Source organism: Bombina bombina, chromosome 5 (assembly GCF_027579735.1).
Source record: "Bombina bombina isolate aBomBom1 chromosome 5, aBomBom1.pri, whole genome shotgun sequence".
Classification (NCBI taxonomy): Eukaryota; Metazoa; Chordata; class Amphibia; order Anura; family Bombinatoridae; genus Bombina; species Bombina bombina.
Window position 1 is genome coordinate 752,027,627 of NC_069503.1, and position 268,569 is coordinate 752,296,195.

The window sequence follows — 268,569 nt, forward strand, 5'->3', positions numbered from 1 at the left end:
AAACTAAAATCAAAAGGCACTAGAAACAATCTAAAATAAGTGCCTGAAGAACTGTTTTAACCAAGGCTGCTTCCAACAAAATGGTAAAATTAAAAAAAAATATGCAAAGAAAAACCAAGTTACTGCTTTGCAAATGTAATCAACTGAAGCTTCTTTCTTGACAACCCAAGAAGAGGCAACTGATCTAGTAAAATGAGCTGTAATTCTCTGAGGCGGAGACTGCTCCGCATTCAAAAAGGCTTTGTGAAACAAAAGTTTCAATCAAAATAACATAGAAAAAACAGAGGCCTTCTGACCTTCCTGGAGTCAGAAGAAATAACAAATAGACTAGAAGTATTTCTGAAATCCTAAGTAGCCTCAAAATAATATTTCAAAGCTCTTACCACATCCAAAAAATGAGAAAACCTTACAAGTGTATTCTTAGAGTTAGGACACAAAGAAGGAACAACAAATTCCCTATTGAATTTGTTAGAATTCACAACTTTAGGCAAAAAATGTAAATGAATTCCGCAAAATAGCTTAATTTTGAAGAAAAATCAGATAAAGAAACTCACAAAAGAGAGCAAATAATTCAGAAACTCTTCTAGCAGAAGAGATAGCCAAAAGAAATAACACTTTCCAAGAAAGTAATAAATAATCAGAGAATGCAAAGGCTCAAAAGTAGAAGCCTGAAAAAAACTTCATAACTAAGTTGAATCTCCAAGGAGAAGAAATAGATTTAAAACAGGTTTGATACAAATCAAAGCCTGAACAAAACAGTGAATAACAGGAAATTTAGCAATCTTCCTATGAAAGAAGACAGAGAAAGCAGAAATTTACCCATCAAAGAATTTGCAGATAAACCCTTCTCCAAAACATCCGGAAGAAACTAAAAACCTAGGAATTCTGAAAGAATGCAAAAAATAATTATGAGTGGAACACAATGAAATATAGGTTTTCCAAACCTGATAAAAAAATTCTCCTAGAAACAGACTTACGAGCCTGTACCATAGTGCTAATTACTGATTCAGAGAAACCTCTATGACTAAGTACTAAGCATTCAATTTCCATGCCTTCAAATATAAAGATTTGAGATCTTGATGGAAAAACAGCCCTAGAGACAGAAGGTCTAGCCTTAAAGGAAGTGGCCAAGGCTGGCAACTGGACATCCGGACAAAATCCGCATATGAAAACCTATGAGACCATGCTGGTGCTATCAGAAACACATGAGATTGAACCATTATGATCTTGTAGATTACCCTTGAAAGAAGAACCAGAGGTGAAAAAAATATAAGCAGGTTGGTAAAAACCAAGGAACTGCTAAGGTATCCACCATCTCTGCCTAAGGATCCATGGACCTGGAAAGGTATCTGGAAAGCTTCTTATTTAGATGAAAGGCCATCAGATCTATTTATAGAAGACCCCACATCTGTACAAGATGAAAAAAACACATCTGGATGGAGACACCACTCCCCCGGATATAAGTCTGACAGCTGAAATAATCCACTTACCAATTGTCTACACCTGGGATATGAATCGCAAAAAATAGACAAGAGTTGGATTCCACCCAAGAAAGTATCTGAAATACTTCCTTCATAATTGAAAGACTGCGAGTCCCTCCCTTGATGATTGACATATGTCACTATTGTGATATTGTCTGTCTGAAAACAGCCTGAAGAGCCCTGAAAATAGCATAGAGTTCTAAAATATTGATTAGTAACCTCACCCCCTGAGGTTTCCAAACCCCTTGTGCTGTCAGAGACTCTCAGACAGCTCCCCAACTTGAAAACTTGCATCTGTTAAGAATACAGTCCAGGTAGGATGAACAAATGAGGCCCCCTGAACAATAACGTGATAGTCCAACCACCAAATCAGAGTGAATAGAATGTTGGGATTTAAGTATATCAATTGTGATATCTGAAAATAATCCCTTCACCATTGGTGCAACATGCAAAGCTATAGAAGCTTCATTCGAAAGCAAGCAAAGGGAATCGTACCCGATGCTGCAGTCATAAGACCAAAAACTTCCATGCACGTAGCCACTGAAGGGAATAATAGAGACCGAAGGTCTAGACAAAAAAATAACTTCATTCATTTCTTGTCTGTCAGAGAAAAAAAATCATCAACACTGAATCCTATCTGGAAACCTAAAAAGGTGACCCTTGTCTAAGGAAACAAAAAAACTCTTTTGTAAATTGATCCTCCAATCATGTCTTTAAAGAAACCATACTAATTGTTTTGAGTGAGATTCTACTAAATGAAAAGATTTGAGCTAATAACAAGATATCGTCCAAATAAGGAACAACCACAATACCCTGCTCTCTGATTACAGATAGAAGCGCACAGAGAACCTTTGACAAGAATCTCTGAGCTGGACCTTTATAGAGCGTGGGGATGCTGGCAACTACTTACCAACTGCATAATTGTTCCTAGAAACTGTGTCTTATTGTATCGCAATTATATTTCAATAAAATTGTAAAAAACAAACAAAAACAAAAAACAAAAACTGAAGAATCTCTGAGCTGTCACGGAAGAGCGAGAAATTAGTAATGCTTATCTAGAAAAGAGAATCTCTGAAAATAATAGTGGTCTGAATGATTTGGAATGCGAAGATAAGCGTCCTGTTATTATTATTATTATTATTATCAGGTATTTGTAGAGTGCCAACAGATTCCGCAGCGCTGTAAACATAGTCGGTGTACAGGATAGCTCTTGTAGGGGTCAAGTGGGTAGAGGGCCCTGCCGAGAGTTTCACTGTTGTAGTCGGCTCTTATGAAGCGGTCTGTAAACAGCTGGGCCCATAGGCTTACAATCTAAGGGGTTCAAGGGGAAAGCAATGGCGTTAGGAAAGGTTAGTGTTGGTTGTGTGCATTCCTGAATAGTAGAGTTTTTAGGGAGTGCTTGAAGCTGTTAAAACTAGGGGAGAGTCATGAACATAAAGTGACCTTGCTAAACAAAAGGCAGAATAGTCCTTATAGTCACCATCTTGAAAGTAGGGACTCTTACAAAACGATTAAAAGATTTCAGTAAAAAACAGATCCAGAATTGGTCTGAACTAATCTTTTTACTTTGGTACAATGAATAGATTTGAATAAAAAACCAAACTCCATTCCTGCAGAAGAACTGAAAAAGTCACCTCTAGATTTGAAAAACATTTCTGAAAAAACCTAAACATTTACAGGGTTTGTTGTAACATGGGAGAGAAAGAATCTTCCCATGGGAGTTCTTTATTCTGAAACCTATTCGATACCCTTGAGAAAACAACATTCTGAATCCACTGATTTTGAACAGAAACCTGTCCAAATGTGTTGAAATAAATTTAATCTGCCCACCACCAGTTGAACCGGCTTAAGGGCTGCACCTTCGTGCAGTTTTAGGGACTGAATTTTGAATTTTGGTTTTATTTATAAAGCTTGGATTTATTCAAATTCTGAGTAAATCTCTAATTAGAGCCAGAGGCCCGAAGGGGAAGGAAAAAATAATTGGAAGCTTAAAATTTACCCTTAGATATCTTATTTTGGGGCAGAAAAAACTCCCTTTCCCACGGTAATAATGTAGATAATAAAATCCAATAGAAAACCAAAAAAATTACTATTCTAAAAAGATAAGACAGTAATCTAAATGTAGACACTATATCAGAGATTTAAGCCATAAAACTCTTCCAATAAGAATGGCTAAAAAGAAAGGATTTAATACCATTTAAAAATGACCTAAAATATAGCATCACAAATGAAAAGATTAGCATGTTGAAGTAACACAACAATGCTTAGACAATTCAAGATGTGATAACTAAACTGTCCAACCAAAAAGTTGAAACAGCAGCAACATCAGCCATAGAAAATGGCAGGTAAAGGATATAGCTTTTAAAACCTAGCAAGGTAAAAAGAAGCACTAGCAGAGCAGAGGGGGCGTGTTGGGGAGTATTTGCAGACAAGGGCAGAGATATAGGAGGGTGTAGTTTTGGTGAGGGCTTTGTATGTTAGGGTGAAAATTTTGGGGGTGGAGCCAGCACCTGATGCGGCAGCAAGCAACTTAGTGAAGCTCCTGAATTCATTTTAGAAATTTTAGTCTAAGTTTGAGGATAGTAACCATAACGTAACATATATCTGTAAGCAGTTCTTCACACAGTATTGGCAAAATACAGGAGCTAAAGATTGGATTGCATCCTTTGCCTAAGTTCATCAGGGAAGCCACATGGCAGACTACCACACAGATTTGTTACTACAAGGAAGAGAGAATAGCGGCACTACCCAGAGTAGTCCCCTATTTTAAATGATCATAGAGTGTATTTGTGGATACTCTAGAGAATGAAGTATTGTTAAGGGGGAGAGGTGCTGTACACAGTCAATATTGAACAAGGAATTAGTAATGTCAAGATAACATTACACAAAGCGTGTACATAATAGCTAGGGTTGCCAGGCGTCCAGTATTTGACCGGACAGTCCGGTATTTTAAGTTACTGCCCGGTATTTTGTGTTAAAAAAACGGACATAGGCTGCTTTTAAGATGATTAAAAGTGTTTACATTTTTTTATGTGATCCGGTCCGGACCCCTGGCCGCATCCACCAGCTAATAGCTATACCTAACCCAACCTTCCAAGCCCGTGTTTTTACTTCCACCCTCCTCAACCAGCACTGCAGCACCCCTTCTAGCATGGTATTTAGCTTGCGCGAACTCCGGACTACAAGCAGGAAGGAAGTGGGCATGACTTTCTTCCTGATTTGTGCCTGTGCGTGCTGTGAGCGTCGGATGTCACGTGATCACGCCCGTGATGTCACATCAGTGAGAAGACCCGCGCTGACACATGCAGACTGCAGCAGCAATTTTAAACTTGTAAGTTCACAAGTTTGTATTATGTTAGGCTCACCTGGCAGAAAAAGAGGCTTCTCTGATGCGCCTTTTTAGCAAGAGGGATGTTGCTTACACAGTTACATGCATCTGGCTTTCATAGTTATCAGTGTTTCTAATTCCTACATAGCGTTTTGAATTTCAATGCAATTATTTAAGCAATTCCAATACTTTTTTAAGTCACCTTATAGGCTCTATATGCTCTACAATTGTTTGAAAACTGTTTTTTTAGTTGCTTATCAGATGATATTGTACAGTGAAAGTTGATTTCTGGAGGATCTATAGATAAGAATTGGATTTGATAGGTAAAACTAAGCAGTATTTCTGCACCAAGAAGTATCTTTAAGTTTAGAGGCTTTGTGGTGTTATAAAGCATATGTGTATACAGAATTTGTGACTACTGATATTAGTGCTTGCTACTCTGACTAGAATACAAAGTCAAGTCATATATATGATACACTCTGTAACAAATAAATTATTTAAAGAAAAGGCCATTTATTTAATGTCCCTCTAACCAACAAGAGATGGATTGCTTTTGAGTATAAGGTGTATAATGGCATCTGCCTTCTTTGTATAATAACCAATCTGTGCCAATATTAGTCAAGGGCACTGTATATATCTGTGTGTGTGTGTATATATATATATATATATATATATATATATATATATATATATATATATATATACAGGCAGTCCTCGGGTTACAGACATCCGACTTAAGTACAACTCGTACTTACATACAGAGAAAATAGAGCTTTATCGTCAATCCTTCTTTCCAGGATAATCCAAAATACTGAAAATCCAATTGTCACAAGGACAGAAAGTGATGTGAAATTTTCTGAACAGGGGCACAGATAGCAAAACAAACTTTATCCTATGCTATCCAAAACAAAAAAAAAAATGTTTGGCTAGAGTTTCACCTAAAAAAAGTGCCTGTTCCAACTTACATACAAATTCAATTTAAGAACAAACCTAAAGTCCCTATCTTGTACGTAACCCGGGGACTGCCTGTATATATATATATATATATATATATATATATATATATATATATATATATATATATATATATATGTGTGTGTGTGTGTGTGTATGTTCTTTTTACTAAATTCCAGCCCCCCCCCCCCCCCGGTGTCCGGTATTTTTGTGGAGGAGACCTGGCAACCCTAATAATAGCACTTGGGCACTCGTAGTCATCAAAATTAAACAGAAATTACTAGTGTTACAACTTAACTGGTCTAATCCTACCAACCTCCAATGCATGGGGGTAGAGAAAATTAGCCTAGGTATCAGAGGTGGCAACTTAGAAAAAGTATTACTTCAAGCAAAATGTAAGTGGATTTATCTACTTAACTCTGTATATCCTAGAGGAATGAACGAACAAAACAATTATTTTTGTTTCTTATAATCAACACATCAGATCTGGGCATATTCGCCTATAAAATGGGGAGCACTACCCGTAATAAGAAAAAATTAAGCAAATCAGATTTACATCACACATGAAATTAATTTTTCCATCATTATCATAAGGGTATTAATACCTACTTATGTTAGTTTTTCTTTTTCACATCAGTTTTGTCAATTTTCTCACTCAGTGACTCACATAGGCAGTTTTTATTAAAGGGACAGCCTACACCAGAATTTTTATTGTTTAAAAAAATAGATAATCCCTTTATTACCCATTCCCCAACACAGTTATATTAATATACTTTTTACCTCTGTGATTACCTTATATCTAAGCCTCTGCAGACTGCCCCCTTATCTTGGTGCTTTTGACAGACATGCAGTTTAGCCAATCAGTGCAGACTCCTAAATAACTCCACGGGAGTGAGCACAATGTTATCTTCATGACACACATGAACTAACACTATCTGAATCCTAAAAGTTAAATTTTTGACTAGACTGTCCCTTCAAGTGTACTCTGTTATGTATATCACAAACACGTATTCACATTTTTCTTTAGTTCTTAGATATATAGTAAACACTATTTTATTATTTTATCGTAATTCACTTCATTAGTACATTATTTATAGTACATTAGGGTATATCATATTGCCCATCCTAGGATTGCAAAAACTTGTCAGAATAGCTGTACCGCACACTTTTTTAACCGTCACGCAAAGTCAGTACCGCACTTTTCAAAAAGTCCTTTTTCAATGGGACTTCTATAGGGCCGGTATTACAAGTTTTGAGGGGAGGCCAAAAAGTGAGCGGTACAGCTTAAAACGACAAGATCCGTGCCGCCATCTAAAGTCAGGAAACTGGGTTAGTGAGTACAGTGATGCTCTTTAATCTTTTTGACCAGTATACTCTCAAATATGGGGACTGTCACTTACTTACTGGATAAGATTAGCTCCCTGCTATATGAGCACCCATTGGCCTTCATGGACATCGAGGTCAGCTTTTGGCCTCTCCTATGACGAAATTTCTATTGAACCCTTATCAATTTGGAACTTTTGAATTGCGGAGCAGGGGGTGGGGAGGCTCAGGGGCCCAAGCTATTGGCACCTGTCGCACTCCCAGCTACAAATGCAACAAAGGAAGGCAATGAGACCTCATGGGAGCTCAAGCAGTATATAAAGTGAGACAGAAGAAGGCGCCAACATAGTGCACAAATCAGTAGGATCAGACACGCTAAAGTCACAAGTCGAAATATACTCACAAGATATCAGACACTTGAAAAGTGTTACAATAGCCTCCTGGACCCTCAGAGTCGTCCAGCTAACTCCCACTCCAATGTGGTAAGATGGTTAGTCAAATCCGTCCTCTTGCTTCAGGCAGACTGTGTCGGCTTAGATGGTTCTCCGTATTCCAAACTGCTGACAGGACTGCAATAAGCTCCGGATACAACTGTGGGATATAAGCTCACAAGATAGAGCCACTGCCAGGATATATGTTTGCCGGGCAATTGTACCAAGGGGTAAAGATCAATAGATAGATAATTATAAATACCATAAGGTAAAGAGCAATAACTGCATAAATATCAAAAGAAGTTTGTGGCAAAAAGTCTCTAGTTGTATTAAAAAAAGACTTTATTAGGCACAACGTTTCTCGGTCTGTACGTGACCATTTCCTCAGGTGCAAAAAGTGTATAATAAAACCACAGTAACCACGAACTTATAAATCCCTAAACCGGCGTCTTCAAAATCATATTGTTATGATTTTTTTAAAAGGTCAGATTTATAACACAATATAATAACAATCATATTAAGATTAAAAAAAATTTAGGCAAATATTGGCACATTCTGTCAGCGTACCCTCTTTTGAGGAATAGTATAGGGAGCTCGCCAGTATGTACTTTTAGAAGGGCCCCAACATTGAAAAATCTATTGGCTCCCAGTAAAATTGTAATGAAAAAGAGTCATCCGACTAGTAAAAAAATTACTAAAATAGGTAATGGATTTTTAGGTAAACCTGGTTTTTTTAAATGTAATAGGGCCAATTGTGGTCTCTGTGAACACACTAACAGCAAGATAATTGAATTTGTATCACATGTTACAAAGGAAAAATTTCATATTAAAACACACTTTACGTGTGATTCAGCGTTTATAGTCTATCTGTTAGAGTGTAGCTGTGGGGTTCAGTATGTGGGGAGAACCTCGAGACCCCTCAAAAAAAGATGGGGGGAACACATGAGAAATATCAGTAAAAATATTGCAAACCACAGTGTACCTAGACATGCCAATCATTGCCATATAGGTGCACCAAATTCGTTTTGCATTTTTCCATTAGAACAGGTTATCCCCAAATGGGGCAGGAATAGATATTTGCATTTAAGGCAAAGGGAGACATACTGGATATGGAAACTTCGTACCTTGTCTCCTGGCGGCTTGAATGCAAATATTGATATGGCTGCTTTTAACTGAAGTGTTTTGGGTCCACAAATATAGAATATATATCTATAATATCATCATGTTATGTTATAGGCACCCTATATAAGGTTGCACAACATGGTCTTATTATTAATCCTCATTTTTTATCAATACAATTTTTATTTTTTATTTTTTATGGATGATTTTTTTATTAAGCATATATATCCTGTTTTGATTGAACACTATTGAGCAGTCATTTACATGGATACATTTTATATACATTTTTATATATTTTTTCCCCTACTTTTTATAATACTATAGGAACCCCGGGGTGGTTAGAGATGGATTTGTCCATCTGTGCCCACTTAGAGTTACAATTAACGAATATTTCACCACCATCACTGGTATGGTGGATGCTTTGGTTTTTTTAAACATTGTACATATGATTATATATTTTTTTAAACTATACACATAAAAAGATTTTTTCAAAAAAATATATTATATGTTTTTTTGTACATATGACCTGATAGACCATCTTTTAATAGTAACGAATAGGCACAAGACTAGTTACACCCTTGTGGAATCATAATAGAATTGCACCTAATGTGACAAGAATTTGGTCACATCCATACACAGATTCTAGTCTTGAGATAATTATTCAGGTTTTTCAGTGGGGATATTTGAGATCCTTTTTTTGGGTCTGACATTTACATGCATTAGAAACAATGTACACACAGTATAGGTTTATATAGTTGTAGTTAGTGGAGGAAATCATCCTACCAATCTAACCTTATAATAGGACTATATGTATGTGCATATATATATATATATTTTTCCTTAATATATTTTTTCCTAATGTTAGTATTATTTACATTTTATTACATTTTTGTATTTTAAATATGAAGTAACATGTTATTACATGGGTGTGTATATATATTTACATATTTTATATGAATGTTGATTATACATGATGGTATTGTGTTAATATGTGTTTTTTTTAGATTGGTAAGCATACTAGTATCCTCTTAGAGGGACAATGTACAACATATGATCTCTTGTAAGTAGCTGTCATTACGCTACGAATAGTAGGTTGTCCGATATGGCAGTTTATATTTTGCAACAACACTTTTTTCTAATAAGTTTATAATATGTAACAACACTTATTTCCAACAGTTGTAATTATGTATGGATATTTAGTTTTGTATATGTAGTTTTATAAATAACAATAATACTACGGCAGATAAAGTTAGAGGGGTGTGTTTAGCACTCAACACCTAATTGGTGTTTTAGACACCTATTGAACTTCCAGATTACGGACACACCTACACGCAATCGCGGTGTGATTTTGAAGACGCCGGTTTAGGGATTTATAAGTTTGTGGTTACTGTGGTTTTATTATACACTTTTTGCACCTGAGGAAACGGTCACGTACAGACCGAGAAATGTTGTGCCTAATAAAGTCTTTTTTTAATACAACTAGAGACTTTTTGCCACAAACTTCTTTTGATATTTATGCAGTTATTGCTCTTTACCTTATGGTATTTATAATTATCTATCTATTGATCTTTACCACTTGGTACAATTGCCCGGCAAACATATATCCTGGCAGTGGCTCTAGCTTGTGAGCTTATATCCCACAGTTGTATCCGGAGCTTATTGCAGTCCTGTCAGCAGTTTGGAATACGGAGAACCATCTAAGCCGACACAGTCTGCCTGAAGCAAGAGGACGGATTTGACTAGCCATCTTACCACATTGGAGTGGGAGTTAGCTGGACGACTCTGAGGGTCCAGGAGGCTATTATGACACTTCTCAAGTGTCTGATATCTTGTGAGTATATTTCGACTTGTGACTTTAGCGTGTCTGATCCTACTGATTTGTGCACTATGTTGGCGCCTTCTTCTGTCTCACTTTATATATAGATTTCTTTCATGTAATTAGCAAGAGTCCATGAGCTAGTGACGTATGGGATATACATTCCTACCAGGAGGGGCAAAGTTTCCCAAACCTCAAAATGCCTATAAATACACCCCTCACCACACCCACAAATCAGTTTTACAAACTTTGCCTCCCATGGAGGTGGTGAAGTAAGTTTGTGCTAGATTCTACGTTGATATGCGCTTCACAGCAGGCTGGAGCCCGGTTTTCCTCTCAGTGTGCAGTGAATGTCAGAGGGATGTGAAGAGAGTATTGCCTATTTGAATTCAATGATCTCCTTCTACGGGGTCTATTTCATAGGTTCTCTGTTATCGGTCGTAGAGATTCATCTCTTACCTCCCTTTTCAGATCGACGATATACTCTTATATATACCATTACCTCTACTGATTCTCGTTTCAGTACTGGTTTGGCTTTCTACTACATGTAGATGAGTGTCCTGGGGTAAGTAAGTCTTATTTTCTGTGACACTCTAAGCTATGGTTGGGCACTTTTATATAAAGTTCTAAATATATGCGTTTAAACATTTATTTGCCTTGATTCAGGATGTTCAATGTTCCTTATTTCAGACAGTCAGTTTCATATTTGGGATAATGCATATGAATTAATCAATTTTTTCTTACCTTAAAATTTGACTTTTTTCCTGTGGGCTGTTAGGCTCGCGGGGGCTGAAAATGCTTCATTTTATTGCGTCATTCTTGGCGCGGACTTTCTTGGCGCAAAAATTTTCTTGTCATTTCCGGCGTCATACGTTTCGCCGGAAGTTGCATCATTTTTTTGACGTTTTTGCGCCAAAAAATGTCGGCGTTACCGGATGTGGCGCCATTTCGAGCGTCATTGCTGTCTCCACAATATTTAAGTCTCATTATTTATTGCTTCTGGTTGCTAGAAGCTTGTTCATTGGCATTTTTTCCCATTCCTGAAACTGTCATTTAAGGAATTTCATCAATTTTGCTTTATATGTTGTTTTTTCTATTACATATTGCAAGATGTCTCAGATTGACCCTGAATCAGAAGCCACTTCTGGAAAAACGCTTAACTGAGTTTCAGTTCTACCAAAGCTAAGTTCATTTATTTTAAATGTTATAAATGTTTATATTTAGCTATGGTTTGTAATAAGTTATTATGATATACTTTTACATGCAGAATCCATTAGTATTTATGCTTTATATATTTCCATTCTTACATCTTATGTACAAGAAATATTTAGAAGATTTATAAGAAAAAAATTTCTGATTCTATTTTAAAGGCTTTGTCTGACTTCGTGCCTTCTAATAAATTTTTTTAGGTCTTTATCACTTCTTTTTTAATTATTGAAGTTTCAAATGACCAACAACATACTGATTTATCCTTCTCTGATGATGTTTTTTCTCTTTCAGAAATGTTCTTCATCAGATATTGACACTAACAAATCTACTTTTTTTTATTATTTTTCTATTATTAAAGTACATTTGTTCTTTGTTGAAAAGGTGTTGATTATTTTGGATATTAAGGTAACTAGTTCTTTAAGACTAGCTGACACTATTTCTGCCTATTTATTCTTCTGTGTTTTCAGAGGTTTTCTTTCCAAATCCCCATACTAGGGAATGGAATAGGCTGAGAATTTTCTTTTATTCCTTCTTCAAAGGTTTTAAACTATATTCTTTGCCAGCAGTTAAATTCAATTTAGAGGGTTCTCCAATTTATTGGGGCTATCTCTACTTCTACTAATTATGCTATTGTTTCTATAGCAAAATAGTGTTTATTTTCCTTTAGATAGTTGTATCTTATTTATGGAAAATTATTTAGTTTCAGGTACTTTTCTTGGTCCTGTGATTTATTTGGCTATTGCAATTGCTTCAAGTATCAAATTATGATTTATTTTAGCATTGTTAAAGGGACAACATTTACTAGATTAGGTGCTGTTGCATTTGTCTTGTTGTTTTGTATTTATTGATTATGCAAGTCCACTGTATTGACTGGTCCTTTTAGCTGGATTATCATGCTAATAATTTCATTTGTGTCTTCATTTTTTTTGAATATTTTCACAAATGAGGGTTAATCTATGTCTTTAGCTATTTTAGCTAGAAGAATTTTGTGATTTAAAAAAATAAATAAAAAAAAATCCATATTTCTTTTGTTCTAAGATAATCAATTATTTGTTTTATAATTGGATTCAATTCTTAACTGTTACTCTGGGCTTCAAGATTGAGTTCTAAGACTAAAACTTTGTGGTTGTTCTTATTAAGGAACAAATTCCTGAGTTCTTTCCCAAGTAACATGTTTATCATTGGAGTTCGAAATCAGCTCCCTAATATTGCGATGTACGTGCCGTATTCCAGCTTGGCTGGTAAGAGGCAGGTTGACTTCTTTGAAATTTATTTTGTCCAAATTTCTTTGATTTTATTCCAGTAAGGCTAACACTTTCTTTAAGTGTGTTTCTGTCCTATATATTTTGGGTACTGTTGAAGCATGGCTGGGCACCCATGGGGTTCAAGCGCTGCTCAGACCTGGAATCTTCTGGGGTATTTCTTCCAGTTCCTTTTTTAGGAACCGGGTTTTGGAGTTTTATTCAAACTATTTTGCCTTTTTATGGTCATTGATAGCATTATTTGTTTTCATTAGATACAATAAATGCATATTTCCATTTTTCTGTTTTCATTCAGATTATTTTCTGAGGATGCGGAATCTCATATGATTCACTTGCTCTTCAGGACATAGTTAGAGGATCTTTTTTTCAAAAGCTCTTGATTCCTCACACAACGGTCACCTTTTTTTAGGTTTGCAGATAGTTTGTGTCACTGTCTTTGTCTCTATCAGACAAGGGATAATTTAATTAGGTTCCGTCTGTCGGTACCTTTAGTCTCCTTCAGTTGCTATATATGCATAGAAGTTTTAGGTCTTATGGCCACAGCATTGGATTCAATTCCCTTTGCTCATTTTCAATAGAAAGAACCTTTCCAGTCTTTTATGAGTGTTGTTTCTTCAAGAACATGGTTGGAGGATCAATTTACTAAAAAGTTTGTTGATTCCTCAGACAAGGGTAAACTTTTTAGGTTTCCAGATAGATTCAGTGTCCATGACTCTGTCTCTGACGGACAAGAGACGTCTGAAATTGGTTTCAGCTTGTCGAAACTTTCAGTCTCAATCTTTCCCTTCGGTAGCCTTATGCATGGAAATTCTAGGTCTTATGACTGCTGCATTGGACGCGATCCCCTTTGCTCGTTTTCACATGCGACCTCTTCAGCTCTGTATGCTGAACCAGTGGTGCAGGGATTATACAAAGATATCTCAATTAATATCTTTAAAACCGATTGTTCGACACTCTCTGACGTGGTGGACAGACCACCATCGTTTAGTTCAGGGGGCTTCTTTTGTTCTTCCAACCTAGACTGTGATCTCATCAGATGCAAGTCTGACAGGTTGGGTTGCTGTATGGGGGTTTCTGACAGCACAAGGGGTTTGGGAATCTCAGGAGGCGAGATTACCAATCAACATTTTGGAACTCCGTACAATTTTCAGAGTTCTTCAGTCGTGGCCTCTTCTAAAGAGAGAGTCGTTCATTTGTTTCCAGACGGACAATGTCACAACCGTGGCATATGTCAATCATCAAGGAGGGACTCACAGTCCCCTGGCTATGAAAGAAGTCTCTCGAATACTTGTATGGGCGGAATCCAGCTCCTGTCTAATTTCTGCGGTTAATATCCCAGGTATAGACAATTGGGAAGCGGATTATCTCAGTCGCCAAACACTACATCCGGGCGAATGGTCTCTTCACCCAGAGGTATTTCTTCAGATTGTTCAAATATGGGGACTTCCAGAAATAGATCTCATGGCTTCTCATCTAAACAAGAAGCTTTCTGGGTATCTGTCCAGATCCAGGGATCCTCAGGCGGAAGCAGTGGATGCATTGTCACTTCCTTGGAAGTATCATCCTGCTTATATCTTTTCGCCTCTAGTTCTTCTTCCAAGAGTGATTTCCAAGATTCTAAAGGAGCGTTCGTTTATTCTGCTGGTGGCTCCAGCATGGCCTCACAGGTTTTGGTATGTGGATCTTGTCCGGATGGCTACTTGCCAACCGTGGACTCTTCCGTTAAGACCAGACCTTCTATCGTAAGGTCCTTTTTTCCATCAGGATCTCAAATCCTTAAATTTGAAGGTATGGAGATTGAACACTTGATTCTCAGTCATAGAGGTTTCTCTGACTCAGTAATTAATACTATGTCACAGGCTCGTAAATCTGTATCTAGGATGATATATTATCGAGTCTGGAAGACTTCCATTTCCAGGTGTTTTTCTCATCTTTTTTCTTGGCATTCTTTTAGAATTCCTAGAATTTTACAGTTTCTTCAGGATGGTTTGGATAAAGGTTTGTCTGCAAGTTCCTTGAAAGGACAAATCTCTGCTCTTTCTGTTCTTTTTCACAGAAAGATTGCTAGTCTTCCTGATATTTATTGTTTTGTACAAGCTTTGGTTCGTATAAAACCTGTTATTAAGTCAATTTCTCCTCCTTGGAGTTTGAATTTGGTTCTAGGGGCTCTTCAAGCTCCTCCGTTTGAACCTATGCATTCGCTGGATATTAAATTACTTTCTTGGAAAGTTTTGTTTCTTTTTGCCATCTCTTCTGCTAGAAGAGTTTCTGAATTATCTGCTCTTTCTTGTGAGTCTCCTTTTCTGATTTTTCATCAGGATAAGGCGGTTTTGCGAACTTCATTTATATTTTTACCTAAGGTTGTGAATTCTAACAACATTAGTAGAGGAATTGTAGTTCCTTCATTGTGTCCTAATCCTAAGATCTCTAAGGAAAGATCGTTGCATTCTTTGGATGTAGTTAGAGCTTTGAAATATTATGTTGAAGCTACTAAGATTTCCGGAAGACTTCTAGTCTATTTGTTATCTTTTCTGGTTCAAGAAAAGGTCAGAAGGCTTCTGCCATTTCTTTGGCATTGTGGTTAAAGTCTTTGATTCATCATGTTTATGTTGAGTCAGGTAGAACTCCGCCTCAAAGGATTTCAGCTCATTCAACTAGGTCAGTCTCTACTTCCTGGGCATTTAGGAATGAAGCTTCGGTTGATCAGATTTGCAAAGCAGCAACTTGGTCTTCTTTGCATACTTTTACTAAATTCTACCATTTTGATGTGTTTTCTTCCTCAGAAGCAGTCTTTGGTAGAAAAGTTCTTCAGGCAGCTGTTTCAGTTTGATTCTTCTGCTTATATTTTCAGTTTTTTTCATTATAAGATTTAAACTTTGTTTTGGGTGTGGATTATTTTTCAGCGGAATTGGCTGTCTTTATTTTATCCCTCCCTCTCTAGTGACTCTTGCGTGGGTATTCATTATCCCATACGTCACTAGGTCATGGACTCTTGCTAATTACATGAAAGAAAACATAATTTATGTAAGAACTTACCTGATAAATTCATTTCTTTCATATTAGCAAGAGTCTATGAGGCCCACCCTTTTTTGTGGTGGTTATGATTTTTTGTATAAAGCACAATTATTCCAATTCCTTATTTTTTATGCTTTCGCACTTTTTTCTTATCACCCCACTTCTTGGCTATTCGTTAAACTGATTTGTGGGTGTGGTGAGGGGTGTATTTGTAGGCATTTTGAGGTTTGGGAAACTTTGCCCCTCCTGGTAGGAATGTATATCCCATATGTCACTAGCTCATGGACTCTTGCTAATATGAAAGAATTGAATTTATCAGATAAGTTCTTACATAAATTATGTTTTTCTGCTAAATGTGTAACCTAAGTCAGTATAAATGTTATAATTAAACATTTGCAGCTGGTTTTGTTTTCCATTTCAGATATTAACTTTAGTTACGTAGATCTTTTGACCTTAAAATGACACATGTAAGCAATGATAATATGCTGTAATATCCTAGATCAGGGGTAATCAATTGTGGACCTACAGAGGTTTTGGAAATACATTTCTCATGATGCTCAACCAGCATTTCAGCTGGCTGAGCATCATGGGAAATGTAGTTCCAAAACCTCTGATGACCCATGTCCTAGATTATTTTATTGTTAAATTATTGTTTAAACATAAGTATTTGGTTATCCCCCAAAAGTGACTTGGCTATTCGTTAAACTGATTTGTGGGTGTGGTGAGGGGTGTATTTGTAGGCATTCTGAGGTTTGGGAAACTTTGCCCCTCCTGGTAGGAATGTATATCCCATACGTCAATAGCTCATGGACTCTTGCTAATATGAAAGAAATGAATTTATCAGGTAAGTTCTTACATAAATTATGTTTTTCGTCTTGGGTCACCAACAGGATTCGGTTGAAGAAGTATCTTGCCTTCTGCCAGCTGGATACATACAGCAAAGAATTGAACTTTTAATGGACATTTCTGTTACTAAGTATCTTTACTTTTGTATTTTCTATATGCATATTGCTAGCATTCTGTCTACAGTTCATTCTGGGATGAGTGTTTAACCCCACCATTACCGGATTAACTCCACCATTACCGTTCTGATCCAATGTAGGACTGCAGTTTACAAAGCTTACCATTTTAAGTTTATACACAATCTTATGTGATCACTAATATTTTATATCACGTTTTGCACACTATGGCCTAGATTTGGAGTTTGGCGGTAGCCGTGAAAACCAGTGTTATAGGCTCCTAACGCTGGTTTTAGGCTAACTCCGGTATTTGGAGTCACTCAAAAAAGGGTCTAACGCTCACTTTTCAGCCGCGACTTTTCAATACCGCAGATCCCCTTACGTAAATTGCGTATCCTATCTTTTCAATGGGATTTTTCTAACTCCGGTATTTAGAGTCGTGGCTGAAGTGAGCATTAGAAATCTAACGACAAAACTCCAGCCGCAGGAAAAAAGTCAGTAGTTAAGAGCTTTCTGGGCTAACGCCGGTTCATAAAGCTCTTAACTACTGTACTCTAAAGTACACTAACACCCATAAACTACCTATGTAACCCTAAACCGAGGTCCCCCCAAATCGCCGCCACTCGATTAAATTTTTTTAACCCCTAATCTGCCGACCGCCACCTACGTTATACTTATGTACCCCTAATCTGCTGCCCCTAACACCGCCGACCCCTGTATTTATTAATCCCTAATCTGCCCCCCACAACGTCGCCGCCAGCTACCTACAATAATTAACCCCTAATCTGCCGACCGCAAAGCGCCGCCACCTACATTATAGCTATGTACCCCTAATCTGCTGCCCCTAACACCGCCGACCCCTATATTATATTTATTAACCCCTAATCTGCCCCCCTCAACGTCGCCTCCACCTGCCTACACTTATTAACCCCTAATCTGCCGAGCGGACCGCACCACTACTATAATAAAGTTATTAACCCCTAATCCGCCTCACTAACCCTATAATAAATCGTATTAACCCCTAATATGCCCTCCCTAACATCGCCGACACCTAACTTCAATTATTAACCCCTAATCTGCCGACTGGAGCTCACCGCTATTCTAATAAATGTATTAACCCCTAAAGCTAAGTCTAACCCTAACACTAACACCCCCTAAGTTAAATATAATTTTAATCTAACGAAATTAATTAACTCTTATTAAATAAATTATTCCTATTTAAAGCTAAATACTTACCTGTAAAATAAATCCTAATATAGCTACAATATAAATCATAATTACATTGTAGCTATTTTAGGATTAATATTTATTTTACAGGCAACTTTGTAATTATTTTAACCATGTACAATAGCTATTAAATAGTTAAGAACTATTTAATAGCTACCTAGTTAAAATAATTACAAAATTACCTGTAAAATAAATCCTAACCTAAGTTACAATTAAACTTAACACTATACTATCATTAAATTAATTAAATAAAATACCTATAATTACCTACAATTAAACCTAACACTACACTATCAATACATTAATTAAATACAATATCTACAAATAACTACAATGAAATAAACTAACTAAAGTACAAAAAATAAAAAAGAACTAAGTTTCAAAAAATAAAAAAATATCTACAAACATAAAAATATTACAAAAATTTTAAACTAATTACACCTACTCTAAGCCCCCTAATAAAATAACAAAGACCCCCAAAATAAAAAATGCCCTACCCTATTCTAAATTAATAAAGTTCAAAGCTCTTTTACCTTACCAGCCCTGAACAGGGCCCTTTGCGGGGCATGCCCCAAGAAGTTCAGCTCTTTTGCCTGTAAAAAAAAACATACAATACCCCCCCCAACATTACAACCCACTACCCACATACCCCTAATCTAACCCAAACCCCCCTTAAATAAACCTAACACTAAGCCCCTGAAGATCATCCTACCTTGTCTTCACCTCACCAGGTATCACCGATCCGTCCTGGCTCCAAAATCTTCATCCAACCCAAGCGGGGGCTGGCGATCCATCATCCGGTGGCTGAAGAGATCCAGAAGAGGCTCCAAAGTCTTCATCCTATCCGGGAAGAAGAGGCGATCCGGACCGGCAACCATCTTGATCCAAGCGGCATCTTCTATCATCATCCGATGAGGACCGGCTCCATCCTGAAGACCTCCACCGCGGACCCATCTTCATCCGGCGACGTCCAACTGAAGAATGACGGTTCCTTTAAGGGACGCAATCCAAGATGGCGTCCCTCGAATTCCGATTGGCTGATAGGATTCTATCAGCCAATCGGAATTAAGGTAGGAATATTCTGATTGGCTGATGGAATCAGCCAATCAGAATCAAGTTCAATCCGATTGGCTGATCCAATCAGCCAATCAGATTGAGCTCGCATTCTATTGGCTGTTCCGATCAGCCAATAGAATGCAAGCTCAATCTGATTGGCTGATTGGATCAGCCAATCGGATTGAACTTGATTCTGATTGGCTGATTCCATCAGCCAATCAGAATATTCCTACCTTAATTCCGATTGGCTGATAGAATCCAATCAGCCATCGGAATTCGAGGGACGCCATCTTGGATGACGTCCCTTAAAGGAACCGTCATTCTTCAGTTGGACGTCGCCGGAAGAAGATGGGTCCGCGGTGGAGGTCTTCAGGATGGAGCCGGTCGTCATCGGATGAAGATAGAAAATGCCGCTTGGATCAAGATGGTTGCCGGTCCGGATCGCCTCTTCTTCCCGGATAGGATGAAGACTTTGGAGCCTCTTCTGGACCTCTTCAGCCACCGGATGATGGATCGCCAGCCCCCGCTTGGGTTGGATGAAGACTTTGGAGCCAGGACGGATCAGTGATACCTGGTGAGGTGAAGACAAGGTAGGATGATCTTCAGGGGCTTAGTGTTAGGTTTATTTAAGGGGGTTTGGGTTAGATTAGGGGTATGTGGGTGGTGGGTTGTAATGTTGGGGGGGGTATTGTATGTTTTTTTTTTTACAGGCAAAAGAGCTGAACTTCTTGGGGCATGCCCCGCAAAGGGCCCTGTTCAGGGCTGGTAAGGTAAAAGAGCTTTGAACTTTAGTAATTTAGAATAGGGTAGGGCATTTTTTATTTTGGGGGTCTTTGTTATTTTATTAGGGGGCTTAGAGTAGGTGTAATTAGTTTAAAATTGTTGTAAGATTTTTCTTATGTTTGTAGATATTTTTTTATTTTTTGTAACTTAGTTCTTTTTTATTTTTTGTACTTTAGTTAGTTTATTTCATTGTAGTTATTTGTAGATATTGTATTTAATTAATTTATTGATAGTGTAGTGTTAGGTTTAATTGTAGGTAATTGTAGGTATTTTATTTAATTAATTTAATGATAGTATAGTGTTAGGTTTAATTGTAACTTAGGTTAGGATTTATTTTACAGGTAATGTTGTAATTATTTTAACTAGGTAACTATTAAATAGTTCTTAGCTATTTAATAGCTATTGTACCTGGTTAAAATAAATACAAAGTTACCTGTAAAATAAATATTAATCCTAAAATAGCTACAATGTAATTATAATTTATTTTGTAGCTATATTAGGATTTATTTTACAAGTAAGTATTTAGCTTTAAATAGGAATAATTTATTTAATAAGAGTTAATTAATTTCGTTAGATTAAAATTATATTTAACTTAGGGGGGTGTTAGTGTTAGGGTTAGACTTAGCTTTAGGGGTTAATACATTTATTAGAATAGCGGTGAGCTCCGGTCGGCAGATTAGGGGTTAATAAGTGTAGGCAGGTGGAGGCGACGTTGTGGGGAGCAGATTAGGGGTTAATAAATATAATATAGGGGTCGGCGGTGTTAGGGGCAGCAGATTAGGGGTACATAGGGATAATGTAAGTAGCGGCGGTTTACGGAGCGGCAGATTAGGGGTTAAAAAAAATATGCAGGGGTCAGCGATAGCGGGGGCAGCAGAATAGGGGTTAATAAGTGTAAGGTTAGGGGTGTTTAGACTCGGGGTACATGTTAGAGTGTTAGGTGCAGACGTAGGAAGTGTTTACGCATAGCAAACAATGGGGCTGCGTTAGGAGCTGAACACGGCTTTTTTGCAGGTGTTAGGTTTTTTTTCAGCTCAAACAGCCCCATTGTTTCCTATGGGGGAATCGTGCACAAGCACGTTTTTGAGGCTGGCCGCGTCCGTAAGCAACTCTGGTATCGAGAGTTGAAGTTGCGTTAAAAATGCTCTACGCTCCTTTTTTGGAGCCTAACGCAGCCTTTATGTGGACTCTCAATACCAGAGTTATTTTTATGGTGCGGCCAGAAAAAAGCCAGCGTTAGCTACGCGGGTCCTTACCAACAAAACTCCAAATCTAGGCCTAAATTAATAGGACCATTGGTGCACTGATTTATATTTTAATATTTTTTGAGCTCAAGCAGGCCATCAGTTTAACTTTCTAAAAGAGGTCAATTATTGTTGAGACAGAGTATTGGTCTACCAAGGATAGTGCTGGAGATCATGCCGAGCTACTCATTGCCTCAAGCGATACCAATTGTACAATAGCCATAGAGCCTATTGTGTTAGATACTTGCGGCATCAAGTTAAAAGTGTCCCTGGAAGAGATGCTTAACGGAGGGTAGAGAAGGGCACAGCTGGTCCTACTGGATTTCAGAGTTACAGTGCACACTGCATGCTAGAAAGGGAAGCTTTGTTCTTCATAACAATTACTCTGAAGCTCTGTTTTATTACTCCCAGACAAAGCCCAAAAAGTGGAGTTGGCTGAGTCTGTTAAGGGACATTGCTCTCTATATGATCATATATACTGTATCTATTGACCCTTGTATAGTCTATGACTACTTTTCAAGTAATGGAAACCAAAATATGATAACTTAGGGTTTGAAATGTCTTATATTTGGCTACCATTATGAATATTGCATTACTAACTATTGATCCCTAAGCAGTGAATGGGTAAAATGTGTAATGTTTGTACTGTCTGCTTATACATACCTGTGACCTTGAATATGTTGAGACATATTTTGGCTAGATTTATGGTAACTCTTTGATTGGAATAGAGGTGAAAAAGTGCCAGATTTACATTTTCTAATTGTAGCATTTTTTTCAATTTTTTACTTTTTATTAAATATTATGGCCTAGATTTAGAGTTTGGCGGTAGCCGTCAAAACCAGCGTTAGAGGCTCCTAACGCTGGTTTTTACCGCCCGCTGGTATTTGGAGTCAGTCAGGAAAGGGTCTAACACTCACTTTGCAGCCGCGACTTTTCCATACCGCAGATCCCCCTACGCGATTTGCGTATCCTATCTTTTCAATGGGATCTTTCTAACGCCGGTATTTAGAGTCTTGGCTGAAGTGAGCGTTAGAAATCTAACAACAAAACTCCAGCCGCAGATAAAAGTCAGTAGTTAAGAGCTTTATAAACCGGCGTTAGCCCAGAAGGCTCTTAACTACTGTGCTCTAAAGTACACTAACACCCATAAACTACCTATGTACCCCTAAACCGAGGCCCCCCCACATCGTCGCCACTCTATTAAAAAATTTTAACCCCTAATCTGCCGCTCCGTACACCGCCGCCACCTACGTTATCCCTATGTACCCCTAATTTGCTGCCCCTAACACCGCCGACCACTATGTTATATTTATTAACCCCTAATCTGCCGCCCCCGCTATCGCTGACCCCTGCATATTATTATTAACCCCTAATCTGCCGCTCCGTACACCGCCGCAACCTACGTTATCCCTATGTACCCCTAATCTGCTGCCCCTAATACCGCCGACACCTACATAATATTTATTAACCCCTAATCTGCCGCCCCCAACGTCGCCGCCACCTACCTACACTTATTAACCCCTAATCTGCCAACCGGACTGCACCGCTACTATAATAAATGTATTAACCCCTAATCCGCCTCACTCCCGCCTCAATACCCCTATAATAAATAGTATTAACCCCTAATCTGCCCTCCCTAACATCGCCGACACCTAACTTCAAACATTAACCCCTAATCTGCCGACCGGAGCTCACCGCTACTCTAATAAATTTTTTAACCCCTAAAGCTAATTCTAACCCTAACCCTAACACGCCCCTAAGTTAAATATAATTTTTATCTAACGAAATAAATTAACTCTTATTAAATAAATTATTCCTATTTAAAGCTAAATACCTACCTGTAAAATAAACCCTAATATAGCTACAATATAAATAATAATTATATTGTAGCTATTTTAGGATTAATATTTATTTTACAGGCAACTTTGTATTTATTTTAACCAGGTACAATAGCTATTAAAGAGTTAATAACTATTTAATAGCTACCTAGTTAAAATAATTACAATATTACCTGTAAAATAAATCCTAACCTAAGTTACAATTAAACCTAACACTACACTATCAATAAATAAATTAAATAAACTACCTACAATTATCTACAATTAAACCTAACACTACACTATCAATAAATTAATTAAATACAATACCTACAAATAAATACAATGAAATAAACTAACTAAAGTACAAAAAATAAAAAAGAACTAAGTTACAAAAAATAAAAAAATATTTACAAACATTAGAAAAATATTACAACAATGTTAAACTAATTATACCTACTCTAAGCCCCCTAATAAAATAAGAAAGACCCCCAAAATAAAAAAATGCCCTACCCTATTCTAAAATTAAAATAGAAAAGCTCTTTTACCTTACCAGCCCTGAAAAGGGCCCTTTGCGGGGCATGCCCCAAAGAATTCAGCTCTTTTGCCTGTAGAAAAAACCATACAATACCCCCCCCAACATTACAACCCACCACCCACATACCCCTAATCTAACCCAAACCCCTCTTAAATAAACCTAACACTAAGCCCCTGAAGATCTTACTACGTTATCTTCACCACGCCGGGTTCACCGATCGATCCAGAAGAGCCTCCGATGTCTTGATCGAAGCCCAAGCGGGGGCTGAAGATGTCCATGATCCGGCTGAAGTCTTCATCCAAGCGGGAGCTGAAGAGGTCCATGATCCGGCTGAAGTCTTCTATCAAGCGGCATCTTCAATCTTCTTTCTTCCGGATCCATGTTCATCCTGCCGACGCGGAACATCCATCTTCACCGACGACTTCCCGACGAATGACGGTTCCTTTAAGGGACGTCATCCAAGATGGCGTCCCTCGAATTCCGATTGGCTGATAGGATTGTTATATTTTAGCAGTTTTTTCCCCTCAAAACTTAAGTTGAATGACAAACAACAAAGCTGCAGCCAAATGCCAATAGAAGCTTGCAAAGTGTGTGTTCTCTGAGACAACACACACTTTGCAAGCTTCTATTGGCATATTTGGCTGTCCGTAAAGCAAACCCCTCAGCATCAAAGTTAATGTGATCGCAAATCACAAACCACGACCCACACAGACACATTACCGCAGCTCTCACTCTCACAGTGTTGACCTCAGTCCGACTCTCCGCAGTATATCAGATGCATGTGTGAGACGGAGTTACAGAATTGTGAGCACTTTTACATGCTCCAATGCACACTCTCCTACAGTCCCACTCTTAGGCAAACAAACACACACCCTATGTAGCTGCTGGGCAAGTCAGAGTGTGACAGCCTGCTGTGAGATAGGACACAGAGTAGGACACAGACCCCTAGAAATGGTCTTACTGCACCATGGCTGCTGGCACATGTAATCTATCTATCCCTGCCAACGAACCCCATAGTCGGCTGCAGTCTGCAGAGCAGCAGAGCCGGAGTAAAACTGGGCCAGTGACAGTGTAGCGTACTAGAAACAAAAAGGCCCTCTCTGCTCACCTGGCCGCCCGGCTCCCACTGTCCATCACCTCCTGCTAAATCCTGATGGCTGCTGCTGGGCCCGACCGGCATCATCTCCCATCTGTCTGACTCGTCATCTCCCGCCAAGTACTCTCCCGATGATGACAGGTCTGAGTCTGACACACACAGCCACTGTGAGTTTCACATGGACACGGCGCGCGCGGCATCAATGTAGTGCAGCCGCATGCCGGATGTTGTCACTCAGTGGTGCCAGGGTGCGGATCTCTGAGATATCATTCATCTCTGACTTGAGACTGAGAGTGTGTGCGGCCGTGAGGAATAGGGAATGGGCTGGCTAAGGCAGCGGTGCCAGCTTGCTTTTGAAAATCCAGTGTGTGTCACTGTTACAAAAATAAATAAATTTTTAATACATAATAAAAAATAAAAAAAATTCTCAAAAAAAATATATTGTATAATGCGGTAATGGGCGCGGCCCAAATACCGCGCGGCCCACCGGGCAAATGCCCGGCATGCCAGATGCTCAGTCCGGGCCTGGTCGGCGGGATGAACATGGATCCGGAAGAAAGAAGATTGAAGATGCCGCTTGATAGAAGACTTCAGCCCGATCATGGACCTCTTCAGCTCCCGCTTGGATGAAGACTTCAGCCCGATCATGGACCTCTTCAGCTCCCGCTTGGATGAAGACTTCAGTCGGATCATGGACATCTTTAACCCCCCGCTTGGGCTTGGATCAAGACATTGGAGGAGCTCTTCTGGATCGATCGGTGAACCCGGCGTGGTGAAGAAGGGAGATCTTCAGGGGTTTAGTGTTTATTTAAGGGGGGTTTGGGTTAGATTAGGGGTATGTGGGTGGTGGGTTGTAATGTTGGGAGGGGGTATTGTATGTTTTTTTTTTACAGGCAAAAGAGCTGAATTCTTTGGGGCATGCCCCGCAAAGGGCCCTTTTCAGGGCTGGTAAGGTAAAAGAGCTTTTCTATTTTAATTTTAGAATAGGGTAGGGCATTTTTTTATTTTGGGGGTCTTTGTTATTTTATTAGGGGGCTTAGAGTAGGTGTAATTAGTTTAAAATTGTTGTAATATTTTTCTAATGTTTGTAAATATTTTTTTATTTTTTGTAACTTAGTTCTTTTTTATTTTTGTACTTTAGTTAGTTTATTTAATTGTATTTATTTGTAGGTATTGTATTTAATTAATTTATTGATAGTGTAGTGTTAGGTTTAATTGTAGATAATTGTAGGTATTTTATTTAATTAATTTATTGATAGTGTAGTGTTAGGTTTAATTGTAACTTAGGTTAGGATTTATTTTACAGGTAATTTTGTAATTATTTTAACTAGGTAGCTATTAAATAGTTATTAACTATTTAATAGCTATTGTACCTGGTTAAAATAAATACAAAGTTGCCTGTAAAATAAATATTAATCCTAAAAACATAATTTATGTAAGAACTTACCTGATAAATTCATTTCTTTCATATTAGCAAGAGTCCATGAGCTAGTGACGTATGGGATATACATTCCTACCAGGAGGGGCAAAGTTTCCCAAACCTTAAAATGCCTATAAATACACCCCTCACCACACCCACAATTCAGTTTAACGAATAGCCAAGAAGTGGGGTGATAAGAAAAAAGTGCGAAAGCATATAAAATAAGGAATTGGAATAATTGTGCTTTATACAAAAAAATCATAACCACCACAAAAAAAGGGCGGGCCTCATGGACTCTTGCTAATATGAAAGAAATGAATTTATCAGGTAAGTTCTTACATAAATTATGTTTTCTTTCATGTAATTAGCAAGAGTCCATGAGCTAGTGACGTATGGGATAATGACTACCCAAGATGTGGATCTTTCCACACAAGAGTCACTAGAGAGGGAGGGATAAAATAAAGACAGCCAATTCCTGCTGAAAATAATCCACACCCAGAATAAAATTTTAATGAAAAAACATAAGCAGAAGATTCAAACTGAAACCACTGCCTGAAGTACGTTTCTACCAAAAACTGCTTCAGAAGAAGAAAACACATCAAAATGGTAGAATTTAGTAAAAGTATGCAAAGAGGACCAAGTTGCTGTTTTGCAAATCTGATCAACCGAAGCTTCATTCTTAAACGCCCAGGAAGTAGAAACTGACCTAGTAGAATGAGCTGTAATCCTTTGAGGCGGAGTGTTACCCGACTCAACATAGGCATGATGAAATAAAGATTTCAACCAAGATGCCAAAGAAATGGCAGAAGCTTTCTGGTCTTTTCTAGAACCGGAAAAGATGACAAATAGACTAGAAGTCTTTCGGAAAGACTTAGTAGCTTCAACATAATAATACAAAGCTCTAACAGCATCTAAAAAAATGCAATGATTTCTCCTTAGAATTCATAGGATTAGGACATAATGAAGGAACCACAATTTCTCTACTAATGTTGTTAGAATTCACAACCTTAGGTAAAAAATTCAAAAGAAGTTCGCAGCACCGCCTTATCCTGATGCAAAATCAGAAAAGGAGACTCACAAAAAAGAGTAGATAATTCAGAGATTCTTCTGGCAGAAGAGATGGCCAAAAGAAACAAAACTTTCCAAGAAAGTAATATAACGACCAAAGGATGCATGGGTTCAAAAGGAGAAGCTTGAAGAGCCCCCAGAACCAAATTCAAACTCCAAAGAGGAGAAATTGACTTAATGTAAGGTTTTATACAAACCAAAGCTTGTACAAAACAATGAATATCAGGAAGATTAGCAATCCTTCTATGAAAAAGAACAGAAAGAGCAGAGATTTGTCTTTCAAGAAACTTGCGGACAAACCTTTATCTAAACCATCCTGAAGAAATATAAGTCTTCCAGACTCTATAATATATCTCTCTAGATACAGATTTACGAGCCTGTCACATAGTATCAATCACAGAGTCAGAGAAACCTCTTTGACCAAGAATCAAGCGTTCAAACTCCACACCTTAAAATTAAGGTTTTGAGATCCTGATGGAAAAAAGAACCTTGAGACAGAAAGACTGATCTTAACGGAAGAGTCCACAGCTGGCAAGAGGCCATCCGGACAAGATCCGCATACCAAAACCTGTGAGGCCATGCTGGAGCTACCAGCAGGACAAACGAGCATTCCTTTAGAATATTAAGAATACCCTTGGAAGAAGAACTAGAGGCGGAAAGATATAGGCAGGATGACACTTGTAAGGAAGAGATAATGCATCCACTGCCTCCACCCGAGGATCCCTGGATCCGGACAGATACCAGGGAAGTTTCTTGTTTAGATGAGAAACCATCAGATCTATTTCTGAGAGTTCCCACATTTGAACAATCTGAGGAAATACCTCTGGGTGAAGACCATTCGCCCAGGTGCAACGTTTGGCGACTGAGATAATCCGCTTTCCAATTGTCCATACCTGGGATATGAACCGCAGAGATTAGACAGGAGCTGGATTCCGCCCAAACCAAAATTCGAGATACTTCTTTCATAGCCAGAGGACTGTGAGTCCCTCCTTGATGATTGATGTATGCCACAGTTGTGACATTGTCTATCTGAAAACAAATGAACAACTCTCTCTTCAGAAGAGGCCAAGACTGAAGAGCTCTGAAATTGCACGGAGTTCCAAATATTGATCGGAAATCTCACCTCCTGAGATTCCCAAACCCCTTGTGCCGTCAGATACCCCCACACAGCTCCCCAACCTGTAAGACTTGCATCTGTTGAGATTATAGTCCAGGTCGGAAGAACAAAGAAGCCCCCTGAACTAAACGATGGTGATCTGCCCACCATGTCAGAGAGTGTCGTATAATCGGTTTAAAGATATTAATTGAGATATCTTTGAGTAATCCCTGCACCATTGGTTCAGCATACAGAGCTGAAGAGGTCGCATGTGAAAACGAGCAAAGGAGATCGCATTTGATGCGGCAGTCCTAAGACCTAAAATTTCCATGCATAAGGCTACCAAAGGGAATGATTGTGACTGAAGGTTTTGACAAGCTGATATCAATGTTAAACTTCTCTTGTCTGACAAGGACAGAGTCATAGACACTGAATCTATTCTAGAAACCTAAAAAGGTTACACTTGTCTGAGGAATCAATGAACTGATTGGTAAATTGATCCTCCAACCATGAACTTGAAGAAACAACACAAGTCGATTCGTATGAGATTCTTCGAAAATGAGAAGACTGAGCAAGTACCCAGATATTGTCCAATAAGGAAATACCAAAAAACCCTGTTCTCTGATTACAGAAAGAAGGGCACCGAGAACCTTTGAAAAAAATTCTTGGAACTGAGGCTAGGCCAAACGGTAGAGCCACAAAACTGGTAATGCTTGTCTAAAAAGAGAATCTCAGACACAAAAAGTGATCTGGATGAATCGGAATATGTAGATACACATCCTGTAAATCTATTGTAGACATATAATGCCCTTGCTAAACAAAAGGCAGGACAGTCCTACAGTAACCATCTTGAATGTTGGTATCCTTACATAACGATTCAATATTGATAGATCCGAAACTGGTCTGAAGGAATTGACCTTCTTTAGTACAATGAAGAGATAAAATAAAACCCCAGCCCCTGTTCCAGAACTGGAACTGGCATAATTACTCCAGCCAACTCTAAATCTGAAACATATTTCAGAAATGCTGAGCCTTTGCTGTGTTAACTGGGACACGGGAAAGAAAAAAATCTCTTAGCAGGAGGCCTTAACTGAAGCCAATTCTGTACCTTTCTGAAACAATGTTCTGAAACCAGAAATTGAGAACGGAATTGATCAAAATTTCTTTGAAGAAAACGTAATCTGCCTCATACCAGCTGAGCTGGAATAAGGTCCGCACCTTCATGGGTACTTAGGAGCTGGCTATAGGTTTTCTAAAAGGCTTGGATATATTCCAAACTGGAAATAGTTTCCAAACTGATACCGCTCCTGAGAATGAAGGATCAGGCTTTTGTTCCTTATTGTGAGGAAAGGAACGAAATGATCATTAGACCTAAATTTACCTTAGATTTTTTATCCTTTGGTAAAAAAGTTCCCTTCCTTCCAGAAACAGTTGAAATAATAATTTATTATCCTGGAAAGAAAGGGAAAGCAAAGTTGACTTAGAAGACATATCAGTATTCCAAGTTTAATCCATAAAGCTGTTCTAGCTAAAATAGCTAGAGACATATACCTGACATCAACTCTAATGATATCAAAAGATGGTATCACCAATAAAATTATTAGCATGTTATAGAATAATAATAATGCTATAAAATTATGATCTGTTACTTGTTGCGCTAAAGCTTCTAACCAAAAAGTTGAAGCTGCAGCAACATCCGCTAAAAATATAGCAAGTCTAAGAAGATTACCTGAACATAAGTAAGCTTTTCTTAGAAAGGATTCAATTTTTCCTATCTAAAGGATCCTTAAATGAATTACTATCTGCCGTAGGAATAGTAGCACATTTAGCAGGAGTAGAGACAGCCCCATAACCTTAGGGATTTTGTCCCAAAAAAACTCTAATCTGTCAGATGGCACAGGATATAATTGCTTAAACGTTTAGAAGGAGTAAAAGAATTACCCAAATTATTCCATTCCCTGGAAATTACTTCAGAAATAGCATCAGGGAGATTAAACACTTCTGGAATAACTACAGGAGATTTAAAAACCTTATTTAAACGTTTAGATTTAGAATCAAGAGGACCATAATCCTCTATTTCTAATGCAATTAATAATTCTTTAAATAAAGAACGAATAAATTCCATCTTGAACAAATACAAAGATTTATCAGCATCAACCTCTGAGACAGAAACCTCTGAACCAGAAGAACCATTATCAGTATCAGAATGATGATGTTCATTTTAAAAATTCATCTGAAAAAAGAGAAGTTTTAAAAGACTTTTATGTAAACTAGAAGGAGAAATAACAGACATAGCCTTCTTAATGGATTTAAAAAATAAAATCTCTTATGTTTATCAGGAACACTCTGAAAATTAGATGTTGACGGAACAGCAACAGGTAATGTAACAGTACTAAAGGAAATTTTATCTGCATTAATAAGTTTGTCATGACATGCAATACAAACAACAGCTGGAGAAACAGATACCAAAAATTATAGCAGATACACTTAGCTTGGTAGCTCCAGCAGTAGACAGCGATTTTCCTGTAGTATCTTCTGACTCAGATGCAACGTGAGACATCTTGCAATATGTAAGAGAAAAAACAACATATAAAGCAAAATTTGATCAAATTCCTTAAATGACAGTTTCAGGAATGGGAGAAAATGCCAAAGAACAAGCTTCTAGCAACCAGAAGCACTGAAAAAATAAGACTTAAATAATGTGGAGACAAAAGCGACGCCCTTATTTTTTAGCGCCAAATAAGACGCCCACATTATTTGGCGCCTAAATGCTTTTGGCGCCAAAAATGACGCCACATCCGGAACGCCGACATTTTTGGCGCAAAATAACGTCAAAAAATGACGCAACTTCCGGCGACACGTATGACGCTGGAAACGGAAAAGAATTTTTGCGCCAAAAAAGTCCGCGCCAAGAATGACGCAATAAAATGAAGCATTTTCAGCCCCCGCGAGCCTAACAGCCCACAGGAAAAACAGAGTCAAATTTTTGAAGGTAAGAAAAAAATGATTAATTCAAATGCATTATCCCAAATATGAAACTGACTGTCTGAAAATAAGGAAAGTTGAACATTCTGAGTCAAGGCAAATAAATGTTTGAATACATATATTTAGAACTTTATAAACAAAGTGCCCAACCATAGCTTAGAGTGTCACAGAAAATAAGATTTACTTACCCCAGGACACTCATCTACATGTTTGTAGAAAGCCAAACCAGTACTGAAACGAGAATCAGCAGAGGTAATGGTATATATAAGAGTATATCGTCGATCTGAAAAGGGAGGTAAGAGATGAATCTCTACGACCGATAACAGAGAACCTATGAAATAGACCCCGTAGAAGGAGATCACTGCATTCAAATAGGCAATACTCTCCTCACATCCCTCTGACATTCACTGCACGCTGAGAGGAAAACCGGGCTCCAACTTGCTGCGGAGCGCATATCAATGTAGAATCTAGCACAAACTTACTTCACCACCTCCATCGGAGGCAAAGTTTGTAAAACTGAATTGTGGGTGTGGTGAGGGGTGTATTTATAGGCATTTTAAGGTTTGGGAAACTTTGCCCCTCCTGGTAGGAATGTATATCCCATACGTCACTAGCTCATGGACTCTTGCTAATTACATGAAAGAAATAGCTACAATATAATTATTATTTATATTGTAGCTATATTAGGGTTTATTTTACAGGTAGGTATTTAGCTTTAAATAGGAATAATTTATTTAATAAGAGTTAATTTATTTCGTTTAGGGTTAGGGTTAGAATTAGCTTTAGGGGTTAAAAAATTTATTAGAGTAGCGGTGAGCTCCGGTCAGCAGATTAGGGGTTAATGCTTGAAGTTAGGTGTCGGCGATGTTAGGGAGGGCAGATTAGGGGTTAATACTATTTATTATAGGGTTATTGAGGCGGGAGTGAGGCGGATTAGGGGTTAATACATTTATTATAGTAGCGGTGCAGTCCGGTCGGCAGATTAGGGGTTAATAAGTGTAGGTAGGTGGCGGCGACGTTGGGGGCGGCAGATTAGGGGTTAATAAATATTATGTAGGTGTCGGCGGTATTAGGGGCAGCAGATTAGGGGTACATAGGGATAACGTAGGTTGCGGCGGTGTACGGAGCGGCAGATTAGGGGTTAATAATAATATGCAGGGGTCAGCGATAGCGGGGGCGGCAGATTAGGGGTTAATAAATATAACATAGGGGTCGGCGGTGTTAGGGGCAGCAGATTAGGGGTACATAGGGATAACGTAGGTTGCGGCGGTGTACGGAGCAGCAGATTAGGGGTTAATAATAATATGCAGGGGTCAGCGATAGCAGGGGCGGCAGATTAGGGGTTAATAAACTTAAGGTTAGGGGTGTTTAGACTCGGGGTACATGTTAGGGTGTTAGGTGCAGACTTAGGAAGTGTTTCCTCATAGGAAACAATGGGGCTGCGTTAGGAGCTGAACGCTGCTTTTTTGCAGGTGTTAGGTTTTTTTCAGCTCAAACTGCCCCATTGTTTTCTATGGGGGAATCGTGCACGAGCACGTTTTTGAAGCTGGCCGCGTCCGTAAGCAACGCTGGTATTTAGAGTTGCAGTGGTGGTAAATATGCTATACACTCCCTTTTTTGGAGCCTAACGCAGCCATTCTGTGAACTCTAAATACCAGCGGTATTTAAAAGGTGCGGGGGAAAAAAAGCACGCGTAGCTAACGCACCCCTTTGGCCGCAGAACTCTAAATCTAGCCGTATATGAATTAGATAATATCTTCTAGTTTTAACTATAGCTTTTTTTTTTTAAAGTGCACTTCTAACCACCAATCATCATCTAGCTCCCAATATTGCTTATTGCTGACCCTAAATAGGTATGGTTTTTGACAGAGGATAACAAAATAGATTGAAGTAAATTTACAAATTTACACACGCCTAGATTATGAGTTTTGCGCTAAACAGTGTGCGAAAATAACGCCTAAAAAATGCATTATTTTACTCTCTATAGTGCTTTTGTTATGAGTTACTGAAAAGCCTCCTTGTGCTGTGCGTTATGGTGCGTTAAGCTCCATACCGCACAAAAGCCAAGGGCTGATTTTACATGCTCGTGCACGCTTTTCCCCATAGACATCAATGGGGAGAGAGTGTTAGAAAAAAAACTAACACCTGAAGTGCGGAATGGAGATCGCCGTAACACAACCCCATTAATGTCTATGGGGAAAAGAAAGTTACATTTAAACCTAACACCCTAACATAAGCCCCTAGTCCGCCGCCCACCGGCATCGCCAACACTAATAAAAGTCATTAACCCCTATTCCGCCGCCACTAATAAAAGCTATTAACCCGTAATCCTCCACTCCCTGACATTGCCGCCACTAAATAAAGTTATCAACCCCTAATCCGCCACTCCCCGACATCGCCAACACTAAAATAAACCTATTAACCCCTAAACCGCCGGCCCCCCACATCACAAAACACTAAATTAAACTATTAACCCCTAAACTTAACACCCCCTTAAATTAAAATGACAATATAACTATCTTAAAATAAATAAAAACGTACCTGTGAACTAAAAAAAAAACTAAGTTTAAACTATAAATTAACTTAACATTACTATTCTAATAAAATTAAAAAAAAACTACCAATTAATAAATTTAGATTACAAATGTAAAAAAACCTAACACTACGAAAAAATTAAAAAAATCTAAAATTACAAAAAATAATAAATACTAAATTATGAAAAATACAAAACACTAAGATTATAAAAAAATAAACAAAATTATCAAAAATAAAAAGAATTACACCTACACCCTGTTCCAAATTATTATGCCAATGATATCTTTCTCATTTACCTAAATAATTGATGTAAACAACAGTCAGCATAATTCTCATGTTATCAACTATTAAGAGTACAATTCAAATTTTATTGAACAAACCTCCTAATGATAACAGTATTTTTTTCAAAATAAAAAACTTACAATGCACTGTTCCAAATTATTACGCACAGTAAGTTTCAAAACACTTTATTGGTTGTAAAGAACGGAAAATTGTCATTTGTTGTGTTTGCAACATATTTACTGAAATCAAAAGCTATTTCAATCAAACTTTTTAAACATTTTAACTTTTTAAACATTTTAACAGGTCACGTTACATTTTAACATAGGACTCCTTATTTGATAGCAGCTTCACAAGTCTTGCATCCATTGAACTTGTGAGTTTTTGGACAGTTTCTGCTTGAATTTGTTTGCAAGATGTCAGAATAGCCTCCCAAAGCTGTTTGGATGTAAACTGCCTCCCACCCTCATAGATCTTTTGCTTGAGGATGTTCCAAAGGTTCTCAATAGGATTGAGGTAAGGGGAGGATACACCATGACTTTCTCTCCTTTTATCCCCATAGCAGCCATTGATGTAGAGGTATTCTTTGCAGCATGAGATGGTGCATTGGCATGCATGAAGATGATTTTATTACGGAAAGCATAGTTCTTCCTTCTGTACCAGGGAAGGAAGTGGTCAGTCAGGAACTCCACATACTTTGCAGAGGTCATCTTTACACCTTCGGGGACCCTAAAGGGGCCGACCAGCTCTCTTCCCATGATTCCGGCCCAAAACATGACTCCACCACCGCTTTGCTGACGTTGCAGCCTTGTTGGAACAGGGTGGCCGTCCACCAACCATCCACTACTCCATCCATCTGGACCATCCAGGGTTGCACGGCACTCATCAGTGAACAGGACTGTTTGAAAATTAGTCTTCATGTATTTTTCTGCCCAATGCAGCCGTTTCTGTTTGTGAGCATTGGTTAGTGGTGGCCGAATGGAAGGTTTATGCACAGTTGCAAGACTCTGGAGGACGCTACACCTTGATGTCCGTGGGACTCCAGAGGCACCAGCAGCTTCAAATATCTGTTTGCTGCTATGTAATGGAATTTTAGCAGCTGCTCTCTTGATCCGATGTATGGATCTGGCAGAAATCTTCCTCAATGTGCCTTTATCTGCACAAACCCGTCTGTGCTCTGAATCAGCCACAAATCTTTTAATAGTGCGATGATCACGCTTAAGTTTTCGTGAAATATCTAATATTTTCATAGCTCATCCAAGGCATTGAACTACTTCACTCTATTCGGCAGCAGAGAGATCCTTTTTCTTCCGCCTATTGCTTGAAAATGGTGCTCTGCTTAATAATGTGGAACACCCTCCTTTAGTAGTTTTTCCTTTAATTGGGCTCACCTGGCAATCTAATTATCACAGGTGTCCGAGATTGTTTTCAGTGATCAAAAGAGCCCTGAGACACAATGCCATCCATGAGTTAAACTGAAAAAAAAAATGTAATCTTTGTGACACTGAAATAGAATTTGCATAATAATTTGGAACAGGGTGTAATCTAATAGCCCTATAAAAATAAAAAACCCCCTCAAAATAAAACCCACCTAACCTACAATAAACTACCAAAGTCTCTCCAACAATAAAAAACCTAACTCTAAAAAAAAAAAAACTAAGCTACCCATTGCCCCTAAAGGGGCATTTGTATGGGCATTGCCCTTAAAAGGGCATCCAGCTCTTACAATTTGCCCAAAGCCCTAATCTAAAAAAACACCCCAAAAAATATCGGATATATAGTGCGGATATCTATCTCCATCCAGGCGGCGAGAAGTCTTCATCCAGGCGGCGACACCTTCATCCATCGCGGGGGCATTTTCTATCTTCATCCCGGTGGCATAGAGCTATCCTGGACGATGATGACATCCTGTGCGAAGCATCCTCTTCATACGGTCAACGCTGTACACTTTAGTTGAATGCAAGGTAACCGTTTCAAAATGGCGTACCTTGCATTCCTATTGGCTGATTTGATTTTTCAAATTCAAATCAGCAATAGGATGAGAGCTACTGAAATCCTATTGGCTGTTCAAATCAGCCAATAGGATTTCAGTAGCTCTTATCCTATTGGCTGTTTTGAATTTCAAAAATCAACTCAGCCAATAGGAATGCAAGGTACACAATTTTGAAACGGTTACCTTGCATTCAACTTCAGTGTACGGCGATGACCGTATGAAGAGGATGCTCCGTGCAGGATGTCATCATCGTCCAGGATAGCTCTGCTCCACGCCGGGATGAAGAAAGAAGACACCCCCGCAATGGATGAAGGTGTCTCCACCTGGGTGAAGACTTCTCGCGACCTGGATGGAGATGGATGTCTAGACTTCAGGAACCGTGAGTAGATATTCTGGGGTTAGTTTTTTTTTTTTTAGAGGGGGGTTTCTTTTAAGATTAAGGCTTTGAGCAAATTGTAATAGAACTGAATGCCTTTTTAAGGGCAATGCCCATACAAATGCCCCTTTAGGAACAATGGGTAGCTTAGGTTTTTTATTTTTGGGGGTTGGTTTGGTGGTGGGTTTTACTGTTGGGGGACTTTGTATTTTTTTTTTACAGGTAAAAGCTGTTTAATTTAGGGCAATGCCCTACAAAAGGCCATTTTAAGGGCTATTGGTAGTTTATTGTAGGCTAAGAGGTGTTTTTATTTTGGGGGGATTTTTTATTTTTATAGGGCTATTAGATTGTGTAATTGTTTTTATTTTTGATAATTTCGTTTATTATTTTTTGTCATCTTATTGTTTTTTATTTTTCATAATTTTAGTGTTTATTTTTTTGTAATGTTAGATTTTTTATTTTTTTTCGTAGGAATAGTTTTTTTTAAATTTGTAATTTAGGATTTTTAATTGTTAGTTTATTTTATTAGTAATGTTAGGTTAATTTATAGTTGAATGTTAGCTTTATTTTTATTTCACAGGTAAGTTTTTATTTATTTAAATATAGTTATATTGTAATTTTTAGGGGTTAATATATTTAAATAGTGTTGGCGATGTGGGTGGCAGATTAGGGGTTAACAGATTTATTTAATAGTCGAGATGTGGGTGGGCAGCAGATTAGGGGTTAATAAGTTTTAAATAGTGTTTGCGATGCGGGAGTGTGGCGATTTAGTGGTTAATAGGTAGTTTATGGGTGTTAGTGTACTTTGTAACATTTTAGTTATGAGCTTTGTGAAACATTTTTGTTACACAAAATCCATAACTACTGGTCTCAGATGGCGGAATGGCTTGTGTCGGTATAGGCTATAACGCAAGTTTTTAGAACGAACGCACAACCTGTTATACCAGCGCTATGAAAATCCAACACTCAAATGTCATTGTTTTGAGTGTGGGATGGACGTTGTGTTACAGGCTAAAATGCTTGCGGTGACTCGTAGTATGCGTTCCTGGCCATTCCAGCGTAATGGCCATTTTTTTCAGCGTTAAAAGCTGTACCGCTAAACTCGTAATCTAGCCGACAGTCTACTGGTTTAAGAAGTTTGCTTCTGAATTCTGAGGACCTGGAAGTATCTAGTCCATCAACGTAATTATTGCTGCAAGTACCTGTCTGACAGTTTATGAACATTACAGCCATCATCTTTTTCTGGCTGGACCATGACAGTTAAGTAAAAAAAAAACATAAGTCCATGAGCTAGTGATGTATGGGATATACAATCCTACCTGGAGGGGCAAAGTTTCAAAAAACCTCAAAATGCCTATAAATACACCCCTCACCACACCCACAATTCAGTTTAACGAATAGCCAAGAAGTGGGGTGATAAAGAAAGGAGTAAAATGCATCAACAAAGGAATTTGGAAATAATTGTGCTTTATACAAAAAATCATAACCACCACAAAAAGGGTGGGCCTCATGGACTCTTGCCAATATGAAAGAAATTAATTTAACAGGTAAGTTCTTACATAAATTATGTTTTCTTTCATGTAATTGGCAAGAGTCCATGAGCTAGTGACGTATGGGATAGAAATACCCAAGATGTGGAACTCAACACAAGAGTAACTAGAGAGCGAGGGATAAAAATAAAAACAGCCATTTTTCGCTGAAAAAAAGAATCCACAACCCAAAATATAAGTTAATTCTCATGAAATGAAAAGAAAAAACTTAAAATATGAGCAGAAGAATCAAACTGAAACAGCTGCCTGAAAAACTTTTCTACCAAAAACTGCTTCCGAAAAAGCGAATACATCAAAACGGTAGAATTTAGTAAATGTATGCAAAGAAGACCAAGTTGCTGCTTTGCAAATCTGATCAACTGAAGCGTCATTCTTAAAAGCCCACAAAGTGGAGACTGATCACGTAGAATGAGCTGTAATTCTCTGAAGCGGGGCTTGACCCGACTCCAAATCAGCTGAATGAATCAAAAGCTTTAACCACAAAGCCAAGGAAATGGCAGAAGCCTTCTGACCTTTCCTAGAACCAGAAAAGATAACAAATAGACTAGAAGTCTTCCTGAAATCTTTAGTAGCTTCAACATAATATTTCAAAGCTCTTACCACATCGAAAGAATGTAAGGATTTCTCAAAAGAATTCTTAGGATTAGGACAAAAGTAATGGGCAACAATTTCTCTATTAATGTTGTTAGAATTCACAACCTTAGGTAGGAATTTAAATGAAGCCCGCAAAACCGCCTTATCCTGATGAAAAATCAGAAAAGGGGATTCACAAGAAAGAGCAGATAATTCAGAAACTCTTCTAGCAGAAGAGATGGCCAAAAGGAACAACATTTTCCAAGAAAGTAGTTTAATGTCCAAAGAATGCATAGGCTCAAATAGAGGAGCCTGTAAAGCCTTCAAAACCAAATTAAGACTCCAAGGAGGAGAGATTGATTTAATGACAGACTTGAAACGAACCAACGCCTGTACAAAACAGTGAATATCAGGAAGCTTAGCAATCTTTCTGTGAAATAAGTCAGAAAGAGTAGAGATTTGTCCATTCAAGGAACTTGCAGACAAACCCTTATCCAAACCATCCTGAAGAAACTGTAAAATTCTAGGAATTCTGAAAGAATGCCATGCGAATTTTCGAGAAGAACACAATGAAATATAAGTCTTCCAAACTCGATAAGAAATCTTTCTAGAAACAGATTTACGAGCCTGTAACATAGTATTAATCAGAGTCAGAGAAACCTCTATGACTAAGCACTAGGCGTTCAATTTCCATACCTTCAAATTTAATGATTTGAGATCCTGATGGAAAAACGGACCTTGAGACACAAGGTCCAGCCTTAATGGAAGAGGCCAAAGTTGGCAAATGGACATCCGAACAAGATCCGCATACCAAAACCTGTGAGGCCATGCTGGAGCTACCAGCAATACAAATGACTGTTCCATGATGATTTTGGAGATCACTCTTGGAAGAAGAACTAGAGGTGGGAAAATATAAGCAGTTTGGTAGCACCAAGGAAGTGTCAATGCATCCACTGCTTCCGCCTGAAGATCCCTGGACCTGGACAGGTACCTGGGAAGTTTCTTGTTTAGATGAGAAGCCATTGGATCTATTTCTGGAAGACCCCACATCTGAACAATTTGAGAAAACACATCTGGATGGGACCACTCCCCCGGATGTAAAGTCTGATGGCTGAGATAATCCGCATCCCAATTGTCTATACCTGAGATATGTACCGCAGAAATTAGACAAGAGCTGGATACCGCCCAAGAAAGTATTCAAGATACTTCTTTCATAGCTAGGGGACTGTGAGTCCCACCCTGATGATTGACATATGCCACAGCTGTGATATTGTCTGTCTGAAAGCAAATTAACAGTTCTCAAATATTGATTGGTAATCTCGCCTCTTGAGATTTCCAAACCCCTTGTGCTGTCGGAGATCCCCAAACAGCTCACCAACCTGAAAGACTTGCATCTGTTGTGATCACAGTCCAGGTTGGATGAACCAAAGAGGCCCCTAGAACTATACAATGGTGATCTAACCACCAAGTCAGAGATAGTCGAACATTGGGATTTAAGGATATTAATTGCTGCAGTCATGAGACCTAAAACTTCCATGCACATAGCTACTGAAGGGAATAATTGAGACTGAAAGTTCCGACAAGCTGAAACCAATTTTAATTGTCTCTTGTCTGTTAGAGACAGAGTCATGGACACTGAATCTATCTGGAAACCTAAAAAGGTGACCCTTGTCTGAGGAATCAAGGAACTTTTTGGTAAATTGATCCTCCAACCATGTCTTTGAAGAAACAACACTAGTTGATTTGTGTGAGATTCTGCAGAATGTAAAGACTGAGCTAGTACCAAGATATCGTCCAAATAAGGAAACACTGCAATACTCCGTTCTCTGATTACAGAGAGTAGGGCACTGAGAACCTTGGAAAAGATTTTTGGAGCTGTCGCTAGGCCAAAAGGAAGAGCGACAAATTGGTAATGCTTGTCTAGAAAAGATCAGGTGTGCTAGCTGGAGGCGCTGGTTCAGCTTGTATCAGTTGTTGGTATCTTCCTTTCCTTTCCTTCCTCAGTTGTATAAGTCTAGGTGCAAAATAGTGGTGCTGAAATATCAGACAATACACCATACAAAGGTGAATATCTACTCACAGTGTATATTGCAGGTTACCGGCTCCTTCCCAATATGAAAAGACAATATCACAGATTCAGTAAAAAAGTTTGTCTTTATTTGGCTCAACGCAAAAGCGTTTCAACGGTCCCAGCCGTCTTTCTCAAGAGCAATAAAAGTGCTTTACAAACCAAAGCATTGGTTTGTAAAGCACTTTTATTGCTCTTGAGAAAGACGGCTGGGACCATTGAAACGCTTTTGCGTTGAGCCAAATAAAGACAAACTTTTTTACTGAATCTGTGATATTGTCTTTTCATATTGGGAAGGAGCCGGTAACCTGCAATATACACTGTGAGTAGATATTCACCTTTGTATGGTGTATTGTCTGACATTTCAGCACCACTATTTTGCACCTAGACTTATACAACTGAGGAAGGAAAGGAAAGGAAGATACCAACGACTGATACAAGCTGAACCAGCGCCTCCAGCTAGCACACCTGATATATTCACACAGACCTTGGGAGAGACTGTGGGACGGCTGCGGTTCACCAGAAGGGGAAAGTATTAATACATATTATACACCTGTTTGCATGTATATCTGTTTTTTGTCTAGAAAAGAGAATCTCAGAAACTGATAATGATCTGGATGAATCGGAATATGAAGATATGCATCCTGTAAGTCTATTGTGGACATATAATGCCCTTTCTGAACAAAAGGCAGAATAGTCCTTATAGTCACCATTTTAAAAGTTGGTACTCTTACATAACAATTCAAAATTTTCAGATCCAGAACTGGTCTGAATGAATTTTCTTTCTTTGGGACAATGAATAGATTTGAATAAAACCCCAGACCCTGTTCCTGAAATGGAACTGGCATGATTACCCCTGATAACTCCAGGTCTGAAACACACTTCTGGAAAGCCTGAGCCTTTACTGGGTTTGCTGGAATTCGTGAGAGAAAAAATCTTCACAGGCGGTCTTACTCTGAATCCTATTCTGTACCCCTGAGAGACAATACTTTGAATCCATTGATTTTGAACCGAATTGGTCCAAACATCTTTGAAAAATCTTAATCTGCCCCCTACCAGCTGAGCTGGAATGAGGGCCACACCTTCATGTGGACTTGGGGGCTGGTTTTGATCTCTTAAATGGCTTGGATTTATTCCAATTTGAGGAAGGCTTCCAATTGGAAACAGATTCCTTGGGGGAAGGATTAGGTTTCTGTTCCTTATTTTGTCGAAAGGAACGAAAACGGTTAGAAGCTTTAGATTTACCTTTAGGTCTTTTATCCTGAGGCAAAAAAACGCCCTTCCCCCTAGTGACAGTTGAAATTATTGAATCCAACTGAGAACCAAATAACTTATTACCTTGGAAAGAAAGAGATAGTAATCTGGACTTAGAAGTCATGTCAGCATTCCAAGATTTAAGCCACAAAGCTCTTCTAGCTAAAATAGCTAAAGACATAGACTTAAACATCAATTTCGATGATATCAATAATGGCATCACAAATAAAATTATTAGCATGTTGAATCAAGTTAACAATGCTAGACAATTCAGCATCCAATACTTGTTGCGCTAAAGTATCCAACCAAAAAGTTGAAGCAGCTGCAACATCAGCCAAAGAAATTCAGAAGATGACCTGAATATAAATAGGCTTTCCTTAGATAAGATTCAAGTTTCCTATCTAAAGGATCTTTAAAAGAAGTACTATCTTCCGTAGGAATAGTAGTACGTTTAGCAAGAGTAGAGATAGCCCCATCAACTTTGGGGATCTTTTCCCAAAATTCTAAAGTAACTGTTGGCAAAGGATACAATTTTTTAAACCTTGAAGAAGGAATAAAAGAAGTAGCAGGCCTATTCCATTCCTTAGAAATCATATTAGAAATCTTAGCACAAACTTACTTCACCACCTCCATAGGAGGGAAAGTTTGTAAAACTGAATTGTGGGTGTGGTGAGGGGTGTATTTATAGGCATTTTGAGGTTTGGGAAACTTTGCCCCTCCTGGTAGGATTGTATATCCCATACATTTTTTATTTATTTAAAAAATTATAAAGAAGACCCATGTGAAACTTATTATTCCACTGTATTTTGTGTTGGTTTTTCCTTTTCCAGTGCTATACTAAGAATTAGTATGCACCTACCTGGCACCAGCACATAAGTATTATTCAGTTTTAAATGTGCCCTGTCATGAAAACGTCATGATTTTATGATGTCAGGGGTTGTTTTTTCTTTCTTTTTTTGTCCTGTATTTCTGTGTCGGCTATTTACAACTTCTTTTCAGAAACATCTAAAAAAGGCAAGTTTTTGGGAAGAATGTGTTATATTGCAAACATCTGAAGAACAAGATATAAAGGTGCAATCTGCTCTTCTCAATAGTGATTTTTATGGGCCAAAATGTCAACACAGAGTGACAGAAGGCAGTGTCCTATATCAAGACACATACCTTAGGTCAGTTAGAGGTGACACTCTAGGATATCTTAAATGAATAGTCAAGTCAAAAATAAACTTTCAGGATTCAGATAGGGCATGTAATTTTAACCCTTTGAGTGCTAATGACAGCTCTGAGCTGTCACAGAGTTTCCCACTCTGGTGCTGACAGCTCAGAGCCGTCACTAGCACTCTCCCAACTTGAGGGAGATCTGGGGGCTCCCATCCGCTCCTACCCCAGCGATCGTGCCTGTAGAGTGATGCCAGGGCTTCCAGTTTTGCATGGTGACGTCACGCACAATAACGTGATGACGTCACCGTGCAACTTTATTTATACTTAACAATGTTAAGTATAGGAGCAGGGGGCATGCTGCTTAGAAGCCTGTATCTCAGGCATCTAAGCAGCTACAGACCCCCAAGACCCACCATTGGAAACAGTGTAAGTCTTGGGGGTCTGGAAAAAATTAAAAAAAGTTATAAAACCAATTGTTCAAAAAAATTAAAAAAAACATTAAAAAATCTTAGCACCCAGGTGGGAAAGTGCTTAGCACTCAAAGGGTTAAACAACTTTCCAATTTACTTTTATCACCAAATGTGCTTTGTTCACTTGGTATTCTTTTTGAAAACTATACCTAGTTTTTCACAACTAGACAGCACTATTTCATGTGAGCCATATAGATAACATTGTGCTCACTCTAGTGGAGTTATTTATGAGTCAGCACTGATTGGCTTAAATTCAAGTCTGCAGGGGCTTAACTACAAGGTAATCCCTGAAGTAAAAAGTGTATTAATATAACAGTGTTTTTAATGCTAAATAAAGGAATTATCTATCTTTTTAAAAACAATAAAAATTTACAAGTAGACTGTCCCTTTAAGACATGTTTTAATCACTTTTATGTTACAGGGTGACCAAATGTCAGGGCATTTCTTTAAGTGTATGTTTTACTGTATATTCCTAAAAAATCATAATTTTTGCTTACCTGATAAATTAATTTCTTTCATGGTGATGAGAGTCCACGATCCATTACTCATGGGAATTACGGTTCTCTACCACAAGGGATGTGCTAAAAAAAAATCTAATCCCAAAAAAACATACAAACTATTACTCATGGGAACTAATACCCAAGCTTTGGAATCCACAAGTAATAACAAAGATTTTTCTTATTTTTTTTTTATAATCCACTTTAAAACAGGCATAACCATCAAACTGAGACAACTGCCTGAAGAAAATTTCTAAAAAGGGCTGCTTCAGAGGAAGTGAAAACATCAAAATGGTAAAATTTAGTAAAAGTATGTGAAGACCAAGTAGCTGCCTTGCAAATTTAATCAACTGAAGCCTCATTCTTTGTATTAATTTGAAGCGAAGCGCTGAGCTTTAACCTAAAATGCCTCTCTCTTAACGCTACCCCCTTCCTGGATAGCTATATTAAACTAGACAAATAAAAAAACTTGATGGGAGGGCGCTATAAGCTTTTGACAAAGCCCTTAAATTGGGTGAAACGCATAGAACTGTGGAATTAAAGGATACAAAGATAGTAACAGATATTTGGAGAGTTTCCATGACCCAGAAAATCCAAACTAAATCCAAGAGGATAAAGAGGAGAGGCATAATCTCTGCGTACATAGTACTAAAGTGCAGAGTAAGACCGAAACCTGATCCTAGGAGCAGAACGAAGGCTGGGAACCGGAGTATGTGAGAAATACTTGCACAAGTATACTACAGGTGTCGGCAGTAACGTCATAACGACCGATAGCAGCTTGGGACATTTGGTAGCCAACCGCTGGGTGAAAGAAACGGAGCTGGGCTACCGCTTTCACGAGAAGACCAACTGATATTCCAGGTGAAGCCAAAATCCTTTGTCATTAAGAGAAAGAGGTAAGAAAGCCTCCTAGTGAAACAACATTGAGGAACCGGGGACTAAAAGGGAGAAACATTAACCGTGTCAATACTAGCCAAAAGGGTTTTTTTGCATTAAGCACCAGGATACCTTTACTACGTTTTTTTGACAATAATCTTTTTTTTTTTCAAACGGACTTAAAGTTTGATTTATAGGTTTTTGTATTTTTGAGTAATTTTCCCAATTTTTAACCAATTTTATGATTTATATGTTCTAGCCTTAAAGTTTTTAATACAGTCCTTTGTTGAAAGATTTGCAAATTTTATTGATATTTTGTCGATGTAATTACAATGAAATATTATTAATGAATTCAAGGAGTGATTTGTTTATGTATTTAAAGTTTTTTTATTAAAGATTTATGCATTTTAGATTCAAGTATATATTCTTTTAAGTCCTTAAACATAAAATTAATTTATAATCCGTTCTTGCAGTAGACCTGAAACACAGATATAAGAACTTTGGTTAGAGGTACCTATTTAACAGTGTATAGTATCATTGAATACAATTATTCCTAAATAGCTTATAGCGCCCTCTCATCGAGTTTTTTGTGAAGCCTCTGTCATGAATTGGATCTGCTCATTGCCGTGTCGCCGCGGCTCACAGATCCCCTCTCTATCACGTCACGTTGCCTAGCAACGTGACGCGGTATCTGGCTCTCCTCCTGACGTCAGAGTCTCCCTGCCTTCAAATCTCGGCGGGAGATCTGAATTGGCGCCCGTTTGTTTTCTCTTTTCTATCTCCCGGACCGGACCTGTAAGTGAGTAATTCTTTTGTCTCCTTGCCTGAATCCTTGCCTGAATCCTTGCCTGAATATTCTCTGCCAGTTTGCCTAAACCTGCTAATAAGGATTTTATGTTTGTTTACTACCTGCATACAAGGACATTTGCTTTATCTAAACCTGCTAAAGGGAATATCTGTTTGTTTGATAATCATCATAAAGGGACATTTGCTTTATTCAAATCTAATAAGAGGAAGATATTACTGTTTGTTCATTAACCTGCTTAAAGGAACATTTGCTTTATTCAAACCTGATAAAAGGAATCTCTGTTTGTTTGCTAACCTGCTTAAAGGGACATTTACTTTATCCAAACCTGCAAAAAGGAACCTCAGTTTGTTTACTAAACCTGCTTAAAGGGACATTTGCTTTATCCAAACCTGCTAAAAGGAATCTTTGTTTATTTACTAACCTGCTTAAAGGGACATTTGCTTTATCCAAACCTGCTAAAAGGAATCTTTGTTTATTTACTAACCTGCTTAAAGGGACATTTACTTTATCCAAACCTGCCAAAAGGAATCTCAGTTTGTTTACTAAACCTGCTTAAAGGGACACTTGCTTATCCAAACCTGCTAAAAGGAATCCTTGTTTATTTATTAACCTGCTTAAAGGGATATTTGCTTTATTACTTGCTTAAGGAATTTCTCTTAGTTTATTTATCTTCTTAAAAGGACATTTGCTTTCTTCAATCCTGAGTGGGTCACGTCCAGGATATTTCTCAGTGTGCTAGTGTGTGTTTTTTACTTTTCACGCTAGCAGTTGGGTTGAATCCTGAGCTGGTCCTTTACGGCTGACATTACAAACGGGCCATAAAAATGGACCCCACTGAATTATCCATGGCCGTGACCCACCAGGGACAGTTATTGGGATCTCATGCTACCCACTTACAATCCTTGGACGCAAAGTTGGATCAGATAACTATTTTACTTCAGAATATGGCTGCTCCTATACCTCCTAATCCTATTCCTTTGGATCCCTCTCCCCCTACGAATCCTACCAATCAGACACAAGCTCAGCTCAGTCCCAGGATACCTCTTCCGGACAAATATGATGGGAATCCTGAGGATTGTAGGGGTTTTTTGAATCAGTGTCGCCTTCATTTTCGGAATAGTCCAGTTCTCTTTGCAACTCCCTCCTCTAGAATCACTTTCCTTATATCCTTAATGAAAGGTAGAGCCTTAGCCTGGGTATCACCTTTGCTTGAAAAGAATGATCCAATACTCCAGGATGTGGATACATTTCTCTCTGTCTTTTCAAATGTCTTCGATAAGCCAGGGAGGTCTGCCGCTGCTGAAGCTTCTCTTCTAGACTTACGACAAGGTGGTCAACCTGTATCTCAATATGCTATTGAATTTCGCACTCTAGCTTCTGAGACTACCTGGAATCAGGGAGCTCTTAGAGCAGCTTTTCGCAAAGGACTCTCTGAACGTCTCAAAGATGAGTTGGTCTATCGTGAAATCCCAGAATCTCTAGAGGCTCTGATAAATCTTTGTATTTGTCTCGATTCCAGATACCGCGAACGCCAACAAGAAAGAGAGAGAAATCAGAAAGCTTCTAATCGTCCTTTTCGTCTGGTACCTCGTATCTCTAACCCTTTAACTCCCGCTTCTCCACCTTCCGATCAGACTGAACCAATGGAAATTGGCACCATTAGATTAACTGAAACTGAACGTCTGAGGAGACGATCTCTTGGACTGTGTTTATACTGTGGCCTTAAAGGACATTTATTAAAAGATTGTCCTACCAGACCGGTAAAAGCCAGGGCTTAACTTCTGTCCAGGGAACTAAGTTAAGCCAAATAGGATCTCATTCCCTCAATAATAAACTTTTTGTCCCGGTTACTCTTCAAATTGGAGGAGACAGGATTCATACTCAAGCTCTTATTGACTCTGGTGCTGGAGGAGTCTTCATCGATTCCACATTTGTAACTACTCACTCTATTCCATTAAGCAAAAAGGAATATTCTATTCCAGTCTCCACTGTTAGTGGAGATCCTTTGGGTCCCGGACTTATCCAGTTTGCTACTAGACCCATTCTCTTTTCTGTTGGAATTCTTCATTCAGAGACAATATGTTTTGATGTAATCTCGACTCCTCAATTTCCCATAATATTGGGTCTTCCCTGGCTCCAGTTACATAATCCTGTATTCTCCTGGACTCAAGGCGAACTCATTTCCTGGGGATATACTTGTCAAAATAGGTGTCTTCAGATTCCCACGAAAGTGCCTCTCACCATTGCTCTCACTATTGACACCTCTGGGTCGTTACCCACACCTTATCAAGATTACGTTGATGTTTTTTCCAAGAAAGAAGCAGAACGTCTTCCCCCACATCGTACTTTTGATTGCCCCATTGATCTACTTCCTGGGGCAACCTACCCTCGTGGCAAGACGTATCCGCTCTCAAGGCCAGAGAATGTTGCCTTAGAGGAATATATCCAAGATAGTTTGGCTAGAGGTTTTATTCGACCTTCCTCTTCTCCTCTTGGGGCTGGTTTCTTTTTTGTGGGAAAGAAGGATGGAGGACTGCGACCTTGTATTGATTATCGGGGTTTGAATCAAATCACAGTCAAGAATAGTTACCCTCTGCCTCTTATTCCTGAACTGTTCACTTATCTTCAAGGAGCTACAATATTTACCAAACTGGACCTTCGTGGTGCTTATAACCTTATTCGCATGCGCAAAGGAGACGAATGGAAGACAGCCTTTAACACTCGATTTGGGCATTATGAATATCTGGTTATGCCTTTTGGGCTGTGTAATGCCCCTGCTGTTTTTCAACACTTCGTCAATGAGATCTTTCGGGATTTTTTGAACTCCTTCGTCATTATCTACCTTGACGATATTTTAATTTTTTCTCACAATTATCAAGATCATGTACACCATGTCAGGAAGGTTTTGCAACGGTTACGAGACAATCATCTGTTCGCCAAATTGGAGAAATGTTCATTTCATCAAAAATCCATACCCTTCTTGGGTTATGTAATATCTGAATCTGGATTTGAAATGGATCCGAATAAACTTTCTTCCATTTTGGATTGGCCTAGACCTGATTCTCTTAAGGCTCTACAACGGTTTCTTGGCTTCGCCAATTATTACAGGAAATTTATCAAAGGATTTGCTACTATTACTTCTCCTCTCACGTCACTCACTAGAAAGGGGCAAGATTGTAAAAAGTGGTCCCCAGAGGCTATTAAGGCCTTTGAGTCTCTCAAAAAGGCCTTTTCTTCTGCACCCATACTCCGTCACCCAAATCCGGATTTTCAATTTATCCTAGAAGTGGATGCTTCTTCTGTTGCTGCTGGGGCTGTTCTTTCCCAACGAATACCTGACACGGGTAAGATTCATCCTGTAGGTTTCTTTTCCAAGAAATTTACTTCTTCTGAATTAAATTATGACGTTGGCAATAAGGAATTATTAGCCATCAAGATGGCTCTGGACGAATGGAGGCATTGGTTGGAGGGTACTACCTTTCCATTTTCCATACTCACGGATCATAAAAATCTTCTTTATCTCCAAACTGCCAAACGATTGAATTCCAGACAAGCTCGTTGGTCTTTATTCTTTTCACGTTTTAATTACAATCTTTCCTATATACCTGGTTCTAAGAATATAAAAGCGGATGCCTTATCCAGGCAGTTTCAATCTACCTCTACTCCAGAATCTGGTACCATACTTCATCCACAAGAAGTCATAGCTCAATTATCAACCTCTTGTTTACAGGAGTTACAGTCTGCTCAAAAGGATCTTCCTTCTTCCTTTAAATCTCCTGACGGTTTATTATTTGTTCCTGAACATCTCCGTCCAAAGATTCTCCATTGGGCTCATGATAGTCCTCTCTCTGGACATCCTGGCGTCAGTAACACGACTCGGAATCTTAAACAGTATGTCTGGTGGCCTACTCTCTCTCAAGATGTTAAAGATTACGTCTCAGTTTGCACTCAATGTGCTACAAATAAAGCTCCTCGTCAACTCCCTTCTGGTTTACTTCAACCTTTACCCATTCCTCACCAGCCTTGGACCCATCTATCTATGGATTTTATTACAGACCTTCCTCTTTCTGCCGGAAACAACACTATTTTAGTGGTGGTTGACAGGTTTACGAAGTCTGCCCATTTCATTCCTTTGCCTGGTCTTCCATCTGCCAAGGGACTTTCTGAGCTTTTCCTTTTGCATATCGTGAGATTACATGGTTTTCCTTTGGACATCGTTTCCGATAGAGGGGTACAATTTGTTTCTCGGTTCTGGAAATGGCTCTGCAAACATTTTGGCACTACAATCTCTTTATCAACCTCTCATCATCCACAGTCTAATGGTCAAACCGAGAGAGTAAACCAATGTCTGGAGACTTACCTTAGACATTCTGTGGACCATCATCATTCTAATTGGACTCGTTATCTTCCTTTAGCGGAGTTGGCCCATAATGCTCGTTACAATTCATCTCTTCAATCTTCTCCCTTTTTTGCAGCTTATGGATTTCAACCCAGAACATTTCCTCTGTATACTTCCTCTTCTGAAAATCCTGCTTCTGATCAAACTGCTCGGAGATTAACTCGACATTGGCGTAAAATACGTGATCTTCTTTCCAAAGCTTCTAAAAGATACAAGTTTTTTGCTGATCGCAGACGGAAGAAGGCTCCTAATTTTCGTCCTGGAGACAAGGTGTGGATTTCTACTCATCACCTTCATCTCAAACAACCTTCTATCAAATTGGGGCCTCGATATGTGGGTCCTTTCCGAATACTGGGTCAAGTTTGTTCTACTGCATATCGAGTTGCTCTTCCCAAGACTCTCAAAGCTCACCCTGTGTTCCATGTTTCTCTCCTGAAACCGGTGAAATCTAATAGATTTTCTAAATCTCTGCCCAAACCTCCGCCTCTCTTGGTACAGGGACAGCCTGAGTTTGAGATTGCTCACATTCTGGATTCCAAACTTCGTGGCAAGAAACTATACTATCTCATCCATTGGAAGGGTTATCCGGTCACGGAACGGACTTGGGAACCAGCCCGGCATGTTCACGCCCCTGCTTTGATTAAGGCCTTTCACAAAGCTTATCCTGCTAGGCCTGGTCCTGTCCCCCGGAGGGGTCCTTGAGAGGGGGGTGCTGTCATGAATTGGATCTGCTCATTGCCGTGTCGCCGCGGCTCACAGATCCCCTCTCTATCACGTCACGTTGCCTAGCAACGTGACGCGGTATCTGGCTCTCCTCCTGACGTCAGAGTCTCCCTGCCTTCAAATCTCGGCGGGAGATCTGAATTGGCGCCCGTTTGTTTTCTCTTTTCTATCTCCCGGACCGGACCTGTAAGTGAGTAATTCTTTTGTCTCCTTGCCTGAATCCTTGCCTGAATCCTTGCCTGAATATTCTCTGCCAGTTTGCCTAAACCTGCTAATAAGGATTTTATGTTTGTTTACTACCTGCATACAAGGACATTTGCTTTATCTAAACCTGCTAAAGGGAATATCTGTTTGTTTGATAATCATCATAAAGGGACATTTGCTTTATTCAAATCTAATAAGAGGAAGATATTACTGTTTGTTCATTAACCTGCTTAAAGGAACATTTGCTTTATTCAAACCTGATAAAAGGAATCTCTGTTTGTTTGCTAACCTGCTTAAAGGGACATTTACTTTATCCAAACCTGCAAAAAGGAACCTCAGTTTGTTTACTAAACCTGCTTAAAGGGACATTTGCTTTATCCAAACCTGCTAAAAGGAATCTTTGTTTATTTACTAACCTGCTTAAAGGGACATTTGCTTTATCCAAACCTGCTAAAAGGAATCTTTGTTTATTTACTAACCTGCTTAAAGGGACATTTACTTTATCCAAACCTGCCAAAAGGAATCTCAGTTTGTTTACTAAACCTGCTTAAAGGGACACTTGCTTATCCAAACCTGCTAAAAGGAATCCTTGTTTATTTATTAACCTGCTTAAAGGGACATTTGCTTTATTACTTGCTTAAGGAATTTCTCTTAGTTTATTTATCTTCTTAAAAGGACATTTGCTTTCTTCAATCCTGAGTGGGTCACGTCCAGGATATTTCTCAGTGTGCTAGTGTGTGTTTTTTACTTTTCACGCTAGCAGTTGGGTTGAATCCTGAGCTGGTCCTTTACGGCTGACAGCCTCATTCTTAAAAGCCCAAGAAGTGGCAACTGACAGTAGAATAAGCAGTAATCCGCTGCGGTGGAGGCTGAGTTGCCTCCAAATAAGCTCTGTGAATCAAAAGTTTTAACCAAGAGGCTAAAGAAATAGCAGAGAACTTCTGACCTTTCCTAGACCCAGAAAAAAACCCCAAATAGACGTTTGTCTAAAATCATTAGTAGCATCAACATAGTATTGCCCTAACATCTGGAGAATGCAAAGATCTTTCAGAAGCATTCTTAAGATTAGGACACAAAGAACAACCTCTCTACCAACATTATCTGAAGAAACAACCTTAGGCAAAAATAAGATGTCAGTAAAACAGCCTTATCCTTATGAAAACTCATGTAAGGAGGCTCACAAGAAAGAACAGATTTTTGAGGATTCTGTCAGGGCATAAACTGGGAGTAAACCGTTAATGTCATGATTAGTTATTGGCAGCGTTACCTGTCCCATTGTGAATTTGGGGTTTTGTAGTGTGGGTGTTAAAGGGGATGGGATAGATGAGATGGTTGGGAATTTTTATAAAATTAGATCCCAGATATCGTATGTTTCTTTTATTATTGGGTATTTATGTAAGCTAGGGGGTCGATAGGAGGGGTGTAGCCATGCATAGCTGCCTAGGTGAGGTATTAATAATAGGTTGTGTTCTAGGGGCAGCCAAGCTTTATGCATGTGAGCGGAGTTGTAACACCAATCTGTTATTTGTAGCATATCTGTATATAAGGATGTTTGGGACTCCTAGTCCACCTCTGTGTTTTGGTAGGTATAGTTTAGATTTGGCTACTCTAGGAGGAGGCTTGCGCCAAATGTAAGAATTTAGAATCGACTGCAATTTTGGTATGTAGGATATTGGTAATGGAATAGGGACCGTCTGAAAGACATAAAGCAATTTTGGTAGTAGGGTCATTTTAGCCACAGCTATTCTGCCTATCCATGAAATTTGTAGAAATTTCTCATAGTTAAGTTTATATAAAAGCTGAGGATCTGGGGATAGATATACAAATCAAATAAATAAAATACCTTGGGATATATGATACGGGGTTGTGTTTTGCAGTGTGTTCAGCTCTTGAATTGGTAGATCCAGCAGGAGCATTTCTACCTGGGACCACGTGGCTGGTGCTGCACATAATGAAGATCAGCCGGCCTGTTGTGAGGATCTAAGTCTGCTGAAGAAGCTTCAGTAGTTGTGCATGGCTTCTACGGATATCAGGAACGATCTCATCAGCTAAGTGTAGGTTGCATGTTTTTTTTTGTAAGCCGTTACTTGATTTGTGGGGATTGCTGTGTTCCGGCCGCATGGGAGACCGCCTGGCCCGTGAAAGAGGTGTAGATGCAGCGATCCAGAGACACTAAAGTGTTCCTGAAGGCTGATGTGGGTTCTCTGACGTATACTCCTAACCGGATAGATGATTTCCCATAGAGTGGTTGCTGTAGCCCTAGTATATGCAGCAATTACAGGACAAGGTATAAGGAGCACACTTAAAGTGCGGCCATATTCTCCGGCAGCCGGCTCCACCCCCTCGGGATCTAATATCTTTGAGACAGCTAAGTATAGTACCTGCACAATTGATGTAGTATACAAAGCTGAAGAGGCCTCATGAGAAATAGAGCAAATGGAATTGCATTGGAAGCTGCAATCATGAGATCTAATACTTCCATACACAGAGCCAATGAAGGAAATGAAAAAGACTGAAGGGTTCAGAAAAGCTGGCACCAATTTTAACCATATCTGCTATGTTAGAGAAAGACTCATGGACACTGAGTATTTTGGGAACCAAAGAACTCTTGGAAAATTGATCCTCCATCCATGCTTTTGAAGAAACAACAAGAATTGGTTGATGTGAAATTCTGCAAAAGGAAAAGTCGTAGCTTGAACCAAGATATCGTCCAGGTAAAGAAATACTGCAATACCCTGAGCACTTACAGACAAAAGGTCAACCAGAACTTTGGAAAATATTCTTGATGCTTTAGCTGGTAATGGTAATTACCAGAAACTGGTAATGTTCTCTGTGCATTGGAACATGAAGGTAAGCATCCTTTAAATCTATTGTGGACATAAACTGATCTTGCATAACGTAAGGCAGAATAGTTCTGATAGTTTGCATTCTGAAAAATGGAATCATTACAAACTTGTTGAGGGTTTTTAGATCCAGAACTGGTCTGAAAGTGCCTTCCTTCTTTGGAACAATAAAGAGATTTGAATACAATTCCATACCCTGTTCCTGCAAAGGAACTGGAACAATCACTCCCATATCTTCCAGATCTGAGACAGATTGAAGAAAAGCTTGAGCTTTTTTTACATGATTCCTTGGAATATTGGAAAGAAAAAACCTTCCTCTGGGAGGCCTTTTTCTGAATCCAATTCGATATCTCTCAACAACATTCTGAACCCAGGGATCTGGGACATACAAACTAAGCATCCTGAAAGAGGTTTAATCTGTCCCCTACCAGAACTTCTGAATTGGGCCGCATCTTCATGTGGTTTTAGAAGGGGGGAGGGGGGGCGGATTTCTTACCCTGCTTAGACTTGCTCCAGTTAGTAAGAGTTTTCTTTTCCTTATTCTAACGAAAGGAACGAAAACTATTAAAATTTTTCATTTTCCTTTAGACTTTCAATCTTGTGGAAGAAAAAGCTCATTTACACCTCAAGTAATAGTAGAAATAATAGGAAAGAGAATCTAGATTTAGACACTATATCAGCAGACCAGGATTTAAGTCACATGCCCCCCCTGGCAAGGACTGCTAAAGACATGCTTTTTACATTAATCTTCATAATATCAAAACACAGAATCACAAATAAAATAATTGGCACTCTGAAGTAAACACACTAACAGGGTCAACAGAAAACTGCTCTGAAATACTACACAACCAGTAGGTTGAAGCAGCAACCATATCAGCAATAGAAATAGCTGGTCTGAGAATATAAGCAGCATGTAAAAAGGTCCTTCTATGAAAAGATTCTAACTTTGTCTAAAGGGTCCTTAAAAGAAGTACTGTCTTCCAAAGGAATAGTAGTAGGTTTAGCCAGGCACCATAACTCTAGATTAGCAGCGGGTAAAGGATATCATTTTTTTAAACCTTGCAGAAGAATTAAGAGATACACCTGGCTTAGACCATTCATTAGCAATCATGTCAGAGACAGCATCAGGCACAGGAAAAATCTCAGGGAGATTAACAACAGTCCTAAAAACTGAATTTAAGCAATTACAAGGTTTATCATCAGAAGCTTTAGGATCTTTAACTCCTAAAGTAATGGAGACCTCTTTTAAAAGAGAAAAAATGTGTTTAACTTTAAAGAAAAAATAGGAAATATCAGGTTCAACTTCAGATGAGGAATCGTCATCTTCAGAGGAAACTTCACCATCTGAAGAAACAATCTTATACCTGGGTTCAGGGCACGTAGCACTTGTAAAAGGTAAAATCTGAACTGACCTTTTACGCTTATTTGAAAGAGGAAGAGCAGCCAAGGCCTCAGAGGCTACAGCCTCTATTAAAGTTTTCATGGCAGGAGGCACTACTTCAGCATTAACCTAATGAACAAGAAGAAGGTGCATTAGTATCCAAAGGAACAGCATTAGATTGGTCTGTATGCGTTAACAAATCTGACCTGAGCCACATAAATGAGATGAAGAGGGCACTTCAGCTTTTTTATAATAAGCACACCTAATAATGTTAGAAAGGCGTTCGGGAAACTCAGTTTCTTGGGTAGATTTAGGGACAGAATCCAGTTGCTAGATTATAGCATATTGCAAAGTCATGTAATAAACACTATAAAACCACTTAAAAAGCTCTTGAGGAATAGAAACCTTTTACCTCCACCTAAGTAGCTTTGACAGGTACAATGCGCTCTAAGCCATAATGTAAAAAATAAAAAAAGTGTGTATATATATATATATATATATATATATACACACACACACGCACACACAGTATATATATATATATATATATATATATATATATATATATATATATATATATATATATAGATATATATAGATATATATATAGAAAATAACATAAAATGTAGTGGTGCACTAAATATTTCTCAAATTCCAATGCTTACATAACTGTGCTAGCTATCCCAAATAATATGTATTACCACTTAATGAGTTAGGATTGAACAAGCATACAAGTCAATCAAAGAGGGACACAGGCTGCACTTAGTTTACCAAAAGCTTTATTACTATACAAATATAACCAAACAGACCAGATTGTCTGTTCTCCACCCTAATTCCAAGATGCAATTACTAACACAAAATCACACACACACACACCAGACTCTGCTTGCATACAGGGCACTTTTCTTTATCACAGTGCTTCCTAGGCTCAATTTTTTACATAAGATGTACCATGGTACTCACAAATACTTGTGTCTAACCACAAAATCGGCATAGGAGCCAATACACAATATTATAGTGTGGGCCCCAGCACTGTTGCTGCCGTATTGTCCATATAACCAGGCTCATAAGTGTAAATACACGCTCTGGTATAATTGTTAACGCTAATATTTTATTGTTCCATTATGTAGCTTCAGTCTAAATGACTTAGTCCGGCTAAGCAAAAGTGTCTCTAATTTGTATGGCTCCACAGTGTGAATCGGAAACGGATACTGTTATGACAGGTATCCCTGCAGGGAGAACGCAATACGTGCAATGCTTAGACAGATCCAGGCTGTACATAAATTACCGCAAGACTTTAAAGCCCAACCAACTTGCAACATCCCAGGTACCTTCCTTTAGAGACGGTCCGGTGTAGAAGTCCTTTATTCCGGCTGGTTTCTTCACTTGCTTACCCGCAATTTGCACTTCAGCGTCCTCCTTACACAGCATTAGCAAAGTCCGTTCATTAGCTGTTCACATCACGTGAATCCTCAGTCATGACGCGTTTCTCCCCTCCCACAAAGGGCTGAGTATCGGGGCCTCGTCAGTGTGTGTGTGTGTGTGTGTGATTTTGTGTTAGTAATTGCATCTTGGAATTAGGGTGGAGAACAGAACAGTTTGGTTTAAGCTTTTGGTAAACTAAGTGCAGCCTGTGTCCCTCTTTGATTGACTTGTATGCTTGTTCAATCCTAACTCATTAAGTGTTAATACATATATATATATATATATATATATATATATATATATATATATATATATATATATATATATACACATATACAGGGAGTGCAGAATTATTAGGCAAGTTGTATTTTTGAGGATTAATTTTATTATTGAACAACAACCATGTTCTCAATGAACCCAAAAAACTCATTAATATCAAAACTGAATAGTTTTGGAAGTAGTTTTTAGTTTGTTTTTAGTTATAGCTATTTTAGGGGGATATCTGTGTGTGCAGGTGACTATTACTGTGCATAATTATTAGGCAACTTAACAAAAAACAAATATATACCCATTTCAATTATTTATTTTTACCAGTGAAACCAATATAACATCTCAACATTCACAAATATACATTTCTGACATTCAAAAACAAAACAAAAACAAATCAGTGACCAATATAGCCACCTTTGTTTGCAAGGACACTCAAAAGTCTGCCATCCATGGATTCTGTCAGTGTTTTGATCTGTTCACCATCAACATTGCGTGCAGCAGCAACCACAGCCTCCCAGACACTGTTCAGAGAGGTATACTGTTTTCCCTCCTTGTAAATCTCACATTTGATGATGGACCACAGGTTCTCAATGGGGTTCAGATCAGGTGAACAAGGAGGCCATGTCATTAGATTTTCTTCTTTTATACCCTTTCTTGCCAGCCACGCTGTGGAGTACTTGGACGCGTGTGATGGAGCATTGTCCTGCATGAAAATCATGTTTTTCTTGAAGGATGCAGACTTCTTCCTGTACCACTGCTTGAAGAAGGTGTCTTCCAGAAACTGCCAAAGGAAAGGAAGTTACCTAATAATTATGCACACCTGATATAGGGTGTTGATGTCATTAGACCACACCTCTTCTCATTAAAGAGATGCACATCACCTAATATGCTTAATTGGTAGTAGGCTTTTGAGCCTATACAGCTTGGAGTAAGACAACATGCATAAAGAGGATGATGTGGTCAAAATACTAATTTGCCTAATAATTTTGCACACAGTGTACACATATATACATATATATATATATATATATATACATACATACATACACACACTTACCAATTGACTCTCGTCCACTACCAATCAAGTAGCAGATAGACAAACCAGTTCTGAAACATATCAGCAGAGGTAATGGAATAGGAGTATTATGTAGATCCATAAAGGGAGGCAGAAGACACATCCCTGCGACCAATTACAGAGTGATTTCCCATGAGGTGAAACAATAGAATCATAAAACATACCACAAATACATCCCTCTGACAAGCACTATATTCTGAGGGGAAACAGGGCCTCAACATAGACTGAAAACCCCTGTCTCTGAAGAATCACATGGACATCTTTATTCAAAGACTATAGTATGTGTGAGTTTTTTTTTATTTATTTATAACCCAACAATGTAAACAATATGATAAATTAAACAAATTGCTTTTTCAGCGCACCGCACAGGGTGTCTTGCAAAACAACAAAGAAATAGTAAAGACATATTTGCATCAATGTAGCGAAACAATATGAAACAAACAGCTCCATATTTGAACAAAATACGAAAATATTGTACATTAGACAGGTCCTTATTTGACCATAATAGAAAATGAAAAGACTATGCTATATATATATATATATATATATATATATATATATATATAAAAATAACATCTGTACATTGAACAGGGATACACTGTGGGATATTTTAAATCGGCATAGGAGCCAATACACAATATTATAGCGTGGGCCCCAGCACTGTTGCTGCCGTATTGTCCATATAACCAGGCTCATAAGTGTAAATACACGCTCTGGTATAATTGTTAACGCTAATATTTTATTGTTCCATTATGTAGCTTCAGTCTAAATGACTTAGTCCGGCTAAGCAAAAGTGTCTCTAATTTGTATGGCTCCACAGTGTGAATCGGAAACGGATACTGTTATGACAGGTGTCCCTGCAGGGAGAACGCAATACGTGCAATGCTTAGACAGATCCATGCTGTACATAAATTACCGCAAGACTTTAAAGCCCAACCAACTTGCAACATCCCAGGTACCTTCCTTTAGAGACGGTCCGGTGTAGAAGTCCTTTATTCCGGCTGGTTTCTTCACTTGCTTACCCGCAATTTGCACTTCAGCGTCCTCCTTACACAGCATTAGCAAAGTCCGTTCATTAGCTGTTCACATCACGTGAATCCTCAGTCATGACGCGTTTCTCCCCTCCCACAAAGGGCTGAGTATCGGGGCCTCGTCAGTGTGTGTGTGTGTGTGTGATTTTGTGTTAGTAATTGCAGCTTGGAATTAGGGTTGAGAACAGAACAGTTTGGTTTAAGCTTTTGGTAAACTAAGTGCAGCCTGTGTCCCTCTTTGATTGACTTGTATGCTTGTTCAATCCTAACTCATTAAGTGTTAATACATATATATATATATATATATATATATATATATATATATATATATATATATATATATACACATATACAGGGAGTGCAGAATTATTAGGCAAGTTGTATTTTTGAGGATTAATTTTATTATTGAACAACAACCATGTTCTCAATGAACCCAAAAAACTCATTAATATCAAAGCTGAATAGTTTTAGAAGTAGTTTTTAGTTTGTTTTTAGTTATAGCTATTTTAGGGGGATATCTGTGTGTGCAAGTGACTATTACTGTGCATAATTATTAGGCAACTTAACAAAAAACAAATATATACCCATTTCAATTATTTATTTTTACCAGTGAAACCAATATAACATCTCAACATTCACAAATATACATTTCTGACATTCAAAAACAAAACAAAAACAAATCAGTGACCAATATAGCCACCTTTCTTTGCAAGGACACTCAAAAGCCTGCCATCCATGGATTCTGTCAGTGTTTTGATCTGTTCACCATCAACATTGCGTGCAGCAGCAACCACAGCCTCCCAGACACTGTTCAGAGAGGTATACTGTTTTCCCTCCTTGTAAATTTCACATTTGATGATGGACCACAGGTTCTCAATGGGGTTCAGATCAGGTGAACAAGGAGGCCATGTCATTAGATTTTCTTCTTTTATACCCTTTCTTGCCAGCCACGCTGTGGAGTACTTGGACGCGTGTGATGGAGCATTGTCCTGCATGAAAATCATGTTTTTCTTGAAGGATGCAGACTTCTTCCTGTACCACTGCTTGAAGAAGGTGTCTTCCAGAAACTGGCAGTAGGACTGGGAGTTGAGCTTGACTCCATCCTCAATCCGAAAAGGCCCCACAAGCTCATCTTTGATGATACCAGCCCAAACCAGTACTCCACCTCCACCTTGCTGGCGTCTGAGTTGGACTGGAGCTCTCTGCCCTTTACCAATCCAGCCACGGGCCCATCCATCTGGCCCATCAAGACTCACTCTCATTTCATCAGTCTATAAAACCTTAGAAAAATCAGTCTTGAGATATTTATTGGCCCAGTCTTGACGTTTCAGCTTGTGTGTCTTGTTCAGTGGTGGTCGTCTTTCAGCCTTTCTTACCTTGGCCATGTCTCTGAGTATTGCACACCTTGTGCTTTTGGGCACTCCAGTGATGTTGCAGCTCTGAAATATGGCCAAACTGGTGGCAAGTGGCATCTTCGCAGCTGCACGCTTGACTTTTCTCAGTTCATGGGCAGTTATTTTGCGCCTTGGTTTTTCCACACGCTTCTTGCGACCCTGTTGACTATTTTGAATGAAACGCTTGATTGTTCGATGATCACGCTTCAGAAGCTTTGCAATTTTAAGAGTGCTGCATCCCTCTGCAAGATATCTCACTATTTTTGACTTTTCTGAGCCTGTCAAGTCCTTCTTTTGACCCATTTTGCCAAAGGAAAGGAAGTTGCCTAATAATTATGCACACCTGATATAGGGTGTTGATGTCATTAGACCACACCTCTTCTCATTAAAGAGATGCACATCACCTAATATGCTTAATTGGTAGTAGGCTTTCGAGCCTATACAGCTTGGAGTAAGACAACATGCATAAAGAGGATGATGTGGTCAAAATACTAATTTGCCTAATAATTCTGCACACAGTGTACACATATATACATATATATATATATATACATACATACATACACACACTTACCAATTGACTCTCGTCCACTACCAATCAAGTAGCAGATAGACAAACCAGTTCTGAAACATAGCAACAGAGGTAATGGAATAGGAGTATTATGTAGATCCATAAAGGGAGGCAGAAGACACATCCCTGCGACCAATTACAGAGTGATTTCCCATGAGGTGAAACAATAGAATCATAAAACATACCACAAATACATCCCTCTGACAAGCACTATATTCTGAGGGGAAACAGGGCCTCAACATAGACTGAAAACCCATGTCTCTGAAGAATCACATGGACATCTTTATTCAAAGACTATAGTATGTGTGAGTTTTTTTTTATTTATTTATAACCCAACAATGTAAACAATATGATAAATTAAACAAATTGCTTTTTCAGCGCACCGCAGAGGGTGTCTTGCAAAACAACAAAGAAATAGTAAAGACATATTTGCATCAATGTAGCGAAACAATATGAAACAAACAGCTCCATATTTGAACAAAATACGAAAATATTGTACATTAGACAGGTCCTTATTTGACCATAATAGAAAATGAAAAGACTATGCTATATATATATATATATATATATATATATATATATATATATATATATATATATATATATATATATATATATATATATATATGGAAAAATAACATCTGTACATTGAACAGGGATACACTGTGGGATATTTTAAATTACATAAAAAAATAACAAAAAAGACACAAAGAATACATTTAATGATACCACTATGGTCCTCAGTGGCTACTTTTAACAGAAATTACCAAATGGCTGAGACACCAAAACTGAAGGAAAGAGAGAGGGAAACAAACAAAAAAGAAAAAGGGGGGGAGGGAAGTGGAGGTAAAGGGGCCCTCACTCTCTCATCCCACCTCCCTTAGCTCGATACCCAAAGAGGGGGAAATACATCTAACAAGACAAGATCAGCAAAGCTCTTAGAACTCAAAAAGGGAGATAGTATATTTTTTTGGACTAACAGCAGGTAGGACTTGATTATTGGAAGCCAGCCATGAATACATTTACCGATTTTCTTTTCTGTTGCTAATGGCGTATGAAAAGATTCATATATAATTTGCAATTGGATTTCCTTAAGAAAAAGCACAAAAGTTGGAGCCATATGCGCCTGCCAATTCTTAGTTATAAGATATCTGGCTGTCAGAATAATGGTCTTAAGTGGATATAAATATTGAAAGCCTGTATAATTACGTACCCTTAAAAAAAACTACCTCTTCTAAAGAAAATTGAATAGATAATTTGAATAAAATGGTTAACCAAATAATGAATTTTCTGCCAATATTGAATTTTTTATGGACATGACCAGAACATATGTATCAAATTAGCATTGGGAAAACGACACTGTGTACAAGCAAAGGATTGCATAGGGTAAAAACGTGCCATCTTAAGTGGAGATATATAAAAATTATTAATAAGTTTAACATAAGATTCTTTCCAGCTCATAGAGATCACACATTTGTCTAACGATAAAAAGCTCTGTCTATTCATATCTACGTTTACAGTAGGAAAAAAACCTATCCAAGCATTACATAAGTTATCAAGCAATGGAAGGCTTTGTTTGGCCAGCATGAGATCATTCATGAGCGAGATTGAAGTATTGCCTGTTGTAAACTTATTGATAAACATATGAATCTCTGACCAATCATTTACTGTATCAGTTACCAAATTCAGACTTGCAATAAAATGGCGAAGTTGAAAATAAGAAAACAAATTGTTCCTGGGAAGACCAAACTGTTGAAAAACTGTATCAGGGGTAAAATATGCTGACTTTCTGAGAATGTTTGATAGATAAATTTAAGACCATTCTCCTCCTAACCTCTAAAAAATTTATGGTGGATTCCTGGAATAAATTCAGGGTTTCCTATTATAGGTAAAAACTCCGAAAAATATGGGACCACTTCTAAAATAGAGCAAAACTTTTGCCATGCTATAACTACATTTTTAATAGTGATCAATGGCTGAATCTTTGAGGTAATATTTTTGACAGAACAATGTAGAATAGCCTTTAATGAAAATGGCGAAATAAAGTAACTTTCTAAGTCAATAGTAGCATAATTATTGGAATCTGTGATCCAATCCAACGTAATTTTTTTACCAACGTGGCAATGTTATAGAATCTTAGCTTAGGTAAAGCCAACCCCGCTGAACTCCGTTTTTGAATTATTCTAGTTAGTGAGATACAAGGTTTTTTACTTCCCCAGATAAACCTGGATTGACATGCACAAAATTGTCGTAAGTCTGAGTTTGTAAGAAACAAAGGTAAAAATTTTTTTTTTTTTCTTTTCTTTTTCTTTTTTTTTTATTTTATTGAGGTTCTGAGTAGGCATACAACAAATATAAAAAGCGAAACATAATGATGACGAAATACAGATATCGTATAATACAGTTCTATATAAAAACAGAGTACGTTTCCAAAAATAATAATTCAAAGTATAGTGTATAAGTAAAATGCCAAATATTCTGTAAGCCCTCTGAACAGCAGAAGACGTCACTCTTGGACCCCAGTTATGCGCTCATAACCATAGACAGAAGGCTGCTTCTAGGAAGAGAGACCACTTTTGGATCTCCATATGGGAACCTCTATTTTATAAGCTTATAAGTCTTAAGATGTATATATCAGGGTATTATAACATCATATTAAAGTAGATTCTGTAAATGTTATGCATCTGTCATTATTCTTTAATGATACTGCCTATACCTGGAGGTCAGATTAAAATATTAAGCTAAAATATTAACCTCATTAGAATCTGCAATAAAGGCACTTAAATCTCTAAGAAAAAACAACTATCATAACCACAGAATGACCTTTTACATTTTGAAGCTTCATCTTAACAAGTTTAATATAAAAAAAGTAAAGTTTTGAGTTTGTGAATAGTGCTGGGGACAAACAACATATTAACAAAAAAAAACCCAAAAAAAAGGGCTTAAACAGAGGGAACAGCTAGAGCAATTTTGGGAGAGCAACCATTTATGAAATTGAAAAGTTTAAGTAAGCAAGTAATTTAACAGGGCTAGGAGGTTTTCCATTCACTCTGATAGTTTTAAATACAGTAAAATTAGAATTAAGTATGAAATAGCCTGCCGTCTCGGCCGCTGACGACAAAAGCATCCCACACAACATCTATGCAATATGTACATAATGGCACAACCAAGGGTAAAAAGTAAGCCTTCATCATTTCCCAACGTAATAATTGCTATACATATAATATAAATGAGAGGGAGGAAAAAAAAATGTCTATCAACAAGTATTAACTGTTAGTGGTCATAACAGAACAAATAGAAATAACTATGGGTGAGTACTTATAGGACAGCAACTTATTAACAAGGTAGATATTCACTGATTCAGAATGTTCCTGTAATAGCAGTCATTAACCTCTTAGGGCTTCAGTATGTGCAATTAGGAAAGGGAAAACTATGTCCATTCTGATAAACGATTTAAAGCTGTGTATTAAGTGCCTCTTAACTATCCGGAGTATATAGACAGTTCAAGAGGCTGAACCCCTTCTCTCACCCAACTCCGGTGCGGTGGTACTCACTGTGTCCCAAAACTATGTTCAGTAGCCGGGATATATGCTCAATAACGTGTGTCCTTACATGCTGTCTCCCTGTAGCGCAGCTCTGTACAAGAGAGCTGATGAAAAGTGCCAGGCTGCCCCATTTGCTCTCTAGAGGGTGTCTCTGAGGTAACCTGGTGATAGCCGCAATTTGTTGCCTTGCCACTTCTGAAATAAAGCATGGCTCCACCGGAACAAATCCTTGTGCAGAGTGAGTTGTAGATTGTTTGCAAGCTTCGTTGCTCAACACATGCTTAGGGATCTTGCCATCATCTGTATCCCACATCGAGTTATGTGCCTCCCTTGAAGTAGTCAGAGACCCGCTCTGGAATAACTCAGCACAATGTTCCCGACCGCATGGTGCTGCATCCCCTGGTTTTCCTTGTTCCTCTACAGGGGCATTTAGATGCAGTGAAGCAAAGGAGGTTTGCAGGGTTTCTGTAAAGGAGATCTGATAGGTATTTAGCAGAGCCTGTATCTCTTCCAGCAGGTAAAAAGCAGACTCCATAGTGATTGTAGGTCAGACAGATGTTGTATGTTTTCAGCAGTAACTGCTGCTTAACGACAAGGCCGGAGAGCGCCTCGCCGGGGGGTTGAAATAAAGGCCGCAACCTCAGATGTTATACCGGGCTCTGATGCCAGCAGCTATTTCCTTAAGATTGAGCTCATTAGATGCAGGCTGTTTAGCGGTACGTAGGTCAAGCGGTATGATGCAAAAATAAATCAGCTAAGGCACCATATTATGTAAAGAACACTTGAAATGCTGGAGCAGCATACAGATATGCGACCTGTCATGGCCGCTGCCCGGAAGCTCCCCCCCAACAAAGGTAAATTTTGAAGAGGATATAATACACGCAGAAAAATAATTGTTTTGATTAAATTCACTCGTGCAGAAATGGATAGTGGATTAATACTTTTTGATCCTCTGTAATAAAAGCTGAAAATTTAAAAATTTATATCATTTTTGAGGGTTCTTATAAAGAAAGATACCCAGATATCTAAAAGAATCAACTACCTTAAAGTGGGGGTGCTGATAACTTGCCCTGGATTTAATCGCTCACATAAGTTCACTTTTTTCAAAATTAATTTTATAGCCTGAGAAAGAACTGAATTCAGAAAATAATTGCAAAATTAAAGGAATAGTTTGGGACATGTTATCCAAAAACAATAGCAGATCATCCGCATAAAGAAGAATTTTCAAACTATAAGAACCCATGACAATCCCTGTCATATTATCTCTCAGCCAAATAGCAAGTGGTTTCAGGGCAATATTAAAAAGAAGAGGTGACAGCGGGCACCCCTGTCTTGTTCCTCTTCCAGGCGTTATTTTAGGGGATAGAATCCCGTTAATAATTAAATATGAAATAGGTTTATTGTATAGTTTATGTACAAAATGAACAAATTGCTCCTAAAATCCAAATTTTTCAAGAGCTTTAAATAAATATTGCTAGGTAATGGAATCAAAAGCTTTTTCTGCATCTGCCGTAAGAAGAGCTATCTCAGAAAAATCACGATTTATTTTGGATTGGTCCAGATTCCAAGTATAATCTAAGAGAGTGACCACTTTGTGGATATTTTTAGAGGAATTCCTGCCAGCCATAAAACCGGTCTGTTCTGGATGTATAATGTGTAAGATTTTTTATAGAGCTCTTGGGGTTTGGGAATCTTTGCAACCTCCTAGTGGTAGAGGAGAGTAGTTCCCATGAATAATGGAATGTGGACTCACCACCTGTATGAAAGAAAATAAGGTATCCTGTAACTTCAGCCAGGGCTTGCACTTTGGTTTATGACCCGTCATAAAATAGGGGTGGACACACTCTGGAAGGGGCCTGGCCAGAAACCTGATGTCAGGAACAAATATTTAATGGTGAATTTAGAAAAATAATGTAATCCTATATGGGAGGCTGGAGACAACAGCGTGTTCTCCTTGGAACAGAGGCTATTTTGTTAAAGTTATAGCTTCTGTTATTTTCTCTCTTTTTTCTCCTTTTTTTTTTTTTTTTATAAATGCGCTGCAACTCTATTCCTAATAAATTTTCCTTTATTAAAGTGCCATGTTGAGATCTGTGAATATCCTAAAAGGGCTAATTAAGTAAAAATAGTTTGCATGAATAAATTGTTTAAAAATTGCAGGCAAGTATTTAAAATAATTTTCAAAAATAAGCAAAATTACTTACAAAGCCATGCTGTCTGGAGTAGACCGATCCACCCCCCTTATCAGTGTTTAGCATCAGAAACACAGGCATTGTATTTTAACTGAGTTCACACCAGCTTATTTGCTTCTAGGCATGCACCAGCAGATAATGGGTGTTAAAGTCTTGCATTCTACCAAATCAAAGGTGGATATAGATGCAGCCATAAAAGGACTTGTGTGTGTGTGTGTGGGGGGGGGGGGGGGAGTTACAGCTGTACAATTCGGAAACTTAAAAGAAAGGGTTAATAGTGAGGCACTGCAGTATACATTTGCAGGTAAAGTAATTAAAGTACATATTATATTTTGTCTCTATCCCAACTTGTTTTATGTCCCTTTAATTTTTTGAACCTTGTTACCGAAGAGACTAGTAATAACAATATTGTGTTAGTACAGACAAAGAGTGTTTGTTAACCCTTGCACCCACTGAACTAAGTCACTACCGGCTAGATTTAGAGTTTGGCGTTAGCCGTCAAAACCAGCGTTAGAGGCTCCTAACGCTGGTTTTGGGCTACCGCTGGTATTTAGAGTCAGTCAGGAAAGGGTCTAACGCTCACTTTGCAGCCGCGACTTTTCCATACCGCAGATCCCCTTACGTCAATTGTGTATCCTATCTTTTCAATGGGATCTTTCTAACGCTGGTATTTAGAGTCGTGGCTGAAGTGAGCGCTAGAAATCTAACGACAAAACTCCAGCCGCAAAAAAAAGTCAGTAGTTAAGAGCTTTCTGGGCTAACGCCGGTTTATATAGCTCTTAACTACTGTGCTCTAAAGTACACTAACACCCATAAACTACCTATGTACCCCTAAACCGAGGCCCCCCCACATCGCCGCCACTATTAAAAAAATGTAACCCCTAATCTGCCGACCGCACACGGCCGCAACCTACGTTATCCCTATGTACCCCTAATCTGCTGCCCCTAACACCGCCGACCCCTATATTATATTTATTAACCCCTATTCTGCCCTCCCTAACATCGCCGACACCTAACTTCAATTATTAACCCCTAATCTGCCGACCGGATCTCGCCGCTACTCTAATAAATGGATTAACCCCTAAAGCTAAGTCTAACCCTAACACCCCCCTAAGTTAAATATAATTTAAATCTAACGAAATAAATTAACTCTTATTAAATAAATTATTCCTATTTAAAGCTAAATACTTACCTGTAAAATAAACCCTAATATAGCTACAATATAACGAATAATTATATTGTAGCTATTTTAGGATTTATATTTATTTTACAGGCAACTTTGTATTTATTTTAACTAGGTAAAATAGCTATTAAATAGTTAAGAACTATTTAATAGCTAAAATAGTTAAAATAATTACAAAATTACCTGTAAAATAAATCCTAACCTAAGTTACAATTAAACCTAACACTACACTATCAATAAATTAATTAAATACAATACCTACAAATAACTACAATTAAATAAACTAACTAAAGTACAAAAAATAAAAAAGAACTAAGTCACAAAAAATAAAAAAATATTTACAAACATTAGAAAAATATTACAACAATTTTAAACTAATTACACCTACTCTAAGCCCTCTAATAAAATAACAAAGACCCCCAAAATAAAAAAATGCCCTACCCTATTCTAAATTAAAAAAGTTCAAAGCTCTTTTACCTTACCAGCCCTGAAAAGGGCCATTTGCGGGGCATGCCCCAAATAATTCATCTCTTTTGCCTGGGAAAAAAAACATACAATACCCCCCCAACATTACAACCCACCACCCACATACCCCTAATCTAACCCAACCCCCCCTTAAATAAACCTAACACTAAGCCCCTGAAGATCTTCCTACCTTATCTTCACCATGCCAGGTTCACCGATCCGTCCTCCGAAGTCTTGATCCAAGCCTCTGAAGTCTTCATCCAAGCCCAAGCGGGGGCTGGCGATCCTTAATCCGGCTGAATTCTTCTTTCAAGCGGCGGCTGAAGAGGTCCAGAAGAGGCTCCAAAGTCTTCATCCTATCCGGGAAGAAGAGGAGATCCGGACCGGCAACCAGGAGATCCGGACCGGCAAGATGGCGTCCCTTGAATTCCGATTGGCTGATAGGATTCTATCAGCCAATCGGAATTAAGGTAGAAAAATTCTGATTGGCTGATGGAATCAGATTCAAGTTCAATCCGATTGGCTGATTGGATCAGCCAATCAGATTGAGCTTGCATTCTATTGGCTGTTCCGATCAGCCAATAGAATGCGAGCTCAATCTGATTGGCTGATCCATCAGCCAATCAGAATTTTCATACCTTAATTCCGATTGGCTGATAGAATCCTATCAGCCAATCGGAATTTGAGGGACGCCATCTTGGATGACGTCCATTAAAGGAACCTTCATTCTTCAGTTGGACGTCGGAACAAGAGGATGGATCCGCGCTGGAGGTCTTCAAGATGGAGCCGTTCGTCATCGGATGAAGATAGAAGATGCCGCTTGGATCAAGATGGTTGCCGGTCCGGATCTCCTCTTCTTCCCGGATAGGATGAAGACTTTGGAGCCTCTTCTGGACCTCTTCAGCCGCCGCTTGATAGAAGACTTCAGCCGGATTATGGATCGCCAGCCCCCGCTTGGGCTTGGATGAAGACTTCGGAGGCTTGGATCAAGACTTTGGAGGACGGATCGGTGAACCTGGCATGGTGAAGATAAGGTAGGAAGATCTTCAGGGGCTTAGTGTTAGGTTTATTTAAGGGGGGTTTGGGATAGATTAGGGGTATGTGGGTGGTGGGTTGTAATGTTGGGGGGGGGTATTGTATGTTTTTTTTACAGGCAAAAGAGCTTAATTATTTGGGGCATGCCCCGCAAATGGCCCTTTTCAGGGCTGGTAAGGTAAAAGAGCTTTGAACTTTTTAAATTTAGAATAGGGTAGGGCATTTTTTTATTTTGGGGGTCTTTGTTATTTTATTAGGGGGCTTAGAGTAGGTGTAATTAGTTTAAAATTGTAATATTTTTCTAATGTTTGTAAATATTTTTTTATTTTTTGTAACTTAGTTCTTTTTTATTTTTTGTACTTTAGTTAGTTTATTTCATTGTAGTTATTTGTAGGTATTGTATTTAATTAATTTATTGATAGTGTAGTGTTAGGTTTAATTGTAACTTAGGTTAGGATTTATTTTACAGGTAATTTTGTAATTATTTTAACTATTTTAGCTATTAAATAGTTCTTAACTATTTAATAGCTATTGTACCTGGTTAAAATAAATACAAAGTTGCTTGTAAAATAAATATTAATCCTAAAATAGCTACAATATAATTATTCGTTATATTGTAGCTATATTAGGGTTTATTTTACAGGTAAGTATTTAGCTTTAAATAGGAATAATTTATTTAATAAGAGTTAATTTATTTCGTTAGATTTAAATTATATTTAATTTAGGGGGGTGTTAGTGTTAGGGTTAGACTTAGCTTTAGGGGTTAATCCATTTATTAGAGTAGCGGCGAGATCCGGTCGGCAGATTAGGGGTTAATAATTGAAGTTAGGTGTCGGCGATGTTAGGGAGGGCAGATTAGGGGTTAATACTATTTCTTATAGGGTTATTGAGGCGGGAGTGAGGCGGATTAGGGGTTAATAACTTTATTATAGTAGCGGTGAGGTGCGGTCGGCAGATTAGGGGTTAATTATTGTAGCTAGCTGGCGGCGACGTTGTGGGGGGCAGATTAGGGGTTAATAAATATAATATAGGTGCTGGCGATGTTAGGGGCAGCAGATTAGGGGTACATAGGTATAATGTAGGTTGCGGCAGTGTACGGAGCGGCAGATTAGGGGTTAATAATAAAATGCAGGAGTCAGCGATAGCAGCGGCAGATTAGGGGTTAATAAGTGTAAGGTTAGGGGTGTTTAGACTCGGGGTACATGTTAGAGTGTTAGGTGCAGACGTAGGAAGTGTTTCCCCATAGGAAACAATGGGGCTGCGTTAGGAACTGAACGCTGCTTTTTTTTTTTTCAGCTCAAACTGCCCCATTGTTTCCTATGGGGGAATCGTGCACAAGCACGTTTTTGAAGCTGGCCGCGTCCTTAAGCAACGCTGGTATTGAGAGTTGCAGTTGCGGTAAATATGCTCTACGCTCCTTTTTTGGAGCCTAACGCAGCCCTTCTGTGAACTCTAAATACCAGCGGTATTTAAAAGGTGCGGCCAGAAAAAAGCATGCGTAGCTAACGCACCCCTTCTAACGCAAAACTCTAAATCTAGGCGAGAGTTTTCCTGCAGTCGCTAGACTATAACAAACTGGTTATGGTGGAAAAGGTTGGTTAACCCATTCTGTGACAAACTGTTGACTGTTGCAGGGTTGGGTAAACTTTGTATGTCACATTTGACCATATTTCTGCCATCTCCCTGGAACAGAGGCTATTCTGGAAAAGTTATTTAGCTATATGTTCTTTTTTAGATGGTTCTGATAAGAAGCTGTAAATAGCAGACACAGAAATACAGTTCACAATAAGAAAAGAAAGGAAGATATACCCCACACATCCTAAAATCATGAGGTCTTCATGACATGAGATTGTTTAATATATTTTAATATTTTAGGAATGGTCAAAATGAACTCTTCACGCGTGTGTTTATCTGTACATTACCCCGGTATCAGTTTTGGATTAGATGAAGGTATGCATATTTAAACCCACAGCCAGACATGCAAGGATGTGTATTTTAGTAGTGTAGAGAAAGTGTTGCTAATAGCGTTGTTTGTCACTTTAAAAAACAGAATTTATGCTTACCTGATAAATTACTTTCTCCAACGGTGTGTCCGGTCCACGGCGTCATCCTTACTTGTGGGATATTCTCTTCCCCAACAGGAAATGGCAAAGAGTCCCAGCAAAGCTGGTCACATGATCCCTCCTAGGCTCCGCCCACCCCAGTCATTCGACCGACGGACAGGAGGAAATATATATAGGAGAAACCATATGATACCGTGGTGACTGTAGTTAGAGAAAATAATTCATCAGACCTGATTAAAAAACCAGGGCGGGCCGTGGACCGGACACACCGTTGGAGAAAGTAATTTATCAGGTAAGCATAAATTCTGTTTTCTCCAACATTGGTGTGTCCGGTCCACTGCGTCATCCTTACTTGTGGGAACCAATACCAAAGCTTTAGGACACGGATGAAGGGAGGGAGCAAATCAGGTCACCTAAATGGAAGGCACCACGGCTTGCAAAACCTTTCTCCCAAAAATAGCCTCCGAAGAAGCAAAAGTATCAAATTTGTAAAATTTGGCAAAAGTGTGCAGTGAAGACCAAGTCGCTGCCTTACATATCTGGTCAACAGAAGCCTCGTTCTTGAAGGCCCATGTGGAAGCCACAGCCCTAGTGGAGTGAGCTGTGATTCTTTCAGGAGGCTGCCGTCCGGCAGTCTCATAAGCCAATCGGATAATGCTTTTAAGCCAAAAGGAAAGAGAGGTAGAAGTCGCTTTTTGACCTCTCCTTTTACCAGAATAAACAACAAACAAGGAAGATGTTTGTCTGAAATCTTTAGTAGCCTCTAAATAGAATTTTAGAGCACGGACTACGTCCAAATTGTGTAACAAACGTTCCTTCTTTGAAACTGGATTCGGACACAAAGAAGGTACAACTATCTCCTGGTTAATATTTTTGTTGGAAACAACTTTCGGAAGAAAACCAGGCTTAGTACGCAAAACCACCTTATCTGCATGGAACACCAGATAGGGCGGAGAACACTGCAGAGCAGATAACTCTGAAACTCTTCTAGCAGAAGAAATTGCAACTAAAAACAAAACTTTCCAAGATAGTAACTTAATATCTATGGAATGTAAACGTTCAAACGGAACCCCTTGAAGAACTGAAAGAACTAGATTTAGACTCCAGGGAGGAGTCAAAGGTCTGTAAACAGGCTTGATCCTAACCAGAGCCTGAACAAATGCTTGAACATCTGGCACGGCTGCCAGTCTTTTGTGAAGTAAAACAGATAAAGCAGAGATCTGTCCCTTTAGAGAACTTGCAGATAATCCTTTCTCCAAACCTTCTTGTAGAAAGGATAGAATCTTAGGAATTTTTATCTTGTTCCATGAGAATCCTTTAGATTCACACCAACAGATATATTTTTTCCATATTTTATGGTAAATTTTTCTAGTTACAGGCTTTCTAGCCTGAATCAGAGTATCTATTACAGAATCTGAAAACCCACGCTTTGATAAAATCAAGCGTTCAATCTCCAAGCCGTCAGTTGAAGGGAAACCAGATTCGGATGTTCGAATGGACCCTGAACAAGAAGGTCCTGTCTCAAAGGTAGCTTCCATGGTGGAGCCGATGACATATTCACCAGGTCTGCATACCAAGTCCTGCGTGGCCACGCAGGAGCTATCAAGATTACCGAGGCCCTCTCCTGATTGATCCTGGCTACCAGCCTGGGGATGAGAGGAAACGGTGGGAATACATAAGCTAGGTTGAAGGTCCAAGGTGCTACTAGTGCATCTACTAGAGTCGCCTTGGGATCCCTGGATCTGGACCCGTAGCAAGGAACCTTGAAGTTCTGACGAGAAGCCATCAGATCCATGTCTGGAATGCCCCATAATTGAGTTATTTGGGCAAAGATTTCCGGATGGAGTTCCCACTCCCCCGGATGGAATGTCTGACGACTCAGAAAATCCGCTTCCCAATTTTCCACTCCTGGGATGTGGATCGCAGACAAGTGGCAGGAGTGATCCTCCTCCCATTGAATTATCTTGGTCACTTCTTTCATCGCCAGGGAACTCCTTGTTCCCCCCTGATGATTGATATATGCAACGGTCGTCATGTTGTCTGACTGAAACCTTATGAATTTGGCCTTTGCTAGTTGAGGCCAAGCTCTGAGAGCATTGAATATCGCTCTCAGTTCCAGAATGTTTATCGGGAGAAGAGACTCTTCCCGAGACCATAGACCCTGAGCTTTCAGGGATTCCCAGACCGCGCCCCAGCCCACTAAGCTGGCGTCGGTCGTGACAATGACCCACTCTGGTCTGCGGAAGCTCATTCCCTGTGACAGATTGTCCAGGGTCAGCCACCAACGGAGTGAATCTCTGTTTTTTTGATCTACTTGAATCGTCGGAGACAAGTCTGTATAATCCCCATTCCACTGTCTGAGCATGCACAGTTGTAATGGTCTTAGATGAATTTGTGCAAAAGGAACTATGTCCATTGTTGCAACCATCAATCCTATTACTTCCATGCACTGCGCTATGGAAGGACGAGGAACAGAATGAAGTACTTGACAAGAGCTTAGAAGTTTTGATTTTCTGACCTCTGTCAGAAAAATCCTCATTTCTAAGGAATCTATTATTGTTCCCAAGAAGGGAACTCTTGTTGACGGGGACAGAGAACTTTTTTCTTTGTTCACCTTCCATCCGTGAGATCTGAGAAAGGCTAGGACGATGTCCGTATGAGCCTTTGCTTTTGACAGGGACGACGCTTGAATCAGGATGTCGTCCAAGTAAGGTACTACTGCAATGCCCCTTGGTCTTAGAACCGCTAGAAGGGACCCTAGTACCTTTGTGAAAATCCTTGGAGCAGTGGCTAATCCGAATGGAAGTGCCACAAACTGGTAATGCTTGTCCAGAAAAGCGAACCTTAGGAACTGATGATGTTCCTTGTGGATAGGAATATGTAGGTACGCATCCTTTAAATCCACGGTAGTCATAAATTGATTTTCCTGGATAGTAGGTAGGATCGTTTGAATAGTTTCCATTTTGAACGATGGTACCCTGAGAAATTTGTTTAGGATCTTTAGATCCAAAATTGGTCTGAATGTTCCCTCTTTTTTTGGGAACTATGAACAGATTGGAATAAAATCCCATTCCTTGTTCTCTTATTGGAACTGGATGTATCACTCCCATCTTTAACAGGTCTTCTACACAATGTAAGAATGCCTGTCTCTTTATTTGGTTTGAAGATAATTGAGACCTGTGGAACCTTCCCCTTGGGGGTAGTTCCTTGAATTCCAGGAGATAACCTTGAGAAACTATTTCTAGCGCCCAAGGATCCTGAACATCTCTTGCCCAAGCCTGAGCAAAGAGAGAAAGTCTGCCCCCCACTAGATCCGGTCCCGGATCGGGGGCTATCCCTTCATGCTGTTTTGGTAGCAGTGGTAGGCTTCTTGGCCTGCTTACGCTTGTTCCAGCCTTGCATTGGTTTCCAGGCTGGTTTGGGTTGTGAAGTATTACCCTCTTGCTTAGAGGATGCAGAATTAGAGGCTGGTCCGTTTTAGCCTTAAAAGACCTATCCTGTGGAAGGGCGTGGCCCTTTCCCCCAGTGATGTCTGAAATAATCTCTTTCAAATCAGGTCCAAATAATGTTTTACCTTTGAAAGGAATGTTAAGCAATTTTGTCTTGGAAGACACATCCGCTGACCAAGACTTTAGCCAAAGCGCTCTGCGCGCCACGATAGCAAACCCTGAATTTTTCGCCGCTAATCTAGCTAATTGCAAAGCGGCATCTAAAACAAAAGAGTTAGCCAATTTAAGTGCTTGAACTCTGTCCATAACCTCCTCATACGAAGATTCTTTACTGAGCGACTTTTCTAGTTCCTCGAACCAGAAACACGCTGCCGTAGTGACAGGAACAATGCATGAAATTGGTTGTAGAAGGTAACCTTGCTGTACAAAAATCTTTTTAAGCAAACCCTCTAATTTCTTATCCATAGGATCTTTGAAAGCACAACTATCTTCGATAGGAATAGTAGTGCGTTTGTTTAGAGTAGAAACCGCCCCCTCGACCTTGGGGACTGTCTGCCATAAGTCCTTTCTGGGGTCGACTATAGGAAATAATTTCTTAAATATAGGGGGGGGGGAACAAAAGGTATGCCGGGCCTTTCCCACTCTTTATTTACTATGTCCGCCACCCGCTTGGGTATAGGAAAAGCGTCGGGGGGCACCGGAACCTCTAGGAACTTGTCCATCTTACATAATTTCTCTGGAATGACCAAATTGTCACAATCATCCAGAGTAGATAACACCTCCTTAAGCAGTGCGCGGAGATGTTCTAATTTAACACAACATCAGGTTCAGCTTTATGAGAAATTTTTCCTGAATCTGAGATTTCTCCATCAGACAAAACCTCCCTCATGGCCCCTTGAGATTGGTGTGAGGGTATGTCAGAACAGTTATCATCAGCGTCCTCTTGCTCTTCAGTGTTTAAAACAGAGCAATTGCGCTTTCTCTGATAAGTAGGCATTTTGGATAAAAGATTTGCTATGGAGTTATCCATTACAGCCGTTAATTGTTGCATGGTAATAAGTATTGGCGCACTAGATGTACTAGGGGCCTCCTGTGTGGGCATAACTGGTGTAGACACAGTAGGGGATGATGTAGTATCATGTTTACTCCCCTCATTTGAGGAATCATCTTGGGCAATATCATTATCTGTGGCATTACTGTCCTTACTTTGTTTGGACACTATGGCACAATTATCACATAAATTTAAATGGGGAGACACATTGGCTTTCATACATATAGAACATAGCTTATCTGATGGTACAGACATGTTAAACAGGCTTAAACTTGTCAACAAAGCACAAAAAACGTTTTAAAATAAAACCGTTACTGTCACTTTAAATTTCAAACTGAAAACACTTTTTTACTGAATATGTGAAAAAGTATGAAGGAATTGTTCAAAATTCACCAAAATTTCACCACAGTGTCTTAAAGCATTAAAAGTATTGCACACCAAATTTCAGAGCTTTAACCCTTAAAATAACGGAACCGGAGCCGTTTTCAAATTTAACCCCTATACAGTCCCAGCTATATGCTTTGCTGAGACCCAACCAAGCCCAGAGGGGAATACGATACCAAATGACCCCTTCTAGAAGCTTTTTTAGTGATTCTTAGATCCTCACACATGCATCTGCATGCCTTGCTCTCCAAAAACAACTGCGCAGTAATGGCGCGAAAATGAGGCTCAGTCTATAACTAGAAAGGCCCCCAGACTAAAAAAGGTGTCCAACACAGTGCCTGCCGTTTTTTAAACGTTCCCCAAGATTATAATGCCAATTATTAGCTAGAATCTGCATAATATGCCCCAATAAAGCAATCGTTTTAGCCCATAAAAATGTCTACCAGTTTTTAAGCCCTTTTTTAAGCCCTTTATTCTTTTATATTTGACTAAGAAAATGGCTTACCGGTCCCCATGAGGGGAAATGACAGCCTTCCAGCATTACATGGTCTTGTTAGAAATATGGCTAGTCATACCTTAAGCAGAAAAGTCTGCTAACTGTTTCCCCCAACTGAAGTTACTTCATCTCAACAGTCCTGTGTGGAAACAGCAATCGATTTTAGTTACTGTCTGCTAAAATCATCTTCCTCTTACAAACAGAAATCTTCATCCTTTTCTGTTTCAGAGTAAATAGTACATACCAGCACTATTTTAAAATAACAAACACTTGATAGAAGAATAAAAACTACATTTAAACACCAAAAAACTCTTAACCATCTCCGTGGAGATGTTGCCTGTGCAACGGCAAAGAGAATGACTGCGGTGGGCGGAGCCTAGGAGGGATCATGTGACCAGCTTTGCTGGGACTCTTTGCCATTTCCTGTTGGGGAAGAGAATATCCCACAAGTAAGGATGACGCCGTGGACCGGACACACCAATGTTGGAGAAAAACTAAAAAACATAAAATGGATAAAAAAAACAAAAAACAACATATGAAAGCTATGCATTAGATTTGGTTTTTAAAAAGGCAATAATTATTAAAATATATTCCAATAACATTATAATGAAATATGTAGATTCATTTTTACAAAATCATCAATTTTATTTTAAACATTTGTACAAAACCAGAGAGATCTTGTTCCTCCTGACCACATTCAATATGCGAGGGATCATTGAAAAAGGAGGAAAAGCGTAGGTTCCCTGAGCAGGCCAAGGCTTATTTTAAACATTTGTACATATATTAAATTTAAATGTATTTTACAGATGATTTTTGTGTGTGTCATAAGCGCTATACAAAATGAGAAAAGATTAAATGTGATCATTCTACTTTTCTTCCAGCAGATTATTCTTGGTATCAACTTCCAGTTTTTCTATATACTCCAGCAACTCAGTCTCTAATTCATTTTCACTAGAGTCCTTCTCTTCTTCATCCATGTCCAGGTCACTGTATTTACTCAGCAAATATTTTTGTGGTGTGACATCATCATCATATCGGAGGCTCTCTTTCTGCTTTCTAAGCTTTTTCTTTAATACTTTATGTTTCTTTATCTCTTCCAACTGTTCTTGTTGCTGCTGTGACAGTCCAATGACATTATGTTCTTTTAACCTGTCTTTCATTTTTTTCTTGTAGTCTACAATCTGTCTGTTGAGATCTTCATGGTCAATTCCAAACATGTTATTTGTTGGAAAAGGGGAGACACTGTCAGAGTATTCAGGTTTTTCTGTTTCAGGAAAGAACAATTCCCTAATAAGGAGAAAAAAAATGAATACATAAAGTTTTGTCACATTCAGAGAGAATATAACTAATATGTTACTAATTCTATGCCCATTTACAGACAATAGAAATTTCATGACATTAAAGACCTTAAAGAGATATAAACCCATATTTTCTTTCAGGGTGCTAAACAAAAAATGGGCCAGCACCTAAGCTTACATTCCTGCTTTTTCAAATAAAGATACCAATAGAACAAAGAAAATGCAAGAATAGGAGTAAATGAGAAAGTTGATTAAAATTGCATGCTCTATCTGAACCATGAAATAAAAAAAAACATGGGTTTCATATCCCTTTTAGACCCCGCCTTGAACTATGGCTACCCTTCTATGACACCTGGACCTCAGTTTTATTGAAAGTAAAGCTGTGAGAATGGAGAGTTAAAAAATTAACAAAAATAAAAATAGAAAAAATACTGTTATAAACCATAACAATATGCAGAAATGTCAAGATAGATCTTAGTATATTATAAATGTTATATTAAGCGCAATCTTGATTTATGCTAGAATGATTACCGTGACTTTAGAGCTCTATTTACCTGTTTTGCAAAACAAAAAAGTTGTACAAAACACATCAAAATACATTAAAAATACCAGTTACAATCATAGTTCAAAAAAACAATATTGCACAAAAAAGTTACAAGCGTTCAAAGATATGAGATATATATATATATATATATATGTGTGTGTGTGTGTGTGTGTGTAACATATGAAGATGCACTCTCACAACTTGCAGCAGCTGCAGGGTGCTATAGCAAAAAAATTACTTACAAAATAATTTTATTTGTGATGTTTCGGGACAGCACAAAACCCCTTACTCAGACTGACCTGGACTATAGTACAATACAAGCATATAAGTCTTACACTCATACACCCCACCCACAAGCACATTTTAGTTGAATGTTGGAACAAAGAGCCTGGTATCATGCTGTTGCAAGTAGTGCAACTCAAGCACCTAAAGCAGCCCACATTCTAAGACTTCAGTACCATAAGCTTTGCCGACCAAGTTCATAGCTGCCCACTGGATCTGTGTCCATCAATTGATCATTGAGGTTTCTTCCTCGTTTGTAGGCCTCCCTGGGCATATCAAATGTATTTACTGGTAATTGTGGATCTGACTAGACGAGTGGCCATTCTTCTCATCTCCATAACCAACCTTCTCTTGGCGGAGGCAAACTAACGAATGTCAGTCATTCTCTCAAGTGTAAAAGGATTGTCCTTATTTTGTACACTCAACAAAGCATCTTGTAATGCCTCTTCTAGTTTCTTCTTTTTTGTATCCTCTTTCTAAGAATCTATCCTTCATTTCACTTAGTTCAATGGATTGTTTATTTACATCTTAATTTTTTGAAAATAACTCGCTGGAATTGGGCTTTTGGGATATTAGAAATCAGGGGAGGGAGGATGACAACTTGTTGTATATAAAATCATATTCCAATCAGTTTCCTTTCTGAAAAGAGTGGTACCCAAAACTCCTGAATCCAAGAAGACTCCCACATCTGGAAAGTCTATCACTTCTTTGCTATAGATTTGTTTAAAACTTATCAAGCTCAGCACCATATTCAGTTCATCAACCCATTGATTGAACATTTTTCCAGACTGTCTGAGGAAGGGGCACTGTGCTGTCCCGAAAAGTCATGAATTGTAATTGTTTAAAAAGATAGATAATCCCTTTATTACCCATTCACCAGTTTTGCATAACCAACACTGTTATATTAATACACTTTTTACCTCTGTGATAACATTGTATCTAAGCCTCTGCAGACTGCCCCCTTATCTATGTGATTTTGACAGACTTGCATTTTAGCCAGTGTTGACTCATAAATAACTCCACTGTAGTGAGCACAATGTTATCTATATGGAACACATGAACTAGCGCTGTCGAACTGTCAAACATTGTCAAAATGCACTGAGACAAGAGGTGGCCTTCAAGGGCTTAAACATTAGCATATGAGCCTACCTAGGTTTAGCTTTCAACAAAGAATTCCAAAAAGAACAAAGCAAATTTGATGATAAACATAAATTGGAAAGTTGTATAAAATTGCATGCCCTATCAATCAAAGTTTAATTTTGACTAGAATGTCCCTTTAAAGCAGGAAAAATAAATAATGAAAGGCAAATTCCAATTTTTTTTAACCCCTTCGCTACTGGGAATTTCAGAGAAGAACCGGAGGAATATTTAGACTTTTTGCTATAACTCCATTTGAACAGAAATAGAGCCTGTTTTTTTTTTAATTTTTTATTTACTTTTCAAAATTAGATATTTTTAGACAACCCAATGTATTGATCTAAAAATAGGCTCAAAATGGAGCCTGCTGAAGAACTTTTAAAACAAGATCAAGACTCTGAGGAGCAGCAACAGGTTTAAAAACTGGTTGAACAAAAGACTGAAGATCTGGCAACCTAGCCAACCTTTTATGTAACAAAAACAGAAAAAGAGCAGAGATCTACCCCTTAAGAGAACTAGCCGACAAACCCTTCTTTAAACCACCCTGAAGAAACTGAAGGATCTGCGGAATCCTAACACTATGCCAGGAGAACCCCCTATCTTCACACAAAGACAAAAAAGTTATCCACACCTTGTGATATATATAAGCCTAGTAACCAGCTTCCTAGCCTGAACCAAAATATCAATAACAGACTCAGAGAATCCTCTAAGAGAAAAGACGAAAGCATTTAATCTCCACACAGTCCACCTCAAAGATTCTAGATTTTGATAAAAGAACGGACCCTGAGATAGAAGGTAGGTGACAGGTAGCCGCCACAGAGGAGCAGACGACATTTTCACTAAGTCCGCACATCAAGAGCGACGTGGCCACGCTGAAGCCAGAAGAATTGCAGATATCCCCTCCTGCTTGATCAGAGCCCCTCAGATCCCCTCTGTACACTAGATTAAAGTTCCAAGGAACTGCTAAGGCATCCACTAACTCCGCTCTAGGATCTCTAGACCTTGAGCAGTATTTCGACAGCTTGGCATTGAATAGAGACGCCATCAAGTCTATGTTTGGACAACCACACCTTCGGGGTATCTCGCCAAACACTTCCAGATTGAGAGACCACTCCCCCAAGTGGAGAGTTTGTCTGCTTAGGAAGTCTGTCTCCCAATTGTCCACATCTGGAATGTGAATAACTGACAGATGACAATGGTAAATCTCTGCCCACTGAAGAATGCGAGAGACTTCCCTCATTTTCAGGAAATTGTGAGTTCCACCCTGATGATTGATGTAAGCTACTGTTGTGATGTTGTCCGACTGAAAGGGAATAAAGTGGACAGAACTTAACTGAGGCCTTGCTAAAAGAGTATTGAAAATTGCTCTTAGCTCCAATATGTTAATAGGAAGCTTCACTTCTTCTGAACTCCAGATTGCCTGAGTCCTCAGAGAACCCCAAACAGCTGATGATTGATGTAAGCTACTGTTGTGATGTTGTCCGTCTGAAAGCGAATAAAGCAGACAGAACGTAACTGAGGCCTTGCTAGAAGAGTATTGAAAATTGCTCTTCTTAGCTCCAAGATGTTGATAGGAAGCTTCACTTCTTCTGAACTCCAGATTGCACGAGTCCTCAGAGAACCCCAAACAGTTCCCTAGCCCCTCAGACTCGCATTCGTAGTTATAATCTCCCAGGAAGGACGAAGAAAACACCTGGCCAGAAGAATCGGTTCTGGGCGAAGCCACCACGACAGAGATTCTCTTGTCCCTGGATCTAGAAGAATGACTTAAAACAAGTCTGCATGATTTCCATTCCATTTCTTTAGCATGAATAACTATAAAAGGTCTCAGATGATAGCGGGCAAACAGAATAACATCAGATGCCGCCACCATGAGACCGACTACCTCCATGCATTGAATCACTGAATGCTGAGGGGTGGACTTCAGAAGGCGACAGGCTGATTGTAACTTTTCCCTCCGCTGATTTGTGAGAAAAATGCTCATACAAACGGACTATATTACAGTTCCTAAAAAGCACACCCTTGTGTTTTGGAACAAGCAAGCTCTTTTCCAAATTTACTTTCCAAACCATGCATCTAAAGACATGAGAGTATAGTCTCTGTATGAGATTTTGTTAAATGAAAAGATGGTTCCTGAACCAAGATGTCGTCCAGGTAAGGTGCTACAGAAATTCCATGTAATCTGACCACTGCCAAGAGGGCTCCCAGGACCTTTGTGAACGTTTTCGGAGCTGTAGCTAAACCAAAGTGCAGTGCTTATAATGTCTGTCCAGGAAAGCAAACCGCAGAAATTGGTGATGTTCCTTGTGTTATGGGAACATGTGCATCCTTTGAATATATAGTGGTCATAAATTGACCCTCCTGAACTAGAGGAAGAATCTTGAAGGTAGGAACCTTCAGGAAGCTGTCTAGACACTTGAGATCCAGGATTGGACGGAAGGAATCTTCCGTCTTGGGAACGATAAATCAGGTTGGAATAAAAACCCTTTCCTCTCTCTGAGAAACTGGTACGACAACCCTCATAGATTAGATCTTCTACACAACAGACGAAAGCCTCCTTTTTCCTCTTGGGGGACGCCCACAAAATCCTATCTTGTAACCCCCGGAAACTATGTCCAGAACCCATTGATCTTGCATAGGCTGAGCCTAAACTTCCCAAAAGAAAGACAGACAGTCTGCCCCCCACCTAACCACAGGTCAGGGACGTCCCTTCATGCAGGCTTGGGATCGTTATTAGGCTTCCTGGACTGTTTGTTTTTATCCCACACTGGCTTAGGTTTCTAGGTACTCCTAGAGGTATCTGACTTATTAGAAGCTCAGCTTTTTGGGGATTTGTTCTGACGAAAGGAGCAAAAAGTACCCCCAACGAGACCCCTAGACTTGGAGTTCTTATCCTGAGGTAAGAATGCTCCCTTACCCCACCAGTGACGATAGAAATGTTAGAATCCAAACCTGGACCAAATAAGGACTTACCCTTAAAGGCCATATTTTGATACCATATCTGCCGACCAAGATTTAAGCCAAATGGCCCTATGCTCCAGCACAGCAAATCCAGAAATCTTAGCATTCAGATGGATAATATGAATAATAGCGTCACAAATGAAATAATTTGCAATCTTCAGAGATTTAATGCGCTCCAGAATATCTTCAATTGGGGACTCCACCAAGATTAACTCAGATAGCGTGTCACACCAAAATGTGTCCGCAACAGCGACTGCTGCCACTCCAGCGGCTGGCTGAGAAAGCAATCCTGATTGGAAGATCCCTTTCTTTTTTTTTTTTATTATTTTTTTTATTGAATTTCGGCATATAATACAACATGATCAATTCGTCGGGATAAATCTTTGTAGATACATTCATATCACAGCATATTTTTAAATCATACATAACATGGTTTACTCCCTCACCGGGATTAAGTATCTACCCAAGAGACGATCAAAAAAAGAAAAAACCACTTATTCTAAACCTCACTTTTTTACATACTAACAGTATTGATTCGGCAAAGAAGGTAAGTGGGAGGAACACAACAAGAGAAATAAACAATGCTAATTTATATACATTTAGATTTTTACTTCGTTGGACATCCAAATGCCTCACCACCATAAAACAACCCAGGGGCTCATAACACTGAAACATTGAAGCCTAGAGGGAAGGGGGGGAAGAGCGGGGTAGGGAGAAAGCATAACAGTAAAAAAAAAATAAAAAAAAAAAATATGAAAAGAGGAGAACCACTACCCTTATGTACCACTGGCCCTTTCTGATAACCACGACCTAGGCAGTACCCCAGCTACAATTAGGTTTAAAAATGGCGTGGCATTCTGGAAAGGCTTTAGGAAGTACCCCTGCTGCTCTGATGTCCAGGAACTAATCAGACTTCCCCATTTTTTAAAGTAATTCTTAAACTGCTTTTCTGAGTCTATCCTGAGATTCTGCCTTTCTACGAGCATCTGCGCTTTAATGGTGTTGGTGACCTCCCTCATACAGGGAGTTTCTCGTTGTCTCCATTTTTTAAAGAGCAAACTACGGGCTACCAGTATAACTAAATTAACCAGTTGTCTGTCCCCCGTGATAGCCAACTTCTTAAGGAAAAATATATGTTCTGCCTGCAGCTCGATTTTGCTCTGAAGATGACGGTTCAGCCAATACTGGGCCTTGGCCCAGTATTGTCTGACTTTTGGGCAGCTCCAGATACAGTGTAGGAGGTCTGCCCCTACGTGGGTGCACTTGAAACAGCTCCCTGCCTTTGGCTCCCCCCATCTGGCCATTCTGGCTGGAGTCAAATAGAAATTATTTATAATTTTACATTGAGATTCTCTCCAGCTAATACATGAAGTCGCCTCGGCTGTAAGTTCAATACTTTTTAATATGTCCTCTCCTTGTAGCCATTCAAAATATTTCTTAAATTTTCCCTTAATCAGGTCAATATGCTCCAGCCCCTTGTTTGTCAGAATTTTTAGGTACCACCAGGAAATTGACCGTTTCCCCGCTTGATATAATTTTAAGCCCGGCATTATTTGGGCCAATCCCCATTCAGTTACCACTTCTCTGTTTGCTCTTTCGATATAATGGCGTACCTGCAGATATGCATAGAAATTATTGGTTGGAAGGTGATATTGTTCTATAAGACTCTGAAAAGTACGGGTTTGACCATCCCTTACATCTTTTAGTTGCGAAAAATAGGTTAAACCTTTCTCCCTCCAATCAAAAAATACTTTATGGTTAAAACCTGCTGGGAAATCCACACACCCGATAATCGGTAGGTATGGGGACACACGAAATTCCTGTCCCACCAAAGAGCAGTATAACTGCCATCCTTTAATGATATTAGCAAATGTTAACATACTATCTACATTCTGGGGCAGCTTCCTGTATGGACAATGTAGCATAGCAAGGGGACTGAAGGGTCTAATCAGCTCCGCGTCTAGCTTATAATATGTTACGTAGTCTGAGTTAGTAAGCCAGTCTAATCCAAATTTAGCTAATGCTATTAAATTATAATGTTTAATATTTGGAATAGCGAATCCGGCGTATGTTTTAGAATTACTCATTTTATCTATAGAGATTCTTGGTGTTTTCTTCCCCCAAATAAAGAAAGAGCAAGCTTTATTATATTTAACTATGTCTTTCCTTGTCACAAGAAGAGGTAAGTTTTGCAACAGGAATAAAATTTTAGGAAATATGATTGTCTTAATGATCATACATCTAGCCGAGATTGACAGGAAAAGTAGATTCCATTTATTTAAATTAGCTTGAATTTTATCAAAGAATTCCTTGAAGTTTAATTGATACCAATCCCTGGGGTTTCTAGAGATCTTAATCCCTAGATAGTTGATAGCTTTTACTTCTTTAAAAATATAATTGTGACTTTGCCTTGTTTTGTTGACCCATAGTAACTCTGATTTATTAGGATTAATTTTATAGCCAGAGAATGTGCTATACTCTGTAATAATTTCCAAAACACATGAGATGGAATTTACTGTGTCTTGTAAAAAAAGTAATATGTCGTCGGCGTATAGTGAGATGAGTAAAGTCTCCCCACCAATCTTAACTGGTTGTATTGTCTGACGTAGATATACTGCCAAAGGTTCTAGGGCGAGGTCAAATAGGAGCGGGGATAGTGGGCAACCCTGACGGGTTCCTTTTTGTAAAGTAATATATTGCGTTAATTCCCCATTCACTAAGAGCTGTGACCTAGGTTTCCTATAGACCATTCTCACCATATCGACCAAGTGACCCGAGAAACCAAAGTTTTCAAGGGAGGTTATAAGGCGATTCCATTCAATGGAATCGAAAGCTTTTTCAGCATCTATGGTAATTAAGGCAAAGTCTTTTTCCTTATTATTATGCCCTTCCCTTCGGCTCTGTTGGCCGGTATGGTGAAAGTGGTCCACAGCTGTCAATACTCTTCTCATGTTTCGAACCGAGTTCCTGTTTGGAATAAAGCCAGTCTGGTCTGTATGTATCAATTTGCCTATGACTCTCTTTAATCTGTCTGCAATAATTGACATCAAGATTTTATAGTCCTGATTTAACAGGGAGATTGGGCGATATGCCGCTAGATCCTCTGGCTTTTTACCTTTCTTGTATATCAAAGTGACAATTGAGTCGGAGAAGTAAGGAGACTTTAAGGTCTGTGATAAGAAATAATCATTGAATAGCTTCTTTAATGTGATGCCAATTGTGGCTGATAAAGTTTTATAAAATTCGATCGGAAGACCGTCAGGGCCTGCTGCTTTTCCGGATTTGCACTTTAGTATTACTCTGGCAATTTCTGACTCTGTTATAGCCGCATTAATTTGTTCTAGATCACCTGCTGATATATTAGGTAGTCTGATTTTTTCCCAAAATTTTGCCTTAGCTTTTTCATCAATTCCACTGCTGGTATATATGTTATGAAAGTACTTATAGAATGCCTCCCTGATCTCTGTCGCTTGAGTGATTACCTTGTTACCCATTTTTATTGTTGCTATGATATTTTTCTTTTGTCTGAACTTTATTAATTTAACCAGATGTTTGGCTGCAACCCCCTGATATCCTTGAAACTTAGCCCTTGCTTTGAGATCTTCCCCTGCCCATTTCTCCCTGAGAAAATCTTCCCTTACATTTTTAGCAGAGGTGTATCCATTCCATGTAACTGAATTTGGAGAGTGGAGGTATCTATTGTATGCGTTCCTAAGCTGATTGGCCAATTGTAGCTCTCTAGCTTTCAATTTACGTGTTAGCTTGACCATATATCCCTTGATTTCTCCACGCATGACGGCTTTCCCTGCTTCCCAAAAGGTTTCTGTTTTATTATTATAACCTTTATTCAGGTCACAATATTCTAACCACTTTCTGTTTAACCAATTAGAAAACTGTATATTTTGACTCATATAAGCTGGAAAATGGAACGAATTCCCTGGACTTCCAGTCCGCTTGTCTGGCCAGACCCGCAAACTTATAATAGCGTGGTCAGATAGCAATATGTCTGCTATATGAGTTTCAATTTGACGCTTAACTATTTGCTGACTTATTAGGAACAGATCAATACGGGAAAAGCTTTTATGAGCCTTAGATTCACATGAATATATCCGGGCATCCGGGTGTTGTTGACGCCAAATGTCATTTAATTTTAGCGTCTTGATATAGTTCCTAAAAAATTTCGCTTCTCTATTATTTATCTGAGAGCCTCTAACTCTGGACCTGTCCATCTCAGGATATAGCGTGAGATTCATATCTCCGGCTATAATCAGGTTCTGTTCCAAGTGTGGAATGAGTTTCTGCTGGATTTTTTGCCAGAAGCTTTTCTCAAGTTTATTTGGAGCATAAATATTGCAAAAGGTCCAACAGATGCCCTCTATCTGCATCTGGAGGACTATATATCTACCCAGCTGATCACACTCTTGACTAAGGATTTTATAGTTAACCTTTTTATTTATGATGATGGCCACTCCTCGCTTACGCCTATTACAAGGAGTGGCTACAATTTCTGCCACCCAATTAACTTTCAGTTTTGCTATTTCATGATCCTTTAAGTGTAATTCCTGCATAAAAATAATGTCTGCCTTCTCACTTTTTAATAACCTCAAGACATTTTTCTTCTTAATGGGGGAGGTTATGCCCCCCACATTCCACGACACTAATTTTAAAGGGTCTGACATTTTAATCTAAGGTAAGAGGAGAAAAAAGAAGAGAGAAAAAAAAATATAAGAAAATAGAAAGGAAGAAAGAAGGAGAGAAAAAAAAAAAAAAAAAGGGGGAAAAAGGGGCAAAATAAGACCCCCAAAAGAAACCCCCCCTTCCCCCCCCCCCTATAACCCTCTATTATGCTGACTATCTTACCCTTATGATATAATCTTCTGGTCTTCAGTGCCCTCTCAATATGTAAATTCCCTCTTGAAACTTTAAAATTTATGAGCATTCTCATTGCCTTTATTAAAAATTATGAACATTTTCATTGCCTTTAATGACCTAATAGCCTGCTAATACGCATTTGGACTTCTATGTTATTCTCCTGGCAAAAATCTTGTGCTTCTTTTACTGGAGTTTAACACTACTCTCCCTTCCATGGTTAAAACTGTTATTTTGGCAGGGTAGATCAGAGCTGCTTTGAGCCCAGCTCTGATCAACCCTGAGCAAAATGGAGCCATGGCTTTCCTTCTGGAGGCAGTCTCGAACGAAAAGTCCTGAAATAACAGGATTTTCTTTCCTTCGATTGTTAATGTCTGTAGTTTCCTAAAATGTTGCATTATGTTGGTCTTGTCCTGAAAATTCAGGTATCTAATTAAAACCATCCTGGGACGTGTATTTCCATCTATATTGGTCCTGATGTTTCCTACCCTGTGTGCGCGTTCTACCTGGAGTGAGTCTCTATCTGTCTGAATCCCTAATAACCTGGGAAGTGTATTTGCCGCAAATTTTAAAAGGTCCTGAAACTCCCTACTTTCTGGAAGACCCACTACCCTAACATTGTTTCGGCGGGATCTATCCTCCAGATCTTCCACCTTTAACAAAAGTGCCTTAATTTTATCCGTATTTTCCTTCATATTTATGTCTTGAATGTTAAGCTTATCTTCTGCTTCTGAGACCCTAGACTCTATTTCTGCCATTCTGACTGAAAACTGCCTAATCTCCTGCGATAAGTCTGCAATATCCTTTTTCACCAGTTCAAACTGTGGAAGTAAAAGATCCGCTAATTGATTTATAGTCATTTGTGTGTCCTGATTTACCAGAGGACTTTCCGGGTTAACCTCGCTACCTACTTCTGGTCCTAATCTCTGCTTCCTGTCCTTCCTTGGGGGCATGGCCGGGGACTTATTTTTAGTGCTTGCCATGTATTTATCCATCGAGACTATTAGCACCTCTCTCTGGAAATGGCTGTGATATGTACACTCCTGAGTGGGGCAAAGAAATTCTAACTCTTTTTATGTACTCTCCCCTTCTCGTCCCTCCCTTCTGATGTGATTTTGTGTGGTCTATTTTAATTCGTTTGCAATCGGTTTCAGAAACCCGAGACTCTTCACCATCAACTCGCTGGCTACCACTCCACTAGTTGACAAAGAAATAAATTATATCGGAAAACAGGGGTTTTTACATACTTTCATACCAACAGGCCCAGCTACAGAGCCATGCAACCGTTATATTTAACAATATAATTTTTAAGCCGATATTCTGCAGAGCCTAGACCCTGAAAATTTAAATTTTTTATTTGGACACAGTTTCCACTAATTCAGCCTGCTGGGTGCCGGGGCTACTACTGACCAATACCTGACGGGGGGGATATACTTTATACAAATCTTACCTATTGGTGCCTAAAGTGTTATTGCAACTTTGGTTGCCAGTGTAATCTGCTTTACTAATGTGATTTATCCCCTTATTCCCCCTTCTCCCTTCTCCCCCTCTATCCCCCACTTACTCTTTTCCTTTTTCCAACAAAGAATTCCAAAACTCCCACTGTGGAATCTAAGTGAGGCTTCAAATGCCTGTGTAATTTATTATGTGAAGTATAAAAAATGCCTGAATAAGCTGACCGTATCAAACTGTCTCGCTATGTCTCCTCCCTCCCTGTGACTGTGTAAACTATTCACGTTCCCCTGCAGCTTATAACCAAAATGGTAAGGACAATACTCTGCCCCAGTACTCTCAGCACTATCTATCTTTCTTTCTCTGTATGAGTGGTAATTTCGGCCTAAAGAGTGATTATTATAGACCTTGGTGTCCTGTACCCTGACTGTGCTGACCAGATCCCTAAACCCTCAGTATCTTTTTCCTTTAACACTGGATTTACTTTAGTTTATACAGTGCAACAATATAATTCTATTGATAGCCATCAAAACAGACATTCCCCTGCAGCTTATAATCAAAATAGTAAACTATCTTTTTTTTTCGCTGTATGAGTGGTAATTTCGGCCTAGAGAGTAATTATTACAGACCTTGGTGCCCTGTTCCCTGACTGTGTTGACCAAATCCCTGAACCCTCGGTATCTTTTTCCTTTAACACTGGATTTACTTAAGCTTATACAGTACAACAATGTAATTCTAATGATAGCCATCAAAACAGTAACCATAGGGTTCTAACACCCTGGACAAATTTTATCACCACCTAGAAAATGTCTCAAGATACTGTAAATAGCGACTTTCCTTGCCAGCTTACATAAAAGTTAATGGCAATAAGCGGCGCAAAAAATGTGTCAGTTAGCAATTGCCACAATGTTAGCCTTGACTATTTTCTGCTCTCTTAGTCCATATATATGGTTGGGAGACTTTATTCTTAGTCCTCCTTTTATCTCCAGATCTTGGGCTTTCCGTATCTTTGCTTTTATTTTGACTGTATATCAGTCTAACTGCAGATTCTGCCCGGACAGTTCCACTGATCTGTTCTAGCCTTAGCGTTCCTTGCAAACACGTGCAAACATGAAAAGACAGAATGCGGCAGGAACCAGACACGACATAAAGTTTCCAACTTTACAGCCTCTTCTCACACAACATAGGGCTCTCTTTCAGATATTATACGATTATTATACGTAACCTTTCCGCTTTTAGGGAGTCTGTTGACTTATGGCTCGTATATTAGATAGATTCTCATAGTCCAACATATTTCAAGAGGCTTTACTATTGTGATACTCTCCCCTGCCCTCCGTGACAGGCTTAGCTTTAAATGAGGAGGTTTTTCTGAGTCACCACACACTCTCCCGCTATCACAGCGCCCCCTTTAAAGTCTGTACCTCAGGTCGGGATCTATATGCTTCCCCAGACTCTCACTCTGGCTCTTTTACTAGGTTGACAACACAGACACATCAATGACCCCTTTTGCACAAACCCTCCGAACTCTGACCACCAAAAAAGAAAGGTAGAAGTGATACTTGCGCTCCTGTGGTACTCTTTATGCGGCGTTCCAGGTCACAGCTCCACAGCTCCTTCGCTTCTTCTCCGTCTGTCCGGCTGCAGTCGGGACACCTCCCATCTGCACCCGGTGCTTGGAACAACTGACGTTTCCGGCTGGTTTTTGGAGATAGCCGCAAGCTTTACCCAGGCAGGGCAGAAGTCCCGCACGCCGTGGCGTACGACTTGGTCAGAGTCGGGAGTCTGGGTCCGTCTTCAGAGCGCTGTGATGCGTGCCTCCAGCCGGGACCAACCGGCATAAACTCGGGTGTAGTTAGGCTTCCGCTCCTGGTGTAAATTTGTCTCCCCAGGCAGGGCTCTCACCCCCAGCAATAGGAGTAAGTTTGGCGGGGTATGGTAGTGAGTTGGCTCCCTCTCACAGAGCTCGAGCGTGCACGTCCTCCTCACGCTCCTCCCACCGGAAGCCAGACGGAATGCCAGTCTGGAAGATCCCTTTCTTAGGTAACCTTCTAATCTTCTATCCATATGATCTTTAAAGGATGTACTGTCCTCAATGGGGATAGTAGTACGCTTAGCCAAAGTGGAAATTTGCCCATCCCCCTTAGGAACGGTGGTCCACAATTCTAGATGGCTGTCAGGAACATCTTAAAAGTAGATGAAGTAGAAAAGGAAACCCCAGGCTTCTCCCATTCCTTAGAGATAATATCTGATCTGGTTCTTAGTTACAGGCCTGTAAACCAAGGCTCAGGCGGCTGAGACTCAGGATCATCTAACGTGGACAAAACTTCCTTAAGCAGGAATCTCAGATATTCAATCTTAAAACTAAAATTAAAAAAAGAAAGCTCACCCTCAGAGCTAGAGGAAGAATCTGCTTCCACAGAGAATGGAGAATCACTAACAGCCACAGAACCCATAGAGCTACAAAACCTGTCCCCAGAAGCAGCATGCTTAACCTTCCTCTTATGTTTGCCCGCAATAGGCATAGCGCTAAGGGCAGCAAAAACCGCTGATTGCAATTGAGCAGAAAAATCAAGAGGAAAAAACATAATTTATGCTTACCTGATAAATTCCTTTCTTCTGTTGTGTGATCAGTCCACGGGTCATCATTACTTCTGGGATATAACTCCTCCCCAACAGGAAATGCAAGAGGATTCACCCAGCAGAGCTGATATAGCTCCTCCCCTCTACGTCAGTCCCAGTCATTCGACCAAGAATCAACGAGAAAGGAGTAACCAAGGGTGAAGTGGTGACTGGAGTATAATTTAAAAGATATTTACCTGCCTTAAAAACAGGGCGGGCCGTGGACTGATCACACAACAGAAGAAAGGAATTTATCAGGTAAGCATAAATTATGTTTTCTTCTGTTATGTGTGATCAGTCCACGGGTCATCATTACTTCTGGGATACCAATACCAAAGCAAAAGTACACGGATGACGGGAGGGATAGGCAGGCTCATTATACAGAAGGAACCACTGCCTGAAGAACCTTTCTCCCAAAAATAGCCTCCGAAGAAGCAAAGTGTCAAATTTGTAAAATTTGGAAAAAGTATGAAGCGAAGACCAAGTTGCAGCCTTGCAAATCTGTTCAACAGAGGCCTCATTCTTAAAGGCCCAAGTGGAAGCCACAGCTCTAGTGGAGTGAGCTGTAATTCTTTCAGGAGGCTGCTGTCCAGCAGTCTCATAGGCTAAACGTATTATGCTACGAAGCCAAAACGAGAGAGAGGTAGTAGAAGCTTTTTGACCTCTCCTCTGTCCAGAATAAACGACAAACAGGGAAGAAGTTTGGCGAAAATCTTTAGTTGCCTGCAAGTAGAACTTGAGGGCACGAACTACATCCAGATTGTGTAGAAGACGTTCCTTCTTTGAAGAAGGATTTGGACACAAGGATGGAACGACAATCTCTTGATTGATATTCCTGTTAGTGACTACCTTAGGTAAGAACCCAGGTTTAGTACGCAGAACTACCTTGTCTGAGTGAAAAATCAGATAAGGAGAATCACAATGTAATGCTGATAACTCAGAGACTCTTCGAGCCGAGGAAATAGCCATTAAAAATAGAACTTTCCAAGATAACAATTTTATATCAATGGAATGAAGGGGTTCAAACGGAACACCTTGTAAAACGTTAAGAACTAAGTTTAAACTCCATGGCGGAGCAACGGCTTTAAACACAGGCTTGATCCTAGCTAAAGCCTGACAAAAGGCCTGGACGTCTGGATTTTCTGACAGACGCCTGTGTAACAAGATGGACAGAGCTGAAATCTGTCCCTTTAATGAACTAGCTGATAAACCCTTTTCTAAACCTTCTTGTAGAAAAGACAATATCCTAGGGATCCTAACCTTACTCCAGGAGTAACGTTTGGATTCGCACCAGTATAGGTATTTGCGCCATATTTTATGGTAAATCTTTCTGGTAACAGGCTTTCTAGCCTGAATCAGGGTATCAATAACCGACTCAGAAAAACCACGCTTTGATAAAATCAAGCGTTCAATTTCCAAGCAGTCAGTTTCAGAGAAGTTAGATTTTGATGTTTGAATGGACCCTGTATCAGAAGGTCCTGTCTTAGAGGTAGAGACCAAGGTGGACAGGATGACATGTCCACTAGATCTGCATACCAAGTCCTGCGTGGCCATGCAGGCGCTATTAGAATCACTGATGCTCTCTCCTGTTTGATTTTCGCAATCAATCGAGGAAGCAGCGGGAAGGGTGGAAACACATAAGCCATCCCGAAGTTCCAAGGTGCTGTCAAAGCATCTATCAGAACCGCTCCCGGATCCCTGGATCTGGACCCGTAGTGAGGAAGTTTGGCGTTCTGGCGAGACGCCATGAGATCTATCTCTGGTTTGCCCCAACGTCGAAGTATTTGGGCAAAGATCTCCGGATGAAGTTCCCACTCTCCCGGATGAAAAGTCTGGCGACTCAAGAAATCCGCCTCCCAGTTCTCCACTCCCGGGATGTGGATTGCTGACAGGTGGCAAGAGTGAGACTCTGCCCAGCGAATTATCTTTGATACTTCCATCATTGCTAGGGAGCTTCTTGTCCCTCCCTGATGGTTGATGTAAGCTACAGTCGTGATATTGTCCGACTGAAACCTGATGAACCCCTGAGTTGTTAATTGGGGCCAAGCCAGAAGGGCATTGAGAACTGCCCTCAATTCCAGAATGTTTATTGGAAGGAGACTCTCCTCCTGATTCCATAATCCCTGAGCCTTCAGAGAATTCCAGACAGCGCCCCAACCTAGCAGGCTGGCGTCTGTTGTTACGATTGTCCAGTCTGGCCTGCTGAATGGCATCCCCCTGGACAGGTGTGGCCGATAAAGCCACCATAGAAGAGAATTTCTGGTCTCTTGATTCAGATTCAGAGTAGGGGACAAATCTGAGTAATCCCCATTCCACTGACTTAGCATGCACAATTGCAGCGGTCTGAGGTGTAGGCGTGCAAAAGGTACTATGTCCATTGCCGCTACCATTAAGCCGATCACCTCCATGCATTGAGCTACTGACGGGTGTTGAATGGAATGAAGGACACGGCATGTATCTTGAAGCTTTGTTAACCTGTCTTCTGTCAGGTAAATCTTCATTTCTACAGAATCTATAAGAGTCCCCAAGAATGGAACTCTTGTGAGAGGAAAAAGAGAACTCTTCTTTTCGTTCACTTTCCATCCATGCGACCTTAGAAATGCCAGAACTAACTCTGTATGAGACTTGGCAGTTTGAAAGCTTGAAGCTTGTATTAGAATGTCGTCTAGGTACGGAGCTACCGAAATCCCTCGCGGTCTTAGTACCGCCAGAAGGGCACCCAGAACCTTTGTGAAGATTCTTGGGGCCGTAGCCAATCCGAATGGAAGAGCTACAAACTGGTAGTGCCTGTCTAGGAAGGCAAACCGTAGATACCGTTGATGATCTTTGTGAATCGGTATGTGAAGGTAAGCATCTTTTAAATCCACTGTGGTCATGTACTGACCCTTTTGGATCATAGGTAAGATTGTCCGAATAGTTTCCATTTTGAACGATGGAACTCTTAGGAATTTGTTTAGAATCTTTAAATCTAAGATTGGCCTGAAAGTTCCCTCTTTTTTGGGAACCACAAACAGGTTTGAGTAGAACCCTTGTCCTTGTTCCGACCGCGGAACCGGATGGATCACTCCCATTAATAACAGATCTTGTACACAGCGTAGAAACGCTTCTTTCTTTATCTGGTTTGTTGACAACCTTGACAGATGAAATCTCCCTCTTGGGGGAGATAATTTGAAGTCTAGAAGGTATCCCTGAGATATGATCTCTAGCGCCCAGGGATCCTGAACATCTCTTGCCCAGGCCTGGGCGAAGAGAGAAAGTCTGCCCCCCACCAGATCCGGTCCCGGATCGGGGGCTCTCGGTTCATGTTGTCTTTGGGGCAGCAGCAGGTTTCCTGGCCTGTTTGCCCTTATTCCAGGACTGGTTAGGTTTCCAGCCTTGCCTGTAACGAGCAACAGCTCCTTCCTGTTTTGGTGCAGTGGAGGTTGACGCTGCTCCTGTTTTGAAATTCCGAAAGGGACGAAAATTAGACTGTCTAGCCTTAGCTTTGGCTTTGTCTTGAGGTAGGGCGTGGCCCTTACCTCCTGTAATGTCAGCGATAATTTCTTTCAAACCGGGCCCAAATAAAGACTGCCCCTTGAAAGGTATATTAAGTAATTTGGACTTAGAAGTAACATCAGCTGACCAGGATTTTAGCCACAGTGCTCTACGTGCCTGTATGGCGAATCCTGAGTTCTTAGCCGTAAGTTTGGTTAAATGTACTACGGCCTCCGAAATGAATGAATTAGCTAGTTTAAGGACTCTAAGCCTGTCCATAATGTCGTCTAGCGTAGATGAACTAAGGTTCTCTTCCAGAGACTCAATCCAAAATGCTGCCGCAGCCGTAATCGGCGCGATACATGCAAGGGGTTGCAATATAAAACCTTGTTGAACAAACATTTTCTTAAGGTAACCCTCTAATTTTTTATCCATTGGATCTGAAAAAGCACAGCTATCCTCCACCGGGATAGTGGTACGCTTAGCTAAAGTAGAAACTGCTCCCTCCACCTTAGGGACCGTTTGCCATAAGTCCCGAGTGGTGGCGTCTATTGGAAACATCTTTCTAAATATTGGAGGGGGTGAGAACGGCACACCGGGTCTATCCCACTCCTTAGTAACAATTTCAGTTAGTCTCTTAGGTATAGGAAAAACGTCAGTACTCGCCGGTACCGCAAAGTATTTATCCAACCTACACAGTTTCTCTGGTATTGCAACGGTGTTACAATCATTGAGAGCTGCTAAGACCTCCCCTAGTAATACACGGAGGTTCTCCAATTTAAATTTAAAATTTGAAATATCTGAATCCAATCTGTTTGGATCAGAACCGTCACCCACAGAATGAAGCTCTCCGTCCTCATGCTCTGCAAGCTGTGACGCAGTATCAGACATGGCCCTAGTATTGTCAGCGCACTCTGTTCTCACCCCAGAGTGATCACGCTTGCCTCTTAGCTCAGGTAATTTAGACAAAACTTCAGTCATAACAGTAGCCATATCTTGTAATGTTATCTGTAATGGCCGCCCAGATGTACTAGGCGCCATAATATCACGCACCTCCCGGGCGGGAGATGCAGGTACTGCCGCGTGAGGCGAGTTAGTCGGCATAACTCTCCCCTCGCAGATTGGTGAAATTTGTTCACATTGTACAGATTGACTTTTATTTAAAGTAGCATCAATACAGTTAGTACATAAATTTCTATTGGGCTCCACCTTGGCATTGGAACAAATGACACAGATATCCTCTGAGTCAGACATGTTTAACACACTAGCAATAACTTGCAACCTGGTTATAATCTTTTTTAGCAAAAACGTACTGTGCCTCAAAGAGGTACTTAAACGATTAAATGATTAAATGACAGTTGAGATAATAAACTGAGAACAGTTATAGCATCAACTTTAAAACAACACAACTTTTAGCAAGGGTTTTGTTCCCATTAGTAAGATAACATAACTAAATTTGACATAAAAATTATTGAGTAACGTCTTTATCCACAGTCAATATAAAAAATTCTCACAGCTCTGCTGAGAGAATGTACCTCCCTTCAAGAAGTTTGAAGACCCCTGAGATCTGTCAGAGATGAACCGGATCATGCAGAAAAAATAATAGCTGACTGGAAATTGTTGATGCGTAGCAAAGAGCGCCAAAAACGGCCCCTCCCTCTCACACACAGCAGTGAAGAGAAACGAAACTGTCACAATTCAAAATAAACTACTGCCAAGTGGAAAATAAAGCCCAAACATTTATTTACTCAGTACCTCAGCAGTGTAAACGATTCTACATTCCAGCAAAAACGTTTAACATGATATAATACTTATTAAAAAGATTAGTGACCTTTAACAAAGTAGTTCCGGTGAAGTACCATTCCCAGAATACTGAAGTGTATACATACATGTCATTATAACGGTATAGCAGGATTTTCTCATCAATTCCATTCAGAAATAAAAAACTGCTACATACCTCAATGCAGATTCATCTGCCCCTGTCCCCTGATCTGAAGCTTTTACCTCCCTCAGATGGCCGAGAACAGCAATATGATCTTAACTACTCCGGTTAAAATCATAGTAAAAACTCTGGTAGATTCTTCCTCAAAGTCTGCCAGAGCAGTAATAACACGCTCCGGTGCTATTATAAAATAACAAACTTTTGATTGAAGTCATAAAAACTAAGTATAATCACCATAGTCCTCTCACACATCCTATCTAGTCGTTGGGTGCAAGAGAATGACTGGGACTGACGTAGAGGGGAGGAGCTATATCAGCTCTGCTGGGTGAATCCTCTTGCATTTCCTGTTGGGGAGGAGTTATATCCCAGAAGTAATGATGACCCGTGGACTGATCACACATAACAGAAGAAACATATGCACCAGAAGTAACCTGAGGAGAGTAGTACAGGGATTTCAAGACAGCCAGCAACCTGCAAACCATCAGAACCTGCTGAAGCAGGAATAACAGGAGAAGGGAGTCTAACTTGAGAATGAGACCTCAACACAGCAGTAAGACAAGCATTGCACAACTGAGCAGGGGGACAAACTGTTTCTTTTTTTACAAAGCATACATTTATTAAAGGAAAATGTATTCCCATCCCCTGAGCTTGCATTAGTCTGGGAACCCTCAGATTCCTTCATAGATGAATGAATATGCTACAGAATAAATAATAATGCACCAACAGGAAAAAACAAACAAAACAAAAAAACGTGTTACTCCCTTTAAATCAATAAGCCTTGCTGGGCAGTGACTCACCACCCTCCTGTCAGCAGCCTGCGTGTCGCTCAGAAAAGAGCGTGAAACAAAAGAGTGGGAGCAATTGTTCTGCTCCTATTTCGATCCGGTTCATATATGTGCCAAAACCAGTACAAACACTGACACCATAGTACCTAATAAATGAAAAGTACCTCACACTAACGAGCAGACTCTGGCCCTTATCTAATAAGCCCCCGTGACAGAGGCATTCCCATTATGACTGGCACATGCCTGAGGTGAATGTCTCCTATTGAGGAATAAATTCCCATAAACTGTAGAGCAGTGACATATCCCTCTGCATGAAACAACAATACCTGGGTATACCCACACTGGGAGAGGGATCTTTGATCCACTATAGGGACCTGTATGCAGCTGACAGCCCTCAGCCCCCTCTTAGGGGTAGATTTAGGAAATTAAATAAAGACTTACCCAGATTAAAGTGTCACTGACATCTGCAAGGAGAAAAGGGAAAATTGTCAGAAATCTGGTATAGAGGAATGAGAACCTTCTCAGCGACTATCAGCAGCCTATAGACCATTACTCTGTCTGCCAGTACCAATAGATAAAAAAAAATCTTCATCTGTAGAGTAGTAGTCCCCCCACCTCCCCCCTCGTTAGCTAGGGCCCTCCACTCCACATTTTTCTGTAGTGTAGCTCCACATCCCTTCCTCACCTCCTGCCGGCACCAGCAGATGATCGTTACACGTAATGATCTGGCATCTGCCTTTATATGGAACCAGAGCACCGATCATACAGGGTGTGTCCATAAAAAAAAAAAAGTTGTATTTATATAAACATTTTTACATTCCAGGCCTAGGATATTGTGCCATGTTACCAATAAGTGCAACGGTGATTCAATAGGATTCAGGCTAGTGTAGGTCTTCCTTACAATGAAACTGCTTACAAAAAAGTTAATTTATGCTTACCTGATAAATTAATTTCTTCTATGGTAAGACGAGTCCACGGATTCATCCTTTACTTGTGGGATATTATCCTTCCTAACAGGAAGTGGCAAAGAGCACCACAGGAGAGCTGTCTATATAGCTCCTCCCTTAGCTCCACCCCCCAGTCATTCGACCGAAGGTACAGGAAGAAAAAGGAGAAACTACAAGGTGCAGAGGTGACTGAGTTTAAATAAAAAAAAATATAATCTGTCTTAAAATGACAGGGCGGACCGTGGACTCGTCTTACCATAGAAGAAATTAATTTATCAGGTAAGCATAAATTTACTTTTCTTCTATAAAAGTTAGACGAGTCCACGGATTCATCCTTTACTTGTGGGATACAATACCAAAGCTACAGGACACGGATGAACGGGAGGGACAAGACAGATGGTTAAACAGAAGGCACCACTGCTTGAAGAACTTTTCTCTCAAAAATAGCCTCCGAAGAAGCAAAGGTATCAAATTTGTAAAATTTGGAAAAGGTATGAAGCGAAGACCAAGTTGCAGCCTTACAAATCTGTTCAACAGAAGCATCATTTTTAAAAGCCCATGTGGAAGCCACCGCTCTAGTAGAGAGCTGTAATTCTTTCAGGAGGCTGCTGTCCAGCAGTCTCGTATGCCAAACGGATGATGCTTTTCAGCCAAAAGGCAAGAGAGGTAGCCGTAGCTTTTTGACCTCTACAATTTCCAGAATAGACAAGAAACAAAGAAGATGTTTAACGGAAATCTTTGGTCGCTTGCAAGTAAAACTTTAAAGCACGAACCACATCCAAGTTGTGCAACAGACGCTCCTTCTGAGAAGGAGGATTAGGACACAGAGAAGGAACAACAATTTCCTGATTGATATTCCTATTAGTAACAACCTTAGGAAGGAATCCAGGTTTGGTCTGCAAAACCACCTTATCAGCATGGAAAACAAGATAAGGCGAGTCGCATTGCAATACAGATAGTTCAGAAACTCTTCGAGCCGAAGAGATAGCAACTAAAAACAGAACTTTCCAAGATAGAGGCTTAATATCTATGGAATGCATAGGTTCAAACGGGCTTGAAGAAATTAAAAACTAATACTTTATCACCTCTTTCACTTTACCCTTCCTAGTACTTAGAGTAGGCAAAGAGAATGACTGGGGGGTGGAGCTAAGGGAGGGGCTATATAGACAGCTCTGCTGTGGTGCTCTTTGCCACTTCCTGTTAGGAAGGATAATATCCCACAAGTAAAGGATGAATCCGTGGACTCGTCTTACCTTTATAGAAGAAATCAAAACAAGCAGAAGGGCTTTTGTCTCTAATTTGGTCCTAGAAAAAGTTTTGTTCTTGAACTTCCCTCTAATTACTTCATTTACCTAGCAGACAATTATTGACTCCTTCCTCAGATTCCCAATCTGTTGTTTCAGATTCCATGCCAACATTAAATGGACACTAAAGTCAAAATTTAATTTTCATGATTCAGATAGAACACCATGGCAACAGTGATCACCTTACAGAACAATAGGCATATGGAACACCAGGGGGTAGGTATCCCCTATGTTGCCCACACAATACAAAGACAAAACCACTTATTAAAAGGCAGCAATCTACATTCACATTTATCCGGTGTCCGTAAAGCTGTTTATTAATAATAATATCAAATACCTCTATTTTGGGGGTTCCTGCAATTTGTATGGGGACTTTATTAACCCCTCTCCATAGAAATATCTTAAGACCCCCCCATTTGAAAGTGTAATCAAATAATTAAAATAAGTCCTCATAGCTATCAAGTGTTTAGCAATTGCTGCCAGGTAATTATTGTTACTATGAAAGCCTTATTTTGTTCATGGATCCAAGTTTTTCTCAACTAATATAAAATTATTTTTGAATCATGCTAAAAGGAAGAACTCACTGATTGTAAATCTAAATTATATTTTGTGAAACTCTAAATAATATATATTTTTTGGGACAACTATTTTATGTTTGTTTTTTAAACATTTGTTTAAAAAAAACAATCTTGATACTTGGATTACTACCGTTAGGGTCGAAGGTGCGCCTATTTCGGAGCTTGTTATATTTGCCCTGTTGTGTTCCAAAGTCTCAGGTAATCCTACTACAATTTTCAAAAAGGAGATTGATGCAGTACTAAAATTTGCCAACAAAGGAAACTACATAACTGAGGAACTTTGGAGATACCTATCAACTGACTACCCAAGAATATCAGTACTTTATACGGTACCTAAAAGTCACAAATTTGGATTTTCCGCCAGAACGGCCAATAGTATCAGCTATAGGCTCCATACTGCAACCCATTGCGGTCTATCTAGACACGCTGCTCCAAACCTTGGTCTAGAATTTGAAAACATTCACATTAGACTCAAGCACAATGATTAAACTACTAAACAACATGAAAGTACCAGAAGAAATATGGCTAGTGACACTGGATGTCACTAGTCTATATACAGTAATCCCACACGGGGAGGGAATGAGTGCTATCCGCAGACAACTCAAGAAATATCCATACATAGGACCTCCGGAGGATATCATACTAGAATTACTGCGTATGTGCCTGGAACTCAACTATTTTCGCTACAAACAAAAATACTATCTGCAAATAGCAGGGACGGCTATGGGGTCAAATGTGGCCCCTGCCTACGCAAATCTTTATATGGCAGACTTTGAGACACAAGGCACCACAGCATTTATAAGCAAAAGGATCAAGACATACCAATGATACATAAATTACTTTTTTCTACTCTGGGCGGGCACAGAAGAAGATCTAGACACATGGTTCCAAGGATTAAACATGGACAACAATAACCTAAAGTTCAAAATGGAGAAAAGTTTGACTGGATCTGAGGATATATAAAAAGAACGGAAAATTAATGACTACACTCTACCGAAAGAGTAGACAAGAATTCCCTACTCCACGCCAGAAGTTGCCATCCACCGGCACTAAAATGGGCATTGTCACAGATGAAGAGAGTGTTAAGGAATAATACAGAGATAAATAACAGAGAAAAACAACTTGATGAGTTGGAACAACAATTCCGCACCAGGGGTATACCAACAAAATACTAAAAGAAAGCTGCAACAAAACATGTGAGGATAATCAACAGGTACTATTAGCCAGTAACAAACTGACAGAAAAGAAAGAGGACACCCTGACGATGACACTTATCTATACTCCTGGAGATGAACAAGTAGCAAACACCATCAGAAAGTTTTGGCCAATATAGGAAACGGATAGCACTCTACCCTTCAATAATCAAAGACCACCCAGGATTGGTTACAGGAGAGCAAAATCACTTAGGGACCACCTCATCCACACTGATCAATGCCCTTGCTATACTAGTGGCACATGGCTCCAACAAAATAAAGGCTGCTATAGTTGCCTGGGTTGCACAACATGCAATGGGATGACCACAGGGAAATATTTCAACCACCCATATAAGAACAAAAAATACTTTCTGAAACACAGAGTCACCTGTACAACTACCCACATTGTCTACATGTTGCACTGTCAATGTGGGACATTTTATGTAGGGAAAACAAGACACCCTCAGAATCAGAATGGCCAACCATCGAGCTGCTATAAGGGCAGCGCTGGACAAGAAAGAATCCGAACAACCGGTGACCAGACATTTAATTGAAGCAGGCCACAAAGTCAATGACCTCCGCTATACCATAATATACCATGTACCTGTACCACATAGGGGAGGAGAAAGAGCTAAGATGCTCCTCCAGACGGAATCAAGATGGATATACGTACTTGGTACCCTGACCCCTAAAGGACTGAACACTAGCCTGGACTGACACTGCTTTATATGATTTATCATATAACATCCTATAGCAGGAACCTATAATGTTCTTTTACTTAAACTCTTCTTACAGTCTTTTTCTCTATATATCTAGGATATATATTAATACAAGCCCAGATATTTATTTGGCCCCCTTTTAGCCTATTTTGGCCCAGTTAATTTTGACTGTAATTACATACAGGGGACATAGCCAGTAAGTATAGGAGTAAGAAATTCCCCGCAGGTATATACACATTAACATATGACCACATATAGGGTATATCCTGTAATTTCTTGACATCTTTTTTTCATTTTTTTTTTACAACGATAAAGACGTGATGTCACTTCTGGGACGCCACCAGCTACAGCGAGGAAGCAGAACTGGTAAGGTGGAGGATTTAAAAGAAAATTGTGCACTGTTAATTGGTATTAAGCTGTCTGAGGACGGGGGTAACCCTGAAACTTTACAGAAAATAAAGATTTAAAGTATTTAAAGACCCAGCGAGTGCTACCTTATTGTGGAAAGTATTGTATGCCTTTGTATGCACCCTGGGCAGGAGAAAATTAAGGCTGCCTTGATTGCAGCGTGGAACCTAGGAGTGCTTCATCCCTACAACTCTTGGATATATATATATATATATATATATATATATATATATATATATATATATATATATATATATAATATTATATTATATTAATATATATATATATATATATATATATATATATATATATATATATATAAAATATTATATTATATTAATATATATATATATTTCATATGGTGGCATTTTCCCATATTATGGTATTTCTGCAAAGTTTTTTTTCTAAAAATACACAGTCTGCTGATTTAAAAAAAAAAGAAGAAAAAAACAATAAATAAAAAATAATTTATGCTTGCCTGATAACTATTTCTTTCTTGGTAATGGTCCATGAGCTCCTTACGTATGGGAATTCAACACCTGGCCACCAGGAGGAGGCAGACACACCCAGCACACCAATAACTTTTAATCCCTCCCACTTCCCTATACCTCCCAGTCTTATTTGCCTCCACAGGAGAAGGTAAAGATTTGAGCTGCTCCAGCTTCCTTTTTTTGGAAAACGTTTCTTAAGCCTTCTTCCCATATATGTATAGCCTAGAAAAGACAAAGCAGGGTAAATGAGGTGCAAACTAAAACTGCCCCTAAGCAGCAAAAATAAAATAAAACTTGGGTGGGTCTCATGGACTTTCACCACCAGGAAAGGAATTTATCAGGTAAGCATAAATTAGGCTCTCTTTCTTAAGGTGGTGAGAGTCCACAAGCTCCTTACGTATGGGATCCAATAATCAAGCTGTGGAGTCCATGAGCAAAAAATGTGTGGGACAAAAAATATGGCAAGCACCTATTTAAAGGGACAGTCCAGTCAAAATTAAAGAGACACTGAACCCAAATTTTTTCTTTCGTGATTCAGAAAGAGCATGCAATTTTAAACAACTTTTTACTTTACTCCTATTATTAATTTTTCTTCATTCACTTGCTATCTTTATTTGAAAAAAATTGATAATAGGAGTAAAAAAAGTAAGTTGCTTAAAATTGCATGCTCTATCTGAATCATGATAGAAAAAAATTTGGGTTCAGTGTCACTTTAAACTTTTATGATTCAGAAAGCATGCAATTTTAAACAACTTTATATTTTACTTTTAGCATCAAATTTACTTTGTTCTTTTGGTATTCTTTGTTGAAAGCTAAACCTAGATAGGCTCATATGCTAATTTCGAAGCCCTTTAAGGCCACCTCTTATCTCAGTGAATTTTGACAGTTTTTCAAAGCTGGACAGCGCTATTTCATGTGTGCCATATAGATAAAATTGTGCCCACTCTTGTGGAGTCAGAACCAATTGGCTAAAAAGCAAGTCTGTCAAAAGCACTGATATAAGCGAGCAGTTTGCAGAGGCTTAGATATAAGGTAATCACAAAGGCAAAAAACTATTTATGTAAGAACTTACCTGATAAATTAATTTTTTTCATATTAGCAAGAGTCAATGAGCTAGTGACGTATGGGATATACAATCCTACCAGGAGGGGCAAAGTTTCCCAAACCTCAAAATGCTTATAAATACACCCCTCACCACACCCACAACTAAGTTTAACGAACAGCCAAGTAGTGAGGTGATAAAATAAGGAGTAAAAAAGCATACAATAGAAGAACTGGAAATATAATTGTACTTTTATACAAAAATTATAAACACCATAAGAAAAGGGTGGGCCTCATGGACTCTTGCCAATATGAAAGAAATTAATTTATCAGGTAAGTTCTTAATTATGTTTTCTATCATGTAATTGGCAAGAGTCCATGAGCTAGTGACATATGGGATAGAAATGCCCAAGATGTGGAAGTCCACAGAAGAGTCACTAGAGATGGAGGGATAAAAATAACAGCCATTTTCCGCTGAAAAAAATTAAATCCACACAAAAAGTGTCTTTCTTATAAATTTCAAGAAAAAACTTAAATCATAAGCAGAAGAATCAAACTGAGACAGCTGCCTGAAGAACTTCTACCAAAGACTGCTTCAGAAATACATCAAAATGGTAAAATTTAGTAAATGTATGCAAATAAGACCAAGTTGCTAAATCTGATCAACCGAAGCTTCATTCTTAAAAGCCCAAGAAGTGGCGACTGATCTAGTAGAATGAGCTGTAATTCTCTGAGGCGGAGACTGTCCCGCCTCCAAATAAGCCTTGTGAATCAAAAGCTTTAACCAAGATGCCAAAGAAATGGCAGAGGCTTTCTGACCTTTCCTAGGACCAGAAAAAACAACAAATAGATTAGAAGTCTTCCTGAAATCTTTAGTAGCTTCGACATAATATTTCAAAGCTCTTACAACATCCAAAGAATGTAAAGATCATTCAAGAGTATTCTTAGGGTTAGGACACAAGGAAGGAACAACAATTTTCCTTTAAAAGAATTCCGTAAAACAGCCTTATCCTGATAGAAAATCAGAAAAGGAGACTCACAAGAGAGCAGACAATTCAGAAACTCTTCTGGCAGAAGAGATATCCAAAAGGAACAATAATTTCCAAGAAAGTAGTTTAATATCCAGAGAATGCATAGGCTCAAACAGAGGAGCCTGCAAAGCCTTTAAAACCAAATAAGACTCCAATGAGGAGAAATTGATTTAATAACAGACTTGATACAAACCAAAGCCTGAACAAAAAACAGTGAATGTCAGGAAGATAAGCAATCTTTCTATGAAATAAAACAGAAAGAGCAGAGATTTGCAAGTACTTTTGCAGACAAACCTTTATCCAAACCAACCTGAAAAAACTGTAAAATTCTAGGAATTCTAAAAGAATGCCAAGAGAATATATGAGAACACCATGAAATATAGGTTTTCCAAACACAATAATAAATCTTCCTTGAAACAGACTTACGAGCCTGTAGCAATGTATTAATCACTGAGTCAGAGAAACCTCTATAACTAAGCGTTCAATTTCCATACCTTCAAATTTAGCGATTTGAGATCCTGATGGGAAAATGGCCCTTGAGATAGAAGGTCTGGTCTTAATGGAAGTGGCCAAGGTTGGCAACTTGACATCCGGACAAGATCCGCAAACCAAAATCTGTGAGGCCATGCTGGTGCTATCAGAAACACATGCGATTGTTCAATTATGATCTTGGAGATCACCCTTGGAAGAAGAACCAGAGGCGGAAACATGTAAGCAGGTTGGTAAAACCAAGGAACTGCTAATGCATCCACCATCTCCACCTGAGGATCCCTGGACCTGGAAAGATACCTGGAAAGTTTCTTGTTTAGATGGGAAGACATCAGATCTATTTCGGGAAGACCCCACATCTGTACAATCTGACAAAATACATCTGGATGGAGAGACTACTCCCCTGGATGTAAAGTCTGTCGACTGAGATAATCTGCTTCCCAATTGTCTACACCTGGGATATGTATCGCAGAAATTAGACAAGAGTTGACTTCTGCCAAAGAGAGTATTCAAGATACTTCTTTCATCGCTAAAGGACTGCAAGTCCCACCCTGATGATTGACATATGCCACAGTTGTGATATTGTCTGTCTGAAAACAAATGAATGATTCCCTCTTTAATAGAGGCCAAGCTTGAAGAGCCCTGAAAATAGCACAGAGTTCTAAAATATTGATTGGTAAACTCACATCTTTAAGACTCCAAACCCCTTGCCTTGTGCTGTAAGAGACCCCCAGACAGCTCCCCAACCTGTGAGACTTGCATCTGTTGAAATCACAGTCCAAGAAGGACGAACAAAGGAGTCCCCTTGAACAATAGAGTGATGGTTTAACCACCAAGTCAGAGAGAATTGAGTGTTGGGATTTAAGAATATCAATTGTGATATCCGAGAATAATCCCTGCACCACTGATTCAGCATGCAAAGCTGCAGAGGTCTCATATGAAAACGAGCAAAGGGGATCACGTCCGATGCTGCAGTCATGAGACCTAAAACTTCCATGCACATAGCCACTGAAGGGAATGATCGAGACTGAAGGTTTCGACAGGCAGAAACCAATTTCATTCGTCTCTTGTCTGTTAAAGACAGAGTCATGTTCATTGAATCTATCTAGAAACCTAAATAGGTGACCCTTGTCTGAGGAATTAAGAAAATCTTTGGTAAATTGATCCTCCAACCATGTCTTTGAAGAAACAACACAAGTTGATTCGTGTGAGATTCTGCTAAATGAAAAGATTGAGCCAGTACCAAGATATCGTCCAAATAAGGAAACACTGCAATACCCTGGCTCTCTGATTACAGATAGAAGGGCACCCAAGAATCTTCAAAAAGATTCTTGGAGCTGTTGCTAGGCCAAATGGAAGAGCGACAAATTGGTAATGCTTGTCTAGAAAAGATAATCTAAACCCCAGGTAAGAAAATATTTAAAAAATAATTTCCTAAAACATGATTCTAATACTGAAACTGCTAGACTGCAAAGGGAAAAGGAAATTTATGCTTACCAGATAAATTGATTTCTTCTACGATACGACGAGTCCACAGATTTCATCCTTGTGGGATATTAACCTCCTGCTAACAGGAAGTGGCAAAGAGCACCACAGCAGAGCTGTATATATAGATCCTCCCTTCCATCCACCCCCAGTCATTCGACCGAAGGTTTAGGAAGAGAAAGGAAAAGCTAAAGGTGCAGAGGTGGCTGAAGTTGTAAAAACAAAATATAATCTGTCTTAAAAATGACAGGGAGGGCCGTGGACTCGTCATATCGTAGAAGAAATCAATTTATAGGTAAGCATAAATTTCCTTTTCTTCTACAAGATAAGACGAGTCCACAGATTTCATCCTTACTTGTGGGATACAATACCAAAGCTACAGGACACGGATGAAACGGGAGGGACAAGACAGAGAGCTAAACGGAAGGCACCACTGCTTGAAGAATCTTTCTCCCAAAAACAGCCTCAGAAGAAGCAAAAGTATCAAATTTGGAAAATTTGGAAAAAGTATGAAGAGACGACTAAGTCGCAGCCTTACAAATCTGTTCAACAGAAGCATAGTTTTTAAAGGCCCATGTGGAAGCCACAGCCCTAGTAGAATGAGCCGTAATTATTTCAGGAGGCTGCTGTCCAGCAGTCTCATATGCCAGGCAGATGATTCTCCTCAGCCAAAAAGAAAGAGAGGTAGCCATAGCTTTCTGACCCCTACGCTTTCCAGAATAAACAATGAATAATGAAGATGATTGACGGAAATCCTTAGTTGCCTGTAAGTAAAACTTCAAGGCACGGACCAGGTTATGTAACAGACGCTCCTTCTTAGAAGAAGGATTAGGACACAAGGAAGGAACAACAATTTCCGGATTAATATTCTTATTTGAAGAAATCCAGGTTTGGTACGCAAAACCACCTTATCAGAATGAAATATAAGATAAGGCGAATCACATTGTAACGCTGAAAGCTCAGAAACTCTACGAGCAGAAGAAATAGCAACCAAAAACAAAAAACTTTCCAAGATAGTAATTTAATATCTATGGAATGCATGGGTTCAAACGGAACCCCTTGAAGAACTCGAAGAACTAAATTCAAACTCTAGGGAAGAGTAATTGATCTAAATACAGGCTTAATTCTGGTTAGAGCCTGACAAAAAGACTGAACATCTGGAACATCTGCCAAACGTTTGTGAAGCAAAATTGACAAAGCAGAAATCTGTCCCTTTAAGGAACTTGCTGATAACCCTTTCTCCAATCCTTCTTGGAGAAAAGACAGAATCCTAGGAATCCTAACTTTACTCCATGAGTAGCTCTTGTATTCACACCAATAAAGATATTTACGCCATATCTTATGATAGATTTTTCTAGTGACAGGCTTACGTGCCTGTATCAAAGTATCAATGACCGAATCTGAGAATCCCCGCTTAGATAAAATCAAGCGTTCAATCTCCAAGCAGTCAGCTGCAGAGAACTTAGATTTGGATGTTGGAAAGGTCCTTGAATGAGAAGGTCTTGTCTCAAAGGAAGTCTCCACGGTGGTCCCCAAGTGAGGGGAGAAACCGGTTGATGACTGTGTCTCATTTCCTACAAGAAGAACTACTGCTAAGCTGAACTCCTTTAAGGCTTGTGAACTTGATACAGCCGCCGAAAGGATTGCTATTGTGTTGAAAAAGCACACAGGACAACTACCAACGCCTGGCTCACTACCCCCAAGGCCTGTGAATTTGAATACAGCCCTCTGAGGGAGCGCACCAGTCTACAAATTGAATATACTGCCAGATGATCTAGTGCCTGCACTAAGCACCACAGAATAAGAGTGCCTTGAAGTTACTATCTACCATCATCTAAAGGATTGCTATTACCCCAGAGATCGTTTACATTCTGTTCCTCCCAAAATCAACTGGACATTTTCAGAAAGGGTGATGTAAGTGAACTACGCTAGGAGTACACACCCACCTCAGGAGGAGGTACAGGACGAACAATATTCAATCTGTGCTCCACAGATTAGCGCAAGGTACCTCACTCGCCCATTAGCTTGATCCAATGCTATTAGTATGATCATCTAGTCACGAGTGTTTCTGTTCACTATAGTGCACTTTCAGGTTAATACTGTTTTAACCCCAGATTATTACTGTTTTAACCCCTGGTTTTTACGCTGGACGTCCAGTTATTAAGTCTGTTTGTATTGCTATTTGTTTTTATTTATACTGTTTGAATATCTCTGCCATCTTTATACTTATATTTATTTGAGTATAGTTTTCTTCTATCCTCAATCACAGTATATATATATATATATATATATATATATATATATAGAGAGAGAGATTTGTGGTTAATCTTTCCCCTTTCTGTATGTTTTTTCAAACTAATTTAAAGGGCCCCATTAATTACTTTTTAGTATATATGTACTGATTTTATTAACACTGATTTTTTAATCTTGATTGTATTGTAATTTTACACTATTAAATATATTTTCTTAGATATATATTAGGCTATAACCATTTATTAACTTTTATAACGATTATATTCCTGCTAAGGTAGACCCTTTTAGGTTACCCGTATATTGTATTTGTGTACTACCCTGCTTTCAGCGCCAGTTTTTCCGCTTAAATTATTCCACTAGATCCGCATACCAAGTCCTGTGTGGCCACGCAGGCGCGATCAGGATTACTGAAGCTCTCTCCTGTTTGATCCGAGCAATCACGCGTGGAAGGAGAGGAAACGGTGGAAACACATAAGCTAGGCTGAACGACCAAGGCATCTATCAGTTCGGCCTGGGGATCCCTCGACCTGAATCCGTATCGTGGAAGCTTGGCATTCTGTTGAGATGCCATCAGATCCAATTCCGGCCTGCCCCATTGGAGAATCAGTGAGGCAAACACCTCCGGGTGAAGTTCCCACTCCCCCGGATGAAAAATCTGACGACTTAGAAAATCTGCTTCCCAGTTCTCTACTCCTGGGATGTAGATTGCCGATATATAACAAGAGTGGGCCTCCGCCCATCGGATTATCTTGGATACTTCTATCATCGCTAAGGAAACTCCTTGTTCCCCCCTGATGATTGATATAAGCCACAGTCGTGATATTGTCCGACTGGAATCTGATGAATTTGGCCGAAGCCAACTGAGGCCACGCCTGAAGCGCATTTGAATATTGCTCTCAATTCCAGAATATTGATTGGAAGTCTAGACACCACCTGAGTCCAAACACCCTGAGCCTTCAGGGAATTCCAGACTACACCCCAGCCCAGTAGACTGGCGTCCGTCATCACTATCACCCACGAGGGCCTGCTGAACACGTCCCCTGGGACAGATGATCCACCGACAACCACCAAAGAAGAGAGTCTCTGGTCTCTTGATCCAGATTAATCTGAGGAGATAAATTCGCAAAGTCCCCATTCCACTGTCCGAGCATGCACAGCTGCAGTGGTCTGAGAGGAAAACGAGCAAACGGAATGATGTCCATTGCCGCTACCATTAATCCAATTACCTCCATACACTGAGCCACTGATGACCGAAGAATGGACTGAAGTGCTCGGCAAGTATTTAGAATCTTTGACTTTCTGACCTCCGTCAGAAATATTTTCATGTCTACCGAGTCTATCAGAGTTCCCAAAGAAGGGAACCCTTGTCCGTGGAACTAGTGAACTCTTTTCTATGTTCACCTTCCAACCGTGAGTTCTCAGGAAAGACAACACTGTGTCCGTGTGAGATTTTGTCAGATAAGTTGACCTGAATCAAAATATCGTCCAGATAAGGCGCCACTGCTATGCCCCGCGGTCTGAGAACCGCCAGAAGGGACCCTAGAACCTTTGTGAAGATCCTGGGTGCTGTGGCCAACCCGAAGGGAAGAGCCACGAACTGAAAATGTTTGTCCAGGAAGGCAAACCTTAGGAACTGATGATGATCCTTGTGAATAGGGATATGAAGGTATGCATCCTTCAAGTCCACGGTAGTCATATATTGACCCTCCTGAATCATTGGTATGATTGTTCGTATAGTCTCCATCTTGAACGATGGGACTCTTAGAAACTTGTATAGACATTTGAGATCTAGAATGGGTCTGAAAGTTCCCTCTTTTTTGGGAACCAGGAAAAGATTTGAATAAAACCCCTGCCCCTGTTCGTTTTGGAATGGGGCAAATTACTCCCATGGTAGAGAGATCTTTAACACAGCGTAAGAACGCCTCTCTTTTTATCTGGTCTACAGGCAATTGTGAAAGATGAAATCTCCCTCTTGGGAGAAAATCCTTGAATTCCAGTTGATACCCGTGGGTCACGATTTCCAATGCCCAGGGGTCCTGAACATCTCTTGCCCAAGCCTGAGCAAAGAAAGAAAGTCTGCCCCCTACTATACGGTCCCGGATCAGGGGCCGCCCCTTCATGCTGTCTTTGTAGCAGCAGCGGGCTTCTTGGATTGTTTACCTTTATTCCAAGCCTGGTTGGGTCTCCAGACTGACTTGGATTGAGCAAAATTCCCTTCCTGCTTTGTGGAGGAAGAGGAAGCAGAGGGTACTCTTTTAAAATTTCGAAAGGAACAAAAATTATTTTGTTTACCCCTCATCTTAACAGACTTATCCTGAGGTAGGGCATGGCCTTTACCTCCAGTAATGTCAGAAATGATTTCCTTCAATTCAGGCCCGAATAGGGTCTTACTCTTAAAAGGAATAGCTAAAAGCTTAGATTTTGATGACACATCAGCAGACCAAGATTTGAGCCATAATGCTCTATGCGCTAAAATGGCAAATCCTGCATTTTTCGCCGCTAATTTAGCAATTTGAAAAGCGGCATCTGTAAAAAAAGAATTAGCTAGCTTGAGAGCCTTAATTCTATCCAAAATGTCCTCTAATGGGGTCTCAACCTTCAGAGACTCTTCTAGGGCATCAAACCAAAAAGCTGCTGCAGTAGTAACTGGAACAATGCAAGCTGTAGGTTGTAAAATAAAACCCTGATGAATAAATAATTTCTTTAGAAGACCCTCTAACTTCTTATCCATAGGGTCTTTGAAAGCACAACTGTCCTCAATAGGTATAGTTGTATGCTTAGCCAGGGTAGATATAGCTCCCTCCACCTTAGGGACCGTTTGCAAAGAGTCCCGAATGGTGTCTGATATGGCAAACATTTTCTTAAAATTAGGAGGAGAGAACAGTATACCTGGTCTATCCCATTCCTTTTTTACAATTTCCGAAATTCTTTTAGGAACCAGAAAAACATCAGTGTAAGTAGGTACCTCTAGATATTTGTCCATCTTACACAATTTCTCTAGTGGTATCACAATAGGGTCACAATAATCCAGAGTCGCTAAAACCTCCCGAAGTAACAGGCAGAGGTGTTCAAGCTTAAATTTAAAGGACATGACGTCCGAATCTGTCTGAAGGAACATATTTCCTGAGTCTGAAAGTTCTACTTCAGACAGCAATTCCCTGACCCCCAACTCAGAGCACTGTGAGGGTACGTCGGAAATAGCCAATAAAGCATCAGAGGATTCAGTATTCACATTAATACCTGACCTACTGCGTTTACCCTGTAACACTGGTAATTTAGATAATACCTCTGTAAGGGTAGTTGACATAACTGCAGCCATCTCCTGCAAAATAAAAGAATTAGACGCACTAGAGGTACTTGGCGTCGCTTGTGTGGGCGTTAAAGGTTGTGACACTTGGGGAGAATTGGATGGCATATCCTGATTCTCTTCAGACTGAGAATCATCCTTAGGCACACTTTCTTTACCTAAAATATGCTTTTTACAATTTAAGGCCCTTTCAGTACAAGAGGTACACAATGTAAGAGGGGGTTCCACAATGGCTTTTAGTATCCTCAATGTCAGACATGTTGAACAGACTAGCAATAACCACAATAGTCGTTAAACACTTTATTTATTGATTTAATTTTTTTTTTTAAAATGTGTACTGCGCCTTTAAGAAATAAAAAAGCGCACAATTTTTTCTTAACTGCCTAAAAACGTTAAATAACGCAATGTAATTAAATACACATATTCAATTGTGCCAAAAATTATTGCACCCTAAGAGCAAAGGGTGAATTTAACCTCTAAAAGACATTTATAGCAAAAAATATATTTGATTTGAAAAAATGAACCCTGCAACTCGCCACAGTTCTGCTGTGGCACCTACCTGACCCCAGGGTACTGCAAAATGACTCGACAACGATCCAGTTAACAGAAAACAAGTTTAGGCCCAACCGGAGCCAATGCCTGCTGCCTTCTCAGTCAGAGTAAACTGCGTGTCTGAGCGAGCGAAAATAGGCCGCCGCCCATCATGGACGACGTTCGCATTAGTCTGTACAACCGCATGGGAAGCGGTTAGCAAATAAAGCCATGTGGTCCCCTTAAAGCACAACTTAAATACTACAGCCATACTGATTATTTGTCTCCCAAATAAAAACCGTTAAGCTGCCTATCCCAGTGTCCCTTTTATATACTGCTTTCAGCCCAGTACCATGTCAATTAAAGAAATAAACACAGGATTTTCAGTAATACCCTTTGTTTACAGGTCTACGGCTTACCCCTTCCCTTGCAGGGAAAAAATGTCAGCCAGTTCTGATATAACAAGTCTCCTCAAAATTAAAAGACTGAACATACCTCAATGCTGCTTGTAGCATGAAACCGTTCTCCACACTGAAGATTTCTCTTGTACTACATTCAGAAGCTCTGTGGGAAACAACATGGATCTTAGTTACATCTGCTAAGATCATCAACCTCAGGGCAGAAATCTCCTTCCATATCTCCCTGAGGAAAATAGTACTCTCAGGTACCATTTAAAATAAAAAACTTCTTGATTGAAGAAACTAAAACTAACACCTCACTTTATCTCTTCCTATTACTAACACAGGCAAAGAGAATGACTGGGGGTGGAGGGAAGGGAGGAGCTATATATACAGCTCTGCTGTGGTGCTCTTTGCCACTTCCTGTTAGCAGGAGGTTAATATCCCACAAGTAAGGATGAAATCTGTGGACTCGTCGTATCTTGTAGAAGATCTATATCTATATATCTATATCTATATATCTATATCTATATATCTATATATCTATATCTATATATCTATATATATATATATAGACCTGACTCATGGCAAATATAAGTAAACACATATATTTAGAACTTTATAAAAATACATAAAGCGCCAACCATAGGTTAGAGTGTCTTAAAGGGACAGTCTACACCAGAATTTTTATTGTTTTAAAAGATAGATAATCCCTTTATTACCAATTTCCCAGTTTTGCATAACCAACACAGTTATAATAATATACTTTTAACCTCTGTGATTATCTTGTATCTAAGCCTCTGCAAACTGCCCCTTTTTTCAGTTCTTTTGACAGACTTGCAGTCTAGCCAATTAGTGCCTGCTCCCAGATTACTTCACGTGCACAGTGTTATCTATATGAAATATGTGAACTAACACCCTCTAGTGGTGAAAAACTGTTAAAATGCAATCTGAAAGAGGTGGGCTTCAAGGTCTAAGAAATTAGCATATGAACCTCCTAGGTTAAGCTTTCAACTAAGAATACCAAGAGAACAAAGCAAAATTGGAGATAAAAGTAAATTGGAAAATTGTTTAAAATGACATGCTCTATCTGAATCATGAAAGTTTATTTTGGCCTAGACTGTCCCTTTAAATAATGGTACATACTTATCGAAAGACACCCATACACATATAGCAGATAGCCAAACCAGTACTGAAAACTTTCAGCAGAGGTAATGGTATAAGAGTATATCGTCGATCTGAAAAGGAAGGTAGGAGATTAATCCCTATGACCGAAAAGATTAACAGTGAGAGAACAAATACAAATCCATAGGCGATACTCTCTTCACATCCCTCTTACAAACACTGTACTCAGAGGAATTGGGCTTCAGAATGCTTAGAAGTTCTTATCATAGAAGAAATCATAAAAATCAAGCACAAACTTACTTCACCACCTCCATAGGAGGCAATGTTTGTAAAACTGAGTTGTGGGTGTGGTGGGAGGTGTATTTATAGGCATTTTGAGGTTTGGTAAACTTTGTTCCTCCTGGTAGGATTGTATATCCCAAACGTCACTAGCTCATGGACTCTTGCCAATTACATGAAAGAAAGTGCATTAATATAAGTGTTGGTCATGCACACCTGGTGAATGGGTAATAAAGGGAATATCTTTTTAAACAATAAAATTCTGAAGTAGACTATCCCTATAATAGACACAGCTGCCTGGAGGAGCTTCCTGCCAAATTATGCATCCAAAGAAGTGAACACATCAAAGTGGTAACATTTTCTAAAAGGTGTGCTCAGATTTGTTCCAAACTGGATTAGGTTTCCATGAGGATTTTGCAGAATCTGATTTTTGTGATTTTTTTTACTCTTGTAGTTACGAAAAGAACAAAATCTATTAGTAGATCTACCACTACCTTTTTATCTCTTGTCTTGAGGAAGAAACAATCCCTTTCCTCCTGAAACAGTGGCAATTATAACATCTTAACCTAGTCCAAATAGAATTTTGCCCTGCAAAGGCAAGAAGAGAAGTCTACATTTAGAGACTATTTCCGTCGACCAGAACCTTAACCATCATACCCTTCTGGTTAAAACCACCAAAGTCATATTCTTAGCATTTATACAAATAATTTAAATTACTGCATCACAAAGAAAAGAACTAGAAAGTCTAAGAAATTTTATACGCTTAACAATATCATCTAACCGGGTTTCTTCCATAATCAGATCTGACAAAGAATTGCACCACAAAGAGGCAGCACCTGCAACACAAGAAATGCCCACAGCTGACTTGAATAACATCCCTCCCTGAATATATAAATACAGCAGTATATACACAGGTATAAAGCAGTACCTGCATATAAATACAGCAGTATATACACAGGAATACAGCAGTACCTACCTGCATATAAATACAGCAGTATATACACAGGTATAAAGCAGTACCTGCATATAAATACAGCAGTATATACACAGGTATAAAGCAGTACCTGCATATAAATACAGCAGTATATACACAGGAATACAGCAGTACCTGCATATAAATACAGCAGTATATACACAGGAATACAGCAGTACCTACCTGCATATAAATACAGCAGTATATACACAGGTATAAAGCAGTACCTGCATATAAATACAGCAGTATATACACAGGTATAAAGCAGTACCTGCATATAAATACAGCAGTATATACACATGAATACAGCAGTACCTACCTGCATATAAATACAGCAGTATATACACAGGAATACAGCAGTACCTACCTGCATATAAATACAGCAGTATATACACAGGAATACAGCAGTACCTACCTGCATATAAATACAGCAGTATATACACAGGAATACAGCAGTACCTACCTGCATATAAATACAGCAGTATATACACAGGTATAAAGCAGTACCTGCATATAAATACAGCAGTATATACACAGGTATAAAGCAGTACCTGCATATAAATACAGCAGTATATACACATGAATACAGCAGTACCTACCTGCATATAAATACAGCAGTATATACACATGAATACAGCAGCACCTGCATATAAATACAGCAGTATATACACATGAATACAGCAGTACCTACCTTCATATAAATACAGCAGTATATACACATGAATACAGCAGCACCTGCATATAAATACAGCAGTATATACACGTGAATACAGCAGTACCTACCTGCATATAAATACAGCAGTATATACACATGAATACAGCAGTACCTACCTGCATATAAATACAGCAGTATATACACATGAATACAGCAGTACCTACCTGCATATAAATACAGCAGTATATACACATGAATACAGCAGCACCTGCATATAAATACAGCAGCACCTGCATATAAATACAGCAGCACCTGCATATAAATACAGCAGTATATACACATGAATACAGCAGTACCTACCTGCATATAAATACAGCAGTATATACACATGAATACAGCAGCACCTGCATATAAATACAGCAGTATATACACATGAATACAGCAGTACCTACCTGCATATAAATACAGCAGTATATACACATGAATACAGCAGTACCTACCTGCATATAAATACAGCAGTATATACACAGGTATACAGCAGTACCTGCATATAAATACAGCAGTATATACACAGGTATACAGCAGTACCTGCATATAAATACAGCAGTATATACACATGAATACAGCAGTACCTACCTGCATTTAAATACAGCAGTATATACACATGAATACAGCAGTACCTACCTGCATATAAATACAGCAGTATATACACATGAATACAGCAGCACCTGCATATAAATACAGCAGCACCTGCATATAAATACAGCAGTATATACACATGAATACAGCAGTACCTACCTGCATATAAATACAGCAGTATATACACATGAATACAGCAGCACCTGCATATAAATACAGCAGTATATACACATGAATACAGCAGTACCTACCTGAATAGAAATACAGCAGTATATACACATGAATACAGCAGTACCTACCTGCATATAAATACAGCAGTATATACACAGGTATACAGCAGTACCTGCATATAAATACAGCAGTATATACACAGGTATACAGCAGTACCTGCATATAAATACAGCAGTATATACACATGAATACAGCAGTACCTACCTGCATATAAATACAGCAGTATATACACAGGTATACAGCAGCACCTGCATATAAATACAGCAGTATATACACATGAATACAGCAGTACTTACCTGCATATAAATACAGCAGTATATACACATGAATACAGCAGTACCTACCTGCATATAAATACAGCAGTATATACACATGAATACAGCAGCACCTGCATATAAATACAGCAGTATATACACATGAATACAGCAGTACCTACCTGCATATAAATACAGCAGTATATACACATGAATACAGCAGTACCTACCTGCATATAAATACAGCAGTATATACACAGGTATACAGCAGTACCTGCATATAAATACAGCAGTATATACACAGGTATACATCAGTACCTGCATATAAATACAGCAGTATATACACATGAATACAGCAGTACCTACCTGCATATAAATACAGCAGTATATACACAGGTATAAAGCAGTACCTGCAAGTAAATACGGCAGTATATACACATGAATACAGCAGTACCTACCTGCATATAAATACAGCAGTATATACACAGGTATACAGCAGCACCTGCATATAAATACAGCAGTACCTACCTGCATATAAATACAGCAGTATATACATAGGTATAAAGCAGTACCTGCATATAAATACAGCAGTATATACACAGGTATAAAGCAGTACCTGCATATAAATACAGCAGTATATACACGTGAATACAGCAGTACCTACCTGCATATAAATACAGCAGTATATACACAGGTATACAGCAGCACCTGCATATAAATACAGCAGTACCTACCTGCATATAAATACAGCAGTATATACACAGGTATAAAGCAGTACCTGCATATAAATACAGCAGTATATACACATGAATACAGCAGCACCTGCATATAAATACAGCAGTATATACACGTGAATACAGCAGTACCTACCTGCATATAAATACAGAAGTATATACACAGGTATAAAGCAGTACCTACCTGCATATAAATACAGCAGTATATACACAGGTATACAGCAGTACCTGCATATAAATACAGCAGTATATACACATGAATACAGCAGTACCTACCTGCATATAAATACAGCAGTATATACACGTGAATACAGCAGTACCTACCTGCATATAAATACAGCAGTATATACACAGGTATAAAGCAGTACCTGCATATAAATACAGCAGTATATGCACAGGTATAAAGCAGTACCTACCTGCATATAAATACAGCAGTATATACACAGGTATACAGCAGTACCTGCATATAAATACAGCAGTATATACACATGAATACAGCAGTACCTACCTGCATATAAATACAGCAGTATATACACGTGAATACAGCAGTACCTACCTGCATATAAATACAGCAGTATATACACAGGTATAAAGCAGTACCTGCATATAAATACAGCAGTATATACACAGGTATACAGCAGCACCTGCATATAAATACAGCAGTATATACACATGAATACAGCAGTACCTACCTGCATATAAATACAGCAGTATATACACGTGAATACAGCAGTACCTACCTGCATATAAATACAGCAGTATATACACGTGAATACAGCAGTACCTACCTGCATATAAATACAGCAGTATATACACAGGTATAAAGCAGTACCTGCATATAAATACAGCAGTATATACACAGATACAGCAGTGCCTGCATATATATACAACAGTACATGCATATAAATCCAGTAGTATATACACAGGTATACAGCAGTACCTGCATCTAAATACAGCAGTATATACACAGGTATACAGCAGTACCTGCATATAAATACAGCAGTATATACACAGGTATACAGCAGTACCTGCATCTAAATACAGCAGTATATACACAGGTATACAGCAGTACCTGCATATAAATACAGCAGTATATACACAGGTATACAGCAGTACCTGCATTTAAATACAGCAGTATATACACAGGTATACAGCAGTACCTGCATTTAAATACAGCAGTATATACACAGGTATACATATACAGCTTACAGCAGTATACAGAGCTGCACGAAAAATCGTGCAGCCCTACGCTTAATACAAATCAGATTACGCTGTTTTCAGTGCATTGTACCTTAACTTCCCTGTAATTTTCGTATGTATAGGTTTTCCTTTCAGAATAGTTAGAGTTTTGAGTATTTTTAGTGAAAACTCACCACTTTTTAACTGGCGAGAAAAAAACCCAGTGTGAAAATGTTTATAGAATTACTCTGGAATTTGAGAGAAAATATCATATACACCAATGGAACACCTATATTCAGCCTGTTTTTTGGGGAAAACCCCACAATTATTGAGCTTTGTATTTTGCACTTTTAACTTCAAATTTCTTGCTTTTTTTTTTGCACATCCAGTGTACTAACATTACGATTTACACTGTGCATAGTTAATACGATTTATTCCTGTGTAATCTACCTACAAATTTTACGTTTTTGATAAAATACGATTTTTGGTGAACAATTTTGTTACGAATTCTGATGCATCTGAACAATACAATTTTTCCCTGCATATTTTTGTTTGATTGGCTCAATTATTCATTTTGTAAGATTTTTAAATTACAAATTTTATTATGCACTTTAGTAATGTATTCCTCTCCTTCCCATACGAAAATGCAGTATACACCCCTTAGCAAGATACCCTGTTTTCAGAGTAAAAAGTTGCTTTTTATAATTCCACCAGGGAAATAGGACTGGCGAGCAATCTTATAGAATCTCACCAGCTCAGACATCTGTTAAGAATTGGGGCCTATATGAGATACAAGTTAAACATACCCATATCACACTGACAGCAAACCTCACTTGTCCTTAAAGAGCCAGCATTTGCTTATAACCGTATGCACAAATCTATGTGCCAATACAGTCTAAGTGCACAAACTTACTGCTCCTTATAAACTGTACGTTACCTTGTTCCCTCTCACAGTAGCTATGATGCACTCTAAAAGTGTACCTGCTAATAGCCTGTGGGCTCTGTGAGTGTGTATACTTACCTCACAGCCACCTACTATACTGCTTACCCAGCTACAACACTGTGCCTTCAGTAGAGAGCCCATCCAGTGCTGTATAAAACAGCAGAGGATTTCCATAGGAGTACAAAAACAAAGGCCAAACGAAAGGAGGCAAAGCACCAATCCCTGCAAGACCTGTGACAGGCTATTAACAAAAACTCCTTTATTGAGCCCAAGTACTCCTCTGTACCCCTCCCTTCCTATTTTCATTCCAAGAGGATGAAGGCTTAAGAAACCGTGTCCAAAAAATGGAAGCTGGAGCACCTCAAATCTTCACCTTCTCCTGTGGAGGCAAATAAGATTGGGAGGTACAGGGAAGTGGAAAGGATTAAAAGCTCATGGTGTGTGGGGTGTCTTTGCCTTCTCCTGGTGGACAGGTGTTGAATTCCCATATGTAAGGAGCTTGTGGACTCTCACCACCTTAAAGGGACAGTCTAGGCAAAAATAAACTTTCATGATTCAGATAGAGCATGTAATTTTAAACAATTTTCCAATTTACTTTTATTACCAATTTTGCTTTGTTCTCTTGGTATTCTTAGTTGAAAGCTTAACCTAGGACCTGGTTTCTCAACAGCCGGGCCGTGGCCCAGTACCGGGCCGTGATAGCCCTGCTCGTGGGCCCTGACCTGTCATGCCCCCACTGCACACTCTTACCCCACTGCACACAAGGGGCAGACTGAGACCAATCAAGGCCCCAGGAAAACTGTCTCACACTGACCCAAATGTATTCAAAATTATGCAAATGAACATGGTAGCCTCCCTGCCTTAACCACAACAAGCCCATCAACCTCCAGAGCCAGGACCCCCAACATTAAGGGCCAAAGAAAGGGCCCCCAACCTCCAGGAACAGACCACACACTCCATGGCTCTCACAGCGATAGACCCTTGGCAGGATCCCACACTCCAGGGCCCCCACTAAACCCACACTGAACTGCTTAGTTACTGATGGGGCAAATCCCTGCTGCCTACTATATTATATATATATATATATATATATATATATACATATACTACCGGGCCCTGGACATGTCCAGCTAAAATTTACCGGGCCTTGAGGTCACTTTGGTTGAGAACCACTGACCTAGGAGGTTCATATGCTAATTTCTTAGACCTTGAAGCCCACCTCTTTTCAGAATGCATTTTAACAGTTTTTCACCACTAGAGGGTGTTAGTTCACGTATTTCATATAGATAACACTGTGCTCGTGCACACGAAGTAATCTGGGAGCAAGCAGGCACTGATTGGCTAAACTGCAAGTCTGTCAAAAGAACTGAAATAAAGGGGCAGTTTGCAGAGGCTTAGATACAAGATAATCACAGAGGTTAAAAGTATATTATAACTGTGTTGGTTATGCAAAACTGGGGAATGGATAATAAAGGGATTATCTATCTTTTAAAACAATAAAAATTCTGGACTGTCCGTTTAAGAAAGAAACTATAAATTTAGGTGTAAATGCAATGAGCACCAATAAAACTGGAAACAGCTTCAGCACAGAAGTGGGAATGGCCTAAACAGCAAAAGATTTAAGCAGCACTAACCTTGTTTTATCTGCATGCTGAATCACATCATCGGGTCCAAAATCTGCAATTGCCAATAATTCTTGAACCTGTAAACACAATTGTGAAAATATATATATATATATATATATATTATATATATATATATAAAAAAACTAAAAATGTATGCTTACCAGATTAAATTACTGTCTTTCCTGGCAGGGAGAGTCCACAACTTCATTCCTTACTGTTGGGAAATACAACACCTGGCCACCAGGAGGAGGCAAAGACACCCCAGCCAAATATCCCTCCCACATCCCCTATCCTTCCAGTCATTCGGCCGAGGGAACAAGGAAAAGTAGGAGAAACATCAGGGTATAAAGGTGCCAGAAGAAAGTATAAAAAGGGAGCAGACCAAACAAAATATCTTAAGATGTGGACATCCCCACCAGATCCGCGACCAAGTCCTTCACGGCCAGGATGAAGCAATTAGAATAAATGATGTTCGCTCCTGCTTTATCCGAGCAATCACACGCGGGAGAAGAGGTAATGGAGGAAATAGATAGTCTGAATCTCCAGGGAACTGCTAGAGCATCTATTAGTTCTTCTTGAGGATCCCTCGATCTTGACCGGTACCTGGGTAGTTTGGCATTTAGAAGGGAGGCCATGAGGCCTATCTCCGGCATATCTCTACAAATACCATGGGGTGGAGAGACCATTCCCCTGGGTGAAAGATTGCCTGCTGAGGAAGTATGCTTCCCAGTTGTCGACATCCGGAATGTGGATCGTTGACAGCATACAGTTGTGGGTCTCTGCCCATTCCAGGATCTAAGAAACCTCTCTCTTATCGCTAAGGAACTCCTCGTTCCACACTAATGGTTGAGATAGGCTACCAAAGTTATATTGTCCGATTGGAATCTGATAAACTGGGACAAACCCAGAAGGGGCCAAGCCTTCAGGGCATTAAATATTGCCTAAAGTTACAAGATGTTAATCGGCATTGTGGACTCCTGAGTCCATAGACCTTGTGCCTCCCTAGCACCCCAAACGGCTCCCCAGCCGGATAGACGCGTCTGTAGTCACAATCTCCCAGGACGGTCTCAAGAAGTACGTGCCTTGGGACAGGTGATCTTGACAGAGCCACCAAGAGAGCGAATCTCTAGACAGGCTGTCCCATATTATCTGTTGGGACAGGTCTGAATGGTCGCCGTTCCATTGTCTCAGCAAGCATCGTTGTAAGGGTGTGAGATGGAATCTGGCAAAGAGAACGATGTCCATACAAGACACCATGAGGCCAATCACCTCCATACACTGGGCCACTGAAGGACTTAGGGAGGCCTGGAGGGCAAGGCAAGCTGATGTTAGCTTGCAACGTCTCTGATCCGTTAGAAAGATCTTCATGGATACAGTCTATAACTGTAGTCAGGAAATTCACCCTGGTATGTGGAGTAAGATAACTCTTTTTCCAAGTTTATCTTACATCCATGTGACCAAAGAAGACTTAAAAGGAATTTTGAGTGCTCCCTCTCTAGGCGAAAAGATGGTGCCTGTACCAAGATATCGTCCAGGTAAGGTGCTACTGCGATACCTTGTGTTCTGGCAACCGCTAGGAGAGTTTCCAGAACCTTCATAAATATTCTTGGAGCAGTAGCTAAGCCAAACGGAAGTGCTATAAACTGGAAATGTTGCTCCAGAAATGCAAATCTCAGGTATTAAAAATGTTCCCTGTGTATCGGAACGTGAAGGTATGCATCCTTCAGGTCTATGGTAGTCATAAACTGTCCTTCCTGAAACAGAGGAAGGATTGACCTTATTGTCTCCATCTTGAAGTATAAGACACTTAGAATTTTGTTTAGACACTTCAAGTCCAGAATTGGACGAAAAGTTCCCTCCTCCTTGGGAACCATGAAGAGGTTTGAATAGAACCCCAGACCTCTTTCTGATGCAGGTACAGAGACAATTACTCCTAAAGAGACTAGGCCCCGTACGCAACCTAAAAAGGCAGTCCTCTTCTCTGCTCTTGTAGACAGTCTAGAGAAAAGGAATCTGCCCCTGGGTGGATGGGACTTGAACGCTATCCTGTATCCCTGAGATACGACCTCCAGAACCCAAGGGTCCTGAACATCCTGAAACCAAGCATCTGAGAGAAGCGACAATCTGCCCCCTACTCGATCTGATCCCGGATCGGGGGCCGCCCCTTGATGCCAACTTGTTATAGGCGGGCTTCTTTGTCTGTTTGGACTTGTTCCAGGACTGAGCCGGCTTTCAAGTATTTTTGGGCTGCTCAGGCTTGGATGAAGATTGAGATCGTTGGGACTTGTCCGAACGAAAAGGAACGACAATTGGATGACCGTCGTCCCTTAGGTCTGTTCTTCTTATCCTGTGGCAGGAAGGCTACTTTCCCTCTGGTAACCGTGGAAATGATGGGAATCCAGACCTGGTCCGAATAAAATCTTCCCCTTGAAGGGGAGAGAAAGTAACCTGGATTTAGAAGTCATATCCGCAGACCAAGACCCAGCAGGCTAGAACCGCAAAACTTGAAGCAAATTCTTAATGCCTTAAATTTTCTCCTGAATATCCTCGAAGGGAGATTCCACCTCAATAAGTTCAGACAGAGTCGCACTAGTAGGTAGTGGCTACTGCTGTCGCAGGCTAGAATAAAAATCCTATGTGTTGGAACATTCTCCTCAGGAAAGTTTCCAACTTCTTGTCCATAGGCTCTCTAAAAGGAAAAATAATCTTCAAATGGGATAGTATTACGCTTAGCTAGTGTCGAAATGGCACCATCCACCTTAGGTATGGAACCCTACAATTCTATTTAAAAGTCAGGGACCGGGAACAATTTTTTAAAAGTTGCCGAGGGAGAAAAGGAAGTTCCGATTCTTTCCTATTCATTACTAATAATGTTCGCCATACGAACTGGTAAAGGAAAAGTCTGTGGGACCTTCCTATCTTCGTAGACCCTGTCTAACTTCGGGAACTTAGGTTTCTCAGGTAGCTTAGCCTCTGGAACATCTAGCGTAGACAGGACCTCCTTTAGTAAAAAACCCAAATGTTCAATTTTGAATCTAAAGGAGGGTTCCTCCGATGGAGGAGACTTAGTAACAGACGTCTCCGATTCAGAAAGTTCACCTTCTGACCCTACAGAGGTTAACTCATCCTCAGATAGCCGAGACATACAGGCTAGAGTCGATAGGAATTTAGATGACTAAGTCGGGAGAACTATGTTTAACCTTTCTCTTCCGTTTCCCAGAGATAGGTAGGGCACTCAGGGCCGCAGACACCGCCTATTGTAGCTACACAGTAAAGTCCACAGGAAAAATGTCCCCTCCAGATAGAGAATTAGTAGTGCCGGGGGGAACTTCATGTGAAGCGGTTTGAGTAGACAGAACAAAAATCTCTCGGGTCATAGAATCCTGAGAGGTTGATGTCTCAGAGGGACTAATTGAGCTATGGTTATTGGCAGACTTAGCTCCCTTCTTAGACTTTAAAACAGGTATGTAATTCCACAGATGGACTGAAAAACGTTACAAAAAACAAGCATTTTTAATATAAATAGACACCTTTACAATCCCAATGGCTGGGGCACTCACCACCTCCTAGACCCTGACAAATGATCAGTGAAACGCTCTCCTCAGGAGTGCTGTCTGCAGCAGGATCGCAAGGAAGTGAAAGAAGCCGCACCCGGTAACGTGGTGCGCATGACAGGACTTCCCCTGCTATGCAAAAGAGTGTTAAGCTAATATAAACTGTGCAACACTCAAAAACGAAAGTGAAACCTGTCGGTTCCCAAGCCAAAAGTACAGTCTTATGAGCCCAAACCTAATGCAGAACATAAAAATCCCCATAACTGTTCCCAATAATCTCCATAAAGGAGATATTAACCCTTGATACTATTGAGGTATAGAGGAGTCCCTGCTATAACAATAAAGCGGACTTCCCCTTTAGGATCCATGCTGTGGAACAGATACAGCCTCTCAAGTGTGACAGCCTTATAGCAACGCTCTGACAGGGACCTGAGTGATTAAAAGCAAGCAGTGAAACTCGTCAACACCAATTGCTCAGGAGTTGTTAGCTAACAGCCTGGATGGCTTTGCAGAAAAACTTTCCCTGCATCTCCAGACTCCAACTTTCATCAATACTCTCACTGAGAGGTTTATATGATTTTTTTTTAATGTTTTATTTATTAATTGTAATGAGGAACAAGTTTCACAAGTGTGTCTATAAAGTAATACATTGAAAAGCGTACATACTTCATGATTGATAATATAGACAGCTGCTTATAGCAAAAAGACAGTACAAAATGCTTTTACCGAGTTCAACAACCTTATCCAATAATACTTCTTGGAGTAGAAGTTGTAAATAAAATTAAGAAGCCTGTACCTCAAAACATTTTCTCCTTTTTAAACATAGAATAACCCAGAACAAATATAATATACAAAAATAAAACTGGGAAAAAGAAAAGAAAGAAAAGAGAAGAGAGAGAAAGAAAGGAAAAAAAAAAAAAAAAAAAAGGAAGGGAATTAAATTAAATTTCCCCTCCCCCCCCTCCCCGAGAGGCCGGAGCCATCAGAGATTAAGTAATTACATCACTACTAATTTCCCCTCTCAATACAGCATTCTGAATCCATTCAGAATGCTTAAAGGGAGCAATGAGACTTCTTTGAACTTCCAGTGTATTGGAGAGAATATATTCTCCCCATTTCCTGAAAAAGTTGGCAATTTCTTTTTTGGAAGATATCTGCGTCTCATATTGTTCATATATTAATTTGGAGTCTAACATGTTCAGAAGGGAGGTGAACATAGGGCTTCTATTAGATTTCCAAGAGGAAAAAATAATGTTTCTAGCAGATAAGATTACAAAATTAATACATTTTATGTTTCCCTCCCTTCCATCATATTGCCTTAGAAAGATAACTTCCTCCACCTTCAGAGAGATTTTAAGCTTTAAAATTTTTGAGAGCCAAAATGAGACTTTTGCCCAAAACTGTTTGACTTTGGGACATGCCCAGATACAGTGGATCAAGTTGGCATTTGGATAGTGACAGCGTGTACATTCATATCTTTGTGTATTATTCCACTTCCCTAGCTTCTCTGGGGTGATATAAGTCCTATTAATTAATCTGAGGTGAGATTCGCACCAGGATAACAGAGGAGTCGCTGACCAAGCCCTATCAATACTTTCTTGAATTGTCTTAAGCTCTATTTGCGGGATGTCTAATGACCATCTTTCACGGAGCCGTTCCATGCTATATACACCTTCTTTAAGCAATAATAAGCTATACCATTGTGATATGGAAGCTTTGCCAAGCTGGCGGCGAGACAGAGCTTTAGTTAAAATTTCCCAGTTTGTGTAAAAGTCTTCAAGTGCTGTATTGTTGAGAAAATGCCTAATTTGGAAATAGCCAAACATATCACGGTTAGGGAGATTATATTTTTCTTTTAGAGAGCCAAATGAGTGTATAACTTGTCTATCTTCATCAATACATTGTGCAAAATAGACTAGGCCCCCTACCTTCCACCTCTTAAAAATTTCAGTATCAGAGCCTGCAGGGAAAAGTGGGTTATTCTGTATTGGTAAATATCTAGAACACTGGAAATTGACATCCACCGCCATGCATAATTTTTGCCAGGCTATGATAGGGTTTTTAAGAGTGTACATCTCTTTAAGTAAAGGAGGCCAATCTTTTTGCCTCATATGTATTAGGGCTTTTAAGGTATAAGGTTTAAGAAGGCCATTTTCAACATCCTGAAGCGCTAGCTGACCCATATCTAATAGCCAATCTGGAACTATCTTCATCAAACAAGCCAGATTATAATTATAAATTGAGGGGAGGGTAAAGCCTGCGTTTTCCTTTGGTTGAGATAGTCTTTTTAAAGACAACTTATGCTTTGCTTTTCCCCATAAAAATCTCCTAAATGCCGAATTTAGCATGTTTATATCTCCTTTTCGTAAGAAAAGTGGGATATTCTGCATTATATACAGAAGTTTAGGGAGTGCGATCATTTTTATGAGATTTATTTTGGCAGCTAGTGTTAATGTGAATGATGTCCATCTAGAGATATCCTCTAAGATTTTCTTGATTACGCCATCAATATTAACTCGATACCACTCTTCCGGTCAGTTTGTGACATTAATACCGAGATATTTAACCATTTTAACCTCCTTAAAGGGCAATGCCCCCAGAGAATCTCTGGTCCTGTTTAACCACATAATCTCTGATTTATTATCATTTATTGTATAACCTGAGAATGAACCATATCGCTTCAATAAACTCAGTAATATAGGTACATTCTCCTTAGTGTTAGAAAGGAATACAAGCAAGTTGTCTGCATATAGGGAGATTTGGATGTCTGTCTCCCCAAGTCTAATCCCCTTAATAGAATTGCGTAGTACTATAGCCAGGGGTTCAATGCAGAGATTAAAAAGTAATGGAGAGAGTGGGCACCCTTGTCGGGTACCCCGCGCCAATTGAAACCATTCTGTAGTCCTGCCATTCACAATTAAGGCAGACCTTGGATTCTGATATAGTGCTTGTATAAAGGAGAGGAAGGCACCTCTAATTCCAAACTGTTGAACTGTGGTAAATAAGTGATCCCAAACAATGGAATCAAATGCCTTTTCGGCGTCAAGAGCAATGATAGCCTTGTCCTGAGAGGTTTATATGATTACTGAAAACTCCAGTCCTCTCTTGAAGGGAACATACCCATTACAGGACGATACAAATCTTCTGCCACCTCCTCTAGTGACGAAAGGTAAAGAATGACTGGGAGGATAAGGGAAGTGGGAGGGATATTTAAATCCTTTGGCTGGGGTGTCTTTGCCTCCTCCTGGTGGCCAGGTATTGTATTTCACAACAGTAAATAATGAAGTCGTGAACTCTCCCTACCTTATGGAAAGAAATAGCAATATATCTGATTTAAATTTAGAAAAGTACTTGCAGTCATAAAAGTAAATATTTTAATTACTAGTAAACTATCAAGCATGACAAATGAGACGCACATACAAAACAGCCAAAGTCTATTGCTTCCTCCTTTTAAGCTCTAAAAAGTCCCCACATGTTTTATATCTTCCCTTGTTTGCATATTATGATTGAAAAATATTTTATTATGTTGGCCCAATATTTGCAGAGCTTTATAGATTAGAAATCATAGTGATATAATTTACAACCTATACCAAGGCTTGATAAACCCAGGTGCCATTAGCTTCTAAAATCATCCCTAGAACTGAGCTTTTTAGCCCTGGTACTGTCCCTCTAATTCTATATCTGCAACTGCATTCAAGCATCTTAATTTTGCCTTCTATACTACATATTATGTACAAGCTATGCTCATGGTATGGTCTTTTCTGATGATACTATGGCATCATACCTGGATATCTAACCATTACAAATTTGGTACTACATTGCAATTTCTCAATTTCTTTTCACTCAGTATGTCGGTGAAAGTCAATTATGTTTTTTTTTTCAAATAAATGGCAAATTGATTTCTACATTATTTAACTCTGCTTTGCTGCACATAGAAAGTAAACATGAAACTTTAATGGTTCAGATAGAGCATGCACTTATTAACTTTCCAAATAACTTATCCAATTTGATTTGTTATCTTGGTATCCTTTGTTGAAAAGCATGCTTAGGTAAGCTCAGGAGCAGCAATACACTACTGGGACCTAGCTGCTAGTTAGCGACAGCACATATATGCCTCTTGTCATTGGCTCACCCCATATGTTCAGATAGATCCCAGTAGTGCATTGCTGCTCCTTGAACAAAAGGATACAAAGTAAATGCATCAAATTTGATAACAGAATTAAACTGGAAAATTGTATGTTCTGTTCTATCCGAGTCATGAAAACCAAATGGGTTTCAAGTCTCTATAACAATAATCTGCTGTAATTTGTTAAAACACATTATTAAAGCTTGTTGCCAAAGTTAGACATAGTAAAAACCTAAGTGCATGCTACTCACATTAATCAGATTGAGCATACAATTTGAAACAACTTTCCAATTTACTTCTATTGTCAAATTTGCTTCATTCTCAAAGGGTATCCTCTGTTGAAGGAGCAGCAATGCACTACTGGGAGCTAGATGACCACATCAGGTGAAACAATGACAAAAACGCATATATGTGCGACCACCAATTAGCAGCTAGAACCCAGTAGAGCATTGCTGCTTCTGAGCCTTCCTAGTATGCTTTTCAACTAAAGATACCAAAGTAAATTAGATAACAGAAGAAAATTGGAAAGTTATTTAAAAATCACATGCTCTATCTGAATCACGAAATAATTGGGGTTTTATGTCCCTTCATATCCCTTTTAACCAAGAATGGACACAATATATTTCTGCTTTTTCCTACCTTCTGTAACATGGCATCTTCTTTGTCTCTGACAAACACCACTGGTGGAACACTGCCGAGAACTTGATAGGTTATCAGAAGATGTCTGAAAAAGAGCAACAAGCCAAGATAGCAATGAAAACCATAAACAAAACTCACTTTGCTTTTAACTGCACGTTACAAAATGTTCATAGGACAATTATGGTGCTTCTATTACTTTAACCCCTTTGGGACAAAAAATACCCTTAAGGACCAAGGACGTGCCTGACACGTCCTCTGGGGTTTCAAGCACTGGAAGCGATGGTGATCGCTTTCAGGGTATTGCAGTGATGCCTCGATATTGAGGCATCACTGCAATACCCTTTTCAACCCACCAATGCAGAGAGGGCCACTCTGTGGCCCTCTCTGCATTGGCCATAGATGGTGCCAATCGTTGGTGGGTGGGAGCAGCAGCAGAAATGCGGGTGGGCGGCCCATCGATGCTTAGTTCAGGTTCCTGTCACACCGAGGTGTGCGCTATGAGTCGGGACTGTCGCGGGGGGACGAACATTGTGGCGTGCACGCCACAGTTACATCAATATATTGTAATAATATGGGAAGGAGGGAGAGGGAGGGTGGGTAGGGTACTGAGGGGGCGCAGCTACACTACAGAAAATATTTTATTTTGCATAAAAAAGTACCAAAGATGGCGGCAAATAGGTAGATGTGGGAGGGGGATCCAACATTGCATAATCAATATAACATTTTTTATTTTTTTTAAATGGCGGTGAAAATTGTGAGGTTGGGGAGGGAAGAGAGCTGTTTGAGGGGTGTCAGGGAGGGATCAGGGGGTGGGATGTGTCAGGTGAGAGGCTGATCTCTACACTAAAGCTAAAATTAAAGGGACACTGAACTCAAATTTTTTCTTTCGTGATTCAGAAAGAGCATGAAATTTTAAGCAACTTTCTAATTTACTATTTGAAATGCAAGAATGTAAGTTTAGATGCCGGCCCATTTTTGGTGAACAACCTTGGTTGTCCTTGCTGATTGGTGGATAAATTCATCCACCAATAAAAATGTGCTGTCCAGAGTTCTAAACAAAAAAAAAAGCTTAGATGCCTTCTTTTTCAAATAAAGATAGCAAGAGAACAAAGAAAAATTGATAATAGGAGTAAATTAGAAAGTTGCTTAAAATTGCATGCTCTATCTGAATAACAAAAGAAAACATTTGGGTTCAGTGTCCCTTTAACCATACAAGTTACCTGGTGCGCAGCGGCATTTAGCAGCCTTCTAATTACCAAAAAGTAATGCCAATATATATGTCTGCTATTTACAACCATTCTTGCCATAATTGCACAAGCTGTTTGAAAATTTCAGTGAGAAACCTAAAGTTTGTGAAAAAGTGAACGATTTTTTTTATTTGATCGCATTTGGCGGTGAAATGGAGGCATGAAATATACCAAAAATGGGTCTAGATCAATACTTTGGGTTGTCTACAAAAAAAAAAAATATACATGTGAAGGGTTATTCAGGGATTCCTGACAGATATCAGTGTTCCAATGTAACTATCGCTAATTTAAAAAAAAAAAAAAAAAAAACGTTTGGAAATAGCAAAGTGCTGCTTGTACTTATTGCCTTATAAATTGGAAAAAAAGAACATGTAAACATTGGGTATTTCTAAACTCATCAAAAGCTGCTTCCGCCGAAGCAAAAAAGTCAACTTTGTAGAACATTGAAAAAGTATGTAAGGAGGACCAGGTAGTCGCCTTACAAATCTGATCCATAGAGGCCTCGTTCTTAAAGGCCCAAGAGGAAGCCACCGCTCTAGTGGAATGAGCTGTTATCCTTTAAAAAGGTCTAAGTCCCGCTGACTCGTAAGCTAAGCGTATAACACTCCTCAACCAAAAGGATAAGGAAGTCGAAGAGGCCTTCAGACCCTAACGCTTCCCAGAGTAGATAAACAAGGAAGAAGTTTGTCTAAAATCCTTAGTAGCTTGAAGATAAAACTTCAAAGCTCGAACCACATCCAGATTATGAAGTAAACGTTCCTTCGAAGGAGGAGGATTAGGACATAAGGAAGGAACCACAATCTCCTGATTGATGTTACGATCAGACACCACCTTAGGAAGAAAACCCAAGCAAGTACGTAAAACAGCCTTATCAGTGTGGAACACCAGATAAGGAGGCTCAAATTGCAAGGCAGCTATTTCAGAAACGTGCCAACGCAATAGCCAATAGAAAAAGAACCTTCCAGGACAACAACTTAATGTCAACCGAATGCATAGGCTCACACGGAGCCCGTTGCAAAAATGTAAGAACAAGATTCAAACTCCAAGGGGGAGCATTAGATCTAAACAGGTCTGATCCTGATCATGTCAGGGAGCTCCGCGAGCCTCTTGTGCAGCAAAAACAGAAAGGGCCGAAATCTGTCCCCGCAGGGACTGGCAGAAAGGCCCTTCTCCAGACCCTCCTGGAGAAAGGAAAGAATCCTGGCAGCCTTGACCTTATGCCAGGCGAAACCATGCTCTTCACACCAGAATAAGTAAGCTCTCAACACCTTATGATAGATGCGACGAGTAACAAGCTTACGAGCCTGAATGATAGTGTCAATAATCCTCTCAGAAAAACCTCTTTTGGCTAAGACTAAGCGTTCAGCCTCCCCGCAGTCAGCATCAGAGAATCAAGAATTTTGATGAACAAAAGGACCCTGTTCCAGCAGACCCCTGCGACAAGGTAACTTCCACGGAAGAGATTAGGACATCCCCACCAGATCCACAAACCACATCCTTTGCGGCCACGATGGAGCAATCAGTATTACTGATGCCTGCTCCTGCTTGATGCGGGCCACTACACGAGGGAGAAGTGGTAACGGTGGAAAAATGTAAATCAGATTGAACCTCCAAGGCACTGCTAATGCATCTGTTAGCTCCGCCTGAGGATCCCTCCTGGACCGCGACCCATATCTGGGCAGCTTGGAATTGAGCCTGGACGCCATGAGATCTATATCCGGTGTCCCTCATCTGTTGCAAATCTCCGCAAACACCTCGGGATAGAGAGACCACTCCCCCGGATGAAAGGATCGTCTGCGGAGGAAATCCGCTTCCCAGTTGTCCACACCCGGAATGTGGATCGCTGACAGCGAGTAGTTATGGGCCTCCGCCCACTCCAGAATCTCAGATACTTCCCTCATTGCTAGCAAGCTCCTCGTTCCCCCCTGATGGTTGATGTAAGCCACAGAGGTTATGTTGTCTGATTGGAATCTGATAAACTGGGACGAACCCAGAAGAGGCCAAGCCTTCAGAGCATTGAAGATTGCTCAAAGTTCCAAAATGTTGATCGGGAGGAGAGATTCCTCTCGTGTCCACAGGCCCTGTGCCTTCCTGGCACCCCAAACAGCTCCCCATCCTGAGAGACTTGCGTCCGTAGTCACAATTTCCCAGTATGGTTTCAAGAAGGATGTCACTTGGGACAGGTGATCTGGACAGAGCCACCAGGAGAGCGATTCTCTCGACCGGCTGTCCAGAGAAATCTGTTGAGACAAATCCGAATGATCGCTGTTCCCCTGTCTCAGCATGCACAGCTGAAATGGTCAGATGGAATCTGGCAAATGGAATGATGTCCATGCTGGACACCATGAGACTAATCACCTCCATACACCGAACCACAGAGGACCTTAAGGAGGTCTGGAGGGCAAGACAAGCGGAAGTTAGCTTGTAACATCTCTGGTCTGTAAGAAATATCCTCATGGATATCTAGTCTATTATAGTACCCTGGTACTGGGAATAAGAGAACTATTTTCTAAGTTTATCTTCCATCCATGAGATCGAAGAAGAGATAGGACTTTTCGAATGGTCCTCTGCCAGACGACCAAATGGAAGTGCAAATCTTAGGAACTTGAAGTGTTCCCCGTGTATTGGAACGTGAAGGTAAGCATCCTTCAGATTCATCATGGTCATGAACTGTCCTTCCTGAACTAAGGGAAGGATGGACCTTATTGTCTCCATCTTGAAGGGACAGATAGGAACATGTTTTTTAGGTCCAGAATCGGGCCGAAAATTCCCTCCTTCTTTGGGACCACAAAAAGGTTTGAATAGTATCAAAGACGTCTTTCTGTAAGACAAGAGGAATCTGCCCCTGGGTGGATGAGACTTTAAACTTATCCTGTATCCCTGAATGATGACTTCCAGGACCCACAGGTCTGGTACGTCCCCAAACCAAGCATCCGAAAAGAGCAACAGTCTGCCCCTACATGATGCAGAGCCGGATCTGGGGCCACCCCTTCATGCCAACTTTGCCGCGGCGGGCTTCTTGTTCTGCTTGGATTTATTCCAGGACTGAGCCGGGTTCCAAGTCCCCTTGGATTGCTTGGGTTTTGCGGAGGGCTGCTGACGTTGGGATTTATCCGAACGAAAATTAGGACCTTGTCCCTTAGGTGGTTTGTTCTTATCCTGCGGTAAAAAGGCAGCTTTGCCTCCAGTAACTGTGGAGATAATTGAGTGCAGGCCTGGACCAAATAGAATCTTTCCCTTAAATGGGAGGGAAAGAAGTCTTGACTTCAAAGTCATGTCCGCAAAGGGCCCCTCCAGATTGAGGATTAGGAATGCTACGGGAAGCTGCATGTGTAATAGGAGATAACTGTAGGGTGCACAACTCACGGAATGGAGACTCCTCAGAGGTGGACGGCTCAGTGGTATCAAACATATTAACTTTCTTTGACATGATTACTTTATCAAGGCTTGCGGAACATAATTGAGCAGGCGGGTATACCACGGCCTCCTCACAATATAGACAGTTATTAGATTTAGGTAAAGAGGGAGTACCCTCTAACGCATCAGAATTCTCCATAGCTTGCACTTATGAAGCAGACTATAGATAAGATAAAACAGCACATTTATACCCCCAATGGCTGGGGCACTCACCACCTCCTATGACCCAGGCCAAACAGAGAAACCGCTTCTTCTCCGGTAAACCGCACAGTTAGGAAAGAGGAAATCAGTGTAACCACAACCGGTCACATAGTGCGCAATGCTAGGAACCCCCTGCTATAAGAAAAAAGTGCGCCAAGCCTTTCAGGCTGCGCTGCTTCCAAAAACGAAACCTGTACGTTCCAACATCTGCCTGAGCCACATCTCATACATGTCGCAGCATAATCATAATATCAAATACAATTATGTGATTAATCCCCCCTGTTCAATAATCCCCCTCCGGAGATATTAACCCTTGATTACAAACAGATAAAAAGGAGCCACACTGTGACCCTGTCTTCCTGCGTTATGTGTGTATAAAAAAATGAAACGATCTTACCGGAATCTATGCCGTCGAACAGAAACACAGCCTTTCAAGTTTGACAGTCTTGTAGCATCGCTCCTGACATGGACTTGAGTGATGGAAGCAGGCAGTGAAACTCGTCAACACTGATTGCTTAGGAGCTGTTTATACGAATCTGGATGGGATCGCAGAAAGACTCCCTGCATCTCCAGACCCTAACTTTCATCAATGCTCTCACTGAGAGGCTGACAAGACTACTTAAAATTCCAGTCCCATTTCGAAGGACAGATACCCATCATAAGGAACTACTCCGAATCTTCTGACACTTCTCTGCCAACCTCCTGTGACAAAAGGCAAAGAATGACTGGGATATGAGGGAAGTAGGGGGAGTATTTAAGCCTTTGGCTGGGGTGTCTTTGTCTCCTCCTGGTGGTCAGGTTCAGTATTTCCCAACAGTAAGGAATAATGCCATGGACTCTCCTCATATTAAGAAGGAAAGTGTGTTTTTTTTCCCATCATATTTTATAAATTTTTTACAGTAAAGTATAAGATATGATGAAAATACTGGTTTCTTTAGAAAGTCCATTTAATGGCGAGAAAAACGGTATACAATATGTGTGGGTACAGTAAATGAGTAAGAGGAAAATTACAGCTAAATACAAACACCGCAGAAATGTAAAAATAGCCCTGGTCCCAAACGGTCAGAAAATTGAGGTGCTCTGGTCACTAAGGGGTTAATAAGGCAATGTTCAATCTGACCCAAGATAGCTATATAATGCCAGATTAGTTTTAGTTATTATAATGCCAGAATAGCTTTAGTTATAACATTCCACATATTTTTACTATTACAATTTATTTTAAAAACAACTTTATATTACAACATTTTCAAATCTTTCTTTGAAAACCTATATCACAGCCTCCAGGACACGACCCCTCAATTGAAAAAAAACCTGTCAAGTAAGATGCAGAGTATTACTGTAAAAATGGTAGAAAAATACCCCAAGAAAATATGAATGGAATAAAAAAACAAACAAAAAAAACACATAATCAATACACCTACAGGTGAAATTTGCACACACTATAAAAACGCATACTTTATTAAAAATAATAAAAAGAATATAATATAAAATATATTTTAATCAGACACTTGCTTGCTGGAGTATTTCAATACTTGATTACACAGTATCCGGATTCGTTAAGTGCACCAGTTGCTGTTAACACGTGATTTTTGGATCCTGAGAGACAGTTAGCTGGACAACTGAAGTTTCAGCCTGCACAATTTGCACCTGTAGGTGCATTGATTATGTGAGTGTTTTTCTTGTTCCATTCATATTCACTTGTGGTGACTGTACTAGGCGATGTTGCAGCACCCTTGTGTTGTTTTTCTACAGACTTTCGGCTAGAGTGACAAGGTTAAACTTCCCTTTTTCAAATGAAGTGCCACCTGTCCTCGTAGGATGCAGCAGATCACAGTTATAGGTTACTTCTAAAGGTGGTAGAGGAGGATACTAAAGAGATTTAATTAAAGGGATATGAAATGCTTCATGTGAAACAGGGAATTTACCTCTTTAAACGTGGGTTCACACCACCCACAATTTTTCTTTCATGATTCACATAGAGCATGCAATTTTAAGCAACATTTTCTAATTTACTCCTATTATCAATTTTTCTTCCATCTTTTGCTATCTCTATTTAAAAAGCAGGAATGCAAAGCTTAGAAGCCGGCCCATTTTTGGTTCAGCACCTGGATAGCAGTTGCCGATTGGTGGCTAAATGTAGCCACCAATAAACAAGCGCTATCCAGGGTTCTGAACCAAAAAACAGAATTTATGCTTACCTGATAAATTACTTTCTCCAACGGTGTGTCCGGTCCATGGCGTCATCCATTACTTGTGGGATATTCTCCTCCCCTACAGGGAAAGGCAAGGAGAGCACACAGCAGAGCTGTCCATATAGCTCCCCCTCTAGCTCCGCCCCCCAGTCATTCGACCGACGGTTAGGAGAAAAAGGAGAAACTATAGGGTGCCGTGGTGACTGTAGTGTATAAAGACAAAAAAAATTTCAACCTGATTAGGAAAACCAGGGCGGGCCGTGCACCGGACACACCGTTGGAGAAAGTAATTTATCAGGTAAGCATAAATTCTGTTTTCTCCAACATTGGTGTGTCCGGTCCACGGCGTCATCCATTACTTGTGGGAACCAATGCCAAAGCTTTAGGACACGGATGAAGGGAGGGAGCAAATCAGGTTACCTAAATGGAAGGCACCACGGCTTGCAAAACCTGTCTCCCAAAAATAGCCTCCGAAGAAGCATAAGCATCAAATTTGTAGAATTTGGCAAAAGTGTGCAGAGAATACCAAGTCGCTGCCTTACATATCTGATCAACAGAAGCCTCGTTCTTGTAGGCCCATGTGGAAGCCACAGCCCTAGTAGAGTGAGCTGTGATTCGGTCAGGAGGCTGTCGTCCGGCAGTCTCATAGGCCAATCGGATAATGCTTTTTAGCCAGAAAGAGAGAGAGGTAGCAGTAGCTTTTTGATCTCTCCTCTTAACAGAGTAAACAACAAAGATGAGGTTTGTTTAAAATATTTTGTTGCTTCTAAATAGAACTTTAAAGCACGAACAACATCTAAATTGTGTAATAAACGTTCCTTCTTTGAAACTGGTTTCGGACACAGAGAAGGAACAACTATTTCCTGGTTAATATTCTTGTTGGAAACAACTTTTGAAAGAAAACCAGGCTTAGTACGCAAAACAACCTTATCTGAATGGAAAACCAGATAGGGTGGATTACACTGCAAAGCAGATAATTCAGAAACTCTTCTAGCAGAAGAAATAGCACCCAAAAACAGTACTTTCCAAGATAATAACTTAATATTTATGGAATGTAAAGGTTCAAACGGAACCCCTTGAAGAACTGAAAGAACTAAATTTAGACTCCAAGGAGGAGTCATGGTTCTGTAAACAGGCTTGATTCTAACCAAAGCCTGAACAAAAGCTTGTACATCTGGCACAGCTGCCAGTCGTTTGTGTAACAAGACAGATAAAGCAGAAATCTGTCCCTTTAGAGAACTAGCGGACAACCCTTTATCCAAACCTTCTTGGAGAAAGGAGAGAATCCTTGGAATTTTTATTTTACTCCAGGAGAATCCCTTGGATTCACACCAACAGATATATTTACGCCATATTTTATGGTAAATCTTTCTAGTCACAGGTTTTCTGGCTTGGACCAGAGTATCTATCACAGAATTCGAAAACCCACGTTTGGATAAAATCAAGCGTTCAATTTCCAAGCAGACAGCTGCAGAGAAACTAGATTTGGATGTTCGAATGGACCTTGTACTAGAAGATCCTGTCTCAAAGGTAGCTTCCATGGTGGAGCCGATTACATATTCACCAGGTCTGCATACCAAGTCCTGCGTGGCCACGCAGGAGCTATCAAGATCACCGAGGCCCTCTCCTGATTGATCCTGGCTACCAGCCTGGGGATGAGAGGAAACGGTGGGAATACATAAACTAGGTTGAAGGTCCAAGGTGCTACTAGTGCATCTACTAGAATCGCCTTGGGATCCCTGGATCTGGACCCGTAACAAGGAATCTTGAAGTTCTGACGGGACACCATTAGATCCATGTCTGGAATGCCCCATAATTGGGTTAACTGAGCAAAGACCTCCGGGTGGAGTTCCCACTCCCCCGGATGGAAAGTCTGACGACTCAAATAGTCCGCCTCCCAGTTGTCTACTCCTGGGATGTGAATAGCAGATAGATGGCAGGAGTGATTCTCTGCCCATTGGATGATCTTGGTTACTTCCTTCATCGCTAGGGAACTCTTTGTTCCCCCTGATGATTGATGTACGCAACAGTCGTTATGTTGTCCGACTGAAAACTTATGAACCTGGCTTTCGCTAGCTGAGGTCAAGCCAGGAGCGCATTGAATATTGCTCTTAGTTCCAAAATGTTTATCGGGAGAAGCGACTCTTCCCGAGACCATAGGCCCTGAGCTTTCAGGGAGTCCCAGACCGCGCCCCAACCCAAGAGGCTGGCGTTGGTCGTGACAATGACCCACTCAGTTCTGCGGAAACTCATTCCCTGAGACAGGTGATCCTGGGTCAACCACCAGAGAAGTGAGTCCCTGGTTACCTGGTCTACTTGAATTTGGGGAGACAAGTCTGTATAGTCCCCATTCCACTGATTGAGCATGCACAGCTGTAATGGTCTTAGATGAATTCGAGCAAAAGGAACCACGTCCATTGCTGCGACCATTAGTCCTATTACTTCCATGCACCGAGCTATGGAGGGTTGAGGAATAGAATGAAGAACTCGACAAGCGTTTAGAAACTTTAACTTTCTGACTTCTGTCAGGAAGATCTTAATTTCCATAGAATCTATTATTGTTCCCAGAAACGGAACCCTTGTGGACGGTGACAGTGAACTCATTTCTATGTTCACCTTCCACCCGTGAGATCTGAGAAAAGCCAACACAATGTCTGTGTGGGCCCTCGCTTTGGAAAGAGACGACGCTTGGATTAGGATGTCGTCTAGATAAGGTGCTACAGCGATGCCCCTCGGCCTTAGGACCACTAGAAGGGACCCTAGCACCTTTGAGAAAATTCTGGGAGCGGTGGCTAAACCGAATGGAAGAGCCACGTGAAGGATGGAACTCTGAGGAAATTGTTTAATATCTTTAAATCCAGGATTGGCCTGAAAGTTCCCTCTTTTTTGGGAACCACAAACAGGTTTGAGTAAAAACCTAGACCTTGTTCCCCGGAGGGGACTGGGTTTATCACTCCCATCTTTGATAGGTCTCTTACACAATGTAAGAATGCCTGTTTCTTTATCTGGTCTGAAGATAAGTGAGACAGGTGGAATCTTCCCTTTGGAGGAAGTCCCTTGAACTCTAGCAGGTATCCCTTGGAGACTATCTCTAGTACCCAGGGATCCGGAACATCTCTTGTCCAAGCCTGAGCGAAGAGAGATAGTCTGCCCCCTACCAGATCCGGTCCCGGATCGGGGGCTACCCCTTCATGCTGTCTTCGTAGCAGCAGCAGGTTTCTTGGTCTGTTTACCCTTGTTCCAGCCTTGCATGGGCTTCCAAGCGGGTTTGGGCTGGGCCGCGTTACCTTCTTGTCTAGCGGCAGTGGAGTTATTAGCCGGTCCGTTCCTGAAATTGTGAAAGGAACGAAAATTAGACTTGTTCTTAGCCTTAAAAGGCCTATCCTGTGGGAGGGCATGGCCCTTACCCCCAGTGATGTCTGAAATAATTTCCTTCAATTCCGGCCCAAAAAGGGTCTTACCCATGAAAGGAATATTAAGTAACTTAGTCTTGGACGACACATCTCCCGACCAGGATTTTAGCCAAAGCGCCCTCCGCGCTACTATAGCAAAACCTGAGTTTTTCGCCGCCAATTTCGTTATTTGAAAAGCGGCATCCAATATAAAGGAATTAGCTAACTTTAATGTGTGAATTCTGTCCATGACTTCTTCATAGGAAGTCTCTTTGTGGAGCGACCTTTCTAGTTCCTCAAACCAAAAGGACGCCGCTGAAGTGACAGTAATAACACACGTAGCTGGTTGAAGGATGAACCCTTGTTGAACAAAAATCTTTTTAAGCAATCCTTCCAATTTTTATCCATAGGATCTTTGAAAGCGCAGCTGTCCTCTATAGGAATAGTTGTGCGCTTCGCTAGTGTTGAAACAGCTCCCTCAACCTTCGGGACCGTCTGCCATGCGTCCCTTCTAGGATCTACTATGGGAAACATTTTCTTAAATATAGGAGGTGGGGCAAAGGGTACACCTGGCTTCTCCCACTCCTTATCCACTATGCTCGCTACCCTCTTGGGTATTGGAAAAGCGTCTTCGTGCACTGGGACCTCTAAAAATTTGTCCAATTTGCACAACTTCTCTGGTACTACTACAGAATCACAGTCATCCAGAGTAGCTAATACCTCCTTAAGCAAAGTGCGGAGATGTTCTAGCTTAAATTTAAATGCTACTATATCAGGTTCTGCCTGTTGAGAAATTTTTCCTGAGTCTGAAATTTCACCCTCAGACAGCCCTTCCCTCACAGCCAATTCCGACTGATGTGAGGGTAAAATAGATAAGGCATCGTCAGCGTCTGATTGTTCATCCTTTTTTATCTGTATTTAAAACTGAACAATCACGCTCTCTCTGAAATGCTGGCAGTTTGGATAAAAGATTTGCTATAGAATTATCCACTACTGCTGTTAATTGTTGCATAGAAATAAGCACTGGCGCGCTAGGTGTCGCCTGCGCGGGCAAAGCTGGTGTAGACACAGAAGGAGAGGATGTAGAATTATCCTCACTACCTTCATTAGATAAATTATCTTGGGCAACATTATGAAATGTAACAGAGTTGTCCTTATTTTGTTTGGACACTATGGCACAATTATCACAAACACTCAAAGGGGGAACACATTTGTCTCTACACACACAGAACATAGGTTATCTGATGGCATAGACATGTTAAACAGATTTAGGCAGGCAAACAATGCAATAAAAACGATTTTAAACAAAAACGTTACCGTCTCTTTAAATAATAAAATTACACACTTTATTTCTGAATGTTCAAAAAACTATGAAGGCAATATCCGATTTTTATGAAATTTGGACCCCAGTGTCTTAATGCTTAGAAAGTATTGCACAGCAAATATGGAGACTCTAGCTCTTAAAACAAGCAAACCAGAGCTAATTGTTGGATTTAACCGTTTTTATACACTACAATCCCTGCTACAGTATTGCTGCAGCATTTTACCTTCCTTAGGGGTCAATCATCCACAGAAATAAGCCTTCTGGAGTCACTTTCTGAGTCACAGGACCCTCTCACATGAAAACTGCATGCACTGCCTTGAAATCAACTGCACAGCTGAAGCACCAAAATGAGGCTTCCTCCCTCAGCACACTAGAGTGAAGGGGCCTTCCTGACTAGATTTAGGTGTCTAAAACATGCCAGATCAATAAAAAACGTTCCCAAGTGTATATGAGCTTATAAAACAGTTCAAATGCCATGATATTGTAATATAAACCAATCGATTTTGCCCCTAACAGTGTCTACCAGCATAAAAATCAAAAAGGGGAAGCCTGTTATCTTTTTTGCTGAGGTGAAAGAAAAATGGCTTACCATTTTCCCTGAGGGGAAAAATGACTGTCATCTAGCATTAGCCTGTGTTGTTAGAAGGAGACTAGTCATACCTGAAGCAGATGAGTCTGCAAACTGTTACCCCCAACTGAAGTTCTCTGGTTTCAACAGTCCTGCGTGGTAACAGCAATGGATTCTAGTTACTTGTGCTAAAATCATATTCCTCTTAACAGAAATCTTCATCACTTTTCTGTTGTAGAGTAAATAGTACAAGCCAGCACTATTTTAAAATAACAAACTCTTGATAGAAGATATAAAAAAACTACAACTAACACCACAAACTCCTCACCATCCCCGAGGAGATGCTACTTGTTCAGAGCGGCAAGGAGAATGACTGGGGGCGGAGCTAGAGGGGGAGCTATATGGACAGCTCTGCTGTGTGCTCTCCTTGCCTTTCCCTGTAGGGGAGGAGAATATCCCACAAGTAATGGATGACGCCGTGGACCGGACACACCAATGTTGGAGAAATGGGCTGACTGCTAAGCTTTACATTCCTGCTTTTTCAAATAAAGATAGCAAGAGAATAAAAATTGATAATAGGAGTAAATTAGTTGCTTAACATTGCATGCTCTATCTGAATAATGAAAGAAAAAAATTGGGTTTAGTGTCCCTTTAAGTGATTGGGAACCTGTCTGCCAGTGATTTCCCAATTTATGAAATCACGGATGGACTCTGTACGTCTACTGCCCACATTTAACATTGCACAAATATATTATTGTGCAGCGCCACCTCTTGCTTAAGCACGACCAGGGTCAACCACTCCAAACAAGCATGTAATCCCTCCCACCTCTCTGATATTCTAGTCTTGTCTCTGCCTCCATGGAGGAAAGTGAAGAATTAAGATGCTCCAGATTTTTTGTTGAGAGGGGTCCTCTATTTGAGGCCCATTTTCTCCCCAGAGAGCTGCTGCTGAGAGATAGAGAAGTTAGAGTATGGGCCAGTGACAGAATCACTCCCAGTTAATGAGTTAGTCACAAGCCTGCCAACAGGTGTCGCCGAGACCTGTCTCTTTGCCTCCTCCTGTTGGATTATTGATATACTCTTCAGATAGATAGTCTGCTGTGACGTACACAGCACTGGATGGGCTCTCTACTGAAAGCAGTCTTCTCTGCATCCAGTATGCACAGTAGAGTAGGTGCATTTGAGGTAAGTGCAGCCATTTCTTGCACTCACATAGCACAACGGCTATAATAGGTACACCAATTTTAAAAGTACATCATAGCCAGGGGACACTCATGTAAGACTAATTCCACTTTTATTACTTTTCGTACTTAGTCTAGTAATTATGTGATAATAGCTGTTAGTTACTATTCAGCTAATTCACAAGGGAGTTACATCTCAATGCAACCTTATATCCTCTGTTATATTGATAATAAAAATAATTTAAAGGGACACTAAACCCAAACATTTTCTTTCATGATTTAGGAAGAGAATAAAATTTAAAATAACATTCCAATTTACTTTATAAGTTAATTTGCTTCATTCTTTAGATATCATTTGTTGAAGAAATAGCAATGCACATGGGTGAGCCAATCACACGAGGCATCTATGTGCATCTACCAATCAGCAGCTACTGAGCATATCTAGGTATGCTTTCCCGCAAAGAATATCAAGAGAATGAAGCAAATTAGATAATAGAAGTAAATTATAAAAGTTGTTTAAAATTGCATGCTCTTTCTAAATAATGAAAGAAAAAAAGTAAATTTATGCTTACCTGATAAATTAATTTCTTCTATGGTAAGACGAGTCCACTGATTCATCCTTTACTTGTGGGATATTATCCCCCTGCTAACAGGAAGTGGCAAAGAGCACCACAGCTGAGATGTCTATATAGCTCCTCCCTTAGCTCCACCCCCCCCAGTCATTCGACCAAAGGTACAGGAAGGAAAAGGAGAAACTACAAGGTGCAGAGGTAACTGAAATATAAATCAAAAAAATATAATCTGTCTTAAAATGACAGGGCGGGCCGTGGACTCGTCTTACCATAGAAGAAATTAATTTATCAGGTAAGCATAAATTTACTTTTCTTCTATAAAGGTAAGACGGGTCCACGGATTCATCCTTTACTTGTGGGATACAATACCAAAGCTACAGGACACGGATGAACGGGAGGGACAAGACAGATGGTTAAACAGAAGGCACCACTGCTTGAAGAACTTTTCTCCCAAAAATAGCCTCCGAAGAAGCAAATGTATCAAATTTGTCAAATTTGGAAAAGGTATGAAGCGAAGACCAAGTCGTAGCCTTACAAATCTGTTCAACAGAAGCATCATTTTTAAAAGCCCATGTGGAAGCCACCGCTCTAGTAGAGTGAGCTGTAATTCTTTCAGGAGGCTGCTTTCCAGCAGTCTCGTATGCCAAACGAATGATGCTTTTCAGCCAAAAGGCAAGAGAGGCAGCCGTAGCTTTTTGACCTCTACGTTTTCCAGAATAGACAACAAACAAAGAAGATGTTTGACGGAAATCTTTGGTCGCTTGCAAGTAAAACTTCAAAGCACGAACCACGTCTAAGTTGTGCAATAGACGCTCCTTCTTAGAGGAAGGATTAGGACACAGATAAGGAACAACAATTTCCTGATTAATATTCTTATTAGTAACAACCTAAGGAAGGAATCCAGGTTTGGTACGCAAAACCACCTTATCAGCATGGAAAACAAGATAAGGCGAGTCGCATTGCAATGCAGATAGTTCAGAAACTCTTCGAGCCGAAGAGATAGCAACTAAAAACAGAACTTTTCAAGATAGAAGCTTAATATCTATGGAATGCATAGGTTCAAATGGAACCCCTTGAAGAACTTTAAGAACTAAATTCAAACTCCATGGCGGAGCAACAGGTTTAAACACAGGCTTGATTCTAACTAAAGCCTGACAGAACGACTGAACGTCTGGAACATCTGCCAGACGTTTGTGCAGAAGAATTGATAAAGCAGATAGCTGTCCCTTTAAGGAACTAGCTGATAGCCCCTTCTCCAATCCTTCTTGGAGAAAGGACAAAATCCTAGGAATCCTGATCTTACTCCATGAGTAGCCTTTGGATTCGAACCAATAAAGATATTTATGCCATATCTTATGATAAATTTTCCTGGTGACAGGCTTTCGAGCCTGAATCAAGGTATCTATGATTGACTCAGAGAACCTCCGCTTGGATAAGATCAAGCGTTGAATCTCCAAGCAGTCAGTCGCAGAGAAACTAGATTTGGATGCTGGAACGGACCTTGAATCAGAAGGTCCTGTCTCAGTGGCAGAGTCCATGGTGGAAGAGATGACATGTCCACCAGGTCTGCATACCAAGTCCTGCGTAGCCACGCAGGTGCTATCAAAATCACCGAAGCTCTCTCCTGTTTGATTCTGGCAATCAAACGAGGAAGGAGAGGAAATGGTGGAAACACATAAGCCAGGTTGAACGACCAGGGTACTGCTAGAGCATCTATCAGTACCGCCTGAGGGTCCCTTGACCTGCACCCGTATCGAGGAAGTTTGGCTTTCTGACGAGACACCATCAGATCCAATTCTGGTGTGCCCCATTGCTGAATCAATTGAGCAAACACCTCCGGATGGAGTTCCCACTCCCCCGGATGAAAAGTCTGACGACTTAGAAAATCCGCTTCCCAGTTCTCCACTCCTGGGATATAGATTGCTGATAGATGGCAAGAGTGAGTCTCTGCCCATTTAATTATTTTGGTAACCTCTATCATCGCTAGAGAACTCTTTGTTCCCCCCTGATGATTGATATATGCTACAGTCGTGATCCGACTGGAATCTTATGAATCTGGCCGACGCCAGCTGAGGCCACCCCTGAAGCGCGATGAATATCGCTCTCAGTTCTAGAATATTTATCGGGAGGAGAGCCTCCTCCTGAGTCCACAATCCCTGTGCTTTCAGGGAATTCCAGACTGCACCCCAGCCCAATAAAATTTAGACTCCAAGGAGGAGAGATAGATTTAATAACAGGTTTGATACAAGTCAAAGCCTGTATGAAACAGTGAACATCAGGAAGATTAGCAATCTTTCTGTGAAATAAAACAGAAAGAGCAGAGATTTGTCATTTCAAAGTATTGGCAGACAAGCCTTTATCTGAATCATCCTGAAGAAACTGAAGAATTCTAAAAGAATGCCAAGCATAATCATGAGTGGAATACTATGGAATATAGGTTTTCCAAACCATGTGATATATTTTCCTTGAAACAGGCTTACGAGCATATATCTTAGTGTAAATCACAGTCAGAGAAACCTCTAGCACTAAGGACTAAGCTTTCAATTACCATGCCTTCAAATTTAGTGATTTGAGATCCGGGTGGAGAAAAGATGTACAATGAGATGCAAAAAAGGAGAGAAATTCTGCAGCGCAAAGAAAAAAGACTGTTGGTTACTGGACTCGTTCAATAGTATACTAAGCCCCAATATAAGGATATTCTCAAAGTGAGTAATATCAAAATTGAGATTCTTTGAAGTAGCACAGACAACTGCATTCACACAAAATAACTTTATTGGGAGAAAAAATAGTAAACCTCTTTATTAGAGTTTGATGTAGATGGTAAACAGGTTGCTTGAGTTGTTAGTACTGGAATGTCTCTTATAATAGGCTCCATTTCATCTTTATTACTCTCATTATCAGATATATCAGTTTCAGTGTCTGTCCCACTGTTATTCTCTCTTATTTGAGTTCTGTTATACCTATATCTGTTGGATGTTTGGTATCTCCATTTGTAAATTCTCTGTTGTTGAAAATCATCAATGTCCCTTTGTAATTTTTTTTTTTAGACTGAATTACTTCATTCTCAAGTTTGTCTAGTTCTTTCTGATAAGTTTGATAGGTTTTAACAAACTCAAATTTCTCTTCAAATTTTTTTAAAAGCTCATTTTGTTCTTTAATCTCAGCATCTAATTTGTTTAGTTCCAGGGTGTCATGTTTTATTACTATTTTTATTAGTTTCAATGAACATTCTGTTAAAGTACCCTCCCATTCTTTGATTAGGCTTTCATTATTTAGAGTGAAAGCTGGAAACATTTTGATTCTTAATCCTCTTGGTATTATGCCTTTTTCTGTATACTTCTCAAAGAAGTGCCAATTCCACCATCGTTTAGTCTGTTTATACAGTGTTTGATGTAAGCTGCATAGTGTATTGTTTAATTCATCTTTGGTTATTAAAGTCTCATCAATATTAGTTTTGTCAAATAGTTGATTTAGTTCTTTCAATCTTTTCTGTTGTCTGAGTAATAAGTCTTGTTGTAAATTCATTATAATAGTAGTTAAGTGAATTCCCTCGCGAGAAAACTAGGATTAACCTAGTAAAATACAGTAGTTTGTAATAGGGGAGGTGAGGGAGGATTGAGTGGGTTATATTAATCTAAACTTAAGGGATAAATCAAAATTATTTCTTATATATTCGTAACCCTTAAATTCCAGAACCATTAACAGTAATATTCATCAAAATGTACAATGAGATGCAAAAAAAGAGAGAAATTCTGCAGCGCAAAGAAAAAAGACTGTTGGTTACTGGACTCGTTCAATACTAAGACCCACTATAAGGATATTCTCAAAGTGAGTAATATCAAAATTGAGATTCTTTGAAGTAGCACAGACAACTGCATTCACACAAAATAACTTTATTGGGAGAAAAAAACATAATTTATGCTTACCTGATAAATTCCTTTCTTCTGTTGTGTGATCAGTCCACGGGTCATCATTACTTCTGGGATATCATCTGCTCCCCCACAGGAAGTGCAAGAGGATTCACCCAGCAGAGCTGCCACACAGCTCCTCCCCTCTACGTCACCTCCAGTCATTCGACCAAAGACCAACGAGAAAGGAGAAGCCAAGGGTGTAGTGGTGACTGAATTATAATTTAAAAAATATGTACCTGCCTTACAAAACAGGGCGGGCCGTGGACTGATCACACAACAGAAGAAAGGAATTTATCAGGTAAGCATAAATTATGTTTTCTTCTGTTATGTGTGATCAGTCCACGGGTCATCATTACTTCTGGGATACCAATACCAAAGCAAAAGTACACGGATGACGGGAGGGATAGGCAGGCTCATTATACAGAAGGAACCACTGCCTGAAGAACCTTTCTCCCAAAAATAGCCTCCGAAGAAGCAAAAGTGTCAAATTTGTAAAATTTGGAAAAAGTATGAAGCGAAGACCAAGTTGCAGCCTTGCAAATCTGTTCAACAGAGGCCTCATTCTTAAAGGCCCAAGTGGAAGCCACAGCTCTAGTGGAATGAGCTGTAATTCTTTCAGGAGGCTGCTGTCCAGCAGTCTCATAGGCTAAACGTATTATGCTACGAAGCCAAAAAGAGAGAGAGGTAGCAGAAGCTTTTTGACCTCTCCTCTGTCCAGAATAAACGACAAACAGGGAAGAAGTTTGGCGAAAATCTTTAGTTGCCTGCAAGTAGAACTTGAGGACACGAACTACATCCAGATTGTGTAGAAGACGTTCCTTCTTTGAAGAAGGATTTGGACACAAAGATGGAACAACAATCTCTTGATTGATGTTCCTGTTAGAGACAACCTTAGGTAAGAACCCAGGTTTAGTACGCAGAACTACCTTGTCTGAGTGAAAGATCAGATAAGGAGAATCACAATGTAGGGCTGATAACTCAGAGACTCTTCGAGCCGAGGAAATAGCCATTAAAAATAGAACTTTCCAAGATAACAATTTTATATCAATGGAATGAAGGGGTTCAAACGGAACACCCTGTAAAACGTTAAGAACTAAGTTTAAACTCCATGGCGGAGCAACAGTTTTAAACACAGGCTTGATCCTAGCTAAAGCCTGACAAAAGGCCTGGATGTCTGAATTTTCTGACAGACGCCTGTGTAACAAGATGGACAGAGCTGAGATCTGTCCCTTTAATGAGCTAGCCGATAAACCCTTTTCTAAACCTTCTTGTAGAAAAGACAATATCCTAGGAATCCTAACCTTACTCCAGGAGTAATCTTTGGATTCACACCAGTATAGGTATTTACGCCATATTTTATGGTAAATCTTTCTGGTAACAGGCTTCCTAGCCTGTATCAGGGTATCAATAACCGACTCAGAAAAACCACGTTTTGATAAAATCAAGCGTTCAATTTCCAAGCAGTCAGCTTCAGAGAAGTTAGACTTTGATGTTTGAATGGACCCTGAATCAGAAGGTCCTGTCTTAGAGGTAGAGACCAAGGCGGACAGGATGACATGTCCACTAGATCTGCATACCAAGTCCTGCGCGGCCATGCAGGCGCTATTAGAATCACTGATGCTCTCTCCTGTTTGATTTTGGCAATCAATCGAGGAAGCAGCGGGAAGGGTGGAAACACATAAGCCATCCTGAAGTTCCAAGGTGCTGTCAAAGCATCTATCAGAACCGCTCCCGGATCCCTGGATCTGGATCCGTAGCGAGGAAGTTTGGCGTTCTGGCGAGACGCCATGAGATCTATCTCTGGTTTGCCCCAACGTCGAAGTATTTGGGCAAAGACCTCCGGATGAAGTTCCCACTCCCCCGGATGAAGAGTCTGGCGACTCAAGAAATCCGCCTCCCAGTTCTCCACTCCCGGGATGTGGATTGCTGACAGGTGGCAAGAGTGAGACTCTGCCCAGCGAATTATCTTTGATACTTCCATCATTGCTAGGGAGCTTCTTGTCCCTCCCTGATGGTTGATGTAAGCTACAGTCGTGATGTTGTCCGACTGAAACCTGATGAACCCCCGAGTCTTTAACTGGGGCCAAGCTAGAAGGGCATTGAGAACTGCTCTCAATTCCAGAATGTTTATTGGCAGGAGACTTTCCTCCTGACTCCATTGTCCCTGAGCCTTCAGAGAATTCCAGACAGCGCCCCAACCTAGAAGGCTGGCGCCTGTTGTTACAATTGTCCAGTCCGGCCTGCTGAACGGCATCCCCCTGGACAGATGTGGCCGAGAAAGCCACCATAGAAGAGAGTTTCTGGTCTCTTGATCCAGATTCAGAGTGGGGGACAAATCTGAGTAATCCCCATTCCACTGACTCAGCATGCACAATTGCAGCGGTCTGAGATGTAGGCGTGCAAAGGGTACTATGTCCATTGCTGCTACCATTAAGCCGATCACCTCCATGCATTGAGCTACTGACGGGAGTTGAATGGAATGAAGGACACGGCATGTATTTAGAAGCTTTGTTAATCTGTCTTCTGTCAGATAAATCTTCATTTCTACAGAATCTATAAGAGTCCCCAAGAATGGAACTCTTGTGAGAGGCAAGAGAGAACTCTTCTTTTCGTTCACTTTCCATCCATGCGACCTTAGAAATGCCAGAACTAACTCTGTATGAGACTTGGCAGTTTGAAAGCTTGAAGCTTGTATCAGAATGTCGTCTAGGTACGGAGCTACCGAAATTCCTCGCGGTCTCAGAACCGCTAGAAGAGCACCCAGAACCTTTGTGAAGATTCTTGGAGCCGTAGCCAATCCGAATGGAAGGGCTACAAACTGGTAATGCCTGTCTAAGAAGGCAAACCTTAGATACCGGTAATGATCTTTGTGAATCGGTATGTGAAGGTAAGCATCCTTTAAATCCACTGTGGTCATGTACTGACCCTTTTGGATCATGGGTAAGATTGTCCGAATAGTTTCCATTTTGAACGATGGAACTCTTAGGAATTTGTTTAGGATCTTTAAATCCAAGATTGGCCTGAAAGTTCCCTCTTTTTTGGGAACCACAAACAGGTTTGAGTAAAACCCTTGTCCTTGTTCCGACCGCGGAACCGGATGGATCACTCCCATTAATAATAGATCTTGTACACAGCGTAGAAACGCGTCTTTCTTTATTTGGTTTGTTGACAACCTTGACAGATGAAATCTCCCTCTTGGGGGAGATAATTTGAAGTCTAGAAGGTATCCCTGAGATATGATCTCTAGCGCCCAGGGATCCTGGACATCTCTTGCCCAAGCCTGGGCGAAGAGAGAGAGTCTGCCCCCCACTAGATCCGGTTCCGGATCGGGGGCCCTCGGTTCATGCTGTCTTAGGGGCAGCAGCAGGTTTTCTGGCCTGCTTGCCCTTATTCCAGGACTGGTTAGGTTTCCAGCCTTGTCTGTAACGAGCAACAGCTCCTTCCTGTTTTGGTGTAGTGGAAGTTGATGCTGCACCTGCTTTGAAATTCCGAAAGGGACGAAAATTAGACTGTCTAGCCTTAGCTTTGGCTTTGTCTTGAGGTAGAGCGTGGCCCTTACCTCCTGTAATGTCAGCGATAATTTCTTTCAAACCGGGCCCAAATAAAGTTTGCCCCTTGAAAGGTATATTAAGTAATTTGGACTTAGAAGTTACATCAGCCGACCAGGATTTTAGCCACAGCGCCCTACGTGCCTGAATGGCGAATCCTGAATTCTTAGCCGTAAGTTTGGTTAAATGTACTACGGCCTCCGAAATGAATGAATTAGCTAGTTTAAGGACTCTAAGCCTGTCCGTAATGTCGTCCAGCGTAGCGGAACTAAGGTTCTCTTCCAGAGACTCAATCCAAAATGCTGCCGCAGCCGTAATCGGCGCGATGCATGCAAGGGGTTGCAATATAAAACCTTGTTGAACAAACATTTTCTTAAGGTAACCCTCTAATTTTTTATCCATAGGATCTGAAAAAGCACAGCTATCCTCCACCGGGATAGTGGTGCGCTTAGCTAAAGTAGAAACTGCTCCCTCCACCTTAGGGACCGTTTGCCATAAGTCCCGTGTGGTGGCGTCTATTGGAAACATCTTTCTAAATATTGGAGGGGGTGAGAACGGCACACCGGGTCTATCCCACTCCTTAGTAACAATTTCAGTTAATCTCTTAGGTATAGGAAAAACGTCAGTACTCGCCGGTACCGCAAAGTATTTATCCAACCTACACATTTTCTCTGGTATTGCAACAGTGTTACAATCGTTAAGAGCCGCTAAGACCTCCCCTAGTAATACACGGAGGTTTTCCAATTTAAATTTAAAATTTGAGATATCTGAATCCAATCTGCTTGGATCAGAACCGTCACCTACAGAATGAAGCTCTCCGTCCTCATGCTCTGCAAGCTGTGACGCAGTATCAGACATGGCCCTAGAATTATCAGCGCACTCTGTTCTCACCCCAGAGTGATCACGCTTGCCTCTTAGTTCTGGTAACTTAGCCAAAACTTCAGTCATAACAGTAGCCATATCTTGTAATGTTATCTGTAATGGCTGCCCAGATGTATTAGGCGCCATTATATCACGCACCTCCCGGGCGGGAGACGCAGGTACTGACACGTGAGGCGAGTTAGACGGCATAACTCTCCCCTCGCTATTTGGTGAAATTTGTTCAATTTGTACAGATTGGCTTTTATTTAAAGTAGCATCAATACAGTTAGTACATAAATTTCTATTGGGCTCCACCTTGGCATTGGAACAAATGACACAGGTATCTTCCTCTGAATCAGACATGTTTAACACACTAGCAATAAACATGCAACTTGGTTACAATCTTATTTAACAAAAACGTACTGTGCCTCAAAGAAGCACTAAACGATTAAATGACAGTTGAAATAATGAACTGAAAAACAGTTATAGCATCACTCTTTAAAAACAACACAACTTGTTAGCAAAGGTTTGTTCCCATTAGTAAAGTAACACTAATTAAATTTTAAACATAAAAATCACAGAGTAACGTTTTAAAACACAGTCACTACATAAGTCTCACAGCTCTGCTGAGAGAATCTACCTCCCTTCAAAGAAGTTTGAAGACCCCTGAGTTCTGTTAGAGATGAACCGGATCATGCAGAAAATACAAGAGTAACTGACTGGAAATTTTTGATGCGTAGCAAAGAGCGCCAAAAACGGCCCCTCCCCCTCACACACAGCAGTGAGAGAGAAACGAAACTGTCATAATCAAAACAAGCAAACTGCCAAGTGGAAAAAATAATGCCCAAATATTTATTCACTCAGTACCTCAGAAATGCAAACGATTCTACATTCCAGCAAAAACGTTTAACATGAATTAAATACCTATTAAAAGGTTTAATGTACTTTTACAGAGTAATTCCGGTGAAATACCATCCCCAGAATACTGAAGTGTAGAGTATACATACATGTCATTATAACGGTATGGCAGGATTTTCTCATCAATTCCATTCAGAAAATAAAAACTGCTACATACCTCAATGCAGATTCAACTGCCCGCTGTCCCCTGATCTGAAGCTTTTACCTCCCTCAGATGGCCGAGAAACAGCAATATGATCTTAACTACTCCGGTTAAAATCATAAGAAAAACTCTGGTAGATTCTTCTTCAAACTCTGCCAGAGAAGTAATAACACGCTCCGGTGCTATTGTAAAATAACAAACTTTTGATTGAAGTTATAAAAACGAAGTATAATCACCATAGTCCTCTCACACCTCCTATCTAGTCTTTGGGTGCAAGAGAATGACTGGAGGTGACGTAGAGGGGAGGAGCTGTGTGGCAGCTCTGCTGGGTGAATCCTCTTGCACTTCCTGTGGGGGAGCAGATGATATCCCAGAAGTAATGATGACCCGTGGACTGATCACACATAACAGAAGAAATAGTAATAGTCCGGCTGGACTAGTACTCACGCACACACACATACGGTTAAAACTTGCTGGAACTCAGACAGTACAGTTAATCTGGAATGCACCTGTTAAATACAAATCACTCCCTTACAAGAGATATTTAAATATTTGTGTTTATACAGGTAATTAACTCCTGTAGGTAAGTGGGTGTATCATTAGCAGTTATAGTGGAGTGTGTCCGGTATGTACTTTTACAAAGAAGCACAGCACTGTTGTATGTAATACGAAATCAAAATTTTCAGTTTGTGTGCTAAAAATGTAAAGTTGCAGAAATAGTCTGCAGCACACTCAGTGTGTGTATGTTAATCAATCAGTCGTAAATAAACCTAGTGGTTACTGTATGGCTTAGGTTTTTTAATTGCCAATATTACAAGCTATGCTGAATTGGCATCAAAGGACCACGGTTAAAGCAAAGTCGTTGGTAATTTTGAAGTACGGTATATACATTTAAGGTCAAAGAGTGTTACCAATTATATTATTAACGCAATTGATATTCCTAATATTATTTACTGTATACAACTCAATGTTGCAACAATTATACTTGTGATATTAAACTCTGGGCTTAAAAAATATTATCCAACCATATTATATTTATGTATAAGCTTAAGCCATGGGTTATAAATCAATGTAACATACACAAGTAGTTATATAGGATATCAAATGCACTGTATATGCGCGATACATATATTCACCGCTGAGTGCGGTTTAAAATCTCAGTATACCGCTTATACAAACAATTATTCACTTTGCCTTAGAGAGAAAGATAGAAATTAAAGCTTCAGTTCAACCTGGCTAAGTATAAAGAAACCAACAGGTTACCCACGAATGGAAAGATCTACTGAACTGAACTGAAAAAGGTCTCTTCTATAGCGGAGACCTGTCTTTAACGTTAACTGTCACTGTGTATAAAAACTTTAACCACAGGTTACCCACGAATGGAAAGAGATCTACTAAACTGAACTGAAAAAGGTCTTTTCTATAGCGGAGACCTTAATTAACGTTAACGACCACTATGCATAGAAGTTATTGCTGAGGTGCAATTCAACATTTAGTCTGAGTCAGCTGTATTAAAATAGAGGTTCCATAACCTCGTGCAGGTGACCCTGACGCGCGTTTCACATAACGCTTCCTCAGAGAAGTATATAGAAAAAGGCATAATACCAAGAGGATTAAAGTGATTGTAAATTTTCCCGGTTTTGTAAATATAGTTGTCTAGACAATCATTATATTATTCATACCGCCACTTTATTTTTTTTTTAAAATTCGTAATATGTTTATAATTTTATATCGCAGGTATCGACTATTTACTATACCTGCTCCTCCCACTGTGAACTTCCTTGTTTTCCTTCCTATTACGTATACAGCGGTCCCACCCGCTGTTTACGTATCGGCAATGCACGCTCCCGTTTCAGTTTGACATGGCGCATGCGTAAAATCATTGTTTCCGCTGTCAATCAACATAGTATTCATTGAATCAGTAGATTCAATGAATACTATCGTTGCGAAGCGAAGGAAAGGATCTCCTACCCCAGCCTATAATTCTGCCAATTAATGCTTTTTAAAAAAAAAGAAAAAAGGAAAGACTGTATTAAAATTACTGATAAAATTGTTGAAATATATTGTATCAATAAGAACAATTGATTGATATCTGAGTAAAATTATAGTCAGCAAATGGAATACTAAGGATTTTAAAATTTTAATTCATTTTAATTAGGATAGTAACAATCCATTATATAGTCTTTTCGGTTATATAATAAATCAGGACTCCGAAAAGAAAAGTATTGCGCATGCGCAAAATGTGCACGAGCTTGAAGGAAATCATCCGTGAACATGAGTAAAATGCAAGCGCAAGGAGTCGTGAAATCATCCTAAGGGGTTGGGTCCCCCTGTGGTTAGAGCTGTGATTGGTTCGGAAGACGTCAATGCTAATGAGAACAACTAGGCCCGCATGTCGGGTGGAGGATGAAAATAACAAGATCAAATGTTCAAAGTTAAAAAACCAGGTAGATACTAACAACGGAGAAAATTGATGAATGAAACTACTATTTTTTTTATACAAACGTTAAGGGTAACGTTAGTGATGCAGCGCACTTTACATTCACTTTAAGAATCAAAATGTTTCCAGCTTTCACTCTAAATAATGAAAGCCTAATCAAAGAATGGGAGGGTACTTTAAGAGAATGTTCATTGAAACTAATAAAAATATAATAAAACATGACACTCTGGAACTAAACAAATTAGATGCTGAGATTAAAGAACAAAATGAGCTTTTAAAAAAATTTAAGAGAAATTTGATTTTGTTGAAACCTATCAAACTTATCAGAAAGAACTAGACAAACTTGAGAATGAAGTAATTCAGTCTAAAAAACAAAAATTACAAAGGGACATTGATGATTTTCAACAACAGAGAATTTACAAATGGAGATACCAAACATCCAACAGATATAGGTATAACAGAACTCAAATAAGAGAGAATAACAGTGGGACAGACACTGAAACTGATATATCTGATAATGAGAGTAATAAAGATGAAATGGAGACTATGATAAGAAGCACTCCAGTACTAACAACAATACAACAATACAATAAACTCATTTTAAAAGTGTGGAATAATGGGATCATTACTAAAACTGAAAAAAAACTTTCTGATACAAAAAAATCCAACTCTTGCTACTATATATTTTTTTACCCAAGGTTCACAAAGACCTGTCCAAACCCCCAGGCAGACCCATAGTATCAGGAAATAACAACCTAACTGAGGCTGCTAGTAAATACATAGATCAAAGATTAAGGGAATATCTTACTATGATGCCCTCGTACATCCGTGATACTATGGAAGTTCTGAAAATGTTACAAAATATTCATTTGAATCATGACACCTGGCTTATTACAGCAGACGTTGAGTCTTTATACACCAGTATCAGACATAATGATGGGATACAAGCAGTAAAATACTTCCTATCTACTAATGAATCTGAAAACAAGGAACACAATGAGTTTATTTTACTCCTTTTAAAATATGTACTGACCCATAATATCTTTACATTTAAGGATAGTTTCTTCCTGCAAACACAAGGCACGGCAATAGGCACTTCGTGTGCCCCAACATATGCCAACCTTTTTTTTAGGATTCTGGGAACAAAAAATTGTTTTCTCAGAAGGCATGGAAAAATTCACTAACCACGTGCCACTATGGATAAGGTACATTGATGATGTACTATTCATCTGGGAAGGTACACGTGAACATCTTGATGAATTTCTATCAGTGCTTAATGTCAACAATTTGAACATCAAGTTAACATATCAAGCAGATCTACATCAAATTGATTTCCTAGATCTGACAATTACAAAAAGCACGGAAGGTACCATTATAGCTAAAGTGTTCAGGAAAAAGACATCCACAAACTCTTTATTGCATAAGACAAGTGTACACTCGAGGATTTCCGGTGGGAGGAGCTGTTCAGTGTAGCACGCTGATCTCGGCGTGGTGTTCTGAACACGGTGCACAGACAGCTCTTTACATCTCTCTCCAGTGGCCAATCTCCCGCTGTTGGTGCGGATTAACACCCTAGGGAGCAGGGCAGATTCGAACCGGCCCCGGCAAGGAAAACCTCCAGTGACCTACTTTTGGCTCTTGGTCAGAGCCGAAACTCTACTACTTTGCTAAGGACTTTCTACTATTTTTACAAGGTTTTGTTACCTACCCTGTACGAGGTGGACACACAGGTGGCTGTGGCAGGGGACCGACGAAGTGTGCAGGTGTGTTGCGGTGCTGCAGCGTATGAAGAGCAGCTTGGTGACCCGAGATGATATGATATCAAGGGGAAGGAATTTGCCCGCTGTGGGGTAGAGGTGCCTCCTAGGGCAATTCGTTTGGCAAGAATCTCCCGGGGTACACAGCAACACAGTACCCCGCATTTGTTATACAGATACGCATCAGCTGAAGTGCGCTGGCCAGTCCAGCATCAGCGCCAAGGTCGAGCCTCCTTTCCTATCCAATAAGAAGCAGAGGTGTGTGAAGGCTGGGCGCTACGCTTACAGAACGGACGGAGCAAGCACAGATCCAAGCACAGACCCTTACGGATCTGCGGAGTATCGCAGGAGCCTATTTGTGTGCCTAAAAGAGCGTGTATCCAGTGCCAAGCAGACATAATCCTGAATGAAGGGGCCAAGAGAGAACGTCTGAGGAGCAACTTGGTGGCCCGAGAAGAGATGAAATGGAACCAAGGGGAAGGAATATGCCCGTTGTGGGATAGAAGTGCCTCCTAGGGCAATTCGTATTGCAAGGAATCTCCCGGGTTACACAGTAACACAGTATCCGGCATTCGTTAAGCAGGTCCGCATCAGCTGAAGTACGCGGGCCAGTCCAGCACCTGCGCCAAGGTCGAGCCTCCTTTCCCTTCCAATAAGAAGCAGAGGTGTGTGAAGGCTGGGCGCTACGCCTGCAGAACGGACGGAGCAAGCACAGATCAACACAGACCTGCAGAGCATTACAGGAGCCTATTTGTGTGCCTAAAAGAGCGTGTATCCAGAGTCAAGCAGATATAATCCTGAATGAAGGGGCTGAGAGAGAAGTAAGCAAGCAGAAATTTTAGTGCATCTACCCTCTCTGGTGCCCCGCAGTGCATCCACAATTGTCGATTGAATAGGAGATTGTTGTGTTGTTGTTGTACTGATCTGTTTTCCCTACGGTAACATTGGAAGGATATGGGAAACGACTAGCCAACCCCTTGTCAGATTGCCATCCTCAAAGTTACCGGTGAAGACAAGGTACTGTTATTGTTGTTTCCTTATTACCCTGCATTTCCATCTAAGTTTAAAGTGAGGCCACTTGGTTATTTCTGTATCTTGGCTGTCCAGAGACTATCAGGACGATTGTTAAGTTAAGGCTGACTAGTGGGGCCTCAGGTGCTCCTACATTCATATAAAGAACACTCTACTAGACCTGTGGTTTTATAGTGCCTCTCTGTCAAGTTATCAAGGCAGTTCTAACCACTTGGAAGTGTAAAAAGACTTTATTATAGAAGGACAAAGCATACCTGCGAAACGTACGTCGGAACTGAACTGTTCTATATTGAGTTTTATCACGTCTCTACACTAGCCAGGACACCTGGGGGCTTAGCGCTACTGTCTTGCTACTAAAGAGGTTTTGGTTTCGGCGGTCACACTCCTGCTGATCCATTTACCTCTTTGCAAGTTTGGCGATTTGAAGCATTTATTACAGCATATCTGCTTTTGTACCCTTACATTGTGGTGTTATCAAGGCTTATGTGACGCTTTTATATATTTTAAAATAAATTTGTATCCAAGTTTTGCCTAGTGTACTGTTTTCCCATCAGTATAAAGTGGGAGTGCGCATATCCTTGAGCTTAGTGGAAAGCTCCAACAAATGTGAGTAGTCATTTGTTACAAAACAACTACTTCCTCAAAGTGCCATTACAGATTCACACTATGTTGCAATTTTCTGTTTCCTTTTTTATGGGATCTCACTGAGGAATGCTAACAAGCTGAAAAACTCATCCAGAGGACACAGACATATCCTTTATTCAGAACTTTATTTGGTTTTCCTTTTATGATTTTTGTTATCACATTTATTTCACATAGAAGGACTTGCTGAGAAATCAATTCTTCAAAAGACTCTCTTTGTTGTGTTTCTTTTTTTTTTTTTTTTTTTCCTCGTATTCTCTCCTATTGCAAATTATTATAGGTTCTTTTTTTTTTTTTTTTTCTCCTTGGCTGTGTATTATAATAGAGCTTTTTACTAGCTACCAATGGATTAGGAGAAATAGAACAGAGAAGGGAAGACCTCTTGTTAAAAATAAGTTTTATAGCACTATAACGCCTTTTCATAAATAAGGGGCATGAACTAGATAAGAAATAGATGTTAGATATAAAGTGAAGGGACTACCATAACTAACCCTTTGTTGCTTATTTTCCAAGAGTTCTAGGGCTGTATTATGTTTATCTCGCATAATTAAGTTTGCAGAATATCTTTGAAATTGCCGATATAGTTGGCTAAATACCTGTTCGGTCATCTGCATTGAAATTTCTGACATAGCTTGTTATAAAAATATATTATATAGCTGTTAAAACTAAGTATTTAAGATAGTCGCCAAGCTAAACTACATCAGTGAAGATTTTCTGCATCTGATATACTTTGTAAATTTTTTTTTTTTTCTTTCTTTATTACTATTTTTTTTTTTTTTATCTCACAATCACATTTATTCCTATAGGTATATACTCATATATACATTAAAACACATACACCAGAATCCCCTTTTTTTTTTTTTCCTTTTCCTTTTTTCCTTTCTGGAAAATATTATACTTACCACAATACACGTTATTAATTTGGTCACTTCACAATCGGAAGCTGTAGTTAGTTTCCTTTTTTATATATTTCACTATCCCTAGTAATTTTTTTTTTTTTTTATTTCTTTTGTGTGTTGATTTTTTTCACGTTATTTTCACTCTTCACATCAGGAAGTCGATAATCCCCACCTTTTTTATTTACACCCCCTCTTTTTTTTTTTTCACGTTATTTTCATTCTTCACATCAGGAAGTCGATAATCCCCACCTTTTCACTTACACCCCCATTTTTTTTTTTTATTTTTTTTCACGTTATTTTCATTCTTCACATCAGGAAGTCGATAATCCCCACCTTTTCACTTACACCCCCTTTTTTTTTTTTTTTTTCTCTCCTCCTTATTTGTTTTGGCCCCCCTTCTCTCCTTTTATGGAAAGATTTGTAACCCAAGCCAAAGCATCTTCACCCAGAATGCCGGCCAAAGTCAAGGATAAAAAAACTAAACAGGGTGACCCTAGTCTAAATAGCTCTAGTGAGACACTCGCTAATACAAACGACACGCAGATGCTAATTTCTCACTTAACTGATTTATTCTCTCCACAATTAGAAATAATAAAGGCCGAATTAGGCACAATTTCATCAGTAATTTCTAATTTATCCCTGGAGGTTAAACAATTTTCGAATAGAATGTTAGAGATGGAGAATAGAGTGTCTGAGCTAGAAGATCAAGCTAATGTTCAAGTTGATACTATATCCAAACAGAGCTCTAGAATTACTAATCTGCAATCGCGTCTGGACGACCTGGAAGATCGTTCCAGACGCAATAACATTCGAATTATTGGCCTCCCTGAGACTCCAGAATTTCAAGACATATCAGTTTACATCTTTTACGTTGCCTCTGGCCTTAGGCTTCCCCCAGCAGAGGCTCCCCATTGTTATAGAGAGAGCTCATAGAACAGGCACAAAAAAACCCCAGTCTGAGGGATCACGCTCAAATAGAATGTGTATCTTTAGAATCTTGAATTATCAAGATAAGGTTGAATTTCTTAGGCTATTTAAAAAAAGAATTGAACCTCTTATGTTTGGAAACAATAAAATTTTACTGTTTCAAGATTATTCGGTAGAAACCTCTCTTAGGAGAAAGAAAATGGCACCACTCTGCTCACAACTCATTAATAAAGGCTATAATGCGTGGATGGTATATCCTGCCAGTATAATTGTAGAACAGGATGGTGCCAGAAAACTCTTTCGTGAGATGGGAGAGGTCAAAAAATTTATAAATGAACAATAATATATCATCTAGGTATCCCAGGCTCCTACCTGGTCTCCGATAAATGAAGAGCTTATTAGGTATCAAAGTTTGTTTTTGTTTTATTGGGAAAGTGTCCATGAAAAAGAACCTGTTTTTTTTTTGTTTTTATTATTAGGTGTGTTTTCCTTCTTTTTTTTTTTCTCTCTTCCTTTTCTTCTTTCTCTCCACTGGGCCCGCAAGAGGAATCTCTACCTGCCTGAGTAGTTAAGAGTCGGTAATGGATATTAAATTTTTATATTGGAATGTAGGGGGGATCGTCTCTCCTATGAAACGTAAGTTGATTATCAAGTCATTGGCTAAACAAAAACCAGATATTGCTTTTATCCAAGAGACTCATCTCTCAGAGCAGGAAGTCGCTAAACTTAAGATACAATGGGTGGGAGAGGTAATTGCTTCCTCTTCAAGCAGGAGAAAATGTGGAGTAGCAATTTTGATCAACAAAGCGGAGTATAAGGTTATTCAGGGGGAGACAGATACAGCTGCGAGGTTTATTTTAATCCAAATTATCATAAATAAAACTAAATATGTTCTCTGTAATGTTTATGGTCCAAATAAATTTTGTCGTGACTTTTGGGAGACTGTTAAAGTTAAATTGTTTCCTTTCATAAAAGAGAACCTTATAATAGGCGGAGATTTTAACTTGGCTATGTATCCAGAAATTGATAGATTTTCAGACAGGAATCTTCCAGAGAATAGGAGAAGCTCTAAATATTTTATCAAATTTTGTCATAAATTACATCTTACCGATATCTGGCGAAGCCTTAACCCGGATTCATTGGGTTTTACATGTGAGTCCAAAGCACACAGGACATTTGCCAGGATAGATTTATTTCTAATCTCCGAACCACTTTCAATTTGTAAACTAGAGGCTGGAATTGGAGAGATCATGACCTCGGACCACTCAATTATATCTTTAACCTTGAAATCCCATGTTAATAATAAATATAAAAGGCCCAGGGCTTTTTTTTATCCGTGTTATCTTTATAATAATCCTAGATATAGTCACTGGTTAACACAGGCGTGGAAGGATTATAGTACCCGTAATATCGCGTATCTCCATAAGATTGAAACCTTTTGGGAGGCTTCCAAAGCGGTATTACGCGGTGAAATTATGTCATTTCTGGATATTAAAAACAAGAAACAACGTGCACGAGACTTACAACTCACTAATCAGGTCAAAAATGCCTATAAAAAATATCATGGAGATCGCTCCATTAGGAACTGGGATAACTATATAGCACTAAGAAAGGAAAGGGATATATTGGTAACTCAAAAACATCTAGAAGATGAGACCAAAATCAATCTATATTTCAGAAGCTTCCACGGTAGCTCTGCAAAAAATTTAGCTAGACTAGTTAAAATAAGGAAAAAGAAGAATTTGATTTCTTGCATCAGGGAAGGCGATAAAAGATACACCAATACAGAAGAGATATGTGAAGTTTTCTTTAAGTACTATAAACAACTATATTCTAAACAGGAAAGCAACCCTATTAATCAAGCAAATTTTTGGGATAAGGTTATTCTTCCCCAGTTACAGCAAGAAGAATTAGAGGCCCTGAATGCCCCAATTACTTCTGAGGAAATATTAAAAGCTATTAGTGTATCTAAACTGAATAAAGCTGCGGGCCCGATGGGTTTCCATCGGAGTTCTATAGATGTCTAGCGGTGGAAATAAACAGTTTCACTAAGACTGGGGTTAACTATTACTATATCTCTAATCAACCAATTTCAGGTCGGTTCGCAGCGGCAAATATATAATTAATTCTGAAAAAAGGGAAGAACCCAGAAGATCCAGCCTCATACAGGCCAATTTCCGTTCTTAACGCGGATTATAAAATTTTAATGTCTATTGTTGCTGCTAGACTTACACGGTGTTTGGATAAACTTATACATCCCGATCAGGTCGGATTTATGATCGCACGAAATTCTACTAAAAATATAAGGAGATTAACCACGTTGGTTGATTTTAGCTGGAATAGCGATCAGTTCAAAGATAGAAAAATTTCAAATGATAATGCAGTCCTTACCTTGGACGCAGTCAAGGCTTTTGACAGTATAGCGTGGACTCATTTATTTAAAACCCTAGAGAAATTTGGCTTTGCAGATAATTTCTTATATTTTATCCAGAAAATCCATTGGAAACCAGAATCTTATCTGCTGGTTAATCAGACGCTCTCCCCTAAGATAATATTAGAAAGAGGGACAAGACAGGGTTGTCCTCTGTCACCCCTCTTGTTTAACTTAGCTCTTGAGCCGCTGGCAACCAGATTGAGAGAAAGTCTACCGGGAATATCAGGTCTAGATCCAAATCTCAAAGTTTTACTCTACGCGGACGATATCCTAATATGTCTGCAGAATACCAGAGATACAATCCCTAAGGTCGTAAATATACTGGAGGAGTTTAGCTCCTTCGCTGGATATAAGTCCAATTTGGACAAAAGTGAATTTATGTGGCTAGGCAAGGAGGCTAATCGACAAACTAATTTAATGTTTCGTACAGTCTCGGCCATAAAATATCTGGGATTGGAGATTCACAAAAATCCCAAATACTGGTACTCAGCCAATATTGATCCGCTCCTTCAGAAGATCAAAGAAGATCTTGAGCTATGGAAGGCTCTCCCTTTATCTATCTCTGCGTCTGTTAAATTGATCAAAACAATAATTTTTCCGTGGATTCTTTATCCTATACAAAATCTTCCTTTATTTCTTACAAATAAAGATCTAAATAGACTGAATTCTTGGTTTTCCAAGTTTATCTGGAAAGCCAAAAAAACACGTATATCATTGGAAAAATTGTCTCAAAAATTTGATAATGTGGGGCTAGCATTCCCTAATATTAGATACTATAATATTGCAACCTTGCTTAAAATAGCTATAGACTGGATAGCTCAAACGAATAGGGTTACTTCATTTGAGTCTGAATCTAGATTGATTTACCCTTGGTCTTTGAAGGCCCTGCTACATTGTCCCTTAAAAGAACTACCACGAGAAGTCTTTTTATTACAATCTTTTAAAAACCCGATATGCGCATGGCAGAAGTTTTGTGCTATATTGGCATTGAATCCTTTTTTCTCTGATTTCTTACCCATAAGAGCTAACCCGCGGTTCCTGCCAGGAATAGACCAAAAAGTATTTTTAGAATGGCAGGACAGAGGTCTCAAGGATATTGTTCAGTTATTGGATGATCAATGCCAGATTCTTCCATGGGAGACCATTCTATCAAAATATTCATTAGGTGTAGGGAGCAGGTTTGCTTATTTCCAGGTCCGTCACTATATTAGCTCTCAGAGCTGGTATTCTTCTATTAGGTCTGAGTGGTCCAAGGTCAAAATCTTTATTCAAAAATTCATAGTTGGAAACACTTCAATTTCATTAATCTATGACATAATGCTCACCAAACAGGGTACTCTGCTGACCGACAAACTGGTTAACTCATGGATCAACTCCATTCCTACAATTAATCAAGAGCTGATTGCAGGTAATTGCAGATTGGTAGCTAAGTATCCTATTGCGGTAAACTGGAAGGAATCCCATATTAAATTATTGAATAATTCCTATCTATCCCCCGCCAGGTTAGTGAAATTTTACCCTCTTAAGAAGGCCGAGTGCCCCCGGTGCCTATACGGCGTAGCAGATCTTACTCATATGTTATGGAACTGCCCTAAAATAAAACAATTATGGCAGAAAGTCCAGTTTTGGTTCAATAGGCTCTATAATGGGGCTTACTCGCTATCTCTGCAAGATATAATCTGTCTGATATCTGATCCCAGGTCTGACTCCAAAACTCGGATTTTGAATACCATCATATCCTAGAAAAATGCGTCCATACGCAATTATGCGAGTATTACCAACTTTCTAACTATCTGACCCCTGATCAATCAGGTTTCAGACCGAATCACTCCACTACAACTGCCCTCCTAAAAGTTTGCAACGACATACAAACTGCCATGGAACAAGGAGACCTAACTGGAGCTATTTTCCTTGATTTTGCAAAGGCTTTTGACACAGTGGACCATGACCTACTACTTCTCAAACTAAAAAACTCTGGTATTGCTGATCACCCGTTAACCTGGTTTAAATCATATGTATCGGATCGATCACAATATGTCTCTGTCTCTAACATTGACTCCCTCCCTCTCCCAGTCACGTGTGGTGTTCCCCAAGGTTCCATTCTCGGCCCCCTACTATTCACATTATTTATAAATGATTTGCCTAATGTCTGCAAATCCTCAACTGTACACATGTACGCAGACGACACGGTAATCTATGCAAACAAATCTGATCTGCTGCAGCTTGAAACAGTGCTCCAAGACCAGTTCACAGAGGTAGAAAAGTGGATCTCGAAAAACAAACTCTTCCTAAACACTGACAAAACGGTCACAATGATCTTTGGAATGGGACCTAAAATACATAAATTACAAAATTCCCATCTTCGCATCAAAACAAAATCCAATTGCACGCTGACCGCAGTCCACTCTTTTAAATACTTAGGTATGTTGTTAGACCCCAATCTATCTTTTGGACTCCACATAGAAAAAATTGCCTCTAAACTTTATCCAAAACTAGGTGCCCTGTACAGAAACAAATCTTGCCTCAGCCCTACAGTAAAGGAAAAGATTGTACAGCAAATGCTGATGCCTATCTTGGATTATGGGGACATAGTATATGCACCTGCTCCGCAAACTCACCTTAATAAACTAAATACGTTATATAACTCGCTCTGCCGCTTTGTGCTACAATGTAACTACAGGACCCACCATTGTGACATGCTAAAAGAACTAAACTGGCTGTCGCTAGAATCCAGACGCACCCTCCATCTTTCCTGCCTTGTCTTTAAGAGCCTTTCTGGGAAGCTCCCACCCTACCTGAGCAGAATGCTCTCCCCTGCTATTCCCACCTCCTATAACCTCCGATCCAATAACAGCACATTATTTAGCTTGCCTCAATACAAAAAAAAAGCAGCTCGATCCTCCTTTTCCTACAGAGCGCCACAATTATGGAATGACCTCCCTCACACTTTAAAAACTTCCCCAAGCCTAAAATCCTTTAAGAGATCCCTCTATACATATCTCAAAACAGAATGCTCCTGTCATGGATAAATATTTCATACCTGCTCTATGTTAAATGTTTGCATATAATGTGTATTTTTATTATTGTTTTTGTATTTTATTGTACCCTATTGTATCAATGCAATGTTTTGTGATCCCAGGACATACTTGAAAACGAGAGAAATCTCAATGTATCCTTCCTGGTAAAATATTTTATAAATAAAATAAATAAAATAAAATATTAACTGTTAGATATAATATTTTTAAAGCTTGGATTGCTAAGAAGCCCCCCAGTCTAGGGGTAATTCTTAAAGGGATACAATCTCAAATTATATTTGAATCTTTTCATTTATCACAAGCTACAGAGAAAAAAATTAAGATATTTTTGTTAGATTGGGCACCCATTATTAAGACTTATTCATTGCAACTTCAGCAGCGGATCTTGTCTCCATTTGTTTCTTCTATCAGCTTTTCTGAGTTAGTTCTGCTTCAAGTATTCCCTGGATCATGGATAAGGAATTTTAGAGATATTCCATAAAGTTTTGAGCTACCGTCTCTAAGATGGAGCCTTGCGGGCTCGGAGGTGGTTCTCTTCTTTCTCTCTTTTTCCTGGTTTTTTTTTCCTTTTTTTTTTTTTTTTTTCCCTTTTCTTCTTTTTCTTTTAGTTTCTTGTATTATCTTATATATGTAAATTTTTTGAAAAACCCCAACATTGTATACAACTATGCTATAGAGGATAAATTATTGATAGCAGACAGTAGAACAGTAGGAGAGATTATTTCAGTGTATCCTTCTCAATGTTAATGCTACAGGAATTATGTATTGATTGTTTTTTTGTTTCTTTTTTCTTTTTTTGCATGATAATATACTGTACTGCACGTTTTGGAGCTCAGATATGTAAATACTTATGATTGTATACATTGTTGGATATAAATAAAAAAAAAAAAAAGACAAGTGCACACCCGGGAAGTACTCTAAAAGCCATACCGTATGGTGAATTCTTACGATTAAGAAGGAATTGTTCCAATGTCTCAATTTATGAACAACTAGGATTTCACAACGAGGTTATAGTAATAGAGCCATAAAACAGGCTAAATTCAAAGCACTTAAAACCTCTAGAGATACACTATTATGCCCTAAAGTCAAAGACAATTCCACTATCATACCAAGATTAATTACCACCTACAATCCTCAGATAAAGAGTGTTAGAAAAATATACAGAGTCACTACGTACATACCCCCCAAAAAAGTGATACTGACCCAGGCATGTACCCCTGTGGAACCTGTTCAGTTTGTCCTTTTGTGAACAAAATAAAAGATATCAAGGACAAATATGGAAAAACTCAAAAACTGAAACATCATTTCACCTGCAGATCCTCAGGTGTCATTTATCTCATCTATTGTGAATGTGACAAGGCCTATGTAGGTATGACTACTAGAGAAGCAAGAGTCAGAATACTAGAACACAAAAATAACATCAAAAATGCAGGAAAAGACCAACAAAATGGAAAAAAAGATCACTAGTCTTGCAAAACATTTCTTATTAAAACATAGAAGTCAACAGAATCATTTTAAATTTTCTGTTCTTCAGAAAATTTCTTTAGGCATCAGAGGGGGCAATCTTGAAGATTCACTATTGAAGGCAGAATGTCGTTGGATTCACCTGCTCAATACTGTACACCCCCATGGCTTAAATGAATTTAACAATTATAATGTTTACCTATAGTAACGTTTTTCATCTAGGTTTTATTTCTACCTGAGGATGTTTATGTAAAATATAAATATGATGTCTATTCAAGAATACCTTAGCAAACACTGATTTTCCCCTTCACGTATTTGTCTTATATGACTCTTAAGCACTTTACCATTATTGTTTTTATTCTTTACACTTCTCACCATGTGTTGTCAGCACCACCATCACATCCCATTATTAAGCTGACTTTTTATTTTATATAGTCACACACGGCAATATTTTCCTATATTTTCTTCTATTTTTTTCTAATTTTTATTTATTACTTTTTTATTTTTTTTATTTTATTTTATCATTTATTTATATATGTCACTATCTTCGTAATATGATATTAATTTTCTCACTCACAGAAAGTTGATATGTTATGACACAAGTGTATATTTTTCTGAATAAATTCTTATATTACTTATATCACTGTTTCAGTACAAAAGATAAGATTCTAGTAACTCCACGCTATTTTCACTTAATGCCACTATTATTAGCTTTATGTCAAATCACATCTTTAGGATACTGTGTTTGCTCTATATATAAGGACATCTAGATACCGTTCATGTCATCCGTTTCTTTGTATGCAAGATCATTAGTGCCAACACCATTATAAGCAATCTAACATACGATGCTATAAGTAATGTAACACATTAATACATTCTTTATTCCCTGTCCTTGCATATCAGTATGCTTACGTACTGTATGATTGACACATTCAGCCCTCCTCACTCTTGAAATCCTATGTCTTGTCTGTTCATACACTCATTACAGCCAGCTCATGATCCAATTGGATCCGATCAATGCCAGTCATTGTAATGATTGATGTTAACCAATCCAAACAGAGCCAAGTCTAACCGGAATGAACCAATCTTAACACAGGGGCGGGATTTAGACCGTCATATACCCCGCTCTGTACAGCCAGCGCGTACCCCTCTGAGGAAGCGTTATGTGAAACGAGCGTCAGGGGCACCTGCACGAGGTTATGGAACCTCTATTTTAATACAGCTGACTCAGACTAAATATTGAATTGCACCTCAGCAATAACTTCTATGCATAGTGGTCGTTAACGTTAATTAAGGTCTCCGCTATAGAAGAGACCTTTTTCAGTTCAGTTTAGTAGATATCTTTCCATTCGTGGATAACCTGTGGTTAAATTTTTTATACACAGTGACAGTTAACGTTAAAGACAGGTCTCCGCTATAGAAGAGACCTTTTTAAGTTCAGTACATCTTTCCATTCGTGGGTAACCTGTTGGTTTCTTTATACTTAGCCAGGTTGAACTGAAGCTTTAATTTCTATCTTTCTCTCTAAGGCAAAGTGAATAATTGTTTGCATAAGCGGTATACTGAGATTTTAAACCCCACTCAGCGGTGAATATCTGTATCGCGCATATACAGTGCATTTGATTTCCTATATAACTACTTGTGTATGTTACATTGATTTATAACCCATGGCTTAAGCTTATACATAAATATAATATGGTTGGATAATATTTTTTAAGCCCAGAGTTTAATATCACAAGTATAATTGTTGCAACATTGAGTTGTATACAGTAAATAATATTAGGAATATCAATTGCGTTAATAATATAACTGGTAACACTCTTTGACCTTAAAGGTATATACCGTACTTCAAAATTACCAACGACTTTGCTTTAACCGGGGTCCTTTGATGCCAATTCAGCATAGCTTGTAATATTGGCAATTACAAAACCTAAGACATACAGTAACCACTAGGTTTATTTACGACTGATTGATTAACATACACACACTGAGTGTGCTGCAGACTATTTCTGCAACTTTACATTTTTAGCACACAAACTGAAAAATTTGATTTCGTATTACATACAACAGTGCTGTGCTTCTTTGTAAAAGTACATACCGGACACACTCCACTATAACTGCTAATGATACACCCACTTACCTACAGGAGTTAATTACCTGTATAAACACAAATATTTAAATATCTCTTGTAAGGGAGTGATTTGTATTTAACAGGTGCATTCCAGATTAACTGTACTGTCTGAGTTCCAGCAAGTTTTAACCGTGTGTGTGTGTGTGTGTGTGCGTGAGTACTAGTCCAGCCGGACTATTACTATTTTTTCTCCCAATAAAGTTATTTTGTGTGAATGCAGTTGTCTGTGCTACTTCAAAGAATCTCAATTTTGATATTACTCACTTTGAGAATATCCTTATAGTCGGTCTTAGTATTGAACGAGTCCAGTAACCAACAGTCTTTTTTCTTTGGCTGCAGAATTTCTCTCCTTTTTTGCATCTCATTGTATATTTTGATGTATATTACTGCTAATGGTTCTGGAATTTAAGGGTTAGGAATATATAAGAAATAATTTTGATTTATCCCTTAAGTTTAGATTAATATAACCCACTCAATCCTCCCTCACCTCCCCTATTACAAACTTTGAGACAGAAGGTCTGGTCTTAGAGGAAGTGACCAAGGTTGGCAACTCTGATTGTTCCATTATGATCTTTGAGATCACTCTTGGAAGAAGAACCAGAGGTGGAAAAATGTAAGCAGGTTGGTAAAACCATGGAACTGCTAGAGCATCCATCCATCAATTCCGCCTGAGGATCCCTGGACCTAGAGAGGTATCTATGAAGTTTCTTGTTTAGACGAGAAGCCATCAAATCTATGTCTGGAAGACCCCACATCTGCACAATTTTAAAGAACACATCTGGATGGAGAGACCACTCCCCCGGATGTAGAGATTGCCGGCTGAGATAATCCGCTTCCCAATTGTCTACACCTGGTATATGAATCGCAGCGATTAGACAAGAGTTGGATTCCACCCAAGAAAGTATTAGAGACACTTCTTTCATAGCTAGGGGACTGAGAGTCCCCCCTTTATGATTGACATATGCCACTGTTGTGACCAGAGACCCCCAGACAGCTCCCCAACCTGTGAGACTTGCATCTATTGTGATTACAGTCCAAGTAGGACGAACAAAGGAGACCCCTTGAACAATAAGGTAATTGTTGGGATTTAAGTATATCATTTGTGATATCTGAGTATAATCCCTGCATTATTGGTGCAACATGCAAAGCTGTAGAGGTCTCATCTGAAAACAAGCAAAAGGGATTGAAAAATGAGACCTAAAACTTCCATGCACATAGCCACTGAAAGAAATTATAAGAGACTGAAGGTTTAGACAAGCTGAAAGCAATCTCAGACGTCTCTTTTCTGTTAGGGATAGCGTCATGGACACAAACTATCTGGAAACCTAAAAAGGTGACCTTTGTCTGAGGAATCAAGAAACTCTTTGGTAAATTCATCCTCCAACCATGTCTTTGTAGAAACAGAACTTGTTTTGTGTGAGATTCTGCTAAATGAAAAGATTGAGCTAGTACCAAGATATTGTCCAAATAAGGAAACACCGCAATACCCTGCTCTCTGATTACAGATAGGAGGGCACCTAGAACTATTGAGAATAATCTTCGTGCTGTTGCAAGGCCAAACGGAAGAGCGACAAATTGGTAATGCTTGTTTAGAAAAGAGAATCTCAGAAATAGATGGTGATCTGAATGTATCTGCGAAGGTAAGCGTCCTGTAAGTCTATTGTGGATATGAAGTGACCTTGCTGAACAAAAGGCAGAATACTCCTAATAGTCACCATCTTGAAAGTTGGGACTCTAACAAAACGATTTAAAGTTTTCAGATCTAAAATTGGTCTGAAAGACATTTTCCTTCTTTGGTACAATGAATATATTTGAATAAACCCCCCAATCCTTGTTCCTGCTGTGGAACTGGGATAATTACCCCTGAAAGTTTTAGATTTGAAACATATTTCAGAAAGGCTTGAGGTTTTACTGGGTTTTTTGGTACATGGGTAAGAAAGAATCTTCCCAAGGGAGGTCTTATTCTGAATCCTATTCGATACCCCTGAGAAATTATATTCTGAATCCACTGATTTTGGACAAAATCTGTACAAAAGCTTTGAAATTGCTTTAGTCTGCCCCCTACCAGAAGAATTGGCTTGAGGGCCGCACCTTCATGTAGGTTTAGGGGCAGGATTTGGTTTCTTATAAGACTTGGATTTATTCCAATTCGGAGATAGTCTCCAATTAGAGCCAGAGGCCTTAGGGGAAGGAGTGGTTTTCTGTTCTCTATTCTGACGAAAGGAACAAAAATGATTGGGAGCTTTAAATTTACCCCTAGATTTCTTGTCTTGCGGCAGAAAAACTCCCTTACCCCCAAGTAACAGTGGAGATAATAGAATCCAAATGTGAACCAAAAAGATTTTTACCTTGTAAAGAGAGAGATAATAATCTAGTTTTAGACACCATGTCAGCATTCCAAGATTTAATGCCATGAAGCTCTACCTCTAGTTAGAATGGCTAAAGACATGGATTTGACATTGATCTTTATAACATCAAATATAGCATCACAAATAAAATGATTTATATGTTGAAGTAAAACAAAAATGTTCGATAATTCAGAATCTGAAGACAACTGCTGTGCTAAACTGTCCAACCAAAAAGTAGAAGCAGCAACATCAGCCATAGATATAACAGGTCTAAGAATACAATCCAGTATGTAAATATGCCCTTCTTAGATAAGTTTCAAGCTTCCTATCTAAAGGATCCTTAAAATAAGTACCGTCTTCCACAGGAATAGTAGTACGTTTGGCAAGAGTGGAAATTGCCTGTAGCCAATTTAGAACTTGAAAGTTGATGGGGCAAAGGATACAATTTCTTAAACCTAGAAGAAGGGTTAAAAGAGGTACCAGGCTTAGACCATTCTTTAGCTATCACATTAGAGATAGCGTCAGGAATAGGAACTACTTCAAGAGTAATAACAGTAGTCAAATATAGAATTTAGACGATTACTAGCTTTATCATCAGGAGATTTAGACTCCTCAATACCTAAAGTAAACAAAAATTCCTTTAGGAGAGAACGAATATATTCTCTCTTAAATAAAAAAAAAAGAAGATTTGTCTATATCTGTCTCTGACGTGGCATCCTCTGAATCAGAGGAAACCCCATCAGTAGAGGATACATCAGTATGCTGAAAGTCAGAACTTAATTCACTAGGTTTAGGAAAATGTTGCAAAACCCTTTTACGTTTATTTGAATGCGGAATAGCAGTCATTGCCTTCTCTTTAGCTGCAGCAATAAATCTTTCATTTCTGCAGTAATGCTATGTACATTAAACAGATGGAATAACAGTGGTTGTATTTGCACTCATAGATATATTATCAGCATTTAACAATTTGTCAAAACAAGAGCCACATAATAGAGCTAAAGAATTTAGATCAGCTTTATTACAACAAACACACTTAGCTTTGGTAGATACGTGTTCAGGCAGCTCAGATGTTATGGTAACATACGAGGCAGATTCAGTTTGAGACATAATTGCAAAAAAAATAAAATAAAATAAATATATATATATATATATATATATATATATATGCAAATTTATATTCATGCTCCTATATATGATATGTATATAACAGGCATGAGAGAATTGTAAACAGAGCGAAAATGTATAAAAAAAGAAAACTGACTCATAAAATGCTGCATGAAAGCTCTCTAAGTGTTTTCTGAGAACACTGAATGAGCTGGGGGCAGAGCTTATAACAACAATTTTGTCAGGAAAAATTTGGCTGGAAAATTTAAATTTTTTGGCGGGAAATTTTTGGTGCAAAATGACGACATGTCACGCTATGACATAAATAGCATCACATGCGTGACATGCAAAGCTGTAGTGAATTTCTAATACACCTCTCACGCTTAAAAGCAGGTAAGAACTTTGATTGTAAATACAAAAAAAACGAAATGTACGTAAATAAAGCCTAATGGATACTTCTATTATAGCTGCATAAAAACAAAAAATGATGCTTACCGGATAAATTTCTTTCTTTCCGGGCATGGAGAGTCCATGATTTCATTCCAATTACTAGTAGGAATTCAACTCCTGGCTAGCAGGAGGAGGCAAAGAGCACCCCAGCAGAACTGTTAAGTGTCACTTCCCTTACCCATAATCCCCAATCATTCGGCCGAAAGAAAATGGAAAAAAAAGATAACACAAGGGTATAGAAGTGCCTGATGATTATACGAAAAGTGTTTCCGTCAAATGAAAATAAGGGCAGATTGTGGACTCTCCATGCCCGGAAAGAAAGAAATTTATCAGGTAAGCATGAATTTTGTTTTCTTTCCTATGGCATGGAGAGTCCACGATTTCATTCCAATTAGTAGTGGGAACCAATACCAAAGCTAGAGGACACAGAATGAAAGGGAGAGAGAAACAAGACAGGCGGACCTAAATAGAAGGCACCACCGCTTGAAGAACTTTTCTCCCAAAGGAAACCTCAGCCCAGGCAAATGATCAAACATGTAGAATTTGGAAAAAGAATGCAATGCAAAAGACATTCCTTAAGAGAAGAAGGGTAGGGACAAAAAGAAGGAACAAGTTCCTGATTAAAATTGCGATCCGACACTACCTTAGGAAGAAATTCCAGCTTAGTACAAAGGACCGCCTTATCCACACGAGAATAAGGAAATGGATATCACACTGCAGAGCTAAAAGCTTGGAAACTCTGCAAGCAGAAGAAAAAGCAAGAAGGAAACGAAACCTTCCAAGATAACAATGTAACATCAACAGAATGCGTCCGCTCAAATGGAGCCAGTTGTAAAACTTGAAGAGGAGCAACAGGTCTAAACACAGGCCTGTTTCTGACCAAGGCCTGAACAAAAGATAGAACATCTGGCAAATTTGCCAGATGAGTTTGCAAAATAATAGAGAGTGCAGAAATCTGACCCTGCAGAGCGCTGACTGACAAACCATTCTCCAGGCCCTCCTGAAGACAAAATTCGGGTTACCCTGCTTCAAGAAAAAAACTTGATTCACACAATAAAGGTTTATACTCCATACCTTGTGGTAAATCTAGCGAGTAATGGGATTACGAGCTTGAAGCATGGTATCAAGGACCTTCTCAGAAAAAAACACGCCTAGCAAAGACTAGGCGTTCAATCTCCAAGCAGTCAGCTTCAGAGAATCCAGATTTGGGTGGATGAAGGGACCCTAACGTAGAAGGTCCTACCTCACCAGATCGGCGAACCAGATCCAGACAATCTCTCCTGAATGAGACGAGCAATGACTCGTGGAAGAAGAGCAGACAGAGGAAACAGGTATGCTAGACTGAAGTTCCAAATAACCGCCAGAGCGTCTATCAGAGCAGCTTGAGGGTCACTAGAACCATACTCTGGAAGCTTGGCATTTTGACGAGAAGCCATCCGATCCAACTCCGGAAACCCCCCACCTGAGGGTTATCATTTAGAATACCTCCGGATGGAGAGCCCACTTACTTGGATAAAAAGTCTGTCTGCTCAGAGAATCTGCTTCCCAGTTGTCCACCCCTGGAATGTGGATGGCAGATAGGAGACAATAGAGAGATTCCGCCCACTATAAAAAGCGGGTTACTTACTTCATAGTTAACAAACTCTGAGTCCCTCCCTGGAAAAGGATGAAAGCCACAGAGCTGATGTTGTCCAATTGGATCTGATAAACCGGACCAAGGCTAGTTGAGGCCAAGCTATCAAAGAATTGAAGATTGCTCTCAACTCTAGAAAGTTTATGGGAAGATAAGACTCCTCTCGAGTCCAAAGACCCTGTGCTGTTAAGGAGCCCCAATCTGATCCCCAGCCTAACAGGATGGTGTGCCCCAGGACAGTCTAAGGAAGCTAGTACTCCGAGACAGAAGGGCCTGCGAAACCCACCACAAAAGATATTCTCTTGTTAGGGGATCCAGAGCTATTCTCTGCAAGAGATCTGAGGGGTCTCCGTTCCATACACTGAGCGTGCAAACATGTAGAGGTCTCAGATAGAAAATGAGCAAAAGGGATAATGTCCACAGAAACCACCATTAGATTAGACCAACTACTTCCATACACTAAGCCACTGATGGATGGAGAGAGGGCTGAAGTGAAAGACAAGAAGATTGGATCTTCTGACATCCCTCAGAAAGATCTGGACAGAGTCTAAAATCTTTCTGAATGGCGCCACCACAATTACCTGAGATCTGACCACCACCAAAAGGTCCTACTAGAACTTTTATAAAGATTTGAGGAGCCGTAGCAAGGCCAAAGGGAAGGGCAACAATTGGAAGCGTTTGTCTAGAAAGGCAAAATGCTGAAAATGTTGATGTACCCCGAGTATGGGAACATGAAAATACGTAACCGTCAGGTCCATAGGAGTCAAGAACTGACCCTCCGGAACCAATAGTTTCCATTTTGAAGGCCGGAAAATTCCCATTTTCTTGGAAACTACAAACAGGATTGATAGAATCTCTAACCCTGTTCCGCCATGGGAACTGGGATAATTTAGTGTGATCTAAACCCACGCCTCCATTCGGAGATCAGAGCACCCAATCACTGGGAAGATGTGAATCTTGAGTCTTGCGCCTCAGACCACTCAGCCATCCTGACTCACCCCAGGGAAGATCTGAGATTTTTTTTTTTTTTTTAATTAAAGAAACATTCAACCTAGGACCATACAAAATCTCCTCAAGGGACAGATTGAGATAACATCTTATTCCTAAAATCATCACAAGAAAGGAGATTATATATATATATATATATATATATATATATATATATATATAGATAGATAGATAGATAGATAGATAGATAGATAGATAGAACACCAAGATTGTGTGCCCTGTGCTCTTCACAGATGAAAGGAGGTTCACACTGAGCACATGTGACAGACGTGACAGAGTCTGGAGACGCCGTGGAGAACGTTCTGCTGCCTGCAACATCCTCCAGCATGACCGGTTTGGCAGTGGGTCAGTAATGGTGTGGGGTGGCATTTCTTTGGGGGGCCGCAAAGCCCTCCATGTGCTCGCCAGAGGTAGCCTGACTTTCATTAGGTACCGAGATGAGATCCTCAGACCCCTTGTGAGACCATATGCTGGTGCGGTTGGCCCTGGGTTCCTCCTAATGCAAGACAATGCTAGACCTCATGTGGCTGGAGTGTGTCAGCAGTTCCTGCAAGACGAAGGCATTGATGCTATCGACTGGCCCGCCCGTTACCCAGACCTGAATCCAATTGAGCACATCTGGGACATCATGTCTCGCTCCATCCACCAACGTCGCACCACAGACTGTCCAGGAGTTGGCAGATGCTTTAGTCCAGGTCTGGGAGGAGATCCCTCAGGAGACCATCCGCCACCTCATCAGGAGCATGCACAGGCGTTGTAGGGAGGTCATACAGGCACGTGGAGGCCACACACACTACTGAGCCTCATTTTGACTTGTTTTAAGGACATTACATCAAAGTTGGATCAGCCTGTAGTGTGTTTTTCCACTTTAATTTTGAGTGTGACTCCAAATCCAAAACTTTATGGGTTGAAAAATTTGATTTCCATTTCTTAATTTTTGTGTGATTTTGTTGTCAGCACATTCAACTATGTAAAGAACAAAGTATTTCATTAGAATATTTAATTCATTCAGATCTAGGATGTATAATTTTAGTGTTCCCTTTATTTTTTGGAGAATATATATATATATATATATATATTATATTATATTATATTATATTATATTATATTATATTATATTATATTATATTATATTATATTATATTATATTATATTATATTATATTATATTATATTATATTATATTATATTATATTATATTATATTATATTATATTATATTATATTATATTATATTATATTATATTATATTATATTATATTATATTATATATTATATTATATTATATTATATTATATTATATTATATATATATATATATATTCGTATGCAAAAGTTTAGACACCCCTGACAATTTCCATGATTTTCATTTATAAATAATTGGGTGTTTGGATCATTTTGATCTATCAAATAACTGAAGGACAAAGTAATATTTTACTAGTGAAATGAGGTTTATCAGATTAACAGAAAATGTGCAATATGCATCAAAACGAAATTAGACAGGTGCATAAATTTGGGCACCCTTGTCGTTTGGTTGATTTGAATACCTGTAACGGCCTAGCACTGATTAATTGAAACACACAATTGGTTTGGTAAGCCCATTGAGCCCATTAAGCTTTGAACTTCATAGACAAGTGCAACCAATCATGAGAAAAGGTATTTAAGGTGGCCAATTGCAAGTTGTTGTTCTCTTTAACTCTCCTCTGAAGAGTGGCAACATGGGGGCCTCAAAACAACTTTCAAATGACCCGAAAACAAAGATTATTCAACATTATGGTTTAGGGGAAGGCTACAAAAAGCTATTGCAGAGATTTAAGATGTCAGTGTCCACTGTGAGGAACATATTGAGTCAATGGAAGACCACAGGCACAGTTCTTGTTAAGGCCAGAAGTGGCAGGCCAAGTGAAATATCTGAGAGGCAAAGGATGGTGAGAACGGTCAAAAACAGTCCACAGACCACCTCCAAAGACCTACAACATCATCTTGCTGCAGATGGTGTCACTGTGCATCGTTCAACAATTCAGCGCACTTTGCACAAGAAGAAGCTGTATGGGAGAGTGATGCCATGCCACAAACAGAGTCGCTTGAGGTAAGCAAACGCACATTTGGACAAGCCAGCTTCATTTTGGAAGAAGGTGCTGTGTGGACTGATGAAACAAATATTGAATAATTTGGTCGTTATGCATGGTGGCAAAAGAACACAGCGTTCCAAGACAAATACTTGCTACCCACAGTAAAATTTGGTGGATGTTCCATCATGCTGTGGGGCTGTGTGGCCAGTGCCGGTACTGGGATTTTTTTTAAAGTTGAGGGTCACATGGATTCCACTCAATATCAGCAGATACTTGAGAATAATGTTGAGGAATCAGTCACAAAGTTGAAGTTAAGCCGAAGCTGGATATTTCATCAAGACAATGACCCAAAACACTGCTCAAAATCTACTCTGGCATTTATGCAGAGGAACAAGTACAATGTTCTGCAATGGCCATCCCAGACCTGAATATCATTGAAAATCTGTGGGGTGATTTGAAGCGGGCTTTCCATGTTCGGCAACCATCAAACCTAACTGAACTGGAGATGTTCATCCAGAATCCAGACACTCATTACAGGCTATAGGAAGCGTCTAGAGGCTGTTATTTCTGCTAAAGGAGGCTCTACTAAATATTGATGCAATATTTCTGTTGGAGTGCCTAAATTTATGCACCTGTCTTATTTCGTTTTGATGCATATTGCATATTTTCTGTTAATCCAATAAACCTCATTTCACTACTAAAATATTACTGTGTCACTCAGTTATTTGACAGATCAAAATGAAATTGCTAATCCAAACACCCAATTATTTATAAATGAAAATCATGGAAATTGTCAGGGGTGCCTAAACTTTTTAATACGGATATATATATATATATATTTATATTATGCAGTCCCAGAAAAATCACAATGATCTCAAAATGAAAGATTATAAAACAGTTATACAAGTTAAAACTTATAAGTGCCAAAAGGCACTGAAGAAAAACTAAGTATCACCTGTCACAAACATCCTATATCTCTCATATGAGAAAAAAAAAACAAAAAGGAGTGCATACACAAACGATATGAAAACACACACAATTAAACTTAGTGTCTAGGAACGCTAAGAAATGTGAATGGTACATGAGACCTAATTTGCAGTCATGTAAAATATTACGGTTCCCATACCAAGCCCCAAAATGGACTTGTAGCTGTAAACCTTAGTACTGCATATAGAAGCAGTAAAGAAAAGTATAGTTAGATGCCACAAGGTGGCATTCACATAAATATAACCTATGCGGCATACAAAAATCCTTTGTTTGTTCTCTTAAAAAGACTGACAAAGACAAAAAGGCAGAACAACCCTATATATGGGAAAGCTCTCTGACTTACAAAGAGCTACCCTAAAAAGTTGAGGAAAGCAAAAGTATACAGGAAAAACATAATTTATGCTTACCTGATAAATTTATTTCTCTTGTAGTGTAGTCAGTCCACGGGTCATCCATTACTTATGGAATATATCTCTTCCTAACAGGAAGCTGCAAGAGGATCACCCAGCAGAGCTTGCTACATAGCTCCTCCCCTCACATGTCATATTCAGTCATTCGACCAAAGCAGACGAGAAAGGAGAAACCATAGGGTGCAGTGGTGACTGGAGTTTAATTAAAATTTAGGTCTGCCTTAAAGACAGGGCGGGCCGTGGACTGACTACACTACAAGAGAAATAAATTTATCAGGTAAGCATAAATTATGTTTTCTCTTGTTAAGTGTAGTCAGTCCACGGGTCATCCATTACTTATGGAATACCAATACCAAAGCTAAAGTACACGGATGAAGGGAGGGACAAGGCAGGAACATTAAACAGAAGGAACCACTGCCTGAAGTACCTTTCTCCCAAAAATAGCCTCCGAAGAAGCAAAAGTGTCAAATTTGTAAAATTTTGAAAAGGTGTGAAGCAAAGACCAAGTCGCAGCCTTGCAAATCTGTTCAACAGAGGCCTCATTTTTAAAGGCCCAGGTGGAAGCCACAGCTCTAGTAGAATGAGCTGTAATCCTTTCAGGAGGCTGCTGTCCAGCAGTCTCATAGGCTAAACGTATTATGCTACGAAGCCAAAAAGAGAGAGAGGTAGCCGAAGCCTTTTGACCTCTTCTCTGTCCAGAGTAAACGACAAACAGGGAAGAAGTTTGACGAAAATCTTTAGTTGCCTGCAAATAGAACTTCAGGGCACGGACTACGTCCAAATTATGCAAAAGTCGTTCCTTCTTTGAAGAAGGGTTAGGACACAGTGATGGAACAACAATCTCTTGATTGATATTCCTGTTAGTAACTACCTTAGGTAAAAACCCAGGTTTAGTACGCAGAACTACCTTGTCTGAATGAAAAATCAGATAAGGAGAATCACAATGTAAGGCAGATAACTCAGAGACTCTTCGAGCCGAGGAAATAGCCATCAAAAACAAAACCTTCCAGGATAACAGCTTGATATCAATGGAATGAAGGGGTTCAAATGGAACGCCTTGAAGAACATTAAGAACTAAGTTTAAGCTCCACGGCGGAGCAACAGTCTTAAACACAGGCTTAATCCTAGTTAAAGCCTGACAAAAAACCTGAACGTCTGGAACTTCAGCCAGACGTTTGTGTAGAAGAATAGACAGAGCAGAAATCTGTCCCTTTAACGAACTAGCAGATAAGCCCTTTTCTAAACCCTCTTGTAGAAAGGACAATATCCTAGGAATCCTAACCTTACTCCATGAGTAACTCTTGGATTCGCACCAATATAAATATTTACGCCATATCTTATGGTAAATTTTTCTGGTAACAGGCTTCCTAGCCTGTATTAAGGTATCAATAACCGACTCCGAGAAGCCACGCTTTGATAGAATCAAGCGTTCAATCTCCATGCAGTCAGCCTCAGAGAAATTAGATTTGGATGTTTGAAAGGACCCTGAATTAGAAGGTCCTGTCTCAGAGGTAGAGACCACGGTGGAAAGGACGACATGTCCACTAGGTCTGCATACCAGGTCCTGCGTGGCCACGCAGGCGCTATCAGAATCACCGAAGCTCTCTCCTGTTTGATCTTGGCAATCAAACGAGGAAGCATCGGGAATGGTGGAAACACATAAGCCATGTTGAAGACCCAAGGGGCTGTCAGAGCATCTATCAGCACCGCTCCCGGGTCCCTGGACCTGGATCCGTAACAAGGAAGCTTGGCGTTCTGGCGAGACGCCATGAGATCCAGATCTGGTTTGCCCCAACGAAGAATCAGTTGAGCAAAGACCTCCGGATGAAGTTCCCACTCCCCCGGATGAAAAGTCTGGCGACTTAGAAAATCCGCCTCCCAGTTCTCTACGCCTGGGATGTAAATCGCTGACAGGTGGCAAGAGTGAGACTCTGCCCAGCGAATTATCTTTGAGACTTCCAACATCGCTAGGGAACTTCTGGTTCCCCCTTGATGGTTGATGTAAGCCACAGTCGTGATGTTGTCCGACTGAAATCTGATGAACCTCAGAGTTGCTAACTGAGGCCAAGCTAGGAGAGCATTGAATATTGCTCTTAATTCCAGAATATTTATTGGGAGGAGTTTTTCCTCCTGAGTCCATAATCCCTGAGCTTTCAGGGAGTTCCAGACTGCGCCCCAGCCTAGAAGGCTGGCGTCTGTTGTTACAATCGTCCAATCTGGCCTGCGAAAGGTCATCCCCTTGGACAGATGTGGCCGAGAGAGCCACCATAGAAGAGAATCTCTGGTCTCTTGATCCAGACTTAGTAGGGGGGACAAATCTGAGTAACCCCCGTTCCACTGACTTAGCATGCACAATTGCAGCGGTCTGAGATGCAGGCGCGCAAATGGTACTATGTCCATTGCCGCTACCATTAAGCCGATTACTTCCATGCACTGAGCTACTGACGGGTGTGGAATGGAATGAAGGACACGGCAAGTATTTAGAAGTTTTGATAACCTGGCCTCTGTCAGGTAAATTTTCATCTCTACAGAATCTATAAGAGTCCCTAGAAAGGGAACTCTTGTAAGTGGTAATAGAGAACTCTTTTCCACGTTCACCTTCCACCCATGCGACCTCAGAAATGCCAGAACTATCTCTGTATGAGACTTGGCAGTTTGAAAACTTGACGCTTGTATCAGAATGTCGTCTAGGTACGGAGTCACCGCTATGCCTCGCGGTCTTAGTACCGCCAGAAGTGAGCCCAGAACTTTTGTAAAGATTCTTGGAGCCGTAGCTAATCCGAAGGGAAGAGCTACAAACTGGTAATGCCTGTCTAGGAAAGCAAATCTTTGTTACCGATAATGATCCTTGTGAATCGGTATGTGAAGGTAGGCATCCTTTAAATCCACTGTGGTCATGTACTGACCCTCTTGGATCATGGGAAGGATGGTTCGAATAGTTTCCATTTTGAATGATGGAACTCTTAGAAATTTGTTTAGGATTTTTAAGTCCAAGATTGGTCTGAAGGTTCCCTCTTTCTTGGGAACCACAAATAGATTTGAATAGAATCCCTGCCCGTGTTCCGTCCGCGGAACTGGGTGGATCACCCCCATTAGTAAAAGGTCTTGTACGCAGCGTAGAAACGCCTCTTTCTTTATTTGGTTTGCTGATAACCTTGAAAGATGAAATCTCCCTCATGGAGGAGAAGTTTTGAAGTCCAGGAGATATCCCTGAGATATGATCTCCAACGCCCAGGGATCCTGGACATCTCTTGCCCAAGCCTGGGCGAAGAGAGAAAGTCTGCCCCCCACTAGATCCGTTTCCGGATAGGGGGCCCTCTCTTCATGCTGTCTTGGGGGCAGCAGCAGGTTTCTTGGCCTGCTTGCCCTTGTTCCAGGACTGGTTAACTTTCCAGCCCTGCCTGTAACGAGCAACAGCTCCTTCCTGTTTTGGAGCGGAGGAAGTTGATGCTGCTCCAGCCTTGAAGTTACGAAAGGCACGAAAATTAGACTGTTTGGCCTTTGATTTGGCCCTGTCCTGAGGTAGAGCATGGCCCTTACCTCCCGTAATGTCAGCTATAATTTCTTTCAAGCCGGGCCCGAATAAGGTCTGCCCTTTGAAAGGAATATTAAGCAATTTAGATGTCACGTCAGCTGACCAGGATTTAAGCCATAGCGCTCTGCGCGCTTGGATGGCGAATCCGGAGTTCTTAGCCGTAAGTTTGGTTAAATGTACGACGGCATCAGAAACAAATGCGTTAGCTAGCTTAAGTGCTTTAAGCTTGTTCATAATTTCATCCAATGGAGCTGTGCGAATGGCCTCTTCCAGAGACTCAAACCAGAATGCCGCTGCAGCAGTGACAGGCGCAATGCATGCAAGGGGCTGTAAGATAAAACCTTGTTGAACAAACATTTTCTTAAGGTAACCCTCTAATTTCTTATCCATTGGATCTGAAAAGGCACAACTATCCTCCACCGGGATAGTGGTACGCTTAGCTAAAGTAGAAACTGCTCCCTCCACCTTAGGGACCGTCTGCCATAAGTCTCGTGTGGTGGTGTCTATAGGAAACATTTTCCTAAATATGAGAGGGGAAAAGGGCACACCAGGTCTATCCCACTCCTTGCTAATAATCTCTGTAAGCCTGTTAGGTATAGGAAACACGTCAGTACACACCGGTACCGCATAGTATCTATCCAACCTACATAATTTTTCTGGAATTGCAACCGTGTTACAATCATTCAGAGCCGCTAATACCTCCCCTAGCAATATGCGGAGGTTCTCAAGCTTAAATTTAAAATTAGAAATCTCTGAATCCAGTCTCCCTGGATCAGATCCGTCACCCACAGAATGAAGCTCTCCGTCTTCACGTTCTGCAAACTGTGACGCAGTATCTGACATGGCTCTCACCTCATCCGCGCGCTCTGTCCTTAACCCAGAGCTACCGCGCTTGCCTCTTAATTCTGGCAATTTAGATAATACTTCTGTCATAACAGTAGCCATGTCTTGCAAAGTGATTTGTAAGGGCCTTCCTGATGTACTTGGCGCCACAAAATCACGCACCTCCTGAGCGGGAGGCGAAGGTACTGACACGTGAGGAGAGTTAGTCGGCATAACTTCCCCCTCGTTGTCTGGTGATAATTTCTTTACATGTAAAGATTGACTTTTATTTAAAGTAGCATCAATGCAATTAGTACATACATTTCTATTGGGCTCCACATTGGCCTTTAAACATAGTGAACAAAGAGATTCATCTGTGTCAGACATGTTTAAACAGACTAGCAATGAGACTAGCAAGCTTGGAAATACTTTTCTAAATAAATTTACAAGCAATATAAAAAACGCTACTGTGCCTTTAAGAAGCACAAAAAGCTGTCGCAGTTGAAATAACAGTGAACCAAAATAGTTATAGCAACCAATTTTTCACAGTAAATGTATTAAGTTAGCAAAGGATTGCACCCACCAGCAAATGGATGATTAACCCCTTAATACCCAAAAACGGATTAACAATTTAATAATTAACGTTTTTCTCACAGTCAAAACACACTGTCACAGGTCTGCTGTGACTGATTACCTCCCTCAAAATGAATTTTGAAGACCCCTGAGCTCTCTAGAGACGATCTGGATCATGGAGGATGAAGTAGACAGATTGTGACTGAATTTTTACTGCGCAAAAAAGCGCTAAAATAGGCCCCTCCCACTCATATTACAACAGTGGGGAAGCTCAGAAAACTGTTTCTATGCAGAAAACAAAGATGGCCATGTGGTAAAAATCATGCCCCAATAAGTTTTATCACCAAGTACCTCACAAAAAACGATTAACATGCCAGTAAACGTTTTAAACATACATTTGAAAAGTTATGAATTGTTATTAATAAGCCTGCTACCAGTCGCTTTTACTGCAGTTAAGGCTCATACATTATTTCAATATTAACAGTATTTTCAGAGTCAATTCCATTCCTTAGAAAAATACATTCAGTGTACACACACTCATCAGCCTAATACCAGTCGCTATCACTGCATTTAAGGCTGAACTTACTTTACATTGGTATCAGCAGTATTTTCTCAGTCAATTCCATTCCTCAGAAAAATAATTACTGCACATACCTCATTTGCAGGGGGGCCCTGCATGCTATTCCCCTTCTCTGAAGTTACCTCACTCCTTAGATGAGAACAGCCAGTGGATCTTAGTTACGTCTGCTAAGATCATAGAAAACGCAGGCAGATTCTTCTTCTAATGCTGCCTGAGAATAAACAGCACACTCCGGTGCCATTTAAAATAACAAACTTTTGATTGTAGAAATAAACTAAGTTAAAAAACACCACAGACCTCTCACAGCGACCTATCTAGTTAGGCTGCAAGAGAATGACTGAATATGACATGTGAGGGGAGGAGCTATGTAGCAAGCTCTGCTGGGTGATCCTCTTGCAGCTTCATGTTAGGAAGAGATATATTCCATAAGTAATGGATGACCCGTGGACTGACTACACTTAACAAGAGAAACAGTACAGAGGAAAATGCTGTAGTCTGGTTATTAAACGTAAAAGAAAAAGCTAATTTGCCAACAAACGATAAAGAATAAACTATCTCCATATGTTAATATTAAGAAAAATTTACACAAAGGGGGATAAATACAAAAACTACTAAAGTAGCCTAGATAGTCCGAGGATATACCCTAGAACTAAACATAGCATAAGCAGACACCATGCTTATAAGGCTGTTCAGGATAGACTTATTCTGTAGAAATATAGAATAAATTAAAACATATCCACGGCAAACATGATATGTCATTACCAGAAAACCCCAGCAGATGGCAGAAAATAATTGTAAATCCAGCCAATCTTCAAAATTCACTATATATACCTATCATAATAAAAAATAAAACCCTCAAATTGCTAATACAGTTGAAAAGCGATGTATATGCAAATTCGGAATCAAAACCGCAATACAAAAGTTGCAGAAAAACTCCACCGCCACTCTAACATTAAGTAAACAGGGAATCTGTAAAACTGCCAGAAATTGAGCGTTGAATAAAAGCTCATAGCCACTTACACCATCGAGCTAACACATCAGGATGGCTAGCAGAGATAAGGAACGGCTCCTCAAATAGGCCCAATAGTGAGCCCTAGAAAATGAATACTGCCAGATTAACGGCCCTACAGAGCATTAACATAAGAGTGCAAAACTACAGCCGTATAAACAGTCCATATTTCACTTAGACCATTAGTGCTATAATAATAAAAAGTACTGGGATGTACCGCCATCACAGATTGAAAGTTAGGTTACTGCCCACTTTTCTGCGAAGCGCCGACTCACAACAGCATGGGGGGCTTAAGCGCCCCAAAACACCCGATGACAGCGGGGAGATTAAAATGGCGCAGGCTAATAAGTAAATAAAAAAGTGAAGAAGCGCATGTGAACATCCGCGAAACATGTCAGATAGCTTGAACTGCTCTAGCTAACTACCATCTACAAGAATAAACTCTACTTGCACTGGCTACCTGTCCGGATCTGTCTTTTTTTGTTCTCCTAAATAAAAAAGTGCGCATACTGTGAAACATATCTCACAATAACTGCAAGCATCCCCAGATAAATGTTCTGATGACACACACACACAAACAGCGTAAACAGATCATGAAAGGGGCCCAGAATAGCGTGCAATGACCTCCACTTCTATAAAGAGGTGCTGCCGCAAACTAAATACTGTGCCCTAACTATGATAAACACATAAATAACCTTAATAACGGATTGTACAGGCGTAAAAAAGTGGGAAGTAAAAATCACCTGACTGTTTACCACACAGCAGACGTCTGCTCAGCCGCAACATATCAAAAACTATCTGATATATGTTAAATAAATACATACCCCTTTGGAGATCCCTCTTCCATAATATTCCTGACCTGTGAAATATATAAATAAAAGGACTTACCCTCCAGAGTCTTTTTCTGTGGAGCAGTCACAGGCAGATGCAGGTCTGATGGCCTCATCCGACCGCCAACAGGGACCTTTAAAAAGAGAAAAGCAGAGTAACCAACCCTGATTTTCTATAGAGGGGTAGCATACACTGTTAGAAGGTAAGCAAGGACTACCTCGCCGTCTAACTGCGAACATGGACACAGCTTGACCCCAATTCTTGCTTGCAGGGAAAAGTACCCATTAAAGGATTAAAAATCTTTTGACACCTTCGCACATCCTCCCTTGACAGAGGCAAAGAGAATGACTAGGGATTATGGGTAAGGGAAGTGACACAAAGGGACACTGAACCCAATTTTTTTTCTTTTGTGATTCAGATAGAGCATGACATTTTAAGCAACTTTCTAATTTACTCCTATTATCAAATTTTCTTCATTCTCTTGGTATCTTTATTTGAAATGCAAGAATGTAAGTTTAGATGCCGGCCCATTTTTGGTGAACAACCTGGGTTGTCCTTGCCGATTGGTGGATAAATTCATCCACCAATAAAAAAATGCTATCCAGAGTTCTGAACCCAAAAAAAAGCTTAGATGTCTACTTTTTCAAATAAAGATAACAAGAGAACAAAGAAAAAATAATAATAGGAGTAAATTAGAAAGTTGCTTAAAATTGCATGCTTTATCTGAATCACAAAAGAAAAAAATTGGGTTCAGTGTCCCTTTAACAGTTCTGCTAGGGTGCTCTTTGCCTCCTCCTGCTGGCCAGGAGTTGAATTCCCACTAGTAATTGGAATGAAATTGTGGACTCTCCATACCATATGAACAAATTGTGATTATCAACATTCCATGAGACTAACATAATACTTAGCATCCTAATTTAGAAATAAATTACTAGCTCCAAAAAAAACCTGTGTTTCACAGATTCTACCAACCCTGACAAATATTTAGCCACAAAAAGTCGCTAAAAAAAAGAGCACTGAATTACTGACTCAAGGCATGTATACAAATATATATATATAACAACTTTACTTAAAAAGTGCCCAATCCATAGCTGAGAGTGTCTTATATAATAAAAGTATATACGTACCGTGTAAGACACCTCTGCCCATATAGCAGACAGCCAAACCAGTACTGCAACATATCAGCAGAGGTAATGTCGATCTATAAAGGGAGGCAGCAGGATGAATACCTGCGACCGATTTACAGAGAGCCTTATGAAAAGCTTTCCCATAGAGGAAAACATAGTATCATCAGGCAATATTTCCTTCACATCACTCAAACACTGTACTTCAAGAGGAACTGGGCTTCAATATGCTTAGAAGCGCCTTTCACTAAAGAAATCAAGCACATCATGCTTCACCACCTCCTAAGGAGGCAAAGTTTTTAAAACTGAGGTATGAGTGAGGTGGGAGGTGTATTTATAGGCATTTGAGGTTTGGAAAACTTTGCCCCCTCCTGGTAGGAATGTATATCCCATCAGTAACTAGCTAGTGAACTCTCGCCACCTATATGAAAGAAATTTCACTCAATCTCATAGAATCCTATGAGATTATTCAGTGAGACCATCTCTGTCCTGAAGGATAATTTTCCAAACTATTTTTCTGGGAGCATCAGTTATTTGCCCAACTTGGAAAGATTTTACAGACACCATTCTCTAGGATTGGGGTTCAGTCTGGAGGTCTAGAAGACCCCAATCGTTTGGTATAATTTTATACTTCAACAAGTTTTCTACTAGATTGTGGAACCAATCGAGTCTGCCAGAGATAGACCTGACGACTTCTGTTTCCAAGAGTCATAGTTCAAATTGATTAGAGCATTCTTCATTAATCTGAATGCTTCAGTCAGGCCCCGCAGAATATGGTTTGTGAATCTGATGTCAAGCTTTCTCCAATCATCTAGATATTGAGTCTCTCATACTGATGGATTAGAAATTGTAAAACTATATTTTTTTTTTAGAACGATGAGGTTTCATTGATGCTGTATTGAACATCTTATTTCAGGCCATAAAGTAAACTTTTTCAAATGATTTGGAAAATTGCTTCTTTCCTGCTTTTGAAACAAGGGTTTTAGTTATCTGCTAACTCTTTAAAGATTCTTATTTCTGCAGGAAATTTACTAAGGCTTTGTTAAGGCTTTTTCATTATTTATTTAGTGTCTAAACGAGGTTCTCCTCTTTGGGACAAAATTTTTTTAACAAGCTTTCCAGGTTTCTCTTTTTGAATCTGCATGCTTTGGACATTTATCTTCGGTTTTTGGAAGATGTTTTTAGCAATATATTCTGATTGACTTTCTGATTTTTATTTATTTTTTTAGCTAAAATGATTTTTCAGATATTATCAATCAGGATATTATAGCCCATCTCCTTGTCCTAATCCAAACAATTATTTTGATAGTCTCTTACTTAATTAAGATATTGTAAGAGCATTAGGAATTCTACTTTCAAATTACAATGGTTTTTAGATTATTTTTTTTTTAATTTAAATGCCCCTTGCTCAACATAAAAAGTCACAGGTCTACATCAGTTTCTTTAGCTTTTTGGCTAAATCTCCTGATTACCAAAACACATTATTGTCCTTTTTTCTAGATCAGTTTCTTCTTGGATTTTCAAGAATAAGGATTATATTCAATATAATTTGCAAGGCAGCAACATACTTTCTCTTAATTCTACCACTTTGATGTGTTTGGTAGGAAAGTCCTTCGGGCAGAAAAGTCTAGTAATTAGTTGCCTGCCTAAAAAAAAATAAAAAATGTTGTGTCGCCCAATTACTTGTGGACTCCAAAGCTTACAAAGAGTAATGGCTTGTGGACTCTCACCACCTTATGAAAGAAAACAAAATTTATGTTTATCTGATGAATTAATTATTTTAATGGGGTTGAGAGTCCATGAGACCCTCCCCATTTGCATTTTTTACCCTTTTTTTTCTGGTCACAGTTCTAGTTTGCACCTCATTTGACTACTTTGTCCTTTCCTATTTTTCTACTTCTCCTTTCTTGGCTATATGTCAAACTAGAATACCAGATAGGTGGGAGGGATTAAGTACAATTAGAGCTTTGGGAATCTTTGCCTCCTCCTAGTGGTTAGGAGTTGAATCCCAGGAGTAATGGCTCTCTCATCACCATGAAAGAAATTAAATCAGGTAAGCATACATTTTGTTTTTTTAATTGCAGCACCCGGTTGATTTTACTGACCAACTGGCTAAAATTTTTGCCAATACTGTATTAAGCTAAATTTACTTCACAAATTTTAATTAAATAAGTTTGTTCAATAATGCAATTAATTTGTGCTTTGAATAGCAAAAAATGTTAGAATATTAGAAAGATTAGCAAACTATTCTGTGGAGAACACTGCATAGCCAAAGTCCACTCACAACTTGCCTTATTTGGAGAAGCCAAACAGAACTTGCTACTAGATAATACACATCTAGCCAATGTTATTTTGTTACCAAAGAATTAGTTATTTTACAGTTTTTCTGATAGTCTGTTGAATCAAAATAGGAATAGAGGTATGGTTGGATAGGCTTGTGGAGTCTGCACGCACACTTCCCAATCTTAGAATTGAAAAAAGAAATTCGGACTTAAATTACAGGAAAAGGAGCAAATTTAATTATGTAAATATATTGCAGAGAATTTTTTTTTTTTAAGTGTTTATTGTCTCTTTAAATTTCCAAATGCCATAATGAAGTTCTAATCACAAGCAATGCCATTGATTGAACCATCCTATCTCAAAATCCCTGAACCGTTCTTAAATAATTTATTTCAACTGTTTTCATACTAAGAAAAATGTCAGCATTTTAGCTTTTGTTCTGGCTGTTAGTTCCACACTCGAGCGAGCTTGAAAAAATATTGGCACCATAACAGCATAACAGTAGTAGCTAATCTGTAATATTCTGCAGAAAGGGAGCTTGTGCATTACCTGAAGCGTGGGGCAAACTTCTGAAGAACCTTTTCTATCGTGCTGTCTCTGTCGTCATTGCCACTAGTTATCCAATAAGCACGACAAGCTGAGAAGTCAACAGATACAGATACCTAGAAATAGGAGGGACAAGCATAAGGATGATCAAGCCAGAGTAACCAAATATAATTTTAATATTATATATCATTCATTGTGAAAATCCTTTATAAGAGTAGATTGTATAAATCTGATTGACTAAGCTAAAACAACACAACTGATCGTCAATTTGCTGACTCATTTTTCCACTAAAAAAGTTTAAATATGGGGCCAACTGCATGCTGTTGATATTTGCCCTGCTGCACAGCTGTAATATAGCTTATGCTGTAACCTCATTAGCTATTGTACACACCAGTGTAGCATTGTATCTATTTAGTGGAACACACTAGTATTGTAAACCTACTTAATTTTTGTTGAACTGTGCATATGCTTTTTCCATGGAATCCTATAGCTATATGTTGGGGAACTACCCTCAAGTGTTTGCAGCTTATTGCATTGTTGGCAAGATATGGTACCATGACAAGCATCACTGAACACTGTAGTTAATGAGTAAAATTGTGTCACTGTCAAAGGTCTGAAGGTTTCTGATAAATGCTAATGTCCATATGCTCAAAACGATCACTCTCCCTTTAGTTTCATAAGTCTACAAGACTGGCACCAGGAGCGTGAAAATGTTTCCCCATCATGGTGTTAGAAATTAAATAATGCAGACTTTTCAAAAGATCAAAATTAGCATGCTGTGTCCCAAAAAAACATATAAATAAATTATATTACAGTATAAGACCGGTGAATTCTTTCCTAAGCACATTGACTTATCAGGTACTCACCTGGGTTCAGGTAAGCATATCCTTAAGTTTTGGCCCTTTAAGTATCTAAGAGATTTAAGAAACGCTGATTCATGTAACGTTTGTCAAAATGTTAAGCCATTCACCACTTACAGGCACATAAACCAAATAACTATATTCTAAAGGGAGCTTAAAGGGATAGTCTAGTCAAAAATAAACGTCCATGATTCAGATAGAGCATGCAATTTTAAGCAACTTTCTAATGTACTCATATTATCAATTTTTCTTTGTTCTCTTGGTATCTTTATTTAAAAAAGCTGTAAGTCTAGGAGCCAGCCCATTTTTGGTTCAGCACCTGGGTAGCGCCGATTGCATGGCTACATTTAGACACTAATCAGCAAGCGCTATCAAGGTGCTGAACCAAAAATGGGCTGGCGTCTAAGCTTACATTCCAGCTTTTTAAAATAAAGATATCAAAAGAAAAATTGATAATAGGAGTAAATTAGAAAATTGCATGCTCTATCTCAATCATAAAAGTATAATTTTGACTATACTATCCCTTTAATGTTTTATAGTTTTAAATAAGATTCAACAAATCTCAGAATATTTAATAATTCCTCCAGAACATTCATCCCCGCACAATCGTGTAGTTCAATCATCTTAAGAAGAAGCACATTGTAGAGCAGGGGTGGCCAACTTGTGGCCTGAGGGCCAAATGCGACCCTCTGCAGTAGTTTTTGTAGCCCTTGAAAAAACAGAACTAACACTATGTGCCATCATTTTTGTGGCCTCAGAAAAAATTGGAACTAAATAATGAGTGCTTTTGGGTGACCACAACTCAAAAAAAAAAACATACAGAGACTATCCTGAGACCTTAGCTAAACTTGGCCATGGCACTGGACAATATTAGGAAATATATGATTTATATAATAGCAATACATTTATGTTTGGCCCTTAAAGTGATGGTAAACTGTCCACTTTGTATAAACAGATCCGGAATGTTAGCAATATTTAAGGATCTGTTTATACAAAGGGGAAAGTTTCCCATCACTTTTAAGGTTCTAAAATATTAATCTGTTTGCCATCCCTGTTGTAGAGTATAAGAAAATCTCAAAGGAACAAGATTTTATAAAATATTTTTTTAAACTAAAAGGGATTATCTTACACATTCTATTAATTATTTTTTTAATATATATAAAACAACTTTATTTTACTATAACACGCTACTGACAATTTTGCCAATCCAAATTATGCAATTTTATAAAGAAGAAACTACATATTTACAGAACATTAAATAATTCAGTATACCACTCACTTATCAGGCTATTAAAATAAACACTGAGGCTACATCTACAGTTGCCAATAATTAATTTTCTGCAGCCATTAACTATTACATTAAACTTAAAAAAACAAATGGAAAAGATAAACAAGAAAACACTCAAACAATCACTGCTAAAGTTCTCAAATCCACACTCCTAACCTGTGTCAATCTCAAAAAGAGTCCATCACAGTTAAAGGACGCATGTGCAAAACTGTATCTACTTTTTTTGAGACGGCATTAAAAGTATTGCAGCTTACCTTTGAGAGCTCCACATTAAGATCACTAACTTCTTGACTAACTTCAGATGTTTTTAGCAAGTCTGTCAATGCTTTGTACAATATTGTATTCAAGGCTCTGATACGGATACTATCTTCTCTCTTCTCTTTTCGTTGTACCCTCATCAGGCTTGCCAAGAGTGGTGGCTTATTTACCTTAAACAAAAGTAAAAACACACAATTCTTATCACACTGCAGGAGTCATGATTTGTCCAATTACATTCTATATTTTTCTCCTAACTTCAACAACGTTTCATATACACGTAACTTAGGTGAAAACAAATAGGAAATTATATTAAAAATAGTTATTTTAATATCACACAATATATCTCTAGACTCCATACCTTAACTAAAGAACTCACTCTCCCTTGGGAAAATGAACAGAACTCTAACCCCACATTTTGCCTAATTTAATTGACCCATCTTAAAGTGAATGTAAATTTGAATAAGTGCCCGATTTTGAAAAAACGGGCACTTTCATTCATTAAATTTTTTATTTTTTTTTAAATACTTAGCTTTTTCTTTAGAAAAACCAGACCAGCGATCCTCCGCACGCAGCTCCTCTGTACTTAGCACCACAATGACGAAACCAGCTTCCTCCAATCTTTGCGAGCACCCCAAGGAGTGTAGCTCATGAGGCCATGCAACGATTGGAGGAAGCCGGTTTCATCATCAATATGCTAAGTACAGCAGGAGAAAGGGGTGGAGGATCGCCGGTCTTGTTTTCCTAAAGAAAAAGGGAAGTATTTAAAAAAAAAAAAATCAACAAACAAAAAAACGCTTCAATTAAAATTTTAATAAATGAAAGTGCCACTGTTTTTAATAGTATTTTTTTAAAAACCAGACACTTATTCAAATTTACATTTACTTTAAGTTTGTTCCTCATTCTAATTGAAAGTCCAAAAATAACAAGGTAAAATGTATGGTAAATTTAATCTAGAGATAGAGAAACCAATGTATACAATTGTATTTTGGGTAAAATATGAAATTATCCTGGCTCACTCTAGCTTACATTCACCGAAGAAGAAATATCATGTGAAGCAGTAAAGACAGAAGGCAACTAGAAAAATGTGATGTAAAAATAATTTCTGAGGAAAAAAAATGCATAAAGGACTTTTATTCCAAATTACGTGTATACAGACTGGCAAACTAATTTACAGTCATATTAATGACAGTATAGTTTATCTCTAAGACATTTGCTCTACCTGGCAACATGTTGAGCCTATGTTTAAATTGTTATGTGTGTAATCTTGCTTATGTCCAGGCCCCTTGGCATCTTAAAATACAAACTTTTAAATTAAGTTTCGTCCCATTATTTTATACCCAGGTTCTGCAGATACCCATTTCGGGAGTTCTCAAGAGTACAATTATTGAACCTATTGTTCAGAAGTGGAAACATCAACTTACAAAATATTTATCTGTTAGACTGCCAAATTCCTTGTCAAATGCTGACTCTACTTAGTAGGGACAGTCTACTCCAATTTTTTTATTGTTTAAAAATATAATCCCTTTATTACCCATTCCCCAGTTTTGAATAACCAACACAGTTATATTCATATACTTTTTACCTCTGTGATTACCTTGTATCTAAGCCTCTGAAGACTGCCTCCTTATCCAAGTGCTATTTAGAAATTTGCATTTTAGCTAATTAGTGCGAACTCATGAATAACTCCACAGGAGTTAGCAAGTTATCTATATGGCACACATGAATGAGCAGTGTCTTGCTGTGAAAAACTATAACAATGCACTTAGATAAAGCTGGCCTGTAGGGGCTTAGAAACAGAATTTTAGAGGTCTAAAGGTTATAAATTACAATTTTGGTTGTGTAAAGCTGGGAAATGGGTAGTAGAGGTGCTATCTTTTTAAACAATAACATTTTTGGAGTAGACTGTCCCTTTAAGTATCTGTATGGAGGTGGCGTGACCCAGAAGATGCAAAGCTGTCAAGTTGTTAAAATTGCCCATGTCACTTGTTCTAAATCACTTTAAGGATTACACAAATTCTCCAGTATATTTGCACAAAATATGTCCTTAATTTACCAATGAAAAATACCTGGCCCAGACTGTTTCTATCCAGTCAGCTAGCCATATTATCTAGGAATGGAACAAGGGATACATTTATTCTTGGTCCCTTTCTTCCAGACGAAAAACAGTTGGAGAGCTTTTAGGAGTCATCCTGCATGCTTGACCAATTTTCCCAGGAGACTCATCTATGTTCATACATGCAATGAGGCCAGGGTAGAAGTCTGTGGATAAAATGTGTTGTATTGGTGTCAAAACCATGTTGTGGAGATTAATAGGTTCCTTCAGGAATAATAGTAAACGGTCTCTGTGAATAACTATCTGCTGCCCACACTACTACTGAACCACCACATTTTTCAATTTAACAAATCTGTGTCTCATGCTATTTAACTAGCTTGCATATGCTTCAAATTTGATATGTTATATTGAAACAATATTTGGCAGTTCAGTAGTCAGTGTTAAACGCATATTGCTGGCTTCAGAAAAACAAGAGACACTTATGGAGGCAGCGCTCCTTCCCAGTTTGATTTTAAAAAAAATGAAGCTGGCTCCTGAATATTGTGGCTGGCTCTATGTTTCACATCAGGCTGTTCTCTTCAACAGCTGCAGCCAGAGCACAGTGCTGTTTGAAGCGAACAGTCTGATGTGGAGCAGTGCTGCAAAACAAAAGTGCCAACAGTTCCTGCCTGTGTCCTGGATTTTCTGCAATGACATCTCAGATCACAGCATGTTCTGCCTCGGAAAACTAATTAATTAGTCCTCCTAAATCCATAGACAATGTTCAATTTCTCCAGACTGATACAAGTCTTTTTTACCGTACAACAGATAAAATAGAAAAATATTTAAATTGTATTTAAAGGATAGATACGTTTTGGGAGAACCATCATCTTTATCAAGTAAACTCTACCCATCAAGGATAGAGGGAGATTATCCAACCTAACCAAATCCTCCTCAATCTGTTTTGTACTTTTATGTCCCTTTAAAGTTTTGTTCACACTGGATTTTAAAGTGTTTATATAGCATACTTACAAACTGATTTCCCAGGGATGAGCTATCATACCAGAACTTCTTCCTATGCATCAAAACAAAGATGATTTTGTATTACTAAGCAAAAATCACAGACAAACCGTATCACATAGCATCCTTAAAATAATTACAAAGATTTCTCAAAATCTTGACAGATTATACATATTATTTTTAGATGTTTTGGCCCACACTCCCTAGAGAGGTCAAAAAGCAAAATCTGCAACCTAAGTTTTCCAAATGCAGCAAGTTGCCTAAACCAGTTAATGATTTGAAGCATTTACAGGTTAAATAATTTGCTTTTTGGTCTCTCTTCAGAGTTTGTCATTTTACCTCTCTCTCAAATAAATACAAAAAATAAATACACACACAGTGTGTATCAGATCTTTAAAAAGGGACAAAGTATGGAAGCTATTTGTAAACAATTCAATACATTTAAGTAGGTAAAATAGATCACTGGAAAAAAAAATTACAGTAAATTGTCCCTTTAAACTAACACATGATAAACATAAATGGGGACAATGTAGTCCTCTTCTACACATTTAAGATCCAGAGAAGGATTTTTAATATGTAAATTATTATTATTATTTTTTTTTTTAAATAAATAAAAAATAAGCAGAGGTTAAAGGGACAGACTACTTGAAAAAAATGTTATTGTTTAAAAAGATAGATAACGCCTTTTTTACTACCCATTCCCCAGCTTTGCACAACCAGAATTGTTATATTTATATACTTTATAACATTTAAACCTCTAAATTTCTGCCTGTTTCTAAGCCACAACAGCCTTTTAACAAATGTTTTTTTTATTTGCTTTTCACAAAAGGAGACTGCTAGCTCATGCGGGCCATATAGATAACATTGTGCTCACGCCCTTTTAGTTATTTAAGATTCAGCACAACACAGAATTAATTGGCTAAAATGCATGTCAATAGATAATAAAAAGTCATGTGATAAGGGGGCTGAAATGTGAAGGCTCCAAAACTGTAAATCCTAGTGTGTACAATTTAGTTTATAGTTATTTCCAAGTGTCCATGCATCATAAAATGCAAAGACCTAGAAAAGAAACAGCACTGAGTTTAGCACAAAATTCCTAGTCCCTTCATGGCAGGTTACTTGGGCAATTGCATCTTAGCACTTTACAATACAGTTGCCCCCACTCTAATCCATGCTCCAATTGCCCACAGTGATGAGCAACATGAAATCACTGCAAGCTGGAGCCTGGAAGTGCAACGCACGTGCATTATACCCCTTTATGCTCAGCCTGTCTAATACTTAAAAGGGACAAAACAATGTAAAATAGTTTTTATATTAAAGTGCAGGTAAAGTTTGCTGTATCGCAATATTGCAGTATTCAGGCCATCCTAAATGAATGGTACTTTCATTCATCAAAATTTTAAAGTGCATTTTCGCCGTTTTTATTTACCTTCTATTAAAGCCGAAAATTCAACCAGGTTTTTTTGTTGTTTTTTTTTTTAACTTGTTGGTCACGTTTTTTCCAGCATCCAATTGAAATTCTATCCGTCATTCTACGTCATCACTCTGACGATCTGTGCATGCGTTACGATTCTTAGCTCTCACTGGGAAGACAAGCACGATCCCATTTCGGGCATGCTTATTTTAAATGTTTGTCGTTTCCCAGCAATATGTAGCAGGTTTACCAAGCTTAGATTACCGCATGTGCATTGTTGACCAGCGACAACTGTATGCACATGCGCAGTTTGTTTAATCCACGTGAACGCGCCTTGAAGACACGTATAGAGCGGGTGGGACCGCTCTATACGTCATAAGGTCAGAAATCAGTAAATGGCTGATGGTAGAAGTCAGTAACGGCAAGATAGGGAAATATAAAACATCATTATCAGATAAAAAGATAATGTTTATGAGAAAAGAAGTTAGCGATTAGATATTTTAGAATGTGAAACTTTCAATAGTGTATACAGATCGTTCGAACTTTACCTTCACTTTAATGTATTTTTAATGAATTGTTATACCAGCTGCAGAGTATTAAAACGTATGAGAAATTGCATTTTCAAGTTTGTGTATATGAAATAGCTGGTTTTGTGGTTTTAAACCACAATCTATTACAATGGGTTGAGTTTCAGGTAATATAATAGCTCATTATGTTATCACTTTGTGTACACACACACTTTCTTTCTTATCTTATATTTGTCTGGAAAACCAAAGCTCTGTTCTTAGAGAGCAATGGAAAGTTATAATTGTATTACTTAAAGGGACAGTAAACTTAAAAAAAATAATGCTACATCATCATCTTAGCGACTGCTTGAAAAATCAAAAGATTTAAGAGATTTTAGCCCCCCAAAGTTACAATTACCTTGATTCCTCTCCAGTCTTTTTCTGATCAGGTCTTCTTTTCAAAAGTGTGTGCACAATTATGTAACATTATTTTTTACTGTCCCTTTAACTATCATGCACCCTACTGCGAGTGTAATTTATGCTGGTAGTGTTTATTAGGCTATTCAGTAGCCCAGACTCCAGTATAGAAACTTTCAGTATAGGTGGGGATACCACAGGCTAAATCAGCTAATTCGATTGCTGAAATAAGGGTAAAGGAGATACTTGTAAACAATGTAAGTAAATCCAGCAGTAAAATGGATCACTGGAAACAATTTAAAGGGGAGAATTTTTTTGGGTGTACTGTCCCTTTAATTAACGTTACCATAAAAAATGGTATAGCTTATATACACACTCACTGGCCACTTTATTAAGTACACCTTGTTAGTACTGGGTTGGACCCCTTTTGCCTTCAGAACTGCCTTAATTCTTTGTGGCATAGATTCAACAAGGTGTTGGGAACATTCCTCAAACATTTTGGTCCATATTGACATGATAGCATCACACAGTTGCTGCAGATTTGTCGGCTGTACATCCTTGACACGAATCTCCCGTTCCACCACATCCCAAATGTGCTCTATTGGATTGAGATCTGGCGACTGTGGAGGCCATTGAAGTACGGTGAACTGATTGTCATGTTCAAGAAACCAGTTTGCTGGAAGTAGCCATCAGAAGATGGGTACACTGTAGTCATAAAGGGATGGACATGGTCAGCAACAATACTCAGGTAGGCTGTGGCGTTTAAACGATGCTCAATTGGTAATAAGGGGCCCAAAGTGTGCCAAGAAAATATTCCCCCACACCATTACACCACCAGCCTGAACCATTGATACAAGGCAGGATGGATCCATGCTTTCATGTTGTTTAAACCAAATTCTGACCCTACCATCTGAATATCGCAAAATAAATCGAGACTCATCAGACCAGGCAACGTTTTTCCAATCTTCTATTGTCCAATTTTGGTGAGCCTTTGTGAATTGTAGCCTCAGTTTTCTGTTCTTAGCTGACAGGAGTGGCACCCGGTGTGGTCTTCTGCTGCTGTAGCCCATATGCTTCAAGGTTTAACGTGTTGTGCATACAGAGATGGTATTCTGCATACCTTTGTTGCAACGAGTGGTTATTTGAGTTACTATTGCCTTTCTATCATCTCAAACCAGTCTACCCATTCTCCTCTGACCTCTGCCACCAACAAGGCATTTTTGTCCACACAACTGCCACTCACTGGATATTTTCTCTTTTTCAGACCATTCTCTGTAAACCCTAGAGATGGTTGTGCGTGAAAATCCCAGTAGATCAGCAGTATTTGAAATACTCAGACCAGCCCGTCTGGCACCAACAACCATGCCATGTTCAAAGTCACTTAAAGGGACACTAAACCCCAACATTTTCTTTCATGATTCAATTAGAGAATACAATTTTAAACAACATTCCAATTTACTTCTATTGTCTTTTTGCTTCATTTTTAGATACCCTTTGATGAAGAAATTGCAATGCACATGGGTGAGCCAATCACACAAGGCATCTTTGTGCACCAACCAATCAGCAGCTACTGAGCCTATCTAGATATGCTTTTCAGCAAAGTATATCAAAGGAATGAAGTACATTAGATAATAGAAGTAAATTAGAAAGTTGTTTAAAATTGTATGCTCTTTCTAAATCATGAAAGAAAAAAAATTGGGTTTCATGTCCCTTTAAAGGGCCACTGTAAGTAAATATTTTCTATGCCTGTTACTAACTATCTACCCCAAATACGCTTTTTATCAATAGCATTTCATTAACATATCTCTACCGTATATCAGAAATCTTGTCTGCAAATTTAATTGTTTTCCAAACCCACTCCGTGGGTATCCTTTGCTCTGTACCAATCCGTTTACAATACCTAGGTTTCAAAATGGCGCTTTAAACACAAAGTTATTGGTTTAAGTATTTTGAACACGCAGTGCTGAAAATAGTGGGCAGGATAACGTGACATCATCGGAGAATAAAAGATATAACTTTTAGAACGTTATGAAACTTCGTTTTGGAGAAAATATAGGTCAGTAGGTTTTAATTAATGTTTATTAACTTTAATATGTTAGTTGTTTAGCTTAAAAATTATAACCGAAAGTAATCCTTTAAGTCCCCTTTCTTCCCCATTCTGATGCTCCATTTGAACTTCAGCAAGTCGTCTTCACCACTTCTAGATGCCTAAATTGCTGCCATGTCTGTGATTGGCTGATTAGCAATTTGTGTTACCAATCAATTGAACAGGTGTACCTAATAAAGTGGCCAGCGAGTGTGTGTATATATATATATATATATATATATATATATATATATATATATATATATATATATATATATATAAATAAATAACTCGTTCTGTCGCTTTGTGCTACAATGTAACTACAAGACCCACCATTGTGACATGCTAAAAGAATTAAACTGGCTGACGCTGGAATCCAAACGCACCCTCCATCTTTCCTGCCTTGTGTTTAAGAGCTTTTCAGGGAAGCTCCCACCCTACCTGAGCGAATGCTCTCCCCGGCTATTCCCACCTCCTATAACCTCCAATCCAGTACCAGCACATTATTTAGTTTGCCTCAATACAAAAAGAAAGCAGCTCGATCCTCCTTTTCCTACAGAGCGCCACAGTTATGGAATGACCTCCCGCACACTTTCAAAACTTCCCCAAGCCTAATATCCTTTAAGAGATCCCTCTCTATATATCTCAAAACAGAATGCACCTGTCATGGTTGATTATATATTTCTTACCTGTTCTATGTAAAAATTTTGCATCTATTGTGTATTATTGTTTTTTAATTTTATTGTACCCTATTGTGTCAATGCAATGTTTTGTGGACCCAGGACATACTTGAAAACGAGAGAAATCTCAATGTATGCTTCCTGGTAAAATATTATATATATATATATATATATATATATATTTGTTTTTTGTTTTATATAAATGGCTGTATATTGCAGAAACTTTTTTGTGCAGTTCAAATTTTACTTTCATGCCCCTTTAATATGTCTTTGATTAAACCAAATTTTTTTCTTCCACCTATTAAAACTCAGATTTTAACATTCTATAGGGTAGGAACCTCAAACCCCTTTGTCTGTGTCCATGTATTGTTCTTCAATGAAACAACGTATAGAACTAATAACAAGGCACATCACAAATATACATTGCAAAAAAAAAAAACTGCAGAGATTGCTACATTTGGTACAAGTTATAAATTTGTATCATAACTGTGATACCATCAATAACCCACACTTCTGTAATCCGGAACGCAGTGCCTTATTAACACTAACATATGTATGAAATCGTGTGTATGATATACATTTTCATTTATATTACGCATAATTAAAATCAAAAGAGAACACAAATTCTTGCTATTTAGCTCACTTGGATTTGGAGGAGAACTTATTCAGCAAGTTCTTCCTATTCAGTGCTGATGATAGGTGAAGCTGTCTGTGTGATAGACTAAAAGGAATAACTAGCTCAGGGCCCAAAGGCACAGGCATACGGGAACTAGGCACGAACAGCCTCGCACATCCTCGCCCGGGCCAGACTCTCTGTGTAACGGCACGACACACGCACATGCCCCCATAAACATTTGCCATCGTTACATAGGATAATGACACATAAACTTTCCCTACTGATAGAATCTAAAACTCGCATGCGCGTCTTCAAGATGGTGGTTACTTCCGGCATAGTGCACCAGGAAACAAATCTCCGCCTTGCGCGGGAGCGACCTCTAGAGTAGATAAGCAACGTACGGTTGTTGTTGTGTAATGTTAGTTGACTGTTAGGTAGATTTTCGTGAGGAAATTGGGGGTCTTTGCTGTCTAAATATGTTGGCCCATGAATCTTTCAGTAATATTAAATATTTAGAAATTGATTTTGAAGCATGAGATTATTAATCTGTTCCAACATCTATACGGTTTTCGTTCAATCTTAGAGGCGTTGTAAAATTTATATAAAACCAAGGGCGTAAACCCGTGGGGTACATTCAGTGATCCTCTACTTATAGGGTATATAAGCTGTGTATTTCAAATATTTTATAAATAAGCATTTAACCCCATGGTTTATTTCACTAATTGGATCAGAGCTGTTTAACCCCTTGATCAGTAACATTTTACATCACATAGATAAGTAATGTATATTACCAAGTATTACCTGAGGGTTCCTGTAGTAGGTAGTGGCAAATCTCATTCCACAGCCTCTGCTTAAAGGATTTTCGTAAGACTAATGTTAAACAGTACTACACATCAAAGGCATTTGTTTAGAAGGATCAAGTGACCCCTATACAGGGCATTTGCAAATAATATCCCTTTGGCTGAATCTAATGCATTAGAGCCCTTTCTAAAAACAAGGATATTAACATAACCCATGAAATGTCAAAAAAAAAATGTTATGACCAACATAGTTGTCCCTCTTTTGGAGAGACGGTTCCTTTTTTTTTTACACTAACAGTAATAGGGTGAAAATAAAACATCCTAATTTGTAACAGCAATATTTTACTAAATAAGAAAACAAAAAGAAAGAAGGTGCTCCAATGGCACAATATCTGATACAACCAGAATATTTTACTCAATGCACGTCTTGTCCCTGACACTGACCATTTGACTAGCACTACGATTTGGACCAACGGCAGTTTACACTCAGAATAGTGCTCTGCCTGTCCTAAGCAGTACTTTAACTTTTTGTTTAACCCCTTAGGGGGGGGGGGTTAAACATACAGAGTTACAGCATCACTTGTGATAAAACTACATGTGCTAACTAATTAGTGCATATCATTTTATCACCACAATGGCCCTTTAATGGCAGTGTTCTCCCCAGGACCTTTTTAGTGGGTGAACCTCCCGTGTAAAATTTTAGCCAATATTAAATGAACAGTTTAGTAAAAATTAAACTCTCATGATTCATATACGGCATGCATTTTTAAACAACTTTCCAATTCACTTTTATCATCAAATTTGCTTTGTTCTATTGGTATTTTTAGTTGAAAGATAAACCCGGGTAAACTCCTATGCTAATTTTATTACAAGACCAGAGACTCCTATTTTTGCATTAGTCTTTCTTTACTACTCAATGCAGCCTTTTAAAGTACAATAACATTAAGATAAATAACATAAAACATAATAAGAAGCTAACAGAAGCTTTTTATAATGAGAGAAAAAACAACCAATCAGCACAGAGAACAGGTTATAAATAAAGTACACAGTAAACACTCTTCCTCTTTCTTTTGCTGCTCAAAACAGATAAGTTGTGTTTATATACATGTTCATTGACCTTGTATATTTTGCTTATTTACATACATACTTATTTTAAAATTTTGTAGCCTTAAATAAAGTGACATTGTAAAACCCTTTTTTCTGAACGTTTTACCTACCATTTACTATCTCTTCACAATGTCGTTTTTCATTTCATTTTTTCTATGTCTCTCTCTACAAATAGGCTAATTTGGCATTGCGCTTTTCTAGCCACATAGTCCGGTTTTTAGTTTACCTATCCCCTTGTGTTTGTGTGACTTTTGTCTCCTCTCCCTTCCTGCTCCTGTCTCGGCAGCTCCGACGCCATTTTGTGGGCCGTTCCTCTCCCTCCCACCCGCCCATCCATGCTGACGTGTTATTTACCTCAGTCAGCCTGACACAGCTGCCTTGGTGGTCGAGTTGTAACATTGTTTAGCCGTTACACTCGACATTTTTCTGCACTCAACAATAAATTCCCCTTTTACAGGCTTGTATTGCCATCTACTGGCTTTCATTATATACATCTTTACCAACTTTTATTTACTTTAGGGAATTGCTCAATTTTGAAATAACTTTTTACCTCATAATAATTTAAGTTTAAACCAATATTGTTACTGATCATAATACTTTTTTCTGAAAAAATATTTATACTGAAAAAAAATATTTATATTCTATTCATTTATAATAATTTATATATATTTTATTAAGGGAGCTAATTTAATTATTTTTTACTTACTTTTATTTTGGTTCAGACATATTTAATCCCAAAAAATAAATATAATGTCTGAATTGCAAGCAGACTCACCTCCCTTAACATTACAAACTGTACAAAAGATGATAGACTCTTCCATGAATAGTTTGTTTGATAAAATGTCCTCATTGATGGGAGGAAAACAGAAAAAGATTTCTTTAAAAAGAAAAAACCCATCAATTGCCTATAAAGCAAGCAAAAAACTTATTGAAAAATCTCGACAGCTTTTAGCTGACCCTATTGTTCCTCACAGCAAAGGAAGGAAAACCGCTGTTAATAGAACCCTGCACCCCGAGGGTAACCAAACGGGGGATACTTACATATGCAAAAAATTAAAATATAATAATAAAGAAGTTTCAGATAATCCATCTTCAGAATCAGAAAATTCAGATGGTGATGAATACACAGATATAAATTCTGATAATTTTAATGATTCGGATAACTCCGACGGCCCCCCAGCGGCCAAGAAACAGAAAAAGAAACTTAAAAAATTTTATGATGTTAGTGAGGACGAGGAAGATTTTGTTGATTGCCTGGGTAACCCCAGATTCAAACCAGATGAATTACACCATCCCCGGTCAGCCGAGTGGTGTCCCCCTATAGACTTAGCCAAATTTATTGATTTTCAATTACGTAAGCCCCTGAAGAAACAAACCCGTAACAAGATGAAGGCCGAATGCCCTCGCCCCCTCTTACCTAAAAATGCATCTATCACCCCAGAAGTTGACCCCAAGATTTTAAAATTTATCGGCTCCCCTGGATATAAATTGAAAAAAGGGGTGGACAGATCCTGGAAAATTTGCCAGGACAAACTTCTGGACTCTGTTGGCCCTCTGACTAAATTATTTGAACTGTCCGAACAAGGAATAGCTGAGAATTGTCCTTTGGATCCTTTCGTAGTCAGGGAATGGGTCCAAAGACTGCTTTGCTTTATCGGAAATACCAATTGTGCCATGTCTGGGGAAAGACGTCGGAATATCCTAAGAAAAATAGACCCCAAAATTTCGGATTTTTCCTCAAGCAATATTGCTTCCGACAAAAATGGTCTTTTATTCGGTGATTTATACCTTAAAGATCTTAACCAATACGTAAACACTTTTTCCAATTTGAATAAAGTAAAAACATCAGTGAAGAAAATTTTCTACCCCCAAAATTTCTCCGACAGGGCCGGGAGAGGCAGAGGCCGCTTTCCCGGCCGTCAATCCTATTTATCAAGGTCTCACTACTTTCCCCATCAAAACCAATTCCACCAACAATACCAGTCTCAATACCAAAGAGGTTACTCAGAGCCATCTACCTCCTCTTTTTTCCCGTCAAGAGGTCGCCCTTGGACCCAGAGAGGTTTCAGGACCAGAGCCAGAGCTAGACAAGCTCCTGGTAAGTTCTTTATCTCCTCCTCTTCCTTTTTTCCCAGAAAAAATTGGTGGCAGACTCGCCCTGTTTGCCCAAAATTGGGCTTCAATTACTTCAGATCCTTGGGTCTTACAAACAGTTTCAGGCATTCTTATAGAATTTATATCTCCCCCAATCCAAGGCTCTCTTCCTCATCCCATTCACTTTTCTCGAGAAGACGCTCTTTTGGTCAAAATGGAAATCTCAACCCTTTTTTCCAAAAAAGCGATTCTTCCAGTTTTCCAACCCCAAGACTTTTACCTGAGCAATTTGTTTCTAGTAAAAAAGAAAAACAATCAGTTCAGGCCAGTCATAAATCTGAAGACTCTCAATACTTACGTTGTATACCACCATTTCAAAATGGAAGGAATACACTTACTAAGAGAGTGTTTAAGAGAAAACGACTGGTTGGTTCGCCTGGACCTCACAGACGCCTACCTAACTGTTCCAATTGCTCAAGAACATTGGAAATATCTGACATTCCGCTGGGAAGACCAATTTTGGAACTTTACTTGTCTTCCTTTCGGCCTGTCCTCCGCCCCTTGGATTTTCACCAAGTTACTCAAACCTGTAGTGGCCTGGTTGAGACTCCGAGGTATTCGTCTAATAATTTACTTAGACGACATTTTATTGATGGACCAAGACTTTCATTCCCTTCAGAATCATTTAACCTCTACAATTTCCTTACTAGAATCCTTAGGCTTCATAGTGAACAAACAGAAGTCGGTTCTTTACCCTACAAAATCCTTAATTTTCTTAGGATTTCAGATCGACACTATACTTTCCTCTCTCAGTCTTCCATTAGACAAAGTGAAGAACATCAAAAAAGAAATTTCAAGAACCCTATCAAAAGATTCAGTCCCCATCAGAACTATAGCCAGAATAGTAGGTTTACTATCATCCTCTATTCAGGCTGTTTTTCCTGCCCCCTTACACTACCGAGAACTTCAAAGATTGAAAATTCTTCATTTGAGGAAAGGGTTTTCCTATTCTCATTTGATTCCTTTGTCTACAGAAGCCAAAGAAGAACTTTCTTGGTGGCTTTCTCATTTGGAAGCCTGGAATGGACGAGCCATTTTTGGCAGAACTCCAGATTTTGTAATAGAATCAGACGCCAGTCTTTCAGGCTGGGGTGCGCGTTGTGGTCCTTCCATCACGGGTGGCAAATGGACATTGGAGGAGAAACGTTTCCATATCAATTGTTTGGAATTATTGGCTGGCTCGTTTGCAGTCAAAAGTTTTGCCAAATTTTCTTCTCCAGTTTCTATTCTCCTACGGATGGACAATATTTCAGCGGTGCAGTATCTCAATCGTTTGGGAGGCACCAAATCGAGAGATTTGTCCAACATAACCAAAGAGTTCATTCATCTTTGTTTAGACAGGAATATTTCCATCAGAGCGGAATATATTCCAGGACAATCGAACACAGCTGCAGACTGGGGATCTCGTTATTTAACAGATTCCAGCGATTGGAGATTAGACAGGAAAGTTTTTCTATCCCTTCAATCTCTCAGAGGTCCCTTTTGCTTGGACCTTTTTGCGTCCAGGACCAATTTCCAGATTTCTCCATATTTCAGCTGGCGCCCGGATCCAGAAGCTGCGGCCATAGATGCTTTTCTTCATCCATGGCCTCCCCAGAAAGCTTATGCTTTTCCTCCCTTTTCAATGATCCCGAGGACAATTTCAATGGTTCGCAGGGATCTCCTTTGCCTGACAATAGTGACTCCTTTTTGGCCAACCCAATCATGGTACCCCTCCCTTCTGGAGATGACCATCAATCTTCCAATTCTTTTTCCCCCGCTTCCTCACCTGTTAGTCAACCCAGAGGGCAATTATCACAGTCTAATTCTCCAAGGCTCTCTTCTCCTGATAGCTTGGACAATATCAGGGGACCCTGGTCTCTCCGAGGACTTTCGGAGGGAGCTAAGTCCCTCATTCAAGATTCCTGGGCCCCAGGTACCCGCAAATGTTATTTTGCCGCATGGTCAAAGTGGTCTGGCTGGTGCCTGCGCAGGGACTTGGATCCCGTTTCTTCTGATTTAAATGACATTATTAATTACCTTTCACACCTTTTCGAATCAGGTCTGGCTTACAGAACCATTAATGTTCATAGGTCAGCCATTTCGGCTAGACATAATTTAATTAATAACCTCCCTGTCGGCAAACATCCCTTAGTTTGTAGAATTCTTAAAGCCATTAGATTAAAATGTCCTCCTGTTCCCAAACACCAATTTTTCTGGGATGTAGACCTAATTTTCTCCCTTTTCAAATCTTGGCCTGAAAATAATTCATTATCTCTCAAACAACTTTCTGCTAAACTTGCTACTCTTCTTTGTCTAATTTCTTTCAGAAGGGTATCCGATGTGAAAGCTTTAGATTGGAATTCTAAACGTTTCTCTCCTGAAGGAGTTACTTTCTATCTTTCTCGAAGAACTAAAACTCTGTCTACATCTATTTTCTACCCGTATCTTCCTTCTGAACCTTCTCTATGTGTGGTTGAATGCCTAAAATCATATGAATCTAGAACATTATCTTTTAGGAAACCTGACCTTAGCCAACTTTTAATCTCTTTTGTTCCTCCTCACGCTCCCATCACTTCTACTTCTATTGCCAGGTGGGTTAAATGGGTCATGAAAGAGGCCGGTATTAACATTTCTTTTACTGCTCATTCTGTCAGAGGCTCTGCGGCTTCAAAAGCCTTTTTAAAAGCGGCTCCTCTTCAACAAATTTTACTTGCAGCAGACTGGTCTTCTGACTCTATTTTTAAACAATTTTATTTCAGACCCATTCAACATGCCTCTCTTAATTTATTTTCTTAATTTATTTCTTAATATGCTTTAAACTTGCAAAAATAGGAGTCTCTGGTCTTGTAATAAAATTCCGATTATCCTAATATCTTGAAGGTATAATCTAGATTTTATTAAAGACACAGAGACGAGTATTTTCCCTCCTCAGAAATAATTATGTTTTTTCTCCCACCCTATTTTATTACGATATGTTATTAATATTTTTTGTCTTTAACAGTATCCATGTAATTTCAATCCATGTTCACCGTATGGATCATTCCCTACAACTCGGAAGTGTCATCCTTCAACAACTGAATTCTGGACATCCTTTTGGTCTTCGATCAAGTTCTACTGTTCATGGAACTCATTTCATCAATTCTACAGGAAAATGACTTTTGTTATACTTTGTTGTTTTGGACTTTTTGGTTTCTTCATGATGCTTAATATTCTTTTCTTTTTGAGCATCGACTAGAAAGAGGAAGAGTGTTTACTGTGTACTTTATTTATAACCTGTTCTCTGTGCTGATTGGTTGTTTTTTCTCTCATTATAAAAAGCTTCTGTTAGCTTCTTATTATGTTTTATGTTATTTATCTTAATGTTATTGTACTTTAAAAGGCTGCATTGAGTAGTAAAGAAAGACTAATGCAAAAATACTCGTCTCTGTGTCTTTAATAAAATCTAGATTATACCTTCAAGATATTAGGATAATCGGAATTTCTAAGCCCTTGAAGGCCGCCACTTATCTCATTGCATTTCACAGTTTTTCACAGCTAGAGAGTTACTTCATGTGTGCCATAAAGATTGCATTGTTCTCACAATGTTACTTATAAGAAGGCACTGAGTGGCTAAAATGCAAGTCAGTCAAAAGATCTGAAATAAGGGGGCAGTTTGCAGAGGCTTAGATACAAGATAATCACAGATGTAAAAAGTATATTAATATAACCGTGTTGCTTATGCAAAACTGGGGAATGGGTAATAAAGAGATTATCTATCTTTTTAAACAATACAAATTCTGGAGGAGTAGACTATCCCTTTAAACTAGCATTAGCTAATATTAAAAATCTGTGGAAAATACTGAATGGTATTTGTCAGACTAGTAGTAAATGCTCAGGTATGGACCCAGAAGTGAGTAGTAAGGAACACTATCCCAACACGCTGGACGGAACTCAGGATTTAACTCTCAAATAGTATGCTTGATCCAGTCTTGAAGAAATGTTACACAAGTATTAAGCAAATGGTACTGAGTGAAGCACAATTGAACCTGATGGCAGCCATCTTGTTCTTCGCAGCCATCTTGTTCTTCGCAGCCATTTTGTAATGAATAGACTTTATTATACTGGGGTATTATGCAGTGAGAATTATATGCATGTTATGAGTTTCTTTAGCTATTCGGCCTTGCCAATGTACCCTGGCCTAATGCCTAGAAGTAAGATAGAATAAGATAATGTAAACAAGAGGCTTTAGACACTCGGTTGTCTCTGCAGATGGTAGTTTGTTATGACTCTGTAAATATTGTTATGAGAAACTCATGTTCCAGTTTTTCCTTGTAAATTGCTCTGTATAACTGTGTAAGATGACGCGGTCCTAACGTGTCATCCCCTTAACCCTGTATGTCACTATAAGAAAGGCTTGCACTGTGCAATAAACAGAATTGGCTTTCGATCATAATGCTGCGTGGTCTGAGTCATTCTAAGGGGCCCTTATCAGGTAATCTACATATGCCTCAGGTGGTACACTAGGCCCCAGGCTTTGGCCTGCACTGACACTTACCCCCTGAAGGGGACACCTAACAGTTTTGGTGTCAGAAGTGGGATTCGCAGTGAGTAACTATGAGTGCTTTTACCATGCTTTCTTTCTGTGAATTTGAACCTAAATTTAGTCTGGTAATAGGTGTTGATAATATATGATATAAGGTTAAAGGGGTTCCTGTGGTTGAAGCACAGGTTTGCGGAGGTTAAAGTCCTGCCGGAAGTTGTGATACCCCTCCAGACAGGTAATCAGTCCTGTGCTGGGACACGACAGGTATTGTGAGTCCTGTCGGTGATAAGCGCGCAAGAAATATAAGAATGCCAGTTGACGGGAGGATTTTTTAAGATAAACTCCCCCGGGCGAACGTGGCAGTGAAGTGAGTAAGTCTCACGTGTGTTGAAGTTTCCCATATTCATTCCCATAATAGAGTTTTGCTACCCACCTGAGGCTCATGTTGATATCTGATGCTTGCTTTTGCTGCTATATAAAATTATGCTGTGCGTAGAAAATATTAAGTGGCTGTGCATGTTAATTGTGGCTATTATTGTATTGAGAAAGGGGAACTGCTCATAGATAAGAATGCACAGAGAAAATTACATGTATAAGGTAAAAGAAAAGAAGAGTTAATAGTTTCTGCAAAAGACAGAAATATTTTTTTAAAAACACGGTCAGTAAGTACTGCTGTTTGATAAATAGAGAAATCTCTGTGTTAAAGAATGTAGCAGGCAAAGAAGGGGGGCCACCACTGAGCGCGCACATAGCTCAGAAAAGAAAAAAAAAAGAGAGAAAAGAAATCCTGTCTCCGTTTGTAAGATTTTTTTTGTTTGCTTGCAGTAACAAAACTGAAATTTTGTATATTGAGATGCATAATGTGTGATGGTCTGTAGGTTCTCACTATGGTATGCGTGTAACAGATTTGCTTTGGACCAGGAACAGAATGTATTATTTGAAAATGATTGTCTCAAACCCTGCAAAAGTGGCCATTTTGTGGGGTTTCTGAAAAAAAGAAAAAATGCATTGTGGAAATGGTGAAAAGTTAATTTAGTGTTTTTTATATATATATGTATGTCGTACGCTAGAAATTAGATGTTTTTATGAGAAAGGAAAAAGGGAGTGAATCTCTGGTATGCGAGATGGAATGAATTTGTGTCTGTATCGTAAGAATGTTTCCTTATGTTTCTCTGCTGGGAAATCAGACGTTTTAAGAAGATATTTTGTAATGTTATTTTATGTAACTGTATTTCAAAGTCACCAGCATGTTTTAAGTATGTGGTATTCATATGCAGTTTTAGTTTTAAGTGATAATTGTGTGGCGGCATGTAAAGATATGATCTTGTTTTTGCAAGTGAAGTAACGGCTTTGAAAGTGCGATGGTGTGTGTGATTTTTTGTCACGCTCTGGTAAATATGAAATTGTTTCTGGTATGATTAATGGGTTAACGTATGTTGTATTTGTAAGGTCTGTGCACGGCGTGGGTGCACACAATGAAATATATTTATAGGCTGTAATTGAAAGTTTTTCTAAAAGGGCGTCCGTTTTTGTTGCAAGTAAATTAATCTGCAGGTCATGCTACAGTACAGAGGTGAAATTGGTGTGGTAAATCATACAAGCAGCCTAGATTGTGGTTAGGATATACATATGTAATTTGCGTGATGAATGGTTAGTCCTTAAAGGGACAGTTCACTGTAACAAGGTGTTGCTATTAATGTATTGTCCATGACTTGTTACACAAGCGGCATATTATCTTATATTTGTCTGGAAAATCAGAGCTCAGTGCGTAGACGGAGCAATAGAAAATTGTCATTTTCTTATTTAAAGAACCAGTGCAATAACCCTGTATTAGTAGTTTGCTAAATATATTTTTAGAGACCTTTCTTTGTATATATTTATTTTAAATTTGCTGTTCAGATAGCAGATATTTTTTTTGCAGCATAACTTAATTCTCTCTGTAATGCAAACTGAAGTGATAAGTTGTCTACAATTTTAGTGTAGGGATCCGTGAGACTAGCGGACAGAAAGAAAAAAAACAAAAAAAAAAAAAAACAGAAAAAACAGGAGAGAAAATATTTAAAGGGATACAGGAAAACTGGTATAACATCTGAGAATTTAAGGGAATATTTACATAAAAGACGATGAGGTTTACTGTAAGCCTAACACTAGTATATTTCACTGTATTAGCAGTTTCAATTAAAGATTATTTTTAATTTGGTTAAAATGTCCCTTTAATTAGCCTGCATCCCACTGTGAGTGCGTTCTTATGCTTCTTATGCTTGTTTAGGCTATTTAATGAACGTCAGTATGCATTTTTTTATTATAAGGATCATTGGGAATAATTTAAAGGAGAAATTGTATTAGTATTTCTTTTTCAGAAAGCTTATTTTTTTGTGTTATATGCGGTTGTTATATTTGGCTGGAGAGCTGCAGAATGGGGAATATCAAATTATATACAACGTTAAATCCAATAATTTTGTTGTGGTTAAACTAATTAGCTTTTATCACGTTTTAGTGTGAATTTTATATTTTTAAGCAGTAAACAGTGTTTCTCCTTTAAGTAGAAATGAAACTTTGAGCTTGCCTTACTATCCTTGAGAAAGACTGATAACACTGTGCATGTTTTGGGTTTTTTTTGGCTTTGTTACAGAGAGAACAATTTGCACTGTACATTTAAAGCGGCAGTACTGGTGTTCTATGTTATAAAAAATGATAACTATAAATTGCTCACTACAAAGAAACAAGTATTTATATTATATTCTGTCATAGAATATAGCTTAAAAAATGATAATTTTATTTCTGTGGCTGTCAAACTGTATCTCACAGATATAACTCTTTGTTATTTAAAATAACCCCCACTGCGTTCAATAAATAAATGAGATATTATTTAATGAAGTGATTTCAGTGACACTTTAAAATATATATAGTTATTTGGTTATTAAATAGTCTACCACTATTATTGCAATGACTTTGATTGCTGCTTAACAGTTAAGCCGTGGTCTATAAGGTGTCTAGAATTAAACACCCCTAAAACAAATGATGCACAGTTTATCTGATTCTACTGCATTTATATAACTAGCTAATTTATCTGTTCACAGTTTTGGTTTTATTTATATGGCTTACGTGTATTTTGTCTCTTGGTGTTGTAATGAGAATTATACAGCCTGTGATAAGAGGCAGTCCTCAAAGGTTTAAAAAAAAAATTTAGCATATGAGCCTACCTATGTTTGGTTTAATCTAGGAAGGTTGGTTAAAATTAAAAGTCCTATCTGAATAATGAATTTTCATTTATCCTAGAATGTCCCTTTAACAGTGGCTACTGTGGTTATCTTTCCCAAATAAGCGCAATTTTATTTGTGCAATCTGTAACTTAAGTTTCGTGGGCATCTGCTGTGATTGCTTTCTTTGTGTGATATTAAAGTTTTGTACATAGTGGATGTTTTTAATTGTTTGTCATGTTCTGAGTGTGTTGCATTTCAGCGAATGTCAGAATATGTGTTGCAATCTAAGTTAATTGTGGTTGTTTGAAATTTGTGTCAGCAGCTAATGTTTCGTTTTGTGTAAGACAAGAACGATTGGTTTTCATTGTTTGTTATGTTTTTCTCTTTTGTGGACAGCATATTGAATTGTGAAGTGTATTTCATTTTGCTTGCTATTGAGAATTGTCTCTGCATGAGTGGAGTGCATGATTTATCGTTTAGTTTCTTGTTATCTTGTGTTTGCGTGTCACATGAGATGTTTCACGCAAACATGGGGGAAGTATTGATGAGTATTGATGAATATCTTTATGTAATGGAGGAGATTATTTTTAGGAGGTGAACCTACAACGTTTTGAATCTCCTCGTACAATGTTATTGTGTTAATTTCAGATGCCTAAAATGTTTTATTTTTCTATGTGGTTCTTAACACTATATTTGTATTTGCAGGATGAGAGTATGCTGTCTTCAGAGATTGAAACACACTAATTGAATTATTTTTGAGTTTCCATATTTAGGTAAAATCTGTACAGGCAAAATTCCATAAGTGCACTCTTCAAAAGATTAAAGATTGAAAGCAAGTAAACCTTTAAAGAAAGAAAAGATAAAGATGAAAGACCTTTTGTCAAGCTTGTTTTAACCATCATACTGCAGTAAAAAAAGTTACTGAACTATCTTTGGATCCATTCTTTGCTTTGCATGCTGGTACCAGCCCCAGAACTGGACTCTGGGTAATCCATGACTGTTTTCTCTGATGTGTGTCTTCAGGACATAAAGACTATCCTTCTCTGGACTGTGCCTTACCGCTCGATATGGAAGTCCTGTTATGCTGTTACAGGATCAACCAATTAAATTAGGGGAGTATTGTTTTAACCCTATTCCTTATATTGCTTGTTTTGTATTCTCTTGTATTTGTTTTATTTTTATTGATCATACTTGGTCTAAGAAATCATATGCTTCATTGGTATTAGTGCACATGGTAGTTTATGTGCGTAACAAAGTAACCCTTTAGATAAGTGTAACTGTGAACTTCGCAGTATTGTACTCTATTGAATGGCCCACTGAGTATAGAAAATAGGTTTAAGGAAAATGCTGCAACATAGCATAATATTTTAGACCCTTCACCCTTTAGAACATAAGGAGGACACGTCTAAGCTAGAAGTTTATAGTAAATATACAGAGAAATGTTTCAGGGAATAGCATAATTATAGTTTATGAAAGCAAATGTATTTTTCCCTTTTATTAATTAGTATGGTATCTGCAAAGTGAATTTGGTCATTCCTGATGTTTGTCAAAGAGAGTAATTCTTACCATAAAGATGTGTGTACCTTTAAAAGAGCTTGTAGTTTTAAATGATGTTCTGTTTGTATGCTTTCCTCATATAGGAGTGTGAGAGAATTTAGGTTGGAGAATTATAAGCATTATAGATAGCAGCCATCCAGAATAAAGCAACACAAGGTTCTTTTATTTTTTAGAAGTTCAAAGTGATATTGTAAAGAAATTCATTTATTTTCATTGACTGTTTTCTTTTTTCCATTCTTACAACAGGGCAGGCCTTAGCATAAGTTTTAGCATAAACATTCAGGCCCTTGAGGAAGTCTGACAGGATTTCACTTGCGTAGTATTCATGAAGTATCATTTAAAAGTGTATAGAGAAGTTGTAAATTATTCTCTGAGAAATGTCAATGTATTTAGTTTGTATTATATATCAACAATGTTTTGTTTGATTTTAAATGACATAGGATGAAAGTGACGTTTTATTTGGACATAATTGTGATTGTATTGCGGTGTGTACTCATCCTGTACTGTTTCTGTTTGCTTCCTAGACTCCCTGTGACTCGAGTGTCTGCTTGCCATGGGTATCCACTGGTTGCCTTGTCTACCCCATGAACAAACCATCAGATTTCCAGTATCTCCCTGCGGAAGAACCGTGGATAAGCACCCCTACTGCAAATGAACTGTTGGAGAACTGTATTATAGCAAAGTGTCAAGGTGCAGCGCTCTCAAATGGACAAAGACTGTTCTTAAAGTGATCAGAGGCCACCTAGAGACAGTTGTGCTGTTGCTATGTCATGCTTTACTGTGGAAAAGGAACTGTTGGACATATTGGGGGGTGCTAGCAATGCAGGTGGAGAGATAGAAGATGCAGCGTTGTTTGGGGGTAGATGAGGGGCTGGTTGGGTTTCTGTGCTGGTAGACCGGTAGTTTTGGGAGGGCTGGAGGATAGATGGAAGGTATTGGAGGGAAAGTACCTATATGCAGTGACAATTAGTCTATAACAGTATATCACGACATAGGAATATTTTTCTCTTTAGTAAGGCTTTACTAATTTTCTATGCCTGTCTATTTTTATGTTATTCTGTTAGAATAAAAGGATGGTATGTTAGGGGTAATATGAACCTGATGGCAGCCATCTTGTTCTTCGCAGCCATCTTGTTCTTCGCAGCCATCTTGTTCTTCGCAGCCATTTTGTAATGAATAGACTTTATTATACTGGGGTATTATGCAGTGAGAATTATATGCATGTTATGAGTTTCTTTAGCTATTCGGCCTTGCCAATGTACCCTGGCCTAATGCCTAGAAGTAAGATAGAATAAGATAATGTAAACAAGAGGCTTTAGACACTCGGTTGTCTCTGCAGATGGTAGTTTGTTATGACTCTGTAAATATTGTTATGAGAAACTCATGTTCCAGTTTTTCCTTGTAAATTGCTCTGCATAACTGTGTAAGATGACGCGGTCCTAACGTGTCATCCCCTTAACCCTGTATGTCACTATAAGAAAGGCTTGCACTGTGCAATAAACAGAATTGGCTTTCGATCATAATGCTGCGTGGTCTGAGTCATTCTAAGGGGCCCTTATCAGGTAATCTACATATGCCTCAGGTGGTACACTAGGCCCCAGGCTTTGGCCTGCACTGACACTTACCCCCTGAAGGGGACACCTAACAGTTACTAGAAGCATAGTACAAAGTCAGCAGGCAAAGGCTTAGTTGAGGCAGGCAGGAACAGGCAACTTACTGGCAAAGAAATGCAGATTCACTAGGCAGAATAAGAGACAAGCTGGAGGCTGGCATTACACTTGTCTTAAGATACAAGAACACTAGGCAGAAGAATGGTAAGGAGCACGCAGGGGTCTGGTACACACTGGCAAGAAAGTTCAAAACAGCATGCAGAGGGCCAGTAACGATTAAGCACAATAGATAGTGCAACCAGGATAGCTGACCCAATATTTTGAAAGATGGACACCCAAGATCCGCTATTTAAAATAAATAGTGAATCACAATAACAAAGTAATTTGCAATTTACTGTTTATTTAGGTGTGTCAGGTGAAGCTGTGCAACAGTGAGTGCCTAACTAACTTTGCATAACATAGTCGCTCAAGCTTTTTAAATAGCAGGAATTAATAGGATTTCTACGCCATTCTGAGTTATATGCAGTGACGTCTTATTGTCCGCTTTAATGAAGCAGCTGTATAGAATAAGACTGAAACCAGCAAAGTCAGATACATACAGATGGCTAAGAGTCAGCAGACACCTCTTAGATAATGCTGGACCGTGTATTATTGCAACTAAATGAAAACAGTGGTCCCTACATGTTTATCAATTTTCTGTAAATATTAAACGTTTTTCTCACCAGTATTTGAAATCTTATTAGGTATCTCCAGTTTTTATCTGTTCAATAACGTCAGAAATTTTTTCTGGACACTTTTAAGCAGAATTTCTTTTATGTTTTCTATGTATTTTTATCTTTTTGTTGACAATATAATTAATCTAATAGCTGATTTCTTAGTTTTTAGCAAATGAGAATTAAGTATTTAATTGCTGACTTGGTCCCTTACCTGAATTTATATATGATTAGAAATAATAAGCCTTCCGATAATGGAAGAAATACTGTCACAAGGACAGCAACAGATTTAAAAAAATGATTGCAAAGAGGAAAAGGAAATTTTGTTGGCAAAACATGCCAAAGTTCCAACTTTTTTTACCATTCTGAATATACATGAATGATTCACATATCCCAAAGGGTCAAATTACACGCTTTACCTCTGTAATTACCTTGTATCTAAGCCTCAGCAGACTGCCCCCTTATTTCAGTTCTTTTGACAGACTTGCATTTTAGCCAATCAGAGCTGTCTCCATGGTAAGTTCACATGCATGAGCTCAATGTTATCTATATGAAACGTGAACTAATGCCCACTAGTGGTGAGAAACTATCAAAATGCATTTAGATTAGAGACAGCCTTCAAGGTCTAAGAAATTATCTTATGAACCTCCTAGGTTTAGCTTTCAACTAAGAATACCAAGAGAACAAAGCAAAATTGGTGATAAAAGTAAATTGGAAAGTTGTTTAAAATTACATGCCCTATTTGAAACATGAAAGTTTTTTTTGGACTTGACTGTCCCTTTAACATCAATGACAGCTTGAAGTCTTTTGTGGTATATGTGGATGAGGCTCTTTATCTTCTCATATGGTAAAGCTGCCCATTCTTCCTGGCAAAAAGCCTCCAGTTCCTGTAAATTCTTGGACTGTCTTGCATGAACTGCACGTTTGAGATCTCCCCAGAGTGGCTCAGGAGACTGAGACTCCAGAACCTTCACCTTATTCTGCTGTAGCCAATGACAGGTCGACTTCGCCTTGTGTTTAGGATCATTGTCATGTTGGAATGTCCAAGTACGTCCCATGCGCAACTTCCCGGCTGATGAATGCAAATTTTCCTCCAGTATTTTTTGATAACATACTGCATTCATCTTGCCATCAATTCTGACCAAATTTGCTGTGCCTTTGTAGCTCACACATCCCCAAAACATCAGTGATCCACCTCTACGGTAATACCCTGCCATACCTAAAAATGCTCTTTTATCTTTGTTTATCTTTTAATACGTGTGCCCTTCAGCTCTAAACAAAGCTTTGTTTAGAGCTGAAGGGCACATGTAATGTTGTTATGTGTTCACATTGTTTTATGAAGATTTTTGAATAAACTTTTGTGTTTTTAAGTACCTATTTAACAAATGTCTGTCCGACATGATCCGATCAGCGGATCATGTCCGACAGACATCGCTGAATGCGGGAGAGCAATACGCTCTCCGCATTCAGCACTGCACCAGCAGCTCTTGTGAATTGCTGGTGCAATGCCGCCCCCAGGGGGTGTCAATTAACCCGATCGTATTCGATGGGTTGATTTCACGCGATCTCTGTCCGCCTCCTCAGAGCAGGCGGACAGGTTGTGGAATATACAAAGAGAGAAAGGGCGCCTCCTAGTGTAGCCAATACACAATTAAATAATTCCACATGTAGAAAAAATGGTACTCACAATTTTCAAAGGCAAAGATAATGCCTAGGTGTGCGGTCTGGAAACTCTGCAGTGTTCCAGGAGACTGTACATGAATGTCAGGGCAGCTCCTCCTAGAAGTAGCAAAGTACTGTAGTCTGGAAAGTAAAAGGATAAAAGAGGGCGACTCCTAGTGCAGATCAGTGAGTACAATAATCATCCACTGGTAATTACCAATAAAATGAATAGTCACATATCATGACGCACACTATAGTGCAAATGTAGCAAGCTGGGTATATTACAGTGGCCTAGCTCACATAGAGACTAAGGCTTGTTCCTGGATCCTAAAGGATAGTGAATGATGAACAGGAGACTCCAGTAATAAAAAGATTATAATCCAAAAGTAAAAAACAGTTTCACAGATAAAATATAAAACAGTGTCATCAGTAAAACACGCTACGTGTTTCTTAGCGTTAACCACGCTGTTTCCTCAGGCAGGTAATACTGATATGTGACTGGAGTCTCCTATTTATGATACTACTGACAAATCTTGTAAAGGGCAACGCCCTAGTTGCAACCTATTACACAAGTGTTATAGCAATTAGTTGTGTTGTGCATTTTTTTAAAACCTAATACATCCCCAGTATTTTATTCCACATCATAGTTGAAAATATATCAAACAGCAGTTGGTAAAAGACCAATTCAAAGCTCTAAAATAAACTAACATTGTGAACATCTATTAAATAATAAAAAAAAGGAACCTAATGAAAAAAATGTGTGTTGTTTCTATCGTAGGGGCATTTCCAAGAGATTTTTTATATATTATATTTAGACTCATGTTTAGGAATATACTTCTGTAGGATGGTTCAGCAAACTTGTTGTGTGTTGGAAAATGTTTAAGCGATATTTCTATATCAGAGTTTGTGCAATAAGTAAGCCAATCTCGATATTCTTACCTGCAATCTGTGTGTCAGTGCAGTTCTACCAATCATAGCATTCCTACTATAAATGTGTGTATCGTGAAAAAAAGGATTATGTGTTTATTTCAAAGTACTCTTATGGAGCCAACCGTGAGGACGATTATCCCTTTTAAATCATATGTCCTATCTCCAGCTAGGATAATCAACATCAGATGCAAATCTAAGAGAACAAAAAAAAAAACCTTCAAACATTGACGTATAAAAATGTTAATTTGAATAATGACATAGCAGTATGTATCTCCAATATTATAAAACAGAAACGGCTGTATATAACAAATGTTCATTAGTGTCAACGGCAAAAAATCATTATGGAGGTGTCAGTAAGGGCCAATGGCGTTACGTAATTAGACTTTCGTGCGGATATAATATTAAGAAAGGTGTGTTAACATCAACCAATGACGTTGTATCGACGAACAACCATTCAGAGATGCTGTAGGAAGAGGTGTGTTAGTAAGAGCTCATGGCATTATGTAGTCAAGTTACCGATCTAAAATAGTGCCGGAAAGGGCATGTTATTATGAACCAATGGCTGATTGTTGCTATTATTATGATCTGAAGCAATGTAACGGGGATGTTACTTTGTTATAAATACTTTTAGTTACTATGTACCAACCCTAAAAATTATAGTGGAGTATGTCTATATGTATATACTAATAGCTGTATTGGAACAATAGAGGATAAATGACTATCCTACTACTAGTCTGTACCAGCCCTGGGCTTGCAACACATCTCCTGCAGAGTTAGTTCCAGCAAACAACCAAGGTAACCTTATATAAAAACCAAGCACAGATGGAACCAATAGAGAGTACTCTGTCACAACAACTTACTGCCATGACTCACAATATGCAAGAGTTACAAGTTTCTCAGGTGAATTTGCTATAGTGAGTTGAAGGGCTTCAGGCTCAGTCGTGGTCTCTAACACCTCACCTGCAATGTCTTAATCTGCTGCTTAGTGGCCTAGTTTGCCTGTTGCTTTAGGAATACAGCAAGATCATTTAATTTCCCCAGAAACAAATTTACCACTTCCAGAGAGGCTTGATGGTGACAGCAACTTGTCAAATTGCCTTGATTTGGGCTAATAATCTGATTCAGAGAAACAGTGATATACTTAATACTTGGGATTTTGTTTGTGAATGCTATGAGTATATTGTGTGATGATCCACATTGTTTCTCTTCTGTCCAAGCCACTTTGAGAGCTTTCCGGCAATGGAGAAGGCTTTTTTTGTATACTCCTTGTCTCATCCTTGCCTGTATCCTTGAACTGTGGAATGAACTAAGGAATAGTACTCTGGATTATTATCTTGCCTGTTCTTTTCACACTAATGTTTGGTTTCTGTCTGCTTACCTGTTGCTGAACTATAACCTGTTTACTAACTACTCTTCTATTCACCTACTGACTGCTTGCCCTAGCTCCTATCTTTTGGAATTCATCCAAAAAGTCCCAAATAAATGGCCAAAAGTACAAAGCCGCCTCTTCTTGGCTACCGCATGTAGTTCCCAACAGGTATGCCTGGATCAGCTCTTCTTCAAGAAAATGCTTGTAAGTACTAGTATATAAAAACAAGAAGGCACTCAAATGGCACAGTATATATGGTACATATCCCCACTCCAGGTCCCAATAGCCAACCCACTGTGGTAATATACTCACAAGTCTAGATCACTAACAAGTAGTGCAGAGATCGCAGGCCGGGTGTATCAAAGCCCCCCAGTTGGCTCTCTCCGGTGATTAGCTTTCCTGGTCCAGAGACAGGCTACTCAAAGAACTTGTATACACAAACTCAGAACACAAGTTAAAATGTAAATTCCCCAAAAATTGAAGGGGTGATTTATTAAAGATAAAAACACATTAAATTTCCTGCAACCCATTTCACAGGGCTAATGGCACCGTTTCCTCCATTTCGTATCTTTCTGCTGTCTGGTTTGAGGTCAATAGGCAACTCTGAGGATGCAGTTTGTTCCGAAACCACCTTAGGTAGGAATCCTAATTTAGTGCAGAGAACTGCCTTATCCACATGAAGAATAAGATTAGGAGGATCACATTGTAGAGTCGAAAGCTCAGAAACTCTACAGGTAGAAAAAATTGCCAGCAGAAACAATACCTTCCAGGACAATAACTTAATATCAATAGAATGCCTAGGCTCAAATGGAACCTGCTGCAGAACCTTGAGAACAAGATTAAGACTCCAAGAAGGAGCAATTGACCCAAACACAGGTGTAATTCTAACCAAAGCCTGGACAAGAGATTGAACATCTGGCAAAATTGCCAGACGCTTCTGCAGAAGAATAGACAGAGCCAAAATCTGACCCTTTAGGGTACTGATTGATAAATCCTTCTCCAGGCCCTCCTGAAGAAAGGACAGAATACGGGGAATTCTCACCTGACCCCTAGATCCACACCAATGAAGGTATTTACTCCATACCTTATAATAAATCTTGCGAGTAATAGGCTTACGAGCCCGAATCATAGTCTCAATAACCTTCACAGAAAAACCTTGTCTGGACAAGACTAAGCGTTCAATCTCCAAGCAGTCAGCTTCAGAGACACTAAGTTTGGATCGAGGAAGGGACCCTGAAGTAGAAGATTCTTCCTCAGAGGCAATTTCCACGGGGGAAATTATGACATCTTCACTAGGTCTGCAAACCAAGTTCTGCGAGGCCCAACCTGGAGCTATTAGAATCACCCAAGCCTGCTCCTGTTTGATACGAGCTATCACCCGAGGAAGGAGGGCAACCGGAGGAAACAGATAAATTAGACTGAAATCCCATGGCACGGCCAGGGCGTCTACCAGAGCTGCTTGAGGATGTCTTGATCTTGCTCCGTACTTTGGAAGCTTGGCGTTTAGACGAGATACTATCAGATCCAGCTCCAGAACTCCCCATTTGAGGGTTAACATTGAGAAAACTTCCGGATGGAGAGCCCATTCCCCTGGGTGAAACGTCTGCCTGCTTAGATAATCCGCTTCCCAGTTGTCCACCCCTGGGATATGAATGGCAGAGAGATGACAATTGTGAGAGACTGCCCACTGAAGAATGTGAGTCACCTCCTTCATAGCTAAAAAGCTCAGAGTTCCACCTTGGTGATGGATATACACCACAGAAGTGATGTTGTCCGATTGAAATCTGATAAACCGGACTAAACTCAGTTGAAGCCAAGCTGTTAGTGCATTGAAAATTGCTCTCAATTCTAGGATAATTATAGGGAGGGCAGACTCCTCCTGAGTCCAAAGTCCCTGAGCTCTTAGAGACCCCCAAACTACTCCCAGCCTAACAGGCTGGCATCCGTGGTCACAATCTCCCAAGAAGGTCTCAGGAAACAAGAGCCCTGAGACAAATGGTCTTGGGAGATCCACCAAGACATAGAAATCCTTGTCTGAGAGTCTAAAACTATCCTCTGAGAGAGATCCGAGTGATCTCCGGTCCATTGACTGAGCATAAATAACTGTAGATGTCTCAGATGGAAGCGAACAAAAGGAATAATGTCCATGGATGCCATCATGAGACCAATTACTTCCATGCACACTGCCCACTGAAGAATGGGAGTCACCTCCTTCATAGCTAAAAAGCTCAGAGTTCCACCTTGGTGGCTGATATACACCACCAAAGTGATGTCCAATTGAAATCTGATAAACCGGACTAATCTCAGTTGAGGCCAAGTTGTTAGTGCATTGAAAATTGCTCTCAATTCTAGGATAATTATAGGGAGGGCAGACTCTTCCTGAGTCCAAAGTCCCGAGCTCTTAGGGACCCCCAAACTGCTCCCCAGCCTAACAGGCTGGCATCCGTGGTCACAATCTCCCAAGAAGGTCTCAGGAAATAAGAGCCCTGAGACAAATGGTCTTGGGAGATCCACCAAGACAGAGAAATCCTTGTCTGAGAGTCTAAAACTTTCCTCTGAGAGAGATCCTAGTGATCTCCGTTCCATTGACTAAGCATACATAACTGTAGATGTCTCAGATGGAAGCGACCAAACGGAATAATGTCCATGGATGCCATCATGAGACCAATTAATTCCATGCACACTGCCACTGATGGATGAACTGAGGACTGAATAGAACGACAGGTCACCAGAAGCTTGAATTTTCTGACCTCCGTCAAAAACATCTTCATCGATAGTGAGTCTATGATTGTCCCCAGAAAACATACCCTGGTACTTGGCAGCAAGGAACTTTTCCCTAGATTCACCTTCCACCCGTGAGAGCGGAGAATTGCTAACAGAGAATCTGTATGGGATCTTGCTAACTGAAAAGATGGCGTCTGAACCAAGATATTGTCCAGGTAAGAAGCCACCGCAATCCCTAGAGATCTGGCCACAGTCAAAAGAGACCCTAGAATCTTCGTAAAGATTCGAGGAGCAGTGGCAAGGCCGAAAGGAAGGGCTACAAATTGGAAATGTTGATCCAAAAGAGCGAACTTTAGGAACTTGAAATGTTCCTTGTGGATAGATACATGAAGATATGCATCCTTCAGGTCTATGGTGGTCATAAATTGACCCTCCTGAACTAGAGGGAGAATAGAATGAATAGTCTCCATTTTGAAGGACTGAACCTTGAGAAACTTGTTGAGATACTTGAGGTCTAGAATGGGTCGAAAAACTTCCTCCTTTTTGGGAACCACAAAAAGCTTTGAATAAAATCCCTAACCCTGTTCTGCTAGAGAAACAGGGATAATCACTCCCATAGAAGACAGATCTCTTACGCAGTTTAAGAAGGCCTCTCTCTTATCTGGTATACAGATAATCTTGATAATAGAAATCTGTCTTATAGCCATACCGTTGTGACTTGTAATATGGGTGACCTACCATCCCGCGCGCAAAAGCCAATTTTTCAGCGGTATAGCCATACCCCAAACTTGACATTTAGGTGCCTGTGAGGCAACTTAGGGTACCGAGCTGTCATTTCTATTCACAAAAGTGACTTGCCACTGGATTTTCTACTCTCTAAGCTCAGAAAGTGAGGTAACCTACCAGTACATTTTTCATCTTTTTGATGTTGAACTCAAACCAATGTCAAATTTCTACATTACAACATATGTATACATTGTTTAACTTTATAGAAGGCTGCTGTATTTCTGGGTAAGGGGTGCTGTCATTTTAAAAGTTTCAACTTTACATTAACAAAACCTTTAACTCTTTCATTAAAGGGACAGTCTACACCAGAATTTTTATTGTTTTAAAAGATAGATAATCCCTTTATTACCCATTTCCCAGTTTTGCATAACCAACACAGTTATAATAATATACTTTTTACCTCTGTGATTATCTTGTATCTAAGCCTCTGCAAACTGCCCTTTTTTCAGTTCTTTTGACAGACTTGCAGTCTAGCCAATCAGTGCCTGCTCCCAGATAACTTCTCGTGCACGAGCACAGTGTTATCTATATGAAATACGTGAACTAACACCCTCTAGTGGTGAAAAACTGTTAAAATGCAATCTGAAAGAGGTGCGCTTCAAGGTCTAAGAAATTAGCATATGAACCTCCTAGGTTAAGCTTTCAACTAAGAATATCAAGAGAACAAAGCAAAATTGGTGATAAAAGTAAATTGGAAAATTGTTTAAAATTGCATGCTCTTTCTGAATCATGAAAGTTTATATTTTTAATTAATTAAAAAAATGTATTTGTAATAATAAATTTTATAAGCATTAAAGGGACAGTCTACACCAGAATTGTTATTGTTTAAAAAAATAGATAATCCCTTTATTACCCATTCCCCAGTTTTGCATAACCAACATAGTTAAATTAATATATGTTTTACCTCTGTGATTACCTTGTATCTAAGTCTTTGCAGACTGCCCCTTATCTCAGTGCTTTTGACAGGTATGCAGTTTAGCCAATTAGTGCAGACTCATAAATAACTCAATGGGAGTGAGCACAATGTTATCTATATGACACACATGTACTAGTACTGTCTAACTGTGACATTTTTTCAAAATGCTCTGAGCTAATGGCCGGTTTTCAACGGTTTAAAAATCAGTTTGAGCCTACCTAGGTTTAACTTTCCAAAATACCACCAAGGGAAAAAAAGCTAATTTAATAATTAAAGTCAATTGGAAAGTTGTTTAAAATTGCATGCCCTATCTGAATCATGAAACTTTAATTTCGACTAGACTGTCACTTTAAATATAGGACTTATACATTCATTTTTTCACTTCTGTATATTTCTTCAAATTTTGTGGATGCTAGTAAAGTTTTTTTAGTTTTTTTTATTGAGGTTTTATAATTACAATAGACATCCGATTTGCATAAAACAAAATACATAACCAAAAGGGCAAAAAATACATAAACATCACCATACAAATATTCATGCCAAAATACATTTATATGTATCTTCATCCAACCTATTTAGGGGTCAATGTATCAAGCTCTGTGTAAAGACCTCTGCTCCATAACCTGTCTGCCTGCTCTGAGGCGGCGGGACAGAAAATAACCCGATCGAATACGATCGGGTTGATTGACACCTCCTGCTAGCAACCGATTGGCCGCAAATCTGCAGGGGGCGGTATTGCACCAGCAGTTCACAATAACTGCTGGTGCAATGATAAATGCCGACAGCGTATGATGTCGGTATTTATCGATGTGCAGCGGGCATGATGCACTACATTGTATCATGTCTGCTCGCACTATAATTGACCCCTTAGACTGTAATGTGCAAACTAATGAGCAAACCTCTTTTTACCCCCCTGAGACAGATAGGGCCACTTTTGGGCTTATGACACAGACAAAAATAAATACCATGACGGATATATGATAGAAAGGCCACTCTTGGTCCTTTATCCTCATCAGAGGCCACACTTGGTCCCCAATGTACAAACAAAATAAATAAGGAGCTTTCTTCTAAGTGAGATGACTATAGACACAATGAAATGAAGAAAACATATAGAAAAAAATTAACACAATATTACCCTCATAACTGAAAACATTTTGCCCCAAAAAGTACTACAAGGTAACTGGGAAACTTTCAAACATTGTGTCATCATATATCCAGAAACCAATTTATCGTAATAGTTTTCTGCAAACTTTCAAGGGACATTGTACACTAGATTTTTCTTTGCATTCATGTTTTGTAGATGATCCATTTAATAGTCCATCTGGGGGTGTTTTTGTAACAATCTAAAGTTCTGCTTATTTTTTAATAACATTCTGCTGATTTTTAGACCCCTAACCAAGCCCCACAGTGCCAGATGTATACATGCATTTACAGACTGCTGTTACATAGGAAAGTTCAAAAACCTATATATTAGACCCCAAATCACCTATCCAGAGGATACAGCATGGTTTGACAACTGCTAAATTTAGAGGGGGAAAAAAAGGGGTAACCAACAGGCAGTGTAAAAACATACAGAGCTATAGATAATAAAAAAAATATATACTGCACAAATTAAATTTTAATGCATACCTGTAAAGAAATCTGTATGTGCAGAATAAATACTTGTCTGTAGCTCATAAACATAGCATGTACATATAAAGCAAGGGTTTCGATTATAACTCACCATACTCATAGTAAATAATTTGAAACATTAACCATTAGAACTTATATGAAAAGCACATACTATCAAAAGCTCTAACACAGAGAAAAGGGGGTTCTGTGTACACTTAAGTAGTGAGAAAATATAAATATTCCTGCAAACATCCTGTTTTGTACTTTTATGGGAACTACCAAGTGCATAAAAGCAGCATTAAACTAGTCGCCACGCAAGTTTTTATGACTCAGTGACAGGGAAGATTAGTCTGCTAATACACCGAAACAGTTTAAAAATACAACATTAATGACAATAAACAGCACAGAATTATTAGCAAAAAAACTATCATGCCACTAACAGAAACAGTCATGTGCAATACATACATTTAATTGTCCACAAGGATATATTCGCAAAAACAATCATTTCCCCATGTCAAGGGGGCTGAATTCTTTATGTCTAAGAGTATGTAGGGCCATATAATGGAAGCAGGGCACCTGACTTCATAAATTACCAAATTCCGGTTTTGTGTAGTGGAGTAGCCGCAATACAACTTAAATAACTCTCAGACAATTTGATCATCCATAGTGGCTGAGTCCAGTGTCTAAGGAAGCTGCCAAAAAGCAAGACATTTAACACATGCCAGTCGCCTGCTGTACATAAGTGTCAGGGTTTTTTCCCTAATCTTTTAGTCATGTGCTGCTGGCAGCCATTTTACTCACCTCTCTTCCTGACTCTGGTTCATACTGTGCGATGCTGCTCATTTCCTGCATTTCCTTTTATGGCCAGACTGGTGTACATCATCCGTGTGAGACAGGATGCAGTCTCAGAATTGTGATGTCATCACTTATTATTTAAAGGGCATCTGTTCAGTATGCTTTGCCCTTGCGTTGTCTCAGACATGTTTGTGAGAGCTCCTGTGTATTACCTGGCTGTCTGATGTCCCTTCTGGTTCCTGATCCCTGGCTTGTTCCTGACTCTGCTGTTCTCTTTGTTCCTGATTCCGGCTTGTCTGACTATTTGCTTTGGCTCCTGACTCGGCTCGTCTGACTACCAGTTCTGGTTTTGATTCCTGGCTTTTTATTTGACTTGTGGACTTTTTATTATTTTTTGCTATTAATAAAGGTGTGATTATTTTTTGCACTTCTAGTCTCAGTCTGATTCCTGCTATCCTGACATTACGCAAGGGCCATGAATCCTGATGGTGCTAATAATCCACCTTTACCTGCCATAATTTCCAGGATGGATGAACAGGATCACCGTTTGGATCAATTTGCATTATCCCTGCAAACCCTGCTGACTTGCACTGCACATTTGGACCAAAGTGTCCCACAAGTTATGGCTGCTCCGGTTTCCGCTGCTGCACCTAGTCCTACCAGGAGCATGTCCGGTTCTGCACCTCTACCTCAGCGATATGGAGGCGATCCTAATCAGTGCAGAGGGTATTTGAACCAGGTTGTCATGTTCTGTCTCAGGATATCTTGTGAGAGCCTCATTGTCTGGAATAGTTGCTTTAAAGGAAGATTAGTAGAAGCCATATAGATTGAAAATATATCAGATTTATTAAAATAACAAAATACTTTGATTAAGAAAATACTTGCAGGGTATATTTAAATGTGCTACTCAGGTATGTTAAGTCCACATACGGCAGGAGTGGAAATAAACAAAGTAAGCAGAGATGCAGATTCAAAAAGGAAAGTCTTTCTCCTGGTAATAACTGAAATGCAGGATTTGCACAAAGCAGGAAACAACTTGTAAACAGGTTACAGGTTTAAGGGTAAAGTCTTCCTGCTGGTAATAACTGAGGTGCAGGATTTGCACAAGGCAGGGAACAAACTTGTAAACAGGTTTAAAGGTTAAGTCTTTCTCCTGGTAATAGCTGAAGTGCAGGATTGCACAAGGCAGGAAACAAACTTGTAAACAGGTAACATGTTTAAAGGTAAAGACTTTCTCCTGGTAATAACTGAGTGCAGGAATTGCACAAGGCAGGAAACAAACTTGTAAACAAGTAACAGGTTTAAAGGTAAAGTCTTTCTCCTGGTAATAGCTGAGTGCAGGAATTGCACAAGGCAGGAAGTAAACAGGTTTAAAGGTAAAGTCTTTCTCCTGGTAATACCTTGTAAGCAGGTGCAAATGTGTAGTCTTTCTCCAAATAAGTACAGAAGTACAGGAAACAGGTTCTGACTTCTGACAAAACAGATCCAATGTGAAGACAAAATGCAGACTAAGAGCCAACCTTAAATAGGGAGGTTTTTGCACAGGGTTGGTTCTGAGTAATTCCAGAATTGAGGAGACCTGTGTGTTGCACAGGTGTAATTACAAGTAAGGCAAATAGTTATTTATCAGATCTTTTAAGATACATGCTATTGCTAGAACTGGCTGTGGCTCAACATGCAAACAAACAGGTTGGTAAGCACAGAGCCACAGGTTCAAATCCCCACACAGCCCTTTCTAGCAGAATGCCTGCCAGACATTTTCTTTTTAGTCGGGAGGCTTGGTTCATGACAGATGCCCCCTCCAAAGAGCGCACTCCGAGCGCTCAAAGCCTGTTCAAACATCTGAAGGTGGGTTTTACGAACAAGTGTTCCATTTGAAGCCCTAATACAATCAGATGGAATTGATTATTCCATTGGAACAGCTGCCTGAGATTGGGGACCCATAGAATATTCCACTGTAGGCATAACAAGAGTTGAAAAATAAAGATCGGTTTGATTTGGAGGTTCCCGTTTATGCCCAGCAGCTTGCAATGGACTTGATGATGGGTAGAGTTCCTCCGGGTAGGATATGACCTCTCCTTCAGAGTCAAGGAATTCATTATTTGTGTCATATATTTCCAAATCAACCATCTCATCCAATTCTTTCTCAGTCAATGAGTAGCTGGGTGAAGGTGGTGCAAGGAGGTGTTGATCTTTGGAATTGTCAGAGTCTGATTTAGCTGGAAGGTTTGTCACTTTTATGTCTGATGAGTGACTTTTGTTAGATGGATCTCCAGCCAGGGCAGAGACAAGGTAATGTGCAGGATTTCCAGGAGGTATTTTTGCAGAGTTTCCCAATGTGGTAGATGCAGAGACAGAGGCAGTGGCATGGGTAGTGGATGTATTTGAAGTTGTACTGCAAATTACCATCTGTTTCAAATCAGGTACCATTTCTTGAAGTGTGTTAGAAATGGTTGCTTGTAGAATAGATGTATTCTCTGTAGCTGGGTCCTCTCCAGGGGTATCTTTCAGTTTGCTAGTGGAAGTATCATTTGTTCCCTTAGCATCAGAGTCCATTTTAGATTTGGCTGTATCTCGACTTGATCCTCTAGGGGGTCTTACTGGACACCCTGTGATGCGGTGACCAGTTCCCCCACAATAGAAACAGAGGTTAAGTTGTCTTTGATGAGTCTTTTTCTCTTCTGTTAAGGGTTCTTTAAAACCTTTCCTTGTTTGGGAGGTAACTTCAGACAAGTTTTCAGTTGGGAGAGATAACATTTCCACCAGCTCCATGAAGTTAATAAGTATGTCCTTAATAAAACTTTAACACTGAATCCAATACAGCAATAATCCCAGAGGGCTCTCTTTTATGGTCTTCACATTCTGTCAAGTTCTGTCAGGATATCTTGTGAGAGCCTCATTGTCTGGAACAGTTGATTTAAAGGGACATTATACACTCATTTTTTCTTTGCATAAATGTTTTGTAGATAATCTATTTATATAGCCCATAAAGTTTTTTTTTTTAAATAAATGTTTCATTTTGCTTATTTTTAAATAACATTGCTCTGATTTTCAGACTCCTAACCAAGCCCCAAAGTTGTATGTGAATACTGTCAGCTACCTTCTCCAGCTTGCTCCTGTTTGTGTAAAGGGTCTTTCATATGCAAAAGAAGGGGGAGGGAGGGGAGAGTCTTATTTGCCACTTGCAGTGGGCTTCCCAGCTACCTTTTCAACAGAGCCAAACTGACAGCTTCTAAGTACATTTTTAAACAGTTTTATACTGGATTTTTATATCAGTATCTGTGCATCTTATTCTTTATAGTAGTGTCTATTACATGCAGTTATATGAAAATGAGTGTATACTGTCCCTTTAAAGGAAGATTAGTAGAAGCCATATAGATTGAAAATATATCAGATTTATTAAAATAACAAAATACTTTGATTAAGAAAATACTTGCAGGGTATATTTAAATGTGCTACTCAGGTATCCACATACAGCAGGAGTGGAAATAAACAAACAAAGTAAGCAGAGATGCAGATTCAAAAAGGAAAGTCTTTCTCCTGGTAATAACTGAAATGCAGGATTTGCACAAAGCAGGAAACAACTTGTAAACAGGTAACAGGTTTAAAAGTAAAGTCTTCCTGCTGGTAATAACTGAGGTGCAGGATTTGCACAAGGCAGGGAACAAACTTGTAAACAGGTTTAAAGGTAAAGTCTTTCTCCTGGTAATAGCTGAGTGCAGGAATTGTACAAGGCAGGAAACAACTTGTAAACTGGTAACAGGTTTAAAGGTAAAGTCTTTCTCCTGGTAATAGCTGAAGTGCAGGATTGCACAAGGCAGGAAACAAACTTGTAAACATGTAACAGGTTTAAAGGTAAAGACTTTCTCCTGGTAATAGCTGAGTGCAGGAATTGCACAAGGCAGGAAACAAACTTGTAAACAGGTAACAGGTTTAAAGGTAAAGTCTTTCTCCTGGTAATAGCTGAGTGCAGGAATTGCACAAGGCAGGAAACAAACTTGTAAACAGGTAACAGGTTTAAAGGTAAAGTCTTTCTCCTGGTAATACCTTGTAAGCAGGTGCAAATGGGAAGTCTTTCTCCAAATAAGTACAGAACTACAGGAAACATGTTTCTGACTTGTGACAAAACAGATCCAATGTGAAGACAAAATGCAGACTAAGAGCCATCCTTAAATAGGGAGGTTTTTGCACAGGGTTGGTTCTGAGTAATTCCAGAATTGAGAACACATGTGTGTTGCACAGGTGTAATTACAAGTAAAGCAAATAGTTATTTATCAGATCTTTTAAGATACATGCTATTGCTAGAACTGGCTGTGGCTCAACATGCAAACAAACAGGTTGGTAAGCACAGAGCCACAGGTTCAAATCCCCACACAGCCCTTTCTAGCAGAATGCCTGCCAGACCTTTTCTTTTTCTTTTTAGTCTGGAGGCTTGGTTCATGACACAGGTGGACATTTACTTTGAGATGTTACCTCAGGCGTTACCCTCTGACAGAGCTAAGGTGGGATTTCTCATCTCGTTACTCTCTGGCACAGATCTTGCCTGGGCTAATCCCTTGTGGGAGACTAATAAACCTGTGATTTCAAATTACCCTGAATTTGTGGCCTCCTTTCGAAGGGTATTTGATGTTCTGGCTCACTCCTCCTCTGCTGCAAACGACTCATGTCCATTCAGCAAGGTACAAGATCTGTTGCTCAGTATGCCATTAAGTTCCGTACGCTTGCCGCAGAGGTAGGTTGGAACAATTTAGCCCTTGTTGTCGCCTTCTTTCATGGGCTCTCTGATGCGATTAAGGACGAAGTTGCTGCCAGAGATTTACCAGAAGATCTTGAGGCATTGGTGTATTTTTTTGATCCTAATTGACATCAGACTAATGAGAGGCCCTCTTTCAAGGAGCACTTGCGGAAGCCTCCTGTTCCGTTGTCTCCTACATGTTCGTTCCCACCCATGCCTCCCTCTCCTCCTAGACATTTTTGACAAGGTGCGTGTCGGTACGTTGCCTCCTCACCGGTCTTACGATTGTGCCATAGACCTGCAACCCAGAGCCATTCCTCGTCGAGGCCGGGTTTACCCTCTGTCTGTTGCAGAGAATTGTGCTATGGAGGAGTATGTTGCCGATGCTCTTTTGAGGGGAATCATCCGCAAATCCTGCTCTCCTGCAGGGGCTGGTTTCTTCTTTGTGAAGAAAAAGGGTGGTGAGTTAAGACCATGCATCAATTATAGGGGTCTTAATCGTCTTACCATTAAGAATGCTTACCCTATTCCGCTCATTACGGAACTCTTTGACCGCCTCAAGGGAGCTACGGTCTTTACTAAACTTGATTTGAGAGGAGCGTACAATCTCATTAGGATCAAGTAGGGTTAAGAATGGAAAACAGCATTTAACACCAGGAGCGGGCATTATGAGTATCTTGTAATGCACTTTGGCCTATGTAATGCTCCTGCTGTTTTCCAGGAATTTATTAATGATGTCCTACGAGATATGTTGCAACAATGTGTTGTGGTGTACTTAGACGACATCCTCATACACTCACCCACACTTGAGGTTCATCGTTCTGATGTTACACGGGTTCTTCAGAGACTACGTGAGAACGGCCTGTTTTGTAAACCCGAGAAATGTGAGTTCCATCAGACTCAAGTAACCTTCCTAGGTTATGTTATCTCCGTTGCAGGGTTCTCCATGGATCCTGACAAGTTATCTGCAGTTCTGCAGTGGCCTCGCCCAGTTGGTCTTCGGTCTATTCAACGTTTCTTGGGGTTCGCCAATTACTATAGAAAATGTATTAAAAACTTTTCTTCCTTGGTCAAACCTATCACAGACATGACCCGTAAAGAGAATGATCCACTCCATTGGTCACCTACTGCCTTTAAGGTCTTTGATAGTCTTAATACTGCCTTTGCTGCCGCTCCAGTTCTGGCTCATCCTAACTTTTTCCTGCCTTTCGTTATTGCGTCTCAGACTGGAGTAGGTGCCCTCTTGTCTCAACGTCCTACGCCTGACAGTTCCTTGCATCCATGTGGTTTCTTCTCTAAGAAATTGTCTCCAGCAGAGTGCAATTATGAAATTGGCGACAGGGAATTACTGGCCATAATTTTGGCACTCAAGGAATGGAGGCATCTTCTCGAGGGTACTAGCGTGCCAGTGCTCATTCTTACTGACCACAAGAATTTAACTTATCTATCTGTCGCCCCGACTGGCCAGATGGTTGCTATTTTTGTCTCGGTTTAATTATGTGGTCTCCTATCTGCCTGGTAGTAAGAATGTTAGGGCTGATGCCCTCTCTCAACAATTTTCGCCTCTGTCCAAGGAGGAGTCTGTACCTACTCCAGTTATACCTCCTGACCTTATTTTGGCTACCATACGTACTAATTTGACTTCTTCCTTGGGGGAGGAGTTCCTGGCTGCACAAACCAATGCACCTCCTGAGAAACCTAGTGGTAAGTGTTTTGTTCCTGAGAATCTTCAAACTTAACTTTTGCACACTTACCACTATCCTAAAGTCGCAGGTCACCCAGGCAAGAACCAAATGATTTGGTCTGTCACTCGACAATTCTGGTGGCCAGCTCTTCGTTCTGATGTTGCTGCATATGTTGCCTCCTGCTCAGTTTGTGCACAGAATAAGACTCCTCGACGTCTTCCTGTGGGTCTTCTTCAACCTATTGCTAATGGTGAGCGTCCCATCTTTCCATGGACTTCATTGTCGAGCTCCCTGTTTTCAATGGCAATACTGTTATCCTTATGGTAGTTGACCGTTTTTCTAAAATGTCACATTGCATTCCCTTGAAGAAGTTGCCTACCACTCAGGAGCTTGCTTCAATTTTTGCCCGGGAGGTCTTCCGTTTACATGGGTTACCCAAGGAGATAGTGTCGGACCAGGGTAGCCAGTTTGTCTCCAGATTTTGGCATTTCTTTTGTGCTCAAATGGAGATCCAGCTTTCCTTCTCCTCGGCATATCACCCTCAATCCAATGGGGCTGCGGAACGGTCTAATCAAGCTCTGGAACAGTTCCTCCGTTGCTATGTCTCGAATCACCACAATAATTGGTCTGAACTGTTACCTTGGGCAGATTTTGCTCATAATAGTGCTATTAATGCTTCCTCCAAGTTATCCCCGTTCATGGCGAATTATGGGTTTCAACCATCCTTGTTGTCTGATTCATTCATGTCTCAGGGTATTGGAGGAGCGTCCCTGGCAACTCCGTTCCATGTGGGTGCAGATTCAGGGTTGCCTTCATCGTTCTATGCAGCGCCAAAAGTTCCAGGCTGATCGTAGGCGTCTGCCCACGCCTTCCTACCAGGTTGGTTAGAGAGTTTGGCTGTTCTCCCGCAACTCGAACCTTCGTGTGCCTTCCAATAAACTGGCTCCTAGTTATGTTGGTCCTTTTCGAATACTCTGACGGGTCAATCCTGTGGCCTACGCTCTTGACCTTCCTCCTGCAATGCGCATCTCCAATGTTTTTCATGTCTCCCTCTTGAAACCATTGGTTTGTAATCGGTTTACCACTGTGTTGCCTCGTCCCTGCCCTATCTTTGTTAACAACCATTAGGAGTATGAGGTCAGCAGCATTATTGACTCGTATGTCCAGGGGCCATGTACAATATTTGGTTCACTGGAGGGGCTACGGTCCAGAGGAGCATTCATGGGTTTCCTCCTCTGATGTTCATGCTCCCGCCCTCCTCCGTGCCTTCCATGCCCGTTTCCCCAATAAGCCTTTTGTCCTCCTGCAAGGGAGAGGTCGTTGAGGGGAGGGTACTGTCAGGGTTTTTTCCTTGATCTGTTTGCCATGTGCTGCTGGCAGCCATTTCACTCACCTCTCTTCCTGACTCTGGTGCATACTGTGTGATGCTGCTCATTTCCTGCACTTCATTTTATGGCCAGACTGGTGTACATAATCCTTGTGAGACAGGATGCAGTCTCAGAATTGTGATGTCATCACTTATTATTTAAAGGGCCTCTGTTCAGTATGCTTTGCCCTTGTGTTGTCTCAGACCTGTTTGTGAGAGCTCCTGTATATTACCTGGTTGTCTGGCGTCCCTCCTGGTTCCTGATCCCTGCCTTGTTCCTGACTCTGCTGTTCTCCTTGTTCCTGATTACAGCTTCTCTGGCTCCTGACTCGGCTCGTCTGACTACCAGTTCTGGTTTTGATTCCTGGCTTGTTATTTGACTCGTGGACTTTTATTATTTTTTGCTATTAATAAAGGTGTGATTATTTTTTTCTCTTCTTGTCTCAGTCTGATTCCTGGCATCCTGACAATAAGATGTCAAATAAGGAGGTAAGTCTCTGGGAACCGGTGTAGAACAGCTGCTGAGAGATTCCAACAGTCAAAGGGGCCAATTAATGCTTCAACTGATAATATATAAGCTTACAGCAGAGTATACAATATGGATGTGATACTTTCTCTCTAAAAGTTTCAAACCGCAGCCATCCCACAGTCTCTCCAGAAGTCTGTGTAAATCGATTGGGTGTGTCAGATGGAGGCGCTGGTTTACTCGTATCCCTCTTGTCCTCTCCTTTTTCTGGGTACAAAGGGATTCGTGCTGAGATATCAAATAGTTGCACCAAATATAGGTGTGTATATACTCACAGTATATGTTGTAGATTACCGGCTCCTTTCCAGTGCTCAAAAAAGAAACGATTTTACAGATGCTATCATAAAAAAGTATCTTCATTTTGGGAGATTCCAATACATACATCATTCTAAATAAAAATCCAAAAAAAAAATATACTACCTCTTTATATAAGTTACTTTTAGAAGCCTTTAATCAGAACATAATATCAAAAGAGAAATATGATTTTTTATTTAAAACAGATTTTAAGACCCCAATTTTTTATTTTTTTGCCTAAATTACACAAGCATGCAACACGACCACCAGGTAGGCCCATAATCAGTGGCATTGACTCTCTAACTTCAAACCTGTCAGCTTTTATAGATTTTTTCTTGCAACCGTATGCACAAAAAGCATTATATATGGGTTACTATGGATGTAACCTCTTTATATTCTATAATAGACCATCAAAAAGGGATAGAAGCAATAAGGTGGAAACTCTTTACAGATCTACAACCTAAACTTTTGGATTTTCTAATTAGAGCAATAGAATTTATTTTACATCACAACTTTTTCTGGTTCAATGATTGTTATTATCTACAGGTATGTGGAACTGCCATGGGCACCAGGTTTGCACCAAGTTATGCCAATATCTATATGGATTTTTTTGAAAATAATGAAAATAATTACGTATGGCATGATGTTGAATTTGGTGCAAGCCTGGTGTCCTGGCATAGATACATAGATGATATAATCTGTATATTTGGAAGGGGAGAGAGAGTAAACTAAATCAATTTGTGAATGTACTCAATGATAACAACCAAAATGTTAAACTAACCCCAGAATATGATAAAAAAAAAGTAATTCATTTTTTGGATTTAACTTTATATATTATGGAAAATAAAGTTCAGAGCAAAACATTGTTTAAAAAATGTGACACTAATACCTATATCAAACAAGATAGTTGTCATCATCCAACTTGGTTGAAATCAATTTTTGAGAATCCGTAGAAACTGTAGCAATATAGATGACTATGATCAACAATCAGGGATATTAAAAGTGAGGTTTATACAGAAAGGGTATAACCATAAAAGTTTAGAACAGGAAAGAAATGAGGTCAAAAATAAAGAAAGATCAGCCTTATTGAAAGACAGTAAAAAAGAGTATACCTCTATGCACAATTTTCCCAAATTTGTGACCACATTCAATATAGAACATCTAACAATCAAAAAAATAATAGAGAAACACTGGCATATTATAAAGGAAGACGAATATTTAGGACCCTTGGTTCCCACAAAACCCACTGTTATCTATAGAAAGGAACAAAATTTGAAACAAAAATTAGCACCATCACTAATAAAAGGTATAGCTCCCACAAAACCACTTAAAATAAGTAATATGACTGGCTTTTTTACTTGTGGGAAATGTAAGGGATGCAATTACACTAGGAGAACACATTAAACATATAATTCTACAGTTACAGGGAATAGGTTTGAAATAAAGGAATTTATTACATGCAAAAGTAAAAATGTTATATATTTGTTGCAATGTGGTTGCAAGATCCAGTACTTAGGACAAACGTCCAGATTTCTCAAAACGAGAATCATGGAACATCAAAATAAAATAGAAAAAAAACATGATGATCATGGAGTGCCACTACATTGCAACAGTTGTAAATTTTTTCACAAAAGAATCCCTTCTCTGGATAGGAATAGAAAAAGTTGAATTACATTGGTGGGGGGGGGGGGAAATCTAGCGAAACAACTGGACCAGAGAGAATTAAAATGGATACACACATTAAAAACGTATGCCCAATGGGGTTTAAATAAAGATCTCTGATGAAGCGCATGTGCCCATGCGCGAAACGCGTAAGATAGGAGCTTACCTGACATGTTGAAGCCTGCTCCACAATAAACTCTTACTAAATTTGACTCCAGGACTCAGCTTCCTTTTTCCTCATCTTCCTTTTTCCTCATCTTGTTTAAATAAAGATACCAAGATTGTGGCTTTTGTGTAAAAATTATTAGTATTTAAAACACTTGTTATTCTTAATAATCATAATATTCACCAATGATGCTTCTGCGAAATAACCATTATAAAACTTAAATGTAATGGGATATACTATATTGAGGCCAAGGATTAAAAACATTACTTGCATAAAATTCCGATAATTCAGTCTAACTTTGAGATAAGAATATCATTGGTTGCCATAATACTCTATCTAGTATATATATATATATATATATATATATATATATATATATATATATATATATATATATATATACAGCATTTCTAGTCGATAATAACAATTCTGAAAAGGTTCATATTTAGTTATGTGACCAGTCTTTTGCTCATTTTATAACTACGATTTATTAAAGTAGAAATCCACTCAGATGGTCCTGAGTTTTTTCGAGAAAACATCATCTTCATATGCACAAACCACTAACGATAATAGCATTTGATTTAAAAACTTTATTTATGTGGTTACTATAACATCCTAATTCTATATATATACGGCTACCTAAGCCGATAATGATTAATCACGTGACTATTGTTCTCCCACTACGAAAATGTTGCTCTTTTTTGCAACAATAATTCTATAAATTAAAATCATTTTCTTTGGTATACTTATACGGCAATTAAAGCCGAGAATAATAACATTTTAATCATATCTATCTGCTATGATAGAATGTTGCACTTATTACAATATAAGTCACCTACCGGGTGTTTGCCAAATTGCATTGTATTTAACAGAACTGATGTTTAGTTTTAATGGTGATTTAACAAATCAAAGGGTATTGATTTGATAAATAGCCGAATTGTTCAGCTATAATAGAATTTGTGCATTTTACTTTACTCCTTAAAGCACGCAATATTTTTGCTCTTTTGCATCTTTTTATTTTTGATTTAAGTATGTAACATCTTTGCTTTCTCTCGCCCTTTTGTTTATCACAGCGCTTGTAGCCATAAGACAATAAAACTCTGGTTTCACTGGATACTCCTCATCATGTGATCTCTGTAACTCGATCGGACCTGAGAGAGGACTTACAGCAACATACTACCTGAAAGGGAATTATAACCGGCGAAAACACGATTTCTCAGAAAAATGAAAGAAGATCCGAAACCGAGGCATTCTGATTATTTGTTTAAAGTTTATTTAAAATGTTTTATGATGTTCTAGATAAATTTTTATTTTTTATTTTGAAACAAGTGTAAACCTGCTCTCCACAAATGGGGAACCAGGTAGCGGAATCAATGATGTATTTAAAGACCGCCTGTGTAAATTGTAAAGCACTTTTTATGATCATACAATTTTACTGCTCTTGACTAAGACGGCTGGGACCGTTGAAACGCGTTGGGCTAAAATAAAGATACTTTTTTATGATAGCATCTGTGAAATCGTTTCTTTTTTGAGCACTGGGAAGGAGCCGGTAATCTACAACATATACTGTCAGTATATACACACCTATATTTGGTGCAACTATTTGATATCTCAGCACAAATCCCTTTGTACCCAGAAATAGGAGAGGACAAGAGGGATACGAGTAAACCAGCGCCTTCAACTGATAATAAGCTGGAATCCCACATCAAATTTGACACAAATTGATCCACCATAGTTAACAAAGCATCAAGATCGTAGTTGAAATGTGTGACATAATATACGCTCCCGCTGTAAAAATCTGACGCAGATCAATGCTTGTGTTATTCGAGTGGAATACTGATCATCCGCCGTCACATTAAACTCTATTTGACCCTCTTGCCAATTTATCAAACATTCAACAGGTACGCTCACGTCTATTCCGATGCAGCGTACCTATCGTTCAAACCGCCACCCTTGAGGCCGCGAATGCCATAGAAATCAATGGGAGTTTGAAAACACAGAAAGGTTATATTTGATGCTGCAAGACAATGAAGCATATTAGATAATAAAAGTAAATTAAGTAGATGTTACCCTACTTATGAATTATGTTACATCTTGGTCTCTCATTTCAAAGCAAGGGGACAATATTATTGATCCAAATTTGGTGCAAAGTATTGCTCCAAATTTGGTGCACTAGTAGATATAGGGATACAATGAAATAAATACATTACATAATATAGCCAACTTCATTTTTTTGGATAAATCTATTTGCACTATGTTTAACGCATGTAATGCAAGTCCCACTCTCCACTTTGCACCAAATTTGACACAACACTTTTCGCACCAAATTTGACACAATACTCAAACTCCTAAACAACCCTCAAACTGGTAAAGTTTTCCACAGCTTCTTATTGGTAAATGCATAATCACGTGATTAATGAAATCAGCCAATCTGATTGAAATATACATTTTCTACTATCACTAATGAATAAAATTGCTCTATACTTGAGTAATTGATTACCCATCAGAACTTGTAAGTGCCATTTGTTACATTGTGTGTTATACTTAGTATTAAAGATAAACATTGATTATGACATTAGATCACACAGTGTAATATTTCTGACAATGATTTTAATAATCAAATGATGTTTGATTCAATATAATCTTAAAATGATAGCTCAAATGGATAGTTTACCTAACATTAAACTGTCATGAATCAGATACAGAAGAAATTAAAATAAGCTCTTTACTGTCATGCTATTTTTAGTGTTTTTCTTCCTTCTCTTGAATTTCATTTTCATTAAGAAATGTCGTCTTAAATGCCAGCCCATTTTTTTTAACAGCTGTGTAGGTGGTGTTTCAAACTAGACTGCAATCAGGAAGGGTTACACAGGTGCAGAGAGAAAACTGGCCCAGCTCTTAAAATATCCATTGATTGCAAATAAATACATATGATACCCTGATTAAAAGTTATATTCACAATTATTCTTGCTCAGAATAATTATATATTTACACTATATACAGTTCATATAGTGGTATAAATAAACACAGAGATATGAAAGGCAACATTGTTTAGAACAAAAAAGGAATTGTGGGACATGTAAATATGTTTGCAAAAGATTTCTGACATAACACACACATACATATATACTGTGTATATATATATATATATATATATATATATATATATATATATATATATATATATATATGTATACATTATATATATATATATATATATATATATATATATATATATATATATATATATATATATATATATATTAAAAACTGCAAGATCACAGGGGTGCACTCAAAGAATGAGTCTCACCACTGGGAGCCTAGGCTGCGCACACTTAGAATAGATTATGTTAAAGTTATTAGAACTATTTCTGATACTATATGTATTGGAACAAATAACCACTAGATATCAATCAGATATACACAAACAAAATATAGTACAATGAAAGAAATTATGTACTTATCACACTAGGTAGTATCCCTGAATTAGGAGAGAGACAAAGATAATGTCCTTCTAGTGATCAGATGTGATGAAGTTCCAATGTAGTTGTTGTCTCCGTGCTGCTCGTTGTGATAACACTCAAGGTCCAAATTGAGTGAAGTAAGGTACAGCTGCAAGAATCTAAAAGAACAAGCGCACAGATACACTTTTCATAGTGCAGATCAATTTAATATTTTAAAACACATTACATGTATTCAGTAATTCAGGAATGAATCCTACTCACAGAGGGAACCCCAATCATATGAGGTAAGTAATAGCGGTCGGATCCTTAAAGTGTCCCCACTTGTTACTGATAGTAAAATCCCAATGTAATAGGAAAAGTCTCCTTGTCAGTAAGATCCCCAGTCCGGTTCAAGGTAGATGAGGGTAGCGGTTAGTAATGTCTGAAAGTTCTGGTTAGTCTTACCACTCCGCTCCGCTCCTGAAGTTAGCAATCCGGTCAATCCGGTCAAATGCTGACAGAAAAACAACGCTGCAGGTAGTAGTAACAGCGTGTATAGCTATGCTCCTGCTCGGCGTGTGAATCACAAGTGACGTAAGGTGGGCGTGGCCTTACGCGTTTCACGGAAACATCCGCTTCATCAGAGGCTTGATGTACGCCCACCCTACCTGCTGTGCTTATGAGACAGCGTTAAGGTTCACGCCCTCCCTACGTCAAACTACTTGCGAGACCTGTCAATGAAAGTGCCGGTATATGAGGAGTAATAGTATTTGTTGAAGGAAAGCTACAACATAAAATCCTATTTGACAACACACAATCTCCTATGTTCTATTACATTCATTGTTTTATAGGATTTAGCTCTGTATACTCAATTTACGAGTTCCTCCTAAACAGTCATTCTAATGTTAATCCAAGTTTAAAAAAGTACATATGTATATACACATAGTAAAAAATCAAAATAGTAATATATATATTTTAAAATCTAATAACCAATATATATTTTTTAAGCTATCAGCAGATCATTCACTATATTTACAATTTAATAATACATGTGTCTATATAAAACACTTGCTTGATAAGGGGATATTATAATGCATTCACTACAGTATATGGGTAATGAAATTTTAATCACTTCTAAGTATATGAATGCTGTTTGAAGTAAAGTTATTGTAATGTATTAATTATCTGTATCTTCTATTTGAATATGCAGTTAATGGCTCATACCTATAAAGTTTCTTGGACTTTCAATAATTACATTTGAGCAATGAAGTATAAAAAATCCCCTTTATCATTTTTCCACATAAAAATAATTGATATCCTCCTGTTTAAATTCGATTCAATTTCTTAAAAGTGAAACTTATTCTGATTATATTTTATACCCTATTAAATTAGATTGAATCAATATTAAATTTATATTAAACTAAATTAAAAAGGCCTGAATATCCACTTCCCTATTCATTCCATAGGGCTCCAAGGTATGAAGGGAGTGGATCCAGAATGTTTCTCTCTGTCTCAAACATAACATCCTGTCTCCCCTCCTTTCGTCCATGACCACTTGTTCTATTGCCTTAAATCTCAAACTAGAAGGATCATTATTATGTTTCTTTCTAAAGTGGTCCGTCACTCCATGGGACATGTCCCCTTGCTCAATGTTTGCAATATGTTCTAATACCCTTCTTTTTACTGTTCTTTTAGTCCTACCAATATATTGCAGTTTGCAACTACATTCTAGGGCATATACAACATACTTAGAATGACAATTCATAGATGTTCTAATAGGCCTAGTGTAGCCATTTACATGAGATGTTATTTGTTTGTTGTCATGATCTATTAATGGACATGTACTGCAGTTCTTCCTATTACACTTAAAAAAACCAAAGCTCACTCTATTTAGCCAATTCTGTTTGTTTTGATCCTGTCTCAATCTACTGGGAGCTAGAATATCTTTTAAATTCTTGTTTTTCTTGAATACAACTCTAGGGATATGATCCAAGGACTTTTTAAGGATAGGATCTTCTAATAAAACATGCCAATGTTTTTTCAGTACTCTCTTTATATCCCATGATTTTTCGTTGTATTTTGTTAAAAATAGATTGTCCATCTTTTTCCTTTCATAATTATGGTTTGATTTCTGCTTTAGAAGAGTGGATCTTTCTAGTTGGCGTGCCCTTGAATATCCACTTTCTACCAAGTCCCTAGAATAGCCCTTGGCTCTAAACTTGATTTTTAATTCTTCTGATTCTTTATCATAGGAGACCAGACTCGAACAGTTCCTCCTCACCCTCTGAAATTGACCATATGGTATGTTTCTGATCCAATTTCTATGATGACCACTCTTGGCGTGGAGGTAACTGTTCGAGTCTGTCTCCTTTTTATATAAGCTGGTAGTTATTGTATTCTCACTTCCTGTGAGCACTACATCTAAAAATTCAATTTTAGTGCTATTTACATTTTTTGTGAATTTTAGATTGAAATCATTATGATTCACATAGTCAAAGAATCTGTCTATTTCACTCTCATCCCCTTTCCAGATGACTATTACGTCATCTATAAATCGTTTCCAAACGATTATATTTTCCTTGAAGGGATTATTGTCCCATATACACTTATCTTCCCAAGTTCCCATATAGAGATTTGCATAGTTGGGGGCAAAGCGAGTACCCATCGCTGTGCCCCCAACTTGCAAATAAAAGTCCTTATTGAACAAGAAGTAATTCTTCTGAAGAATGAACTTGATTGCTTTTAACAAGAATTCCCTCTGCATAACTGGCAGATGATTATACTTATCAAAATTATATTTTATACTCTCTACACCTGCATCATGTGGGATGCAAGTGTAGAGAGATGCAACATCTAGTGTCAGCCACCTGTAATCGGGCTGCCACTGTATATTCTCCATAATAGATAGAATGTGAGGAGTATCACGTATATATGATTTTAGGGTGATGACCATAGGTTTCAAATAGTAATCTACAAACTGAGAAAGATTGCTAGTCAAGGAGTTTATGCCCGAGATTATAGGGCGTCCAGGTGGACGTTCTGAATCTTTATGTATTTTGGGCAAATGATAGAAAATTGCCACTCTACACTTGTCCAAAAAAAGAAATTCATATTCCTCCTTAGATATATTGCCTAGCCTTAAATTCTCAGTGAGTAGGTTTTTTAACTCTTTAATGAAGCTGTTTGTGGGGTCTCCTTTCAATTTCCGATAGGTAGTAGAGTCATTCAGGATTCTGAAGGCCTCCGTCAGATAGTCATCTTTGTCCTGAATGACTATACTTCCCCCCTTATCCGCTTCCCTTATTATTATTGAAGTGTCCTCTTTCAATTTTTTTAGGGCTCTCATCTCAAACTCATTCAAATTGGTATTATTTTTGGATCTTAAAGTGTCTTTCTTGCAAAGATCCATAAGTTCTTTCTCAACTAGTTTGTAAAAAACTGGTATATGGTTACCTTGTGAATAAAGAGGATAAAAAATGGACTTGGGTTTAAATGATGGACCATTTTTGTATTCTGAATTGGTTTTTTCAAGATCCATAAGTAAATCTAAAGTATACTGATCTAAACCATCTGCCAGTTTTTCCATACCCCAGTTTTCACATTCCAAAGATATTAAATTCCTCAGGCTAGTGAAATCTGTTTCGTTCAGGTTTCCTTCTTTCTTTTTATCTTCAAGCTTTGTAAAGTGCCTATTTAAAGTCAACTTCCTAATGAATCTATTTAGATCAATAAAAAGATCAAAATCATTGGGAGTACTGCTTGGGGCAAAATTAAGCCCTTTGGCTAGAAGACTGTGTTCAGAGGGGTTGAGAGGACGTTTGGATAAATTAAAGATTTTCGTATAATTCTTACATAATTCTACTTTCTCCTTTTTATTTCGTACATGTCTTCCTCCTCTGTGTCCTCGTCGGACTCTATTCTTCTTTTTAATTGTGTTGTTCTGGTAAGATATTGTGCAATAGATGGGGTTTTCCCCCACGATTTTGGTGGTTTTAGTTTGGTACCTTTCTCTAAAAAAGGTGTCGGTGCGCTAGCACTGTCTGATTTATTTCTTTCTTGTTCTCTATAGCTTTGAATGTCCCCCAATGATTCTCTATTTCTTAAGTTAGAATCATTTTCATATGTTCTAAAATAATGAGACTTATATTCCTGCTCATCTCTTGGTGCATTGAACCTCCTATTTTGATGTTCTTCCTCTTGGAAGTCTACTGGATATTTATTTTCAAAATTAAACCTTGGTGGTTGGTATTGTGTATTTTGTTTTTGTTTATTCTTATTTTTATGTTTGTTTTTATTAAAATTATTATTATTGGACTTTGGCTGGCCATTAATGTATGTTCTAGTATTTGGATTCTGATGATTATCCCTATACAAGGAGGCTCCCTTGTCTGTATTCTGTTTTTTCCATTGAGGCCTCAATTGATATGTATTTGGATGTTTGTCTTTAATGCCTCTATTTGATAATGCTGGGCTATTAAAAGATGTAGTATCCATTATGGCTCTCCCTAGTTCCTGGTTGTTTTCTATTCTGTCTTTTTCTAATTCTTCTTCTATATCTCTTCTTAGTTTCCTATTCTTTCTGCTTTTGATCTCCAATTCATAGGCCTGTACTCTTTGTTTGGTTTCTTCATTTAGCTGCTCATAGAGGACATCCCCTTTGTGTTTTTCCAGTTCTTCCCTGATTTTATTTATTTCCTCAGTTATTTTGGAAAATTTGTACTCTCTGTATTTGACCAATATGTTTATAAATGTTTTTGAGCAGTCATTTAGTGCTTGCTCCCACTCTGTATAATATTCTACATCAGCTAGGTCAAAAATTGGTGTTTTTTGTAACCTCAAACCTTTCGGGATGATCCCTTTTTTAATATACCTTTTAAGTATTTTTTTATCATAATACTGATTAATCTGACCCTTACTGAGTTTTTCTAAATTAATAAATAAATCAATAGGGTCTGTATAGTTTGAGTCATCTCCATCATCTTCTATAGAAGAACTACTATCTAGCCTTCTATTGGAGAAGTAATTTCCATAATGAAATGTAGACATTTGGATTAAGCAAGGTGCAGCTGCCACACTGGAACCAAAGAAATAATAAAAACTGCAAGATCACAGGGGTGCACTCAAAGAATGAGTCTCACCACTGGGAGCCTAGGCTGCGCACACTTAGAATAGATTATGTTAAAGTTATTAGAATATATATATACATACAGTATATACATAAGCCCGTGCACCCTCCTTTTTTTCACAGTTGTTTGATTGTGAGCCTGCATTGTGTGGCTGTTTAGGGACCCAGGTTTATTGGAAGAAACCTTGACGAGGTACCTGGGCTTTTCCCATTTGGCCAGATGCGGTAACTAATTCTTCCATTGCTGCTTTTTATCTTAGTTGAGAGCTTGTGAGTGAGCGCTGGGCTTTTTCTGTGTGTTTATATTAAAATATATATTTTTTTGACATTTTCCCTGTTTGGGCCTTGCACCCAGGCCTGACTGGGGTTAACTGCCTGTGACTGTGGTGACAGTGCAGCTTCCTGAGAGTGCTGGTTTGCACCCAGGGCTGTGCATGTTGCAGGGTCATGGGATCTGTACCCGGTCCGGCCTGAGAGTGCTGATCCCACCCCATGTTTTGTACATACAGTATATATATATATATATATATATATATATATATATATATATATATATATATATATATATATATATATACAAGTATGTGCAAAGATATATGTACACATTCTAGCATTAATAATCATGTAAAAAAAACATAAGATAGGCATATCATGAGTTATAGAAATGTAAATACACATTAATTTATGTGAAAATATCATATATCAGATTTTTTGTATGACAAATAAATAGAAAAATAACTATGAGATATTATTGTTTGTTCAGGTATAAATCTAGCTATTTCTTGGACATTAACAAATGAAAAATAAAAGATAAGCTTTAGAGAAATGTGCTTGTTCATGGACAGTAATGAAATGGTATAAAGTTAGAAAAAACAGAATATCAGTGACATTGATGACTCTTATTTATCAACAGTCCAATGCTCATCGCGCCGTACTTGACGTGTGTTTTTGACAGACTTTTTAATAAATAAGGCCGCCGTATATGTAGATTCGCGGCAGCAATGTCTGGTGAGCGTATTGACTCCAGCAAATGCGTAGAGATTGACACAAAATTATAAATCAGCCCCAAAGTCTCTGAGCCACAGGGAGACATTCTACAGCAAACTGGAGTTGGTTGGTCCAGAGGGACCACAGGTACAGTTAGGAATTTTTTAAGACCAGCAACATAAGTGAATTTATCCACTGTTACACCATGGTACCTTGCAGGGACTCCCCTTGGAGTGTCCAAAAAAGTTCTGCCTCTTGATATTGTATAGGATTCGTGCTCCACTACAGAGGGCCAGCCGCATCCCTCCTGGTTAACCTAGAAGTTAAACAAAGGCACTCCTCTTCTCTTTTTCTTATATCTAGTTCGGGACCATTGAGTTCCCCTCCTCCATTATGGTAGGTTCACAGTTATCTCCCTCCATGCACTGAGCCTCAAAACAAAAGGTGCATCTGCTGCTCAAAAATCACCAAATAGAGCTTGAATCACTATATGTGAGGTATTCATGTTCAAATTTCTAGGTAGAGAACTTTAATCTCTTTCTTGTTACACGGTTTCCTGGGCGGGGGGGGGGGGGGGATAAAATACTTTCACCTCAGGACTGCCAAAAAAAACAGCGTTCCAGCCTGGGAGGTCTTTGAGTTGAAAAACATAAGTATCTCACCTGCTACAGTAGGTTGTATACTTTGTCTCAGAACAAGAAAGCTTGATTACACGGTGGAATGTAATAATTGCAAGCAGAGCTCCCAGTTTAGCAGCCATACTTGGCCAGTGCCCGGACATGCCCCCTGCTAATTATACCAGGGTTCTAATAAAATGGCAAATTATTGGAAGCAGCTAACAGTAAGGAGCTTTAATTTTTTTCTTTTTGTAAATCTATTTTAGTGAGACCTAAGTAACAGGTGATAACATTAAAACCACTCAAACACTCAACTGCACATCTACTTAAACTATTCATAGTTTTGTTTTAAAATACTGGATATTGTTGCTTTATGTATATAAATTAAGCCACTAAGACCAAACACCAAAAATTATGGGGCTTATGCAATTATGATTACATTCACATTACTGATTTTAATGGTAATGGGGGTAAACATAAAGTCAAAACAGCTTTTATGAGTCAAATAGAGGGCAGAATTTTAAACACGTTTGCACTTCATATCCGTTATCTAAATATACACAATAGTTTTTATATATCTTTTATTGAGGATTATTAGAAATATGTAACCACAATAGTTTTTATATATCTTTTATTGAGGATTATTAGAAATATAAGAAATACAAGGAATCTCTTTATAGAGGTTACAAAGTGACGTATGCGAATTCAATGAAAATCAATGACAATGCATCACATTTCATTAACAAAATTGACAAAGAAAATTGTCACAGAATAAGGCACATTAACATTCGGCTAAAGGAAATCCTCATTTTATAGGTTTATATAACAGAATATAAGTAACTATTATTAAAGCCCTACAGGACCAACTGGACTCTATAGAAAATTCAGTAGCTACAAGGGGGACCCATATTGTTTATTAAATAACATAAGTTCAGTCCTCACCGGATACCCAACAGAGAAGTGAGAAGAATAGATAAAAGCATTCTACATCAAACCTCCTAGGGGGAAGAGGGAGAAAAAAAAGTAAGTCTCTACTCCATGCTGAAAATATAAGCAACCTGTAGGTTCTAGGGCAGGCTGACTACATTCCAATTACGCCAGATCTCATGGTATAATTCTATTTTGTTTAAGGAACGAAAGGCATACTCCTACATATTTTTTACCCATCTGTAAAGAGACGTTTAGTCTACTCAAAATTCCAAAAACACCCCTCCAAAGGCCTATTATTTTAGGACACTACCACCAAATATGTATGTGTTTCCCTAGGTTACCACAGTCTCTCCAACACAAGGGAGAGGATGTTCGATAGAATTTGTGTAGAGTAAAAGGTACCAGGTGCCAGCATGTTGTCAATTTGTAATATAATTCCCACATAGTTGCACAATGCAAAAGTTTCTTAGCTCTAGTCAGCTCCTCAAGTTATACCGTCAGCTCTGTGTCCATGTTAAGTTTCCTGTTTAGTTCTATATTGGCTATGTTTAGTCGGAACTGGAGGGGAAATCATTAAGTTATAGTAAAACGAAAGAAAACCTTTGAATGATCTACCTGCATCCCACCGCTGCTCCCGCTTAGTGGGTTTCCGAACAGATTGCCCTGCCAATCCCCAGGATTTAAGGATGCTGGCTAGCCTAATATATTCAAATTGAAGCGAGGGAGGCAGAGAGAATTTATGTCTCGCTTCCTCAAAGGTTATTATAGCGCCATCCCTATATAGGGAGGAGATAGGTAGGCTGGCAGCATCCAACCAAGCGTGTATTTGGGTCTCAAAAATTGAGGACTGGACACATAAGATTTTATAGATGGGTGAAGGATGTGGAGAAATCATCATCATGTGCTTCTTGTTATACCAGTGCTTCAAAGTATCTAAAATAATTGGGTGATCTATTTTTAAAGTTTTACGCATATGGATTGGGATCCAAGGCAGGTCTGAGAGAAGCAGGCCTTTTGGAAGAAATGATTGTTCGACTTCTTGCCATCGGAATGAAGGATCTTTAAAGCTACATTCCATAAGATGAGCTAGTCCTCCCCTGTGAATTGGTTGTTGGATCACAGAGGTAGCAACTCTAGGTCTCCCACCCATCCAAATGTATGTAGAGATAAGACTTTGGAGCTTATTTAGTATTGGTCTAGGGACCGATAAGGTAATACACCGGAAAAGGTATGTGAGTTTTGGGAGCAGTGATATTTTAACTGCTGCGATTCTACCCGTCCAGGAGAATTCCTGAAATTCCCAGCTTTCCAAGAGTTTTCTAAATTTGGGCAGACGATCAGAGAAGTTCAAGTTTATTAAAGGGACAGTCAACACCAGAATTTTTGTTGTTTTAAAAGATAGATAATCCCTTAATTACCAATTCCCTAGTTTTGCATAACCAACACAGTTATAATTATACATGTTTTACTTCTGTAATTACCTTGTATCTAAGCCTCAGCAGACTGCCCCCTTATTTCAGTTCTTTTGACAGACTTGCATTTTAGCCAATCAGAGCTGTCTCCATGGTAAATTCACGTGCATGAGCTCAATGTTATCTATATGAAACTAATGCCCTCTAGTGGTGAAAAACTATCAAAATGCATTTAGATTAGAGGTGGTTCAAGGTTTAAGAAATTAGCATATGAACCTCCTAGGTTTAGCTTTCAACTAAGAAAACCAAGAGAACAAAGCAAAATTGCTGATAAAAGTAAATTGGAAAGTTGTTTAAAATTACATGCCCTATTTGAAACATGAAAGTTTTTTTTGGACTTGACTGTCCCTTTAAGTTCTGCTTTTATTGTCTATCAGTTTCTCGCACCTTGGATTGTCGGGTTTAACTTTAGAAGATCGGACTGCGTTCTGTAAGAGCAAGTTAATTCAGCTAGCGACTTACCCTGCTCTCTCTTAAGGTGGGCAGATTTTTTAATTAAAGAGCCTCTAATAAATGCTTTAGCGAAGCCCATATATACTGCACCTCGGTCTTCCTTTGATCATTAAACTTTAGGAACTCAAGCAACTCTTTTTTAACTTCTTGTAAGGTCTTGGGGTTTGTTAGCATCCGCTCAGCATATCTAAATTTTCTGGTGAGGTTCGACTGAGGGGGTGAAAAGGTAATGATTACAGGATCATGATCAGACCAGGGTATTAAGTCTATCTTTGAGTTGTGGATCTCGTTCAATGTCCAAGGTTCAACAAACAGATAGTCAATCCTTGAGAACATTTTGTGTGAGTGTGAATAAAACGTATAGTCTCTATCTGAATAATGCATAGCCCGCCTAACATCATATAGACCGTATTGGGACATTAGCGATCTAAAGGCATGAGCCAAGGAGCTGACTGAGCGGTCCAAACTGGGCAATTTAATCCCTTTTCTATCTGTTAGGGGATCCGACAACAAATTAAAGTTGAAAGGTATCTGCCTGGTGTTTGGGGCGTATAAGTTGACAAGCGTGTATTTGCTATTATTCAGTTTGCAAATAGCTATTACATATCTGGCACCTGGGTCGACTTCCACATGTAAAATTTCTACTTTTAAGTCATCTTTAATCAAGATGGCAACGCCTTTAGATTTAGAAGAGTGTGCTTCAAATCTATTAAAGAAACGCTTAAAGGAATAAGGAATACCTGAGGTCTTGGTCCAATGGGTCTCCTGCAAAAATACAACATTACCTCTGAAGTGTCTAATATTATTGGTGAGAAGGCTTCTTTTAGTAGGGGAGTTGAGGCCCTGTACATTGTGAATGATCACTCACAGATCCATCATGGGAGAGAGAGAAAAGAAAAAAGGGGGGGAAAGGAGGAGGTTTACGATGTTAGAAGGAAAAAAGGAGAAGAGTAATGATATGAATGAAGGGGATGTATTCTCAGTCTGGGTATCCTAAAGTCCTAAGTATTTAAAGGGTCTCAAAGCTTATTACAAGTGAAGCAAAGAAGAAAAAAAAGAAAAAGGGGGGAGAAGGGGAAATTTTCAGCGGATGAGCACCGCTAAGTGTATATTTTTATCATATATCTATAATACAATAGAATGTTATGAGAAATAATAATGGACGTTGTTGGGGGCGGATGACCAAATAGTAAGATAATGAGAGAGGACAGTAAGAGAAAATGAAAATAAAGAGAGCAATGAACATGAGAAAGAAGAGAAAAGATGTAAATAAGTACAATTACACTATTTATAAATAACCTTTGTGGGTAACAAACGATAGTCTCCAATTCCGAAATGGTTAAAGTTGAAATAACAATAAAGAAGCTGCTTTAGAACCTGCAGCGCCATATCAATTAACTAAACCGCTAAATATGTAGGGATATTGCACATAGAAGTGCGAGTTTGTCTTAAGAAAGTGTCTTATTTATCTTCAGATACAACTTGTAGGTTTTCAGTTCTGTGTGTGACCTACAGAGGAACAAAGGTTCTCAATGAGGAATACTGTGGTCACAGTTCTTGCTGAGAAAGATTTAGTCTTTTAGAGACTGGAGAAGAGCGTCTCGGTTTGGGGTCCCATTCCGCTGAGTTGGACCCTGGTCAGGAACTTCTTGTTGAAGGGAAAGGGGCTCATGTTGAGGAGAAGAGGAAGTGGGGGGACCTTGTAACAAATTCAGATTGTTCAAAACCTCCATTCCCTGTTTAATGTTAAAGTGTGGGATCATCCATTATGTTGGAAAAATAGCTTCAAAGGGAAACCCCATCTGTACCTAATCCAGTGTCTACGTAAGCACTGACTAACTGGGTGAAAACCTCCGTTTGGACAAAGTATGAGACGACAAATCAGGGAAGAACTGTATCTCCTTATATGGCTCTGGCAAGTTCTTATTGAGATACACTGCCTTCAGGACTTTTTCTTTGAAAGTGAAATAGTGAAGTCTGATTATGACATCTCTTGATTGCGCTTGGTTTGCATTTCTGGCTATAAGTGCTCTATGAGCTCTATCAATCTTTGACTCCGGATCACATGGCGTGCCCAGTAGGGCTTCAAACAGTGAGATATGTAGGGAGCTCATTAGCAGAGACACTTTCGGGTATGTGTATATTGTTACGTCTCGACCTATCCTCCAAGTCTGCTAGCTTCATCTCCAAGTCTGAGATCATTTCAGCTAACGATTGGGTGTAAGACAGGAGGTTGGAGTGGTCCGTCGCTAAGTCTTCATGCTTTCTCTCAAGGATGTCCGTCCCTTCTCCTAGGGTAGCAATGTCTCTCTTTAGCTCTGCCACTAAAGTCTTAATTTCCTGTTTTAGGGATGCATGATGAGAGTCCATTTTGACTGACAGAGAGTTAATGAGCTCTTTAAGAGTGATGTTCTCTGTGTTGTCCAAGGTGCATTTACGTATGTTATGTGCTTCATCTTTCCCCTGTCTAGATGGGGAGTCTCTGGAGTCTTCATCAGACAGATCTCTTTCAGACATAAATTTACTGTGCAAATGATCTGCTACGGTCCTTTTTGGGACATCTGCATGCTTGTTCTTTTTCCTGTTAGAATGGGACATTTCTATAGTTTTCTCAGTTTGCAGCTTGAGGCCTATTTATCAAGCCGTCAACTATGCTGCATTCGCCGGCACCAATACGCTTGCATAACATCGCGGCCGCGGACCTGAATACGCTCTCCTTATTTATAAAAAAAGCTATCAAAAGGGAGGCGGGTCGTAGCCGTGCAGGGACATGGCCGCACTCTAAGCAAGCTCCATTACATGTCTTAGGTCTCCGGCTCATATCCTAAGTACTGGTCAGAGAGAGATCCCCAAAACTCAACCACTTGAAAGAGATTGACTCAGAGAACCGACATCTGTGGCTGTTTAAACAATCCCAGCCACCTCTCAGAAAATCGCAATACCAGCGGAGGTGAACACTAACAGCCGACAATACAGAGGACTCAGTGACAGGTATCGCCATGATCATTGTGCGCCAATATAGCCCTGTCTGCATCCGAAATGAAGGAGAGACTAACAGAGGTGCTCCGGTTCAGTCAGGTAAGTTGCACGGGGACCGCCACCATTACCTTATACCACGTGGTGAGTTATTTGAAGTGCGGCAGGAGAACTGTGTAGCCGCAAAAACGTATATGTCTAATTACACTGTTCCACGAGTTCAATCCTCATAAGCCAAGGGTTATTTCTAGTGTATCACCCCATATTAGGCTTGCTGCACTTACTTCAAGGCCGCATTGTACCGCCAGAACCCAGCGCCTTAAGAGAAGACGTGTTAACTGAATGATAAACAGAGGGCCACGACCTACATTACCGTAGAGCCTTATTCAGACACACTTGTTTAGACACCCTGAGGTGAAAGTTTTAGGGGGCAATTTTTCTACCTCACTACCCAATTCATTATTTATTAAAACAAACCATTAGTACATTGGTGACTTTAATACCGGAACTACAGCCTTTCCAAATGGCCTCTAAAAGAAACGCTAAACCAGAGAAAAAACTAACAGGTAAAGCTACCATGAACTCCTTCTTTCCTAAACAGGATTCAGAGGTGCTGGAACATTCATAAACATTCAATAACAATGACACTTCTCAGTCAGACTCGCTGTCTACCACCCCAGTTTCACACATGGATCAACTAACCCAAATCCAATCTAACATTTCACTACTTCCATCCAAATCGGACCTCGCCGACTTGAAATCTTTTATTAAAACTGAGATGTCTTCTTTGAGAAAGGATATTAATGAAATGGGGTCCAGATTGGAATACTTAGAGGAAGGCCAGGATACATTAAATAATATAGTGTCTGACGTTAATCATCAACTGACACAGCATGAAACGATTATCCAGTCTCTCCAGTTAAAGGTTGAAGATTTGGATAACAGGAACAGGAGAAGCAACCTGAGGATACGGGGAGTGCCGGAAGAGGCCACCAGAGAGTCATTACCCTCATATCTTTTGCAACTGTTTGAATATATCGTACCAAACCTCAAACTCTCTGAAACATCTATGGAGAGGGCTCACCGAGCACTGAAACCCATGCCAATCCCTCCTAAACCACCAAGAGATATTATAAAATTTGCCAACTATTTGGATAAAGAAGCAATTTGGAAACAAGTCAGACTACAACGTGAAATCAAGTTCCAAACTTACAGTATCCAAATCTTTCAAGATATCAGCCCTACCACCATCGAAAAACGTAGAGAAATCAGTTTCATTACTCAAAGCCTACAAGAAAGAAGAGTGAAAGAAGGGGATTCCCCTTCAGCCTTATAGTACAGAAAGAAGGGAAAACACACATATATAAAGATCCAAGTGACTTGGCCTCCTTCTCTAAAGGTCTAAACATTGACTTTCCACAAATTAACTTGCAGGCTTCAACATCGCATCGAGAGGTGACTCCTCTCCCCCAGAGAACGCAAAGGGCTACCGCCCAGCACAAGAAAAAAAAATGGAAGACCCCACAACTGCTACCTGAACACTTAATAAACTTCAGCGGTGTTGATCTTTTCCGCTGCCCTCCAGGGAGGAAAATCTTTCAGTTGGCATTATATGGACTGATAAGTATACCCATTGTTACTGTCAGAATGTTGTGTGCTTATCTTTGTTTTATACTCTGAGAGCCAATCAGATGGTTTAGTTTATGACAGTCATATTAGTGGCTAATAGTTAAGGTACTGCTTAGAGAATTTATGTTTATGTTTACCTTACAAGGGTACAGTTAACCTGAGCAGTGATAGGTATTAGAGACAGAAGTGTTGGGTGGAACACCTTAAACTAGAATACCCATAAGCTAATTTGTGTTGTCACTTAGATAACTGAGAAGCTGTATAACTACAACACAAAGGAGACATTGTTTCACCACAGTGCTGTGTTATCTGTTTTACCTCTGTAAATACCACAATGGTATGATAGGAGTCTCATGTTAGCATATACAGATGTTAGGTTGTTATGATTAACCATCAAAACACCAAATCGCTGATATGAGGTGGACAAAACCACCAGATTATACACGGTATTGTTCAAACAACAACCACAATACTTTTAACGTCAGCAAAGTGTCATAGGTATAATGGTTTAATAAGAAATAATACTCATGTTGGCTAACTAAATACTTAGACAATATATGGACTGATAATAAAAAAAAAAAACACACAAAAAATCCACTGATATTATTATGATAATGTTTCCCTACCTATGATCTACACTGTGAGTTCCAACCAGAGGTTATAGTTTATAATTGCTAAAACAGTTACTAAGCGTCAAGTTGATGCTTGGGGAGCCTATGCTTCCCTTATAAAGATATATAGCTAACCTGAACGAGGATATATGTTAAAGATACCAATACTGAGATGAAACCCCACAACGAGATTAATTATATGATACTCTCTGCTGTCAATTAGATATTTAAGAGAAGAGGTAATTACAACATAAATGAGACCTTTCTCACCATAAAAATAAGTTATCTGCTTCTCCTTTATAAACAACATAATGTTAAGTCATTGGTTCAACGTTTGTAAATGTAGATGATAGATTGTTTTGTTGACTAACCAAACCATTACCTCAAAGATGGCAGATAGATAAAACATTGGGCCATATATGAGGCTATTTATCAAAATAACCACAGCCTTTTTGATATTGACAATAGGTTAGGGGCTCAAAGGTTTATTAAGCAATAACATGCTTTTTAGTTGGTTACGCACACAGGTAAAATAATATAAAACACATTGGTAAATCCCTCTCATATTTATATCATCAACAAAGGAGCCGGAGACTTAGATAAAGACATGCTACCTCATGATGGAAGACATGTTAATCCTTGACCTACATTTCATTTGTCCCTTGTTTTTAATCCTTTTATTTTTAGGTGACAATCCTGTCCTGTCCTACAATCCCAAACAGAATCTCAAAATATGCTCTCATTTAGGGAACTTACACATAATACTCACTATTTCCACATACCACTTTGAGTATGGCTAAACATCAGATTCACCCTTCACCCACAAACGACCTACACTTATACTCTGTAAATGCTAAAGGTCTCAATATTCCAAACAAAAGATCAGCGGTTCTGAGAGAGTGTTGCAGTCAAGGAAGAGAACCTTCAACTTTTGCTCGCCTATTTGGCACGTGTTTCTGGACCTCACACAACAAACATAAAAAACATGGAGTACGCATCATAATTAAGAGAGGTATTGCCTTTATAGAATTGCAAACTATCAAAAACAAAGAGGGAAGATACATTATCTTAATTGGCATGTTATATAACAGACCGGTAACCTTCGTATCCTTATATGCCCCTAATTCTGGTCAGCACTCATTTTTTAGAAAACTGTCTTACCTAATACTAGATAACCAGAAAGGGGTGCTTATTATGTGCAGAGATTTCAATATAGCTTTAAACCCTGATATGGACTGTTCATCACGTCACTCCTCATTTCCTTCTTCCCACCTAAATAAAATAACATTGTATTTCAAAAGTATTGTAGCACACAATGTATGGAGAATATTATACCCCCAACTTAGAGATTATTATTTCTACTCATTTCCACACGAAATATACATTAGGATCGACTATATATTTACAGATGTGGGAGGTTTGGCTTTATTTAAAACAGCAAAAATCTGTCCGATAACATGGTCAGACCACTCCTCATTAACTAGCTCTTTCTCCTGGCCATCTAAGCCCATAAAAGACTTTATATGGAGACTAGATGACTCTTTATTAACAAACCCACTTAATGTTGTAAAGATCAATAAAGTGCTTACTGAATATTTTCAGATTAACGCCAATTCAGAGACTTCTCCACAACTTCTGAGGGAAGCACATAAAAGTGTAGTTAGAGGCGAATTTCTGGCCATAAAAGCATACATTAACAAAACTAAAAGAGAATCCGTCAAATCCTTTCTACTCAAAATATAACATCTTGAAACTAGACACAAACGACTCCCATCAGATAGGGACACACTAGCGGAACTTACACTGGAAAGACAAAAGCTTGCATCACATTTATCTAAAGTACATAAAAGAAAAGCCTTACATAACCAACAAAAACATTATGAGGGACTTAACAAATTTGGCCGCCTTTTAGCAAGATATCTCAAACATAAAGCACATAAGAAGTATATCCTACACATTATTGATGAGAAGGGACGCTCACAATATTCCACGCGTAACATGGCTCATACGTTTAAATTTTTTTTCCAAAAGTTATACAATATTAGAGACGACTTTAACACACACGCAAATGACCCTAAGGCACGTTCCCAATTGATAGACAGTTATCTCAGACACCTGAAGTTACCTAACATCACACCCGAACAAAGAGACAGAGGCCCATACAATATTGTTACCGAAACCGAACAAAACACCAGTCTTCCCCGCAAATTACCGTCCTATCTCGCTATTAAACACGGATATCAAAATTTTTGCGAAAATATTAGCCCACAGATTAAATAGAATCCTCCCTAGTATTATCCATCCGGACCAGGTCGTCTTTATCCCGGGGCGAGAGGCCAAGGACAACACGGTCAGAGCCCTGCACTTAATCCATTATGTTAAAAATAACAATATACCTTCTATATTTTTGTCAACCGATGCCGAAAAGGCTTTTGACCGTGTTGCCTGGGACTTCTTAAAAGCCACCTTGACACATATGGGCCTAGGCCCCCAAATAACAACTAGGATCTTCTCTTTATACTCCCAACCCAGCGCCCGTATTTTGATAAATGGCTCCCTCTCCACCTCTTTCCCTATAACGAATGGGACACATCAAGGATGTCCCCTATTGCATCTTTTGTTTGCATGCGTGATAGAAACACTAGCTACAAGCATTAGACACAACCCACAGATACACGGTATTGATATTAGTCCCCAACAGTATACGGTCTCCCTTTTTGCAGATGACATGCTTTTCTCCCTCACAGACCCCAAGGAATCAATTCCACACTTAGTTACAGAATTTGAGGCATTTCATACACTTTCCAACTTCTCCATCAACAAAACCAAATCCGAAACTTTAAATATAAACCTGAACGACACTGAATTGCAAACCATCAAAAAACTTACCACATTTTCATGGTGCTCCTCAGCACTAAACTACTTAGGAATCAAACTCGCCCCTACATTTGATGATATGTTTACATTGAACTATATTCCAATTAAACGCGCAATCATTAATGATCTCTCTTCGTGGAGATCTAAACAGATATCTTGGCTAGATCGCATAGAGGTCATTAAAATGAACGTTTTCCCGAGAATACTTTATTACCTCCAAACATTACCTATCCCACTCCCGAAGAACTATCTGCCCTCCATACAAAAAGCATTTAAGGACTATATATGGAACAAAAAGCCACCAAGAATCAATCAACACACAATGCAATCCCCCAAGACACAGGGAGAATTGGGAGTCCCAAACCCCGAACTATATAGACAGGCTATATTTTTACAAAGAATTGTGGACTGGAATATACACTTCCACAATAAGCGTTGGGTCCCTCTAGAACATTTAATATCCCAGAAACCTCACCTTGGACGATTATGCTGGTGTGACTCTAACAAACTTAGAACTACAACATATGACAATCCTGTGACACATGAGACTTTTCAGGTTTGGACAAAGACTATTAATACATCATTATTTATTTCCTCTATCCCATCCCCACTGACTTCTCTATTAGAAAATGGAGAATTCACATTACGTCCCTTTTCAAACTCCTCAATAAGAGAAACAGTTAACAGAGACTTTACAGTATGATATATGATTGCAAATGAATCTATATGCACACAGTCCGATCTAGTAGCTGAGGGCCATGAGTGCTTCACTAATTGGTTCACATACAGACAAGCTAGAAACTACATACCTAAACATAAAGACCTAAACAATATGACTAGACCAATGACAAACTTTGAATCTTTGTGCGCACAGACCCCCCACTTAAACATACATTGTCAAAAATATATAAATTGTTAATTCAGAAGCCACCAGGATATATACCTCCATATCTAGAGAGATGGGAAACTGATCTTGGAATTATTATTCCCCCTCAGACGAGCGCCTCGGTGCTCCAGGCCACCATGAAATCTTCTATTTCTTCCTCCATTTTGGAGATCAACTTCAAATTACTACACAGGTGGTATTTTACCCCACGGAAATTGCATAGTTTATTCCGCTCACAACCAAATAAATGTTGGAGATGTGGACATGTGAACAGTAACGCCGCACATATGTGGTGGTGGTGTAATGCCATTCAAAACTTTTGGAGACAGGTAATTAATGAGATAGAACTTATAGTGGGAGTTGTATTCCCATTAGACCCCCTGAAATGGCTTCTGAATAAACCCCTTACCATCAAATATAAACCTTATCTTCGTCTATTTAGGATCATGACCAACAGGGTTAAAATACTGATTGCTAAAAATTGGAAGCATAGTGGGGTTCCCTCATTAGATATGTGGGTAAAGAAGGTTACAGATTTGATTGAATTGGAAGAATATTATTACCTTAAAAATGAGAAAATGGAGATTAATGCCAAGATGTCCCATTCCTGGGACGCATATATACAATCTACTAAAGAGAAAACACGTAAATGAAATACGAGCCTTTTGGGATGTAGTAGACAGGACAGGACAAACCTCCCCTTTACCTTTACCCCTCTTTTCTTTTAGCCTTTTTGATTATCCCTTTTTTTTATTTTTTTATTTCCCATTAAATATAAGTGGAATATTAGAGAACTCCTTAAGGAGTATTTGATATTGTTGTGGACCTCTAATGAGGTTTACAAGAACATTGAGTTTCACCATACTGTTGCGATAGATTTTTCAAATGAGTCATGTGAATTATTAAAATGTGACAACTGTTGGAATTGAAATACAGAGGAGCCCCTGGACCCCGACGCAACTAAATAAAGTTATTAACCCCTATCCCTCCGCTCCCGGAGCCCACAGCAACTCTAATAAAGTTATTAACCCCTATACGCCGCTCCCGGAGCCCACCGCAACTCTAATAAATGTATTAACCCCTATCCCTCCGCTCCTGGAGCCCACCACAACTAACTAAATGTATTAACCCCTATCCCTCCGCTCCCGGAGCCCACCGCAACTCTAATAAAGTTATTAACCCCTATCCCTCCATTCCCGGAGCCCACCGCAACTCTAATAAATGTATTAACCCCTATCCCTCCGCTCCTGGAGCCCACCACAACTAACTAAATGTATTAACCCCTATCCCTCCGCTCCCGGAGCACACCGTAACTAACTAAATGTATTAACCCCTATCCCTCTGCTCCCAGAGCCCACCACAACTAATTAAATGTATTAACCCCTAAACCCTTGGCCTCCCCCATCACTACCACTTACTAAACCTATTAACCCCTAAACCGCCAGATCCCCACATCGCCATAAACTAAATTAAGTTATTAACCCCTAAACCTAACAACTTTACATTAAATATTAACTCATCCCTATCTTATAATAAATTTAAACTTACCTTTAGAATTAAAATAAACTATATTAAACTATTAATTAACCTACCCTAACTATTATCCTACAATGACATTAAACTACAAATTAAATTAACTATTTTTTATATTTAAAAACCTAACCCTACTCAAATTATTTATATTTACAATAAAGAATTACTAAGTTGCAAAAAAATAACAACTCTGTTATGTCTGCGGAGCAGGGTTAGCACGGTTAACCTCTGTTTCTCACTGCTGTTCTCTCCCCCCCAATAGAAACCCACACTAGGGTTCCACTGCGGTGGACTATTTCCACCAAGTCCCACACCCCTTCCCTATATTCCTCTATCCTTGCCTTACCTAAAATCTCCTCCCATGTAATTTTCCTTCTATGATTCTTATTACCCACTACTGGCTATTGCCAACTGCTAGAGACGCACAACTTCCAATAAACATGCCTATTCTCAAACTCTTGACGCATAATGCTAGAGGTCTAAACTCCCCACATAAACGTAGCCTACTGGCGATGTCTTTTAAATTTGACAATCCCGATGTTGCCTTCCTACAGGAGACACATTGGACACCTGATAACACCCATCATACAATATCTAAATACTACACAGTGTTAGAGTATGCCCCTTTCTCCAAAAAAGCTAGAGGCACCGCAATACTAATCCATAAGAGAATTGCCTTTGAGCAAATTTAGGTAATTAAAGACCCCCAAGATAGATTCCTAATTCTAGTCTGTAAACTAGATCATGTTCATTACACACTAGCATCTATTCACCTCCCTAATTCCCTTCAACCTAAATATTTTAAGCAAACGCTACTCGTGGTAGACCGAGTTAAAATTGGCAGAGTCATGTTAGCAGGGGATTTTAATATGATATGGGATCCTAACCTCGATAGAAAAGCTAACAAAGGTAATCATCGGACTCCCCACACAGCACAACTCTCGAACAAGTTTCGACATACCATGACTCAATCTAACTATTATGACATATGGAGATCCTTACATCCCAGAGACAGGGACTATACCCATTTCGCCTATCCACACAAAACATATACCAGGCTGTATCATATTTCTGCTCTGCGGAAACTCTAGATTCTGTTAAAAGTGCTAAAATATCCTTGTGCCTCTGGTCAGATCATGACTTTGTCATAGCTGACCTGCACTCAACAGAAAACAGAAAATTCTGGTATAAAACCCGCCTAGGGCCTCCCTCTCCATGTCCTCTCGGATGTTCCTTTTAGAGAGGAACTAAGGAAGGATATTATGTTCTATTCCCAGACAAATGATAATAAGCTGGTTCGGGATGACACACGCTCAGGAGTCTCATCATTAGGAGGCAAGTCTACTTGAAAAAACAATCCGGTCTATCCCTAGCCCAATCCCATATTGAACTATGACACATAGAACTCGCTAATCATTCCGCACCCTCAACTTCTACCACAGACCAAATCACGAATCTAAGAAACCATCGGCTAGATTACGAGTTGTGTGTTAAGGTAAAAAAGCAGCGTTAACAGGTCCTAACGCTGCTTTTTTACGCCCGCTGCTATTATGAGTCTTGCAGGTATAGGTGTACCGCACACTTTATTGGCCTTACCGCAAACCAACTTACGTAAATTTCGTAAAGGCTTTTTTTTTAATCAGACAGTGTTAGTATGAGTGTAACTTTACTTTTAAAAGTATTTTTAATGTGTTTTGTGAAACTTTTTTGTATCGCGTAATAGCTAACCAGAGCTCTAAAGTCACGATATCCCAACTCGAGTTAAATTCAATTGCGCTCAAGCGAACATGTTTACTTTCAACTTGTAATAGTGTGCTACTTCCTACATATGGAAAGAGCTACGATAAACTATTTAACTATTTAATTCTTAGATATTTTGCAACAATACACTATTGAACTGCTATATTTGTTTTTTTTATTTTGCCATGTTTTTGCGCTTTATTTGCACTACAATGTCAGGAGTTGGCATCTGGAGCTTAGGTGCAGTAGATATTCGCCCCTACTAAGGCAGCAATATCCAAGAAAAGATGAAGTATAATGTAAAACTTATTGAGTAATAATAACCAGAACAAATTAACGGCTAGATTACGAGTTTTGCGTTAGAGGCTGTGCGGTGCTAACGAGCAGTTTATGCTCACCGCTCACTTACAGACAGCACTGTTTTTTTACAAACCAGACAAGAATTGAGTGTTGAGCAAAATTGTGCTCCTTACCGCACTCCAATACCAGCGCTGCTTACGCTAGCGGTGAGCTGGTGTAACGTGCTCGTGCACGATTTCGCCATAGGAATCAACGGGGAGAGCCGGCTGAAAAAAAGTCTAACACCTGCAAAAAAAGCAGCGTAAAGCTCCTTAACGCAGCCCCATTGATTCCTATGGGGAAATACATTTTATGTCTACACCTAACACCCTAACATGAACCCGAGTCTAAACACCCCTAATCTTACACTTATTAAACCCTAATATGCCGCCCCCGACATCGGCGACACCTAAATTATAATTATTAACCCCTAATCTGCCGCTCTGCACGCCGCTGCCACCTACATTATACTTATGAACCCCTAATCTGGTGCCCCCAACATCGCCAAACCCTACATTATATTTATTAACTCCTACTCTGCCGCCCCCAATGTCACCGCCACCTACCTACACTTATTAACCCCTAATCTGCCGCCCCCAATGTCGCCACCACTATAATAAACATATTAACCCCTAAACCGCCGCACTCCCGCCTCGCAAACATTAGTTAAATATTATTAACCCCTAATCTGCCGGCCCTAACATCACCGCCACCTACATACATTTATTAACCCCTAATCTGCCGCCCCCAACGTCGCCGCCACTATACTAAAGTTATTAACCCCTAAATCTAAGCTCTAACCCTATCCCCCCCCTAACTTAAATATAATTTAAAATAATCTAAATAACATTACTATTATTACCTAAATTATTCCTATTTAAAACTAAATACTTACGTGTAAAATAAACCCTAAGCTAGCTACAATATAACTAATAGTTACATTGTATCTATCTCAGGTTTTATTTTTATTTTACAGGCAAGTTTGTATTTATTTTAACTAGGTAGAATAGTTACTAAATAGTTATTAACTATTTAATAACTACCTAGCTAAAATAAATACAAAAGTACCTGTAAAATAAAACCTAACCTAAGTTACAATTACACCTACCACTACACTATAATTAAATTAATTCCTTAATTAATTAAATTAGCTAAAGTACAAACCCCCACACACTAAATTACAGAAAATAATAAACAAATTACAAGATTTTTAAACTAATTACACCTAATCTAATCCCCTAACAAAATAACCCCCCCAAAAAAATATTGGATTGGATCAGCCAATAGGATTGAACTTCAATCCTATTGTCTGATTGCATCAGCCAATAGGATTTTTTCTACCTTAATTCCGATTGACTGATAGAATTCTATCAGCCAATCAGAATTGAAGGGACGCCATCTTGGATGACGTAATTTAAAGGTACCTTCATTCTGTGTTAGCCATTGATTGAAGAGGATGCTCCACGTCGTATGTCTTGAAGATGGACCCGCTCCGCGCCGGGTGGATGAAGATAGAAGATGCCAATGGATGAAGACTTCTGCCCGTCTGGAGGACCACTTCACACAGCTTGGATGAAGACTTCTCCCGGCTTCGTTGAGGACTTCAGCCCGGTTGGATGAAGACTTTTTCCGGTAAGGTGATCTTCAAGGGGTTAGTGTTAGTTTTTTTTAAGGGGGTATTGGGTGGGTTTTAGAGTAGGGTTGGTTGTGTGGGTGGTGGGTTTTAATGTTTGGGGGGGATTTGTAATTTTTTTTACAGGTAAAAGAGCTGATTACTTTGGGGCAATGACCCGCAAAAGGCCATTTTAAGGGCTATTTGTAATTTAGTGTAGGGTAGGGCTTTTTATTTTGTTAGGGGGATTAGATTAGGTGTAATTAGTTTAAAAATCTTGTAATTTGTTTATTATTTTCTGTAATTTAGTGTTGTTGTTTTTTTGTACTTTAGCTAATTTTATTTAATTGTATTTAATTGTATTTAATTTAGGGAATTAATTTAATTATAGTGTAGTGTTAGGTGT

General features: G+C 39.1%; 1 protein-coding gene across 1 annotated transcript; it reads right to left on the minus strand.

Moving 5' to 3' along the window:
- Window positions 1–77,463: 77,463 nt before the first annotated feature.
- RBFA (ribosome binding factor A) lies at window positions 77,464–204,373 on the minus strand. Its single transcript, XM_053714824.1, has 7 exons — window positions 204,086–204,373; window positions 198,352–198,394; window positions 195,284–195,457; window positions 192,885–192,997; window positions 131,338–131,422; window positions 123,028–123,095; window positions 77,464–78,130 (listed from the first exon to the last, which is right to left on the minus strand). Exons 1-7 carry the CDS (start codon window positions 204,301–204,303, stop codon window positions 77,710–77,712), a joined length of 1,122 nt encoding a protein of 373 aa, XP_053570799.1. The 5' UTR covers window positions 204,304–204,373; the 3' UTR covers window positions 77,464–77,709.
- Window positions 204,374–268,569: the final 64,196 nt, after the last annotated feature.

Bases quoted from the DNA above. Each gene is read 5' to 3' on its own strand.
- RBFA (XM_053714824.1), bottom strand. From the start codon at position 204,303: ATGGCAAATGTTTATGGGGGCATGTGCGTGTGTCGTGCCGTTACACAG. The intron at 192,998-195,283 runs GTAAGCTGCAAT...TCCTATTTCTAG, and splicing joins TTAATGTGGAGCTCTCAAAG to GTATCTGTATCTGTTGACTT. The intron at 123,096-131,337 runs GTAGGAAAAAGC...TTGTGTTTACAG, and splicing joins AAGATGCCATGTTACAGAAG to GTTCAAGAATTATTGGCAAT.